This window comes from Leptodactylus fuscus, chromosome 6, assembly GCF_031893055.1.
Source record: "Leptodactylus fuscus isolate aLepFus1 chromosome 6, aLepFus1.hap2, whole genome shotgun sequence".
NCBI lineage: Eukaryota > Metazoa > Chordata > Amphibia > Anura > Leptodactylidae > Leptodactylus > Leptodactylus fuscus.
The window spans coordinates 73,812,560-74,100,917 of NC_134270.1; the positions used below are offsets into that span (position 1 = coordinate 73,812,560).

The 288,358-nt window shown below is 42.1% G+C and overlaps 3 protein-coding genes, 2 long non-coding RNA genes and 6 other non-coding genes across 16 annotated transcripts in view; 10 read left to right on the top strand and 1 right to left on the bottom strand.

The window, feature by feature from the left end:
• Positions 1 to 43,125: 43,125 nt before the first annotated feature.
• LOC142209575 (uncharacterized) lies at positions 43,126 to 45,668 on the top strand. The gene is made up of 4 exons (XR_012716949.1): positions 43,126 to 43,285; positions 44,829 to 44,904; positions 45,298 to 45,343; positions 45,618 to 45,668. It is a non-coding gene; the product is annotated as an uncharacterized LOC142209575 (long non-coding RNA).
• Positions 44,993 to 45,082, top strand: LOC142211083 (small nucleolar RNA SNORD88). The gene has a single exon (XR_012717161.1). It is a non-coding gene; the product is annotated as a small nucleolar RNA SNORD88 (small nucleolar RNA).
• Positions 45,374 to 45,464, top strand: LOC142211086 (small nucleolar RNA SNORD88). Its single transcript, XR_012717164.1, has one exon. It is a non-coding gene; the product is annotated as a small nucleolar RNA SNORD88 (small nucleolar RNA).
• A 34-nt stretch (positions 45,669 to 45,702) lies between the features above and the next one.
• On the top strand, positions 45,703 to 45,793 carry LOC142211088 (small nucleolar RNA SNORD88). The gene has a single exon (XR_012717166.1). It is a non-coding gene; the product is annotated as a small nucleolar RNA SNORD88 (small nucleolar RNA).
• A 1,802-nt stretch (positions 45,794 to 47,595) lies between these two features.
• Positions 47,596 to 48,919, top strand: LOC142209576 (uncharacterized). Its single transcript, XR_012716950.1, has 4 exons — positions 47,596 to 47,667; positions 48,061 to 48,106; positions 48,381 to 48,429; positions 48,834 to 48,919. It is a non-coding gene; the product is annotated as an uncharacterized LOC142209576 (long non-coding RNA).
• Positions 47,756 to 47,845, top strand: LOC142211085 (small nucleolar RNA SNORD88). Its single transcript, XR_012717163.1, has one exon. It is a non-coding gene; the product is annotated as a small nucleolar RNA SNORD88 (small nucleolar RNA).
• Positions 48,137 to 48,227, top strand: LOC142211087 (small nucleolar RNA SNORD88). The gene has a single exon (XR_012717165.1). It is a non-coding gene; the product is annotated as a small nucleolar RNA SNORD88 (small nucleolar RNA).
• LOC142211090 (small nucleolar RNA SNORD88) lies at positions 48,466 to 48,556 on the top strand. Its single transcript, XR_012717167.1, has one exon. It is a non-coding gene; the product is annotated as a small nucleolar RNA SNORD88 (small nucleolar RNA).
• Positions 48,920 to 49,955: 1,036 nt separating the features above from the next.
• Positions 49,956 to 125,860, bottom strand: LOC142210012 (testicular acid phosphatase homolog). Its single transcript, XM_075279043.1, has 14 exons — positions 125,780 to 125,860; positions 121,914 to 121,973; positions 101,623 to 101,700; positions 95,850 to 95,906; positions 90,034 to 90,129; positions 87,832 to 87,918; positions 74,381 to 74,533; positions 63,406 to 63,504; positions 59,496 to 59,591; positions 57,338 to 57,470; positions 56,719 to 56,801; positions 54,914 to 55,020; positions 52,797 to 52,972; positions 49,956 to 50,115 (listed from the first exon to the last, which is right to left on the bottom strand). Exons 1-14 carry the CDS (start codon positions 125,858 to 125,860, stop codon positions 50,000 to 50,002), a joined length of 1,422 nt encoding a protein of 473 aa, XP_075135144.1. The 3' UTR covers positions 49,956 to 49,999.
• A 3,265-nt stretch (positions 125,861 to 129,125) lies between these two features.
• LOC142210806 (oxysterols receptor LXR-beta-like) lies at positions 129,126 to 179,159 on the top strand. Of its 6 annotated transcripts, none has more exons than XM_075280242.1 (12): positions 129,126 to 129,336; positions 129,942 to 130,034; positions 149,231 to 149,325; positions 150,093 to 150,171; positions 151,443 to 151,604; positions 152,292 to 152,453; positions 156,169 to 156,438; positions 160,739 to 160,959; positions 164,862 to 165,041; positions 166,996 to 167,095; positions 170,962 to 171,170; positions 175,759 to 179,159. In XM_075280242.1, exons 4-12 carry the CDS (start codon positions 150,132 to 150,134, stop codon positions 175,903 to 175,905), a joined length of 1,491 nt encoding a protein of 496 aa, XP_075136343.1. In that variant the 5' UTR covers positions 129,126 to 129,336; positions 129,942 to 130,034; positions 149,231 to 149,325; positions 150,093 to 150,131; the 3' UTR covers positions 175,906 to 179,159. The 6 variants fall into 6 exon arrangements, with proteins under 6 accessions (XP_075136343.1, XP_075136341.1, XP_075136338.1 ...); XM_075280240.1 differs by having other exon boundaries at positions 129,947 to 130,034; XM_075280237.1 differs by having other exon boundaries at positions 129,126 to 129,257.
• A 28,420-nt stretch (positions 179,160 to 207,579) lies between these two features.
• POLD1 (DNA polymerase delta 1, catalytic subunit) overlaps positions 207,580 to 288,358 on the top strand; it is a 91,254-nt gene continuing 10,475 nt past the window's right edge. Inside the window, exons 1-24 of the mRNA XM_075280229.1 lie at positions 207,580 to 207,713; positions 219,861 to 220,062; positions 220,365 to 220,475; positions 227,574 to 227,714; positions 229,148 to 229,273; positions 230,615 to 230,783; positions 232,637 to 232,751; positions 233,238 to 233,367; positions 234,752 to 234,918; positions 236,394 to 236,498; positions 237,951 to 238,091; positions 240,190 to 240,300; positions 240,840 to 241,031; positions 242,150 to 242,238; positions 244,755 to 244,871; positions 245,967 to 246,080; positions 247,452 to 247,599; positions 252,861 to 252,956; positions 253,049 to 253,186; positions 254,477 to 254,652; positions 257,651 to 257,803; positions 266,441 to 266,543; positions 270,838 to 270,970; positions 277,151 to 277,264. Coding sequence (XP_075136330.1) covers positions 207,660 to 207,713; positions 219,861 to 220,062; positions 220,365 to 220,475; positions 227,574 to 227,714; positions 229,148 to 229,273; positions 230,615 to 230,783; positions 232,637 to 232,751; positions 233,238 to 233,367; positions 234,752 to 234,918; positions 236,394 to 236,498; positions 237,951 to 238,091; positions 240,190 to 240,300; positions 240,840 to 241,031; positions 242,150 to 242,238; positions 244,755 to 244,871; positions 245,967 to 246,080; positions 247,452 to 247,599; positions 252,861 to 252,956; positions 253,049 to 253,186; positions 254,477 to 254,652; positions 257,651 to 257,803; positions 266,441 to 266,543; positions 270,838 to 270,970; positions 277,151 to 277,264 — 3,145 coding nt within the window. The 5' untranslated portion in view covers positions 207,580 to 207,659. The remainder of the gene's footprint in view (positions 207,714 to 219,860; positions 220,063 to 220,364; positions 220,476 to 227,573; positions 227,715 to 229,147; positions 229,274 to 230,614; positions 230,784 to 232,636; positions 232,752 to 233,237; positions 233,368 to 234,751; positions 234,919 to 236,393; positions 236,499 to 237,950; positions 238,092 to 240,189; positions 240,301 to 240,839; positions 241,032 to 242,149; positions 242,239 to 244,754; positions 244,872 to 245,966; positions 246,081 to 247,451; positions 247,600 to 252,860; positions 252,957 to 253,048; positions 253,187 to 254,476; positions 254,653 to 257,650; positions 257,804 to 266,440; positions 266,544 to 270,837; positions 270,971 to 277,150; positions 277,265 to 288,358) is intronic.

Genomic DNA, 288,358 nt, shown 5'->3' on the forward strand with positions numbered 1-288,358 from the left:
AACAGATTCTACCCTTTAGTTACAGGGGGTAAAAGCCATTTACTTGAGAATCCTTAGCAATCTCCACCTCAGATCTGCGGTAATTCTGCCAAATCTGGACCTGGTCAAAAATTTTTGGGTTTTGCCACCTATTGCTAAAAAGTCTGATAAAATACTGTAGATTGATGCAACAAATGAGACCCCTATGGGCTGCAGAGGGTATTACACTATGGTTTAATAAGGAGCATAACTACATTGTTTCATCCCAAACTTGTGGTTTAAAGCCTAGCACCTCTCTCCAAGCCATGTCACCCTCGCAAAGGTCCAGAAGATGGAAGGAGTAGTTTGGTGGGAAACCAACAATGTACACACTGTTTTATTTGTTCATGTTTAAAGGGAAACAGATGATGACATGAGGAAGCAGTGTGGACATTGATAATCTATTACTATGAGGCACAAAGAACCTATTTTAGACTTCCTGAACCGTATAGCTATTATTTAGTTAGAATGACCACAGTGTTTCCTCCATGTCATAGGCACATAGACATATAATATAACAGTGTAAAGAACCACCAAACAGCTCCCCATGTCAGATTCTTGTTGGAGCAACATGGTGGGTAGGAGGGATATTAAGCTTACCTGTTGACTTACCCATATATCACCTATAAGGATTTTTCCCCTTTGCTGTGCAAATTCTGTATACCTTGTAAACAATAAGGGCATCAGGAAATCACATCTGTGCAGTCACATAAAATAATCATTGGACTGCACTATGCATTGGCCTTTAGTCTGTACAAGCATCTGAACATTGTTTGCCTCACTGCATAAATATGATGTCATGGCCACCGAAAAAATGACAATTTACAATGAATGAATACTAAGAATAATAAATGAACATTTATAGTATTTGCACAATATTTTTAGTTCTTAACAACATGCCTGTGTTATACATCTAATTTCAGATCACAGCCCCTGATATCTTCCTATATGCCATCTGCAAACTATATCTCTCCAGCCATTACTCTTAGTATGCCCAGATTAGAACTCTAAGCATGGAATGCCACATGTTGCAGATGAATGCAATTGGCCAGAGCTCTTCATATACAGAAGGTCCTGTGTACTTTGTATACACTTAATACCAAAGAGCTGTCGCCCCCTTGTGGATTAAAACGTACATTTCTAAATACATCCTGCAATACAATAATATATTACGTATTACAATATTTTATTTAGATACTGACGACCTATCCTCAAGAAAGGCTATCAGTATCTGACAGTTGGGGATCCAACACTTGTCTCCCTCCTGGACACGCTGCGATTTCCAAAACTGGCACGGTTTTGGAAATCGCAGCATGTCAATTATATCTACGGAAATGCTGGCGGCTTTCCCATACATATAATGATAACAGAAAGTCCGCAGAGGAAAACTCTTTGAACTTTCTGTTCAAATCGCTGTGGCAAGAACCACAATGCATTCCCGCCACGGTTTTTCCCGCAGCGCTTTAGTGAGAAGTGCAGCAGAAAAAAACCCACTGAATTTTACATTACCAGTAAAATAAATGAGATTCTAGTTAATCATTTCTACATATTGTGAAAAAAAAACAGCTGTGTGTTCATGAATGAATGTGGTTTTTTTTAAAAAAAAAAAAAAAAGCGCAGCGTGAAGGTTTTAGCTGCAGAAACGCAAGTGTTATTCCTATAGCTTTAGTAAGGGAAGTAAAAACACAGAGAAAAATGCAATAAGAAACACTGCAGAGGCAGATTTTCTTCCTTAAAAATCAAAAGGGAAAACGCTCACATTTCTACAGCTAAAATAGACACGCTGTGGTTTTGAAAGTGCAGATTTTCCACAGCAGTTTTTTCCCGCCATGTATGGATGGGATTAGACAGAATCTCATTCACTTCATAGTATTGAAAACTCTGCGTTTTATCTGCTGTATTTCCACAGCCCCACATCATAGAAATGCTGCAGTTCAATACATGGGGCCTTAGCCTTAAAGTTTAACATCTGTGACCCCAACATTATTTAATGTGACTCCCAATATAGTGTCTGTCATATTACAGATTTCTATTTAATAATTGACAAGTTTGGCCAAAAATATCGAGGAGAAAGTTTTTAAAACTTGTACAAGATAAAAGTGGATTGGTTTCCTTAACGGCCAATCAAAACACAGCTTTCATTTTTCACAGGACCTCAGCAATGTGAAAGCGTGAACCTGATGGTTGCTATGGGCAACTGCTCCACTTTTACCTCAGAGTATAAACCTGTTGACGCTTGCAGTAGCTTTCCCTAAGACATAGCTAAGAGAAGGATATATCTATAGTAGAATATGAAGTGGAGACACTGTATGGTGTTATAAATGTGTACCAGCCACCACCTATAACACTGTGATAGGGATGTGAGCAGTATATTCTTACTGTACAGAAGGTGTATACCTCTGTCACTATATTATCATGTAATCTTAGTGAAGCGCTGCCCATATGTAACACTGCTCTTCTATAATATGGCCTTTAGGTGTCTACAGCCAGTATACTTCCTATAGTTACATCGCTGCCCATAATAATTATATTACACAGGGTTAGGCAGGGAGGTATGGATGATATGAACGGGGCGCCACGCAAGGTGGGGATAACCTTGGTGGATAAAAAGTGGGGGTATCTGCTCGTCAGGAGCCGCCATTTTAGTAGCAATGCAGACGTGGTCGATAGAGCATCGTGTGTTTGTATTGAAATGGACCGTTCTGTCATTCAAACACAGAGACGTTTCCGGAATCATTTCAGCATTGGCCATCATAGTCGTGTTCCGAAGTTTAACACGATAATAAAGTGGGTGAACAACTTTCAGTGAACAGGTTCTTTGAGACCCAGAACTGCACAAGGAGGTGACCGAATGGTACAGACCCCGGAAAACGATGAAAGGGTGCGTCAAGCAGTTGAAGCCAGCCCTCGACGTTCGGCTGTACGGCATGCTCGTGCTCTTCGCATGTCAGACCAATCACTTCGCCGGATTTTATACAATATATTATTGTGTCAAACTTCGGAACACGACCATGACGGCTAACGTTGAAATGATTCTAGAAACGTCTCTGTGTTTGAATGACAGAACGGCTTGTTTCAATAAAGGTGTTGTACACGAACACACAATGCTCTATCGACCGCGTCTCCATTGCTACTAAAATAGCGGCTACTGACGAGCAGATGCCCCCACTCTTTATCCACCAAGGTTATCCCCACCTTGCGTGGCGCCCTGTTCAAATCATCCATACCTCCCTGCCTAACCCTGTACTATGGAACTGTCCATAATGCAAGTCTCAAGCTGTCTACTATTGCTGCTATTTCCTATTATTTTCATATGTGACACTTGTTTTGGTACTAGACACTTATTGAAATGTGGTCATAATAACAAGATTGTCACCAGATCACGTCTTTAATAATAATGGGTAGAACATCATAAATTCCAGAATAATAAATGAATATAATTCCACATCTGAGGAATCCACAGCATGACAGCACAATTTTATCATTCACATATAGAGTCCAATATCTTACTTATCTTATACATTGCATTACTTATCTTATTAATCTTTCAGCCTTCCCATCTTGTTCAGTGTCTGCACACAGCTTGCATTCTAGGGAGTAAGTACTTAAACATAACTGTCCCATTGCATTATATTAGCTGAGTTGTCAGGGGAGTGTCTCACTACAAGTTTGTTGACCGTTTGCAATGATGAACATCAAAAATAGTAATGCAGGATCAGTAGAAAATAAGTAATGCAATGTAACTGTAAAGTTCCTCAATATTTTTAGTTAATAGGTTTTCCCAATATACATGTATCCACTATCCACAGAATAGAGAATAATCTATTGCTGGGGTCTGATCACAAAAACCTCAATAAAACAGGCACCTATAACATCCCCGGAGTGTTCCATGTTAATGGCATGCTAGTATGCATGTTTGGCCAGCACTCCATTTACTTTTATGGGATTTTTAGGATGCAATACCAGTTAATGAAGTGACCGTCAACCATACACATCATTGCTCCATTCACAAGAAGCACTTGGCCCTCCATTCCTGTGACTGCAACTGCCATTGATCAGACATTTATCCTGTATACTAGTTAAAAATTGAGAGTCTTCAGTAATTACCATTTAACGGTTAAAGCGTACATTTTGTGATAAACTTTATTAACAAATTTTGCCTCCATTTTGTCAAATCCTGCATCTCTTCATTCGTTCCCTTGCTTCTCTATTGACAGCCGTCTGCTTCTCATTGCCTACAGATGGGCTTGTGTAAAATGAAGAGTAAATGTGTGTAGGGGGGGGATCACTTCAGCTATATTTTGGAAGTTATAAAACGTAGAAACTTGCTTTTGTTGTCATATAAAGGAGAAGGGTACTAAGTCTGCAGTACTATCTGTATTGTTTCCAGAGATATCACTGCTTGAAAACACATTTGGGATTAGGATATTTATATGCCGCTGCTAGAACTACATATGAAAGATGAGAACATTGAGAAGACAGCTCTCAATAGAAAAGCAAGGACAAGAAAAAATAGGTGCAGAATTTCACAAAAAGGAGCAAAAAATTGTTAATAAAGTGTATTACAGACACAAGTACTACCAGAAAATCATCAGTTAACTGAAAGTGTCAATTTGTGGGAAGAATCCTTAAATGTATGATTAAATAAAAGGAAGTATAAAAGTGAACATACCCATGCCTAAACTTTCAATTATAAATGTAATTCAATTTGGTAGCCAATATATGATATTTATGACTGAAGGCAAGGAACAGCAGAGGAGAGGAGTTTTTGGTTGCATTTCCACATTACCATCAACTGCTATAATGATATGTTCCTTATATTGATCCCTATACACACAGGCATGGGCCAAATTTAAAAGATTTTACACTGCACGTATTCCAATAACCCTGTATTAGTGAAATACCTCTTTAATTTTCTATGGATTGCCGACAATGGACATTATTTGGGTTTCCAAATAATATTTTCATTGTTGAATGAGGAAAGGGTGCTGAATATTCTACAGATGCCTAAAAGGATTCCTTCCTTGTCTCCTACAATGAATAATACAGTCTTATGATCTACACATTTGTGGAATTATTGGTATTCTTATCATGTGTACATGGATTTTTGAACTATGCAGACCTTACTCTTCTTCAACATTTCATACATAACTTATTTTGTTACTATTTTCTGTGACAAATAGTCAGATAATTTTTTTTTTTGTTTATGAAATTCCTTTGAAATGGAAACCAAATAAAACCCATATTTCCTATAGTTGTAATTTTCCTTAATATATGTTCATGTTTTTATGTATTTATTTATTGTTTTTCTACTTATACCATTTTCCTATTGAGTATATTTCTTTTTTTTTAATAAACACCACAAACACAGTAAAAATCTTTAAGAATACCTAAACTTTCGATTTACTTTTGCTTTTCTGCCAGCAATTGTGTCATTAATAAATGATGGAATATACTTTAATGGATTTTGTCTCCTTTCTGTAAATCTTGCACTGAAATCCACGTTCTATTCCTTGTTTATTGTGTCCCCTGTTTTTCTGTTGCCATTAGAAATTCTCTCATTGCTTCTCACAGTAGTGGGTGCCTACAGAAAGAAACTGAGGCTGAAGGGGGCCACTAGAACAGTATTATTAAAACTAGAACCATGGTTCTGGGGTCATGCAAGAGATGAGATTCTCAGCTCTATTTGTATTATACAGCTCCCATACCCTGACTGTATAGGCAAGCATTCTAGGTTTTAGAATGTCAAAATTTACAATTGTCAAACTGTATGGCATATACAGTGCTGAGCACCAGTTCAAAAAAGACATAGTAGAGCTTGAACAGGTTCATAGGCAGACAGCCTATAAAGTAATAAGTAAGTAATACATTGAATGAGTTAACTACATTACCAGAATACTAAAATTAGGGTATTTAGTTTTAAAAACAATATGTGATGACAGTGTCGGACTGGGATGTCTAGAGCCCACCTGTGGAATAGATTTAAAGGGCCTACCCTACAACTACCAGCGTAAAAACATAACTTGAAGACTTTTCCTAAATACATTGCTTTAGAAATGCTGCTTTGTTTGCCTGCTACGTGAACGTATTCTTCCCATTGTTTACACAGCGTAACCATAACCATGGACCTATGAGATAGGACAAGTGACATCACTTACAGCTCTGCTGACAGGACAATCAGTTCTGCTAATTGCAGTTTACTGATAAAGCTTTGTTTGTTATCTCTCTATGTAAACACATAGTCTGTTCTCTAAAAGCATGTGCATATTATCTGATCTGCATAAGTATTGTGATACTTCAGTGTCACATTCAGCAAGTGGGGGGGAATACAGGAAGTGAGAAGAAGAGACAACAAGCAGACTGCTGAAACAGTAAGAAGGGAAAACTAATTTAAATGGCTGAGATTGTTGTCTCAGACATTGGAGTAGGCACTTTCGCTGCAGCATAAAGCTACTATGGTTGGCAAGAATAAAACTACAACTCTCAGCAGGTCCTGAAGATCTGCGGCTCCTGGTAGGTTGTAGTTCTCAGAAGGTTAGAAGACAATAAGGGCATGCTCAAACAGCAGAAAATGAAAAGGAATTGAGGAATTTGTGCCTTAGATTACTCTTCATTTTTCTGCCATTCAGCTCCCTGTGGTTTAGTTGCTGATCAGCCCTTCATTGACTTCCACATGGTATAACACCCTCTTTTCCTGTTCCCCACACATGGTATAACATCCTCCTTCCCCACAGTGCCTCCTGTCACCCAGAGTGTTGCCTTCCTGAAGGATAAAAATTATGCCCCCTATATCCTTAGGACAGGCCATAAATATTACATCTGCCTGAGTATAACAGCCAGGACCCCTGCAGATCAGCTGTGTAATAACATATCAGGAACTGTGCTGCTCACCCACCATACAATATGCACTACTGAAGTATCTAAACCCATGACTACAGATCATATCGCAAGCGACCAGCGTGGCTACTGGAATTGTTAACATTAGAAGTAGCTGTAATGTTCCAGAAAAGCTGATCTGCTGTGTTCCTGGGTAGCGGACCCCCACAGATGTAATATTGATGACCTATTCTAAGGACAGGCCAACAATATTAGAAAGATGGATACAACATTTAAAGGGGTTTTCCAGGAATTGGAGAAAACATGTGGTTGATCACCTGTATTTTTCAGTAAGCTAATGTCACGACCTGAATACTTGTATAAAATTTGTGTGTGTTTCTGGTGGGGATTTGATCTGGTGGTCTGGGGTCTTCTTGCCATTGAGCCATCTGTTTGTGAATTGAGTGTCAGCCTTCAGAATATACTTGAGGTTCTTATTTATTATTATGCTTACTTGTATAGCGCCATCATATTCTGAAGCGCTTTACAGACATTGACAGGCACTGTCCCATATAGGGCTCACAATCTACAGTCCCTATGTCTTTGGTGTGTGGGAGGACACCAGAGTACCCAGAGGAAACCCACGCAAACACGGGGAGAACATACAAAATCCTTGCAGATGTTGTCCCTGGCAGGATTTGAACCCAGGACTCCAGTGCTGCAAGGCTGCAGTGCTAACCACTGAGCCACCGTGCTGATTGAACCTCAGGTATTGGTTGTTACCATTATCCTATCAGATGGTTCTTGGGGCCTGTATAAGGAAGAGGGGTGGCTTCACTATTTGCCGGTTTTCGTTGTAACCAACTTGAATTCGTGGCTCAGGGAGGAGGATTGTTTGTGGATATTATAACTGATTTGGAAGCGGTGTGAGTGTTGCCTTGTGTGTGAGTCTGGTTTGTCCCTCCACACTTCTACTCTACCCTGTCCTTCAGTTCTGGTTGCCTGACACTTTCTTGAGATTGGTGAGGTTGTTTGGATTTTAGTTTGTTTTGCCCCAGTCCTGTGTTAACCCTTTCCTCACCTTTCCACTGTCCCTCTCCTCATTCTCTTGTTGCGTATTGTGTTGTGCTGCGTGCCTGTTGTCCAGCACATCTCATCCTGTTTGTTTTGTCTGCAGCTGCACCTTGGTTTCTTTAGGGGTGACCACCTTAGTATCCCCAGTCCCTAGCTCTCTTTTAGCTCCCTCCCTATCTTTCGGGTAGGTCTTCGTGTTAGAGAGCCAGGAGTTGTCGGGGCCAAGGCTAGCTTGGGAACAGCTGACCACCACCCACAGGCAGGGCCTAGTCAGCCGCCGTAGCGTCAGGGAAAGCCTCCTACCCCTGTCCCCTTAGCAATGCATTCTGCAGTCCAGATTCTGTGTCTGGGCATAGACGCAAACGTAACAGTTAATAGAGGTCATTACCAGCTACTCGACTTCAGCTGGTAACAGCCTATTAAAAAGCAGCAGGGTCCTTCTAAAGGCTCGGGGCCCACAGGGGAATTCATCGGTACCCTTGTGGGCCAGTCCAAGCCTGTCTGATAACCTAAAAGCTATTACCATGACTATACCGACCTTTGCACAAGCATCCATCACATGACCATGGAGTGATTTTTATCCAATGGGAGTAAGCAGAATGAAGGACAGCAAGCAGAGATCTAGAAAACTGTAAGGAATTGATACAGAAGGTATCATGGAAAATTGTACACTTCATTATACAAATAATAATATTTGTCTCTCAATATTTGTCTGAAATTGGCCAACCCCTTTAACAAGTGAATTAATTATGTGATTTGTCTGCTTTTTTTTTTTTTTTTTTTATAAATTCTTTATTTATCCTACTAATATTATAAATGTGAAAGTATGTGTGTTTGGATGTTTGTGGGTTTGTGTGTTTGGATGTTTGTTCCTCAATCACGCAAAAACCGCTCAACCGATTTGCCTCAAATTTTCCACAAACATAGTTCCTAGGCAGGATTGAACGATAGGCTACTTTTCACCCCAATCCCGGACATACCTTTTGGACAGGACACCCACAAACCCACAACTCAAACCAACAGCTCTGCAATCCCACACACTTAACAACATAGCAAGCCACAAACTCCCTATTGCCCTCTCAGGGGGGCACGGGATAGGTAAGATGGGGGAAGGGGGCATGGGGTATTGGGAAAAAGGGGGCATGGAGTAGGTAACGCGGGAGAAGGGGGCATGGGGTTAGGGGGGGAAGGGGGCACGTTCTTGGGGGGGCAAAAAGGCACGGGTAGGAAGAAGGAGTGACCACATGGGGAAGTGGGTAGGGAGAAAGGGGGGGTGGCGGGCGCCAGGAGGGAGAGGAGGTAAACAGTTCAAGCGGGCCGCAGGGTGGGCCCCGAGGGTCCACGGACCCACAGGTGTAGGAAGGGCCCGCTGCGGACACAAGGCAAAGGAACAAGCCTGCGCAGCACTCCAGGTGGGTCCCGCAGGGAGTCAGGGTTCTGCGGACGAAGTTGCGGGTAAAAGCTAGTAACCAATAAAGCAATCAAAGACACAGGAAGTACAAACCATATAAATCTGACATCCAAACAAACACAAGTCGGTAAACAACCCCCATGAGGGTCCATGTGTGAGACACTCACATTAATACTCATAATGAGAGGTAAATGTAAAAGCAGAAGGTACTGGGAAGAGAGCTGGAGAAGACCAATCCTATTATTTTCTGCCTATTATTTTATGTTAATCAATGTTTATTAATTTTCAAAAGTATAACAATCAAAGGCTAGCCGAATAACCTGAAAAATAGGGGGTATACAAAAATAGCAAGATGCATTTGGGGTAAGCACCACAATGTGGCACAGATGATGTCCACCACACAGTATGCCTCAGGCAAAAGACAATTATGGCAGTAATGATAGGCAGCACACAATGGGCGAGGCACTCGAGGAGGACATAGCGTGTAACCAGTGGTGTAACTAAAGTCTTGAGGGCCTTGGTGTAAACATTTGTCTGGGGCCCCCTACCCCTTCGCTACAGCAAATTCTTGATAGTGATGGTTACGGGTGCTGCAGCGATATCTCAGATACTCGAAAGGGATGCAGCTTTAGTGCCCACAACTGCAGTTATCAAGAATACAGTGAGTGAGCAGCGCCCGGCATGTAAACAATACCGGGAGCTGCATGCTGTGGAAAATAGCTGACCTGCAGGGTCCTAACAGTCTGAGACATGTAAGAGATCAGCGGGTGGGGTGGGGTGGGGGTGGGGGGTTCAACACCTGGGGCACCTGCTGATCAACTCTTTGAAGATACGGTGGTGCACTTTGATCCCATGATGCCAGTCTTAATAAAGGTCCTGACAGGTGCAAGGCACACCTAATTTATGAAGAGGTTCTGACCTCTTCATAAATCATAACTGGCATAGATTTCCTGTATAATTTACACAGTAAAACTGGTGTGAGTTATAACAAATATGTTGACCTCCATCCTTCATGTGCCATTCTCTGCCCACATTTATGGAAAGTGACAAGCAAGGTGCAAAATGCGAAATGTGTCACACATTTGGCACAAGAAAGGGCCTTGCACCAAATGTGTGCCAAATATCAACCATCTAATACCAGAAGACTATTGTAGATGGGGTAATAAATTCCCCCCACTGATTTCAATGTAATCCATTCATTTTTTTTTTTATTTTTATGGTGATGTAGCCATATGAGGGTTTGTTTTTTGTGGTATGAGATGCATTTTGTAATAGCACCATTTCGGGTGCCTATAACTGATTGACTAAATTTTATTATATATAAATATACTAGCAGGTACCCACGACTTTGTCTGCGGGTTGGCGGTGGCGCTGAACCGCTTATATGCACGCAATCGCTGTTCCAGTTTCATGTCTCCCTATCTCTGCTTCCAGTTTCATGTCCCTCCATGTCTGCTTCCAGTTTCTTGTCCTCCCATCTCTGCTTCCAGTTTCATGTCCCCTCACGTCTGCTTCCAGTTTCATGTCCCTCCATGTCTGCTTCCAGTTTCTTGTCCCCCCCATCTCTGCCTCCAGTTTCATGTTCCCCGATGTCTTCTCCCAGTGTCATGTCCCCCCATGTCTGCTTCTAGTTTCATGTCCCCCTATCTCTGCTTCCAGTTTCATGTCCCTCCATGTCTGCTTCCAGTTTCTTGTCCTCCCATCTCTGCTTCCAGTTTCATGTCCCCCCACGTCTGCTTCCAGTTTCATGTCCCCCGATGTCTTCTCCCAGTGTCATGTCCCCCGATGTCTTCTCCCAGTGTCATGTCCCCCCATGTCTGCTTCTAGTTTCATGTCCCCCTATCTCTGCTTCCAGTTTCATGTCCCCCTATCTCTGCTTCCAGTTTCTTGTTCCCCCATGTCTGCTTCCAGTTTCTTGTCCCCCCCATCTCTGCCTCCAGTTTCATGTCCCCCGATGTCTGCTCTCAGTGTCATGTTCCCCCATGTCTGCTTCCAGTTTCATGTCCCCCTATCTGCTTCCAGTTTCATGTCCCCCTATCTCTGCTTCCAGTTCTTGTTCACCCATGTCTGCTTCCAGTTTCTTGTCCCCCCATCTCTGCCTGCAGTTTCATGTCCCCCCATGTCTGCTCCCAGTGTCATGTCCCCATGTGTGCTCCCAGTTTCTTGTCCCCCCATGTCTGCTTCCAGTTTCATGTCCCCCCATCTCTTCCCCCAGTTTCATGTCCCCCCATCTCTTCCCCCAGTTTCATGTCCCCCATCTCTGCCTCCAGTTTTGTGCCCCAGTGTCATGCTGTTCTCTTTCCTGCAGTTTATCTGTCCTCAGTTTCATAGACCCCTTAGATTATGTCCCCCTTGGATGTGCAACACAAATAAATAGTTATACTCACCTTCCCACGCTCCCTCGCCGCTCTCTCACTCCACTGACGCCGGCACCCGGAGGAGTCTCCGGGGCCGGCGTCTGGTTGCTATGACAGCCGGAAGCCTTGCGCTGGCTCCCCAGCCTGTCAGTGTTTTGCTTCGATTGCAGACTATGGCAGGTAGACTGCAATGGAAGCGCCGGTGTTATGCAATGCACTGCATAATACCGGCGCCACTATTGCAGGCTACGCAGCCAATGCTGCAATAGAAGCGCAAGACTGACAGGCCGGGGAGCCAGCGCAAGGCTTTCGGCTGTCATAGCAACCAGACGCCGGCCCCGGACACTCATCTGGATGCCGGCGTGGAGAGGGGACATGGCTGCGCCGACAGATGACGTGTTCAGGGGGAATGTTGTTGATCCCTGGGGACACCGGCTGGGACATCGACCTGGGGACATCCCCCCCCCCCCCCCCCGGGACACACACCCCGGGAAACCCCCCAACCCGATGCACTGACCTGTTATGTGGTGTGTCGGGTGCAGCAGCCTCCTCTTTAGCCGTCCGTGAAGTGTGTAGGCGGTGTGGGATAGCTGCGGTGCCAGGACCATGTGGGCTGTCGCCATCTTCCTCACTGTGTCCCTGCTCAATCGGCATGCCCACATGCAGCCCCCAACGTATGGTGCCGCAGCCCTGGCTCCATAGCCCGCCCACACTCAGCCATGCACCAATAGGAGGTGCGTGGACAGACCAGCGCTGGTGGAATGCCAGCTGCTACAGCCGAGCCGGAGGGTTCTTTGGAGGGTGACAGTGGCGATTTGGGGTGAGTGACCCACATTTAAAGTAGCCTATCCTTCCTTCCTGGCCAATGTGTGTGTGTGTGTGTGTGTGTGTGTGTGTGTGTGTTTGTGTGTGTGTGTGTGTGTGTGTGTGAAATTTCAAGAAAATCCATTCAGCCGTTTGGCTGTGATTGAGGAACAAACATCCAAACACTGAGACTCTGGTGCAGATGTGATCCCAGCCTTATGAGCTTTTTAGACTGAAAAACACATGAATAATTTGTAACCGTCATGTGTCATATCTAATATTGTACTGGTGCTAGATGTAAGTAATTATTCAGTTTACAGCTAAAAGCAAGTCATTCTTTTTTAATAATGCAAATTGTTATTTTACAAGAAGCCAATACACAAATACCATAACTGAACTTGGAACTAAATTCCATTTCCATATAATTTACTCTTAAAGCTTTAGTTTCAAGTAGCAACAAATATTCAGGTGGCAGTAAAACCGAGAACCCCAAGGGCAAGTAACACCTTCTTTTAACTGCACCAGATTGTTTCATCATTAACATTTTAATAGCTTATGCAAAATGAAGTTCGGAGTCTTCTAAGTGTAACGTACATAAGGTTTTATAAGGTGCGCAATGCAGCCTACTCCTCTGTACTCGCTGCTCACATTCCAGCCATATACTCAGTATGACTTATGAGGCAAAAGATTACAAGGAAGACAGGAATTATTTTGGACTTGGAACAGTCTGATGTCTACATATTTTGCGCTCCTTTAAGTCATTGTATTAAGATATGGATTTTCTATGGCTCTGTTATTTACTATTGCTTTGACCCAGGTTGGATTGCTTGCTATTTACAATGCCAGCGTGTGTGGCCATCTGCCCAGTAAGGAGCGCACCTGGAGTTTTTAAAGTTTCTGGTATTTTCAATGATTCTTTTAAGGTGGCTGGTGGATTTTACAGCCAGCAAATCACTTTATATCGCTGTACTGTCTGCGACTGCATATGCAAAAAATGGTTATAGCATACTACTACTGCTACCAATAATAATAATTTCTAATATTTCTTAACTGTAGTTTCATATAAATGTTTTTTGAAAAATTTGCCAGTCATTCCTTTAACCCTGTAAACAGTTGCGAAACTTTTTTTTTTTTTTTTTTAATATCATAAATTAGTAGTCCAGATGATGGTAACACTTTTAGAACTGAAAATTTCATGTAGGAAAGGAGATGGACAGGCTGCTGGAAGGACACAGATGTCAGTTAGAGACCTGTTTGCACCATCCAACTAGTGTTTTATCTCACAATAGAGATGGATTGTCCGATGTCTAACTCTGTTGTGAGATAAATTACTCACAAAATGCTGCAGACAGTTATCATGTCACTCTGTTCTCTGTGTCCATCTTCCTCCTCAACCTCTCCATAATCTTTAACTGATTTGCCTTTATACAGACTTCTGAGTACAGATTAGTGAATTCAGAAACATCAATCAGATCAGAGACAGGAGGTGTTAAGTGAAGAGACAACCATTATTCTTCACAAAATGTATTACATAGTTTGTAACTTTCATCTGTCCCAGATGTATTTTACAGATGACACCTGCTGCTAACATCGCCGTGTTGACACTTCACATGGTGGAAAATGAAGAGGAATTCCTTTTCATTTACTGACACTGCTTTCCAACCGCTGGCTATCCGCAATCCTTTGACATTTAGTCACAGCTTTCCACAATGAATGGGCCCTAATAGGAAAGAGTCTCGAGCCACTTAGGGTGCATTCACACAATGTAACGCGGTGTTGATTCTGACACGTAAATTTGTGTCAGAATCAGCACTGAAAAACAGAATCCCATTGATTTCAATGGGTTCCATTTAGCACGCGTAACACATTGAAATCAATGAGTTAAAAAGCCTCCCATTGATTTCAATATGTTACGCTCGCTAAACAGAACCCATTGAAGTCAATGGGATTCTGTTTTACAGCGCTGATTCTGACATGAGTTTACGTGTGAGAATCAACGCCGTGTTACATCGTGTGAATGCCCCCTTACTCTGCAGCTGAATCAGCTGTGACATCTGTGATAAGATTGAGCAGGATGTAATTTTTTCCGAGTCCTCCCTTAATATATGCCACCCATTGAAAACAATAGAAGGCAGAATCTGGGTGGAATCTGCTTCCAAATCAGCATCAAATTCCTACATGTGAATGATCCAGTCTGTCATGGTCAGTTGTATTTGTATGTTACCATCTTGCAACTGATACCCAGGCCCCGAATGTAATGTGTAATAGAACAGCAACAATATTACAATATTCTTCTATACAAGCCTGGGACTCTTCAATAGGCTCCAGCTGTCATGCCAACAAGACACTGGCCTTGCTCTGGGTGCCAGCGATTCCTGCGCCACCAGCAAAATGACACCTCAGTCAGCTTTTATCGTTGGTATTAGTGGCTATGATGGCTGCTCCTGAGCAGCCGCCATATTTAAACATATTTAAATACTCAACATCCTCAGCGTGTGATATAAACAGGCACAATAGCCCCTTCATACAGATGGTCGGGGGGGGGGGGGGGGGAGTCCATTGAGCTCTTCTTGATAATCTGACCTAAGGATAGATCATCAATAGAGATGAGCTGGAAAACCCCTTTAATAAAACCAACCTACCACCTTAAAGGGGTTGTACAGGATAACCAGCAGGCTCAGTAGTCATGTGCAGTGAGGAGAGAACACAGCAGAAATGGACCATCGTGGGAGACATCGGTGCACAAGGGACTCAGTAGGTTTTTTATTTTTTTCTTTGACCTTTTCCCAGTCTTATGTTAAAAAAGTGATTATCCTGGACAACCCCTTTAATTAATTGCCTCCTTATATTATGCCCCTGATTCCCCCTGTCATAAAAACCACTACCCTAATGACCCTTTATATAAATGATGCCCCCTTCTATTCATAATGTCCTCTGATGAACCCTTATATAAATAACAACCCCCTTATAAATATAATGCTATCTAATTGTTGGCCCCCCTCCTTTAAAAAGAAAAACCCACAATGGTCAAAGAAATTATTTGAATCTGACAAAAGTCATAATAAATGTAAATTATATGAAAATGAACAAATGAAAGTCAGACATTGCTTTTCAACCATGCTTCAACAGAGGGGTTTTTTTTAAATAAAACTCATGAAACAGGCCTGGACAGAAATGTCAATGAGACTTTGTCACCCCTCAACAGGTATTTTGGCCCACTCCTCATGAGCAAACTGTTCCAGTTGTCTCGGGTTTGAAAGGTGCCTTTTCCAGAAGGCATGTTTCAGCTCTTTCCAAAGATGCGCAATAGGATTTAGGTCTGGGATCATAGACGGCCACTTCAGAATAGTCCAATGTTTTCCTCTTAGGGGGCGTTCATACTACCGTCAGTGTCCGACAGGTAGTGTCCGCTCCTAGTGTCCATTCAAAATCTCGCACGGACATTAGGAGCGGACACTAGCTGTGTCCGTGACACTTGTCATTCATTTAAATGGCGACATGTAGGTTTTTTTTGTCCGCTTGAAAAGTCGGACATCTTTACAAGCGGACAGTGAAGGATGGGCACGGAGTGCAAAAGAACGCACCCGATCGCCATTTAAATGAATGACAAGTGTCACGGACACAGCTAGTGTCAGCTCCTAATGTCCGTGCGAGATTTTGAACGGACACTAGGAGCGGACACTACCTGTCGGACACTGACGGTAGTGTGAACGCTCCCTTAGCCATTCTTCGGTGTTTTTAGCTGTGTGTTTAGGTCATTATTATGTTGCAAGTCCCATGACCTGCACTGAGACCAAGCTTACTGACACTGGGCAGCACATTTCTCTCTAGATTTCCTTGAAAGTCTTGAGATTTCATTGTACCCTGTACAGATTCAAGACACCCTGTGTCAGATGCAGCAAAGTAGCCCCAGAACATAACAGTCTCCTCCATGTTTCACAGTAGGGACAGTATTCTTTTCAAGATATATGTCTGTGAACATAGACCTGATGTGCCTTGCCATAAAGTTTTATTTTTGTCTCATCTGTCCATAGGACATTCTCCCAGAAGCTTTGTGGCTTGTCAAAATGTATGCCGCTAATTGCCCTCATATAAATACCCCCTTGTATTAATAATGCCCCTAATAGCCCTTATATAAGTAAAACCCTTAATATATAAAGTGTTCTCTCTTCACAACCTCTTAAAATACCTACAACTCTGCTTAATAAATAAAAGTTATACTCACCTATTTGTGATCCCTTGATGCAGCCGCCATCATCTCTTCTTCACCCAGGATAACAGCACACAGGACGTCTGTGTCTCAGCGATGATGTCATAGAATCGCACCTCCTACACCGAGAAGCAGATGTCTTGTGTCTATTTTCTCAGTGTGATGTAAATTGTAGGCCTGAAATGGCTTGTGGTTTACAAGTCAGAATCACAGATGTAGTTTTAACTAGATTGGTGTCTTGCAGACAAATAACAATAAAAAGAAATGTGTAATGTATTTGTTCTCTTCATACCTTCTCACTTGCGTTGGGATGGCTACTGGGTGCACAGCAATGATGACGACTACTACCTACACACTGATATGAGCCTGGGTGCCAGGGTACTAGTCCTGCATGCCAGGGCCAAACTATATCAATGTGCGACCTATATTTAAATGACTTATCCTTCTGTTTAATGGCTGAGAGGGACCTGAGAAAGCTGATAACTGATATACTTAGTTCACAAGGATTGATTTCATTAAGTTTACACAAAATCAATGGAAGTAAAACAGTCCATGTATTAATATATTGAAATTTCCAGAGATGTGGTGTATAGATTATGTATTGTGGTCCAGCTGATAAACCTTTATAGCCTGTGCTTTCAGCAGATAATAAAGCTATATTATGATAGTAAATATTGTATACTGTGAACAGTAGAAAATACATCTTTGTACCATATTAGCCAGTAGATGTAAAAGATAAAAACGGATGTCTTCAATCTCTCTATCTTATAAAAATGAATTCTTGTCTGTCTGTCCGTCCGTCCGTCCATCTGTCTGTTTGTCTGTCTGTCTGTTCTCTAATGCGAACCAAACGACTGGACCGATCTTCACCAAATTTCGTACAGAGATACTTCAGGTATCCGGGAAGGTTTAAGACGAGACTCCAACTCGCTCGGACGTACCGTTGCTGAGATACAGCATTCCAAACACAGTGCCCCCCCCCTTAGTCAATCCAAACCTGCAAGACTTTCACTCATATTCCAACTGCAATACACACGGTCACTCCACATGCACAATACAACACTGATATCCAAACTGAGATACATGCATCAGAGGATTAGATACACAGATCAGCACACAGTACCACACGCCAGAGGATTAGATACACACGTCTGCACACAGTCCCACAAACCAGAGGATTAAATACGCACTTCTGCACACAGTTCCACACATTGAAGGATTTGATACGTGCATCTGCACACGGTTCCACATGCCGAAGGATTAGATACAGGCGTCTACACACAGTTCCACACTCCAGAGGATTAGATACGCGCGTCTGCACACATTTGTACATGCCATAGGATTAGATACACGCGTCTGCACAGAGTACCACATGCCGTAGGATTAGATACACACGTCTACACATAGTTCCACACTCCAGAGGATTAGATACGCGCATCTGCACACAGTTGTACATGCTATAGGATTAGATACACGTGTCTGCACACAGTATCACATGCAGTAGGATTAGATACGCGTGTCTACACATAGTTCCACACGCCGAAGGATTAGATACGCGCCTCTTCACACAATACCACACAAGGGAGGATTAGATACATGTGTGTGCACACAGTACCACACTTTGGAGGATTAGATACATGCCTCTGCACACAGTACCACAAGCCAGAGAATTAGATACGTGTCTCCGGACACAGTATCACACAGGGGAGGACTAGATACGCGCGTCTGCACACAGTACCACACGGGGGAGGATTAGATACGCGTGTCTACACACAGTACCACATGCCATAGGATTAGATACGCGCGTCTGCACACAGTACCACATGCCGGGGGATTGGATACGCGCGTCTACACACAGTTCCACACGCCATAGGATTAGATACGCGCCTCTTCACACAATACCACACAGGGGAGGATTAGATACACGTGTCTTCACACAGTTGTACACGCCATAGGATTAGATACGCGCATCTGCACACAGTACCACATGCCATAGGATTAGATACTCGCGTCTACACACAGTACCACATGCTGTAGGATTAGATACACGTGTCTGCACACAGTACCACTTGCCGTAGGATTAGATACGCGCATCTACACACAGTTCCACACTCCAGAGGATTAGATACGCGCATCTGCACACATTTGTACACGCCATAGGATTAGATACACACGTCTGCACAGAGTACCACATGCCGTACGATTAGATACATGCGTCTACATACAGTTCCACACTCCAGAGGATTAGATACGCGCGTCTGCACACAGTTGTACACGCCATAGGATTAGATACTTGCCTCTTCACACAATACCACACAGGGGAGGATTAGATACGTGTGTGTGAACACAGTACCACACTTTGGAGGATTAGATGCATGCCTCTGCACACAGTACCACACACCAGAGAATTAGATACGCGTCTCAGCACACAGTATCACACGGGGGAGGATTAGATACGCGCGTCTACACACAGTACCACATGCCATAGAATTAGATACGCGCGTCTGCACACAGTACCACATACCGGGGGATTGGATACGTGCGTCTACACACAGTTCCACACGCCGTAGGATTAGATACGCACCTCTTCACACAATACCACACAGGGGAGGATTAGATACACGCGTCTTCACACAGTTGTACACGCCATAGGATTAGATACACACGTCTGCGCAGAGTACCACATGTCGTAGGATTAGATACACGCATCTACATACAGTTCCACACTCCAGAGGATTAGATACACGCGTCTGCACACAGTTGTACACGCCATAGGATTAGATACACGCGTCTGCACACAGTACCACATGCTGTAGGATTAGATACGCGCATCTACACACAGTTCCACACGCCGAAGGATTAGATACGCGCCTCTTCACACAATACCACACAGGGGAGGATTAGATACACGCGTCTGCACACAGTACCACATGCAGTAGGATTAGATACACGCGTCTACACATAGTTCCACACGCCGAAGGATTAGATACGCGCCTCTTCACACAATACCACACAAGGGAGGATTAGATACGTGTGTATGAACACAGTACCACACTTTGGAGGATTAGATGCATGCCTCTGCACACAGTACCACAAGCCAGAGAATTAGATACGCGTTTCCGCACACAGTATCACACAGGGGAGGATTAGATACGCACGTCTGCACACAGTACCACACGGGGGAGGATTAGATACGCGCGTCTACGCACAGTACCACATGCCATAGGATTAGATACGCGCGTCTGCACACAGTACTACATGCCGGGGGATTGGATATGCGCGTCTACACACAGTTCCACACGCCATAGGATTAGATACGTGCCTCTTCACACAATACCACACAGGGGAGGATTAGATACACGTGTCTTCACACAGTTGTACACGCCATAGGATTAGATACACACGTCTGCACACAGTACCACATGCCGTAGGATTAGATACGTGCGTCTACACACAGTACTACATACCGTAGGATTAGATACGCGTGTCTGCACACAGTACCACTTGCCGTAGGATTAGATACGTGCATCTACACACAGTTCCACACTCCAGAGGATTAGATACGCGCATCTGCACACATTTGTACACGCCATAGGATTAACTACACACGTCTGCACAGAGTACCACATGCCGTAGGATTAGATACACGCGTCTACATACAGTTCCACACTCCAGAGGATTAGATACACGCGCTGCACACAGTTGTACACGCCATAGGATTAGATACACGCGTCTGCACACAGTACCACATGCAGTAGGATTAGATACGCACGTCTACACATAGTTCCACACGCCAAAGGATTAGATACGCGCCTCTTCACACAATACCACACAGGGGAGGATTAGATACGTGTGTGTGCACACAGTACCACACTTTGGAGGATTAGATGCATGCCTCTGCACACAGTACCACAAGCCAGAGAATTAGATATGCGTCTCAGCACACAGTATCACACGGGGGAGGATTAGATACGCGCATCTGCACACAGTACCTCACGCCAGGGATTAGATACACCTGTCTACACACAGTACCACATGCCGGGGGATTGGATACGCGCGTCTCCACACAATACCACACAGGGGAGGATTACACGTGTCTTCACACAGTTGTACACGCCATAGGATTAGATACACATATCTGCACAGAGTACCACAAGCCGTAGGATTAGATACATGCGTCTACATACAGTTCCACACTCCAGAGGATTAGATACGCGCATCTGCACACAGTTGTACACGCCATAGGATTAGATACACGCGTCTGCACACAGTACCACATGCTGTAGGATTAGATAAGCGCGTCTACACACAGTTCCACACGCCGAAGGATTAGATACGTGCCTCTTCACACAATACCACACAGGGGAGGATTAGATACATGCATCTGAACACAGTACCACACTTTGGAGGATTAGGTACATGCATCTGCACACAGTACCACATGCCAGATAATTAGATATGCGTCTCAGCACACAGTACCACACGGGGGAGGATTAGATACGCGCATCTGCACACAGTACCTCACGCCAGGGATTAGATACACCTGTCTGCACACAGTACCACACGCCAGAGGATTAGATACACGCGTCTGCACATAGTACCACATGCCGTAAGATTAGATATGCACGTCTGCACACAGTTTCATTTACCGGAGGATTAGATACGTGCCTCTTCACACAATGCCACAAGGGGGAGGATTAGATACACACATCTGCACACAGTACCACACCAACAAGGATTAGATACTTGCGTCTAAACACAGTACTGCACGGGGAAGGATTAGATACAGCTTTACTCCAGGTATCCATAACAACTGATCACAGGTTTTTCACTGATAGTCAAAATGAGATACACATAATCACATGATGCTTATGGACATACACACAAAGCACATACAAAATACACCAGGGCAAAACTGGACAATTCTTATGGGGCCACTACACAAACATAGCATGTAATATACCCGTGCGAAGCCGTTGATACTTTTTTAATGACTAACTAAAAATAACAAATAGCAAGTTTCAAGACTTCTTAGGTCTCTTCTTCAAACATGGTACCAGACCTGATGAAGAAACCCAAGTAGTCATGAATAGAGATGAGCGAACACTAAAATGTTCGAGGTTCGAAATTCGAATCGAACAGCCACTCACTGTTCGTGTGTTCGAACGGGTTTCGAACCCCATTATAGTCTATGGGGAACATATACTCGTTAAGGGGGAAACCCAAATCCGTGTCTGGAGGGTCACCAAGTCCACTATGACACCACAGGAAATGATGCCAACACCTCTGGAATGACACTGGGACAGCAGGGGAAGCATGTCTGGGGGCATCTAACACACCAAAGACCCTCTATTACCCCAACATCACAGCCTAACAACTACACACTTTACACACTCAATACCACCTCTCTGACAGTAGGAAAACACCTTGAAACATGTGTATTTGGCACTTGCAGTGAGGAGAGCTTGTCACCAGCAGTGAATTTGGCCCTTGTAGTAAGTTGAGGTTGGCACCAACATTTGTTTTGAAAATCAGGGTGGATTGAGCCTCTAACCAGCAGAGTTTGGGCAAATTCATGGTGGAGGGAGCCTCTAAAAACCCCAGTTTGGACCAATTCATGGTGGAGGGAGCCTCTAAAAACCCCAGTTTGGACCAATTCATGGTGGAGGGAGCCTCTAAACAGCCCAGTTTGAGCAAATTCATGGTGGAGGGAGCCTCTAAAAACCCCAGTTTGGACCAATTCATGGTGGAGGGAGCCTCTAAAAACCCCAGTTTGGACCAATTCATGGTGGAGGGAGCCTCTAAAAAACCCAGTTTGGACCAATTCATGGTGGAGGGAGCCTCTAACCAGCCCAGTTTGGACCAATTCATGGTGGAGGGAGCCTCTAAAAACCCCAGTTTGGACCAATTCATGGTGGAGGGAGCCTCTAAACAGCCCAGTTTGGACCAATTCATGGTGGAGGGAGCCTCTAAAAACCCCAATTTGGACCAATTCATGGTGGAGGGAGCCTCTAACCAGCCCAGTTTGGACCAATTCATGGTGGAGGGAGCCTCTAACCAGCCCAGTTTGGGCAAATTCATGGTGGAGGGAGCCTCTAAAAACCCCAATTTGGACCAATTCATGGTGGAGGGAGCCTCTAAACAGCCCAGTTTGGGCAAATTCATGGTGGAGGGAGCCTCTAAAAACCCCAGTTTGGACCAATTCATGGTGGAGGGAGCCTCTAAAAAACCCAGTTTGGACCAATTCATGGTGGAGGGAGCCTCTAACCAGCCCAGTTTGGACCAATTCATGGTGGAGGGAGCCTCTAAAAACCCCAGTTTGGACCAATTCATGGTGGAGGGAGCCTCTAAACAGCCCAGTTTGGACCAATTCATGGTGGAGGGAGCCTCTAAAACCCCCAATTTGGACCAATTCATGGTGGAGGGAGCCTCTAACCAGCCCAGTTTGGACCAATTCATGGTGGAGGGAGCCTCTAACCAGCCCAGTTTGGGCAAATTCATGGTGGAGGGAGCCTCTAAAAACCCCAATTTGGACCAATTCATGGTGGAGGGAGCCTCTAAACAGCCCAGTTTGGGCAAATTCATGGTGGAGGGAGCCTCTAAAAACCCCAGTTTGGACCAATTCATGGTGGAGGGAGCCTCTAAAAACCCCAGTTTGGACCAATTCATGGTGGAGGGAGCCTCTAAAAAACCCAGTTTGGACCAATTCATGGTGGAGGGAGCCTCTAAACAGCCCAGTTTGGGCAAATTCATGGTGGAGGGAGCCTCTAAAAACCCCAGTTTGGACCAATTCATGGTGGAGGGAGCCTCTAAAAACCCCAGTTTGGACCAATTCATGGTGGAGGGAGCCTCTAAAAACCCCAGTTTGGACCAATTCATGGTGGAGGGAGCCTCTAAAAAACCCAGTTTGGACCAATTCATGGTGGAGGGAGCCTCTAACCAGCCCAGTTTGGACCAATTCATGGTGGAGGGAGCCTCTAAACAGCCCAGTTTGGGCAAATTCATGGTGGAGGGAGCCTCTAACCAGCCCAGTTTGGACCAATTCATGGTGGAGGGAGCCTCTAAAAACCCCAGTTTGGACCAATTCATGGTGGAGGGAGCCTCTAAAAACCCCAGTTTGGACCAATTCATGGTGGAGGGAGCCTCTAAAAACCCCAGTTTGGACCAATTCATGCTGGAGGGAGCCTCTAAACAGCCCAGTTTGGGCAAATTCATGGTGGAGGGAGCCTCTAAAAACCCCAGTTTGGACCAATTCATGGTGGAGGGAGCCTCTAAAAACCCCAGTTTGGACCAATTCATGGTGGAGGGAGCCTCTAAAAACCCCAGTTTGGACCAATTCATGGTGGAGGGAGCCTCTAAAAACCCCAGTTTGGACCAATTCATGGTGGAGGGAGCCTCTAAAAACCCCAGTTTGGACCAATTCATGGTGGAGGGAGCCTCTAAACAGCCCAGTTTGGGCAAATTCATGGTGGAGGGAGCCTCTAAAAACCCCAGTTTGGACCAATTCATGGTGGAGGGAGCCTCTAAACAGCCCAGTTTGGGCAAATTCATGGTGGAGGGAGCCTCTAAAAACCCCAGTTTGGACCAATTCATGGTGGAGGGAGCCTCTAAAAACCCCAGTTTGGACCAATTCATGGTGGAGGGAGCCTCTAAAAAACCCAGTTTGGACCAATTCATGGTGGAGGGAGCCTCTAAAAAACCCAGTTTGGACCAATTCATGGTGGAGGGAGCCTCTAAACAGCCCAGTTTGGGCAAATTCATGGTGGAGGGAGCCTCTAACCAGCCCAGTTTGGACCAATTCATGGTGGAGGGAGCCTCTAAAAACCCCAGTTTGGACCAATTCATGGTGGAGGGAGCCTCTAAAAACCCCAGTTTGGACCAATTCATGGTGGAGGGAGCCTCTAAAAACCCCAGTTTGGACCAATTCATGCTGGAGGGAGCCTCTAACCAGCCCAGTTTGGACCAATTCATGGTGGAGGGAGCCTCTAACCAGCCCAGTTTGGGCAAATTCATGGTGGAGGGAGCCTCTAAAAACCCCAATTTGGACCAATTCATGGTGGAGGGAGCCTCTAAACAGCCCAGTTTGGGCAAATTCATGGTGGAGGGAGCCTCTAAAAACCCCAGTTTGGACCAATTCATGGTGGAGGGAGCCTCTAAAAAACCCAGTTTGGACCAATTCATGGTGGAGGGAGCCTCTAACCAGCCCAGTTTGGACCAATTCATGGTGGAGGGAGCCTCTAAACAGCCCAGTTTGGGCAAATTCATGGTGGAGGGAGCCTCTAACCAGCCCAGTTTGGACCAATTCATGGTGGAGGGAGCCTCTAAAAACCCCAGTTTGGACCAATTCATGGTGGAGGAAGCCTCTAAAAACCCCAGTTTGGACCAATTCATGGTGGAGGGAGCCTCTAAAAACCCCAGTTTGGACCAATTCATGCTGGAGGGAGCCTCTAAACAGCCCAGTTTGGGCAAATTCATGGTGGAGGGAGCCTCTAAAAACCCCAGTTTGGACCAATTCATGGTGGAGGGAGCCTCTAAAAACCCCAATTTGGACCAATTCATGGTGGAGGGAGCCTCTAAACAGCCCAGTTTGGGCAAATTCATGGTGGAGGGAGCCTCTAAAAACCCCAGTTTGGACCAATTCAAGGTGGAGGGAGCCTCTAAAAACCCCAGTTTGGACCAATTCATGGTGGAGGGAGCCTCTAAAAAACCCAGTTTGGACCAATTCATGGTGGAGGGAGCCTCTAAACAGCCCAGTTTGGGCAAATTCATGGTGGAGGGAGCCTCTAAAAACCCCAGTTTGGACCAATTCATGGTGGAGGGAGCCTCTAAACAGCCCAGTTTGGGCAAATTCATGGTGGAGGGAGCCTCTAAAAACCCCAGTTTGGACCAATTCATGGTGGAGGGAGCCTCTAAAAAACCCAGTTTGGACCAATTCATGGTGGAGGGAGCCTCTAAAAAACCCAGTTTGGACCAATTCATGGTGGAGGGAGCCTCTAACCAGCCCAGTTTGGACCAATTCATGGTGGAGGGAGCCTCTAAACAGCCCAGTTTGGGCAAATTCATGGTGGAGGGAGCCTCTAACCAGCCCAGTTTGGACCAATTCATGGTGGAGGGAGCCTCTAAAAACCCCAGTTTGGACCAATTCATGGTGGAGGGAGCCTCTAAAAACCCCAGTTTGGACCAATTCATGGTGGAGGGAGCCTCTAAAAACCCCAGTTTGGACCAATTCATGCTGGAGGGAGCCTCTAACCAGCCCAGTTTGGACCAATTCATGGTGGAGGGAGCCTCTAACCAGCCCAGTTTGGGCAAATTCATGGTGGAGGGAGCCTCTAAAAACCCCAATTTGGACCAATTCATGGTGGAGGGAGCCTCTAAACAGCCCAGTTTGGGCAAATTCATGGTGGAGGGAGCCTCTAAAAACCCCAGTTTGGACCAATTCATGGTGGAGGGAGCCTCTAAAAAACCCAGTTTGGACCAATTCATGGTGGAGGGAGCCTCTAACCAGCCCAGTTTGGACCAATTCATGGTGGAGGGAGCCTCTAAAAACCCCAGTTTGGACCAATTCATGGTGGAGGGAGCCTCTAACCAGCCCAGTTTGGACCAATTCATGGTGGAGGGAGCCTCTAAAAACCCCAATTTGGACCAATTCATGGTGGAGGGAGCCTCTAACCAGCCCAGTTTGGACCAATTCATGGTGGAGGGAGCCTCTAACCAGCCCAGTTTGGGCAAATTCATGGTGGAGGGAGCCTCTAAAAACCCCAATTTGGACCAATTCATGGTGGAGGGAGCCTCTAAACAGCCCAGTTTGGGCAAATTCATGGTGGAGGGAGCCTCTAAAAACCCCAGTTTGGACCAATTCATGGTGGAGGGAGCCTCTAAAAACCCCAGTTTGGACCAATTCATGGTGGAGGGAGCCTCTAAAAAACCCAGTTTGGACCAATTCATGGTGGAGGGAGCCTCTAAACAGCCCAGTTTGGGCAAATTCATGGTGGAGGGAGCCTCTAAAAACCCCAGTTTGGACCAATTCATGGTGGAGGGAGCCTCTAAAAACCCCAGTTTGGACCAATTCATGGTGGAGGGAGCCTCTAAAAACCCCAGTTTGGACCAATTCATGGTGGAGGGAGCCTCTAAAAAACCCAGTTTGGACCAATTCATGGTGGAGGGAGCCTCTAACCAGCCCAGTTTGGACCAATTCATGGTGGAGGGAGCCTCTAAACAGCCCAGTTTGGGCAAATTCATGGTGGAGGGAGCCTCTAACCAGCCCAGTTTGGACCAATTCATGGTGGAGGGAGCCTCTAAAAACCCCAGTTTGGACCAATTCATGGTGGAGGGAGCCTCTAAAAACCCCAGTTTGGACCAATTCATGGTGGAGGGAGCCTCTAAAAACCCCAATTTGGACCAATTCATGGTGGAGGGAGCCTCTAACCAGCCCAGTTTGGACCAATTCATGGTGGAGGGAGCCTCTAACCAGCCCAGTTTGGGCAAATTCATGGTGGAGGGAGCCTCTAAAAACCCCAATTTGGACCAATTCATGGTGGAGGGAGCCTCTAAACAGCCCAGTTTTGGCAAATACATGGTGGAGGGAGCCTCTAAAAACCCCAGTTTGGACCAATTCATGGTGGAGGGAGCCTCTAACCAGCCCAGTTTGGGCAAATTCATGGTGGAGGGAGCCTCTAACCAGCAGAGTTGTGGGAAAGCAGGGTGGAGGGAGCCTCTAACCAGCAGAGTTGGTGGAAATCAGGTTGGAGGGAGCCTCTAACCAGCAGAGTTGGGGGAAATCATGTTGGAGGGAGCCTAGTATTAGCAGAATTGTGCAACGCTTATGGTGGATGAGTATGAGGATGCGGAGGAATTGGAGAGGTTGAGTACAGACATGGAGTTTCATGTTGGGGTGCTTTACACAGGTGGGCACAAAAATGAAGGCTCTATCCAGTGGTGGTTGATTTTTATCAAAGTGAGCCGGTCGGCACTCTCAGCTGACAGACGGGTGCGCTTGTCAGTGATGATGCCACCGGCTGCACTGAACACCCTCTCAGATAGGACGCTGGCGGCAGGACAGAACAGCACCTCCAAGGCATATAGGGCAAGTTCAAGCCACAGGTCCAACTTCGACACCCAATACGTGTAGGGCGCAGAGGGGTCGGAGAGGACAGGGCTGTGGTCGGAAAGGTATTCCCGCAACATGCGCCTATACTTCTCACGCCTGGTGACACTAGGACCCTCTGTGGCGGCACTTTGGCGAGGGGGTGCCATCAAGGTGTCCCAGACCTTAGACAGTGTGCCCCTCGTTTGTGTGGACCGGTGAGAACTTGGTCGCCTACTGGAGGAACTGTCCTCCCTGCCGCCAACGTCACATGCTGGAAACATCTCCATCATATTCTGCACCAATTGCCTGTGGCAAGCATTGATGCGATTGGCCCTCCCCTCTACCGGAATAAAAGACGAGATGTTGTTTTTATACCGGGGGTCAAGGATAGCAAAGATCCAGTACTGGTTGTCCTCCATGATTTTGACAATACGCTTGTCGGTTGTAAAGCACCCCAACATGAACTCAGCCATGTCTGCCACAGTGTTAGTTAGCATGACTCCTCTGGCCCCACCGGAAAGTTCAATCTCCATTTCCTCCTCATCCTCCATGTCTACCCATCCGCGCTGCAACAATGGGACGATTCGAAGTTGCCCGGAAGCCTCCTGTATCACCATCACATCATCGGACAACTCTTCTTCCTCCTCCTCCTCCTCCATTAAACGCGATGAAGCGGACAGATGTGTGGACCTACTCTCCAGCTGTGACGGATCGGATGCTATCCCTGACTCCTCTGTGTGATCTGAGTTATCCCTGATGTCAATCAGGGATTCTCTCAGAACACACAAGAGCGGGATTGTAAGGCTCACCATCGCATCCTCAGAGCTCACCCTCCTTGTGGACTCCTCAAACACCCGTAGGATGTCACAAAGGTCTCTCATCCATGGCCACTCATGGATGAGAAACTGAGGCAGCTGACTTTGTGGCACCCTAGGGTTTTGTAGCTGGTATTCCATCAAAGGTCTCTGCTGCTCAACCACTCTATTCAACATCTGAAACGTTGAGTTCCAGCGTGTGGGGACGTCGCACAAAAGCCGGTGTTGTGGCACATGCAGGCATTGCTGGAGAGATTTTAAGCTAGCAGCGGCTACTGTCGACTTGCGAAAGTGGGCGCACATGCGCTGCACTTTCACCAGTAGCTCTGGAACATTGGGGTAGCTCTTTAGGAAACGTTGCACCACTAGGTTGAAGACGTGGGCCAGGCATGGAACATGTTGGAGTCCGGCAAGCTCCAGAGCTGCTACCAGGTTCCGGCCGTTATCACAAACGACCATGCCTGGGCCCAGGTGCAGCGGCTCAAACCATATTGCCGTCTCATCGAGGAGGGCATCCCTCACCTCGGAGGCAGTGTACTGTCTGTCCCCCAAGCTGATCAGCTTCAGCACAGCCTGCTGACGTCTACCAACGCCAGTGCTGCAACGTTTCCAACTCGTAGCTGGGGTCAATCTAACAGCGGAGGAGGAGGCGGTGGCGGAGGAGGAGGCGGTGGCGGAGGAGGAGGCGGTAGAGGAGGAGGAGGAGGGGGGTGTTCTTCTCGTGTCCCTGCCAGGAATGTTAGGCGGGGAGACGAGGTACACCGGGCCAGTTTGGGAAGCAGTCCCAGCCTCAACTACATTCACCCAGTGTGCCGTCAGTGAAATGTAGCGTCCCTGTCCGCATGCACTTGTCCACGCGTCGGTGGTCAAGTGGACCTTTGTGCAAAGCGCGGAACTAAGGGCCCGCCTGATGTTGAGTGACACGTGCTGGTGCAAGGCGGGGACGGCACACCGGGAGAAGTAGTGACGGCTAGGGACGGCATAGCGAGGTGCCGCAGTTGCCATCAGGTCCAGGAAGGCGGGAGTTTCAACAAGCCAGAACGCCAACATCTCCTGGGCCAGCAGTTTAGCGATGTTGGCGTTCAAGGCTTGCGCGTGTGGGTGGTTAGCAGTGTATTTCTGCCGCCGCTCCAATGTCTGAGAGATGGTGGGTTGTTGTAAAGAAGCGCCTGATGGTGCCTTTGATGGTGCAGGAGAAGGAGATAAGACAGGAACAGGGGAGGATGAGGGAGAAGTCAACAAAGTGGCGGAGGCAGATGAAGTGGTGTCCTGGCTCGTCCTCTGGAGTGCATCGCCAGCACAGTCAGCAGTGGCAGTGGCAGAGGCAGAGGCAGTGGCAGAGGCAGTGGCAGTGGCGTGAACGGCAGGCGGCCTTTGTCCTGCCGTTGCTGCCTGCCACTGATTCCAGTGCTTGGATTCCAAATGACGGCGCATTGAAGTGGTGGACAGGTTGCTCTTCTCAGAGCCCCTAATCAATTTCGAGAGGCAAATTGTGCAGACAACACTATATCTGTCCTCGGCGCATTCCTTGAAAAAACTCCACACCTTCGAGAAACGTGCCCTCGAGGTGGGAGTTTTTCGGGGCTGGGTACGAACTGGAACATCTTGGGAGATTCCGGGTGTGGCCTGGCTTCGCCTAAGCTGCTGACCTCTGCCTCTGCCTCTAGCTACCCTTTTTGGTGCTGCACTTGCCTCAACATCCACACTACTTTCCCCGCTTGACATCCCCCCTGTCCAGGTCGGGTCAGTGTCCTCATCATCCACCACTTCCTCTTCCAACTCCTGTCTCATCTCCTCCTCCCGCACAATGCGCCGGTCAACTGGATGCCCTGACGGCAACTGCGTCACATCATCGTCGATGAGGGTGGGTTGCTGGTCATCCACCACCAAATCGAACGGAGATGGAGGAGACTCTAGTGTTTGAGCATCTGGACACAGATGCTCCTCTGTTAGGTTCGTGGAATCGTGACGTGGAGAGGCAGGTTGAGGGACAATGAAAGGAGCGGAGAACAGCTCTGGGGAGCAGGGACAGTTGGGGTTATTGTTCTGTGAAGCTTGGGAATTTTGGGAGGAAGGAGGACAAGACTGTTGGGTAATAGGAGGAGAGGAGGCAGAGTCTGACTGGCTGCTGGACAATGTGCTGTAAGCGTTCTCTGACAGCCATTGCAAGACCTGTTCCTGGTTCTCGGGCCTACTAAGGTTTGTACCCTGCAGTTTAGTTAATGTGGCAAGCAACCCTGGCACTGTGGAGTGGCGCAATGCTTGCTGCCCCACAGGAGTAGGCACGGGACGCCCTGTGGCTTCACTGCTACCTTGCTCCCCAGAACCATTCCCCCGACCTCGCCCACGGCCTCGTCCACGTCCCTTTCCGGGAGCCTTGCGCATTTTGAATTCCCAGTTAGAAATTGGCACTATATACCAGTAGCAAAAATTGTCGGTGCACGTAACCCCAATATATTCTTTGAATTCCCAGTCAGACAATGGCACTATATACCAGAAGCAAGAAATGAGGGTATTTATAACCCCAATATATTCTTTGAATTACCAGTCAGAAACTGGCACTATATGGCAGTAGCAAGAAATGAGGGTATTTATAACCCCAATATATTCTTTGAATTCCCAGTCAGACAATGGCACTGTATACCAGTAGTAAAAATTGTGGGTGCACGTAACCCCAATATATTCTTTGAATTACCAGTCAGAAACTGGCACTATATGGCAGTAGCAAGAAATGAGGGTATTTGTAACCCCAATATATTCTTTGAATTCCCAGTCAGAAACTGGCACTGTATACCAGTAGTAAAAATTGTGGGTGCACGTAACCCCAATATATTCTTTGAATTCCCAGTCAGACAATGGCACTATATGGCAGTAGCAAGAAATGAGGGTATTTATAACCCCAATATATTCTTTGAATTCCCAGTCAGACAATGGCACTGTATACCAGTAGTAAAAATTGTGGGTGCACGTAACCCCAATATATTCTTTGAATTACCAGTCAGAAACTGGCACTATATGGCAGTAGCAAGAAATGAGAGTATTTGTAACCCCAATATATTCTTTGAATTCCCAGTCAGAAACTGGCACTGTATACCAGTAGTAAAAATTGTGGGTGCACGTAACCCCAATATATTCTTTGAATTCCCAGTCAGACAATGGCACTATATACCAGTAGCAAGAAATGAGGGTATTTATAACCCCAATATATTCTTTGAATTCCCAGTCAGAAACTGGCACTATATGGCAGTAGCAAGAAATGAGGGTATTTATAACCCCAATATATTCTTTGAATTCCCAGTCAGACAATGGCACTGTATACCAGTAGTAAAAATTGTGGGTGCACGTAACCCCAATATATTCTTTGAATTACCAGTCAGAAACTGGCACTATATGGCAGTAACAAGAAATGAGGGTATTTGTAACCCCAATATATTCTTTGAATTCCCAGTCAGAAACTGGCACTGTATACCAGTAGTAAAAATTGTGGGTGCACGTAACCCCAATATATTCTTTGAATTACCAGTCAGAAACTGGCACTATATGGCAGTAGCAAGAAATGAGGGTATTTGTAACCCCAATATATTCTTTGAATTCCCAGTCAGAAACTGGCACTGTATACCAGTAGTAAAAATTGTGGGTGCACGTAACCCCAATATATTCTTTGAATTCCCAGTCAGAAACTGGCACTATATGGCAGTAGCAAGAAATGAGGGTATTTATAACCCCAATATATTCTTTGAATTCCCAGTCAGACAATGGCACTGTATACCAGTAGTAAAAATTGTGGGTGCACGTAACCCCAATATATTCTTTGAATTACCAGTCAGAAACTGGCACTATATGGCAGTAGCAAGAAATGAGGGTATTTGTAACCCCAATATATTCTTTGAATTCCCAGTCAGAAACTGGCACTGTATACCAGTAGTAAAAATTGTGGGTGCACGTAACCCCAATATATTCTTTGAATTACCAGTCAGAAACTGGCACTATATGGCAGTAGCAAGAAATGAGGGTATTTGTAACCCCAATATATTCTTTGAATTCCCAGTCAGAAACTGGCACTGTATACCAGTAGTAAAAATTGTGGGTGCACGTAACCCCAATATATTCTTTGAATTACCAGTCAGAAACTGGCACTATATGGCAGTAGCAAGAAATGAGGGTATTTATAACCCCAATATATTCTTTGAATTCCCAGTCAGACAATGGCACTGTATACCAGTAGTAAAAATTGTGGGTGCACGTAACCCCAATATATTCTTTGAATTCCCAGTCAGACAATGGCACTATATACCAGTAGCAAGAAATGAGGGTATTTATAACCCCAATATATTCTTTGAATTCCCAGTCAGACAATGGCACTGTATACCAGTAGTAAAAATTGTGGGTGCACGTAACCCCAATATATTCTTTGAATTCCCAGTCAGAAACTGGCACTATATGGCAGTAGCAAGAAATGAGGGTATTTATAACCCCAATATATTCTTTGAATTCCCAGTCAGAAACTGGCACTGTATACCAGTAGTAAAAATTGTGGGTGCACGTAACCCCAATATATTCTTTGAATTCCCAGTCAGACAATGGCACTATATGGCAGTAGCAAGAAATGAGGGTATTTATAACCCCAATATATTCTTTGAATTCCCAGTCAGACAATGGCACTGTATACCAGTAGTAAAAATTGTGGGTGCACGTAACCCCAATATATTCTTTGAATTCCCAGTCAGACAATGGCACTATATACCAGTAGCAAGAAATGAGGGTATTTATAACCCCAATATATTCTTTGAATTCCCAGTCAGACAATGGCACTGTATACCAGTAGTAAAAATTGTGGGTGCACGTAACCCCAATATATTCTTTGAATTCCCAGTCAGAAACTGGCACTATATGGCAGTAGCAAGAAATGAGGGTATTTATAACCCCAATATATTCTTTGAATTCCCAGTCAGACAATGGCACTGTATACCAGTAGTAAAAATTGTGGGTGCACGTAACCCCAATATATTCTTTGAATTACCAGTCAGAAACTGGCACTATATGGCAGTAGCAAGAAATGAGGGTATTTGTAACCCCAATATATTCTTTGAATTCCCAGTCAGAAACTGGCACTGTATACCAGTAGTAAAAATTGTGGGTGCACGTAACCCCAATATATTCTTTGAATTACCAGTCAGAAACTGGCACTATATGGCAGTAGCAAGAAATGAGGGTATTTGTAACCCCAATATATTCTTTGAATTCCCAGTCAGAAACTGGCACTGTATACCAGTAGTAAAAATTGTGGGTGCACGTAACCCCAATATATTCTTTGAATTACCAGTCAGAAACTGGCACTATATGGCAGTAGCAAAAATAGTGGGTGTATATAGCCCCAATTCTATTGCTAGGGGACTTGCAGGGTATTTCTGGGGTGAAGGTGGGGGGGCACACCGTTGGAACGGGTATCGGGGGTATATATCGGGTATACGGGAATACACTGACAGTGTATTCCATTCAGGATCCTGGGAAAGCTGGGTTGCGGCGATTGAGCCCGTCAGTGCCACGTTACACTGACAAGCTTCTCCCTGGAATTTAGCTCTTACAAGAGCTGTTGTGGTTGTCTTCTCCTTCCTATCCTAGCCTGTCCCTGCCTACCCAGAATCTAAGCCCTAGCTAGCTGGACGGAAACCTCCGTCCTCGGTGAATTGCAAGCTCAGAATGACGCGAACCTGGGCGGCGCTGTTCTTTTAAATTAGAGGTCACATGTTTTCGGCAGCCAATGGGTTTTGCCTACTTTTCTCAACGTCACCGGTGTCGTAGTTCCTGTCCCACCTACCCTGCGCTGTTATTGGAGCAAAAAAGGCGCCAGGGAAGGTGGGAGGGGAATCGAGTAATGGCGCACTTTACCACGCGGTGTTCGATTCGATTCGAACATGCCGAACAGCCTAATATCCGATCGAACATGAGTTCGATAGAACACTGTTCGCTCATCTCTAGTCATGAATACTTTTTAAGTGACGTCATCTCATTTCAGTTACCCATGAAATCAAATACAGAAGATTCTCAGTTTTATCATTTACTATATAACAGTGATATCTAGTGCCCATTTTGAATACATCATGCCACCACTTTATACTGTACTAAAACTGTACCTCCAGTTATACAAGAAAAATCCGAAATGAATTGTACATTTAAATATAAAAAAAACTTTATAATATATCTTATTAAGGAATCAGGATATATGTTTCCTTCAGATGCTCTTCTGCCCCTTATCCTCAATCTGACTGCTTGTTTACATACAAATTGTCTCTGTATTCAGTCTCAGTCTTCAGTAATGTATTGCCCCATTCTGTGTACAAGCAGTCTCTTATTTACAAACCTATCAGCGTTAAAAGTGAAATACAACAATTATTTACGTGTCTTTTCTATCCTCCTTCCCTCTTCATGGACTAATAAGTGGAAGGTAAGTGCCTAAATGATGGAGAAAAAACATATTTCTTTAATAAGATATATTACACAGTTTCATATATTAACTTGTACTTTTAAGAACATTTGATGGTATAGTTTTTTATTTTCTATGCTACTGTCTATATATAATAATAATAAATTTTATCTATATAGCGCCAACATATTCCGCAGCACTGTACAACTTATAGGGTTCAAATACAGACAAAAAGATACATTACAAAGAAAGTCATTTCACACAATGGGATTGAGGGCCCTGCTCGCAAGAGCTTACAATCTATGAATATATATATATATATATATATATATATATATATATATATATATATCTACAGTATATGCGAAAATATATATATATATATATATATATATATATTCAGCAATTTTTAGTTTGTCCACTGAAGCCTCATAGCAGCTTTAGAAGTGACTCAAATTACATCACAAAGTATTATATTGAAATATATATGTATATAGTGTTAATAAATAAAAAAATTGGTGATACATTCCTTTTGGCTTGTTTTCAACTCTTTAATAACATGCTTTTATTTGGCACACAGAGACCCTGCCCCCAGAGAAACCACAGTGTTTCCATCCACTTGGCTAATATACCCAAATTTGAGCAACAATAAATTGACTTATATCTGTGACGTTCCGTGTCCCTTTCCTTATGGCACTGATTGGCCTCAGCGGTCACGTGTAGTGAGGACTTCCCCCAAAAGAAAACACCAGAACAGCAGGACCAGACCGCGTTGGGAGACACTGAAGCATCAGGGACAGATATGTTTTTATTTTTTCCATCTTTCTTCATATAAAAAAGGGTCATCCTAAACAAGCCTTATAACCGGACAGTCTAAGGCTGCATTCACACAGAGTAACGCCAGGCGTCATTTGTGTGTAATTTGTGTGTCTTTTACGGCCGTCATAAAACGTTTACATAGAGTTCTATAGGAAAAGACGGCCGTCATTTACAGCCGTCATTTACGGCCGTCATTGTAATGACTGAGCTGCTTGTAAGTCCGTCTGTTGTCTTGCTGTCCATATATTCCCTGTTGCCAGCCCTTGGTCTCTGGAAAAACTAATAAGGGTATTGTGACAGCAGGACAGCTTGAGAGCTGCCGAAACGCCGGAATAGGCAAACCATCGACGGCAGCAATTTGCTGAATATAGGCGTATCATCAACACCAACAACACGCAGACGAAGTCACAGGCAGAGGCTAGTCTATATAGTTGTTCTGCACTCCGTATTGTAGATGGGGGGGGGGGGTGTTGGATGGCTTGTCAGGGCTATAATCAATGCAGAGATAAATCCAAGCACTCCAATTTGTGATGCAAAGTGAAAATATAATTTATTGATGTTTCACCATTGGTAACATTGAAAAGCTCAGGGTACTCCTTACTGACCAACTGACCAAATCCCTCGGGTAACTGTTGTTGTCCTAATTGATATGAGCTAAGGGCTAGCGACCGGGCATTGATACCAGACACAAAATGTTCGTATTAACTCCTCTCATAGGAGTGAAGAGAGTGCATTGACTTGCTTTATTAAAGCAACACGGAGTTAATATTACAGCCAGTACAGGAAAAAGAAAAACAGCAACATTAGTCCGAATATTCAATTCTGCTTTGTGTAGTATATCTAGATTATGTAAAAGAAGCATAAGCAGTTCCCTATATATGTAACTATGCCCGGTTTCTGCGCTGTGTCACTAGAAAGCTGTCTTCTGGCAGCAAGCCAAGCACATAACTTCTTGCACCCATTTTGGATGCAGGTGCCATCTTATCATATAGCCTCAGTTTCTTAAGCAGCATATATACATCTTATAAAAGATGATAATATTTTTGCAAAATGACAGCAAACAAAAGAAATATATGTATTTTCTAACCTTATCACCATCAGTATTGTCATTCATGCAGCAAGTATTCGGTATATAAATTTGAACAACCTGGTTAGGTCTTTCCCAGATGTTTCGGTGATTTACCACCTCCTTCAGTGGGAGAGGACGGTTACCAAGATAAATAATTACAATTGTAGAGCATACATGTAGATATGCAAATGTGCCAAAAGTAAGGATCCAGGCAGAAAAAGGTAGCAAAGTGTGCTTCAGAGCATGCTGGTGTGAGGACTGGAGTAGTGAAACACGGCATAGTGGCAAACTGTATCTATTGTTTTCATTAACAGTGGACAGTTGAAAATGAAAAATATTTTTTGCAATAAAATGTTGCTTTATTACCCCTACCTAATTTGTCCCTCTGTGTGTGTGTGTGTGTGTGTGTGTGTGTGTGTGTGTGTGTGTGTATTTGGAGGCATTCACACTACCGTTGGTGTCCGACAGCAGTGTCCGAAGCTACTGTCCGTTCAAGACTTTAGCAACATACACTAGCTGTGTCTGTTAAAATCACATTGAAATGAATGGAAATTGTTTCTATTGTCCTTTAGTGTCTGTTTGTGTCCTTAACCCCTTCCCGCCGATGGCACTTTTTGACTTCCTGACCAAGCTCGATTTTTCAAAACTGACATGTGTCACTTTATATGGCAATAACTTTGGAACGCTTTAACTTACCAAGGTGATTTTAAGATTGTTTTTTCGTAACACATTGTACTTCATGTTAGTGGTAAATTTTGGTTGATATGTTTTGTGTTTAATTATAAAAAAATTGGAAATTTGATGGAAATTTTGAAAAATATGCATTTTATAAAGTTTGAAATGATGTACATTACATACAGATAGTCAGACCGCCAAAATTATATCATAAATCTCATGTCCCAGATCTCCGCTTTATGTCGGCATCAAACTTTAGTCACCCTTTTAATTTTTACGGACATTATAAGATTTACAAGTGAAACAACAATATTCAAAATTGTCAAGAAATTTCCAAAACCCATTTTTTAAAGGGCCTAATCCAGTTATGAAAGCGTTTTGAAAGACCCTTGTATTAAAGCCCCCCATAAATCACCCCATTTTCAAAACTGCACCCCTTAAATAAGCCAAAACAACATATACCTAGTAATTTAACCCTATAAGTGCTTAACAGGAATTAATACAAAATGTAGGTGAAATTTTCAAATTTGAATTTATTTTACTAATATTTTCGTTTAGCCCTAGAATTTGCACATTCACAAGGGGTTAAAGGAGAAAACGTATCCCACAATTTGTTAGGCAAGTTCTCCCGACTACCATAGTACCCCACTTGTGGGTGTAAACTAATATATGGACGCACAGCGAGACGCAGGAGGGAAGGCGCGCCAAAGAGCTTTTAGAGGGCAGATCTGGCTGTGATCAGTTTCAGGAACCATGTCGCATTTACAAAGCCCTTGAGGAGTCAAAACAGTGGAAACCTCTAGAAAGTGACCCCATTTTGAAAACCGCACCCCTCAAAGAATTTATCAAGTGATGTAGTGAGCATTAGTAACCCCGAAGTGAATATGTAAGCTGTGCGGAGTAAATTGGGTACACCAAATCCCATTCTATTTTCCCACCAGCTCCTATGACGCGGATGGGGAAGAGGGGCATTCTGGGGGATCAGCGCTGCTGTATTATCTCTCATAAGCTCTAAATATGGGGTGTCCCCTGAAAACGCTCGCACAGTTTACACATTTCCTTCTAGTAGCAGCCACTTATGTCCTAATGATTTGGCGACTTTTGGGGGTTTTGTCTTCACATTGTACAAGGTAGATTTTTATTTTTATTATCTGGCAATGTGGCCATATGAGGGCTTGGTGTTTGCGGTATTAGATGTACTTTTCAATGCCACCATTTTGGGGCCTGTAACTTATTGACTACATTTTATTAACTCTTTCTGGGTGGGATGTAAAAGGAAACATCAATTCTGGCATTTCTTTTTAGCATTTATTTTTTTTCCCGTGCAGCGTACACTATAAGTAACATGTTACCTTTATTCTGCGGGTCGGTACGGTTACGGCGATACCTCATTTATATGATTTTTTTAATGCGTTGCTATTTGTGCAGAATAGAATTCAATTCAGGGAAAAAAATCTATTGTTTTTGCATCGCCATCTTCTGAAAGGCATAACATTTTTTGCGGGAAGACCTCTTCTTTTTATTGGTACCATTTTGGTTTTCACCTGACCATTTGATTACTTTTTATTGAACATTTTGTAAGGGAAAGGTGGTGAATAATCATTATTTTGTGCGGTTTTCTACGTTTTTTTTTTACGACATTCGCCGTTCGGGTTAAATAATGTTTTAATTTTATTGTTCAGGTTATTACGGACGCGGCGATACCAAATATGTAATGTTTTTTTCTATTTTTCTTTATTTTACATAATAAAACATTTTATATGGGGAAAAAGGGATTTTTGGGGCTTTATTTATTTCTAATTTATTTTAAACTTATTTAAACTTTTTTATTTTGACTTTTTTTTCACTTTTTTTTTCTGTCCCCAGGGGGGATTGAAGCAGTGATCGGCTGATCACTGCTTCAATAGAGATACGCTGCAATACACGTGTTACACGTGTATTGCAGAGTATAGGAAGCTGTCAGCCTGTGTGGACGCACAGGCTGACAGCTTCATTTACGGCAGGATCTGCCAGGAGCGAGGACGGGGTAAGTGAAGGGGCAGACCCGGGGTCACTGATCAGACCCCGGGCTGCCCCCTACGAACACCGGCACCCCCCGAAACCGGCGCGGGGGGTGCCGATCGGCACCATATGACATTGTAACCCCGGAGGTGCCGGTGGTCATGTTGATCACCGGCATCTCAGGGGTTAACACCCGCGATCGGACCCGGTTCCGACCGCGGGTGTTACGGGGCATTGTCAGCCGTGTATTACGGCTGTCACCCGCTGTGCATGGTGCGCACACAGTTTCTGTGTGCGCACCATGCATCCGCAGTAATAGTACGGCGGTTTGCGGGAAGCCCTTCCCTGCAGCGCCGTACTATTACGGCGAATGTCGGGAAGGGGTTAAAGGGGTTGTCCCATCACAAGGATCCTATCTATACTGCTTGTTAATGTGGATGTAAGACTTTTCCTAAATACACTGCTTCAGCAAATCTGCTTGTTTGTCCATCTTACTTTATTCAATTCATTGTTGACACAACCCTTGACTTATCTGCTCAAAAGTCAAGTGATGTATCTGCTGCTCTCAGGGGGGAGGGGCGGGTGCGAGCCTGTGTTTCTAGCTATTCCTGTGTCTGCACCACGTGACCTAGCTTCCTGCTCTTAGATAGGGGAGAGCAGCTGCTTTCATTTCTGGACTCATCTCTGTTCTCCCAGTTATCAGGCTAGCTAATTCAATTGTGTTCATTATGGCAGAGACAGGCAGTCTCTGTATGTAATACAGAATGGAGTTGCTCCTGTCTGTACTTCATAGTCCAATATTGTGCATATAGTGTTTAAGGACCTTTGATGACATCACAGGCCCTTCAGCTGCCCCATAGGATCACGCTATGCGGTAGGCGGAGCTACACACTAATTTGGGGGCGGAGCTAAATGGCAGGTTGCATGTGAAACCCCGCCCACCAAATGATGCAAGAAACCAGGAAGAAAGAAGATTTTACAGCTGTGAAGACTGGTGAGTATGCGGCATGGGAATACCCCTTTAAGTGTTTGTTTACAACCATGTCCCTTTTTTTTTTTTTTTTTTTTTTTTTCCCCCAAGTGGACAAAAAAATCCTACATGCAGGACTTTTCTGTCCATTTGAAGAAACAGACAGCAAGTGTCTGGGTTTTTTTTTTAACATTAAGGTCTATGGGCCACGGACAGTAACTGAGAGCCATTAGAGATGAGCGAATACTATTCGAAACTCTAGTTTCGAATACCTTGCTCCCATAGGAATTAATGAGAGCGGGCGAACTGCAAGGGGTTAGAGGGGCTCTATCAGCAAAATCATGCTGATAGAGCCCCACATATGCTATTCAGGCACCGTAAATGTTATATTAAACTACCCCCCCCCCCCCCCCCCGTTTTAAAATAAAACCCTAAAAAAGAATATGATCTACTTACGCATCGTGCACGCTGGGCGGGCATTCAGGGTGTGTCTTCTTCTTCATCCATGCCTCTTCCTCCTTCGGCACTCGCGAACTGACACTGATAAAAAAAAAAAAAATGCCCTGGGCGCCTGCGCAGTAGCCGTAGTAGAAGCCGCATGCTACTGCGCATGCGCCCAGGCCATTTTTTTATATTAGCGTCAGTTCGCGAGCGCCGGAGGACGGGACCGGAAGAAGAGGAGGCGTGGATGAAGAAGACGACGCACCCTGAATGCCCGCCCAGCGTGCACGATGCGTAAGTAGATCATATTCTTTTTTTAAGGTTTTATTTTAAAACGGGGGGGGGGGGGGTAGTTTAATATAACATTACCGATGCCTGAATAGCCTTTTTAAAGGCTATTCACGCATATGTGGGGCTCTATCAACATGATTTTGCTGATAGAGCCCCTTTAAGTGCCGACCGACATGCGGCCGCTCCCATTCGTTCCCATGGAGCGAGGTATTCGAAATTGCAGTTTTGAATACTAATCGCTCATCTCTAATAGCCATCAGTTACTGTCTGTTTTTTGTTTTTTAAACGGACACCTTTTGTGCGGACACCAATTGTAGTGTGAACCCCACCTTATGCATCCCTCTTTGTCTGGTTCTGATATGCTTTGGTTATGACATTTTTGACTTTGGCATTCTCTACACATCTCATTTTCCAGCTACAATTCCAACATGTCATAGAGTGAAATGTATTATTTTATTCCTAGTCTTGTACACGTTTGTCTGTTCAAAAAATGTTATATAATCTACATCTGAAAGTAAATGCTATTCAGCCACAATTTTTTTTTTTTTTTCAATTTTCCAAGGGGTTAAAGGTGAAAATGTATTCTACAATTTATTACGCTTTTTTTTTTCTAACTACAGAAATACCCCACCTGTGGAGGAAAACTGTTTTGGCATATGCTAGGGAACAGAAGGCAGGGAGTGCCAAATATGTACTTTTTTTTTTTTTTTTTTTAGAGAATTTTTATTTTGCATAATAAAACTTTTCATATGGGATTTTGGGGGTTTTATTACATTTTTTTTAACTCATTTAAACATTTATTTATTTATTTATTTTTTGTCCCAACTGCAGACTGATAAGGGCTCGTTCACATCTGGGTCTCCGTTATGCAGGTTTACGTTTTCTGCCCAAAACTGGGCAGGAAACAGAAACCTGCAGGTATTTTTCAAACCCATTCAAATGAATGGGTTTGAAAAGCGTACGGCCGTGAGCGCCGATTAGCGTTTTGTGTTCTCCGTGGCGAAAAAGTTTTTTTTTTTTTACCGGACATGCAGGACTTTGTGTCTTTCACAAAGGTCTTTCAGGTTTCTGTCTTCTGTCTGCAGAAGACGGAAACCTGAGAACGGACACCATGCGCTGGTATGAACCCAACGTAACCAGGCAGACTCCGATTTGTGCAGGATCAACTTGGTATGCAGTTGGGGAGACCAAGAGTCACTTATCAGACCTCAGGCTGCCGAATAGGAATATTGGCACCCCTGAACATGTCACGGAGGGGCCAATCGGGGCACATTACGTAGTTGGTTGGTTCACATTAGCGTTGAGGAACTCCACTCCCCATAAAATAGGCAGAGAGAAAAGTCTATTCGTTTTAAGCAGCTAGGGTTTCCATTTTTCAGATCCTCAACAGGAACCCAAATGCTAGTGATAGCTCAGCTCGTACTGTGGGTGTTAGACAAGTGTCAGTTGTATGTAACACGTGACACCCGCTTGGCAGTCACAGCATGTCGCAGCACCATAGAAATGAATGGCTTTTTTTTGTTGTCCGATTTTAAGTCGTGTGACAAGTGTCAACGTGTTGCCTTGCGATGGTTTCACTGCGATATATAATTGCAAAAAAGTCATATATTTCACGGAAAGGAGCTGTTACTTCATTCATTACATATCTATTACATATCATTCATTACATATCCACTAGCCTAATGCACTGGTAACCTGGAGGCCCTGGCACAGCCCACTCAGGAACTCCCCAATCTGCCGCCTGCGTGTTATTACAGGCAGTGCTCTGGAAGCCTAGGGGGCCTGAGACCGCGCTATATATAAAGGGCCGAGGTTGCGCACATGTTTCTCTTTGAATTCGGGTATGGACGGCGAAGTGTTTTTGCCCGTGAGTCTGCGCAGTGATGTGGGGGCGCCATCTTCTCGGCGATGTGTCATTATGGCGCTCGGGTGAAGCTTGAGGTTACGGCTAGAATAGTGTCGTGCAGAGGACGGACCGAGTAGGAGCGCCACCATGGTCTGCAGGTAAGGGCTGCATGGTGTCTCCCGGCTGTTACTCTGGATACTGAGTGGTTTCTCCGCACTTTGCTTCTATATACACATGTACTGTGACTCTCCTCTGTATGTGGCGCTGTATACTGCTGTGGCCATAGGAGTACAGAAGACTGACCAGTATTACGTGATGGTGACAGGAGGATGTGGAAGCTGAGTACAGAGTGGTAGCTGGCCTTGTAGACTACAGGCAGTCTCCATTGATGTCAATGCTGAATGGGGGGGGGGGTATTTGGTTTGATAAGTTCCACTGATTGTATTCAGAGAACTGTCGCCTCTGCCAGTGCCCTCCCTGCCTGCAGAGATGTTGGTGTTATTAGTTTTGGCCACCGATATGCCTGCAGTGAGATAAGGCCAGCTTGGTGTCATCCCTGGGTGGTCAGTTACACCCTCCTGACAACACATTCTTCTTAGAGCCTTCTATTGGCACAGTTACTATATACAAGAGAGACCGTGCTTCTCCAAGATCCAGGTCAGTATTCAAGAAGCAGATATCGTCTTATTTGCACTCTTGTGCATGTGGAGAGCTGCGTATAGGTGGCAGCGTTTACCGGTAGTGACACAAGGTCGACTGAACATCTGCAGGTAGGTATTGTATCAACAATGGTACCGATTGTCGCGCTCACTCAATAACATGTGAATCTCAGGAGGTTGATACAGATTTATTTGGCAAGATAATGCGTTTTGGGGCAATAGAGTTTAAACAAGAATAAGTATTCGTACATTCCTGAGCAGAAAACCTGGACAGATCTGATGAAGGGGTTGAGTTTCTTGTTTAAAATCTATTGCCCAGAAACGCGTGATCTTGCCAAATAAATCTATGTGTTGAATCTATAGCAACCTCCTGAGATTCATTTGTTACTGAGTGAGCGTGACAACTGGTACCGTTGCTACAATACCTACCTGCGTATAGAGCCTTGTATTGTCAGGGGATGTTTGTCACTATCCAACCATGATTGTAAGCTGTATGGCTGGACCCTGTCACAGTGCAGTGATATCTGTACTGAAACAATCTGCACCAATATACCTGCAAATGGGTGCGAATTCAGCACCTTACCAGTGGTATATACTATGGGTAATGTTAAAGTGGTTTTGGAAATTGCAGCATGTTAATTATATCTATGGAAACGCAGGCGGCTTCCCTGTAGATATAATTGTAACAGTCTGCAGTGGAAAACTCTGAACTTTCTGTTTAAAGCACTGTGGGTAGAACCCCGATGTGTTCCTGCAGCAGCTTTTCCCCGCAGCACTTTAAGTGTGGATCGTTCCGTTTAGCCTAAAAACGACAACCATTCTGTTGTAGAGGCCGTATAGTTGTCAGGTCTCCACTGAAGAGGCAGGGAGCTAAAAACTGAAATTGACAAATGCTTGTGACAGGAATGGGTACCTGGCAGTAGTGAAGAAAGTTCCTCTTAGTTTGGTACATTCAACCACCTTTCCTTAATATTTTGCTATCTTACCAGTCCTCATGATGATAAAGTTTATGAATTGAGATTTATCTAATCTTGTCTTTTAGGGCCATTTGGACTAAATCGGAGCAGCTGATGGACAACTCTGCTTCTGGCATGTGAAGCATTGCTTTGATGTAACATGTAAGTTTCTGGCTCTACATTCCTAATAAGAATGAATTTTATATACAGAAGGAATTTGCAGTCTGTGCTATATTGTACAGTGCTTGGTTTGTCCCTGTGATGTTAGCACTGGGCTCTGAATCTATGTGAAGGATACCTGTGCCCCTTTGACTTGACATACAGAGGGCCTGAGGGACAGCTGAACTGTTCAAGGCCTCATGCAAACAGTTTATGAACTTCTGACTAATGTGCCTTCTCTAAACTTGTATGCATGAAGGCAGTGGTCTCCAACCAGTCATATTCTACTTGTTGCTGAATGACCATTACCTGGTGTATGCTGGCATCCAATGTATATTGGGATTCCAATATAATGCGATGTCCCTTGTACTAAATACTGTATATTCTCTTTTCTAGGTAACTGTTAAATGGACCGCTGCATGTAAGGAGGAGTACACATCAGGTATAACTATCCTTCTACTATGAGTATTTACTGTCCCAATGATGGCAGCACTGGGCGCTGAATCCCATGTATGAAAACTGTGCCCCACTGTGACTTGACATGCAGTGGGTCTGAGGGACTGGAACTTACACTGGTTCTATAGATGTTACTTGTTAATTTTTGTCATACCAGATCTCGCTTCACTTGATACCAAAAAATGTTGGGGGTTTTTTTGTTCGCAAAATCATAACACAACTGAACATAGTTCTTATGCAAGTTTCTATTTTTACCTTAGGTCACAATGAATAAGGTGGAAGGTGCTTTGAAAATAGTCTACATATCAGGTGTGTGAGCATTTTACTCTTATGGATTCATGTAATCTGTCCCGATGATGGCAGCACTGGGCTCTGAAACCTGTGAAGGAGAAATGTGCCTCACTGTGACTTGACATGCAGTGGGTCTGAGGGACATGTGACACCAGCTCAGATGGCATAACTTGCAGTGGTGAAAGGAGCAGATGGCACTAGTGGTAACTACAGAGATTGACCATTGACTGCCCCTTACCACTAAATGTCATATAGACATCCTGCACTCTTTATAGTCTGAATATAGTGGCATATTCCTGCCAAATAAACAGTCCAAATCTGCGCAGCTGCCTCTGAAGCAGTTTTTTTTTTTCTTCACATGTGAACAATACCTTTTATTATGCGGCTAAGTAACTGACACTTGTCATCTGTTTGTCATCTCCCGGCTGTTACTCTGGATACTGAGTGGTTTCTCCGCACTTTGCTTCTATATACACATGTACTGTGACTCTCCTCTGTATGTGGCGCTGTATACTGCTGTGGCCATAGGAGTACAGAAGACTGACCAGTATTACGTGATGGTGACAGGAGGATGTGGAAGCTGAGTACAGAGTGGTAGCTGGCCTTGTAGACTACAGGCAGTCTCCATTGATGTCAATGCTGAATGGGGGGGGGGGTATTTGGTTTGATAAGTTCCACTGATTGTATTCAGAGAACTGTCGCCTCTGCCAGTGCCCTCCCTGCCTGCAGAGATGTTGGTGTTATTAGTTTTGGCCACCGATATGCCTGCAGTGAGATAAGGCCAGCTTGGTGTCATCCCTGGGTGGTCAGTTACACCCTCCTGACAACACATTCTTCTTAGAGCCTTCTATTGGCACAGTTACTATATACAAGAGAGACCGTGCTTCTCCAAGATCCAGGTCAGTATTCAAGAAGCAGATATCGTCTTATTTGCACTCTTGTGCATGTGGAGAGCTGCGTATAGGTGGCAGCGTTTACCGGTAGTGACACAAGGTCGACTGAACATCTGCAGGTAGGTATTGTATCAACAATGGTACCGATTGTCGCGCTCACTCAATAACATGTGAATCTCAGGAGGTTGATACAGATTTATTTGGCAAGATAATGCGTTTTGGGGCAATAGAGTTTAAACAAGAATAAGTATTCGTACATTCCTGAGCAGAAAACCTGGACAGATCTGATGAAGGGGTTGAGTTTCTTGTTTAAAATCTATTGCCCAGAAACGCGTGATCTTGCCAAATAAATCTATGTGTTGAATCTATAGCAACCTCCTGAGATTCATTTGTTACTGAGTGAGCGTGACAACTGGTACCGTTGCTACAATACCTACCTGCGTATAGAGCCTTGTATTGTCAGGGGATGTTTGTCACTATCCAACCATGATTGTAAGCTGTATGGCTGGACCCTGTCACAGTGCAGTGATATCTGTACTGAAACAATCTGCACCAATATACCTGCAAATGGGTGCGAATTCAGCACCTTACCAGTGGTATATACTATGGGTAATGTTAAAGTGGTTTTGGAAATTGCAGCATGTTAATTATATCTATGGAAACGCAGGCGGCTTCCCTGTAGATATAATTGTAACAGTCTGCAGTGGAAAACTCTGAACTTTCTGTTTAAAGCACTGTGGGTAGAACCCCGATGTGTTCCTGCAGCAGCTTTTCCCCGCAGCACTTTAAGTGTGGATCGTTCCGTTTAGCCTAAAAACGACAACCATTCTGTTGTAGAGGCCGTATAGTTGTCAGGTCTCCACTGAAGAGGCAGGGAGCTAAAAACTGAAATTGACAAATGCTTGTGACAGGAATGGGTACCTGGCAGTAGTGAAGAAAGTTCCTCTTAGTTTGGTACATTCAACCACCTTTCCTTAATATTTTGCTATCTTACCAGTCCTCATGATGATAAAGTTTATGAATTGAGATTTATCTAATCTTGTCTTTTAGGGCCATTTGGACTAAATCGGAGCAGCTGATGGACAACTCTGCTTCTGGCATGTGAAGCATTGCTTTGATGTAACATGTAAGTTTCTGGCTCTACATTCCTAATAAGAATGAATTTTATATACAGAAGGAATTTGCAGTCTGTGCTATATTGTACAGTGCTTGGTTTGTCCCTGTGATGTTAGCACTGGGCTCTGAATCTATGTGAAGGATACCTGTGCCCCTTTGACTTGACATACAGAGGGCCTGAGGGACAGCTGAACTGTTCAAGGCCTCATGCAAACAGTTTATGAACTTCTGACTAATGTGCCTTCTCTAAACTTGTATGCATGAAGGCAGTGGTCTCCAACCAGTCATATTCTACTTGTTGCTGAATGACCATTACCTGGTGTATGCTGGCATCCAATGTATATTGGGATTCCAATATAATGCGATGTCCCTTGTACTAAATACTGTATATTCTCTTTTCTAGGTAACTGTTAAATGGACCGCTGCATGTAAGGAGGAGTACACATCAGGTATAACTATCCTTCTACTATGAGTATTTACTGTCCCAATGATGGCAGCACTGGGCGCTGAATCCCATGTATGAAAACTGTGCCCCACTGTGACTTGACATGCAGTGGGTCTGAGGGACTGGAACTTACACTGGTTCTATAGATGTTACTTGTTAATTTTTGTCATACCAGATCTCGCTTCACTTGATACCAAAAAATGTTGGGGGTTTTTTTGTTCGCAAAATCATAACACAACTGAACATAGTTCTTATGCAAGTTTCTATTTTTACCTTAGGTCACAATGAATAAGGTGGAAGGTGCTTTGAAAATAGTCTACATATCAGGTGTGTGAGCATTTTACTCTTATGGATTCATGTAATCTGTCCCGATGATGGCAGCACTGGGCTCTGAAACCTGTGAAGGAGAAATGTGCCTCACTGTGACTTGACATGCAGTGGGTCTGAGGGACATGTGACACCAGCTCAGATGGCATAACTTGCAGTGGTGAAAGGAGCAGATGGCACTAGTGGTAACTACAGAGATTGACCATTGACTGCCCCTTACCACTAAATGTCATATAGACATCCTGCACTCTTTATAGTCTGAATATAGTGGCATATTCCTGCCAAATAAACAGTCCAAATCTGCGCAGCTGCCTCTGAAGCAGTTTTTTTTTTTCTTCACATGTGAACAATACCTTTTATTATGCGGCTAAGTAACTGACACTTGTCATCTGTTTGTGTTGCAGGTTGATATTCCTTATGGAGGATGGACTTGGCTACAGTCAATGTGAATGTCTAGTTAAATAAGTCAAATAAAAAAACCTATTACAATGTGCATGTCGCTGATTCTGAGGAATTCTCATTCATTGAAGAGGGCTTGCTCAAAAGAGTAGTCTGAGGAGTTAAGGGGTTGTCCGGATCACTTAATAGTGCTCTGAATGGTAATATAACTATAACAAACCAGTACTTGCCTTTTTCCTGCAGAAACTGCTCGGTTGGTAGAAGTCTTCCGGTTGGTGTCACAGGTGACTTCCTGTGTGTGCTAGGGGACTGCTGTAGCCAAACATAGGTTTCAGTGGTGACCTATTCACAAATGGCAGTGACAGTGCTCACCTCTTAACATGTCACTGTGATGGCATGAGACCTACATACTGGGGGACAGCTGAACACTTATGTTTAAATAGCAGGCCTATTGAATAGTGATGGATCTGATCCAATGACAGAACATCTTGTTCTGTTCATGTATTAACACTTGCATTAGACCCCCTTAGCATCAGATGATGGCATAGTTTTATTTAAAAATCATAATTACATTTTCTTTCTGGCTCCACTAGATACTAGAAAGAATGCTATATTGTTCTTAGACTCCAAATCAAGTACTTGTTTTCTGAAGACTCTTGTAGTTCTAGCTTCTTTAATAAGGTGTCCGGATTGCTTATTGAGTTAAGCCTCTTGCATTGTGTCAACAGGTCCACTCCCCAGTGGAAGAAAGGGAAAATGAATTTATTTATTTTACTTTCCCACTGATCCATTTTTAACAGACCGCAATTCGGTTCTTGCCTGTGAAAACGGGTCTCAGACTTCCATTGAGTCCATTTGGCTGTCAAAATAGCCAAAGAAGGTGTCAGTTTTGACGGCTATGAAAAATGGACATGTAAATTTTCCACTCTTTTATATAATATGCCTTACACATCCACAAAATGGGATTTGGGTTACTATCTTTGTTCCCCAAAAAAAATCACTCGAATATGGATTCTAGGGATAAAATGCATATCTCTCAGTATTACAAATATATCACACAACCGTGAGCTGGGTGACCATTTATATTGTAGTCATAGGAGCCTAACATGGAAAACCCACAGCATGACGTGGAGATGGGTGACTTCATCCAGCTGCAATTTGGTGTCTGTTGTCATGGAAACATAGGATAGGATTGAATTGGGCGTGACTTTAAAATCCAAATCAGACTGGCAGCAAGTGCAATGGAAAGGATGCCCACAACGATAGACAATGCTAGAATGGTTCCACCTGCAGTGAAAAGATAGATGTGAGAAGTTTTCCCACAAGGGTTCTATTATACAGGAGATATAATCTTACTGATTTTTCTATGACAATCAACAATGTAACACGTGGCTTCAAGAAACGCATATGTAACACTAAGTGGACCTTCCGATTGGAAACCTGAATGCAGGTGTGAACCTAGTGTAATTGACACGCTGATTAATTCCAGGCCATTTCTCATTACTGGGGGGTGACACATTATATATACCTGGACGTAGTTATAACTGCACTCAGTTCTGGGGCATAGGGGACATCACTAATAAGTGAACTGGGGCATAGGGGACATCACTAATAAGTGACACACGGATTCATTTCAGGCTATTTCTCATTACTGAGTGGATGACACACTGTGTACCTGGATGTAATTATAACCACACTCACTTCTAGAGTCTTCTCTTATGAGTAAGTGATGCACTATTAAATTCCAGGCTATTTTTCATCACGTGTGTACATAGATTGTCAAAAATAAAGGCACTAGATTTTGTTGCAGTTTCTTAAGCCAATGATGGCTACAAAAGGAAAGGCGAATATTTAGGAAGTACTTCTACCTTTTGCTCAATCCACTCCAGGCTTAGGGTCCATTCACATGGAGGAAAATGGTGAGGAATTTGGCTGTGGAATTTCAGCGCTGAAAAAAAAAAGCCTTCCATTGCCTTCAATGGGAAGTTTTTTTTTTTGTTTTTTTTTCCCAGCGCTGAAATTCCTCACAATTTTCCTCTGTGTGAATGGACCCTCAGGCTAAAAACATTAAAAAAAAAAAAAAAGCTGTTTTTCCACAAAATGGGACTTTAGCTTTAAGGAGCCAGGGCCCCACAAGATGGAACAATGTGAATTGCCTGCAGCTGAAACGCCATGGGGAAAAACTGCAGTAAGGCCTAAAGGGGTTTTCCCAGACTTATTAAAGGGATGCTATCATTGAGAGTGAATTTGTTTTTAGTCCATAACATGTCTGAATAGCCTTAAACAAACAAAAAAAACTTGATAGTCTTCAGTAGTTGATACCTTTTTAATGGCTAACTCATAATGATGACAAATTACTGACGTTTCGGAACCTCCAGGGTCCTTTATCAAAGTAAATTTAAAACATTTCTGAAGGGTGTGTGTGTGTGTGTGTGTGTGTGTGTATATGTGTATAATATATATATATATATATATATATATATATATATATATACACACACACAAAAGGCACATAAGGTGTTAGAATTACAGGGGGGGGGGGGGGGGTTGTTAGTAATTGGTAGAGACAATATAAACACTTCCAGTTCCTTATCAGTTCACACATTCCGGTAAAGAGACAGGAAGCCATGTGACACATTCAATCCAAACTCAAAGCCATGTGACACATTCAATCCAAACTCCAGCGTCTGAAGCAGGGCCATGAATTTGCATTCATGAATGCGTCGTTCTCTCTTTGATCTGAAATTCCCTCTCAAAACTAAAATTTTCATGTTATTGGTGATATTGTGGTCCCCACTGCAGAAATGCTTTGATACGGGAAGGTCGATTCTTTGTTCTTTAATTGTATGGCAATGTGAATTCATCCGCGTTCTAAGTTGCTGTCCGGTCTTAGAACGCGGATGAATTCACATCGCCATACAATTAAAGAACGAAGAATCGACCTTCCCGTATCAAAGCATTTCTGCAGTGGGGACCACAATCACATGAAAATTTTAGTTTTGAGAGGGAATTTCAGGTCAAAGAGAGAACGACGCATTCATGAATGCAAATTCATGGCCCTGCTTCAAACGCTGGAGTGTGGATTGAATGTGTCACAGGGCTTCCTGTCTCTTTACCAGAACGTTAGCCATTAAAAAGGTATCAACTACTGAAGACTATCAAGTTTTTTTGTTTGTTTATATTTCCAACCCACTGGCTAACACGGTACAAGAACGAACATTTTCCTTATACTGAATAGCCTTAAGAAAGGCTATTTGTCTCTTACCTTTAGGAAGCTCCGCCGTTCTGTAGAAATAATAGTTTTCGCCAGTATGCAAATAAGTTCTTTCACAGCACTGGGGCCATCCCCAATGCTGCAAGAGAAATCTCCAGTGCCGCCTTCATGTTCAGAAATGTCATCTTCCTGTGTGTCGGGCTCTGCCCGAGGCCTACAAGTTTCAAAGCCTGCGCCTGAAGAAGACACAGGAGGAACATGACGTTCCTGAAGAAGATGGAGGCGGCGCTGGAGAGTTCTATGGCAGCATTGGGGACACTCCCATTGCTGTTTGAGCGCTGGGGCCCACCCCCAGTGCTGCGAGAGAACTCATTTGTATACTGTCGAAAAATGGTACAGAACGGCGGCGTGGAGAAGACAACTAAAGGTAGGAGACTAATTGCCTTTCTTAAGGCTGTTCTGACGTGTTGGGGACAAAAAAAATTAATGCTCAATGATCGGATCCCTTTAATCCTTAGGATAGGTCATTGGTTGAAGGTGAATGGGGGTTTCACACCTAGGACACCTTTATAGATTAGCTTGTTGACGTGGCAGTGGCCTGTTTGTAGATCAGTCCCATTCAAGTGAATGGGTTGAACTGTGATAAAACACACAGCAGCTATACAAATGTACAGCACAATTGGTGGGAATCCTAGGCGTTGAACCTCCGACTTTTAGCTGTTATAATGAATAGTTCAGAGTGATTCAGCATTACCTGATTTTTGAGGTTGCTCCTGAATTTGGCACTCCTTCCACCAGTTCTGTGGGATGACTGGTGCCATAAGTTGAGAGAAGAGTCCCAAAGGGCAAGGAGATGTACATCCTGGCAACAATAACTCATATGGTTCCTTATTTGACTCATTCCGATAATACATTCCAACACTGTAACCACTAGGAAAAAAAGAGTTTCCATTTTATACATGATAGACAGCTTGCTGAATATATTTTTGAACTCCTACTACCTGTGAACAATAAGCCTTGCAAGAGACAGAATGACAAAAGCTTGTACAGTTATGGCTAACAAATGAAATGAGGCATTTGCAGAGCTTTTATCACAGAACCATTTAAAAATGAGAATTTTCCAGCTCCATGTATTAAACCGGTGTTGATCAATTTTGGTTTTCTCATGGAAGATAGAATAGATGAGATCGTATTCACACAACTGTCACCCATGAAATTTACTGACCTAAACAGTGCGCTAGGAAAAGGAATCCTAGCATGATGCATATTATGTATGCTTCTAGGAGTTCCTGCCTCCCAACTAGATACTGTCCCGCACTGTTCCTAGAAGCAAAAGTAACTATTGCTAGGAGTCACAAGTGAAACTCGGTCATGTGAATGCAGCCTAATAGTTGGTTAACCTTTTAAGGACATGGTAGTTTCTATGTTAACACTTGGCAACTTTTTCCATAAATTCATAACTTTTATTTTTTTGCCAACATAGCTAAGTGAGAGCTTATTCTTTGCGTGTCGAGTTCTTTCATTTTGCGGTTCATATAATGTTTTGATTAGATTTTAACATTTTTTGTGGGGCCCATGTGGAAAAAAAACGCAATTCTATCATTTTTATGCATTTTGTTCCTACGACCTTCACTCTGTATTAAAATTGACATGGCAACTTTGTTTGGTGGGTCACAGACTTCTACCATAAACCTAGTAAAGTTTTGAGGTGCAGCAGAAAGGCCAAAAGATAAGGCCTTGAACTGGAAATGCAACAGGCGATGCCCTCTGAAAAGGCTAATCTCAGGAATCTCTGCAAGTCTGGGTGTATCAGAATGTGGTAGTAAGCAGCTGTTAGATCCAGGGAGACCATCTTAAGTACTGGTTCAGTGACTTTAGATTCAAGATGACCCAAAGGAACCGTTCTGGTCTAGGAATACAGGAAAATAGTACCCCCTCCCCCTGTTTTATAATGCAAAATTTTCTGGATGGAGGATTTTCCATTTCCAGCCTGTAGTACTGATAGATGAATCTGAGAATCTATGGAGAAGTAGAGATCTGCAAGAAGGGGGAGTGATTCTGTGTCTTCGCCAAAACAAAGGTGGCGACTAGCCGTTTCCATCAAAGAATCCTTTATTTTGCTATCATCCCTGTCACTATCTCACTGATAGATAGCAGGCTGGTGACAGCAGGAAGAAGTAGAAGGCAGGACAGGTCTAGATGCCATTGGGGAAGCTACACACTTGTCTACGGCAGAATTAACTTTATCTCTGATTCGTCCCTGTTTTCAGAGTATCCAGGAGAAAAGATGATTCCCTCACCACTATCTTATATGCACATTTTTGGCACACTAGTACCTACTACAGGAAAGCGGCGGGAAACGCATGGCTTCTCCCCCTTTTGCACAGACACAGAGCAAGATGCCACCCGTCATGTCCCCAAGCGGAGGAAAAAACCTGGGGCTGTCACAATGTGTGGACTTACACTGTAGAAGCAGGGACACAGCCTGATATGCCTGCTTAATATACAGCTTTTCCGGCATGACTAGGGCAAAGACCAGGCTGTATAGAAAGAGAATCTTCCAGAGACAGGAAACACAACTGAAGATAAGTGGAGGAGGGCCGTTCTTAAGTCAAGGCTTCCTGTTGTTTCCTGTCCGTGGGGGTATGGAAATCCTCCTGTGGTGCCATTGTGGAGGTTTTAAAGAATATATGTTCTTGTGTAGAACACTTCTACCAGCAACACAATTTAACAAACTATGATAAGATGACCTAAGGAAGAGGATAAGGAAATTGGGAACATTTTGCAATTATTTCCTTGCACATCTAAATATTCAGACTGAACTTCTGTCATTTTCCTAACACATAAGCCAGAAACTATTTTGCTTCTTACCCATCACTTTCCTTGTAAAATTCAAATATGTGACATGATGCGTATGGAGGATGGATTCCACTATAGACGCCCAGTGCTCCTTGTAATGCCAGGATGGTGCTGTCATGCTTAAAATAAAGGTGATTGTATCAGTATTCAGAAACTAAGCAGTAGCATATTATTTTCAAAGGTTTTTAGCACATTGGGACTTATCTCAGATCCATCTCACAATTTAGTTGTATGTTTGGAAGAGTGCAGGTACCAATCCTCCCAACTTTTAAAGAACTGAAAGAGGGACAAAGTGGGCGGCGCGCCATGGCAAATTTAGCTCCACCCACTTTTATGTTGACACCGCCCATTTTCATTCATTTTTCATGTGCCCCCACACAGTATAATCCTCCAACAGTCACCCGTAAATTATGTCCCCCCTCCATCTCTCCCCCAGTTTCATGTGCCCCACACAGTATAAACCTCCTACAGTCACCCATAAATTATATGTCCTCCGCCATCTCTGCCCCCACAATCATGTCCTCCCCATCTCTGCCCCTAGATTCATGTCCCCCATCTCTGCCCCCAGATTCATGTCCCCTCATCACTGCACAGTGTCATGCCGTTCTCCTCCCCTCCTTCATCTGCCCCCAGTTTCATAGGCCCCTTTCATTATGTTTCACCTTAATGTTTAACACAAAAAAAACACTTATACTCACCTTCCAAAGCTCCCCCGCAGCTCTCTCTGCAGTCTCACTAACTATCGCACCTACACATCCACTAGCTGGAGCGCCATAGCAAAGCAAGGAGCTGAGCTGTGACAGCTACTTGCTTTAGTCGTGTATGTATTAAACTCAGATCTGCATCCTCCGCAGTGGAGATACAGAAAGCAATTAGATTTGTATTTGCTGACTTGTACCAACTATGCTGGGAGACTGACTCCAAGAATGATAGTTATCTATGATGCTAGGAATCCCTGTGTTTCTGCTACATTTTATCCCATAGCGTTTATAGTATGGGACAGTATGTAGTAAAGAGGCAGGGTCTCCTAGCAATAAACAAGCTGGTAAAACTGTGTAATACACGGACCAAGTCTCTCGTCCGAAGCTCGGTTACGCTGGGTTCACACTAGCGCCCGGACTCTGTTCTGAGCTTTCCGTCCTCTGCATGCAGAAGACGGAAAGCTGTCAGACCGGCTCCGGCCGTGAACGCCGGTGAGCGTTTTATGCTTTCCGCCGCGAAACTGTTTTTTTAAAAAACCGGACACAGAGTACTGCATGTCCGACTCTGTGTCCGGTTTAAAAAAAAAACGGTTTCGCGGCGGAGAGCATAAAACGCTCACCGGCGCTCACGGCTGGACACCTTTCAAACCTATTCAAATGAATGGGTATGATAGAGCAGGAGATGGAAAGCTGCAGGACACTATTTTGTGCAAGAAACGGAAATCTGTATGAACGGAGAATGGGCGCAGATGTGAACAAGCCCTTAGTGTGAAGCCAGCTTAGCTAAGGTTCCATATGGAAAAATGTTGTGCAAAAACACAAGTTTTTTTTATCTGCATTTTTTTTTTAAATGCAGCTTTTTGTTGAAGAGTTTGCCTCATTTTTGAGTCAATGCCAGGAGTGGATTTAGCAAAAGGGAAAAGTATTTGTTGACTTTCTGTTAAAAAAAAAAAAAAAAAAAAGCAAAATCTGCTTTTCTGCAATGTGGGGGCATCTGGCGACATAGTTAGTGGCCTCTTTCTATATAGTGACCTGACAATTGCTAGATCACTTGGGACACCAGTGTGTGCAGCAGTAACATAGATGTTATTTAGTGCCAGCTCTGCTATTACCTACCGCTGAGTACATAACCATTTTTAGTGGTGAAGATCTCTTAATGGCTTCTGTAAAATTTCGAAGGACAGCATCCACAAGAATCCCTAAGAGAAATCAAAATGAGAATTTGTGAGATCGACAAATTGAAATTCCCATGAAGTAGATTAATCTTCTCCATTAAAGATAAGGCTAAATTTGTCAGTAAAAACCACCTGAAATCAAGTGACCAATGCTCAGTAAGCTTTGTCATTTGTGTAGGAGGTAATTTGAAAAACCAGGATACTCCTTTAAACTAGGGGACTTACAAATGACAGAATTGGTGTACCAATAAGGCTAGGGCTACATGGCAATTTTGGCTGAGACCATTCACTAACATTAGTGAAAGAGTTGCAGAGCAACAAAGCGATCTTTGGTTGCGTGACAGTAGTCAGCAAAAATCGCAATGTAGCCCTAGCTTAAAATTGATATTCAGGGTCATAATCAGCTCTAAATGATTGGTTTTTTTTGCCCGGAGGACAGATGTATCATGCATAGTTATAGGCTTTTGAATGAATATATTGTTAGTGAGCGGAACGTGTTTCATAACCACTAGATGTCAGTAAAATTGCTTACATAATTGAACATATTAAAGGGCACCTGCCTCCAGTGAGTCGAGCCTTCTCTTTAGGTTTGTAGAATGACATATGTGCTTTAATATCAAAAGCCATTATTTCTTCCAATGTATTCAGCACTCCTACTGTGGCCCATGCAGGTAGACTGAAGTTATGAGACTTCTGCAACCCAGAAATGTATAGAGAACAGAACATTACACCAAGAGACTGAGACCATAGCAAGATGCAGAATGATGTTCTAGCATTTCAGGCAGATATGTGACCTTTTATTGTGGTGTTAAGGCACCAGTGCACAGTCTACAGCTATATATACTTGTTCAGCCAACTGCTGTTCTTGCCCACTATCCCATAATTGTGAGGCACACTTGAAGAGCATGTATGTGTTCTTATTGTTTTTATAATCTCAGGAGTAGGAAAAGTGTGATGTTCTCTTGTGCCTCTTTATGGCATTGTTCACATGGTCTCAAGATCAATCTCTGGCTATCATTTCATCTGAGACTCATTGCTGAAGACGATAGACCTGCACTGCCATCTTGCTGTGCACCATGATGGCGGCATGGCAGTGATGTGTGGTCAACACCTGTAACTGGATGTTTTCCTCATTTCTCAATGTTGTGCAAATGTTTTCTGATGGTTTGTTTCAACACCACCCTAGACTTGGAATGTGACGTCTAATTTTACATGCAGTACAGAATGGATCACCAGGCGCCATTTTCCAGTCAGATAATCCATCCACACAGAGGTTCACTTCTTCACAAATCTTGCTGTCATTCCAGGTTGTAGTTGTTCTCCCAACCATTGGGAAATGCAATGGTGAACAGTGCTGACATCACCGCCTAGGCACAAACTAAGAAGGATCCTGTCTTCTTAGTTTGTGACAAGTGGAAATAACTGTCATGTTGGGGTACAGAAGACATATACAACCATCCCCATCACTTGTTTGGCGCTATGTGCTTGAAAATTTGATCATTTGCAGATATTAGTGACACCTGCTACTTCCTCAGTTTGCATGACCTCGTGCCTTGTCCTTCTTGGTGTGGCAATTTTAATGTTAGGAGTCTATCTACCATGTCAGTGTTAAAATCAGCGCCAGGATAACCTGCACATATGCTGATGCTCACAGGGTTGGAGTACCATGACAGTCTAGGCAAACATGCTCTAAGAGGATGTGTACTATTAAGCAGGAATACACATACTGTATATCTATAGTTAGTGCGGATTCCTATTTTCTACTTTGTCGCTGCATCAAGATAAAGCGGTAAAGCAGATGTCAGGGCGAGTTCACATCTGCGCCCTCTCTCTGCTTTAGCCAATCCAGCAGGTTTCCGTCTTCTGCCCTGAGAAACTGGACAGGGGACGGAAACCCAGCAGTCAGTTTTCAAACCCATTCACTTGAATGGGTTTGCAAAGTGACCACCCGTGTGCGTCTTCTGCCTCTCTGTGGCGAAACCGTTTTTTTTTAACAGGGTACAAAGTTGGACATGCAGGACTTTGTGTCTGGTTAAAAAAAAATAAATGGTTTCGCCGCGGAGAGGCATAAGAAGTATACGGGCAGTCACTTTGCAATCCATTCAAGTGAATGGGTTTGAAAACTGACTGCTGGGTTTCCGTCCCCTATCCATTTTTTGGGGGCAGTAAATGGAAACCCTTGGGATTGGCTAAAGTGAAGACCGGGCGCAGGTTTGAACCTGCCCTCAGTTACATTTTAGGAATACAGTGTGAGGTATTATTTAGTTCCTTAGTTGCATTACTTTTCCTTGGATTCTAAGCAGCGATGATTTTTGGAGGTTTGGCTAGGTTAATATTAGGCAGGATTTAGTGCAGCTTTACAATGTGCAATTTCCCAAACTGAGGCTTCTAGTGGCAGCAAGGCATTATTGTGGCTCCCACAAGGCACATCCATGGTCTATATCAGTTGTAGCGAGAGTTTCCTTCACTAAAGGCGAAGATTCATCTGGCTTCCCTAGTGTTGTTACTACCTTGATTTCCACTACTTAACAACCAGGTCATATACTCTGAAAGCACCTCGGAGCTACACACCTGGGGCATGTTGTGCCCTGACTATAAATTACAAATGAGTGAAGTGTTAGAAGTTAAGTGACTATTCTTTAAACACAAAGAAATGATACTTAATTTTTGTTCTGCCAATGAAATCCTAATACAGTACATAAGTAATTTAGCTCATACCTGACAGAAGAGAGTGTCATACACCTTCCATACACGACGAGGAACTGTTTGGTCCAAGTTATAACCAGTATAGTTTCCGATGCGAGCAATGAAATCCTAAATAAAGAATATTATAGGACATTGCAAGAAAAACAGTGAAAAAATTAAACTAGCTGCTCACTGATATATGTTGGAGATTTCTAGGGGTGTATGCAGACATAATAGGGCCCCAAAGCAACATTTAGACAGGGTGCCACCCCCTACTGAGAGCTCCATAAACCGCTAGTATTCTCATCTCAAAGATCCTATCTATACTGTTAGCTTTATGTAAATTCAAGAGTTTCTCGAAATGCGTTGCTTTAGAATGTTGCTTCATTTGCTTGCTATGGGAAATTATTCCTCCCATTGTTTAGACATTGTTGTCACAACATGCGGTCTGTTAGCTAATGTCAGGGTGGATGACATGTCTCATGGCTCTTTGGGAGGGCTGAGTACTCTGTTACTTTCAGAGCTGCTATGTACAACTCTGCGGTTAGGACAATCAAGTCAGCTAATTGCAGTTTGCTGATAAAGGCTTGGACAGTGTGCTCTCTCACAAAAATACCATTAAATTTGCTACAAGAACATTGTGTGTTCTCAGTGGCGTAACGAGGAACTTTTGACATGGGGCCCCCCGACACCGAAGATCTCGACCGAGTCCCTCCTACGCATTCCTGCGTGCTCTATTATGACCAATAGTGGCCCCTGCACACAGTATTATGTCCCTTAGAGGCCCCTGCACACAGTATTATGTCCCTTAGAGGCCCCTGCACACAGTATTATGCCCCATAGTGGCCCCTGCACACAGTATTATGTCCCTTAGAGGCCCCTGCACACAGTATTATGTCCCTTAGAGGCCCCTGCACACAGTATTATGTCCCTTAGTGGCCCCTACAGGACTAAATACTATCACCTCACCCGCTGACCGCTATACCAGGACAATTGTGGATAAAAAAATCTAGTCATGTGCATTACAATTTAGTAACTCCATGTGCCTCATATTAATAGAAGTTAACCCCATCATGTCCCTCACATTAACCCCTGTGTGCCTCACCATAAGCATACCTCCCAACTTTTGAAGAACCGAAAGAGGGACAAAATGTGTGGCGCGCAAATTTAGCCCCACCCACTTTTGTGTTGACTCCACCCACTCGTTAATTTTTCATGTGCCCACACACAGTATAACCCTCCTACAGTCACCCGTAAATTATATGTCCCCCTCTATCTCTCCCCCACTTTCATATACACCCTTCATCTGCCCCCAGTTTCATGTCCCTCTTCCATCTCTGCCCCCAGATTCATGTCCTCTCCATCTCTTCCCCCAGATTCATGTCCCTCCATCTCTGCCCCCAGATTCATGTCCCTCCATCTCTGCCCCCAGATTCATGTCCCTCCATCTCTGCCCCCAGATTCATGTCCCTCCATCTCTGCCCCCAGATTCATGTCCCTCCATCTCTGCCCCCAGATTCATGTCCCTCCATCTCTGCCCCCAGATTCATGTCCCTCCATCTCTGCCCCCAGATTCATGTACCCACATCTCTGCCCCCAGATTCATGTCCCACATCTCTGCCCCCAGATTCCTGTCCCACATCTCTGCCCCCAGATTCCTGTCCCTCCATCTCTGCCCCCAGATTCATGTCCCCCATCTCTGCCCCCAGATTCATGTCCCTCCATCTCTGCCCCCAGATTCATGTCCTCTCCATCTCTGCCCCCAGATTCATGTCCCCCATCTCTGCCCCCAGATTCATGTCCCTCCATCTCTGCCCCCAGATTCATGTCCTCTCCATCTATGCCCCCAGATTCATGTCCCCACATCTCTGCCCCCAGATTCATGTCCCACATCTCTGCCCCCAGTGTCATGTCCCTCCATCTCTGCCCCCAGTGTCATGTCCCTCCATCTCTGCCTCCAGATTCATGTCCCTCCATCTCTGCCCCCAAATTCATGTCCCCCATCTCTGCCCCCAGATTCATGTCCCCCATCTCTGCCCTCAGATTCATGTCCTCTCCATCTCTGCCCCCAGATTCATGTCCTCTCCATCTCTGCCCCCAGTTTCATGTCCCCCATCTCTGCCCCCAGTTTCATGTCCACTCCATCTCTGCCCCCAGATTCATGTCCCCTCCATCTCTGCCCCCAGATTCATGTCCCCATCTCTGCCCCCAGATTCATGTCCCCATCTCTGCCCCCAGATTCATGTCCTCTCCATCTCTGCCCCCAGATTCATGTCCTCTCCATCTCTGCCCCAGATTCATGTCCTCTCCATCTCTGCCCCCAGATTCATGTCCTCTCCATCTCTGCCCCCAGTGTCATGCCGTCCTCTCCATCTCTGCCCCCAGTGTCATGCCGTCCTCTCCTTCATCTGCCCCCAGATTCACGTTCCACCTCCACATTAAACTTACCTTCTCCTCTGCTCTCTGCCCGCCTCTCTCGCTGACACATGCGGCTGAAGGAAGGAGCTGACACAGGTCAGCTCCTCGCTTCAGCCGCATGTGTGAGCGAGAGAGAGACGCAGCGGCGAAGCGAGCACGCGAGCAGCTTCAGCCGCATGTGTCAGGGAGAGAGGCGGGCAGCGGCGAAGCGAGGAGCTGACCTGTGTCAGCTCCTTGCTTCAGCCGCATATGTGTTCAACTCAGATCTGCGTCCTCTGGACGCAGATCTGAGTTGAAATCGGGACATACCTCCCTCCAACCGGGACCGCAGGACATGTCACCCAAATCGTGACTGTCCCGCGGAAATCGGGACGGTTGGGAGGTATGCCATAAGAGTTACTGATATGTGAGAGACATGGAGGTAATAATAAAGTATCTTCATTACTATTACCCCCATATGTCTCACATATCAGTAACTCATATATGGGGCACACAGGGGTTAATGTGAGGGACATGATAGGGTTAACTGCTATTAATATGAGGCACATGGAGTTACTAAAACAAAAGTAATCCCCCCAAATGCCTGACATTAATAAGTAACCCCAGTATGTACCTGTGTATCTTTAGTTTCCTTTTCCTGGAGCAGCCTCTTCCTCTTCTTCTCTTGCAAGATGGCAGGAGCTCGGCAGGGATAAGCCCCTGGGCTCTCCTCAGCCCTCTCATTGGTGGGCAAAGGGCAGGCAGAGAAAGGGAGGGGGGGAGAGAGGGGAGGGGAACGTCCTGAAGCGCTGAGAGGAGCCAGACCTGCAGCTCCTGTGTGTCAGCCGTTGCTGCAGCTTCGGGGCCCCCTGTTGGTGGAATACGAAAACGGGCCCCGATCATTATACTTGGGGGTCCGAAAAGACCTCTGAGAATAATGATAGCAGCGGTAGCAGCTGTCACCGGGCCCCTGATGTCCCGGGCCCTGTAGCAGCTGCCTCTGCTGCCTCCGTGGTAGTTACGCCACTGTGTGTTCTGGTAGGATGTATGTGTTCTTCAACACATGGGAAATGTAATATATATTTAGGCTAGGTTTACGTTTGTGTCTTGAGTCTCCGTAGGACTTTTCTCTCTACTGGTTTCAGTATAAAATTGGTGGAAACCCAACAGACACTCAGTGGACTCCATTATAGTTTCCTGGGTATATGGGTATCCGTGGGTAACCGCTGTTTTAGTGGATGGGCTCTCCATCATTTGAGTCCTAGACGGATCCGAACGAAGGAGAGCTCAATGTTAGAGAAAACCTATACTTACTGTGCATTGCATTTGATCTGCATTATTATAGATTTCTAGTTATCACAATAATAATCTCTCATGGTGAAGGCAATGTCTAGATCTACTGAGGTACATCATAGTGTTCTGTTCATCAAACAGTCAAAGCGCAACCACCAGCTTGTTCAAGAATACCAGATGTGAGAAGAAGAGACTTCAGGCCTGATAATGCTCCACTGGCACTCAGGGTACACAAGGTTCTCATCTATCTTACCTTCCACTCATTCATCTTGTCCTTATACTCTTCCAGCTGAATAGTCTCTTTCATTAGTTCATAGAATCGGGGACAATCTTTGGAAGGAAATTTTAGTAGCTATAAGAAAAATACAACATATGCATGACGTTGTTACACGTGACATTTTTACATTATAACTTTACATTTAAAAAGATATGGCAGTTCTTTTCTTTAACCACTTCCGGACCGCCCATAGACTTTAAAAGTCCGGGAAGTTGTTGCCTTGTTCTGACAGGACATACCGGTACGTCCAGTCAGAACACAGCAGCTGCACGGAGATCGTGCAGCAGCTGAAGCTGGGAGTCGGCTATAACTTCAGCCGGAGCTCCCAGAGAGAAGACAGGGAAGGTTTATTCCCTTCCCTGCCATCTCGATCGCTGTGTATACAGCGCTCAATGAGCGCTGTATACACTTCTATGGGCGCCGTCATGATGCAGCCACCCTCTGACCCGGCGGTCACGTGATCCGCCAGGAGCAGCGCCATGTAAGAGCTGCTGGGTCCTACAGGACCCAGATCAGCTCTGTATACTACGTATACAGCGTGCAGGAGGCTGTATTCCTCCTGCAACTGAGGCTAAATGTACCAGCCTCAGTTTCAGGGTAAATCAGCCTCTGTAACAAAAAAACAAAACAAAAAAAAAAGTGATCAGATGTCCCCAAAGGTCTCTTATGACCTTATGGGGACATAATCTGAAAAAAAAATAAATATATATATATATATATATGTATATATATATATATATATATATATATATATATATATATATTAAAGTTAAAAAAAAATGAAAATAAAATAAAAAAAATATAATAATAATACGCTAATAAAACAACGTTATTAAAGGTTATAGCCCCACCCCCGACACCATAAAAAATAAAAATTACCGTAACGGAGAGGAAAAACTATTTTATAAAGTTTTTCAGTGACACTTATGTTATTAAATAAAAAATAAATAAATAAATTGAAAACCAGACACAATTTCCCTCCTATTATGTTTAAAAAATAAAGCCCTATGTGTCCCCGAAAAAAGATGCAAAAATTAGTTGACTGAGACATACGAGAAAAATGTTACAGCCCTCAAAACCGCACATACAAAAAAAACCGAAGATGTGTCTGGTCCTGGACCACAAATTGGCCCGGTACTGAAGTGGTTAAGTAAATTTCACAGGACTGGCATGGAAAATAAAGCTAATACAAGGTAAGTTATTGACTACCATGGAAAATAGTCGTACAAGAGAATCATCTGACAATCTCAAGTCTGACAAGGTGCATGAAGAACATCAAGGTCATAACGAAACATGTCCCCGAGGTGGGCAAGATATCAGAAAATCAGTATTTAAGAAGTGGATAAGCCCTTAAACACTTATAATGCTATATCAACACGTTTACCCACTGTCAGTGATGGTGAATCTCAAACACTGAAGGGCCATCTCATATCGCATTGAAATTTTCAATAATCTGGTATTTTTCTGGCAAAAGCACAAATGGAATAGTTATTGCAATAGTATTAAACATGTAGATGTGTTAAATAACAGATGAAAATGTAAGACTAATAGTAGCATAATAGATGTTGACTGTGGTTAACTCAGTATAAAAGGGAAGGAAATGAAGTTCTTTAAAAATATAAATTAGAGCAATGTGATGGGACGGATGTAACAAGCACTACCTGACAAGTACACTTGATGGCCATGTTAGTGCTGAAATAATAGGGTACAATTTAAAGCAAACATGAATAGAGATTACAGAAGATTAAAACAGTCTGTCACAGGAAGACAACTCCTTTCTATATGCCTTGATATGGATGTCATAGAAGGTAGTCCTGATAAGGTCAGAGGTCCTGTTTATGACCAAATCACCAGTAATCCTGGGTAGCTGTGGTCGTCCTAATTGATAAGGCTGAGTGCCAGGCAGTAAGGATAATGACACCAATGTTGGTGTTAGTTCCTCTCTCAGCCTAGGTGTATTGATGTAGTTTATTTAAGACAACATGAGGTTAAATTGCAGCAGACAAAGGAAAAGCGTTAAGAACAGCGTAAATTCTGTGTTCGTTCCAGATTGGTGTAATACATCTTAATCACACAAAAGAAAGTTTAAACTCTTCCATATATAGTCATCTACTTCCGCTCCTGGTGGCGTCTTCTGGGAGAGGTCTCCTGGCAGCGAGCCAAGCATGTGCTCTTCTTTGCACAATGGGGTCTTATGGTGCAGCCACCATCTTGTATTTCAATTTCAAACATAAACTACTATATCTAGCATTCAACCTTTAAGGATAACAATGTTTTTCATACATTACATGATTACAACCTTCACAGTCCCTCATATGAACCCCCCTTCCACTAGCCAGACCATATATTCCATTCTGGCCATTAATCTTAATGGCTTCCTATGTATCAGCCATCTACAGCTTTCCATAATCCGCTACTCTTTAGGCTGCCTTCAATTAACATGGGTGTTCTTTTGATAAAACTATCCCTTCCACTTTTCTCTTGTATTGGGATATGACTGAACACAATTGTAAGTGTTGTGGAACATCATTTCTACAGGCTCGAATGCAAATGCCCAAATTATATCCAACATATTGTGTTACAATATTGCATAGAACATGTAATGATCTCACACAACAGCACTGTGACATAACAATTTCAGTGCTGTGATTCACTTTGCAGTACAGGGAGCAGCTTGGCATGTTGTTGACCTTCCATTATAGTATTGATACTTGGAAAACATCCAGCATGAGGAGGGTGCCATAAAAACAGGGCTCCTATTCAGATGTATTTAAAACACATACACCAAATTCATGATTTTCAAGCAGACGCTGTTCTCTCGAAATTGTCAGTTTTACTACATCCTTAGTAAATACTCTGCTTTAAAGGGATTCTGTCATTAGAAACCCTTTTTCTACAAAGACCATTTTGGAATAGCCTTTAGAAAGGCTATTTTTCCCTACCTTTCTTTTACTGATCCGTGCTGCTGTTCCTGAGAATTTTCTTTTATATTCCTTATGCAAATGAGTCCTCAGAAAGCACAGGGGGCGTGCACACCGAAAACTCTCACGTGACACTTCTGTCTTTTTCTGCCGATGCCTCTGCGCTGCGTCATCAGCCGGCAGAGATGACTGCGCATGTCCGTTCGGCCATTTTCCTGTGGCCAAATGGACGTTCATGTAAGAACGCCCCCTGTACTTTCTGAAGACTCATTTGCATAAGTAATAAAAAAACAAAATTCTCAGGAACGGCAATGCGGATCAGAAATAGAAAGGTAAGAGAAGAATAGCCTTTCTGAAGACTATTCCAATGTGTTCTTTGTAGAAAAGGGGATTCTAATGATAGAATCCCTTTAACTAGATCCTGCTAATACTGGATGTTTTGAAAGTATGAGTACTCTCTACATCTTCCCAACACTTAATGAATTTCTGGTCTGGATACCAGCTACAATGCTTATAGATAGAGATGAGCGAACAGTGTTCTATCGAACACATGTTCGATCGGATATCAGGCTGTTCGATGTGTTCGATTCGAATCGAACATCACGTGGCAAACTCCAAAAAAATTTGATTCCCCTCCCACCTTCCCTGGCGCTTTTTTTGCACCAATAACAGCGCAGGGGAGGTGGGACAGGAACTACGACACCGGAGGCATTGGAAAAAATCGGAAAAAGTCATTGGCTGCCGAAATCAGGTGACCTCCATTTTAGACGAATAGTGGATTTCAAATCCGGGTCATATGAGAATGTGAACTTTGTGACTAAGAGACAGGGATAGCTGTACAGGCAGGGATAGCTAGGGATAACCTTTATTTAGGTAGGAATGTTATTAAAAATAACTTTTTGGGGCTCTATCGGGTGTGTAATTGTGATTTTTGTGACATAAACTTTTTCCCATAGGAATGCATTGGACAGCGCTGATTGGCCAGAGTACGGAATTCGACCAATCAGCCCTGGCTCTGCTGGAGGAGGCGGAGTCTAAGATCGCTCCACACCAGTCTCCATTCAGGTCCGACCTTAGACTCCGCCTCCTCCGGCAGAGCCAGCGCTGATTGGCCGAAGGCTGGCCAATGCATTCCTATGGGAATGCAGAGACTTAGCAGTGCTGAGCCAGTTCTGCTCAACTACACCGTGTGCCGAGTGTGCACACTCGGCTCTGCTACATCAGATGTAGCAGAGCCGAGTGTGCACACTCGGCTCTGCTACATCTGATGTAGCAGAGCCTGCTACTGCAGAGACTTAGCAGTGCTGAGCCAGTTCTGCTCAACTACACCGTGTCCCGGTCAGCCCATCTGATATATCAGAGCCGAGTGTGCACACTCGGCTCTGCTACATCTGATGTAACAGAGCCTGCTACTGCAGAGACTTAGCAGTGCTGAGCCAGTTCTGCTCAACTACACCGTGTGCCGGTCAGCCCATCTGATATAGCAGAGCCGAGTGTGCATAAGGGTTCTAGTGCACCTTCGGCTCTGCTACATCTGATGTAGCAAAGCCGAGTGTGCATACTCGGCACACGGTGTAGTTGAGCAGAACTGGCTCAGCACTGCTAAGTCTCTGCATTCCCATAGGAATGCATTGGCCAGCCTTCGGCCAATCAGCGCTGGCTCTGCCGGAGGAGGCGGAGTCTAAGGTCAGACCTGAATGGAGACTGGTGTGGAGCGATCTTAGACCGCCTCCTCCAGCAGAGCCAGCGCTGATTGGTCGAATTCCGTACTCTCGCCAATCAGCGCTGGCCAATGCATTCCTATGGGGAAAAGTTAGCTTGCGAAAATCGCAAGCTGACAGGGATTTCCATGAAATAAAGTGACTTTTATGCCCCCAGACATGCTTCCCCTGCTGTCCCAGTGTCATTCCAGGGTGTTGGTATCATTTCCTGGGGTGTCATAGTGGACTTGGTGACCCTCCAGACACGGATTTGGGTTTCCCCCTTAACGAGTATATGTTCCCCATAGACTATAATGGGGTTCGAAACCCGTTCGAACACTCGACAGTGAGCGGCTGTTCGAATCGAATTTCGAACCTCGAACATTTTAGTGTTCGCTCATCTCTACTTATAGACAATCTGGATTTTGGTGGTTCACGTTGTGTATTGATTCTATAAACACCTAGTGAACCACTGTATGTGAAGCAATGTACAATGACAGATTTGCAGCTCAGGAACATAGTGCTGCTTGAGGCCAGTTCTGTATTTATCCAGCTAAAATATGCGCTTATCTGAGCAATGCAAGGTCACTTGTACTGTTCTGTCAACAACTATTACGAGTATAAGATCCCCATCAGCTTCATATCTCATACTATTTACAACCATCCATATATCTCATAATGTCAAGAGCCATCCCTTAGTGGATTATCATGGTTGTGTGTACTTTTATGAAACATCACAGGGCAGTTATAGTGTAAAGAAACCAGAATCATTGGACTACATGTCACATACTTTTTAGGTTTGAGAAAATGGTTAGGTTTGTTGTTATGACCTGAAAAACTCATTACAATGTGTTAGAGGAGAGAAAGGAGCACCTGTATGTTAAGGGGCGTTCACACTACCGCCGCTGTCTGCCCAGAGGTTTCCATCCTAAACCCCGGGAAACTGGACAGAGGACTACTTGCCAGCGGTCAGCTTTAAAACGCATTGATTTTAAAGTTTTTTTTAAGGTAACCGCTGTTGTCCATATGCGGCCTCTTCGCCTGGAAACCGTTTTTTGTTTTTTTTTTGCTTGGACTTAAAGTCTTGCATGTACAACTTTGTGTCCGTGCAAAAAAAGCGGTTTCCAGGCAGAGGCTGCATACGGACACCAGCAGTTACCTTTAGGGCTAGTTCAGACGTGGGGCACCCGCGCGGGTTTTGACACAGAGAGAGACGCGGCGAGACGCGTTTTTCTCTGGTCAAAACCCGCCTGCCACGACCATCGTGGTCGCGGCTTTCCCCTCCTATGTCAGTTCAAATGAATGAGCCGACAGAGGAGGGTGCTGCCGCTAGGCGAAAGCCGCGGTCCAGCGCGCCGCGGCTTCCACCTGAAGAAAGGACATGTCGCTTCTTTTCTCCGCTAGCAGCAGCCCACTGCTAGCGGAAAAAAGAAGCCCGGCGGTCTGCATAGACCACCATTGTAAAGGAGCGGATTTTGAAGTGAAATCCGCTGTCAAAATCCGCCCCTTTGTTCACATGTGAACGAGCCCTTAAAAACCCATTAAAATGAATGCGTTTTAAAGCTGACTGCTAGCAAGCCGTCCTCTGTCCAGTTTCCACGGGGTTTAGGATGAAAACCTTGGGGCAGACAGCGGTGGTAACGTGAATGCCTCCTTAGAGTGTTACTGTTGAATGTCCAGTTTTGTCTATTTTTTTTCCCCAAATGCTACATAGTAAACTGATATATAAAGACAAACTCTCCCGTCACATTATATGTAAAAGGCTAAGATATTAGGGACTTTGATGTGTACCAATGACACCCAGCTTCATTGTGAATGCAGCTCTGGATTATAGTATGGAATGTAGCTAAGACTAGATCTACATGAACAAGTTTCACCTGTGAAATTTGGTCAGTGTGTTCGCCAGATTTACCAGCCTGACCAATATGCCAGGAGTGGGAGTCCTAGTGTTATAGTTATTATCCATGATGCTAGTAGTCCTTGCCGCTCTTCGACATACTGTCCCGTACTGTCGTTTTGAGCATAGATAACTATGATGCTAAGAATTCCTCTCCCAGCATGAAGTCCAGGCCAGTAAAACACGGTCCCATGAAACTCAGTTGTGGAATCTAGGGTTAGAATATGTTATGTAGTGTATTTACAAGTGTTGATGTTTAATAGTGTATATGCCCTTTAATGTGCTGTGTGATTCTCTGTGAGCCTAATATACGAGCATCCTAAACTTCTCTCCCATCCTCATAGTCAGCCTGTTTATCATCTGTGGAATGTCTAGACTCAATACAACTGAATCAGACTCTCCGCAGCGAGAAGTATTAGATTTGTACAGGTTTTCATTCACTAACCCCAGAGACCTTGGAGATAGAAAACAGCTTTAACTTAAAGGGAATGTGTTACCAGGAAGTTATCTATTATTTAAATCAAGTTTTTATGTTAAACATATTTTTAAGAATTAAAATAAAAATATTCTAAAAATCTTGCAATTCCAACTTTTGCCACTAAACCTAAAACACTCTGTGACTTCTTATTTTATATATAAGCAGTGGCGGATCCAGGCTTTGCGGAGCCCTGGGCAATTGACTTTGGTGGGGCCCTACTTACCGGGGAGTCTGGGGGGTAATTTTTGAAAAAATTAGCCCTAAAAATGCGTTTTTGAGGCGTTTTTTTTAACTAGTTCCTGTGTCTGCACCACATATGTGACCTAGCTTCCTGCTCTCAGATAGAGGAGGGGGAAATGAGTGAGATATGTGAAGGCTGGGGGACTGGTCTCACCATCTATTTATAAAGCTGTATGTCCGATGCCTAGCTGCATTGGAAGCGTGCACCAAATACCAGCGGCATAGAAGCCACGTCATCTCGGCGCTGGCTTTGCATATGAAACCCTGCCCACCAATTGATGCAAGAAAACCAGGAAGAAAGAAGAGTTTACAGCAGCAAAGACTGATGAGTAAGGGACATGAGAATACCCCTTTAATGGCCTCGCGCTTCTAACTGACCGACCCGTCCTGCATTTTGTTAGGTCTGGGCCGCACCGGCCCTGGATCCGCCCCTCTATATAAGGACTATAGGCCATAGACATCTTGATCTGAAGCAGACTCTATTCACTTGTATGGGAGAGTACTCTAAGGCATGTGCTCTGTGACCTAGGCAAAGGTCATTGGTAGAGAGAAAAGTAGATAAGCTGTAAAATCCTCTGTTGTGAGTGATGGATTCTGCATATACAAGTTATCTGTGATCATCTGTGTGCTGATAAGTGAGGGGGGCTGATGCAAAGAAATCTACAGAAAACAGGAAGAAGATGTAGAATTGGGATTAATACCATCTCTATATTTGCAGATGACATCAAGCTATATCGTATAGTCTATGAAGGATGTACGTAGGTTACAAGCAGACTTGGATAGATTCGTTGTTAGAGCATCCACATGGCATATGAGGTTCAGTGTAGATGAATGCAACGTTACGTATCTGGGTAAATAAATATTCTATGTCACATATGTCCTAAGGGGAGTAAAGCTGGGAGAGTCACTGGTGGAGAAGGACCTGGGTGTACTTGTAGATCATAGGTTAAATTACACCATACAATGTCAGTCAGCTGCTTCTAAGACCAGCAGAATATTGTCGTGTATTGCAAGGTACATGCACTCGTGGGACAGAGAAGTAATATTACCAGTTTCTAAATCATTGGTGTGCCCCCATCTAGAATATGCAGTTCAGTTCTGGGCCTCAGTTCATAGAAATAATGTCCTAGAGTTGGAAAAGGCTAGATAAGGAGCATGGAGGACCTCAGCTATGAGGAGAGAGCACAGAATTTAAATCTGTTTATTATGGAGAAGAGGCATTTAAGAGAAGATATGATAAAATGTATAAATATATAAATGGCCCATACAAGAAATATGGGGGAAAAAAAGAGAGAACATGCAAGTTAGCGGGTATTCTGGAAGAGATATCCCTCTTAGAGCAATCTCGCAAGCACTCACATGCTATCTCAACATATGAGGCCCCTTTCTCAGCTCGTAAGTGTCTGAGAGAAATTAGATGTGTGCACTAAATCACTGCTAGCTAGAGGATGATGTATTTTTTATGAATATGGAAATAAATCCAGCCAGGTCATTTAGGAAACCGCGAGCTCACAACTTCATGCCGCAAGTCTTCATGGGAAGGGGACCTAAAGCGACTGATCCTAAATGAATAGCATCAGAAGTTTCTATATGCACGAGTTTCCTCCTCTTCCTGGTGCCCTTAGTGGCTGCCTCGATACAGGGCTCCAAGCTGGGAGCAACCTTATCTTTCCTTTCTCACTCTTTTTCTCTGTATCTTCAAAAATCCTGTAACCAAGAAAACTAGCACTATGAATTAGCAACTATAAATCAAATGGAAGACCCTGTGGAGTTTTTTGTTCCTATTGTAAAGCATGGACTCAAGACCTGGTTCAGCTGGTTTCCTGTTTCTACACATGTGCCTATTACCATCCCCCCAGGACACCATGCGGCATGGAGGAAAACCTACATGGAAGTGTGGACTTCTTCGTTCAAGGAGATGATTTTTGGTGTCTATTGCTGATGTGTGAGGATGCCTACAGCCGACTGGTATTTCTTTCTATTACTGTGTACACGTGGGACTCTGCTACAGCCTTGAAACCTACCATCACCCACCTACCCCAGGAGTTTATGGAAGCTTGGCAAGAGAACAGCACCATGTATATCTGGATGGCTTCAGACTTCTTTGGGGCAGTAGAACACAGTGGTAAGGAGGAGGAGGGCTTGTGATGAAGGACATTTGGGGCATTTTTTTTTTTTTCTTTTGTGGTTAATGGACAATAATGCTGATGCAAGATACCGAACTATCAGCTGTGAGCAGGAGATCTCACTACATACCAAAGAACTACCACATGTTATCATGGTAGCTGCATATGTCCCCCACCTCTGCAAACAATGTTTTTCTGCCTGTTATATCTACATGCTGTGACCCCCTCCTCGTGTCCTCCAACCACATTCGGCTGTATTATTAACATCACTCCGCACAGAGAACTAAATGATCCTGCAGTGTGTCTGTGTTTCTTTCGTTTTAGTTGCTATTATTCCTAGGATTTCCTCTATCTGCCATGAGCTTCTATGTGTTTCTCTCCTGTTATATACTACTATACCATCTATGAAACTGTATCACTGAAATTTCCCCATTGTGGGACTATTAAAGGAATATCTTATCTTATCTTTCTGACTCATCTCCCTGCTAATCTCAAATTAATTGCCAATCTCAAATTATTTGCATTTATATTGGCAATGGGACTGGCGTCACTCCTTCCCGGTCTGATTCACCTGGATCAGGCGGGGTTTGTATTCTGTGGGAGTCCAGAAATAACACCACAAAAGTTATAAACATCATACGCCATGCTGAGACGAATTCCCTCCCATTCTACCTTCTTTCTACCAGCGCTGAAAAGGCATTCAATAGGGTAGGTTAGCCCCTCCTATTCTCAGTTCTGCAGCACATTGGCCTGCCATCTATACCTCACCCTCTGCCACAATGATGGTTAATGGGGTCCCATCACCCTCCTTCCCGATCCAAAATGGTACGCACCAGGTTCGTCCCCTATTTCCCTTGATCTTTGTCCTGACGTTGAACCCTTTGCTGTGGATGATAAGGACGATTCCAGAAATCTCCAGTTGGGGAACCAGGACAATAGTATCGTAGTCTATGCCATGACCTCCTCTTTTTCTTATCTGACCCTCATACCTTTTTTCTGGCCCTACTGAGAGAACCCCAAACCTTACAACATATAGACAACTTTAAGATTAACTGTCAGAAGTCTGAGCCTCTTAATATCTCCCTTCGTTTCAGACTGATCTTTTCTTTGATAGCCTCCTTCCTGTTCTGATGGAAATTAGATGACATCAGATGACAAAAAGATGACCTTTCATGCCCTCTGACATTGGCGGTATTATATAGTACTAGAAAGCTGACAGAGCACTGACTTCCCTGACAGTACTCTTCCATAGCCTTGTCTCTGGCACTAAGAGCATACTGGCAAAGCTGGCTTCAGTCAGCTTACTAGTGGTATATAATACTGCTAATGTCAGAGCACATGAAAAGTCCTCTTTTTTCCCATATGGTGAATGCTATAGTGGAGAAAAAAAATCTTTACAAACCACTGTTTTTTTGCTGTTTAGTGATCAAAACAATAGAAATTCCCCAAAATGGTATAAATAAAAAGTAAATCAAGAAAATGGTCATCATACAATTTCAGTGATTTCAGAAGTGGAACTTAACTTGTAGGACAGAAAAATGTCCTGGACTACAGATATGGTATGTATACACAATGATATTGTATATTACCCTGTCCTGAGAAACAGGTACAGTATGCACTGGAATTGGCTGCCATGGAAAATCTGGATGCCACTGCTGGGTTCCATTTGGAGGATACAATCCGGCAAGGTTTGCTTGAGCACTCATCAAGGTCCTGTCATAGTCAGTACTGCGCACATAGATCTGAGTGTGGAAAGCAACAATGAACAAAATCATTGTAAGCATCAATTTGCTTACACTTATACAAAGCAGCCAATCTGCAACAGCAGAGTTCCAGTACAAAACATAAGGGTCTGGAACAGCAGTAAGCCAAGACACTGATGAGGCTGGAGGTGAAACTACAAGACCTCAAACTCAATACAGATAAATAACAGTTACTGATCATAGCTTCACCGTAATGGATCAAAGCTAAAAAGCATGCAAACAGACAAACATATAGATAATACAAGGAAAATTAATACTGGGGAGGGGGGGATTCTGAAGACCCCCACGTTAATCTCATAAGCATCCCTGTAACATTTTTTGAAATAACAGTATGTTGTGATGCAGAAGCATCTTAATGTACTATTGTATCAATCATGCCACCTGACAGTATGGGATTAAGTGTAATATAAAAACAATTCAATGAAATATTGCAGTATATGAAATAGAAAATAGAATAAAATAATAATAATAATAAATTTTATTTATATAGCGCCAACATATTCCGCAGAACTGTACAATTTGTAGGGTTCAAATACAGACAGAAAGATACATTACAAAGAAAGTCATTTCACACAATGGGACTGAGGGCCCTGCTCACAAGAGCTTACAATCTATGAGGTAGAGGGGGTGACACAAGTGGTAGCAGGGGCATCAGAGGTTGCTTATACAGTGGTCAGACAATTTTGTAATCGAGGTGACTTTCATTACACAAACATAAAACTTTGAGCCGTCACTAGTCGTGTCCTTTAACATGTGGATGGTGCTTGGACATATAGAGTTAGCCTGAAATGGCATCATATCGTGGGGTAATGTGGGAACTGGAACAGAGGAGGGTTAAATTTTGGGGATTCTAATGACGGTACGGAAGGGTTTACATTAAGAATTGTGATAGGCCTGTCTGAAAAGATGTGTCTTTAATTTGCGCTTGAAGCTGTAGAAATTGGGAGTTATTCTGATTGTCCTGGATAGAGCATTCCAGGGAAGTGGTGCAGCTCGGGAGAAGTCTTGTATACGAGCATGGGAAGTTCTGATAATAGAGCATGTAAGTGTTAGGTCATTGAGTGAACAGAGAACACGGGTTGGGCGGTAGATAGAGATGAGGGAGGAAATGTAGGGAGGTGCGGCATTATGGAGAGCCTTGTGGATGAGAGTGATAACTTTATATTTTATTCTATAATGAATAGGCAGCCAATGTAGCGACTGGCACAGACCAGAGGCATCGCTGTAGTGTCTAGACTGATAGATGAGCCTGGCCGCTGCATTCAGAATAGATTGTAGAGGGGAGAGTTTAGTGAGGGGAAGACCGATTAGTAAGGAGTTACAGTAGTCAAGGCGAGAATGAATCAGAGCAACAATAAGTGTCTTTAATATATCTCTGGTAAGGAAAGGGTGTATTCTGTAGATGTTTTTGAGGTGGAGGTGACAGAGTAGATTTGTCTATATTTTTCCTACAGGTATCGCTATCAGAACCGTCACACTCAGAGGAGGAAACCTCTGTATCCTGGTATTACCAGATTGTTTAGCAGCAAAATTCAAACACCCAGCCCTCCTTAAAATCTTTCAGATCCCTTTAAAATTGGTAGCGTTTTCTCTCTTTTGTGTAAGACACAAACTTCTCAATTGTTTTTTGTAACAATAATTCTTTGCATTCAAATTCTGGCTTGGTCTCAAATTTCTTCACCAGCTTAATATTTTGCCTCAATCATTTGTATTTCCCAGAATGAATGCATATTATCCTTATATACTGTCAGAGTCTGGGGTTGCTAGGTGATTGGCATAGACACAGGCTCCAAGATGTCAGTCCAAAATGTAGAGTTTTATTCACTCCAACAGACAGTGGTTCATGCAGCAGCAAAGAAAAATACTAAATAAACACCTGCCCATCTGGTCTCTAACTAAAGAAAAGTTGGTTGCCTCACCTATAATAGAAACCAGTTCAAATAGTCAGGAACCTGTCAGGCAGTAACAACTTCCTAGGTGGCTTTCCAGCCAAGCGCTGACCCAGTCTGCTATGAGAGCAGACTTCTTATACCTCGCTAATGAAGACAACGTGACACAGCTGGGCTCCTGTAGGAGCGCCCTCAATGTGTGGACTGGAGGGGATGGGAATGACAAGTCCTACTACCAACCTACCTGCCATTCCCTAAAAATCCAGCCCAGTGCACAACACTAAACAATGCTCAGCAAACCAAGCTGTTTGTGGAAAACCAAACTTTTCTGGATTTTCACCACCTCACCCATCTAAGCAATCTGGGTGAGATGTACACCCCCTCCAATATTATCCCAGCCACTGGCTTACAATATCCAAGGAGTAAGCTGTCTAAATGCTGCTGAAATATTTAAAGCTTGTGTCTGAGCTGGAAGGTCAGCTTCCGAAAAAGCCTCTCTATTGTCACTTAGCCATCTCTCATGGTTGATTTCCACCGACAGGAACCGTGCCATATCCGGAGACCAAAATAAAAAAAACATGAGTAAATCAAACCTAAAAATCAATAGTAGGTATATGTACCAAAATTAAATTTCCAAAACCTAACGAAAGTACACTAAAAAATAACTTTTTATTAATGCTATTAAAAATTACATATATAGCTACCCATAATAGAGGGAGCTTATATATAATGGGGCTAATAAAATGAGACTAGCTAACATTAACAACTGAGGGCTGGACGTGATGCAATGTAGCTCAATTCATTGTGTTGATTTCTGATAGCTACTTCAATCTCCTACACCACCTATCATATTACTAAGAAAGGCTTAGTGACCTGCATGGAAAGAGTTCTATCCACATCCAATGTGATGACATCCACACTCTGGCTAGAGGGCCATTAAAGGAATGACCCAATTGGTCTATCTAGCTACTATCTTTGGGGCTTACATTACACCCCCACGGTAAACTGACTATGGTCTCTGTCACAAAACACACACACTTAAAGCTAATGCATTGCAAAATACAGCTACTTCTATTTCAGGCTGCATACAGAAGCCTGTAATAAAAGTATATGCCAGACAAGCCTTGGGAGCCATCAATCTTGTTACAGGCGACGGAAATCTTCCCCAAAGATGGAGCCTCGGTAAAAGCTGTGGAAGCTGATTTCAGACATTCCTGACTGACCCTGGCATCAAGTTATTGATCTCGCATACAAGTTCTTTGCACAAAATAACGCGTCAGATACCGAGCCAGCTATTAATTGGGCAGCTCATAAGGCCACACTTAGGGACACCCTTGTATCAGAGGCTTCTTGACTGAAAAAAGAGCGGTGTCAAGTTCAGACAGAATGTTAAAATTAGAAACTGCTATTCGGCTTCACCCTTCTCGCTGTCTGGCTAAATGTATCAGGAATGTCAAACGTCAACCTAACTCTGTCCTGACACATTGGACTGTAAAAACTATCCAATGGACCCAAGTGAGATTTTATAAATTTACTAACAAACCTGATTAAGGGCACACCAGAAGCTAAACGTAATATATCAAATACAGAAGTCGGGCGGAAAAAGTATCTCCAACCCTAATTCTATTTATTCACAGTTCCACCAGTTTTATCAGAACTTAGAGTCTGCCCCACCTATGCCCAGCCTCTGAAGATTGTCTCCTTTCTTCACTCCGTCCATCTCTCTACTGTCACAACTCCCCAAGCTGTGTCCTTAAATGAACCCAAATCTAAGGAGGAACTAGACTCTGTTATTGATATTCTTAAGAATGGAAAAGCTGCTGGGCCAGATGGCTTCTCCTCTGTATACTATAAAAAAATTTAAGGCTATCCTCTTGCCACATCTTCTACCAAATGTTTAATCATGTCCTGTAAGGATGTAAATTTCCCCAATATATGCTCAGTGTGTCCATAACCAAACCAGGCAAATACACTACTACCCAGCTAACTATAGACCTATATTGCTCTTAAACTTAGATATAAAACTATCCTCTTCTATCATCACCACTGGATTGAACGGCCTCCTTCTGTCCCTCATACACTCCAACCAGGTAGGATTTATTCCAGACAGACAGGCCTCAGATGATGTCAGAAAACTTTGTAACATTATTCATTGGGCTAATTCTCACCACAAGCTTATTCCATTACTGGCCTTAGATATTGAAAGATCTTTCAATAGTTTGCTATAGGTCTACCTTCCCCAGTTCTGAGGTTCATGGGCATAACTGGTTAATTCCAAAGGGCTCTTCAAGCACTTTATTGTGACAAAACCCATGATCACGCTCCCGAACCTGATCAATACCTCTCACAGTCTGCACAACTTTCAGGCCTTAAACTTAATAATCCTAAATCTGAACTATTACATTGTAATGTACCCTCAGCTACCAAAAAAATAAATAGGCTTAAATTTTGGTTTACAGACACAAGATAAATATCTACGCTACCTTGAAATAAACCCTTGCAGTCCCCTAGTCACCTGTTTCAAAAGAAACTATGCCACGTTGATCCCAAAGCTCCTCAAGGATCTTGTTGCCTGGCATTGCCTCACCCTCTCCTGGGTTGGTAGATATTCACTCAGTTAAAATAGTTACTTTACATCGCATTCTCTACTTCTTCCATACCCTTCCGACCACAGTGTCCTCTTCCTCCTTATCCAATCTACAGAGGAAAATCTTCAATTTCATATGGGTATTTAAACGACCACAAATCTGGAGATGAATTATGCATTATCATAAGAAACTGGGCAGCGCCATTTATAATGAGACAGACTGTCCACAGTGAGTAGTGTTAGAGTCAACCCTGGTCATCCCAGCCTCATACCTCTGTGGTAGCCTGTAGTCCCTATATTATGTGGGGCCTATAATGGGGGCATCTAACACGGGTACTAACTGTATGGGGGCATGTAACATGGGTACTTACTGTATGTGAGCCGGTAACATGGGCACACTGTATGAGGGTCCTGTAACAGAGGCAGTACAGTATGGGAGCCTATAAAGGGGACAGTATACTGTATGGGGGCCTGTAATGGGGACAGTATACTGTATGGGGGCCTGTAATGGGGACAGTATACTGTATGTGGGCCAATAACAGAGTCATAAGTTATATATAGTATGTTGGCTTATAAAGGGACAATATACTGTGTGGGGATCAGTAAAGGCATTGATATACCATGTTGGGGGCCAGTAAAGGGAGTGTTATAATGTGTGTAGGCCAGGGGGCCCCCATCTTTCCTAATTAAGTTTGGTAAAGTTTTAAAACTCTTTTGGTTTCAGAAAAGCTGGTTTCTCTGCCTTTATGTTTGCATAAGTATTAGCGTGAACAATATTAAGCCTTTTTTTGCCATCTGCTTCTGAACGTTTCCTGTTGCACGTCATACAGAATAATCATGGGATTCTCTTTCTTTCTAGTTCATAAAATAAATCTTTGTGAAATTACATTATTCATGTGTAAACTGCACTAGACCAAGCCAGTTATGTTGAAGCTCAATGTAAGCGCAGTTTCAGTATTTCGGAAACATTTATTCCACATGTAGCCGGTTGTCAGGTGAGCAAGTTCATTGCCAACTGTTTCTAAGTATTACTAAGGTCAGTGACTGCACAATGACACAATCCCTAACCAAGCTCAATGACATGAATCATCCTAACATAAAATTCCTCCTCCAATGCAGATGGATCTGTGTGCAAAGGAAACTGTGTCTCATATACAGCAGCCCCAAACATGCGATCATTCTTCTTATAACTACTCCCTGCTCTGCACCTATTGACCATCTACTAGTCAAAGCTACTTGGACATCCTGTCAACGATAGAATAAAGGATGTGTTATTTCACAGCATTTTATTATTATAATGCATTTAATATAAAAAGGAAACAACTTTGCAAAAAGTCCTAATTGAAACTCTCCTACCATTTTGTATATGCAGCTCCTACACAAACATACTATACTGTGCAAAAGCAAGTGTAGAAAAAATGCTGCAATGTAAAAATGCTTTGAAAATAGAAGTGTTACTTTATTTTTCTCAATTAATAAAATGCTCAATGAAATAATAAAAGAAAAATCTAAATGAAATCAGCATTAGGTGTAACCATCCTTTGCCTTCACTACAGCATCAATTCCTCCAGGTACACTTGTACACACAGAGGGGATTTGGCAGGAAGGTTGTTCCAAATATCATGGAGAACTAACCACAGATCATTTCTTAATGTAGGCTTGGTCAGATCCTTCATGTAATCCCAGACAGACTCAATGATGAGGTCCATAACATCATTTCCATTACTCCTCCAAAAAGTGGTCACACCAAGTATTGATGCTATTTAGATTTCTCTTTTATTCATTCACTTTGACATAAATAAACTCTGGACTCTCTTTTAAAGCATTACTAGAGATGAGCGAATACCGTTCGATCAAGTAAATATTCGAGTGAATATTACGGTATTCGACATATTCGATTCCAATCGATTACCACGAGGTAAACGCAGTAAAAATTTGTATCCCCTCCCACCTTCCCTGGCACTTTTTTTGCACCAATAACTGTGCATGGAAGGTGGCACAGGAAGCAGGAAAATGTAGGCATAAAAAAATAGGAAAAAGTCATTGGCTGGCTAAATCTGGTGACCTCGGATTTATAAGAATAGTAGCCCCCTGAAGAAGCAGGGGCGAAACAGTCCGTCGGGGCTCAGAGTGGAGGTCGCAGCTGGTGAGCAGTGGGTTATGTATATGCTTTACATCTTTTGTCCTATGTAGACTGGTTCATGTAATACTGGCATGTGTGTGTAACTTTACATTGTTTTTGTTACCTTATATGCTCTAACTATATAGTGGTTATGTGGGTATGATTTTTGCAATGCTACAGATACTTTTCTATTAAGTGCCCTGATCTTGTGATATTGTGGGCAATAGGAGCCTATTTACATTTATATATACAAAATACAGGGCCCTTCTATACACACATTAATTGTGGCTGTTTTTATCCCCTACACCACTAGTGAGGCTTTTTTTCTAGCAGATTATGCACCTGCTGGAACTGCTCAGTCCAATGCAACCTCCACTCTTGTTGTTTGACATCTGTTGCTTTTAAATGTTTTTATGTGTTTGTGTTTTCCTGATACCATTATTCTTTACTTTTAAAATAATTTTTGTAATAATAAAATTAGATTTAAAACCAAAAATTTTTTTTGTGTTATTTATACATTGATACTTAGTTGGTGCTTTTTATAAGAATAGTGTCAGCCATATTCATGTCAGATGCGTTTTGGTGAGATAGGGAGAGAATGTTCTGAGGATGAGAAAGATTGTAGCTTTTGCTAGGCAGGAAAACATTCATAAACAACAGCTCTTTTCAGAGCTACACTGCAGGAACAGTGTACACATACACTGAACCTGAAAATGATGCGTCAGGGTAGCATCAAGGGATGGGTGCGGGCACATGGACGTGGAAATCCAGCTCGGGATCCAGTCCACAGTCCAGGTACTGGAGAGGGGCTGCCAGCAGTGCTCCTTGTCAGTAGCACAAGGGGTCGAGGACGTGGACATGGAAATCCAGCTCGGGATCCAGTCCACAGTCCAGGTACTGGAGAGGGGCAGCCAGCAGTGCCCCTCGTCAGTAGCACAAGGGGATGAGGACGAGGAAATCCAGCTGGGGATGTAGGCCACAGTAGCTCGACTCCAATTATATACTGGAGAGGGGCAGCCAGCAGTGCCACAACATCAAGTGGGGTGCAGGGTGTAGTGCTGACGAGGCCCGAGCACCAGGAACCTATACTATACTATACTAGGGTGGATAGCAGATATTGTGGACCCGCAACCAGCATGTCCCGTCCACAGTACTGACGAGACACAGCTCCATGTGTCTGTGCCAGCGCACAAGTTCCTTGTCCTCCTCCTTGTCCTCGTCCTTTTCCTTCAACACCACCACCTTCACCGTAAATAAATAGTTAAAAAAAAAAAACATTAATGTTTTAGGGCTCCCCCAAGGGCCTGAAAATAACTTTTTTAGGGCTCCCCCCAAGGGACTGGAGATTAATGTTTTAGGGCTCACAACCAAGGGCCTGAAAATTTATGTTTTAGGGCTCACCCCCAAGGGCCTGAAATCAAATTTTTTAGGGGTCACCTCAAGGGCCAAAATCTAAAACTCTGCTGGTTACAAGCTCAACTCACCCCAAGGGCCAAAAAATAAAACACTGCTTGTTAAAGGCTCTACTCACCCCAAGGGCCAAAAAGGAAAACACTGCTGGTTAAAGGCTCTACTCACCCCATGGGCCAAAAAAAAAAAAAAAAAACATTGCTGGTGCAAGGCTCTAGTCATCTCAAGGGCCACAAAATAAAACACTGCTGGTGAAAGGCTCTAGTCACCCCAAGGGCCAAAAACTAAAACTCTGCTGTTTAAAGGCTCAATTCACCCAAAGGGCAAAAAACTCTGCTGGTGCAAGGCTGAACTAAATTAAAGGGCCTAAAACTCTGCTGGTAAAAGGCTCGAGTCACCTCAAGGGTCTCAATCTCTGCTGGTAGCTCAGCTTAAGGGCCTCTAACTTAATTTGGAAGGGCTCACTTGAAGGGCCAGAAAAGTAATTTTTGGAGGTCTCACCATATCTCGCACACACACACACACACACACACACACACACACACACACACACACACACAATGACAGTTAAGGGTGGGGGCTGTTGGATTTCCCATTGCCTATGCTATCTGTGGTTGTCATGGGCAACGTGATTTGAAGGGGTGCATGCTAATGTTTCTTTAGCTTTAAATTTGTGTTTCTGTCCATTCTATTGTGGAGGAAAGGTTTCCAAGTATTTTTCAACTTTCATAGAGGTTCTATTGAGTTTGTAAAGAGTCTAGTTGAAAGTTGTGATAGTGGGGTGATCCTGGGACTTGGGCATGTTAGATGCCCCCAGGAATGCTTCCCCTGCTGTCCCAGTTGCATTCCAGAGGTGTTTAAATAATTTCCTGGGGTGTCATTGTGGATTTGATGAGCTTGCCCTTGTTATTTCCCCCCCTCATTGTTCAAACCTTTCCCTTGGTTCAGTCCTGGCCAATCACAGGCCACTGGGTGGGGTTATAGGAGATCTAGTTCTCCTTGATAACTGTTGAGGGCTCAGTCTAGTGTGTGCCAGCTTCTGAGCAGTTTGGTTTCCTGCAGTCTGCAGGGGTACTCATCAGCACTTCATTGGCTGCCAACACAGCCTCTAGGAGGATTATTATCTGCCCCATGCTCATCTAGAGACAGCCCTGAGATGGGTGTTCGGCTGTCTGGATTTTTGCATTCCATGCCAGGAGGAGCAGTGGAGGACACTGACAGGAGTTGTCTTGGGCCTAAATAAAGGTAACCAGATCCCTGTCACGACTCCCTGCATCACCAACCCCAGTATCCATAGCTGGGAGAGGCAAAAGAGGAGTAGTAGTTGGAGGAGAGGTGTGTTATTGAGACTGCATCATCCCTGTGCACCCTCCTATAATCAAGACGGGGGATTGGACATTTTAGTACTACTACCCCATTTTGAAGCTACTGTAGTACCTGTTCCACTTGCTGCAATAAAGCTGTTCCCTATTCAACTGCAACCACTGGCTTCCTGTGTCGTACCTGCTATAACATCAGGGCCCTTCTGAACACTCGAATCAGCTCAGAGAGGAGAGGTCCCTTCTCCACCTGGAAGTACCCCAGGTGAAACTACTACCACCACCATCCAGGTAGTGCCACAGGACCCCCCTCAGCAGTGTCCAGCCCAGGAGTGGGACTGGGGCTTGGTTGAGTGTGCTCGGCCTAGCAGGTGGCACATCATCTGCCATTACTACTCACATCCTCCAGTCTATTCCATCTGGGTTGTGGCAATGTGAACAAAGTTTGATGTGAATAGAGATTTACTTCTTTTATCTGTTGCCCTTTCTACTGTGTTTAGAAGAGCAAGAAGTCAGAACAGTTGGAAAAGTACCGTGGTGTTTCCCACAACATTCTCTGCCGAGGTCTCCTAAGTCTCCCAAGGTACATTTCTCAGACCAGTATTCTTTTCTATCTGTATTTATACTTTTAGAAAACATTTGGGCCCATATTTATTATTGTAGTTACAACTAGACACTGGTGTAATCATACATGTGGGTGTAGATGCTCAGAAAAAGGAGCATGGCCTAAATGTGCCATAATGTGCCGGGATTGTGTCCTAAAACTCTGGCTCAAGGGCAGCCAGCTAAAAGGCAGTATAAACATAGACTAGACAGTATAAAGATATGCCTGATATATCATTCAATTTCAGCTCCTGTGATAAATCTGGCGTATTTACAGACTGCCTAATTATTTGTAAATTTCGGTCATCAAATTCTCTAAAACCACTCAAGTCGGTCTATGCACCATAAGATCAACATAACTCAACATAACTGCAGACTCAGATCAAAGTTGGACCTGGATCAAAATCCATATTTGATCTCATATCTGACCCCTACCATCTTCTGACTGAACTGCCCCATATGATGTAAGTTGATCCTTCCACTGTTATGACATCACCCATCTTATTTTAGAAGTAAGACCAGTGCTACAGGGAGCTGAAGGCCTGCCCCCAGTGCACCGACTTCCTAACATGCATAAGACCTCACAGTTCACCACCATCCACTCCATCTATGCAACCTCTCCTTAATTTGGCCCTGCATTAAAGTAAATGGCAGCATACCTACTACACAAGTCTACTGCCTTGATATTGCTCCATTGTTCAGTATAGTTGAAAACACTTTAGCCCTTAGTATGTAGCCAAGATCTTTCAATGTGTGTGGTGTCTATATTACGTGCAGTGATATAGTATAAATTCAATGTCCTCACAGCTAGAGAGTCACAGGTTGGAAAATCTTGTGATTTATAGCTGTACAATAGACAATAATAATGAATGCTGAAATTGAGGAAGTATTTGTGTATATTTCTGTGTAGTGATCAAAATGTGGTATTATCCGGAAATGGATTACTGAAAAGTACTGTTAAAAATGTTGTGTACTTTCATGCAGACAATGACATTAGAGTTATAAATAGGTTCTAAGAAAAAGAAACCATAAAGTTCATAGAAAAAACATAAAACCTAATGTCTGATGATATTGACATGCTAGAGCAATGGTCCACAACCAGTAGCTCGGGAGCCGCATTTGGCTCGCGACCCCCATATGCGTGGCTCACCATGGAAGCCTTCAGTTATGGTCATAAGCACTGCTTACAAATGACATAAACCCTGGTGCCATTGAATGTAAGATAAGATAATAGTCCCCACCGTGGGTAAATTCAGTGTGTTACACGAGCATGGATAATACAGTAATATATTACAAGACAGAACACATACAAGCTGATAGCAGATGGAAAAGATACTAGGAGTCATAGCAACTAAGAAGAAAAGAAAGACTCAGGATCATTTAGTTTTCTGTGCGGAGTGATCTTCGCTTAGTCTGATGTTGATTATACAGCCTGACTGCGGTTGGAAGGAAGGACATCTAATAGTGCTCCTTCTCACACTATGTATGACTATGTATCTGAACCTTATAGCAGTGCCAGTTTAGATGGTATAATACAATACCACTAGTATAATACAGTAAGATATCTGCAAACGTTTGCTATTTCATCATTTATTTCTCCAAATGTACTTTTTATTTTTTTTAGATTGAACGTGACTTGACTGCCGCTTAAAGTCCAATGTAGCTCACAATGAGTGTATATGCTAGAACAATAACGTATGGGATCTAAGAGTGAATAACTGCCCTGGCACAGCCAAGTATCCTTTAGCACAAATGTGATAATACATAGGGCAAAGCTAAAACGTCACAACATTTTTTGCCTGACTCAGTGTCTGTTCTTTCTGCCTGAGGATCCTGACATCTTAAGCATTTAGAGGAGGTGTATAATTTCATGTAGTCATATAGCTATGATGTAAGGTACTATGTTAGGACTCCCCGTGGTGGCATTGCAATCCACCAGAGAAATATCCTGTCTGACAGCAAAGCCATGTGGCAACTGTTCTATGACACCATAAGCCCACTTCTGTCTGTGTCCAGTGCTGAAGTATGTTCATAGTCCAAAAGGACATGATTGAAATAGAGAGGTATCACCTAAACTATTCTAAAAACCCTTTTTTTCAAATGACTCCATCAATTCTGGCATTGATCTTGCAGTGCTAATATCATGTATATGATTCACATGGCAGCTGCAGTGAATTACTGGCTTCAGTGTTCAGGTTAGCATTTATGGAATGTGACTGCTAAGGCCAGTGATTGGTGTGTACATATTGAATAATATCTGTGACATCATTGGTGCAGGATCGGCAGGAACTGGAGAAAAATCACAAAACATTTATGGGTTGAGTAATGTTTTTAGAAATATATTTTATACTATTTCTTGTTCTTAGGCCATTGTTTTTACATTCAGGAAACCCCCCTTAAGGGTTTTCCACAACTGTAATAAACATCTGACTCACAACATTATCACTGATTATTTCAATGAAGGGCCTGTAGTTGTAAATAGGTGTGAACAGTATTGCAGATCAGATACAGTGTAGTATCAGGTACAGTATGGTGCTGAGCCTAAACACTGAAAGGCACCCATTATTCAGCTGCTTAGTGAGGTGATGGTTAGTGAACCCCATTGATGTCCACTGTATAAGCAACTCTACCTCTCTACCAAGACCCTCGCTCCTATTGTGTGACATGATTTATTACTCTGTAATGTCTCATTTGTCTGTACATCAGCCCAAACATTTGCTGCAGAATATGTTCGTGCTATATAAATATAATTTATTATTATTATGGATAACATTTTGATGGCTTATATTAAGCATAGGCAATTAATATTAGTCCTGGAAATCCCCTCAAATACCAACACCTTTTCAGGTAGGGAATTTTGATGTTAAAAAAAATCTGAAAGAAGGTAAAGAGTTTAGTCAGTGTCCTAAACAGACATTTTGGAGTTGGGCCTAGACATACCTGACATCACACCCTCCAGTTCACTTCAGGTCATATTCCGATAACATGCGATAAAGGTTGATGAACCTGAGAGGTTAAGCTTAGTTTAAGCGAACCATGTAAAGGTATAAAATACTGACAATTATATTCTTAGGCCGAATACATAGTTTATGTATATACAGTCCTAGGGGGCGACTGAAAAATAAAAAAAATCATTATTTTGAATTTTTCTTTATTATTGACATAATGTAATTGGTCTAGCTCCTTTCTTTCCTTTTTTCCACAAAAGCACTATAGCTGCTGTCACTAGTTTATCCTCTTCAGCCCATCTGTCCAGATAGAAATCAACAAAAAATCCACAAATGTTTTTTTTCCAGTCATTAAAGGGGTTCTCTGCAAACAAGGACAAACATAAAAATGTCATTTACCTCTTCTTTCCTATATGATGGGCTGAGAAAATGTTTATATCTCATCCTCAGATATTGTCCCAGCTCATATTGCTGTCTGATGCCCACCTGGAAGGCAAAGAAAATATTAGATATTATTCACACAGTGCTACGGTATCTACATTATTATGGAGCCTTATATGTGATGTTAGGTCATAGGAAAAGAACAATATCTACATATATACATGTAGAAATATATATATATATATATATATATATATATATATATATATATATAATATTTCTGCAGAAAGAGGAAGAAAAGTGTTTATGACAGGCTTTTATTCATTAAATGCTGAGCTTCACATAAAGGTTACCTCCACTTATAAATGAATAGTGCAGATATACAAGAAACTACAAAATACACCTTATTAAGGAGATCTGTTTTCTTCAACACATATTAAGCTGTTCTCTTCCTCCTTATCGTCAATCTGACTGCTAATTTACATTATATTAATCTTTATATTCAGCCTCATACACATTTTTATAGAGAAGGGAGGGTGGAGTAGGATTCTCCTGCCAGACTAGTTATTTGATTTATTGCCTCATTCTGTGCACTAATAGACTCTTATCTACAAATCTACCAGTGTTGGAAGCACACAGAATAGCATTGTGAAACAAAAGCAATTATTTGACTGTATTTTCTATCCCCCCCTTCATAGACTAATATGTAGAACTATCTCTGCCTGAAAAGTGGAGAAGTTGTTTATAGTCGGAGGGATGCTTTAAAGGGAACATGCTGCATAGTGCTCAAAGGCTATTAGGTAGCAAAAACAGGAAGCGACAGAGTCCTATTAGATCCAGTGATCACATGATCACAGGGTAAATCCTACCACTACAGAGCTTCTGGATCTTAGGAGACCAACACCAGCTATTCCAGTGACTAATGTCACTAGTTAGGGCCTTGTTAACCTGTAACCTAGGGCAAACAACAAAGAAGAAAAATTTTTCACTATAGCTGCCCCATTTACCTGAGACTACGTACATATATACATGAAAATTAGAGATGAGCTAGTATTATTCAATCAAGTAGGTATTCGATCAAATACTACGGTATTCGTAATACTCGTACTCGATCGAGTACCACTCGCTTTTCGAATGGAAAAGTTCGATGCAGAACCAGCATTGATTGGCCGAATGCTATACAGTCAGCCAATCAACGCTGGTTCTTCTCCTACCTTTAGAAGTCTTCTCCGCGCAGCATCCCCGCGGCGTCTTCCGGCTCTGAATTCACTCTGCCAGGCATCGGGCCTGGGCAGAGCCGACTGCGCATGCCCGATTGTAGTGCAGGCATGCGCAGTCGGCTCTGCCCAGGTCCGATGCCTGGCAGAGTGAATTCAGAGCCGGAAGATGCTGCGGGGACGCTGCGCTTAGAAGACTTCTTGGAGGATCCAGCCCGACCCTCACTCGTGAACTTGGTAAGTATAATTTGATCGAGTGTTGCCTACCCCTGAAACAAGCATTTCCCCCCCCATAGACTATAATAGGATTCGATATTCGATTCGAGTAGTCGAATATTGAGGGGCTACTCGAAACGAATATCGAATCTCGAACATTTTACTGTTCGCTCATCTCTAATGAAAATGACCGATATAAAGCAGGACAGCCATTTTAACCCCTTAATGCAGAATCGCATTCATATTTTATCTTGTAGAAATAGAGTGCCATATGACACATCATTTGAGCCAGCACAATTGCAGCAGGATCTCAACTATAACTGACGTCATGCCTCCCCCTCATACAGCTCCAGAAAGACTGTTTAACCCCACGGTCAATAGTGCCTACAGTATTTATGGATTTGTATCTCCATCCTCTGCGACATCAATTGTGTTCTAAAAAAATTTAAAGAAATCATACAGATCAGTAACAACTCGATATGTCAAATTGCAATACTATTTGAACTGTACCATAGACACTTGTCATAGTGTGTCAGATGAACTGGAAGGGAGTGTGGCAGCGGAGTTCCCTTTTATGGTTGCATCACTAATGAGTCAAATGTGTGTGTGCAGTAAGTAAGGTGAACAGATAGCTCCCAGAATTGGTATACAGAGAGTGGATATATCTGTGGATGTGTCTCTGTTCTAAGAAGTCAATGAGAAAAATTACCAAAAGAGGCTCGGTCATTGAGGTTAAAATAGGCCCCCTCCTTAAAGGGTCAATGGTTGCTATGGTTACTAGAATTACCTGCGTCAGTTGCTGCAGTCCATTATTCCAGACAGTATCTTTGTAGGGATCAGTTGGGTACGTATCAATTGGGGAACGATCTCCATGTCGATAGACCTAGAAAAACAAACAAAAACTTTAAGTGAACAATTTAGTACTTGTTAGTTCATTGGTAATAACATAGGTATTAAGGACATTGACCACTTCTAAGCACTGTACAGCTGTATTATGTGTGTATAAAAACTTTACTGTTGTATGGTGGGCGAGGCATTTTCAGGGACTCTTCTTTATATAACGGCATTGCTATATCTGTGGCTATATTAACAGGAGCACCTAAGGGAGCTGTGAAGGTAATCTTACACTATCTTACCATCTTACAATAGCATATCATTGTTTTAGAGGTTGTTTTTAGGTCATACAATCCCTTTAACTCCTTCTTGACATCTACAATAATAGTACTGCAGATATCAGGTATTTAAATGTAGTGCCCACTCAGGAGCTGAGAAGGTGCCATAGCCACAGGGTCTACAGACAGACACTAATAGCAGATTATAATGATAGTTTTTTCGGCTTAACCAATTGGAAAGCCAACAGAAGGGATTCTTCATTCAGTTTTTTTCTTACTATACCTAGGCAGTAATTGTTCAATCCCTTTAAAGACCAGAGCCCTTGGTAGTTCAATTGTCAAAAATATTTCAGATCATTTAGTCTCATAGAGTGAGTATAGAGTGTATCTATCTATTTCTGACTAATTGTTTCTGATATTGGTGATGGTATGTTAGTAACAGTCAGCAAGCAATTTTCCTGATTGTGCTCAGATCTCTCATTTTCTCTGTCAATGTTTTTTTTTTTAATACATAACAAGGATTTAGAATCCAGAGTCCCTGAATTTCCTATATTATGTTAATAGCTATTTGCTATTTTACACCTATTTCTGGTAGAATTACATGTAAAGAAACCAGTAGTAGTAATAATGGAAGGGGAGACGGACTGCTGTGTATTGTACACGTCCCCTGTCTGAGAGAGAAATGCAATTCACAGCAAGACCCTGCTTATATTTCATTTTTTGATGAAGATTGATGTATCTTTCAATCCGCCTTTAGATGGAAGCTATCCTCTCAGATGCTATGGTCAGATGCAACCACGGCACATAACACTTTCCTTAACAAAATGGCTCCAGCACAGCAAGGCTATGGAAGCTGTTCAGTTGCAATGGCAGCTGAAAGTCTTCCGAAGGCTCCCAGGTCTGCCTTAGCAATATTACTATTGAGGCCTGACTGTGGTGTAGTCATATAAGTTCACAATATTGCAGAGTAATAAGCGTTCAGCTGATCCCAAGTTTAGTTTCTAAAGATATTTATTGAAGGATATCAAAATAATGAACATAAATCAAACAATAAGACAATTAGGGGATCAGTGCAAGAATGCAGAGTAAGGTAATACATAATGTACGGAAATAGTAGTAAGTCTGAGTTGAACACATTTGTAAAACTTAGGGTAGGATAAGGAGCAGCAAGTAAAATAAAGCCAAGAAAAGGCTGCACAAGTGAACAGTGGGTATTTAGCACTGCTGTGGATGTATTTGCAGATCACTATGGGGTACTGGATAACCCCTTTAAGCCCTCAGAGGGAAGGGCATAAAAAAATTAAAAAAAACCCTTAAGGCTAAGGCCCTATACAACGAATTGCTACCAAAAGACTCTGTGGAAAAGACCATGGTGGAAAAATATCACAATTTTTTTGGCAGTGTTTTTCACAGAAAGAAAAAAAAAAAAGCTTGAGTGGGAAGGTGCCAATAGGGCTATCCAATATTAGAAAAACACAGCTGCTTTCTTCTGAAAGGGATGAAAAAAATGGGCTTTAGCTCTTTGGCTTCACGGAAGTGAGTGGGGCTGAACTGCAATATCACACATAACCCATAAACAGGCAAGACACTATTTTTGGAAGAAAGCAGACATGTTTCTATTATAAATTTTGTAATACCATAAACTTACTTAACTTCAATGGAATCCCTAAAGACTCAGTGTCAGTCAAAGTCAGTGGGATCCATCGTACACTGCATTGATCTGTGATCCTACAAATGTAACACAGTATCATGGTGAAACACTGAGTGGGTATGGGATTGGATTGGTTAGACGTATATACCTGCTATGAAAAGAACCTTTGATGCAGATGTGAATATAGCCTAAAACTGATGTGGCTGTATTTTCTCATTTCCTGGACTTTGGCTTTCATATGGAATTTCATAGTTGCTGTCACGGGAGACTCAATCTTTTCTTGTGCTCAGTCATGATACGCCTGTCTGTAGCCTAATAAGTAATTTGTTGGGCCTTGTCTGTGGACAGTTTATAGAACAGCCATCATATTGTATCTGCTGTCCTCTTGCTTTCTGCAGCTATAGTTACTGCTGAACCCCCAGCTATGGGAATACACATCTCTCCCATCCCAATTGCATCACCCCAAGGGATTTCTTCTGTGTGAGTTAGGCTCCCTTTCTTCCTGTCAGCTCTTCCTCCAATACACCATGAAAGCAGCAGCACCACTTGCATCGTCCAAAGGTGCCATACTTATCCACCAGGGGTCTATCTTTAAAGGCGGTCTCCGCTACTCCTTACAATGGTTAGATCATGTCAACACTGTGAACAGAGCTTTACAGATGTATTTTTTTTAACTTACTGTATTATAATGTGTTCACAATTGGTTTGTATGTGACCCTGCATAACCCCGATACTGATGTCATAGACAGAAAATCTTCCATTTTACTGATCCAAACCTGAAACAAAGGTTTGTGTACAATGGGCCATATCTGTGTGCCCTCTTCAAATACAGATAATTGAGAAACACTCTTCACAACATTGCATGTCGATAAAACAGCTGACTGTGAAGTTTTTATGTGGCAACAAATTTCTGTAACTATTGAAGTTGAACTGAGGTCAAGCGTTTCTTGTATCAAATAAACTAAGTTTCAGCAAGTTATACAGTTTTCCCATATGCTTTCTATCAGTGGCGTAACTACCGTGGTAGCAGCAGTAGCAGCTGCCACAGGGCCCGGGACATTAGGGGGCCCGGTGGCAGCCGCTACCGCTGCGTTTTTTTTTTTTTTTTAATAGGCCGTTACCGGCTGGAGTTACTCCAGCCGCTAACGGGCCCTATATACTTACCGATCCTGGCAGGGGCCGGGATCGGTAAGTGACACTGCGGGCCCCAAAAGCACTATTATACTCAGGGGTCTTTTCGGACCCCCGAGTATAATGATCGGAAGTGCAGGAGAGGTAACTGAACATAAAAAACTGTGTTACTTACCTCTCCAGGCTCCGCGCAGGCTTCGGCCTACTTGTGTGACGTCTCAGACGTCACATGATCGGGGCCTGCGTCCTTATGCGTCGCGACGCAGGCTCCCGGTCACATGACGTCCCTGACGTCATTGAAGATGGCCGCCAGCGGGGAGTCGGGAGACAGGTAAGTTACAGTGTTTTGTTTTTTTTATGTTGTTCTTCCCCCGGGTCTCCGATTATTATACTCTGGGGTCTGAAAAGACCCCAGAGTATAATAATTGTTAATGGGTGTCCACAACGGGACATAATACTGTGTGCAGGGGCCACTATGGTGTATAATAATGTGTGCAGGCGCCACTATGGGATATAATACTGTGTGCAGGGGCCACTATGGTGTATAATAATGTGTGCAGGGGCCACTATGGGGTATAATAATGTGTGCAGGGGCCACTATGGGATATAATAATGTGTGCAGGGGCCACTATGGGATATAATACTGTGTGCAGGGGCCACTATGGGGTATAATACTGTGTGCAGGGGCCACTATGGGACATAATACTGTGTGCAGGGACCACTATGGGATATAATAATGTGTGCAGGGGCCACTATGGTGTATAATAATGTGTGCAGGGGCCACTATGGTGTATAATAATGTGTGCAGTGGCCACTATGGGATATAATAATGTGTGCAGGGGCCACTATGGGATATAATAATGTGTGCAGGGGCCACTATGGTGTATAATAATGTGTGCAGGGGCCACTATGGGGTATAATAATGTGTGCAGGGGCCACTATGGGGTATAATACTGTGTGCAGGGGCCACTATGGGGTATAATAATGTGTGCAGGGGCCACTATGGGGTATAATAATGTGTGCAGGGGCCACTATGGGGTATAATAATGTGTGCAGGGGCCACTATGGAGCGTAATAGTGTGCGTAGGAATGCGGGGGGTGGGGTCGTGCGGGGTTTTCGGCGTTGGTCGGGGTTTTCGATGTCAGCCGGGGGGGGGGGGGGGCCATGTCAAAGGTTCGCCACGGGGCCCCACCATTCCTAGTTACGCCACTGCTTTCTATAATGCATGCCTCAGGTTTTCAAGATCCTTTTAGGGTCAGTTCACACGTAAACAAAGGGGCGGATTTTGACAGTGGATTTCGCTTCAAAATCCGCCCCTTTACAATGGTGGTCTATGCAGACCGCAGGGCTTCTTTTTTCCGCAAAAAAATGTCCTTTCGTCAGGCGGAAGCCGCGGCGCGCTGGACCGCGGCTTCCGCCTAGCGGCAGCACCCTCCTGTGTCGGCTCATTCCTTTGAGCCGACATAGGAGGGGAAAGCCGCGACCGCGATGGTCGCGGCAGGCGGGTTTTGACCAGAGAGACACGCGGCTCGCCGCGTCTCTCTCTGTGTCAAAACCAGCGCGGGCGCCCCACATGTGAACTGACCCTTATTGTTTGTTTGTAGTAGCTAAGAATCTGTCCTGATCTTATGAACGCACAGGTGTAGGAATGGCCATAGTACAGTAAGCAGAGCTGTTAATTTTTTTTTTGTTTGTGAAACTAGAATACCCCTTTATACTGGTTTTACTGTGTGAGGGCCTAGTAAAAGGGAAATTGGGGCCAATAAAGGGAGCAATATACCATGTAAGGTATCAAAGGGGAGTGTTATATCATGTGGGAAACAGTAAAGGGGGCTTTATGCCATATGGGAGCCAATAAAGGAGGATTATGCTATATGAGAGCCAGTAAAGAGGGCATTATACTATATGGGCACCAGTAAACCAGCGGACACCCAGGGGATAGCCATTGAGATAGTTAAGACCTATAAGTACCTGGATGTGCATCTCAATAATAAGTTGGACTGGGCTGATCACCTGGAGGCGATTCACAGAAAGGGTCACAACAGGCTCTACCTACTCAGGAGGTGGAGGGCCTTTGGAGTCCAGGGACACTTCTTAAGGCCTTTTTCAACTCTGTGGTAGCATCAGCCATCTTCATCAGAGTGGCCTGCTGGGGGAGCAGTATATCAACCAGGGACAGAAATAGACTTGACAGGTTGAAGGGCCAGCTCTGTCCTAGGAACCCCCTGGACCCAGTACAGGTGGTGGGTGACAGAAGGATACTGTCTGTGGTGAGCTCCATGCTGGAGAACAACTCCCATCCCATGTATGAGGAATTTGTCTGGAAGAACAACCTCAAGATAGCATCTATAGATGTAGAGTTTGAACACCAGGATTCCTCATGGATATGGCATTGAAGCCATTAATATGGTCCTGAACAGTGCTGGAAAAAGTAAGGATTTTGTTGGTTCCATTTGTTTCACAACGTGGTTAATTTTAACCAATAATGCCTTTATTTTCAATGAAAATAAGTGGATGGTACCACAATGGGTATGCCAGTGGCAGGAACGTATGTAAATGTAGACACATTTGAAGACACATATCTATACTTTATCAAATAAATATACTGAAATCATACATTTATGTTTTAGTTATGTAGATGGCATATTCATTTTATGGTCAGGAACTGATTAAAAATTCAAGGAATTTGCCGTTTTTCTAAATGAAACCAACAAAATGAATTTCACTTCCAAAATATGTAACACTTCACTGGAATTTCTCGATATCTTGGTTACAATAGAGAAGGGGGAAATAATCACTTCTGTGTTTAGGAAACCAACAACAAATGCGTCATTATATTATAAGAGCTTTCATCACTCCATGTAAAAACTGCAGTACTATATGGCCAATTCATCACACTTAACCCCTTAAGGACCAGGCCATTTTTTGGTTTCGCATTTTCGTTTTTCCCTCCTCACATTTCAAGAGCCATAACTTTTTCATTTTTCAGTTCACAGAGTCACATGATAGCTTATTGTTTGCGGGACAAATTGTACTTTGTAATGGCACCATTCAATATGCTGTGCAATGTACTGGGAAGCTGGAAAAAAATTCAGAATGAGGCGCAATTGGAGAAAAAATGCATTTGCGCCATTTTCTTATGGGTTTAATTTTTACAGCATTCACTGTTTGGTACAAATGACATGTTACCTGTGTTCTACGTGTCAGTACAAACGCGGTGATACCAAATTTATATAGTATTTGAAATTTTTTGATACTTTTAAAAAAATGATAAACTTTGCAAAATAGAAAAAAATATTTGTGTCATCATGTTCTAACACCTGTAACTTTTTCATATTTCCATGTATGGAGCTGGTTGTGGTGTCTTTTTATGCGGGACAAGATGACGTTTCTATTGATACCATTTGGGGAAAGATCCGATGGTTTGATCACTTTTTATTCAATTTTTTATAGGAGGCAAAGTGTTGAAAAAAACGCTTTTTGGCTGTTTTTATTTTTTTTGCCGCTACGCCGTTCGCAGTACGGGATAAATGTTTTAATATTCTAATAGTTCAGGCATTTTGGAGCGCAGGGATACCTAATATGTTTATGTTTAATGTTCTTTAATTACTTTTATAGCTGATCTAGGGAAAGGGGGGTGATTTGAACTTTTATATTTTTTTTATTTTTTTAATACTTTTAAAAACTTTTTTTTTCTTCTGTTACATTTATGATCAGACCCCTTAGGTACCTTGAAACCTAGGGAGTCTGATCGCTCATACTATTCACTGCAATACTACAGTATTGCAGTGAATAGGAAAATCGCAGCACTTCTATTAGACGATGCCTCTGGCATCGTCTAATAGATCTCATGCAGAGACAAGCCTGGAAGCCTTCAATAGGCTTCCGGCTGTCATAGCAACCGATCACCGCCCTCTTGTGACGTTCAGGAGGGCGGCGATCGGCGAAACATGGCGGCGCCCATGCCGCCTGCGCTGTTTACACACTGCGGTCACGTTTGACCGCAGTGTGTAAAGGGTTAACAGCAGCGATCGGCTCGGGCACCGACCGCTGCTGTTAGTGGCAGGTCCTGGCTGTATTATACAGCCGGCATCTGCCGTGTATGGAGCGAGCTCAGCGTGTGAGCTCGCTCCATACATCCCCATGCGACCCATGACGTACAGTTACGTCAAGGGTCGCTAAGGGGTTAAAAGAGTTAATAGCAATAATGAAAAGTTCTTAGAGTAGGCTTAGAGAAGTGTTTATTAAAGAGGACCTTTCATGGTCTGGGGCACAGGCAGTTCTATATACAGTTAGGGCCAGAAATATTTGGACAGTGACACAATTTTCGCGAGTTGGGCTCTGCATGCCACCACATTGGTTTTGAAATGAAACCTCTACAACAGAATTCAAGCGCAGATTGTAACATTTAATTTGAAGGGTTGAACAAAAATATCTGATAGAAAATGTAGGACTTGTACACATTTCTTTACAAACACTCCACATTTTAGGAGCTCAAAAGTAATTGGACAAATAAACATAACCCAAACAAAATATTTTTTTTTTCAATATTTTGTTGCGAATCCTTTGGAGGCAATCACTGCCTTAAGTCTGGAACCCATGGACATCACCAAACGCTGGGTTTCCTCCTTCTTAATGCTTTGCCAGGCCTTTACAGCCGCAGCCTTCAGGTCTTGCTTGTTTGTGGGTCTTTCCGCTTTAAGTCTGGATTTGAGCAAGTGAAATGCATGCTCAATTGGGTTAAGATCTGGTGATTGACTTGGCCATTGCAGAATGTTCCACTTTTTTGCACTCATGAACTCCTGAGTAGCTTTGGCTGTATGCTTGGGGTCATTGTCCATCTGTACTATGAAGCGCCGTCCGATCAACTTGGCAGCATTTGGCTGAATCTGGGCTGAAAGTATATCCCGGTACACTTCAGAATTCATCCGGCTACTCTTGTCTGCTGTTATGTCATCAATAAACACAAGTGACCCAGTGCCATTGAAAGCCATGCATGCCCATGCCATCACGTTGCCTCCACCATGTTTTACAGAGGATGTGGTGTGCCTTGGATCATGTGCCGTTCCCTTTCTTCTACAAACTTTTTTCTTCCCATCATTCTGGTACAGGTTGATCTTTGTCTCATCTGTCCATAGAATACTTTTCCAGAACTGAGCTGGCTTCTTGAGGTGTTTTTCAGCAAATTTAACTCTGGCCTGTCTATTTTTGGAATTGATGAATGGTTTGCATCTAGATGTGAACCCTTTGTATTTACTTTCATGGAGTCTTCTCTTTACTGTTGACTTAGAGACAGATACACCTACTTCACTGAGAGTGTTCTGGACTTCAGTTGATGTTGTGAACGGGTTCTTCTTGACCAAAGAAAGTATGCGGCGATCATCCACCACTGTTGTCATCCGTGGACGCCCAGGCCTTTTTGAGTTCCCAAGCTCACCAGTCAATTCCTTTTTTCTTAGAATGTACCCGACTGTTGATTTTGCTACTCCAAGCATGTCTGCTATCTCTCTGATGGATTTGTTCTTTTTTTTCAGCCTCAGGATGTTCTGCTTCACCTCAATTGAGAGTTCCTTTGACCACATGTTGTCTGGTCACAGCAACAGCTTCCAAATGCAAAACCACACACCTGGAATCAACCCCAGACCTTTTAACTACTTCATTGATTACAGGTTTACGAGGGAGACGCCTTCAGAGTTAATTGCAGCCCTTAGAGTCCATTGTCCAATTACTTTTGGTCCCTTGAAAAAGAGGAGGCTATGCATTACAGAGCTATGATTCCTAAACCCTTTCTCCGATTTGGATGTGGAAACTCTCATATTGCAGCTGGGAGTGTGCACTTTCAGCCCATATTATATATATAATTGTGTTTCTGAACATGTTTTAGTAAACAGCTAAAATAACAAAACTTGTGTCACTGTCCAAATATTTCTGGCCCTAACTGTACTACTGGAAAGCCGACAGTGCACTGAATTCAGTGCACTGTCGGCTTTCCCGATCTGTGCCCCGGGTAAAGAGCTTTCGGTCCAGGTACCGTAGCTCTTCACAGTCAGAAGGGCATTCCTGACAGTCAGTCAGGTACATCCTTCTTCACAGCAGCACCTATCGCACTGTACAGTGTGAGCAGGGAGGAACGCCCCCTCCCTCTGCTCACAGTGCTCGTCCATAGACGAGTATTATCAGGAGGGGAGAGGGCGTTCCTCCCCACTCACACTGTACAGCACGATAGGCGCTGCTGTGAAGAAGGACGTTCTTGACAGACTGTCATGGCACCACAAACACCCATTAACTAGTAAAATATTAAATATATCTAAATCCATAAATATAATAAATAAAAACACAGACAAGTTTATAATGGTGAATACTGGCCACGGTGTTTATTAAGGTAAACCAAGTGTTAACAATCAATAAATAATTCATGAATTTAATCATAAATAAATTCATCAAGGGGGATAAACCTATGACACCATTAAATAAATAGAAAAAACATGTAATGTAACATCACATAAGCAAATAGATAAAACCACATTTCCATGAAAAAACACAGGGTGCTGTGGTGCCATGTGTCCCCCGAGCAAGTCTGCTCTGGGGGGCCCTGTCAGGAACGCTCTTCTGCCTGTAAAGAGCTACGGTACCGGGACCGAAAGCTCTTTACCCGGGGCACAGATCGGGAAAGCTGACAGTGCGCTGAATTCAGCGCACTGTCGTCTTTCCAGCCGTATATAGAACTGCCTGTGCCCCAAACCATGAAAGGTCCTCTTTAAAGTGGGGCTATCTGAAGCAATTACTTAATAAAGCATTGGAAAAAGAAAATGTAATGAAGGGAACCGAGTCATTGAGAAATAAGAAAAAAAAAACTAGGAATAACAATCATGGGAGATGTATGTACCGTATATGCTCAAGTATAAGCCGACCCGAATATAAGCCGAGGCCCCTAATTTTACCACAAAAAACTGGGAAAACTTATTGACTCGAGTATAAGCCGAAGGGGGGGGGGAATCCACCATTGCAGATAAAAAGTCTGGTCATGTGCATTACAGCTTAGTAACTCCATGTGCTGCATAGTAATATTTTTTTTTTTTTTTTTTATTCAGAATTTTTATTAAAGATTTTGCAATGGGAAAATAGAACAGACAGTAACAAGCAACAGGGTTAACAAACGTCTCGAAGACGTCAGGCCACATAGTATAAGATGAAAAATAACCATCCTAAAGCAAGTCCAATGAACAATAAGAGGCAGTGCAAGGGGGAGGGGGGAAGGAAAGGGGGGCGAGAAGGAGGGAGAAAGGAGAATGGAAGGAGTAAAATTAAAATAAAATAAAAAAAAAAGAGGGAAGAAGAAAAAGAAAGAAAAAAAAGGGGGGGGGAGAGACACACAGTAGTGGGTGGGGGGGTTCGAGTGGGTAAGAGACAGGCTAGGTCGCCCACTTCCGCCAGGCCGAGGTTCTCCATGTGCATTATTTTGTTAACCTTCGAAATCCAGAGGGAGAGAGGGGGAGGTTCCAGAAAACCGGGATACATGCCCGGGCAGCGAGGACCAAAAACTGAGCAGGGAGCGTTTGAAGACTTTTACAGGAGACTCACAGTGGTTGAGGAGAAACAGAGCAGGACCCAAGTGGTGAGAGATCTCAGTGAGTTGGAGGGTGATCCGTTTGACTCCTTCCCAAAAGGATGACAGGACGGGACAAGACCAGAAAATATGGAGCATGGTGCCTTCCTCTTCGCCGCATCTCCAACATAAAGGGGAGGTCTGGGGCAACATAGCCTTTATTCTCGTGGGGACCCTATACCAGCGAGACAGGATTTTGTAGTTGGCCTCCTGGTAGCAGGAGCTGATAGAGGTAGCATGAGAGAGGCAGAAGATACGTCTTTGCTGGTCCTGAGAAAGGGAGAGGGACAGATCAGATTCCCACTTAAGCATGAATGGAGGGACAAAGTCCTCCAGGGGCTCAATCAGGAGTTGGTAGACCAGCGAGAGGGAGTGGCGAAGGGGGCTGTTTCCGACACAGATCTTCTCTAAGGGGGTAGGTTCAATGAGGAATTTTGTGGGGGCTGGAGAGAGCACAGGAAGTGGCGGAGCTGCATCTCCCACCATGTGTCCAATGGAGGCAAATCAGGAGAGGCTTGAGGGCCCAGGAGCGTATTCCATCCCACGTAGTCTCGGAGGTGGCAGACACAGAAGATCCCATAGTGGCGCCAGTTGCGGAAGACGCGGTCGACTAGTCCGGGTGTAAAGTCAGGGTTGCCTAGTACTGGAAAAAAAGGGGGACTCCTTGGGAAGGAGGGTGGAGCGGAGCGGCAAGGCCTCTAGAGCAGATATGGAGCGTGGGACCAATGGTTGGATGTGGAAAGAGGGACAATAAAGAGGAAGAGTCTAACCATGGGGCAACCTGCAGTGGGATTGGGGAGAATGCCTGCTCAATGTAAAACCAGGGCTTAGACAACGAGTGTCTGCAACAGTCCACAGCTATGAAGGCCTCTCACATTGAGGGAGCCCACTGCTATGGAGGACAGGCGATCGAGTGGTGGCATAGTGGAGAGGCGAGTCTCTTTCACACGCACCTGAAAAAAAAAGAGGAAAAAAAAGGGGAGGGGGAGAAGGAGAAAGGAATGAGGAGAGAGAGACAAAAGTGTGGGGAAGAGTAAAGGAGAGGGCGGGGGGAGGGGAAAAAAGCCTAGAGTAAATCTAACTACCCCTTGAGGGGTACAGTGTCAGGAAGGGGGGGAGCAGGTGGAGTGGGAGGGAATGGGGGGGTGCAAGCCAGTTTGGAATAGATAATCCAGGCAGGTGAATAGATCAGGCAGGTCCACCGGGGAGCGGACAACAATTGAGGATGAGCTGATATGGGCAATCAGATGAAAAGGGTAACCCCATCTATAAGATCCCCCTCTATTCTTGAGAAACACCGGTTGGAGGGCACGGTGCATGGCTAACGTGCGCATCAAGACATCAGGGTAGAGTTTGACCAATGTGTCTTCAAAGGGCACTGAGCCCATAGCCCATGCGTGCCTAAGGATGTGTTCCTTATCTGTGAAGTAATGAAGCCTGCACAGGACGTCTCTAGGGTTAGATGGGTCAATCGGGCCAGAGCGCTGGACTCTATGCACCCGGTCTATTACGAAGGTAGCCTCCAGGGGGTGTTGAGTCACGACATTGAAGATGGTGTTGATTCTGGCAACTAAGTCACCCTGAGGGCCTTTCTCCGGAACGCCACGTAGGTGAATATTGTTTCTGCGACCACGGTTTTCTTGGTCATTCAGGAGTAAAGTAATGTTCTGAAGGTGGGCCTCAGAGCAGGATTGATTCTTCTCCACAGCAGAAAGGCGTTGCTCCAAGGAGAGCAGTGTTTGATCTGTAGCGTCAGCCCTAGTGGCATAGTAATAACAGTTAATCCCATCACGTCCCTCACATTAACCCCCTGTGTGCATCACATAAGAGTTACTGATATGTGGGACATATGGAGGTAATAATTAGGTATCTTCATAATTAAGGTCCTTTATTAGTACCCCCATGTGTCTCACATATTAGTAACCCTTATATGGGGCACACAAGGGTTAATATGAGGGACATGATGGGGTTAACTGCTATTAATGTGAGGCACATTTAGTTACTGAAACTAAATTAATAACCCCAAATGACTGACATTACTAGGCATACACCAGCAGGTACCTGCGTGTTTTACTTTCACTTTACTGGAGCTTCCTCTCCTCCATACAACAGAAATCTTCTATAAGACACAATGAATCCTGGCCACTGACTTATCTGCAGATGTTACATTCTAGTGGCTACAGGACCTTTGATGACATCACAGTCACGTGACCTACAAGAGAAGCCAATCACAGAATTTATGCAGGTCCTTGCAGGTCTCTGTGCTCTGTGGACCCTGACTCGAGTATAAGCCAAGGGGGGCTTTTTCAGCATAAAAACTGTGCTGAAAAAGTTGACTTATACTCGAGTATATACGGTAACCCCATGGCATCACAAGTTAGGTTTGCCATAAGAAAAAATAGGGCACTATTAATAGAGGATGTAACCCTAAAAGAAACAGCTTTGAAAAAAAAAAAAAAAACCTTTGATAACCTTTAGACAAAGCAACACAATTAAAAATCAGATAGTAAAAAGCCGCCTGGGTTCCCCAATAGGTTACAAAAGACCACACCAATTGGGAATTACAGATAATTGGTATTTACAGATATGGTTATTACAGATTGGTAATTGTACTGCGACTACAATTTAAATATCTAAAATATGGGAGGAACAGGACATAAGGTTAAAAAATTTAGTAATTGTAGAACAACATTTGTGGTATATGTAGTTTTCTGTCCAAGTGGTTTTTTCTATATTGGGATGACTATCAGAAGCCGTTTTGTAAGGTTCCGAGATGGAGCACATTCCAATGCTACAACATAGTAGTGATAGACACAAATCACTACTACAAAAAGAGGCCAGATAGATTCTAAAAAACTATGCCTTGGGGCTCTTAGGATTAAATGATAAATTTGATATGAGGGTATTTTTGTAAGTTTTGTTTTTTGTTTTTTTTTTAATAACTTTTTCTCTCCCTCTCTATTTTTTTGATAATAGTGAAGGATAGGGAAATTTATGATGAAGCTTTAATTATGTGTATTGGGTGCTTATTAATAACCATGTAAACCTGGAACTCTCTTATGTTAATAAAACACCTAATATCTCTCTCCTTTCCTCCCTTATAAGACATACAGAAATTCTCTTTAAAAATAAAAAAGAAGGCTAAGTTACCACATAAGGTATATCAAGTGATCTGCTTCCTTTATGGTGATACGAAGTGTCATTATTTCCATGAAGACACGTACGTATCGTTTGGGTGGCCGGAGCATCCAGTGTCTCCATGTATATGACATTACATTGAAGCCATGGTTATGCACAGGGAGGAGGAGTTACGAATGCCTTACAATTCAGGTGAGTCTAGAGGTTTGTATGGTAGGGCCAGATGAAGCTGCTGACACCTCTCTCCATCTGCTGTACTGTTTTTAATGGGCAAGGAATAAAGATGAATTTTTTTTGTAAATAATTATTTTTTATATTTTTTTGAAATCCTAATAGGGGACATAAACCAGTGCTATACACTCCAATACAGAAATATAACTTATATAACTTTTCATTATACAAACAATGACATTTGATTTTTAATATGTGTCTGAAACTGGACAACCACTTTAAGGCAATTTAAGTCTGTGGCCCACGTTGTGGAATTGCAGCTTTTTTGTAACTTGAAAGGAATGGAAAAAATAAGGGAAGTACATAGACATTTCTCTTCTGCTAAAGCTACTCCTGACTTTGGCTCAACCCCCCCCCCCCCAAAAAAAAAAGCAAAATCTGCATTAAAAAAACCCCAAAACACTGCATTTCCACAACATGGTGCCTTAATGGGTTTATGGGAACTTCCAGCAGTTTTATTGGTGAAACACATAAAAATATATGATACAAGGCATTACACACATCTGGAAGTGCCCAAATAGGTCACATCAGCAGAAATACAATGAAAATCCTGCAAGATTAACCCCAAGAATTGTTTAACAAATACGTAGTCAAATTAAAGAAAACATCTATGAAAAAAATCCTCAAACAATTCCTCAAAACCTCAAGTCAACTTGGCACATTTACAATTCAATGAGATTGGACTATATATTCTATGAAGATACTCTGATCAAGAAAAAGAAATAAACAAAGTACTTAGAAATGTCAGATTGCTGAACAATTTGCCTTCTATTGATATCTCGATTTGGGTCTTGTCATGAAAGGGAGTCAAAGACCTTTCCCCGTTGCCCTATAAAAAGGCTCTCAAAGGCTACTTTTGGGTAGTGTACCTCTTTTTGAGATATTGTTGACTGCTAGACATGCCTCTAAGATGCACTCAAAGAGAACCAGTATAAAGCATCATTTGATCTACCGACAAGCACAAGCAGCTCCTACGATTTTCATGTCCACCATCCAGACACAAGTGACCATGTTACTTCACACCTGTGTCTCTGCCTGAACCATTTCCAAACATTTATCAATAGGAAATTTGGTGTCACAACACCCATTACATGTCCTTGGATTGACAGCCATCCACCATCGCCTTCTTTGCAGTGGTTGTTTTTTTCACATTGACTTGTACTACTGATTCATAAAAGTCTGTTGAAAGTGCATTGATCATTTAATGTTCCCTACAGCACTATAAAAAAAGCAATACCCATTGCCCATTCAATCCATATTTTGAAGTAGAGGAACAGACAGGTGTATGAATTGAAGTTAGGTATTACAACAGCTTCCTGACTGTTTCCAAATAACTGTGTATTAAAAGACATAACACACAGTGCAAATTACCTAAACAAATAAAGGAAGCTAAAATATGACAAATAATAGAATTTAAATTTTCAAATGACACAGCCAATGTTCAGAGAGGTGGAGCTTAACTTTAAAGCCACTATAGATCATATAAATACTTATTATATAAGATTATACAATACATCTACCAGTGTGACTCTTACCAAAGTAACAAACTTCAGCTTCTTGGAGGAGGCATCGACGAAAAGTCCACAGATAAGTACAATAGAAGTCAGCCACATGTATGAGAAAATCATGTTCACTACAGAAACCAGCTTAGAATATGCAATACCTGATGTGTCCAACTTCTGGTGCTTTATCAATGTGCCTCAGGGGTGGGGGAACGCGAGAAGTGAAAAACAAGCCAGGATGCTGAATTCACATAACATAAAGCCAGTGTTTAGCACGCCATCAGTCATGAACCATTACCATAATTGATGGTTAATAACAATGATTATCTCACATCATTAATCATTACAACACCTGTCAGCAGATCAAGATGATTGACAACTGAAAAATATAGGCAATAATGTCACTGGGGGTGAATGAACATTGTGTTTTGGGGATATCTACCCCTTATAGAACAGTACTCTCTATGTACAGAAATGGGAGGTAGATTATTATTTACCATCCAGAGCACAAACCATGTAAACATACAGACTACATAGAACCCTATATTTATGACATGTAGTATCAGCAGTCTGCGGATTTAGCTCAGCATCATCATTCTATGTAAACAGTATTTTGTCAGCTTTGGTATTAAGGATCATTACTTTACTGCAATAACGTCCAAACATAGGAAAGTAAGGAGGAGATTATATTTTTATTACCAATGGGGGGGGGGGGTCGGTGGCTGACTATCAGTTCTAGAGTGCAGTTTTTTGCCTTTTCCAGCAGTTTTGGTAACATTTCTAGAGGAAAAATGTGCCAAAGTTTTCGCAAATCCTTTTGCAAGAACATTGCGTCAGGTGTGATAATAGTGTTTGGACCCCACCATTAGGGGATAGGGTTGTCTAGGTCAGGCAACCTGTTTGAGGACAAATACTAGTTTTCAAGCTGTTAGGTCAGGATCCCATGTAGCATAAAAACTGGTTTGGCCATAGTGAAAACGCTTCAAGAAAAAAAATGCAGTGTTTCTGCTGTGGCTAGTGAATCCCACCCACACATTGTGGAAAAATACGCGCCGTGGACACTCTGATTTTCAAAAAGCATGCAGAAACGCATGGAATATAATGGAAGCAGAAAGTCCACAGAGGAAACCACTGCAGACTTTCTGTGAAAAGCACTTTGTGAAAAACCACAATGCATTGCCACAGCAGTTTTTTCCGCAGCACTTTTTTGCTGCAGCCCATTACGTGGGGCCTTAGCCTTAATTTGATATTATGAACACTTTTAGATAATTTTCATAGTTTTCGTCTGGGTGAGAACAGCGGGTGAGAACAGCTGAACGGTAAGGGTTCCCATTAAAGGGATCCTATCATTTAAACACATGTTTTTCTGGTTGACATATAGGAATATCCTTAAGAAATGCTATTTGTCTCCTACCTTTAGATGTCTTCTCTGGGCCACCGTTCGCTTGAAATCCTGGTTTTTGCCGGTATGCAAATGAGTTCTCTCGCAGCACTGGGGGTGGGTCCCAGCGCTCAAACAGCACTGGGGGAGTCCCCAATGCTGCGAGAGAACTCTCCAGCGCCGCCTCCATCTTCGTCAGGAACGGGGTCTTGACGCTTCTTCTTCCAGGGGTTGGCTTCAAACTTCTAGGCCTTGGGCCTAGGGCAAAGCCGACTCTGTATGCCTGCCGGCCACAAGAAAATGGCCGCTTACACAGTATTGTGTAATGCAATAGCAGCAATGGCAGCCTGGAGAAGACATCTAAAGGTAGGAGATGAATAGCCTTTCTTAAAGCTATTCCTACGTGTCAACCAGAAAAAAATGTGTTTAAATGATAGGATCCCTTTAAAGTACTTTTTGTCATTTTGCAACATCTGACTTCTGCTGCTTGTATATACACTCCTCAACATTGAAATTGCAACAATGAAATTGCAACACCAAGAGGGAAACATTTTGGAATTATGGTTATCACATGATTAATAGACATGTTCATGATATGGAAATTAAAAAAAAAATGCATATAAAATATTTAAAACATCTCTGTTTATCGAGCATCAAATACACACCACACTCAGAAATACACTTACTTTAATGTCTTGGCATGCTATCAGTGAGGCTATTAATGGTTGTCTGAGGAATGTTATGGCGTGCTGAATGCACTTGGGCAAACAACTCATCAGGATTGCAATCGCCAACTAATGATGTCCCAGATGTGCTTTATGGGAGACAAATATTGATACACTGCAGGTCATGGTAGCAAGTGTACTCTACATAGGATGCTCACAGTAGCACAAGCAGTATGTGGCCTGTTATTATCTTGTTGAGAACAGCTAGGAGACTTTAGTGAAATGGTCAATCCACTAGTTCCACGACCTATACCAATGTAACACAGGGCTGTTAGTGTGTCTGAAATGAAGGCTAGAGGAGTCCGGCTACTGTACATAATGCAACCTCACACTATTGTCCTGGGAGTAGGACCGGTGTTAAGTTCCCTTGTGAAGGCCTTCTCATGGCGTTGCCCAATTAGTCTGCTGACCAATCTCCAGCCATCATTGCATTCGAGACAAAATTGGGGTTCATTGCTAAAGAGGAAAGACCTCCATTGCAGCCTATATTGCTGTCTGGCTGGGTTTCATAGCAGACTTTGAGAGTGGTGGTGTTAGGTCAGTGGAAGACCTGTAGCTGAATGTCTGACTCAACCCAGTTGCATTCAAAGGTGGTTTGTTTCGACTCTAATTGCCACCATAGGCTTGAAACTTGATGGCCAATTTCACTTGTAGTACAGAATGAATTACTGGACCCCATTCTTCTAAACAGGTGATACATAAATGCAAAGGTTCGTTGCGCACCTCTTGCGATCATTCCAGTTGGTTATTGTTCCCCCAACCAGTGGGACATGAAATGTTGAACAGTGCTGAAAACTCCACTAAGTGCATAACAATCTGCTGGAGTGATAAACCAAAGTCTCTCAGTTCAAGGATTCTGTCCCACTTGGTCTAAAATGCGAGGCGATAACTGGCAGGTTGACAAACAGGAGGCTATGAACAATTATCCTACACTACTTGATCCAAGTTTTTGAGGTTTGATGGGGCTAAAAAAACCCCTTTCATTTCAAACTAGCTTTTATTCTCCTTCAACATTTCACCATCTACAGATCTTAGGCACACCTATTACATAGTTATATAGTTAGTATGGTTGAAAAAGGACTTAGGTCCATCAAGTTCATCAGAGGATGGGAAACATCATAACATTCTATACATTTCCATAACCATCAATGCTATTTTGTGCTAAAAGGGCATCTAAGGATCCATTCACACGGAGTAACGTGCCGCGTGACCTGGCACGTATACGGCGTGTGAGATTTTGAGCGCCGTAAAAGCTCTCATTGATTACAATGGGAGCCTAGATCGTATATGCCGCGTTATTTTGCGGCCGCAAAATCACGACAGCAAAATAACGCGGCGTATACGATCCACAGATTCTCATTCCTTAGGGTGCGTTTTGCGGGCGCAAAATCACGGCCGCAAAATAACGCGGCGTATACGATCCTAACTCCCATTGAAATCAATGGGAGCGTATACGGCGAACGAACTCTCACACGCCGTATACGTGCCAGATCACGCGGCACGTTACATCGTGTGAACGCACCCTTACAGTGAAGAACCCTTTTCGGCTCTTGGGATTAAACTTTTGTTTCTCTAGGGAGAGCGTTCTCCTGTCTTTTGAGCGGATTTAATGTGAAATAGGATTTCCCCATATTTCTTGTATGGGCCATCTATATAGTTACACAGGTTTATCATATCTCCTATTAAATGCCTCTTCTCCAGACTAAACAGATTTAACTCCTTTAATCTCCATTCCCCTTATCAGTTTTGTGGCCCTCCGTGGAACCTTTTCCAAATCTAGGATATCCTTTTTATGTACTGGTTCCTTAGAAGGGGGCCTTATAATCAAATACCTTCGATGTGCATTCAGCTAAATATAAAAAATTATTATTTTTTGCATGCAGGACTTTTTCTTCCATTACAAAAGTATACAAGAAGGAAGAAATGTTGTTTACATTAATGTCAATAGGAACGTGCACAGATGGAGGGGGCTCCGACCAGTGGCATAACTAAAGTTTAGTGGGCCCTGGTGTATACATTTTTCCAGGGCCCCTACCTCCTCCCTACTTGATAATGATGGCATGTAAACAATACTGGGAGCGGCATGATGTGGAAAACAGTTGATCTGTAGAGTCCTAACAGTCTAAGAGTTGTAAAAGATCAGTGGGGGTCCAACACCCAGATAGGTGCCTGCATCATTGGCCTTATGGTTATGTGAGCCTTTGACCGATTATGTCTGTGGCAGGGAAGCACAATCAACGCAGAGCCACAAACATGGCCAGGTGTGAAGCCGGTAGGTCCAAAGGAACGACGTTCGGTGAGTATTCTTTTTGATTTTTTTTAGTGTAACATTAGTTGTTGAGGGGGAAGGCAAAATTAAATGATGGGGGGAATTAGGGGGCCACTTTCAAAAAGTTAACACAGGGCCCCCAATGCATTAAAATGGCCCTACCTTACACAGTATAATATGCTCCACAGTGGCCCCCACACAGTATTACATGCTCCACAGTGGCCCCCACACAGTGTTATTTTCTCCACAGTGGCCCTCACACAGTCTTATATGCTCCACAGAGGTCCTCACACAGTATTATATGCTCCACAGTGGCCCACATGCTGTATTATAGGCACAATAGTGACCCCATACAGTATAAAATGCTCCCTAGAGCCACTTCAGGTAACCCCACTCCACTTCAGCGCCTAGGAGAGGTGAGTATAAATATTTATCTTTAGTCACTTCCCCTGGGCTGGCATCTACTGGAACAAACATGCCGGGCCCCTTTCCATTAACAAAATGTATAGCGGTTGTAGAACCAGGCTTTCCCTGACCACTATCATGGTGGTCTGGGGCCCTTGCCATCTCCAGCTGGCCGCAGGCCCCGTACCTCTCTAGGCCCAGGTACACCACTGGCTCCAACTGTGTCCGTTATTCTGCTACAGTCAAGGTCAGTTGCAGTCATCCCATGACATATGACAGCAATGGACATTAACAACGGTAATGTAAACCCATTCTACAAGATGATAAATACCATATACTAACATAATTTGAGCCTTGAGAACATTGAAGGAAAATATTCTAAATTAGTGTACTATCAGTATACTTTCTATTATGTTGAAGACATGTACAAACAAAGGAGATAAACCAATGGATTACTGGAATCTGCTGCATGTGATAGTATAAGCAGGTTACTAGAATTGGCCTGCAGCTGACATTACATGACAGTGAATCAGTGAATATGTGAAAGTACTATCAGAGGATTTACAGTATGTGGGAGGTAACAGACAAGGTGCACAAAGCCTGTAAGGAACTCTCATCCAGGGCCAAAGCGGATATTTTCACTGCTACAAACAGGAAATTCCTGAGCAAACACAGAAAATAACGAGTGTAATATTTCAGGCAGAAGCCTAGCAGATACAGTACATACAGCGTGACCACTTGCATAACACAACATGACTCAATCTCCTTCAGTCTGTTCTATATTATCAATCATCCTCAGCTGCAGTATTCCATACATTGTGTAAGTCTAGGAAATGTGTCATCAGTCTGAGTATACACATCCTAGTGTATAGCTGATCTGTACGTAGAAGCTAGTTTGCCTTTTCAGTTCACCTTCATAATAGTGATTACTAAGAACATCACGTTCTGGAACACAAGAAAACATCTTATTCTCTAGTGTTGTGACATCACCAAGGGTATATGTATCATAAAGGCACATCATGTAGCGGGTAGACAGGACACAGCCCTCAATGGCTCTAAACCATGTAGTATGGGATGGTAAGAAACTGAGTAAGACTTTACTCACTAGAGGAAGTGAAATGGTAGCAAGTATAGTGGTTGGGAATTAGGGAAAAGGTCAGTGAAAAGCTGTGGTAATATAGGCTCTTCTGGCTTAGGTACAATTCCTGGCACAATAATGGGGGACCAACAGGGCCGCCCTCAGGAATTTTGGGGCCCCATACAGCCTAAGTGCCCCCCCCCCCCCCGCCATTTTAAAACTACCTTATTTTGCGTCATACCAATTCTGTATTACATTTCCCTTTATTTAGCAGCATTACAAGGATTCTATTTGCAGGTAAAATCTGCTACGTGTGACAGCCCCTATAGAGAGCCAACACCATTTATAAGAGCCCTCCTAATAAATCCTCAGGGCTTATTCACATTGCGTTTTTGGCCTCCCTTGCCGGGATACGTTGGTAACCAGTCAGAATCAGCTTATCCCTGCACGAAGAACTGGCCATTAAAAAAAAGGGGGGCCTGCAGTTCTCCGTGCAGGGATAAGTGGGGAGCTGATTGTGACTGGTTACCAACGTATCCCGGCAAGGGAGGCCAAAAACGCAATGACTCCTTTAAAGTGAAAGTCCCACCCCCAAACAGGCTGCTATGCTAGTAACATACCGCCTACATCATTATTATTCTCCAGCTAAAAACTTATATATTATTGCCCCAGTTCCCTCTCCGCAGTGCGGCACACCCGATGTCCCAACAATCCCCCCCCCCGTCCACCCTCTAACATCTTTCCATTGCCCCCTGTACCTATACCTCCCAACTTTTGAAGAACCAAAAGAGGGACAAAATGTGCGGGAAATTTAGCCCCACCCACTGTTATGTTGACTCCGCCCACTCATTAATTTTTCATGTGCCCGCACACTGTATAATCCTCCTACAGTCACCCGTAAATTATATGTCCCCCCTCCGTCTCTCCCCCAGCTTCATATACACCCTTCATCTGCCCCCAGATTCATGTCCCCTCTCCATCTCTGCCCCCAGATTCATGTCCCCTCCATCTCTGCCCCCAGATTCATGTCCCCTCCATTTCTGCCCACAGATTCATGTCTCCACATCTCTGCCCCCAGATTCATGTCCCTCCATCTCTGCCCCCAGATTCATGTCCCCCCCATCTCTGCCCCCAGATTCATGTCCCCTCCATCTCTGCCCCCAGATTCATGTCCCCTCCATCTCTGCCCCCAGATTCATGGCCCCTCCATCTCTGCCCCCAGATTCATGTCCCCTCCATCTCTGCCCCCAGTGTCATGCCGTCTTCTCCATTCTCTGCCCCCAGATTCACGTCCCTCCATCTCTGCCCCCAGTGTCATGCCGTCCTCTCCTTCATCTGCCCCCAGTTTTACCTTCCACATCGCGTCTACACTGCCGGGTAGCCGGCGAAGCGAGGAGCTGACACAGGTCAGCTCCTCGCTTCGCCGCTGCCGCCTCTCTCGCTGACACATATGCGGCTGAAGCGAGGAGCTGACCTGTGTCAGCTCCTTGCTTCAGCCGCGTATGTCTTCAACTCAGATCTGCGTCCTCTGGACGCAGATCTGAGTTGAAACAGGACATACAATGACTGCTGCCGGCGCCAGGGGGCCGGCACACGGTGGCGGGCCAAAACCGGGCCCCCCCCCATTTTTTAATTTGGCCGGGCCCCTGACGCCAGTAGCAGTAGTACTGGCCTATCGGCGGCCCTGGGGACCAATGTGATCTATGCTATAGAGACCCCATTCTTTATGCCACTGTATGGAATATATCATTTATAATACAGTAAACAGGATAAAGACAGTGCTGGAAATGACAGGATTAAGACGTAACTTGAGTGGCAACATCAACTTGAGGATCGCCATTTCCTGGGATAGACAGGCACTTTTGACACAGTATTGAGCTCATTACAGTAATGTATGGTACAACTGTCCACAACCAGGTTGGGAACTTCCTCCAATTATTTGTGTTGGTGAGGAGATGCAAGGGATTAGATTTCTGACTTCATTAGAACAGCTAGCTCCTTCTCCATCATGACTAAGCTCAAACTGACAAGGAGACTGGTACAGCGAAAGAATTGAACCAGACTGCCAGACCCCTGCATCACGTCACTGGGAAGGAAACACCATGTCACTTGAGGCCATGTTGGCACATCACTGCTAACATCAGAAGTTCCATTTCCGTAATCGTGTGACTGGGACTGAAATTTGCCCATTGGTGATGATTAGAAAATGAAACAACTTTAGTAAGTTTTTATACTTTGTATTCATACACCAAAAATTTTTTTTTGGCATTGGAAAAGCCCCTTTTAAAAATGACCTAACATTGATTTAAAATGTAAAAAGTTTACTCATACAAAGACAACATAGAAAAAAAAACTATGTACGTATCTTGTGGGGAATCGCTCCGGTAGATGCTTGTAGCAGTGCAGGAAACAGGGACACAGACACTGGATTACACACGAGTTCAGGCTTTATTCACAAGTAGCGCATACACTGCTTTTGCAAAGCCACAGGATAAACAAAACCAAACCTTTCTCGGCTGAGAAAACTAACTTAAAGAAACTTGTCCCTGACTATACAGGAGACTGGCTACCAGTCTCCCACCTTGGCAACAACAATGGGTGGCACAGTACCTGCTTTGGAGGTCTGGTCTGAGGTCAGAGGAGAATGGCCAGACTGGTTTGAGCTGATAGAAAGGCAACAGTGACTCAAATAGCCACCCGTTACAACCAAGGTAGCCAGAAGAGCATCTCTGAACGCACAGTACGTCCAACTTTGAGGCAGATGGGCTACAGCAGCAGAAGACCACACCGGGTGCCACTCCTTTCAGCTAAGAACAGGAAACTGAGGCTACAATTTGCACAAGCTCATCGAAATTGGACAATTGAAGATTGGAAAAACGTTGCCTGGTCTGATGAGTCTCGATTTCTGCTGCGACATTCGGATGGTAGGGTCAGAATTTGGCGTCAACAACATGAAAGCATGGATCCATCCTGCCTTGTATCAACGGTTCAGGCTGGTGGTGGTGGTGTCATGGTGTGGGGAATATTTTCTTGGCACTCTTTGGGCCCCTTGGTACCAATTGAGCATCGTTGCAACGCCAAAGCCTACCTGAGTATTGTTGCTGACCATGTCCATCCCTTTATGACCACAATGTACCCAACATCTGATGGCTACTTTCAGCAGGATAATGCGCCATGTCATAAAGCTGGAATCATCTCAGACTGGTTTCTTGAACATGACAATGAGTTCACTGTACTCCAATGGCCTCCACAGTCACCAGATCTCAATCCAATAGAGCATCTTTGGGATGTGGTGGAACGGGAGATTCGCATCATGGATGTGCAGCCGACAAATCTGCGGCAACTGTGTGATGCCATCATGTCAATATGGACCAAAATCTCTGAGGAATGCTTCCAGCACCTTGTTGAATCTATGCCACGAAGAATTGAGGCAGTTCTGAAGGCAAAAGGGGGTCCAACCCGTTACTAGCATGGTGTACCTAATAAAGTGGCCGGTGAGTGTATCTATATCTATATAGTAGCAGCGCTGCACCGCATGTAACCAGGGATGTCAGTGCAGTATACAGGGAGACATCCCTTGTATTACACTTTGCAGCACAGATATCATTCCTGGAAACCTCTATAGACTTTCTGTGAAAAATGCTACAGGAAGAACTGCGATTCGTTACCACTGCAGTTTTTCCTGCAACGTTTTTTTTTTTTTTTTTTGCTACAGCCACTATGGGGGAGGGGGGGGGGGTCTTAGCCTTAATAAAGCCCAAGTGAATGCCCCCTTATACTATGCCCCTGATTCCCAATGACATAAATAGCGTGCCCCTAATGACCCCTTATATCAATGACCTTCCCCTTCTAATGCCACCTAATAGCCCTTATATAAATGACCCCCCCCCCCCATTGTCATAATGAATAAAGGATGTCTGAACAAGTCTGAGGGTATGGTTATACATAACAATCTGCGACGTAAAAAAAAAAAAAATCTACACCCAGAACCACCCACTGATCAGCTATTTGAATGAACCAGGTACCTGTGTAAGTGCTGTGACCTCTTCTCTGTTTACATAGTGTAATTCATTTCATAGCAGCCATGTAATGGAACTACAGCCTCTTCTTATACACATCTATGTAACAAGACTGTAACTACATCACATGGTCACTATATACAGACAGCGTGTGATATAAACAGGCACCTTTACCTCTTCAAACTGCTTATCAGTGGGGATCTACTGATCTCTTAATGATGATCTGTCTTAAGCATAGATCTTCAATAAAAATGAGCTGGAAAGCCCCTTTAATAAAGCCCAGTCTGTGACATCATTGCACCTGCCAGTGCCAAGTTGCAGACATCTACTGTCTGTTCTCAGTGACTTGTAAACCACAGTTACAGGATGCGTATTAACTATACCAGTGTCCTGCAGACGCAGATCTAGTTAAAAGTAAAGCATGCATTAATGGTGGCCCCAGGGTGGGCTCCCACAGAGTCAGTGCCCCCCACTAGCTACAGCCACTGGTGCTATGTATTACAGCGACTGATTGCTGTAATTCCACAGCTCAGCTTTGAGGAGTAGCTCCCATAGTCCTAGTGCTGATCTCTTGAAGAGTTTTGCATTTTGTGGTTTGCACTTTCTGTTGTGAATTAGCTCCTTATTATATAGCTTCTTACAAGATAGATGTAGAACAGATATAGTTGTGGGTATGGAGGGCAATATCCCAGTTTAACCTTTTCGCTGCCAAGGGTCTCTGGAAATTTTGCACCTCCAGTAGCCAGAGCAATTTTCACAGTTTTGAGATGGACAAATCAAACCTAAATTGCAACATTAAAAAAGCATCCAACCCCCCCATACCTATATATTTTCTTAAAGTAGACACCTGCAGCATTGTCAGAATGCCACTTGGTACTGTATACGAACAGGCACCTTCATGCAATTTTGATTTAAAGTGAATGTTTTATGAAAAAATGCAAATAAATGTATATTCGTTGTTAAAAGCGGAAACCAAACAAAAAATTAAATGCACCAAACCTCCTAAAAATAAGAGTTCAACATGTGCAGAGTTCATACATATCACTATGGCCTGAACCCGCATGCATGTGTCTTCAGAAAATCGCTAGAACTGGAAGGAACAAAAATCTGCTTTGAAGCTGGAAATGTTAAAAAAGTATCATTCTATATAATGTAGGGATTACACACCATGAAAAGCAAGTGAACCCCTAAACCCTATATATTTTTTGAAAGTAGACAACCTGAAGATTACAAATGTCTTAATGGGTCATCGATAGCCACCTTCATGCAACTTTGCAACCAACACAATTTTTTGAAAAAATACGCTAAAACATATATTTGCACCTAAAACGCATGTTCAATCTCAGATTCATATACAAAATACTTTTAAAATAATAGCTTATGGTGTATACAATGTGTAAATATACTATATCTACCGCAAACATCAACTACAACAAGAGCTCGGACTCCCAAAAACACGAATACAGAAGACAAGCAGGATTTTGCTGTTGTTCACTAATATGTTAAAAAGCTATACTGCACCTACCAAACTGTGACTGTGATACCAAAATCTAACTTTTTTCAGAGTACACAGCATATCGTATATAAAAACACAATTTAATAGTTTATATATACAACCACCTTCATTCAACTTTGCCGCAAACAGAGATTGCTAGCAAAAATTGCGCAAAAATTCAAATTTGCCACTAAAGTGCGGCTCAAGAAATCCCTTTGTGCAAACATAATGTACTGTCCATAAAACTGCAATATGTGAGGAGTTCATACATACCACACATGTATATATTTACAGGGGCGGGTGTTAAAGAATCGCCAAAATCGCAGAAATGCGCCATCCCATTTTGTGCATGCAAATTAAATAGGACTTTACATAAAAATGTTATTTTCCATCCCCCTATAATTGCAATCTATACGTTCATCTCTAGTGATAACACTGGTCAACAAATTTTCAAAAGTTGTTTGTTTCTGAAATGAATTGAGTCATTCCCTAATGATTTTTATGTGCTGAATTCAAATATCACAAGGAAAACTGTCAATTGGCTCTAGTTTCTATGATATCGAAGAGTTCTCATTTTACTGTTTTGTGAATTGTATAGAATATGATACATATTTATTACTTCTGCAATAATAGAGGTGCAAGTTTACTGTTTTTAAAATGTTCTAAATATATTCTTAGGAAACTTAGTTCTATCTAAAATCAACTGTAATTTATAGTCATATCTAAGAATTTTTTACAAATGAAGTTTGTTTATTGAACTTTGGAACGTAGATCCTTATTGAATTGCTATTCGGCTCCTTTACTCACGTCTGTTGTATTCAGACATGGGATTGTCTCTGATAATTGTCCAGCAGTAGTCTGCAAGCATTGATGGGTTCCATTTACCCTGATATCTCGTTTCCATAGTCGCAATTTCCTGATAAAATTGTTCACCATGTTTATCGCTCACCGCTCCACAGTTTGGTGCAAAGAAGTCTAGATGAGAGTGTAAGAAATGAATCTTTAAAGACATGTTACATCCCAGGTTTTTATATGCCTTCAGGAGATTTTCAACCAACTCTTCATAATTTGGTGTTTCCCAAGAAATTAGTCACGACTAACTTGAATGCTTCCCATGCAGTCGTTTCTTTGCCATGCAGCAAATGGTAAAACTCGTCATCTTGAAGAAGCATACGAATCTGAGGACCAATAAAGACTCCTGCTTTTAGCTTCGCTTCACTCAACCTTGGAAACTTACAGAGGAGATATTTGAATGCCTCTTCATTTCTATCCATTGCCTTTACAAAATTCTTCATAAGACCAAGCTTGATATGTAAAGGAGGTAACAGAATCTTTCCTGCTTGAACAAGTGCTGAATGCATAACATTTTTAGCCCCTGGCTGCAGTGACTTTCTGAGTGGCCAGTCTCTTTTCTTGTAGTGTTCTGATCTTGTACGACTGTCCCACTCACATAGGAAGCAGCAGTACTTGGTGTATCCTCCCTGTAGACCAAGCACTAGCGCTACCACCTTCAAGTCATCACAGAGGCACCACAGATGTTGATCATAGTTTATGCATCTCAAGAGCTCTTTCATGTTGTTATAGGTTTCCTTCATGTGAACAGCATAACCAATTGGAACTGATGGTAGTGCATTGCCATTGTGAAGTAAGACAGCTTTAAGACTTAGCTTTGATGAATCGATAAATAGCCTCCACTCATCGGGATTATAGCTGATTTTGAGAGCATCCATTAAACCACAAACGTTATTGCATACAACAAGATGACCCTCCATGAAGAAGAATTGGACAAGAGACTGTTGACGGTTCCTAAAGAAAGAAATTCGAACATCATCTGCCAAGAGATTCCACTGTTGAAGTCTGGAACCTAAGAGCTCGGCCTTACTCTTGGGCAGGTCTAGATCTCTAACAAGATCGTTAAGTTCACTTTGCGATATAAGGTGCGGTTCAGTGGAGAGTGATGCAGGAAAGTCTGGATCTGACGAGGTAGATGGTTCATGACAAACTCCTTCTTCTTCCTCGTCAGTGGAATCGAGCGAGAATGTTTCTGGAGCATTTGGAACTGGCAATTCTTCAGAATGAGCTACTGGGCGTATCGCAGATGGAATATTTGGATACTGTAAAGTCCACTTCTTTCTTTTTGAAATTCCTTTCCCAATTGGAGGCACCTTGCAGAAGCAGCAATTGTCACTATGGTCAGATGGCTCTCTCCAGACCATTGGCACTGCAAACGGCATAGACTGTCTCTTCCTGTTCAACCACTGTCTGAGATTCGAAGAACATGTATTACAGCATATGTGTGGAGCCCAACTCTTTTCCTGGTCGCCTATTTTGCAGCCAAAATACAGGTGGTAGGCTTTCTTAACCAAATATAAATAGAAATATAAAATGCATGTCTATATCATGAAAAGTAAAGCCAATTTTAAAATTTTAGCATCAATTTCAATCTCAGCACCCCAAAATTAGTTAAGAACAACTGGTTTGATGATCGAAACATTTTGGCTGTTGACCAGTGTAATCGTTATTACTATTATTTTAGTGTGTAACGGACATCACTAGAGACGTATTGTAGAAGGCTCAGGTATAAACAGGACAGGGATTGGGTGAAATGTAAACTTTATTTGCGACTTTATGTACACTCACCGGCCACTTTATTAGGAACACCATGCTAGTAACGGGTTGGACCCCCTTTTGCCTTCAGAACTGCCTCAATTCTTCGTGGCATAGATACAACAAGGTGCTGGAAGCATTCCTCAGAGATTTTGGTCCATATTGACATGATGGCATCACACAGTTGCCGCAGATTTGTCGGCTGCACATCCATGATGCGAATCTCCCGTTCCACCACATCCCAAAGATGCTCTATTGGATTGAGATCTGGTGACTGTGGAGGCCATTGGAGTACAGTGAACTCATTGTCATGTTCAAGAAACCAGTCTGAGATGATTCCAGCTTTATGACATGGCGCATTATCCTGCTGAAAGTAGCCATCAGATGTTGGGTACATTGTGGTCATAAAGGGATGGACATGGTCAGCAACAATACTCAGGTAGGCTTTGGCGTTGCAACGATGCTCAATTGGTACCAAGGGGCCCAAAGAGTGCCAAGAAAATATTCCCCACACAATGACACCACCACCACCAGCCTGAACCGTTGATACAAGGAAGGATGGATCCATGCTTTCATGTTGTTGACTCCAAATTCTGACCCTACCATCCGAATGTCGCAGCAGAAATCGAGACTCATCAGACCAGGCAACATTTTTCCAATCTTCAATTGTCCAATTTTGATGAGCTTGTGCAAATTGTAGCCTCAGTTTCCTGTTCTTAGCTGAAAGGAGTGGCACCCGGTGTGGTCTTCTGCTGCTGTAGCCCATCTGCCTCAAAGTTCGACGTACTGTGCGTTCAGAGATGCTCTTCTGGCTACCTTGGTTGTAACGGGTGGCTATTTGAGTCACTGTTGCCTTTCTATCAGCTCGAACCAGTCTGGCCATTCTCCTCTGACCTCTGGCATCAACAACGCATTTCTGCCCACAGAACTGCCGCTCACTGGATGTTTTTTCTTTTTCGGACCATTCTCTGTAAACCCTAGAGATGGTTGTGCGTGAAAATCCCAGTAGATCAGCAGTTTCTGAAATACTCAGACCAGCCCTTCTGGCACCAACAACCATGCCACGTTCAAAGGCACTCAAATCACCTTTCTTCCCCATACTGATGCTCGGTTTGAACTGCAGGAGATTGTCTTGACCATGTCTACATGCCTAAATGCACTGAGTTGCCGCTATGTGATTGGCTGATTAGAAATTAAGTGTTAACGAGCAGTTGGACAGGTGTACCTAATAAAGTGTTCGGTGAGTGTATATGTTGTGTAAGTGTTTGGTGCGACTTTTTTTTGGGGGGGCTGCGACCTGGACAATGGTAAACGTCTGGGTCACAGCGCCAATAAACTTCCTGGTTATGTTCAGGAGGTATAACATAAGAATACCCCACTAGTAAAGCTCAGGGGGGAATTACATTATAACTGTATGTGACAATCAGAGACAAATGTATAGCATACGCTCTGATTGGCAGGAGAAGGGTTAATAGGGACAATAGAGTCCCTGCCACCCCCCTCCTGCTGTCACATACAGGGTATGTACAGAGTCTGTCTCTCTCTCTCTTCTGAACTGCTCCGTGTCCCTCTCCCTTTCTTGTTAGATCGCAAATTGCTTGCTTAGACAGGAGGGGGGGGGGACACTTTGGAGCTCTATATCTTTGGACTGCATCAACATATCTTGATGCTTTCAATTGCATTTTAAAGAGGAGAATCTCATCTTTAAAATGATATCAAGAACTAAATTTAAAGGGGATCTCTAATTAAAAATTAGCAATTTATTTTTATTTTTTTTTTAACATTAAGAATTTTATTTGAAATTTTTGTTCTATCCCAAAGAACAAGTCAAACAGTAAAGGGTGAACATAGCAAAGGGAAGGTGAAGAAACGGAGGGGATGGTGGGAAGAACAAGAAATGGCAGGAGGGGATCAGGGAGGAACATAGATGGAGGAGGGAAACAATAGCTCAGTCACAGCAGTCAGGTACTTAGTTCAGGAATAAAAACAATTGCAAACATACGTCAAGTAATATTGGTAGAGAAGAAAGAAAGGTAACAAAGAGGGGGGAGAAAGGAAAAATAAAGAGGACATAGAGGGGAAGGCACATGAAATTCAGCGGAGTAGTAAAAGTGGTTCCACAGGAGACACATTTTCTGGTGGGCTCTATCATCATTCAGTTCTGTGAGCAGATTTTCCATGCTGTGTATGCATAAGACCTCCAGAAGCAAAGACAGCAGAAAGGGGGACATTCGGGATTTCCATAGTCTAGAGATAACGGATATCGCCGCTACTAATAGGAAACCTAATAGCTTCCAGGTGTGCTTCTTAACTTACGCGGGAAGGTAGAGAGGAGAAGGGGAACAGGTCCTCTTTGAAAACAATGCCAGTGACCGTCTGAATAATACAAAAGACAAAAATTAGCTCTTTTTCAAACCAAGTGTTAATGTGAAACATATTTGTAAAGAATGTTGATGCTTTTAGTTTTCATTTTAAAATGATCACTTTCTATATTTTAAAAATTTTCCTGCAATTTTTACTATGGCCACTAAGCTGGATGCACAACTTTGTCTTCCATTACAAAATCAAACAAGCATGATGGAAGATAGTTTCAGTTATGTTGTTTACATTACTGTTAATGGGAACAGACACAGAATCAGTCTGTTACTGTTCTCTGTGACAGTTTAATGTCCGTTGCTGTCATCCTATGATGGAAGACATTAACGGACATTAGTAACAGTAGTGTGAACTGCCCCTTAGGACAATTTTTTTTTTTTGTCAGAAGGTAATGGTGTTTATACAGTTTCCAAATATACCTCTGTTATACAGCTTTGGAGTCCCATTCTCATGTAAATGCAAAAGAGGGGTGTGAAAACGGGGCTACAAAGTTAAACACCAAAGATATATTTGGAAACTGCAGAAGCACCTCAATAAGGTATTTTGATTAGGTTTAGAATTTATTGACAGACTTATTTTATGTTTTTCTGCCGTGCCATCATATGAAAAACTAAGCATCATTCAGTACCACATCATCCAGTAATGTACTGATTGCCAGTTCCTCCAACTCTATGCATTGTAACCACACTGTACTTTGGCCAATTGATGAGAGTCCTGAATGCGGGACTCCTACTAGTAATTTGCTAAATTTCCTAAAAAGGTATTTGAAACGGGGTTTAATAAACCAGAAATTATCTTTAAATCAACCTTCCCAGGATTCCTGCAATACTTACAAAACAGCACACAGATTTACTTACCACAACTACAAAAACAGGTTATGCAATATCATGGAAGATCACTCTAATATGACAGTGCTGAAGAAAACCAGAAGGAGCCAACATGATAGTGATCCTGCCGCCATACTGCGAGAAAGTGCTGACAGAGGCAAGGAGAGTTAAATCATCCCAGCTGTTAACTTACCTTTACGAAGTATGCACCAATCCCTCCCTAGCCTGAAAGAACCAAATCCTGTAGTAGGATGTGACGTCATTTGTTTACATTTTAGAGGATTGCATGGAGCACAAACTAAACCCCTGGTGCTTTAACCCATTCCCACTGCAGCCATTTTTTGATTTTTTTTACTCCCTACCTTCCAAAGGCCATAACTTTTTTATTTTCATATTCACAGAGCCGTACGAGAATTATTTATGAGACAAATTGTACTTGTAATGGTGCCATTTAATATTCCATACGATGTACTAGGAAGTTGTAAATAAGTTGTATTTGCATGTCTTTCTTCAGAAATTTGTTTTTATAGTGTTCACTGTGAAGTCAAAATTACATATCACCTGTATTCTGTGTTTTGTTTTTATTCAAATATTTATGGGAAACGAAACAGCAAAAAAGCCTCAGTTTGGCTTCTTTGCTTGCAGAACCTTGCGACCCAAACTGGGCATCAGCAAAGGCCACAGAATGAATTAGGGAGAACCTGGTGAAAGTGTGGAAAGAGGCCCAGATGGCAGCTTTGTAAACCAGGACATCAGAAGCCTGATGCCGAACAGCCCAGATGGTCCCAACAGTCCTCGTGGAATTAGTAGTAACTCAGAGAGGCAGTGACCTATCCTTGAGCCAATAGGCCTCCCTGCTAGTACACTGAATTCATCTTGAGATGTAAGCCTTGAAAGCAGCCAAGCCCTTGCGAGGGCCCTCAGGGAGAACGAGCAAGGTGTCCAAAACTACAGAAAGGGTCAGTAAGACGCAAATAGACCAAGGTCGCCCAAACTACATCCAGGCTATGTAGAGAGCACTCATGCAGGTGCTTGGGATCCTGGTAGAAAGATGGTAAGACAATGTCCTTGTTCATGTGGAAGGAAGTACCCACCTTAGGCAATAAAGTCAGTGGCAGACAAAGGACAATTTTGTGCTTGTGAAGAACTAGCAAGGGAGGCTTCAGGGCAGGGCAACCAGTTTTGAGACCCTGCAGATGAAAGTAATGGATACCAGGAAGGCAACTTTCCAGGACAGAAGGCGAAGAGCGATCTCACGTAAAGGCTCAAAAGAGGGAGCCTGAAGTACCTCAAGGATGAGATTAAGGCCCCTTGGTTCCAAGGGAAGACAGTATGAAAGAGCACAGTGTGCCACTCCCAGCAAGAAGGTCTTCATTTGAGGCCAGAAGGGCAGGTTCTACTGAAAAGTAATGAAAAGAGCAGAAACCAGACTGGAGAGAATCTAGGGTGCTGGAGTGAAGGATACTGCCTTTGCCAAGTCCTTCTTACCTTCCACTCACGCCCCATGAGTGTCTAAGCTCATAGGATAACATGAAATGAGCTTTATAAATTTTATATATTTAATAACCCGAGTGGGTCGGTACTAGCCACTAACATATACAGAAATATACATCAATGGATTGTTAAGCAAATACAGGTGAAAGCACAATACAATACAGAAAATAAATTGGGAATAAAAGAATAGGAAAAATGAATACCAGAACGATTCTGTAATCTGGTTCACTGAGGCCTAATTCACGTGCTTAAGTCAATCAAGAGCATGTGTCTTCTACATGCTGTCCAGCAAGCAGGGAGGACTTTACCCCTGCCCGTGATAGCATATACTACCTTAGTGTCCTTCCCTGACTGATGTCACGAATAGGGGAAGTCAAGCCCTCCATCATGAAACCAAATAACTATAAACAGTCAAATTCTTTGTCCAATGACCATCGTGTCAGGCAAGGGGTATGGTGGGGTTCATGGCTAGAACCCATCAGGTAGACACCAAGAATGACCCCATAGAACCCTTTGGGTAATGAGTTCAGTGTCTGAACCTTTTCCCTGCGCTCAACAGTACCTTGTGTGGACTTCGAGCCTTCGGCTCCGCCTTGCACACTCGAAGAATTTATGAGGGTGATTATAGGATGTCCTCCTAAAATATTATCAGAAAACCGTATTTCCTTTGTAGTTTTGGCTACAGCCACAAAGTCTTGTGTTTATGTACTCAAAAGTCTTTCCCAATGGAAGACTCCAGGAGGTCCCCCTGCTGTGATAACAAGTTTGGCACTTGTGAGCCAACAAAGGCCTGTGTAAGTGACTCTCTGGGGATTGATTACAAACCAGAAGTACCATATTCCTAAAGCCAAAAGGGTTCATATGAACACATAATACACCACAGAAAAATAAATGCTTGGAAATACATAACTGGGCTCTCATTGTCACACTTGGAAAGAGAAAAGGAGAACAGATGGAAATAATGACTCTCACGCCATTGTATGTAGGACTTCCATGTGCGATGATAGATCTTTGCTGACTGAGGTTTTCAAGCCTTGAGCATCATCTGTATAACAGACACCTCAGAACCTCGGCTTCAATATTCATGCGGTTAAATGCAGCTGATGTAAAGTGGGGTGGAACAGTGATCCTTGAGACAGAAGGTCGACTTGCAGATTAAGAGGTTAAGGAGCATTCATGGCCCCGTGGGGCCAACCTGGAGCCACCAAGATGGCTGGAACTCCCTTGGTCTTGAGTTTCCTGAGAACATAAGGGAGAAGAAGAAGAGGAGGGAACAAGTACAGATGGAGGAAGTCCGACCAGGGAATCAGGGGAGTGACGGCAGTGAGGGTCCTGTGACCTGGCCACTTATTGGGGGAGCTTATGGTTCAGGCGGGAGGCAGAGAGATTGACGTCGGAAATGTCTCAGCGGCTTCTGATGAAGCAACCACTCGTCTGGGTCAAGTTTTTCTCAACTAAGTTAGTATGCTGCCCAACTGTCCACACCTGGAATATGGACTGCTGACAAAGCTGGAACATGATGCTCTGTACAAAGAAGAGAGCAGGAGACTTCTTGTAAGGTCGCATGACTCCTGGTGCCCCCCCTGATGGTTCATGTAAGTGACCGCGGTGGAGTTGTTGGTCTGGACTCTGACCTTTGGAGGAGAGAGGTTTAATGAGACATAGCTAAGAAGGTGGCCCTCAGTTCCAATAGGTTGATCTGGAGAGTTGTCTTGGCTTTGGAACACAGGCCATGAACAAAGAAGGCACCGAAGACCACTCCACAGATGGAAAGACTAGAGTCAGAAAAGATTATCTGCCAACAGAAGGGAAGAAAGGACTTCACCTGTGAGATTCCTGGGCAGGAGAGCCACCAAAGAAGCTCTCAGCAAAACTGGGGAGCAGGAGAATCAGACGGTCAAGGCTGGGCACGAGTGGAACTGAGCATAAGGGACAACCTCTATGACCAGCCTCAATAATAATGTAGCAAATCTCCCATAGACTGCAATACAGTTAGAGTCGATGAGACTTGCTGTCAAATGATTGCAAGTTCAAGCTCCCTGGGAGGATAATAAAATAGCAAAAAAATAAAGTTTTAAAAAATATATTAAAAAAAACCTAGAATCACCTTCCTTTCCCTATAATACATATAAAAGTAAAAAATTACTGTGAAACACATTAGGTATTCCTGTGTCTGAAAATGCCCAGTCTACAAACTACACTGCTAATTTCATGTTTTGTTTCCAGTATACAGATGGCTCCCTCATACCCCCACACAGCTCTGTTAACTCCACCTTCTCTTCACACTTGCTTTAGTAGATCGACCTTCCCTTCACATGTTCAGCCCTGCTACATCCACATGCCTCCCCACTCAGCTCTGCCAGATCCCCAATTCCCTCTATAAAGTTACCTCTGCTTCATCCAAATTCCCTTCCACACCCAGCTTTGTTACATCCATTGTACCCTATTAATTAAATTAATGCTACTGGCCACAATGGATTGCACATTTTGTGCACCTCAAAGCATTTAAATGACTGGACTCCTCCTCAGGCTGAGGGCCCACATTCCAAAAATGCTGATTTTTTTGCTGCAGATTTTGCTGCATTTATTTATACAAGTGAATGCAGCAAAATCTCTACGCTTCTGCCCTGCATGAAGCCAGCAGCGGCAGAAGCGATGCTGTTATTCCGCTCCTCCGCCCCCCCCCCCCCCGGAATAGCAGCATCGATTCTGCCGCTGCTGGCTTCATGCAGGGCAGAAGCATAAAGATGTTGCTGCTTCACTTGTGCCGGCGTCTAACCCTGTATTGGCGGCCCCTTCCCCCCAAAGGGTAAACTACCCCCCCCTCCAGGCTCGCTCCCGTGCACTTAGCCCCTCCCCCTGAGAGCAGGCTGACACATCACTTGACTCAGGAGCAGCTAGGTCAGGGCTGTGGCCACAAAAAAATGAATAAAGTGTTATAGTGGACAAAAAGCAGTTTTGCTGAAGCAATGTATTTAGGAAAAGTCTTACATTCACATTAATAAGCATTATAGATAGGATCCTTGTGACGGGACAACCCCTTTAAGAAAGGCTATTTCCTACCTTTAGATGTCTTCTCCATGCCGCCATTCAGCCCACAAGAAAATGGCCGCTTACACAGCCATTTTCTTGTGGCCTGTGGGTATGCGCAGTCGGCTCTGCCTGTGGAGGATGTCAGTTTGTGTAACCTCCATTTTGTATTTCAGACATGTACCCACAACCACCATTTTGTTGAGACAATGCTGCCACCATGCGGCCACTCCATTTTGTTTAGGGAGAACACAACCCCCACTCAGCCCTCAGGGGGAGTGACCTCTCTCCAGTTTCTTTATCCAATAGACATGCGCCAGGACTATTATTACAACTTCTCCAAAAATCATGTTATGCTAATTATGCAAATCCAACCTGTTTTGTCTATGCAATGTGTTATATACTACCTCATTGTTACCAATAAAGACAGAACACACTATACACACACAAGCTGTATGTGCAGTGAGCTTCTCCGAGCCTGGCTTTGAAAAGGAAAAGACAACTTTATAAATTTGGACTTCAATACAGTGATACTTAGAGCAGATTGCGCTCACATGCCCGAGGCCTAGAAGTTTGAAGCCAGCTCCGGAAGAAGATCTGCTGAGAGGCCGTTCCTGAAGAAGATGGAGGCGGCGCTGGAGATTTCTCTCACAGCATTGGTGATGCCCCCAGTGCTGTTTGAACGCTGGTCTAAAAGTAGGAGAAGAAGACCCTCGAGCAGAAGGACTGGAACGAGCCCGACCACCAGGGACAGGAGGGTATGATTTTTTTAAAAAAAATTTCACCTACCCCAGTATATTTAAAAAATTAAAAATAAAATGTCTGGATAACCTCTTTAACTGTGATGTAGGCAGCATGACACTGTGTGTTAGGCTCAATACTCAGGAATAAGTGTGACAACCGATGCCCCTCCGAGGAGACGTCTATTGGTCCGTTCTGTTGAACAGAGTAGGTTCTGTCCTGCTCTATGTCACTGGAACAAAATACATCCGAAGCCCCATAGAGGCGAGCACATTCTGCTACAAAATCGGCCCCACATTGAATGGCACACTCCATTGTGTGCATGGGCCTTATGACCAATGTCAGACTGGTCTACAGTGGGCCTAACACAATAATGGTCCATCCTGAGGCACCCAAATTGGATAGATGTCATTGTCTGTTTTTGAGGGATTGTGGGCCCAAGGAACCTCAGTTCTGGGTATACTTGCTGTATATCCCTAGTCTTGGTCCATGAAGACTTACAAGGCCCATAATCGCCGTTTGGGAATATCCCATTAACCATTACACACTGAAGTCAATGAGGATCCATTGGAAACCTATCAGTGGCCCACCATTCAAAGCTTCTCTTTGTAGGTGCACCATGTTGCATGATGCAAACCAAGGGAAGGACCCACAGCCATAACTACTTCAGTACCCCTACAAAGTATATGAGCTAGTCTCATGGGGCTATACAGCAGCAGCACACTGTCCACGGAATCATTCCTTATAATAAAAATATACTGGAAAACACATCTAAGCGTGGAGCTTCCCTCTAAGCACGAGCACGACACAACACATCCAGTGAAGGGGAAGGGCGCCCCCTGACACCGCTGCCCCGGTCTACAGTCCACACGCTCCCTACATAACGGTGACGCACTTAATCACACAGTGAACTACATGCCCTCTTATCCCGCCCTCTGATTGGCTAAGCCTTCTGTCCATCTTCTTGACGTCTCCGCCCACTATTCCTGCTTTCGCTTCTCTAGCGAGGTCAATGCCCTGGTATTACCTGATTGGCTAGGAGAGCCTGGGAAACCCTGAGTGCCGTGCCTGTGGGCGGGGCTAGCAGCGGAAGTGTCGCGCTGGTTCGCGGAAGAGAGGTCGAAGTTGTTGTAGAAGAGTTTTGGAGCAGATGATGGGAGGACAGGGAGGCGGCGGCAGGAGAGAAGGGCAGGTAATACTGGAGGGGAAGCAGGGGGTCCTGGCGCTGAAAGGGGAGGAGACTGCGGAGTGCTAGCGACACCTGAGGACAGGTAATGTCACCCTGTCAGCTGCAGGGCACACATTCCTGGGTGGGAGGAGCAGAGCACTTACAGTAGTAGTTATGGTGGGTATTATTAGCGGAGGTACCAATCAGGCACAGTCTGGCAATCAGTGTGCATAGGTGGCAACTTGTGCCATGTTGTGGCAGTCACATGATGTGATTGTTATGTAGTCCATGATGGTGAGCTGGTGCTTGGTACTGCAGCAGACTTGTAGGAGTTGGGTTTCAAGACTTTGCGCTATTTATCACAAAAATGGCAACTTGCTTCTTGGGATGATGTCTTGTGTCATTCTTGTCACATGGTGCGTCTTTCAGGAAGTCCAAGATGGGTGTATGGCAGCAGATTGATGTTATGTGGAATTCACTTGTGGTTACATCTGCCTGTGGATCGCCACCACAGCAGTGTCACGTGTTTGGATTGGGTGGCATGACGTGGTAACGCTATTATTTAGTGCCAAATGCCCATTTCTATGTTGGTATAGCCATGTCGCTTCTATTGTAGTGTGGGCAAACCAGTGGTGGTATTTCTAAGGTACTGTTCATATTGGTGTAAGCCTCTTATGGTAATGTAACCTTTTTTTTCCCCCTCACAAGTGCAGCAAATATTGAAGTGTTAATTTCTCCGGAGCTACAAGACATGCACACATAACAGACAGCACACTTTCATCTTCTGCTGCCCTGAGACAGGTAATGACAGATTCCCTTTCAGCACAAGCTGAAGTCTCCTCCGATGACATTTTTCACATCTCTACCTGATACATTGTTTGCAAACTAAGACTTAGTGCATTTGTGATGGAAATTCTGTGGATTTGTGCTAATAATAAGTTCCCAGTAAAAGTTAAAGGGGTTGTTCAGGCAAAAATGGACATTGAATTTATTGTCTAAATAGGCAAGGGGTGGTGGTGGGGGAATCGTACTCTCCTTTCCCCAATGCTCCGGTACCTCCCAGCACTGTCCGGTGTTCTTGGTTCAGTGTTGTCATTTGGTGGAAGTCCCAGCCACACGTGACCTCTGAGGCCAGTTAGCGGCCTCAGCAAAGGGCATCACTGTCAATACCTGTGACATCACGGGTCTCTTCATGAGGCTTCTCAGAGCACTGATTGGCTTCACCGGAAGGGATCTGTGATGTCACTGCCAGTGAGCATTATCTTTGAGAAGTTGCCAGAGCAGTTGGACTGTACTGGGAGGGCACTGGGGACAGGTGAGAGTACATGTACATGTGGCATAGATGTATATCCCTTTAACAGATCTTATCCATATGCTGTAGAATTTTTCCATAAGGCAGATGGCCTGTGATGGGGCCTTTTATATCTATAGTTTCAGTTGCAGACTTTCACAGTGGGTTTCTTTCCTTTTATTGTAGCAATTCATTCCACGGTGAATCCATAGAAAAAGTCTGCATGTTACACAGATGGGTTTGCAAAAAAAATCTTGCAGACTTACTTAGAGATTTGTTGGGTTTGGCAAAACCTATTGCCTTGACTAACATATCAGCAGCACAAATCTCTCGGTCCTGTTCTGATAGTCTGCTACAGTTTTTCAGGGAAGACGTAATGTAATGTATCAGTTTGGAGACAAGGCTGTTTATTTTCCAGAGTTTGTCCAGACTGGATACATTTGTAGCCGCTTCAACTATATGATCCTTATACATGGGCTTATGATTGAATGAACAAATGTTCTTAGTGTTCATACGATGTAGCCAACATGGCATCCAAAACCTTGCCAACCTGTTACAGTTTATAGCTTCAGCTTGGCCATCACCAGCACGGTTAGGGTTTTGGATGTGGAGATAGATACAGTGACGGTTCCTTCCTGTCTTTCTATCATTCCCCGTCTTTTATGTATATCTGAAAATCTTTGGTAATAGCAGCACATAGCCTCCTGTATAAAGGCAATATGCTACATTACTAGGAGTGGATTATAAAGTGTGAAAACAAATGATACTTTGCTTTTTTTTTTCTTTTTTTTTTTTTTTTTTGGCAACAAAAAACTTCCTAAAACATGATTGTGTAAATAAATCCTAAAAGGCCCTGAAACCTATATAAGGATGTTCCCATTCATTGAAAACAATAAGAAAGAATCAAATCAAATGGGGGATTTTATTAAGACTAGCATTTCCCATGCCCCGAAAACTGGCATAGATGGTAAGTAAATACCCCCCCTCCTCATATATTAAAAGGTGTAGAACTTTCCAGGTAAGGGTACACATCTAGGTTTTACTATGAAGCCAAAAGCAGGTGTGTATTGAAAAAAAAAGAGAAGTAACATATGAAACAAATGCTATCTTCCTTTAGTTTGGGATGCAGTTTAGGATTCTTATTCGTGTAGGTGTAGGGTCCCAACCCGTAGCAACCAAGTAAAGAATGAATGTCACACTTGAGTTGTACCAGTAGAAAAACTCACTGGCACAACTCAAGTGTGACATTCATTCTTTACTTGCCTACAGCATCATATAGTTACACAATGTGGCACCACCCTGAAATTAATTGTTTTACTTACTGAGTAGTGAAAGCATCAGCATCCCGTGGACTGAATAAGACTAGAGCTGCATCAGGGGCATGGTGTGGCACCAACCTTATGATTCTCCCCTGGATTTGGCTTCAAAATCTGCATTAACAAAAGCTGAACATGTCCTTTCTCCATCCTCCTGTTTCATTAAAGGGAATCTCTAAGGTGAATTATGTATACCAAAACACTCCCAACACTTAATAGGGCTCTTGGAGATGCCCCTTTTTAAGTATGGTATGCAAATTACTTGAAAGTGTCACCAATGTGGTACCAGACTTGGCAAATTACACCCAATGCTTTGAGGAAGTCTACAGTGATGTTACTGCGTGGCATTGAAATCTTATGGTTGCACCTTTGGTTCCACATCCTATTTTAATGCAGCATACAGTGATATCGCCTAATACTAGTACTGTCAATCAAGTCCAAGGAGAGGGTCATGGGTGGGGTTTACTGTTGACAATGGGTACACTTGTTGGTCTTAGGACCACCTTGCACTTATCATATATACTCGAGTATAAGCCGACCCGAGTATAAGCCGACCCCCTTAATTTTACCACAAAAAACTGAGAAAACTTATTGACTCGAGCATAAGCCTAGGGGGGAAATGCAGCAGCTACTGGAAATTTTCAAAAATTAAAATGGTTTTTGGGTGCAGTAGTTGCTGGGAAAGGGGAGGGGGTGTTTTGGTTGTCTGTCTGCCCCTTCCCTGAGCTTGAGGAGTGTTTCCCCCCCCCCCACTCGTGGAATTCAGCCTGGCTGAATATAGGGTATCTGCAGTGCTCCTATTAACCACTTCCTGATGGAACAGGAGCACTGCAGATCCTGTATTCAGTAGACCGGGTACTTTGACACAGGGATACCTAATGTGTTTCACAGTCATTTTCTACTTTTATATGTATTCTAGGGAAAGGAGGGACTTTTATTTATTTTATTTTTTTACTATATTTTTTAAAGCTTCTTTTTTTTTCCACTATTCTATGGGAGATTCTATACATTACTATTGAGGCTGGTCATAGACCCCCTTCCCCCCCCCCCCCCAAAAAAAAAAAAAAAAAAATAATAATAATTTTTTTTCCTTGACTCGAGTATAAGCCGAGGGGGACATTATCTGCACAAAAACTGTTCTTAAAAATTCGGCTTATACTCGAGTATATACGGTAATTTCTGAAGCAACTGTCCTTACCCCTGCAGTGAAAAAGCAAGATGGCGCACATATTTCTAAGTGCCTTATCAAGTGCTGTGAGTTTTTTGATTTTTCACATGACCTTTATGCTGGTGCCGGAAACGCCGCAGGAAAAATCGCGGCATTTTACAGTACTTGCAAAGTGGATGGGATTCATGCGAATCCCATGTCCACTTTGCAGAAAAAATTGCAGCGCAGAGACGCTGTGATTTCCAAAACAGTAACGGTTATGAAAATCGCAGCATGTTAATTGTATCTACGGAAACCCCGGTGGATTTCCCATAGATATAATTGTAACAGAAAGTCATCAGAGGAAAACTCTATGAATTTTCTGTTCAAATTGCTGCGGGAAGAAATGCAATCTGTTCACACTGCGGTTATTCCCGCAGCGCTTTAGCGCAGCAGTTCCGACCCTATAGATAACCACTAACTCCTGCTCCTTCAGTGTGGCTACCAGGTTGGACGTGCCAGCAATTCAAACTTATCAACTTCCCTGTGTCAATCTTTACATACCCCTTTTAGGAAAAATTAAAATGGGATAGTGAGAAAAATCTTTGGTTATTTCCATTTCAACAACATTTTAGCTTGTTCAACTAATAAAATTTACCCAAAAGTAGATTCCATATTTCTCCAGCATAGAGCAAAACCAAAAGAGTGTCCTTTATCCACTGGTTCATGTAGCAGTGCAGTGTTGTTTTCTAGGGCTAGGGAGATGAGGATCTAGTTATCGCTTTGTGGGATATGACAGTCAGACTCCTTTGGCAGCAGCATATCTCTCCAGAACATAAGGATCAGGCATGTTGAACTCTAGCGGTCTGGTTTTCCCTTTTGTAGCTGAGGCATTGTTTACTTTGTATGCTGTAGCAGTTCAACTTGCCTAGTCCTGACTTTGTCTGGATGGCCACCTTTTGGTTACAGATGTGTTTGGTACAAATGTGCTGTGCTTTACAATACTTCTTATCCAGGAGTTCAAGCTCCAGATCAGAAACAGTTGGCCTTTTCATCACAAAAGCAACCTGTAGGTAGTGAATTTGGTTTTGTTCACATTTCTGGTGGCATCTTTTACAAACTGAAGCTACAACACTCTGCCAGATCCAGTGCACCACGGTGTCCATTATAAGGATTGTATCATTGCTCTAGCAATTTTTAACTAAGCATATATTTGCATAGCCTTTAGAAAGGCTATTCCAGAAATACGTTTCGTTTAGTAATCCTCTCAGCCGTTTTTTAATTAGCCTGCTTTTATTGATGTGCTAATTAGCCAGCACGGAGCACCAGAAGTTCAGTGGCACTGTCTGTGGGGCGTGAACAGGGGAGGTGCGAGCAGGGAAGGCTGATGAGTCGTCATCATCAGCAGCAGTGCTGCTAGAAAACTATCCAGCGATGGCCTCTTCGCCCTCTCCGAGACGTCTTCTCCCGATGGCTTCTTCTGGCTTTAAATGGGATGAATGCGCATTTGGCTTTGCCATCAGGCTGAGCTGACTGCGCATGCCTGTGGCCATTTTCTTGTGGCCGCTTACATGAGCGTACTGCCGTTGGGCAGAACCGAATGTGCATGTGTGCCATTTAAAGCCAGAAGAAGCCATCGGAAGAAGAGTTCGTGGAGAGGTTGTTCCAGAGGAAGAATAGGCCGTCACTGGAGAGTTTTCTCACAGCACTGGGGATGCCCCCAGTGCTGCGAGAACACTAATTGGCATATGGATGAAAACTGGGATATCTATGGAATGGCGGTGCGGAGAAGACATCTAAAGATAGGAGAAGAGTAGCCTTTCTTAAAGAGGACCTTTCACCTCCTGGGGCACATGCGGTTCTATATACTGCTAGCACGATCAACTTTCACGTTCTGTGCCCCCGGTGAAGAGCTATCAATGCCGGTACCTTAGCTCTTCACTGTCAGAAGGACGTTTTCTGTCTCAGGAACGCCCTTTATCACAGCAGCATCTATAGTGCTGTACTGTAGAGGGAGCGTTGCTTACCGCCTAGCGATGACGCTGAGCGGTGAGAAACGCCCCCCCCCCAGTACTCATCTGTGGACGAGTACTATCAGGAGGGGAGGTGGCATTCAGAAATGCTCTTCTGACAGTGAAGAGCTACGGTACCGGCACCGATAGCTCTTCACCGGGGGCACAGAATGGGAAAGCCAACAGTGTGCTGAATGCAGCGCACTAGCTGTATATAAAACCGCATGTGCCCCATGAGGTAAAAAGTCCTCTTTAAGGCTATTCCTATGTGTTAGTCTTCAAAAAGTCACTTTTAATTATTGAATCCCTTTAAAAACCTATTTAAATGAATGGGTTTTAAAGCTGACTGCCGGCAAGCCATCCCCTGTCCAGTTTCTACAGGGTTTAGAATGGAAAACCCTGGGCGCACAGCGGTGGTAGTGTGAATGCCTCCTTCCTCAGATCACTTTTATATAAGTGTGCTAATACATTACATGTAAATGTGATCTACCTCTAATGTTAATAAAAGCTGCTACAGACCAACTAATAAAAAACATAACAGAAAATAAGATGTGAGGGTCAGTATCATCTCCAGAACATAAATAGGGGATAACTTTAAATTACTGGAATACCCTATCAACTGGATGGGGTGGGGGGAGATGACTGAATAGTACAGGACCCCCCCCCCCCCCCATCATGAGAATGAGGTTCCCTTGTACCCCTGTCTGAGTAAAGTGGCTAGTCATGCTTTTATTCACTGCTAGAGATACTGTAGCGGAGTACAGCATTCTGTTCTCATGCAGCTCCATAGAAAATGAATGGGGAGTGAGACCCTCATTGACTTCACAATTTCTCTTACCCAAGGGGAGTCAGATAACTTGCAATTACCAGAATACCGCTCATTGTTTTGAAAACCACGGATCTTATACATAACATTGATATAAAGTATTATTCTCATGGCAATGAAAGATCCTGTATTTCTTGTGCTACATTTTGCAGAGGAGAGATTGTCATTACTCAGTCCCTGGCTCCCATAGAGCTCCCAGCCTTAGACACACTGTAGGACCCATTTCATAGAAAGCCACTAAGCCAATTTGTATGTTTTTTGGAAACCTTTAATAGAGCCTTGTGGTTGCACTTTAGGCAGTGCTTTCCATAAGACGTCTTGTTGGGTATAAATTTCCTGTTATCGATCCTACTAAAAAATTCCGCTGTGCCAGTAGCTTGGATAAAGTACTTGTATATACAAGGTGGCAGTGCTTGAAAGATCTTGCGTCCTAAGGCATCTTGACTGCTCTCCATCGAGGTATTGGGGTATTGTGCTTTTTTCCCCCTGAAAGTTATGTTTAGTAATGTGTATAATATAGAACAATTTCCCTGCAGCTTTTGGCTTGCATTATTTACATTGAATTATTACTTGTGTTCCCAGAATTGTATATGACGTTCGCAGCACAATTAGCAGTGTTGTGTGAAATCTGCTGATCACTCATGGAAACCTTCATTATTAATCAAACTGTATATCTAAGCAATGGAGACAGAGGCGCAGTGTCTCCCTCATACTGGATGTGAATAGAGGCCGCTCATGAATATGTGCTGGATTCAGCAATGAGTCAATCCACCCCCTCGCCACACACACAGGCCATAGCTCATGTTTTCCACTGCTTCATACTCATCCTTGTGGAGGATCTACTACAGTTTGGATTATGGATTCTCATTTACTCTTTTTACTATACCTTCTGGTTTTCAGAATATTGTGTTTTAAGGTATTTGGCACTTCAGTAAATGAGCAGCCAACATGTCCCTGAAATGTACATTTTGCTTGTGTCAACATATTATATCCAAATGGCATTAGAGAAAATTACAGCACATTGGGATTAAAATAATAGATTTCAGGCAAATGATGGCAGGGAATGCATCATAAGTGACAGATCACTGAATCACTTGCAAGAGGAAGTTTCCAATGAAGGTTTGATTAATCTCTACTCCTAGGTGGTCACATGATTCTGATTTAGGCTAAGGCCCCATATTGCAGAAAAGCTTGCTTTCTTGCAGATTTTGCTGTGGTCTTTGTAGCCAAAGCTAAAAATGGCTACAAAAGGAATACTTCTACCATCTGCTCCATCCACACCTGACTTTGGCTCATAAAACTGCATCAAAATCTGTAACAAAAAAAAAAGACCGTGTTTCAAAAACGTGGAGCCTTATCCTTAAGGGGTTGTTAAGGAATAGGCCTAAAAAAAAAAAAAAAAAGTTACGGTATGAAGAACTAACTATTGCTGCACAAATACAGGAAGATGGTGGAGCAGTACAACCTCTCTTCTTAGCTAATGCACCATCCTTTGGTATTGGTGCAGCCTCAGAAATCCTGTGTAGCTGAAACACAACCTGAACAGAAACCTCAGTTAAGCTGACTAGGCCTGGCCCGCCCCTGACTAGGCCCCTCCAGCCAAAAGAACGTGTTCAAGTTGGGTCTGGCATAGAGAAAAGCAGTGGCGGCTATTTGTTCCTACAAACATTCCCCTACAGGGAAAATCAGTTCCTGCATTTTACAAATAGGTTGCAGGTACCCAGATATTTGATTTTTTTAGATTTTATATTTTGGCCTATTCTTTGAGAACTACTTCTAATCTAATGATTGATGTTTATGTTTATTTAACAAAGTAGAATTCCCAAGTATAGGAAGTCACATGATTTGGATTTATTATTAGTAGATCCCCATCTCATATAACTTCCAATTGTACCAAAACTCGACCCTGTACGAAAAATAAGACTTATTGTACACATGTAAGGAAACAACCATTATATCCTTTAAATCTGAACCACAAAGGGTGATCTGCCACTTATTATGAATTCACCATGGGATTTGTCTGAAATTTCTTAAATTGGTATTCTCACCAAAGCATAAGGTGTAACTTGATGATCGGTGGATGAAATCCCTGTCACCAATCACGATATACCAGTTGTACTCCAGTTATAATCAGCATGCCTGGCTGTGCAGTGTGCCCTGCTCCATTAAACTGAAAGTGGACCAGCGGAGATAGCAGATTTCTTTATCCAGCTTTATCAAGTCTATCCTAGAATGCTTCCAAATTTTTCTACAAGAAGGCAACAACCTGTGATATTTTTAGATCTCAAAATTGAGATCTAAACTAATCCCGTTTAAAATGATGTATTTCTTATTCTGGACCACTGCTCCATTCTTGTAAAAATCATCTTGTTATATCTATGCAAATGAACATAAAAGGTCTTTAGGGACATTGCTTTTTATCAATAGACTTCACTATCTGCTGCTCAGTTCCACCTCCGCTAGTTGGCGGACATCTCTCTCTTGGCTTTCGTGCACTGTACTGATTGTACTGTGCATGTCTGATGATATCATATTGCACCTGGAAGTAAAGGAAGCTTCAACTGCTTCCATATGTAGTGTGATATTGTCAGACATGGGCAGAGCTAAGCAGCATTTAGCAGCAGCAGATAGTGATGGCCATTGATGTAAATCAATGTCCATTTCTGCTAATTTGCATTATAATAAAAGGCCGATTTTTACAAAAAAGTAGAAACTGTGATCTTGAATAAAAATAAGCCGAATTTTTCTGCAGTTTTTTTTTTTTTTTTTTTTTGGGGGGGGGGGGGGGGTGTCTATGACCAGCTGCAATAGTAATGTATAAAATCTCCCATAATATAGTGGAAAAAAAAAAAAAGCTTTAAAAAAAAATATAAAAAAAATAAAGTAAAAGTAAAAAGTAAAAGTAAAAGTTCTAAATCCCTCCTTTCCCTAGAATATATATAAAAGTAGAAAATGACTGTGAAACATATACACATTAGGTATCCCTGTGTCTGACAGTGCCCAGTCTACTGAATATAGGGTATCTGCAGTGCTCCTGTTCCATCGGCAAGGTGTTAATAGGAGCACTGCAGATTCCCTATATTCAGCCAGGCTGAATTTCCAAGTGGGGGAAAAAACCTCAGTCCTCAAGCTCAGGGAAGGGGCAGACAGACAACCAAAACACCCCCTCCCCAGCACCCAGTATCAACTGCACCCCAAAACTCTGAACATTTTAATTTTTTAAATTACCAGTATTTTTTAAATTTACCAGTAGCTGCTGCATTCCCCCCCCCCCTCCCCAGGCTTATACTCAAGTCAATAAGTTTTCCCAGTTTTTTTAGGTAAAATTAGGGGCCTCGGCTTGTATTCGGGTCGGCTTATACTCGAGTATATACGGTAATTGTAAACTGCTAACAGACCTACAAGTTTCTGTGATTATTTTATAACTCAATTTTGTACTGACCTATTCCCTTAAGTAATATTGTAATGCACATTACTCCACTGTGTGCATGGTGTTCAAGTAGGATCCCATTTCATGTTCAAGAAGTTATATAAACTCTGCACTCAAATGGTTATCTCCAATATTCAGATGTTATTAATAAGGGGTTAGCCATCCAAATAAAGTGCAATGATTTGTTCTGTAATACATTAGACTTTCTTCAGACTTAGATTCCACCAAGATCAAGAAAAGACAACATGGGAGGAGTTAAAAGCTGGTTAGGAGTAAGTCATCCAGGCCTCTCTTGAACTTGATCACATTATCAGCTGTCACAACATCCTGTTCCATAGTCTCACCGCTATGTTCACCACAAATTCCACAATCGCTCTGCTCTTACTGGTAAGTTCACATGGAGATTTTCCAGGTGGACTTTTAAGGTGAAATCCGCCTCGTAGAATTCCTCCCACAAATGTTCCATTCATTTCAGTGAGAGTCATCCAGTATGTTTTTTTTGTTTTTTTTTCTCCACCTCCCATTCATTTCAATGGGCTTTCCAAGATGGAGATAATAACTTTCTTTTTCTTTTTTCTCTCTCCCCTAACTGAAGATTCTGCAAAAGGAAATAATCTGCTTGCTATTGACCACAATTGAAAGTAATGGAAGAGTTGTGGGAGGTGGCTTCTGCCTTTATACCCTAAAGAAGCCCTACCTATGACTGTGGCATCTTCCAGACATAGGGGATGCCCTCTATCATGTTTACAGGCCTAGCTGCAAAAAGATCATTAGAGAGATCTCTGTATTCACATATCTGTACTTAAGAATTAGTTTGCCCAATCCATCTTTTTCCAAATTGAACAACCCCAAGTTTAATAATCTGTCTTTAATACTCCAATCTACCCATCCCCTTAATTACCTTGGTTGACCTCCTCTGCACAGTATTCTACAAGTGACCAGACCAGTGATTTGTATAGAGGCAAAACAATATCCTTGTCATATGCGTCTATTCCTATGATTTTATTTACTTTGGTAGACGCTGCCTGGCCCTGGTTGTTAAATTTAAGAGTTTCCAGGAAAGAGTTTTGTTGTTTTTTTTTGTTTTTTTTCCTGGAGCGTGGGGAAGGTGAAAAATTAAAAACTAAAAAAAAAAATCTATACTCTGGCATCCCAGGCCCCTGTCCAGTCCTGCAGCTCTCTAGGCTTACTCTGGTGGAGGTCTCGTCACACGTGACAGCTGAGGCCATTCTGTGATCTAAAGAATGGACCTAGTACATCACAGCTGAACCAGAACAAGCCTTGGTGTGTCGCTGTCCTGTGGCAGGAGACACCAGAGCATCTGGGACAGGTGTGTATGGGTTTTTTTTTTTTTTTTTTTTAATTTCCACAGTCACTGGCCTTCAGGAAAAAAAAACAACTATTTCCTGGTCAACCCCTTTTAAAGGGATTCTATCATTTGAATCCCTTTTTTCAGTACTACTACATCAGAATAGCCTTAAGAAAGTGTATTCTTCTCCTACCTGTAGAATTCTTCTCTGTGCCGCCGTTTCGGTGATATTCCCGTCTCTGTATGCAAATAAGTCTCCAGATAGCACAGGGGGCGTCCTCTGTGCTGCCTGAGGACTCTCCAGCGATGCCCTTCCTCTTCTACAGCCATCCAACGCATAAATGATGTCAGTACTCCATAGAACTACAGGAGGGTACTGTGCATGCGCAGTATACTCGTGTAGTGGCCACAAAAAAATGGCCGACAAGACATGTGCAGAAATGACTATAATTGACTCCGTTACGTGTCCGTCTTTTAATAGCTGGAACCAATAGACCAAAAAAACCTGTGCATGCAGGACTTTTTCATCTGCGGATTTCAGTTGGATATCTGAAACTGACACAAATGTGAATGTAGCCTTATGCGTCGTTCACTTACGCCTTGACTTGTCTGCCGTGATTCCGCCTAAATCCCGGGAAAACTGCTTGGGGACTTCTTGCTGCCAGTCAGTTTAAAAACCCATTCATTTTTTTTTTTTTTTTTGCACAGACACAAAGTCGAACATGCAGGTATTTATGGACAGGAAAAAAGACCAGAGGTCTGTTGTGGAAGAACCGCATTCTTTGGTTTACGGAAAGGGATGTTAGACCAAGATCCGAACTCAAATATTTATTGAATAGCACACAGCACAACGCGTTTCAGGCCTTACAATGATCCTTTCTCAAGTGCAAAAAGAAAGCGGGTCCCCTCGTCCGACCCGACGGGACCTGCTTTCTTTTTGCACTTGAGAAAGGATCATTGTAAGGCCTGAAACGCGTTGTGCTGTGTGCTATTCAATAAATATTTGAGTTCGGATCTTGGTCTAACATCCCTTTCCGTAAACCAGAGAGCGCGGTTCTTCCATAAAAGACCTCTGGTCCTTTTTCTTGTCCACTGTTTCCCTGGTCCTCCAGTGACAGTTTGAATTGCTGCCACTCTCTACCCTATTACGCTCCTCAAGTGTTGTGACTGTTCACTACCCCATAATGTGAGAGGCCACCTGGTCTATGTTAATATTTGCTTGTCTCTAAATTAATTTACTACTCCTTATACTGCAGTTAGTGCGCTCGGCCGTCGCCTCTCTGTTTTCTACCTCATGCAGTTATTTGTGTTCATGCCAAAAAAAAAAAAGGTTTCACGGCAGAGATGCTACATATAGACAATGGTGGATTGCTTTAAAAACCCATTGAAATGAATGGGTTTTTAAAATGACCGTCACCAAGCTGTTTCCCGGAATTTAGACAGAATCACAGCGGACAGGTCAAGGCGCAAGTGTGAATGCCCCCTTAATTTGACAGGACCAATGTTGCATAACCCCATACTGATACTGTGTATAGAAGTTCTCATTGAGATACTGCAGGATAGCATCTCTAGTCTCTGTAGCCCTAGTGGATTTCAATTCAGTGCTTCTTGGCTTTCAGCTAAAATGCTTAGTGAAATGTTTCTATACTTTATTAAATTATAAAAGCATAGTTCTGAACTATAAAAGTACCCGTATTTTCCGGACTATAAGCCGCACATAAAAACCTACGATTTCCTCAGAAATCGTAAGTGCGGCTTATAGTCCGGTGCGGCTTATATATGGATGGAAGCGGCGGCAAAGACTGCGTTCCGCTTCCATACATACATAAAAGGCACCGTTTAAGGGTGCATTCACACTACCGAACGCCGGCGTGTATCACAGCCGTACACGCCGGCGTTACAGCAGGGCTGCCGGACACTTCCTATTCATTTCTATGGGAGCAGGCATGCGAGCGCTCCCCATAGAAATGAATGGTCAGACACTTCCCATTCATTTCTATGGGAGCCGGCATGCGAGCGCTCCCTATAGAAATGAATGGAAAAAAGCAGTCCATTCATTTCTATGGGGAGCGCTCGCATGTCGGCTCCCATAGAAATGAATAGGAAGTGTCCGGCAGCCCTGCTGTCACGCCGGCCTGAAACAGAACGTGAAACTTACCCAGCGGTGCAGGGCGGGCATTCAGGCCTCCTCTGCCTCCGATGTTCCGTCCTTCTCCTCCGGCGCTCGCTGATAATGGCCGGGGCGCATGCGCAATATCATAATGCTTCTACTGCGCATGTGCCCTGGCCATTATCAGCTTGCGAGCGCCGGAGGAGGACGGAACATCGGAGGAAGAGGAGGCCTGAATGCCCGCCCACCCTGCACCGCTCGGTAAGTTTGACATTCTGTTTCAGGCTTTTATTTTAAAACGGGGGGGGGGGGGGGGGGGGTAGTTTAACCTAACGTTTACGGTTGGGCTCTATCAGCATGATTTTGCTGATAGAGCCCCTCCTCGCCTGCCGAGCGCTTCCAATAGAAGCGGCTGGCACGCGGGGGGTTAAGCGGCCGCTGGCAAAGTCTGCCTGCCGCCGCTTTCAATAAGATATAATGCGCACCGGACTGCGGCCTATAGTCCGGTGCGCCTTATATATGAACCGAGACGGACTATAAGGCGCTCATGGGCAATGCGGCTTATAGTCCAGTGCGCCTTATAGTCCGTAAAATACGGTACTCTGAGATCAATTGATTGCTTTCTTACTAGAAACTGCAATTGGCCCAATCATAAAAACTTTTATTTTTAGCTGTGATATCTGTCCTGCACAGCCTGTATCCCATTCAGGGCTGTGTCTCGTATTTGCATCAGTTCTCCACCTCTACAAATGCATTACATAAGCTACACTATTTGGTTGTGTCATAAATGCACCCACATATAAGGGCTCGTTCACATCTGCGTTGCCCTCTCCGTACTTGAGGTTTCCGTTTCCTGCCTAAAACAGAGGCAGGAGACGGAAACCTGCAGGAGTCTCTCTCACCCATTCATTTGAATGGGTGAGAGAGATGTCCGGCCGTGAGCGGCGGTGAGCGTTTTGCGCTCTCTGCCGCGAAACCGGGTTTTATAATCTGGACACAGAGTCGGACATGCAGTACTCTGTGTCCGGATAAAAAAATCCGGTTTCGCGGCGGTGAGCGTTTTAGGCATGCAGAAGACGGAAACCATAGAACGGAGACCGTGAACGCAGGTGTGAACCTAGCGTCAGCAGCGGTTACGCATATAGGTAGATATTCCAATGGAAGGTGTAAAGGTGAACCTAAAACTGGATAAGAGAATTCACTCAAGTTGTCATCCGTTTTGAGTCACTAAGTCACCATTTAGTGAATACAGCTACAAAGACGCGTTGTGGTATTTTCTATTTTTTTGAAACACCCCACACACACACACACACACACACACACACACACACACACTTTTAAACCTATAGGGAATTCCACAGCCAAAAATAATTTCCAGTTTTTCCACAGCTTTTTTTTTTTTTTTTTTTTTTTTGCAAAATGTGTCCAAAAAATGAAATCTCTTTCACTTTGCTAGTACTGTAAAACGCAGAATTTTTTTCACTGCATTTCTGCGACCTGGAGCCTAAGCACCCAATAGTCAATATGGCGGAAACCAAGCAGTTTTGTGTAGGTTTGAGTGCCATAGGGAGGGCCAGGCTCTTCTTGGTTTGATAGAGTAGTGTAGTCATGAGGAGGACAGCGACCTACAGACAGTTAAAGCAGAAATTGTCCTTGTAGTGGTTTGTACAGGCGACAGTGGATGCAGGTCAGAGTTCACATGTTTTGCAATCAGAAACTGTGTTAGAGTTCATTCTGGATACAGTTAGAGACCAGAAGATACACAAAGAGAAGGCTCTTATATCTCCTCTTGATTTGATTCTGACTATAGATAGATAAGATAATCCTTTAATAGTCCCCCCCCTCCCGTGGGGAAATTTCAGGTATATATATATATATATATATATATATATATATATATATATATATATTTATTTTAAGGAATGGTCTTAAGCAGATAAGTTGATTTTGGGAGCTCTTGTTCAGTCCCTAATGCCAAGAGATGCTCCTTCACTTTCTGATCAGCTATTTGCCAGGGACCTGCAGTATGGTAGATAGCTTCTTTGCACATCATATTCAGGATCTTTTCTCTTAAATCAGAGTCATCTGTTGGCACCAAGAACTTCCCATGTGTGTCGCACTGCAGAACATCTTTCATGTATGGCGTTATTGGATTATGTCCATACATACCTTTCTTCGGTAATATTATTGTCTGGTGGAATATTGATGATCTGTATTTCCGTCCCTATTTGTGGATTTCACCTGTTATGGCACAAGTTCTCCAGACTTTAGGAACTAATAAGCCAAATCTGATTGGGCAATTGACAAGATCATTCATAGACAAGAAGGAAAAAGAAAGCTACCTGGGTCTTGTTAAAGATAAAATGGTGGCTTTCGTCAGCAATGATGTATTATGCATGTGGTTGTCCAGGGTACAGAGTTTCACTAATTTCTCACCTTTGTAGACCATGCGGTCACTGCAGTTCATGTGCACGTTGTGCAACAAAATAGACCCTGCCCCGCGTACATCATGGCTGAGAAGGAATACCCTAGCTCTAGTGTCTCGTGGACTTTGTTCATTGTCTTTGCTTAGCACATATTGTGAATCATAGGATGGTGCACAGCTTATTGCAGCTGAAGGATAAACTCATGCAGTTGCATTATTTCAGGAAGTCTATGAAGGTTACTACCGGTCATTTCTGTCTATTGGGGTTTTATCAGGGAATTTGCTAAGTGGTGCTGTGTCTTTAGTGGAAAATGCTAGTACCACTATGACAGTCATATAGGCTAAGCAATCGGGGCATTGGCTGAAAAGAATTGGAAAGCATTCAATAGCATTCTACTTTGTTGGAAACCTTGGAATGTTGTAGAGTAAATGGCGACCCTACATATTAATTCAGTTGTTTCCCCCCGCTCCATCATAAACGTGCACGCTAGGCTCAGTATGTTTATTACGTAGGCAGAGAAGGGGAAAAAGGAGTATCTTGTCTGCTTCAAGGGAACCAAAGATTGGGCACCTTTCAGAAGTAATAATGACAGTAAGAAGTGTTTGTCCTTCCAGCAGTAGACTTCTCTCAAGAAAGAACTGATCGCCACCTGTGGAAACCATCTGCAAGACTTTCTTTGACTTGTAGTGACTGTCTATTTCATTCATTGGTTGGGTTTGTCCCATAAAGTACACACATTTATGTCACTGGTAATATATAAAGGAATTTCATTAATACTACAAAAAACACTTTATTGGCTATGATAAATATACAGGTTTATTGTCAGTGCAATATATAACTCTCAGCAGTTATATGCACTTGATGATTTAGAATCTGCAATGTTTTTTGTTATAGATAGATTTATATTCCAAATTACATTAGACATATGTTCACGTAGGGGTTACTGTAGCAGCATATGAGAGGTCCTTGTTCCCGTGAACGTAGCTCTTGAGAACTGCACAGATAGTACCCATGTACCTAATACTGGCCAGTTAATTTCCTGCAATAAGTCCAGGCTTCAAAACAGACAGGGATAGGACTGGTCCTACATGGCATGTGTATGGGGCCATAGAAAATAATACATCACTGTACTGACCGCTAAAAACATGGCTCTCACACACCATTGTGTGCATGGAGCTTTACTGTCCTTAATATAATACTGAGCTGCCTTCCCAACACTGTAGTGCTCGGAACTGAAATCAGCCAGCGGTTCTTGCTGATCTGTGAGAATATGTGTGTGTATGTGTATAAAATACATATATACACTCACTGGCCACTTTATTAGGTACACCATGCTAGTAATGGGTTGGACCCCCTTTTGCCTTCAGAACTGCCTCAATTCTTCGTGGCATAGATTCAACAAGGTGCTGGAAGCATTCCTCAGAGATTGACATGATGGCATCACACAGTTGCCGCAGATTTGTCGGCTGCACATCCATGATGCGAATCTCCCGTTCCACCACATCCCAAAGATGCTCTATTGGATTGAGATCTGGTGACTGTGGAGGCCATTGGAGTACAGTGAACTCATTGTCATGTTCAATAAACCAGTCTGAGATGATTCCAGCTTTATGACATGGCGCATTATCCTGCTGAAAGTAGCCATCAGATGTTGGGTACATTGTGGTCATAAAGGGATGGACATGGTCAGCAACAATACTCAGGTAGGCTTTGGCGTTGCAACAATGCTCAATTGGTACCAAGGGGCCCAAAGAGTGCCAAGAAAATATTCCCCACACCATGACACCACCACCACCAGCCTGAACCGTTGATACAAGGCAGGATGGATCCATGCTTTCATGTTGTTGACACCAAATTCTGACCCTACCATCCGAATGTCGCAGCAGAAATCGAGACTCATCAGACCAGGCAACGTTTTTCCAATCTTCAATTGTCCAATTTCGATGAGCTTGTGCAAATTGTAGCCTCAGTTTCCTGTTCTTAGCTGAAAGGAGTGGCACCCGGTGTGGTCTTCTGCTGCTGTAGCCCATCTGCCTCAAAGTTCGACGTACTGTGCGTTCAGAGATGCTCTTCTGGCTACCTTGGTTGTAACGGGTGGCTATTTGAGTCACTGTTGCCTTTCTATCAGCTCGAACCAGTCTGGCCATTCTCCTCTGACCTCTGGCATCAACAACGCATTTCCGCCCACAGAACTGCCGCCCACTGGAAGTTTTTTCTTTTTCGGACCATTCTCTGTAAACCCTAGAGATGGTTGTGCGTGAAAATCCCAGTAGATCAGCAGTTTCTGAAATACTCAGACCAGCCCTTCTGGCACCAACAACCATGCCACGTTCAAAGGCACTCAAATCACCTTTCTTCCCCATACTGATGCTCGGTTTGAACTGCAGGAGATTGTCTTGACCATGTCTACATGCCTAAATGCACTGAGTTGCCGCCATGTGATTGGCTGATTAGAAATTAAGTGTTAACGAGCAGTTGGACAGGTGTACCTAATAAAGTGGCCGGTGAGTGTGTGTGTATATATATATATATATATATATATATATATATATTATATAATATATATATATATGTGTGTGTGTGTAATCTGATGTAAGGATAGAGATGGGAAGGATTTGTCAGGTACCAGTTTTTGTCAGGTACCAGTTTTTCCCCTCTTTCAAGTACATGCTCTCTAAGGGCTAGTTCACACGTGTTAGGGCTAGTTTGCAAGGGGCACGGGACTGCGTATTTTGGTCCTGAAGCCGCGTCAGAATAGGATCAAAATGCGACAGTCGCAGCTTCCTGCTCTGGAGTAGGCCCAAATAAATGGGTCTAGTCCGAAGGGTGCTATCACGAGGCGGACACCAGGGTTGTATCAGCCGCGGAATCTGCCTGAAGAAAGAGCAGCTCACGGAAAAAAGGAAGCTAGCGTCTACATAGACCTCTATTGTGAGGGGGCGGATTTTGAGGTGGATTTGGCATCAAAATCGACCCATCTTTCCCCGTGTGAATGAGCCCTTAGGGTGGTTGAGGAATTTGGTCAGGTAATAGGAAGCTTTTTTGGAGCGTTTTTGACATGAGCCGGTTTTTGGAACGCTTTTTGAGGCGGTTTTTGTTTCAGGTTTTTCCTCTAGCACAGTGAATGGACCTTGAAAAAACCGCCTGGCGTTTTTTTGCCAACAAATGCTAGTGGTTTTTCCGCCTCCCATTCACTTGTATTGATTTCCTGAGGTAGAATCCACCTGAAGAAAGGTCATGTCGCTTCTTTTTTCCGCTAGTGGAAAAAAGAACGCTAGTGGACTACATAGACCTCTATTGTGAGGGGCGGATTTTGAGGCGGATTCCGCCACAAAATCCGTCCCCTTTTGCACCATGTGAACGAGCCCTTAGCTTCCAGAACTTGGGGTCCTCTTCCATAACTAATTCTGACTTTCTGGATGGAGCCTTGCTTATCAGGCCTGTTAGAAGACACAATTCAGTGGTCACTCAGACAGGAAGTGAAGGCTTGTGATAATGATAGACAGTGGGACATCACTTAAAGCAGAAGTGTTCATGACAGTGTAACATGGCTAGTCATGTAATTCTTCTCTGTACTTCGAATAAACTATACCTCTCTGTGCTGTAAGAGCTTGTCTTCTGTCGGCTCTCTGTATTGTGTGGGTAGTGCAGACAGCACTGATAACGCTGCAGATGTTCAGCCCCCCCCAGACAGCAGGGAGTGCATCTGTAGGGAATAGTGAGGGGACGCGGCCGCTTTCCAAAGGGGATTTTTCATTTCAGATTAATTTACTGTTAATTGAACCAACTTGTGCGCCTCTGGAGTTCTCATACAGCCAAGGACACTTTGGGCCAGAACACACTGTTCCAAGGCCTCAGGAATACCAGGAGGAGAGTTTTTATGTGTCTGGTACTTTTTTATGTTTTACTTTTTGCTTGGAAAAAAATAGATAGCGGACCATTTGTAAATTTTTGGGTGCTTGCTTTTTTACATCCTGTGCCTGGCAGTCATATTTAGTTTAAGGAACTTGGTTAGGAAATGCTTCATTTATTTTCAGCTCCCAGACAGGACCCTCGTGCTTTGTTTCTGTGTTTTGTTTTTTTCTTTAAATCTATTTTACTCTGCATTACAGTGAAGTTTTTATTTGTAGATACAAGCATTGAAGACAAGACCTTGTTGTATCTGACCGCTTTCGTGAAATACGACTTCAATTTCCATATAAAGCTCCCCGCTGAACATTAAGTGGTATGTATATGGACCTTTTAGAAGACCCTTTTTGCAGCAGTATATGGGTATATTAAAACCTCATCCACTTGTAGTGCGGAGGGAAAAAGTACTAAATTGAGGGCATATTGCAAACATTCCAATCTGCAGCTTCTCCTTTGTGTGTTCACCACAGATTTAACCCTTTGCAAAGTACATATTTGCATAGGAATTAAATCATTATCTATTTGTGAATTGGACGACTCCACAGCACTGCCTGTTGTCACAGCATACTGAGGAGGAGTTAGGGGGACATGACTAAGCTTTGGGGGACACACAGAATATTTATTTATTTATTTATTTTTAGTTTGAGACCATTGATCCATTGGTTGTGTTTAGTATTACAGTACAGTGTCGTTCATATGTAAACTAGACTGCTGCTGCACACAAGTGATGCTGTTTCAGCAGGAAAAAATATCATACCTTTTTTTTCCCCCCTGATCTCTTGACAACCCCCTTTCAAATATGCGGCCCCAGTTAAGATTATATGGAGTCTGTTAGACTGGTGATCGCCTATTATTATTTTTGAAAATCTGATAATAAGAGGAGTTCAGCTGCCAGGGTGCTCCTTATGGTACTGCTGATCTCAGTGAGGACCTCCTCCAAGGCAAAAAAGAAATCCTTGGAACATAGTAAAATTTGCAATCCATTGGCTTGGTGCTGGGAAATGATGCCAACTGCAGAACAGTAGGTGAAAATTCTGATTCAAAATGAGTAATGTTTTCTGACTTCTTGTCTGTTCTCTGTAGTGTTTGGCTTGGAAGATGCCTGGAGACGCCTGACCAAATATGTCAGCCACGGCTGTCAATGGCTCTGATGTTTCACTCGGTAAGTAATCTGGTTGATCTTCTTATACAGTGAATGAAAAGTCCTGGATTTAGATTTGATGATGAGTTATAGTGGAAAGCTAGAAGACAAGATAAAACTGAAGATAAAGAAGCAGCAAACAAAAGGATCATACATCTAAACATGAAAATATAGATCCGGCATATAATGCTAATGTCGTGTACAAGCACTCAATTCAGACCCTCATTGGGGGGGGGGGGGGGTGTCATTTGTAGAGTGGTGAAAGTCAGTTGAAAATGAAAGTGTCCACAAACATCAGTCCCACAAATGCGTTTGTTTGTGGCTCCATTCAGACAGTGAGCATATGGAAATCCAGAGGTGCCAGACCCCTGACAACTTTTTATATGATCAGCTCTCTCCCACCTCCTGTCCAACAGTGAACTGTGTGAAAGAGATCTTACTGTAATGGAAAGGACTATGTAATGCAGGTTTCACATCTGCATTGGAGTCTCCATTTCTTTTCTTTTTTTGTTTGTCTGGCGGTTTTTGTTTAAAAGAACAGACACCTGATGGGTCCTATTATAGACAGTGGAGTATGTAGAGCACCAATTGCGCCTGCTGTTTTAGTGATCAGTGTGTTCTGATCCATGAAAATGGACATACTTGTGCCAAACATGGCATAAGAAAACACAACCCTCTACATGCTGCTGGTCAAGTTGACATGACACATGCATGGGAGGAGAACAGGCCAGAATTTAGTCTGTGTGTTTGTGTGTAGATAGAGCTGTCTAAATATACTGTGTGGAAAAGTTTGTGTGTGTATAATGTAGTGTACATGCAATAGAGCAGTGTCCACTAGAGGATATATAATTGGTATTCATTTTATTTCCTACATTTTGCAGTCTAAATATTTTGTTCACCTTTTATAGTCCAAAGATATGTTTCTCCTAGTCCTCAAACCTAGCAGCATATCCATACCCCCATGTGAACCATGCTAAATTCCTAGTTGTCCCAGGCTGGTTTCTAAATTGTAGTATTCTGCGTACTGAAATAGTGTAACCACTGACTGTCTTCTTCTCAGTGAGGTGTCTTATAATCAAACTTTTTCCAAATAGAAATAATTTTTCTCCATTTTCCTTCTCTTTTCCTGTCTAAACTATCAACCATTAGCAGCACCTTCCGTTGGTGAAATGGTGGAGAATAGCCCTCTACTACCTTTTGCAGCAAATTACAAGGAATTTGGAGTTTGTTTTTTTTTCCTTTGGAAGGCTTTTCCTATTATGCATTAATGTGCTTGTACTCTTCCTAAACAGATGGAGAGTCCTTCCAATCTGTGGATAATTTACTGTTGGATTCTGCCAGTCCTATTAAGTGGCACATAAAGGAGGAGCGATCAGAATCTCAAGGCAGTTCCACAGCACCCAACGAAAATGAAATCCTGGGAGCAGATGGAGATGGCTCCTCACACAGTGCTGGTGAGTGTCCTAGAAGGCAGTGAATGTCTACTCCACAACGCTCTCTGCGCTTTAAGTCCCTTGCATGGAAAGATATACCGATAGATAAATTGGCTCCTATAAAACATCTGACCCTTGTGGGTGTAAGGGATAAATGTGTATAAAGCAGCCGCTAACTCCTCTACTCTACAACTGTCCATGTGCTATGAGTCCCTTGTTTTGGAAAAGTGCATTACAAATGTTTGGCAATATGCTCATTTCTCCAGCAAACTACACCAAACTACACCAAAATGGCCATCGGACATGTGCAGTACCGCTCTATACTGCTAATATAGTGATGACCAATTCATAAAATAAATCTTCAATATCAAATCAATGGTGTTCCGACTCCTGCCCCCTTTCCTCCGCTGATCAGCAGTTCACAGCAGCCACCAGCACCTGTACAGAATCTAATCTGTGCTAACTCAGTCAATAGGCTTAGAACAAAAGCTTGGTGATACCCTCCTTTTAAAATTTTGGAAAGGTAGGCAAACATGGGATGGTCTTATGACTGTCCCAAATCTTGGTGCTTTTTGATTGATTAACTTGTGGAGGATTTTTACCAAAAATATAACGTGTACAAACTGCAAGGATTTTAATGGTTGTGTGGGTCAGTTTGGGGAGACTCTTGATCTTATGTGTTAATGGATTTGTAATCCTCCTAAACAGATGGCGAGTCCTTCCAGTCAGTGGACACTTTACTGTTAGATTCTGCCAATTCTAAAAAGTGGCACATAAAAGAGGAGCGATCAGAATCTCAAGGCAGTTCCTCAGCACTTAACGAAAATGAAACCTTGGGAGCAGATGGAGATGTTTCCTCGCACAGTGCTGGTGAGTGTCCTGGGTTACTGTAGAAGATAGTCAAACCTCTAGTTAGGGCTACACGGTGACATTAGATGGCAATGTTGGCCTAGTATATCATACCTAATGATAGTTGGTAGATCCATAACTTACTGTCACCTGACATTCATACTGGATTACTATAATTTGCTAGTTTGGTGTTGCATTGGCACAAGTCAGTGTGTATTCCTAGCCTTCTCTGACTGTTACGTCTTTTATACATGTTTGATGTGTTAGTGCTCATACTGTGATCACTTTTTCTAAAATACCTAATCAACCTTGGGTTTGTGGTCCGCAGTTGGTTGTATAATCTACTGTTTTCCCTCTGGGGTTGCATGGAATATTCCTCGGGGTTTCCCACAAAAAAAGGCACTAACAATGGATGTCACCATTGTTTAAAGTAGGTTGGGGTTAGTTGTAGGTGTCCACTTGAAGAACATTTTTGTCCACATCTAAAGGAATTTCTGCATTAAAGTATTTTCCAGGCTAAAAATGTTGATGATCTAGCCATAGGATTAGTCATAAATATTGGATTGGTGGAAGAGGCGAGCAGGCTCAGTAGAGTGAACAAAAAGCGAGGGGGAGAGATTCAGGACAAGAAGGAAGGAACCCCTCCTGAGGAATAGGGTGGCCCGTGGGTCCCCATCAGGTTGAAAGCATGTTGGATTTCTATTTCGCGGAGTCCTGATATATTGTTCAGTAATGCTATGTCTTCATAAAGACGTGATGGTTGTCATGTAGCTTGGCTGCCAGATCTTCCATCAGACACAACTCCTCTAGTTTATAGAACTCGCGGTAGATTCCGGACATCTTTACAGGGCAGGCACACAGGCTCAGGTAGCATTGGTCAAGTGTAGAACCAAGAAAGCCTTGTATGACTTTAGAGGAATGTCACTCAGATGAAGCAGGAAGCATCCTGGAGATAAAGGGAGTGTGTGATCTGTGAAGGATGAGCTGACCGTTCACTGTCACCGACACTTAAGGGGCAGGAATAGAGGCTAGCAATCCAAGAGCGCATATGTGGGCCAAGGCCAAGAGAGAGGATACAAATATAGTGGATTGGAGCGCTCTCTATCAGAGAGAAGGGTCGTGATGGGCGTGACTTAGTGAAGGATATTGACTTTCTGGGTAGTGTTCTCACACACCATGTCAGCATAAAGCCCGATTGGTTCCTGTGGATAACTTGTTGCAGTAGTGGAAAGGAGGGAAAGGGGGTTGAGAAGGTAAGAGGCTAGAGGGGGAGGTGGAAGGCCAAATGAGCAAGTACAGTCAACAGTCCATGTGACAACATGCAAAGGATTAACTGACCCAGGTACACAACAATAGCCATGCTAGGGAAATGACTGTGGCAGACAGAAGGGGGGGGGGGGGGGGTGTTAAGGAAGAAGTGACATGGGGGGTAACAGGTGCAAATGGACAGCATGTGCCACAGGTCAAGAATCACGTGGACAAGTGGTGCTTCCTGAAGTGAGAGGAAGAGATGGAGCATCACCCAAGAGCATGGAGCACACTGAAGCCTGAGCCTGGCGAGAAGATGGAGTGGGTGGAGAGTCCCTACTAGATGATGAGGAGATCCTGGGCATCCTAGGCAGTAGTGGTGGTAAAGCCCAACCTGAAGTGGCAATCGAAGAGGTGCCAAAAATGAGGTTGACACATCCAGGTTGTCAGGAATGCATATGATAATCTCTGTGGCGCGTCTTTGGAGTACCAGATGAAAGGGGTGACTCCTGCGGTATGTGGCACCTGCCTCTCTGGCACTGTCCATCAATGGTTTCAGTTGCCTCCTCATTGTAAGAGTGCACCTGGAGACTTCGAGCAAGAGGGTGACCCGTCCTCCAGGCGTTTTTGTAAGAAGCTGCCTTCCCCTGAAAAAACAGCACTCTGCACAAAACATCTCTAGGGCTGCTTCTATCAGAGGACCTTATCGTTTGTCTCTCCTCCAGTCTAGCTACTTGAGCCTCCGGGTCAGCTGTGGTAGGTAGTGCTCCCAGCATAACACAGAGCTCTGTGAGGAGTGGAGTCTGAAATCCATCAGCGTGAGAGCAGGCTAGATGAAAACAGCACCGTGTTGGTGCCTTGCTGTACAGCAGAGCTTCTGGGTGAAGTCTGGCAAAGTGAACCAGTGCCGCGCCCTAGGTGGAAGAAAGGAGGAGGTCGAGTCTCTTCCCCCTAGACATACTCAGGAGGGTGACTAGCAGGTTTGGACCCCAGAAATTTATGGTTGCTGTCCCGGACCTCACAGCAACATGCACAAGCCACGCACCTGGGAAGAAGCCAATATTTCAACTTTTATTGAAAAGTTGTTGTACCCTATAAGGTGTGTGTGTGTGTGTGGTTGTGTTTTTTTTGTTTTTTTTAACCTTTTTGAGGTTTGAAATGTTTCAATAGAGACTGTATATCATTTTGATGGTATGTCCTAATTGTTTTGTTACTCTTAGGGGACGTTCACACTACCGTCGGTGTCCGCTCCTAGTGTCCGCTCAAAATCTGTCTCGGACACTAGGAGCGGACACTAGCTGTGTCCGTGACACCTGCCATTCATCTCAATGGGCATCGGGTGCGTTCTTTTGCACTCCGTGCCCGTCCTTTCCTGTCCGCAAGTGAAGATGTCCGACTTCACAAGCGGACAGAGGAACCCTGCATGCACCCGATGCCCATTGAGATGAATGGCAGGTGTCACGGACACAGCTAGTGTCCGCTCCTAGTGTCCGAGACAGATTTTGAGCGGACACTACATGTCAGACACCGACTGTAGTGTGAACGCTCCCTTAGAATTCTTTACGTTGTGCCCTTGTTTATTTAGTTCTTGTTCAATATTTTTATTTATTTTTTTATATGCAACTAAACTTTGTATTTTCTGTTCCTTACCGTTTTCAAGACGTGTGTGTTATCAGTAACTGAGAACAAATCCCTTATATACCTAATCCTGTGCTATGCTGAAAGGTGGATACAGTTGTATGCAGACTAGACTATGTTCTGTAAGCTGAATACATCAGCAAATCTACACAGTACTATCAGCTATTTTGGCACAGTGTGTGTGAGTCTTGAGTTCAGGCTGTTTCATTCACAGAGCATCGTATACTCTAGATAAAATTGTATCCACTTCCACTGAGAGTAGCACAAAGTACAATACTAAGTTTTAGAACTGTTCATTTATACAGTGATTTATACAGGTTCACACTAGCATACGGCTTTACGTTCTTCAGGTTCCCAAGTGGACCCGAAGACCAGAAACTTAATCTACTTAAAAAACAGTTACCTGTGGACACCGTAAGCTATAATGGCTTCTGCCGGGTTTCCGCCTGAAAAATGCGGAGAGAAGTCCGGCAAATTCTCTCTGCATTTTTCAAGCAGATTCAAAGCCGGAAACCCCAAGTGTAGTGTGAACCCAGCCTTATTTGTCTTAAACCAAACACTCCATTTAAGATGGCTGTGGATCGTGATAGTGCCTTTGTCAGATTGACAGAGCGGTGACTAATAAAGGCAATTTGGGGCTTATTTACTAATACTGACATACAGTGTGAACTATTGCCAGCTTTTTTTCAGTCAAACTAAACCGGTCAACTTTGATATTTTATTTATATTTTTCTGTGAAATATTTGTACATTATGTATATTTAGCCAATTCCATTCTATTTCTATACATGTTCCCCATTTTAAAAAGCTAGTATTTTTTTTTTTAAGTCTTTATTTTATTACTTTAACAGCAGAAGAACCTGAGCGTAAAAGAAAGAAGGGTCCTGCACCGAAGATGCTGGGCAATGAAGTGTGCAGTGTGTGCGGAGACAAGGCCTCTGGATTCCATTATAATGTGCTAAGCTGTGAAGGTTGTAAAGGTTTCTTCAGGCGTAGTGTCATCAAAAATGCCAAGTATACCTGCAAGAACAATGGCAAATGCCAGATGGACATGTATATGCGTCGCAAGTGCCAGGAATGCCGGCTACGGAAGTGCAGAGAGGCCGGCATGCGTGAACAGTGTAAGTAAACTTAAGATTTTTAAGAAATTAAGATTTTCCTGGACAGGAAGAGGTGTATAGTTAAAAACTGCTTTCCTTTACTATTTAATCCTATTAATATTATAAATGTGAAAGTTTGTGGGTTTGTGTGTTTGGATGTTTGCATGTTCGGATGTTTGTTCCTCAATCACGGAAAAACCGCTCCACCGATTTGGCTGAAATTTTCCACAAACATAGTTAATACACCCGATTAAACAATAGGCTACTTTTTGTCACAATAGCGCACATACGTTTGTGCCAGGACCCCCACAAAACCCAAACTCACACCACCATCTCTGCAATCTCACACACTTTGGACCATAGCAAGCCACAAAATTCATATTGCCCTCTACAGCCTAGCCCCTAACCCCACACAATCACATATACATATACTTTACCACTTTGCCCCTCACCTTAACGATACTCCAGGAGGCTCTCTTTAACGCTCCGGAGCAGCCATGTTTGCCGACCCCCACCGCTCTGACAATCCGCAACACCGCCCACCCATGTCAATACCCCTAGGCGGTCTTATAAATGCAAAAAAAAAAGTTTAAAAAAGTAAAAAAAAATATAAAAAAATAAATAAAAAGGATTAAAAATTCAAATCACCCCCCTTTCCCTAGAACACATATAAAAGTAGTTAAAAACTGTGAAACACATACATGTTAGGTATCCCCACGTCTGAAATCACCCGCTCTACAAAGCTACACAAATATTTTTCCTGTTCGGTAAACGCTGTAGCGGGAAAAATGGTCAAAAGTGCCGAACTGCCATTTTTTCACTGTTTTGATTCTGATAAAAATTTGAATAAAAAGTGATCAAAGCAATAACATTTCCCGAAAATGGTAGAACTACAAAGCACACCCGGTCCCGCAAAAAAAGACGCCCTATACATCCCCGTACACGCACGTATAAAAAAGTTACGGCTGTCAGAATATGGCCACTTTTCAAAAAATAATTTTTTAACACAGTTTTGGATTTTTTTTAAGGGGTCAAAATGTAAATAAAACCATATAAATTTGGTATCCCCGGAATCATAACGAAACACAGAATACAGGGGACATGTCATTTTGGTTGCACAGTGAACGCCGTAAAACCAAAGCCCGTAAGAAAGTCGCAGAAATGCATTTTTTCTTCAAATCCACCCCATTCTGAATTTTTTCCCTGCTTCCCAGTACATTATATAGAATAAATAATGGTGGCATCATGAAGAAAAATTTGTCCCAGGAAAAATTAAGACCTCATATGGCTCTGGGAGCGGAGAAATAAAAAAGTTATGGGGTTTAGAAGGAGGGGAGTCAAAAACGAAAATCAAAAAATGCCATCCGCAGGAAAGGGTTAACTTCAAATACTTCTGTCCCAAAGTCACTATGTAAAGTTTCTCACAACACCGTATAGCAGCTCAAATACAAATTAACTTCAACACAAAAGTCTCACATATTCTCTGAATTACAGCAAAAACAAGATACAAAGTTACATTTCATATCCCATACCTTATACACAGTACGAAAACCTTACCCATGCCTGTCTATACCCACTTCTACAATCACCGCAGACGAAGTCGCGGGTACCAGCTAGTATTATAATAATTTTCTTTTGGTTTCTGGGGGAGCCATCAGACTGCTACTTGTAATATCCCATAAGTTTGCACTGTTTTCACACATCCGCATTTTGTAGATGGTCAAGGATAGTTAAAATCTCAGACAGCACTCTGTCCTGCTTGCATATGAGTTGTGTGCCGCCTGTGGTTGAAGTTTTTCACATGCATAAATAAAAATATCATTCATCATTTTTCAGTTGTGATACTTTCACGGTCCAGGAAAAACAGATGACACATGGATGCCATCTGTGGCGGTTATATATATATATATATATATATATATATATATATATATATATATATATATATATATATGTATATATATATATGTATATGTATGTATATATTATATATATATATATATATATATATATATATATATATATATATATATATAATATTACCATTGATAAGCTCTGTAATGCATCCACTTAAGTGGGGAAAAAAAAACTGCTTTTTGTTAAAAACATTCATACATACCCGTATATACTCGAATATAAGCCAACCCCCCTAATTTTACCACAAAAAACGGGGAAAACTTATTGACTTGAGTATAAGCTGAGGTGGGAAAACGCATGACATTCTGTTTGTGCTCATGTTAATCCTAGCCGGCTTCAGGCCTATATGGTAAAATCCCAGATGTCACGTGTCTGGGATATTACCATATTAGGCCCAAAGCCTGTGGTTGTAGTAATAGCCTGTTACTGCTAGCACAGGCTTTGGGCCTGTATGGCAACAGGCTGCTACTGCTACCAGACATCTGAGGCATTATCATACAGGCCCAAAGCCTTATGGTAGCAGTAGCAGCCTGTTGCCGTACAGACCCCCCGAGTATAATAATAGCGGCACTGGGATCGCGGCTGGGGCTCGGGCCTACTCACTGCCGGCCTCCGCGACCTATAGTATAAAGTGACGCGGGATTCGGCTGTGAGCAGGCCCGGGGACAAACGAACATTAAGTTCTCATACTTAGGGGGCGTTCACACTACCGTCATTGTCCGACAGGTAGTCTCCGTTCAAAATCTTGCACGGACATTAGCAGCGGACACTAGCTGTGTCCGTGACACTTTTCATTCATTTAAATGGCGATCGGGTGCGTTCTTTTGCACTCCATGCCTGTCCTTAACTGTCCGTTTGTAAAGATATCCGACTTTTCACGCGGACAGCAAAACCCGACGTAGGTTTTTCTGTCCGCATGAAAAGTCGGACATCTTTACAAACGGACAGTTAAGGACAGGCACGGAGTGCAAAAGAACGCACCCGATCGCCATTTAAATGAATGAAAAGTGTCACGGACACAGCTAGTGTCCGCTGCTAATGTCCGTGCAAGATTTTGAACAGACACTAGCAGCAGACACTACCTGTCGGACAATGATGGTAGTGTGAACGCCCCCTTACCGACGTCGCGCTGCTGCTCCTGCTGCCGCCACTGCTCATCTTCTCCTGCGGCTGCTCCTGCGTCTCAGTGTAGGGGGCGTGATGACGCAGTAAGATGTCATCGACATACGCCGGGTGTGGGCCTGAGCTAGCGTGGCCACGTCACCCGGCGTGTGTTGTAGCCGGGGGAGGGGGCCGGGACTGGAGCGGAGGCCAGCTGCAGCGAGTCCATACAGTCGAGTCAATTACCGTATTGACTCGAGTGGTAATTTCACTGGTCTGCAGTAAAAGACATCTGTGGGAGGCCGCTGGAACAGCGCTGCTGCCGATAGGTGGTCGGTGAGGCAGCGCTGTCTCCAGGGCCGCCTTAAGATGTTTCCAAGGCAGAGAAGATGCTCTGGAAACATCTTGGGGCGGTCCTGGAGGCAGCGCTGCCTCACCACTCACCTATCGCTGCTCCAGCAGCCTCCCACAGATGTCTTTCACTGCGGACCAGTCATTTGACATTTTCAATTACTGTATTGACGCGAGTATAAGCCGAGGCACACTTTTTCAGCACATAAACTGTGCTGAAAAACTCTGCTTATACTCGAGTATATACGGTACATTGGATGAATATGCTGTCCACGATATGTAAACTTGTGAATAAGGCCTTACCAGTAGACTTATTACTGTGTATGGTAGTTGGATACCTAATTTTTTCTAGAGTCTGAAGGCAAATATTAAAGCAGACCTAAAGTAACACTTCAAGCAAAACTTCTGTTTTATATTATAACTAATTCAGGGTCTGAGGTTGGATTTTAACTTTGCCGCAAAAGGGGGGAAATCTGTGGCAAAACGCCAGGAATTCGGCAATATAATCCACTGCTAAAAGCCGCATTTGGTGTGAAGTTTTACTGTGGCAAATGCACTGGATTTTCTGCTACAGAAACCTTTGTCACGTTCAGCAGGTTTGTTGCAGAAACCTCTGTGATGGAATATCTGTTCCACTCTTCTCAACAGAGTTATTATTGAGACAAGTAAATGGATTTGTGCAAGCTCCTTCAAGCTTTAGTCACTGAAATTTCTGCAGTAAAATCTGCTGCATGTGATTGAACATCGTTCTGGTTATTTTACTGTTCCTGTATTTCTTACATTCAGGATGACTCCTCACAACAAGGTTTACTGTAACAGCAAAAGTTGATGAGATTTTACAACATCTTATCTGCATTCTACATAAATTCACTCAGTGTCCACAATGAAAAAGTTATTCTTAATCTGGCCGGTATTAACAAAACATTTGTGATCCTTCTCCATGTTATGTTAGGTGTGCTTTCTGAAGAGCAGATCCGAAGCAAAAAGATCAAAAAACAGCAACAAGATGAAGATGTGGTTCGGTCATCTGCGGTTTTAATTCCACCCAGTCCTTGCATGGTCACGCAGGATATTGTACAGCTCACACCCCAGCAAGAAGAAATGATCCAGCAGCTAGTCTCTGCACAGCAGCAATGCAACAAGCGGTCGTTTAGTGACCAGCCCAAAGTAACGGTAGGATCCACTATTACTTGTGTAAATGAAGCTGCTTTTTCAAACACTGGGGAATTCACTAATTTATGCTAGAAAGGTAGAAGTGGTGCAACTTTGACACATCACAACAACCAAAGATATGTGGCCATAAATAGTTGAACAGTAATAGGTAAAATACAAAATATTTATTTAGTCATATATCATAAAATAACAGCAGATGGTAAAGAACATGATCCGGACAACACAACACCAGAGAAACATATAAGGCAGGTGAGAATATAGATAAATATCATGCATGATATATCATAGAATATATAATTGCAGACATAATAGGCATGACAGGTACAAAAAATCAAATCTATGCACACACAAAGTCAGACAGTAAAATACTGGACAGATAGGTGTAAAGTAGATGTATAGTAGATGAATATGTAACTAGCTCCAGAGACAAACACCTGGACATGTACCTAACTCCTTCAATAGCTAAGGATTTTAATCCACAATAAGTAACAAAAAGTAAGTAATACCAAATGGTATCTAAGCTAAATAACAAGGAGTAAATACATGTACACATTATATCATTTTAAATACCATGCCCATAAGCCGTATTAGAGTATACATGCCTAGTCAAAGAAGAGCCAGCAGAACACACATAGATCCAAAGTACTGAGGGGTACCTGTAGCCATATCTGCAACACCTGCCCTGAAAGAGATGCACCACAAATGCGGGTACCCGCTTGGCACTTTTTAAGAAATTTGGGTTGAGGATCGAAGCAGGCCAAGATCAGCATGTCTCAGTCCATCAGATTTACTGTAAATGATGCTGAAGAATATGAATTATCCAGTGAAGGAAATAATTAATTGACCCCTTGCTTATTTTGTAAGTTTGCCCACTGACAGACATGAACAGTCTATAATTTTAAGGGTAGGTTAATGTTAACAGTGAGAGAGAGAGAGAGAGAGAATATCAAAAATATAATCCAGAAAAACACATTGTATAAATTTTATAAATTTATTTGCATTTTACATAGAGAAATAAGTATTTGATCCCTCTGGCAAATAAGACTTAATACTTGGTGGCAAGACCGTTGACGTTTTTTGTAGTTGTTATTGAGATTTGAGCACGTCAGGAGGAATTTTGGTCCACTCCTCTTTCCATATCATCGCTAAATCAATAAGATTTTGAGGCTGTCACTTGGCATCTTGGAGCTTCAGCTCCCTCCATAAGTTTTCTATGGGATTAAGGTCTGGAGACTGACTAGGCCAATCCATGACCTTAATGTACTTCTTTTTTAGCCACTCCTTTGTTGCCTTGGCTGTATGTTTTGGGTCATTGTCCTGCTGGAAGAAAAACACTACCCAATTTTTAATGTGCTGTCGGAGGGAAGGAGGTTGTCTCTCAGGATTTTATGGTACATGGCTTGATCCATCATCCCATTGATGAGGTGAAATAGTCCTGTGCCCTTAGCAGAGAAACCCCCTAAAACATAATGTTTACCCCTCTGTGCTTGACAGTGGGGACGGTGTTCTTTGGGTTATAGGCAGCATTTCTCTTCCTCCAAACATGGCGAGTTGAATTAATGCCAAAGAGCTCTTTTTTTTTTTTTTTTTTTGTCCCATCTGCCCACAGCACCTTCTCCCAATCACTCAGAATTATTCAGGTGTTCATTGGCAAACTTTGGACAGGCCTGCACATGGGCCTTCTTGAGCAGGGGGACCTTGCGGGCAGTGCAGAATTTTAATCCATTATGGCATAATGTGTTACTAATGTTTTCTTGGTGACTGTGGTCCCTACTGCCTTGAGATCATTAACATGTTTTCCCTGTATAGTTTTTGGCTGATCTCTCACCTACCTCATGATCAAGGATACCCCACGAGATAAGATTTTGCATGGAGCCTCAGATTGTTGTCTATTGACAGTCTTTTTGTATTTCTTCCATTTTCTATTGGACCAACAGTTGTCTCCTTCTCACCCAGTATATTATTTATGGTTTTGTAGCACATTCCAGCCTTGTGCAGGTCTATGATCTTGTCCCTGACTGGTCTGTAGGAGCCAGAACTCTTAATGGTTGGTAGGGGTTCAAATACTTATTTCTCTCTGCAAAGAGCATATAAATTTATAAAAGTTATACAATGTGATTTTCTGTATTTTATTTTTGATATTCTATCTCTCATTGTTAAAATTAACCTACCCTTAGGGGGAATTCACACATAGTAAAGTGGAGCGCAATCTGGCACGTATACGCGTGTCATCAGTTTGCGCGCTCAAAAAGATCCCATTGATTTCAATGGGAGTTACGAGCGTATACACTTGTAACTCCCATTGAAATCAATGGGATCTTTTTGAGCGCGCAAACTGCTGACACGCGTATACGTGCCAGATTGCTCTCCACTTTGTGTGAACTCCCCCTTAAAATTATAGACTCTTCATGTCTTTGTTATTAGGCAAACTTACAAAATTAGCAAGGGATCAAATAATTATTTCCTTCACTGTAGCTGAAACCTTGGCCTGTGGGGGAATGGATGAGGACTGGAAATGACTGTCTTAATATATCTCCTCCATTGCTAGTAATGGTGATAGAACAGCATGATCATGCAGGACTCTTCAGCAACACCATGTAGCACTAAATGACTATGTGGCTGTGTGTAGTGCACTTACTTAAATCGCAGCTGGAAGGGAATAGAACCTTGGCCATCCTTTAAAATCATGACAAGATGGTACCATGCCCCGGCTGACTTGCAAAGGATGGGATTACGTGCTAATGATATCTGTTGGAGATGCGAATCTTCTGGAGGTACGCTGGGACAAATGTTTTGGCATTGTAGGAAAATTAAGCAATTCTGGTCTCAGGTGGAGAACATCCTACGCAAAGTTGGCCCCCCTAATATTACACTGTCACCAACATCAGTACTGTTGGAATTACCTGAGAACTTTTGGGCCCCTTCTAAACGCAATTTAGCCACTCTATTAGTCCAAGCAGCTAAAATATTAATTCCTTTACATTGGCTGGAAAAGGACCCGCCTACAATTGAGGAATGGGTATGCAAAGTAGACAAATTAGCTAGATTGGAGGAGTTATACAGTTGGGAACTTCGTAAACATCAAGTTTTTGTGGACCTTTGGCAACCCTGGTTTGCTTTCAGGAGACAGTATACTTCCTGATTTTGTTTTATGTTCACTTAATTAATGTTTTCATACAGATTCCTTAAATACAGCTTTCATATGATGCTATACTTCTGGACCTTCCCCCTTTTCCACCTCCTCATCGTCTTTTTTTTTTTCTTTTTCCTATGTTTTCCCCCTCCTGTTTTTGTTTTTTATTTATGATGTTCTCAGTTAATGTCGTGAGAATGCGGACTCCCATTTCTGACCGACAAGTCATAAGTGCTGTATCTTGCAATTTACATTTCATGTAACCTAACTTGGCACCTTGTAGGTGCTTCCCCTATGTTTGTTTGTTTGATTGTGTTTGCATTTTTCAATAAAAAGAGAATTTGAAAGAAAGAACGAACCTTGGCCATGAAAATATCCAGTATTGTATTATGTTGTTGTTTAAGTATAGATAGCAGTGAGAATAGCTACAATGGTAAGCCTTTTAACACATTTTATGTGATTGAGAGTCAACAGGAAGTTTATAGGTTGCAAAATGCTTAAACTTTCTGTCTTCGCGTTGATCTGAAAAATTATGTTTAGAGCATTCTGAGAAAAAGGCCTTCTGCTTCTGTAGTGGCTAAAGGCAGTAGATGTCTCCTTGTTGGAATTGTTTGTGAACCAAGCTGCCATCTCACTAACATCAATTTCATATCCTCATTTCCCTCCTGTAGCTTATTCAGCACTTTCCTTTCCTTTTTTCCTCTCATATTTAGGAAAAACAAAGCATACAAGCTAAAGGTTTTATCCTTATAATCTATTCTCTTTTCAGCCATGGCCTCTTGCAAACGACCCCAACAGCAGGGAAGCCCGCCAGCAACGCTTTGCTCACTTTACAGAACTTGCCATCATCTCTGTGCAAGAGATTGTGGATTTTGCCAAACAAGTCCCAGGTTTTTTGGAGCTTTCTAGAGAGGATCAGATAGCACTTCTTAAAGCATCCACTATCGAGGTAAAGACGCATGGAAGTCTCTTTTTCTGATTGTAGTTATAATAATTAAACTTCTTCAAGACAACCAACCATAATTGCATTGTAAAATATTTTCCTGGAGGAGCTGTAATATTTGAGACGATGAACATTATACATAGTATGTGATGAAGCTGAAGTTTATCACTGCATATGTGGTCTAGAATTTTAGAAACCCAGTCAATATTGGATCTAACCCCTAAAGGAAGTTATCATGAAGTTGAAAAATGTGCAGGGACTTGCTGGGCAGTTAGTTAGACTGTATAAGCCTTCATACATGGTGTCCCCTCAATTTTTCTGCTGCTAATAATCACATGGTTGAAGCATACTTTACATTTTAATTTGAGGCTATACATGTGTACAACAAGGAGCAGTTTGCCCCTGCCCTATCCATTATAACTTGTTTGATTCTATGTAATTCTGCCAGCAGTAATTGTACAATAGCAAACAAATTTCTGAGAAAAGCCCAAGTGACAATCCTATAGGATATCCTGTATCACTGAACTGCGAATATAGGTCAGATACATAAAGGTACTCGCTACATTCTAGCACCTACCATGCAGGCATGACATATATGAAATCTGTCCTGAAAAAGGATAGAGGAGAAGAAGAGAGAAAAAACAAGAGCAGTGGGTAAAATAAGAGAGATAAAATGGAGGGAAGAATAGAGTGTGAGATTTGGATTTCTTATGGAGCAAGCTATGGATTTCTTATGGGACAATAGAGAGACCTTATGCCATTCCTCATCGGAAACCATGACCCCCAAGGAACACAGACTAGTGAGCAGAAAGCTATACAGTAGAGAAATTACATTCTGATGGAGATAAATGAAGGAACAACTCCTCAAATGGGGTAGGGTAAGACAAAAGGAATGAAGAAAAGAGTTCAGCTGGGAATACTCTAACCAGGAAAGCTGTTGTATAGGCCATCAGGTCTCTAACTCTGATTATCTTGGTAAAGGGTAGTTGGAGAGTATCTGATGCACATACAGAAAATCGGATTCAGGAAACACGATGCAAAGTGGGTAGGCAAGAACATCCCTTCGAACACCACCCACTGTTGGACTCCTGACCAAAATGCCCAATCCACCAGACAAACTAACAAGGAGGAGGTATGATAGAGTTTTAGGCCGTTGTCAACAACACTCCTTGAAATGAGTCTCCAAGAGTCAGGCCACTTTGGAAGAGAGTGACTCGCTCAGGGCCTCGGTCTTGGTATAATTAATCTTAAAATTACTTAGGTGATCCCTTGAATTTTTTATTATTGCCGGCAATGGTGATTAAAGTCTATGGTACCAATAGAATTACAGCTCACCCTGCAAATATCAAGCCCTGGTGCTGTATTGTCAAAAATTAAAGATATGGCTTTCAGAATATAGCGACAGTAAAACATGGTGATAATATGAGTGATTATATTGTAGTAAAGCATAAAAATACATACAAGTTTACCTTTTGAATGGGAGTCAAATTGGCCACTACACAGAGGATGGAGCTGTGCTTTCGGCCTTCTAGTCTGTATTAGCAGCAGCTGGAACAGAGTACAGCTGGTCTTGGGTATCAGACCCGCTTTGATGACCTAGCCAAAGCATAGGTCATAACGGTCTTAAGTCGTTAAAGATGTAAACGCTCCACTTATCCACTGGATGAATGGTAGTGTGCAGTCAAGCATACAATAACGTACATGCCTTACTGCTGCTTCCCCTTAACAGGGACATGACCCCCCTGTACTTGGGATTGGTGGGGCTTCCAGCAATGAAACCTCCACTGATCACATGCTTATCTATCCTTTGTACTGTTGAAGGGATTAAATCTTCCAAGCAGTTACATACGTGATAGGATGGTATGGATGTGGTATGCTGGGAATTGTAGTTTCTCAGAAGCTGGCAGGACACATGTTTTAGACAACTGTTCTTCAGCATCCTTCTTTGTTTCATCTATAGATCATGCTATTGGAGACTGCAAGGCGTTACAATCATGAGACTGAATGTATAACTTTCCTGAAAGACTTCACATATAGTAAGGATGACTTCCACCGAGCAGGTGAGTTCTTTACTGTTAATATTAGTGCTTATGCACAAATCCACTTTTGAATTGTCTGTTGTACAGATCACTGGATCCATATTGTACCTTTTGTGTATGTTGCCAATTTAATATGTAGAAATATGTATTTATGAAGCATTGCTCCTGGGGAGGATGTAGCATCATAAACGTTACATACAGAGTACCTATGGGTCCATAATACAAGCCTGTAGGGATTCCACTTGTGTTGTGTAGAACCATTAATGTTCGTTGTCAACATCTTTTATGTTAAGATGAACAAATGCTGGTATAGAAATTCCCAGCTGCTCTTTTTGTGTTTATGGTAGTTGAAATCTTTTCATGTAATGTTCATGTGTGTGAATGGTCACATAATAGTGAATAGTGATGTGGTAAAGGACTATCTTATAGCCATGAGTTTATTATTCATCGGTAGAATACACACAAACTTAAAGTGATGCAGGCAAAAGATATTCCTATGTAGTCAGTTGACATCCAGGGTGATGGTAGTGTGTGGGGTTTATCACCAGCCCGATCCCATCAGCACCAGCTAGAATTATAAAGATGTTCTAGATTAGAAGCGCTCTAAATATTTTATGTGCTTTCCTTTAAAAATGTGATTGACGTGTGCAAGTTATATTTTGACAGTATGATGAAATACCAAAACATATACAATATATTATAATGAAAATTATTTCCAATATATGCCAAATTCCAAATGGAGTAATCAGTATTATTAAAATATAACCTTTAATACGTGCCAATGAAAACACATAACCAAAATAATTATACATATACATAGGCTTCAACAGGTGAACATGTCAAAAGAACCAAAAATGTGAGACACGGCGGCCTCCAGGAAATGAAACCATGTCACTCACCAGTATTGAAGATATAGTATGCCCGGTCCACAATATATGGTTCAAGAATTAGCAGAGACAGTAAAGGAGTAAAGTGGGGTAATACAGATGTAATGAATAGCATATGCCACCACTATACTAATGACCTATTTGAATCTGAAACTGTCCGTGCAGTAAGTGCCAGTACCACTATGAGCACCTGGCACTAGAACATAATAAATGTATGTAAAGGAATAAACCTTATATGCAATCCATAGCCAACCCCACATGCATGTTTCAACAGGACATTCAATAACTGACCATGCCCTGAATCATCCGGGGTTAATAGCAACTAACATTCATACAAATAAGTAGTCCAAAGGGTAAACGATATTCGCTCACAACCCACACACACGCTTACCAACCATAATAAATAGTACTAAAAGTAAAAGGAAGGAGAGCGTGTAAAAACTGAAACAGGCGCTGTAAGCACAAGAACAGAGCGCCCTGGGGTGCCAGCAAACGCTACTTGGGAAGGAGCAGACCTCAGACAGTGTGCGACCCATGTGAGAAGCCAACAGAATCTAAACAGCACGCGCTACTTAATCACTACTGCGCATGCGCTGTACACCGGATCCCAAATCAATAGCAGGCACGCGAAGTCACGATCACTTGCTTATGCGTAGTAGCAGTCCGATACGGAGATGCACAGATCCAAAGCGTAAAGTTCCAATACCAGACTTAAAACAAAAGGTAAGTGAATCCAATCTATTGGGAACTAAATAAACCATACAGACTCCCAATACAAGGGCCATGCAGTAAACGTAATAAAATAAAGCACTCCCATATGATCCACAGGTAAAACAGTGCAGAACAAAACACTGAATCACCAATAGCTAACACCATTAAACAATATGAATATGGTGTACATAGGAGCATTTTAACAAGTACAAGAAGAACAAGGCACAAAGAAACATGCCACAGATAGATCAGCGAGCCCAATCAAATAAAAGACGCAAAACTAAGTTGTTCGTTCAAACCATGTGGATTAACGGTATTTAACTGAAAAATCCATTTGGTTTCAGTTTGTGTAACCATCTGATCCCAATCCCCCCTACTTAAAGGGGGTTTCACAGGTCGATCCCCATGAATTTAATGCAAGATGCATCATTCTGGTGTTCTAACCTAACATGACAAGCAATGGGGGTGTAACGTTGGTGCGAAATGTCCCCCAGATGTTCACCAACCCGTCTCCTGAATTCGCGAATGGTTTTGCCTATGTACTCTAAACCACAGATGCAACTTGCCTTATACACCACCCCTTTTGAACGGCAGTTGCATGTATAGAATATGATTTACCTGTCACATTTGATGTAAAACACTTGCCGGTAAGTATAGCGGGGCAGGCTATGCAGCCACTACATCGATAGCAGCCTAAAGTCTGGGGTGGAAGCCAAATAGATCCAGTTGTTGGTCCCACAAAATGACTTGAAACAACCCAATCTTGGATGTTACAGCCACAACGGTAAGTAATCTGTGGCTTAGGGCCAACAACTGGCTGTATGTCCGGATCCAAAGTCAAAATACCCCAATGTTTAGATACGATATTATGTATCTAACTGGCCATCATAGGTAGCGATGAGACTGATTTGATTATCCTGAGTGGAGGGGCACTTGGGAGTCAAAAGTTCTGTGCGATTGCTACATAATGCAGCTACCCATTGCTCGTCATGTTAGGTTAGAACACCACAATGATGCATCTTGCATCAAATTCATGGGGATCGACCTGGTGAAACCCCCTTTACGTAGGGGGGATTGGATATCGTTTACCCTTTGGACTACCTATTTGTATGAATGTTAGTTGCTATTAACCCCGGATGATTCAGGGCATGGTCAGTTATTGAATGTCCTGTTGAAACATGCATGTGGGGTTGGCTATGGATTGCATATAAGGTTTATTCCTTTACATACATTTATTATGTTCTAGTGCCAGGTGCTCATAGTGGTACTGGCACTTACTGCAGGAACAGTTGCAGATTCAAATAGGTCATTAGTATAGTGGTGGCATATGCTATTCATTACATCTGTATTACCCCACTTTACTCCTTTACTGTCTCTGCTAATTCTTGAACCATATATTGCGGACCGGGCATACTATATCTTCAATACTGGTGAGTAACACAGTTTCATTTCCTGGAGGCCGCCGTGTCTCACATTTTTGGTTCTTTTGACATGTTCACCTGTTGAAACCTATGTATATGTATAATTATTTTGGTTGTTTATGTGTTTTTATTGGCATGTGTTAAAGGTTATATTTTAATAATACTGATTATTCCATTTGGAATTCAGTATGATGAAAGAAAAAAGGCCTGTCATATAGAGTAGCATTGTCCTATTCTGCTGTGTGGAATAGAGCAGTCTGCTGCATTATTCTCTATAGATGCATCCCACAGAAAACTATACCCTGCAGTATGCATTTATTATTCTTAACATGGCAACCTAGGGCAATGTATGGCTTTACAGTAGCTTATGTCATAGGCATCTGATAACATGAATTGAGAAATCCTTCTGATGTATATTGCAAATGTGTGAATTCAGTCTTAGGCTAGACCTAAATAGTGATGGTTTTTTTAAATTCAACATGGCTAGTATGTTTGGCACTCAGACATCTGCTTGATATTGTGCTTGACATTTCTATATTCTATGGGTACAGTATCCAACAGGTTTGTGGCCCCATTTCTCCTGGTCAGACAGATGTGGTGCAGCGCTTGTTGATGTTGTATAAGGACATGTCAATAAAATGAGATTGTGCTTGAGAGCCAAGATCTAAATGATAAATGCCAAGCATCAATAGCAGGTGCACTGCTAAAGTGTCACCAATCTGATCAGCTCTATGAGATGACTTATTGTTCTGAGCTGCAGCCGACACCAGCACCGTCATAAACTACAGGGACCAGACCACAACTGGCAAAACAGAGCTCCATATCTGGTCTGAAATGCTGAACTTTCACTTTTCTTTCGTGTCCCTAGGGTTACAGGTGGAATTTATAAATCCCATATTTGAGTTCTCACGTGGAATGAGGCAGATGCAGCTAGATGATGCAGAATATGCCCTTCTTATAGCGATAAACATATTTTCTGCTGATCGACCAAACGTGCAGAACCACCAACTTGTGGAAACCCTCCAGTTACCATACGTGGAAGCTCTGCATTCCTATACCCGTATCAAGCGACCTCAGGTAGGTTTCACAAATGCAGCTTATACAATATATAGGCTATGATTTGTAGAGCTAACATATCAGAGAATGGCATCAATGATGACATCTGCCCTCTTGTGACTTGAAATATTTCATGTCATTTTCTAGTGCTGAATTGATGATAAAGGGGTTATCCCGATGTTCTTAAGGAAACTCAAGTACCTTGATAACTTCCAGATACATTAGCTACTTACATCAGTGTACATATACACAAATGGACATACACTTCAGTTATGTTCAAGATGGGGGGGAATGGAGGAAGGTGATAACAATCTGATGTGGAGGAGAAGAGGAGGAGGTATAAGAAAACCAAGCAAAGAGGGGTGGAGGAATGGGGAGGACCCCCTCTGACACTGGGTTACCCCCTCCAACATGGGGCTATCCCCATACTGAGCTCGAACTTTCTCCCGGAATGTTGGGGTTGGTCGCAGGGGTAACCAAGACCCAATTTCTATGTTGTTCTTCACTTCATCAAGCAATCTTATGTTGTCCAGTACCTGACTGCTGATTTGCTTCCCAGAGGCCCCTGCATGTTCTCCAGGCCCCCTGCGTCTACGCATACACTACAAAGTATTGAGATATAGCTTTTAGTCATCAGCTTTAGGTGTTTCATTCAATCCCATTGCCACAGGTATATAAAATCCAGCACCTAGGCCTGATGTCTGTCTTTATAGTCAATTGTGAAAGAAGGGCTCATTCTAAAGAGCTCACTGAATTTAAGCATGATATTGCACATTTATGGTTCTCTTACTTCATGTATGTGGTATGATATTTCACTTTGAGTGGAGTTGCAGTGCATAGCCCTTGTGAGTCAGCAAAGTGTTAGCAACTTTTATGCAATGATTTCTTATTTTTGCACAACATTATGCTACTTCTGCTACATTGATGCCCACATGTTACTTGAAAAGTGGTAAAGTGGACATGTTAAATGGGGGTGTTAGAAGGAGAGTCACGTCCTTCTGCATTCACGCCAGACATTGTAAATCCAACCTCTTGATACATTCGACTAGTCTTATTTTGGCACAATAGATATAAAGAGTGGTATAGGAAGTTGCAGTCTTGATAAGTCTATTATTAATCAATAACTGCAGGGTTCCAAACCTCTTCTTGAGTTAATAGAAAAACTGCAACAGGAGCTTCATGATATGGGTTTCCATAGCTAAGCAACTACATGCAAGCCTCAACTCAAGTGTCAAATGAAGTGATATAAAGCATGCCACACTGATCTCTGGATCAGTGGAAATGTTTTATAGGGACGGATGATTCACACTTTATCTGGCAGTCTATTGGGCGAGTCTAGGTTTGCTGAATTTCAGGAGAACTTTACCTGGCTGAAATGTCTGGGGGTTTTATGGGGTTGTCTTAGGCCCATTAGTTCTAACAAAGGGAAGTCTTAATGCTTGAGCAAAGCAAGACATTTTAGACAGTTGTATGCTTCCAAGTTTATGGAAACTGTTTTGGGAAGTCTTTTTTTTTTTTTTTTTTTCTCCTTCTGTCCGTTCCTGCACGACTGTCCCCCAGTACAAAAGTATAAAGTTATGGTTTAGATGAGTTTGGTGGAACTTGGCTGGCCCCCATAGAGCCCTGACCTCAACTCTATCAAACACCTTCTGGAACGGAGACTGCCAGCTAGTCCCTTTCATCCGACATCAGTGACTGACCCCACAGATGGGCAAAAATATCTCCAGACACACTCCAATATTTTGTAGAAAGCCTTCCCATAAGAATTCAAGCTGCTTTTAGCTACAGAAGGGGGCTAACTTCATATTAATGCCTATATGCCATCATGGGGTGTCATAAATGCTTCTGTAGGTGTAATGTGTAGGTGACTCAATCCTTTTGTCCTTATAGTGTGTGTAGGAGATCCTTTTAACAACAAAATTTCATTGGTAGGACAAGTGTCTTTTGTCTTATACATTCAATTGACGCTTGCCGTCACAAGGCTGAGCTGCACGAATACAGATCGGGCACATGCAGTTTTATATACTGCTGGAAAGCTGACAGTGCGCTGATCAGCTTTCCCGATCTGTGCCCGGTGTAAGCGCAGTATATAGAACTGCATGTGCCCAATCTGATGAAAGGTCCTCTTTAAGGCATAAATGCATGAATAGGATGCGGTATTTGGTTGGAAAGGTGGGGCACTTTGCAGCCATACTGGTTTTATTTTTGAAAAATGTATATATTTGATAACCTTGCTTAACTTACACCTGGAATAGAATTAGCCATGTATATGATTGGATACAATTAATGTGATTTATATAGGATAACATAACATTGGCTATCAAATTCGTTAGGATGAAAAATGAATCCCTGTGTTTCCACTTAAAGCCTATAGATGGCAGTGTTGTTCTCTAATAAGAGACTAGATATTTTCAGACGTGGACTAATTCACTCATGTAGCACTAAGCAAGCAAGAGTTCCGAAACTTTAACCTCATGCACATGGCAGTACTCAATATTACATTCTGCACATGATCTAATCTAAAATTATATGATATATTTATTTGGATACTAGATCGAATAGGTCATGACACATTTTATATTTAGGACTGCGTTTCCCCCAAGAAGTATTTTTAGCCTAACATGCCATACCCACAGAAAAATACATGTATGAAACACACATTTTAAAAAATAAAATGAATAAATCTTTAAGCTTCTCCAAGACTTATAATAGAGATGTGTTAGGATTCAGAGTGTGTATTTGTAAATGTGCATGGCATTTCAGTCTTTTTATTCATGCATGTGTAAGTCCCAAGGTGATCTAGAAACTGATGCTCTGCTGCCGCAAATGTGACATTTTACAAAAAATTGATCTAGAAGTTTACTTTACAGTCCTGTGCTCAAATCATCATTTAAGTTCAAGACCATACAGCCGCAGTGTTTTGTGGTGTTCTCAGTAGTCATTTATTGTAAATCTACAGTATATTCCATAGGTTTTTATTTTGTCATGTTTCTCCAAAAATCCCAAACTTTCAAAATGCAGTGAAGTCTGGTTATTTTGTTCACTATCTAGGCTAACTACTTTTAGATTCTATTAATATCAAATTTATTTTATTTATTTTTTAGTTGTGATTTAGGCAAAGAGGAGTGTTTTCTAAATGTTATACATTTAGTATATATAATATATATATTTGCAAACTTTGCCATGCAGAGGTGTTATTGGCACCATAAAGTGAGTTAAGGGTTTGGGGGGGGGGAAGCTACTGAATGTAATATGTGTCTGTTCGAGCATCCTCCTCCCTCTCCCCTCTCCATAGGCTTCTATGTTAGAAGTATCTTACAGAGAATTAATTCTTTTTATTTAATTCTTGTGAAAGGAGGACACTGTGCATACCCAGCCACCTCTCCATTCTCACAAGTCAGAAAGGTCCCAGATATAGGACCTGCATTTATCAGACATTTATACCCTATGCCAAAATTGTCTGTAATATGAATACTCATTTAGGCATAGGTTTTGTAAACTTAAAGGGATTTTCCTTAACTAGCTTATTGATAACCTTTCCTTAGCTTAGGTCATAATAAAAGATTGGCAGGGGGTCCAACACTTGGGCCCCTGGTTGGTCAGCCGTTTGTAGAGGCATTTGGGTGAGTGATACAACCTCTTCAGTGCTTGTATCTGAGCTGTGATCAGACCATGTGACTGGTGATTTGTGACGTCACATGGCTTGTGAAGCAGCAGTGCCACGTCCACTTCAAACAGCTGATCCATGGGGTACCAGATGTGTGACCCCCAGAGATATTTAACTGATCACCTATGCTAAGGATAGGCCATCAATAAAACCCCTTCAAAGGGAACCTGGCAGGTGGGCTTTCAACACTAAACAGGCCCAGCATGTCCATAAGCAAGATAAGGCTGTTTCAATGGTGCCCATCACAAATGTGTCACTAGCAGAAATGTGAAGTTTTATGTGTGAGAAATCTTAACTCTTTGTAGGCTAATGAAGTACAACTAGTCACAGATGTGGTACCTTTTTTAAACCGGACACAGTGTCGGACATGCAGTACTCAGTGTCCAGTTTAAAAAAAAAAACGGTTTTGCGGCGGAGAGCATAAAACGCTCACCGACGCACACGGCTAGACCCGGTCTGACAGCTTTTCGTCTTCTGCATGCAGAAGACAGAAAACTCAGAATGGACTCCGGGTGCTAGTGTGAACCCAGCGTTACTGTCACTAAATCCTGCTTTGTTCTGCACTGACTCTGACTACAGAATGCAGACGACTGAACAGAAACTTTCTGCAGAATCGGGTGCAAGCAAGATTCAGCCGTGGATGGGGCAGCGCACAGGTTGATGTCACACACAGCAGGGGACCTGTCCTTCACGCCCTCAGGCTGTGCATGTGATTGCTGACTGACTAGAAGAAGCCCCTCATGACTAGTAAATACCAGATTAGCATATGGAGATCTAAGGTTTCTTGAGCATAAAACTTCACAATTCTGCTAGTGACCTATTACTTGAGACACTATTGGTGTGGCCTTATTTTCGCTAATGTCTCTATTCAATAATCCAAATTATCTGTTCATCCAGATCCTCAGGAGTTTTCAGTTCTTTCTTTTCTTCTTTCCTTCCCAGGATCACCTGATGTTTCCTCGTATGTTAATGAAGTTGGTCAGTCTGCGCACCCTCAGCAGCGTGCACTCAGAACAGGTGTTTGCCCTCCGTCTTCAGGATAAAAAGCTGCCACCTCTACTGTCGGAGATCTGGGATGTTCATGAGTAGAGGGTAAAAAGACAGTGTGTACCTGAGACCCTCCAACCTCCTTATCGTGCTAAGCAGCGGATAATAAAGGCACTGCATTTGGACTGAATGCCTGACCTGCATCAGAGACCTTTCAGACGTCACCTAGGGAGAGGATGCAACTAACCCGGAGAAGGATTTCTTACCCTGAATGTCTTAAGGACAGAGACTTGAGACTGGGGGGACTATAAACAGCTTTACAGTGACTTATTTATAGCTGGCCTAATCAGTAGAAAGGGATATGTCTTCTACTATACTTGTCATTTTGCGGCTGGTTTGGTTTAGGTGAACCTTTAGTTTGAGAAGGTTAGAAACAGGGCTTCTTACCCCCGGGATGATGACTTTTATAAAGTAACTCCCTACAAGGCTCTTTATGTGACAATGACTTCAGAGCAAGTCATGTGCTAGATGTAAATGTACAGAGATACTTTAGTTTAGTTTTGTGAGGCAGTGACTGAGCCACTGGACTTCGCACTAATCCTGCTGTTGTGGAACGTTAAAGAAAAAAAGTTATTTTCTAATACAGAGGCGACTATATGTTGTGCTATGATGTCCCTGCTACCTCCCTAGTGCTGTCATTGTAGTGAATCACATATCAGTTCTGCAAGGCTTCATGGATCAGGATATTCCCTCGCCAGACATGCAACTGCCTATTTTCCACTTCCTAGAAATTGCTTGCGCTTTCCCGGTCTCAAATCTTGCACTTGCATAGACTTTCCTGGCGCCTCCATTTTAGTTTGCACTTAAATATTTTATTTTTTTATTTTGTTGGCCCTTCTGCTTACCTGGCAGGTACTATAGGATGACAGTAAAACCTATATTACCCTCCGATTTGACATACAGGACTATTACTTCATTGTAATGAAAAAAAAAAATGTTCTTTACATGTTCCATCTCAGCGGCTTCTACGGTTTTATTTTTTTGTATTTTGTTTTTGGGTCTGTGTCATTTTGACAATCTGTAGTCTTGCTTCCAGGATTTTGGCTAGTATGGCAAGGAGGTATAGTGCTAGCTGTAACCAGCTGTAGTGCTATAGTCTAAGCTGTTCCCAAAAACCGTCAAATGTTAACTTTAATCTCTCTGTAATATTAGACTAATTATACAGCTAGACAGCACAGCTTAATATTGGTATTTATATCTTTTTAATTTTTTTTCTCACCTTTTGGCGTTTTTTGTTCTTTTTTTGGTTGGTGTACCAACCGTTGGACGTGAACAGGGGTCGCACAGCCTGTTCCAACTGAACCTTCCTTTATAAGTCTTATTGATTGGCTGCATTGGGTTATGTGACCTATTAACAGTCATATGGTGATGGGCATTTTATTCCTGCAAGAGGACTTCTACTAAAGGTAGCATGGAGATGTTTGCTCGTCATATTGAACTACTATACAACTTTGTCCCATCTGGTTGAAATAAAGTAAGATGTCCCATATTCCAAAGACATACTGATAGGGAAAAAAATGTACATTGTGAGCTCTATGAGGGGCTCACAATCTACATTAAAAAAAAAATAAAATATTTGAAAAAAAAATAGTAAGATGGCATACACTGCCATTTGTTCTTGCCATTTATAGTTTGTAAAGAATGGTCAAGATTATAGAGGAGCTGTCATCTGCCCTGACATTTCTGTTAAGGTAATGAAAAAGTGGGGGCTTCTTTTTAATAACTGTAAGCATTGTGCTGTTTCTGTTATTCCTCCTGGAAGTGCATAAATCTATTGGCAGCGGAGTGTCCTTACATAGTGAGTGCCATTACATTCCTGCTCTATCAACATTGACTAGATAGGATCAGGCTACATTCACATTATCGCAGTATCCTGAAAACAGCAGATGAAAGTCCTGCACGCACAGCTTTTTTTTTTTATCTGCCTGTTTCAGTTTTAATACAATGGGAACTCAATGGGCCCCATTATAGTCAATGGAGTCCACCAGGCACCTCTAAGGCCTAGTTTACACAAGGCAAGGGGGGCGAATTTTGGTCCTGATTTTGATGCAGGAAGCCGCATCAGAATAGGACCAAAATACGCCTGCCGCGACTGTCGCAGCTTCCGACAGTCGCGGCTTCCCGCTATGGACTAGGCCCAAGTGAATGGGCCTAGTCTGGAGCATGCTGCCACGAGGTGAACGCCGCAGCTGATTCGCCGCAGGAACATGCCGCTCACGGAAAAAAGTAAGCTAGCGGTCTACATAGACCTCTGTTGTGTGAGGGCGGATTCTGACGTGGATTCAGCGCCAAAATCTGCTCACTCTTGCCCCGTGTGAACGAGCCCTAATAGAACAGATTGATGGATGGGCAACACTATGTGAACCTAGCATCTGTGTGATTACAGAAGTCCTATTGACAAGGGGAATGGTAACTCTGTTGTCAGTCTATTCATACATTTCCAGAAGGAATAACAAGCAGAACCATACAATGCATAGCTTTAGGAAAAGATGCTCTAGAATCCTGATTTCCTGAGAAATTTATCCAAACCAGTTCACCTTAGTTTACAAAGAGAACCTGTCAAAACTAATTTTGCTTAGAAATGGTTATAAGAAACACCCCCCCCCCCTTCCTTGTGGAACCAGGTGCAGTTTACGAATGTTTCCCCATTGACACAAAATCTGCTAAACATGCAAAACGTCCAGAGATATGGAAATGTGCGCTGCTGCTGCAATGTGTGACTAGGACTTCATACATTCCTCTTCACACAAACACACACATTATCTGACCACTGTAGTGAAAGAGAAAACTGTCCCAGAATCCCACGGTGTTTCTTAGAACCTCCTTCTTTGTTCCTAATTTTAAATCGGCGGCATTTTAGGATCCATATTTATGGCTGCAGTATAAACCCCCATCCCTGTATTTTCCATTCCAGCATTTCTGATTAGATTAATAATCTATGCTGACAACAGCTCTAACATTAGAAGGAAGGATTCTACCATTCCTGGTGACTCAGACCGTCACTTTAACATGTATGTGTTTTCATTTCAACTTTTTTCTTGCATTTTCTGGACGGGGCACTTTAAATTGTTCTGGTTGTTATACTTCCATTTTGTCCATACAGAAAGAAATTATAAATTGATGCTTTACCTCCAAAATATATCTATTGAAGACCGATTCTTAAAATGCTGACAATACCATTTTGACCTTTTAACAGCTTTTTAACATAATTTTTGCTTAATGTTTGAAACATGGGACATTTGTGGTTTTCCCTTTTAAATGGACAGTTCAAAATAAAATTAAATCATATTGAAATACACCCTGTTTCCTTGCCTGTGACATGTACCTTACAATTTTACATGGTGAGCATCTTAAAAGGATTATTTGCTCTGGGTCCAGATAGATAGGAATAATTTTTTTTTAATGGAGAAGAGAAATGAACAAATTTGCGAATGAGAAAATTGTATGGTAGAATATACTACAGTGTTCTCTTTCATCCATATATTTAAATCTCTTGTCACTGTGGCCTGAGAATAAGGCTACACATCAAGGGAATTGTGTTTATGGTGTTGTGGAAAAAACATGGCTGTTTTAGGCTAAGGGAGCCTTCACACGGAGTAAACGCGCGTGTATTTTTGCAAAGTACACGTTTAAAAATACGCCTGTAAAATGTCATTGAAGTCAATGGGAGTCTTATTTTTACACATGTGTTTTGAAAAAATACACGCGCGTTTACTCCGCGTGAAGGCTCCCTAAGGCCACACGTTTCAAAAACACAGATTTTTTTTTTTGGTTGCAGTTTTTTGAGCCAAAGCCAAGAATGACTACATGAGGAATCTGAGTTGGGGCTAGTTCACACGGAGTTCTACGTGAACACATTCCATTGCGGCTTTCTGCTCCGGGTTAGGCCCATATGAATGGGCTTAGTCCCGGAGGGTGGTGTCGCGAGGCGGACGCTGCGGCTGAATCAGCTGCAGATTCTGCCTGAAGAAAGGGCAGCTCGCTTCTTTTTTCTGCGAGCAGGAACAAACCGCTCACGGACAAAGGAAATAACGGCTCCCACTGATTTCAATGGGAGGCGGCAGGACTTTGACCATAAGGGTGAGTTCATACTACGTATACGGCAGCTTATTCTGAACGTAAAACACGTTCAGAATCAGCGGCGTATAAAGCAGTTCCATTCATTTCTATGGGAGCCAGCATATGAGCGCTCCACCATAGAAATGAATGGGCTGTTTTTTTTTACTACGAACAGTCCCATTGAAGTGAATGGGAAGTGCTGGCGTGTACGGCTCGGCATGAGCAGAGCTAGCCGTACACGCGGGCACTTCCCATTCACTTCAATGGGATTGCTCGTAGTGAAAAAAGCAGCCCATTCATTTCTATGGGGAGCGCTCATATGCCGGCTCCCATAGAAATGAATGGAACTGCTTTATACGCCGCTGATTCTGAACGTGTTTTACGTTCAGAATAAGCTGCCGTATACGTAGTGTGAACTCACCCTAAGGCAAGAAATCCCACTTATTAAACCTGACGGCACACCTGTGAAGTGAAAACCATTTCCGGTGACTACCTCTTGAAGCTCATCAAGAGAATGCCAAGAGTGTGCAAAGCAGGAATCAAAGAAAAGGTGGCTACTTTGAAGAACCTAGAATATAAGACAGATTTTCAGTTGTTTCACACTTTTTTTTAAGTATAAAATTCCACATGTGTTAATTCATAGTTTTGATGCCCAGTGTGAATCTACAATTTTCATAGTCATGAAAATACAGAAAACTCTTTGAAAGAGAAGGTGTGTCCAAACTTTTGGTCTGTACTGTATATGAATTATTTATATGTCTACCTTCTGCTCAATCCACTCCTGGCTTTGGCTCAAAAAACCGCAACAAAAGAAGCTGCGATTCCACAATGTGGGGCCTCGGGCTTGGGCCCCACGTTTCGAAAATGCAACTTTTTTTTTTTTTTTTTGGGGGGGGGGGGGGTCAGATCTTGCTTGGAAACGTCCAAGTTCTTCCTTTATATTTTATATTCATTCCTTTTCACTTTGGCCATAAAAAAACGCAGCAAAATCTGCAACAAGAAAAAATGCTACGTTTCCGCAACGTGGGGCCTGAGCCTTAAAGAGTGATACGCTCTGGAGCATCAGAACTCATCATTGAAAGATGTGTACAATAATTTTTTTGTTAAACCTAGCCTTATTTATATTTATTATTATTTAAGATTTTTTTTATTCTTTTTGGACAACCCCCTTTTAACTGTCATTAGTCACATTCTGAAAAGATGAACTTGTCAGCCTTCTGTTCTCAACGTTTAGGACTACTGGAACGTATACTTGGATGACATCCAGCCAGTTTATTGGGGAGTTAATTTATCAGCTTGAGTGACAGTTTCATGGTGACAACTAGTACAACCGCTTCTGTCCCTTTAGCCAAAATAGCAGCTGCAAATGAGCGAAAAAAGTCTTTGCAAACCTGGGTTTACATCTTCTTTAGGCCTCTCACACACAGCCATAATGCATTCAACCTAACTGTTGATTAAATGAACTAAACTTACATCATAGATCCCTAAGATGAGGTAAGTTTGGGTCTTTAGATCTGAGGTCAGAACAGGATTTGTGGTTTTAACTCAGTCTGGAAAATTCAACTGCATTGTGGCCATGTGCGGAAGTCGACTTTGCTGTTTCCTTCTGTTACAGGAACAGAAACAAAGGGACATATCTACCATATGATGTATATACACAGATTCTAATGGACCTCACTAACAGTAATAGAGTCCATCAGACTCTGTCATGCATGATCTCTAACGCAGATGGATTAAGTAAAACAAGTTGGTGCAGAATAACCCATATCGTCTAGGGTTAAGGTCCCACAGTACAGAAACGCAGCAGTTTTTGTTGCAGATTTTGCTGCGGTTTTTTGAGCCAAAATCAGGAGTGTCTTGAATAGGAATGGAAAATATAAAGGAGATACTTTGATCTTTCCCTTCCGACTTTTGGGTTAAAAAAAAAAAAAGCAACAAAAAAACACTGCGTTTCTGCAATGTGTGACCTCTTCTTCAAAGTCAAAAAGCGCATACTTAGTATTAATCTTTGATTTATCAAAGTTGTCTGATGCTGTTTGATAACTGTCACATTATTGGACTGTCACCGATTAATTGTTGCTTAATTTACACTAGAAAATGTAACAAAGTTGAGACCATTTTTGGTGCTTGGTGGTTTTACCAGGCCTACTTTCCAGCAAAGCCTTTTCGTACAAGTTGGAAGACTGCCTAAAACACTTGATAATGTGGTACAAGTCATATTGGACAGTTATTATTGTGTCAATCATGCCAGGATAAGTCTCCCCCATTGTTTTACTAAAATTTGGCTGCTGCTGTGACTTACTAATACAGTATATGGCCAATTGTTGGGTGTAGCTGCTTGTATGGAAATGAAATGTATATCCAAAGAATACAAAACATAAAAGATGTAATTCTAGCATAAGAATCTAAGTAAATTATGTGACATTTGCCTAGAAAAGAAGGAAATGGATTTCTGCCCACACACTTGGAACAAGTTAAAGGGAAAGTACAAATACAAATATCTAGGTAAGTCCCAAATTTGGAAGCGCGGAGGAATCCCAAATGGTAATGGTGTTTTGGAACTGCTATCCAAATAATTTCCTGTGTGATGTGTGTTCCTCCTGGTTGATCTAAAGGGATTATGTTCTAGGGCAGTTGGCAGTGACATCACCTACTATTTGGGTTGGTGCTGGAATTCCCCATATGCCCTGTGATTTCTATAGAAATCATTGCTTTCAATTCGCTTTATTCTCTCATCAAAGGAATCCTGTTTATTTGGGATATGAGAAAATCGAGAGATATAAAAGTACCGTGAGACAGTTATAGTGAGGTCTCTAATGCAGCAATAGGCTAAGCTCCCACATTGCGGAAACGCAGCTTTTTTTTGTTGCAGATTTTGTAGCAGTTTTTTGAGCCAAAGCCAAGAATGGCTACAAAAGGAATGGAAACTCTATAAAAAGTTCTTATACTTCTTCCTTCTACGGAATCCACTACTGACTTTAGCTCAAAAAAACGCAATAAAATCTGCAACAAAAAAAGCTGCATTTAAGCAACGTGGGGTCTCAGCCTTGAAGGGGCTTCCCACTAGTTGTGTGTAGGCATTTGCATGTTCTAATCCCCCATCATATGGACAGAAGAGAAGTGTTAGATTGTTTTGGGTCCTCATGTGCCCCCCCTAGTGCTCCATTCAGTTGTGGAACTGAGATCTCTGATAGTCACACAGTAGTAAATAGAGTGGTGGTCAATATGCACAACTGCCCCATTCATGTGATACATTTTCTCACGATTGCTGGGGCAATCCAAACATTTCTTAATGGTGAAACCCCTTTTATAATGTTCATCTGCCCTATTACCCTAATAGAATAACACTTTGTGTGAATGTACTCTTATTTGTCAGGTGCTGTCATTTTGGTTACTTCAGCCAATTACTGGTGTCCATAGTCATGTCAGTCACGTCGCTGTTGCAGAGATTTTGGTGCTGCAGCAATGACCTGACAGATTATTACTGGACTACACAGACTGAAGGGAAGAAGATTTACTAATATACAACTTTTAACTGGTGCCCACGGTTACTTCATTTTTTGTAGTCCAGAAAGCCCCTTCATACAAGCGTAAGGGTAAGTTCACAGAGTTTTTTTGGTCAGGATTTTGAGGCCGTATCCGCCTCAAAATCCTGACAAAAAAGACGGTTCCCATTGAAATCCCATTGAAGGTTACCCAGCAATTTTGGCCATGACCCCTATTATGCAACCAAATATTCCTGCTATTCCTTCATTAATGTTAGTGAGTGTAATCGTATTGTGACCCCTAGTGTGCTGCAACAACTTCCAGTCTCAAAAAAGTTGAGCAACTTTGCTTCAACTAGTAGTTGTGGCATACTAGGGGTCACAATGTGGCTCCATTCACTCTCATTAGTGAAGGAGTCACAGGATTACTTTGTGAACTTTAGTCATGCGATGGGAGGCACAGCCAAAATCTCCGGGTAGCCCTTGCCTTTACAGTGATTGGATTTCTTGTAAGTACAATCCACTTCCGGACACGGCCCCATTTTTCAAAACTGGTGTATGACTTTGTGATTCTGAGACTGTTTTTTGTTTTTGTTTTTTTATTACACATTGTACCTTACGCTAGTGGAACACTTTTATCAATAGTTTTTTTAAATTTGTTTAAAAAAAATGAGGAATTTGGAAAAATTTGCAATATTTAAAATGAAATGCTCTGCTTTACAGACTGTCGCACCATCCAAATTCATTAATAAATATTATGTACTATATCTCTGCTCTATGCTGGCATCATCTTTTAATTTATTTTGGAGGTTAGAAGGCTTACAGGTCTAACCGATTTTCCAAATTTACAACAAAATTTTCCGAATTAGATTTTTAGGGATCACTTCAGCTTAAAGGTCTAAATAGTAGCATCCAACTATAAATCAGCCTATTTTAAAAAAAAAACTGCACCCCTCAAATAATTCAAAACCGCATTTGGGAAATGTGGATGGAATCGGCTGGTTTTGGGCATACAGCAGACCATAGAAGGTTAGGATCATCATTAGGGTATGTTCACACGGCGGATAATGGATTCCACGTATGAACATACCACACGGCTATCCACAGTACATCAGCATCCTGTCGCGGCATTCTGCTCCAGATTAGGCTCGAGTGAATGGGCCTAATTGAGAGGGAGTCTCACGCCGTGGCTGAGTCAGCCGCGGGAAGAAGGGGCATGTTGCTTCTTTTTCCACTATTAACTAGTGGAAAAAAGAAGCGAGTAACTCCCATTGAAGTCAATGGGAGCCGTTTTTTTGCAGCGGATTTTGCCAACAAACTCCGTGTGAACATGCCCTTAGGCTTTGTAGGGCAGAATCTTTTTTGGTTGCCATGATGCATTAGCAGAGCCCCTACAGCACTAGTGCATTGGAAACTGCACCCATCAAAAAAAAAAAATTACCAAGAAGTATAGTGATCACATTTTGACCCAAGCGATCATTTCTAAAAAGAAATGCTCAGCGAATGCTGCAAAACCAAAACTGACATTTTCCCAGATGTCTGCATGCTCAACGTCTAGCTCCGTGAAAAGTTGGCTTTCCTATTATTATGCACCATTTCCTTATTTTGGGAACTCCCTACATGTGCCCTAATCTTTTGCTTGGAAATATGACAGGGCTCAGAAATGAAAGATCACCATACGCATTTGAGGCCTTGAACATTTACACTGTATTAGCAGCCAATTGCAGAGGCTTTGAAGTAAAAGTTAAAAGACTGACCCACAAAATCTTACCCAATTTTAGAATCTACACCCAATTTGTCAAGGTGTATAGTGTGCATTTTGAGCCAAAGAATTTTTTGCAAAAAGTAATGTACAAAGTAAAATTTTTGAGGGGAAAAAAAATGTCCATTTTCTGTGAGACATAACATTTTTTATTTTTGGTTGAGGGACTGTTTGGGGTACTTATGAGTTTTTTGCTCACTTTTTATTCTGTCTTTTGTCATACCTTCCAATGGTTTTCATGTTCACATTGTTCACCATGGGTAAAATAATGGTTTTAGTTTGCTTGCACAGGTTGAATCTTCTAATTGCTGGTTGTTGTATTGTATACACTTGTATTGCGGTGTATATAGCATGTCAGCCTATGCACAGACATAAGCTGACTATCTACAGGGCCGGCTCCAGGTTTGTGTGGGCCCATGGGGACACATTTTAAAGCAACTTATGCGCACTGTAGTAGAAAAAACAACCAATATTGGGTGTTTTTTGCTGAGATAGACCGACAGGAGGAGACTGTAATACATTCATTCCATAATTCCATACAAGTAGATGGAACCAGTTCAGATGACGGAAAGTAAAGAGGAATTTGAGGTAGAAATCTACCTCAAATTCTGCCCATCATCCCTACTGTGTTTTGTTGCAAATATTGCAAAGAAAAAAATAAAAAAAATTGGATGTTCACTACCCACAAACTATTATACTCTGGAGTCTTTTCCTACAAAAGCATTTTACTTTGTATGATTTGGGGTTCTGCCAGGGGGTTCTACCTCTTTAGTTGGATAGGCGACTCATTTCTGTAGCACTAGCAGTGGCGTAACTACTGGGGAAGCAGCAGAGGCAGCTGCCACAGGGCCCGGGACATTAGGGGTCCGGTGACAGCCGCTACCGCTGTTTTTTTTGTTTTGTTTTTTTTTTAATAGGCCATTACCGACTGGAGTTACTCCGTGGGCCCCGCAAACATCATTATTATACTCATGGGTCTTTTCAGACCCCCGAGTATAATGATCGGAGGCCCGGGAGAGGTAAGCGAACATAACAAACAGTGTTACTTACCTCTCCACACTCCGCGAAGGCTTCAGGGCCTACTTGTGTGATGTCTCAGATGTCACATGACCAGGGCCTGCATCCTTATGCGTCGCGACGCAGGCCCCCGGTCACATGATGTCCCTGACGTCATTGAAGATAGCCGACAGTGGGGAGCGCAGGGATAGGAAAGTAACAGTGTTTGTATCCCCCTCTCGGTCTCCAATTATTATACTCTGGGGTCTGAAAAGATAATAATAATATAATATAATAATTGTCAATGGGTGTCCACAATGGAGCATAATACTGGGTGATAGGGCCACTATGGGGCATAATACTGGGTGATGGGGCCACTATGGGGCATAATACTGTGTGCAGGGGCAACTATGGGGCATAATAGTGTGCGCAGGAATGGGGGTGGTCGGGGTCTTCTGTGTCGGTCGGGGGGGGGGGGGATATGTCAAAGTTTCATCACGGGGCCCTGCCATTCTTAGTTACGCCACTGAGCACTAGCCATGTTTCAGCAGCAGTTCCCTATCTATATTTATAGTAAAACAGTGGGATATCTCAGAAGCTGGCAGATATATCAGGGTATTTCCTACACTGACCTTCTGTTGATGCCCTTTTATCCCAAGTGGATATTAAATAAAGGCTGTGAGATTTAGATTTACCAGATATATGATCATCTGCACCAAGAACTTCTATTGTGCCAATGGGATTTGCATAACAACTGTATTCATAGGCAAGTAACTCAGTCAATTGCCACAATATATAATGTGTACATCTGTCTGAATCGATGGATATCTAATATTTTTAGTGTGTTTTTGCATAGCAAAGAAAATGTGCACTAGACACAAAAACTAGTTAGCAAACCGTCTTGGAGTGACTTAGAAAGATTTGACTGCACCTTTGAAGGTGGACTGAATGTGGATATACTGTATTGCCTATGGTGGGCAGTATTGAACTTTTTACTTTTCATAAATTGCTTTCCCATAATGAAATGATGGTTTGGAGAGAAAATACATACTCTAATTATGTCTATGATTAATACATGTAAATTCATAATGAGAAGTAAAACAAGAATGCAAAAACAGTATTGCTACATGTAGAGTCTGGAGAGTATTTTTATAGGTCATTTACATGATGAAATGTAACTAGTCTCTTTTAAGATCTTACTCATCTCTTTTTTATGTTTGTATAGTAAAACAGTAAAATTTTGCCCAGACACCTGTATATAGTAGGGGCTCTTATTGATTGTTGTAGCCCATCATAGCCAAAGTATGCCAGTCAATGCAGGCATTCAGAGGTCTAGCTATTGGGGGTACAGATTGCATAAACGGCCTGGTGCCTAAAGGATGCCAAAGGCCACTTGCCACGTAAGTAGAAACCACTGTTATAAAAAGGCACATGGTTCTCATTGGAGTACGGGTAGGTGAGCTCTTGTATAATATAGGAAAACTGAGGCTTAGCTATGTCTCCGATATTATAAAAGGCCTCCAGCCCATCGACGTCGGCTGTTATAAGTACCGGAGCATGCCACTAGTGTGAACAGCAGTTATCACCGCATATATTCATCGTATATCTTTAATATTGGCAGCTAGATTTTTTGATTCATTGGCATATCAATCATAACATTTAGATGAGATTATTGCTCCTGATGAACCTGTCGTATTCTAAATAGGGGAAACGCATAGAACATTGTGAGCCATCTTGAGCGTGTAGTGAGTTATATAGCCCCGTGAATCAATTAGGAGCTATGAGCTATAGCTGTATAGATATGTAGTCAAGTGATAGAAGGGGGAGAGAGATGGATATGCCCCCCCCTTAGGGTTGTAGGGGTCTGTATCCTCATAGGACCTCTAACTGAACGTACTTATGTGTCAGTGGATCTGGTTGCAATAAACTAGTCCTGAGTTAAGTCTAGTCAGGGAGGCTATTTCAATTTTGTAGGTATAGGAGGTGTACCAAGGGTAAAGTAGACTTGCAATAGGACATTTCCTGCCTATGGGGATCATCCTGGTACTAAGGGGCCAGTGACATTGATGTGACTGAAGCAGGCATTGGATATTCATGTTGCACACTAACAGGGCAATGATTTCAGAGAAGCCCAATTTCAGTTGGAAAGGTCGATTCATTATCTATCAATGGGGACGGAGTCACTACCTCACTGATTTGTTTTTTTATGTAGTAGTGGACATCCTCTTATGTTTTTATTGTATATCAATTAAAGGTTATGTTTTATATATTAGTTGTAACGATTCAGTTTCTGTGGCATCTGTTTGCCAGTTTCAGAGATGTAACTGCACCTTTTAAGGTGCGCTGAATGTGGATATATTGACTATAGTGGTCAGCATTGAACTTTTTGCTTTTCATAAATTACTTTCCCATAATGAAATGATGGTTTGTAGAGAAAATACATACTCTAATTAGGTCTATGATTAAAACATGTAAATTCATAATGAGAAGTAGAGCAAGAATGCAAAAACAGTATTGCAACATGTACAGTCTGGAGAATATTTTTATAGATCATTTACATGGTGACGAAATGTAACCAACCCCTATTTAGATCTTACTCATCTCTTTTTTTAATGTTTTTATGGTAAAAGTGTAAATTTGCCCAGACACCTGTATATAGTAGGGGCTCTTATTGATTGTTGTAGCCCATCATAGTGTATACTGGACAATGCAGGCATTCAGAGGTCTAGCTATTGGGGGTGCAGATTGCATAAAGGCCCTGGCGCCTAAAGGGTGCCAAAGGCCACTTGCCACATAATTGGAAACCACTGTTCTAAAAAGACACATGGTTTTCACTGGAGTACGGGTAGGCGAGCTTTTGTATAATATAGGAAAACTGACGCTTGGATATTGTTAAAGGCCTCCAGGCCATCATGGCTCAATAGCTAAGATTAGTTTTTCACTGACGGACAATAATGCAATAAAGCAATTGTTTCTCTAATGTGACTTACACACAGACACAATTAAACCAATTTTATTGGACACCTATGTTATCATTTAAAAAAAAAAATAGTGGTTTTCCTATTTAATCAAGTTATTCCTTATTTATAGGATAGTGTATAATTTGCAGATTATTGGGATCTGTCCACTCAGGTCAGGAGAAATTGGGTATAAATATGCACAATTTTGCACAAGTGAGCTCAAAAAAAAAAAAAAAGTAGCAAATATCTACTTTACAACTTTTGCATGTCAAAATTCTGGAGTGCAGGGGTTAATAAATCACACATGCTCCATCAACAAGCTTCATGTAACCTGAAATAGTTCCATTGAAAATAATACTCATGTAACTATGTCAATAGGAAAATAAAGATTTGGGTCCTTAAATGTAACTATGGAGAAAAAAAATAGGGAAAAAAACTTGGTTGAAAGAGATTTCAGTTCAAATATAAATAAAGGTTAAAGGGGTATTCCCATGTCGCATACTCACCAGTCTTCACTCCTGTAAAATCTTCTTTCTTCCTGGTTTCTTGCATCATTTGGTGGGCGGGGTTTCACATGCAATCTGCCGTTTAGCTCCGCCCCCAAATTCACGTGTAGCTCCGCCCACCCATATTGGACTATGAAGTACAGGCAGCAGCAACTCCATTCTGTGTTACATACAGAGACTGCCTGTCTCTGTCATAATGAACACAATTGAATTAGCTAGCCTGATAACTGGGAGAACAGATGAAAGCAGCTCCTCTCCCCTATCTGAGTGCAGGAAGGTCACATGGTGTAGACACAGGAATAGCTAGATACACAGGCTCACTCCCTGCACTTAGCCCCTCCTCCCTCCCCCCTCAGAGCAGCAGATACATCACTTGACTCATGAGCAGCTAAGTCAGCGCTGTGGCCACAAAGAATTGAATAAAGTAAGATAGTGGACAAACAAAGCAGTTTTGCTGAAGCAGTGTATTTAGGAAAAGTCTTACATCCACATTAACAAGCAGTATAGATAGGATCCTTGTGATGGGACAACCCCTTTAAAGCTGTTGTCCCAATTTTAAAAGTTATCATATGTCCTATAACTATGTGATAGTTGGGGGGTCCTAACGCTGGCACCCCAACAAAGATTAGAGCTTCCACTCCATTCTGTATGAGACTTGCTACAATACAAAGAGTGGTAGTCTTCAGCAGGTCCATAGAAAATGAGGGGAACAGAAGCCTATGGATGCAAGTGGCTTCGCCATTCAGACAGGGGAGCGGGTCCCATGTTCCACCACTATTCCTCATCCATACCTCCACCCAACTATTACATGGCTGAAAGAGGGACAAAATCTGCAGTGCACAAAGAATCAAATTTGCGTATGATAAGTCTTACCTGTAACCCCACCCATTGCTTTTGTGCCCTTACACATTATGATGCCACCTTGCAGCCATCACACAAATGGAATGTCATTGGAAGACATACACAGGGATTGGGCTGCTGCTGATCACCTGGAAGACCTGGAAAAGATTTTTTAAGTTTAGACTATTCTAAGCATATAGATACAACAACCGTAACATACAGTGCTGTGAGAACGTATTTGCCCCCTTCCAGATTTGTTTTGTTTTTTTGCATACTTAGGGCTAGTTCACACGTGAACAAAGGGGCGGATTTTGACAACGGATTTCGCTTCAAAATCCGCCCCTTTACAATAGTGGTCCATGTAGATTGCATTTTTTTTTTCTGCTAGCAGAAAAAAAGAAGCGACATGACCTTTCTTCAGGCGGAAGCCGCGGCGCGCTGAGCCGCGGCTTCCACCTAGCGGCAGCACGCTGCGATGTTGGCTCATTCATTTGAACTGGCTACAGAGGGGAAAGCCGCGACCGCGATGGTTGCGGCAGGCGGATTTTGACCAGAGAGTGACGCGGCTCCCGCGCCACTCTCTGTGTCAAAATCCGCCCCCACCGCCCCGTGTGAACGAGCACTTTATGCTTTTACACAAAGCCTGGAATCTCCATCGTTGGGGTCCACAATTGACCTGACTGATGGCGCCTCTGGGTTTTGTGTGAACCTAGTGTAAGTATGACAAAAAAAAAAAAAAAAGACGGACCGCTACAACAGCAGTTATACAGGGACACTAGGGGACCCCATTGACAGGACTTTTGCAGGACATTTTTTCCACCATTTTTCAGCAATCTCTGCGATGTAGAAATGAACAAAACCATACACTGTTCAAATTATCAAGCAAATTTCAATATTAGACAAAAATAACATGTATGAATATAAAATGCAGGGTTTTTTCAACGGTGAGTTGATTTATTAAGGGAAAAAAGCTATCCAAACCCTATGTTAAAAAGTAATTGCCCCCTAAAATCAATAACTGGTTGTGCCACGCTTGCCATGTAAGTGCCAATAATAATTGCCAATGATTTTTTTTTTGTTAATGTATTTTAATTGATTTTTCTGAGTTGTATAAACAGATACAGTAAACAAATCAGAAACAGAGAACAAAAGGAGAATAAAATAATAGGTTTAACACAAAAAAACCCAAAAACTTGCAAGTCTTCAGTAGATGATACCTTTTTTTAATAGCTAACTCATAATGATGACAGATTATAGCGTTTCGAAGTTCCCTGCTTCTTCTTCAGATATAACTAAAAATAATTTCTGAAGGCTGCATATTTATGTACAACAGGACACATAGGGATAGAATTTTAGGAGGGAGGGGGAAGAGGCTTATTGGTATGTACAAGTAAACAAATCCCCAGTTCCCAGGTTCTTAACAGTTCAGAGTGTCTTTATGGCTGTCTAAGGTCAGTGATTTCTGTAGGATGCCATGAACTCATGTGAAAGGTTCATTCCATTCTCCAGAGTGTTAAATGGGGTCATTGTACTCTGTAGTTTGTCTGTTCTTCTTGGATTTAAAATTCCCTCTTAAAATCATAATTTTCATGTCATTGGTGATATTATGATCTTCATTGCAGAAATGTTTTGACACAGAAAGGTCCATTCTTTGTTCTCTAATTGTATGGCGATGTGAGTTCATTCTCATTCTGAGCTTCTGACCGGTCTCTCCAACATACAGATTTTCAGTGGAACATTTGGCGCACATTATTAAATACACTACATTAGGTGTGTTACAGGTGAACATACCTGGGGTCTTATATTCCCTGTTAGAGTTTGGTATCTCTATCCTGTCAGTGGTCAGTATGTGAGGGCAGATTTTGCATCTTTTCGGTCTGCATGGAAATGTTCCTGTGTTGGATGGAGGTGACAGTGAGCTACTAATGACCATATTCCTGAGGTTTGGTGGCTGTCTATAGCACAGGAGAGGGGGGTCTGGAAATATGGATTTTAGACGGTTATCTTTTTGCAATAGTGGATGTAATTTGCGTGTGATTCCTCTCAGCATCTCCAGGTGTGGGTTATATGTGATATGTGTTATAGGTCTAACACAGTAAAGTAGTAAAAGCAACAACAGGGAACAGGGACAAAATAGGAGGGGAAGGGGGGAAAAAGGGAGGGAGACCCATCAGTGATCTCATAAAGTGCAGTAAGTATCCCATGGAGAACAGATAGAATTGAAGGTTTCCACCATGTTATTTAGGCTAGCTGTCAGGTTCTCTGGCCTATAGAGATTCTTCATATGGGCAGGAAGATCTGTACATTTCCAATGTAACGCTATAAGTGTCTTAGCTATGCATAAACATAAAAACAGTTTAGAGGATCTCTTGCCCAGTTGTTTAGGAGTTAAGTTAAGCAAATACATGGAGGGATGCAGCGGCACCCATTGAATAAAGAGAATTGTTCGTGTGGGCAGTGCACGGTAAACACACGGACCCCATTATAGTCTATGGGGCCCGTGCACTTTAACTGCACAGCGATTGCAGTTACGCTTGTGTTCCATCCGTAGGGGTCCTCATGCGGATCCTTACGGATGGAACACATCAGCATATGTGAACCAAGCCTAATCTGTAATGCACATGACCAGACTTTGTATCCACAACTGAGGATAAAAGTATGGAGCTGTACATTTCAATGGTCCCGTACACACAGACGTTCTTTTTCTGGAATTTTTTTGCCAAACTGAAGAGTTGCAAATTATGGAGCAGATCCTATATCTATCCTATAGCTGTCTGCAGTTCTGGCTCTGTCAATTCATTTTTAATGTATAAGTCAGTGATAACCACATCCATGCCATTTGTGTGCAGGAGACGTCTTAAGCCTGGTTCACATCTGCATTCGGTATTCTGTTCAGGGAGTCTTCATGGGGACTCCCCCCCCCCCCCCCCAAGAGAATACCAAACGTGCTGACAAGTGGTGAGCAGTGAAAGCACACAGACCCCATAGGCTATAATGGGGTCCATATGTTTTCTGTGCACTGTCCACACAGAACATGCAGAGAGGAAAGTACTTCATGAACTATTGTCCTCTCCGCATGACTCATGTGGACACCATGCACAAAACACACAGACCCCATTATAGTCTATGGGATCTTTGTGCTTTCATTGCTCACTGCCTGTCAATGCGTTCGGTATTTTGTTTGGAGGGTCCCCAAGTGGACTCCCCGAATGGAATACCGAACACATATGTGAACCAGGCCTAAGGCTGAGACCTCACGTTGCAGAAACACAGCGGTTTTGTGACAGTTTTTTTTAGCCAAAGCCAGCAGTGGATTGAGCAGAAGGTATATAGGAGCTTTCTTTATATTTCCAATTCCTTTAGTAGCCATTCTTGGTTTTGGTTGAAAAAAAAAAATGCAGCCTTAGGGTAAGTTCACACGAGGTTTTTTGGTCAGGCTTTTGACGCCGTATCCTGACCAAAAAGATGGCTCCCATTGAAATCAATGAGAGCCGTTTGTTCCGGCTCTCATTGGAAAAAAAAAAAAAAAAAGAAGCGATATGCTCATTCTTTCAGGCGGATTCGCATCGCAACATCTGCCTGAAGACACTCCCTCCCAACTAGACCCATTCATTTAGACCTAATCTGGAGCGGAGGGCGCGACTGGATGCCGGTGCACATCCAGTCACAGCTGCCATATCTTGGGCCAGAACCTGAGGTAGCCTCCGCCCCAGGTTCCGGTCCAAAAAAACCTGTGTGAACTTATCCTGATGGTGTTTCTTTTCAGGTGGTGACACACTGTGTACCCAGATGCGGCTACAGCTAAATCCAGTCCCCTGTGCACCAGTGCTGTCGGTTTGGGGTAAGTGTGACACTCATTAATTCCTGACTGGGGTTTTGCTGTTGCCACACAGTCAGGAATTAAAAGTGGCTGAAATTAAACCGCATTTCACTTACAAAAAAGTGAAAGTACCAGTGCCCAGGGACTAGATACAGCATCCAGGTACATCGTGTGTCACAATCCTGCTCACTCTGCCCACAGTCACATACATTTACCTCTAGTTGTAGGTTACACATGTACTGACATTGCTTCCAATGGAAAAGTACGCATGTATCCAGGCAAATAGTGGTAAAGGTATGTGTCCAGGAGCACAGTATGACAGCACCCCTATGTTACAGTATGTGGTATGACTTTAGTGCAGGTGTCATCAATATTAGAATTAGGTTGTCTACTCTTGGTGTAACAAAAAACCCCTTTAAGACCCCATTAACATCTGCGTTTGGATTTCCGTTCGGGAAGTCTGCTTGAGGACACCCCTAACGGAAACTTAATCTAGATTAAAAAGCAGTTACCAGGGAAATCGAGTGGAAACCACACAGACCCCATTATAGCCATGGGGTCCATGTGATTTGCTTCGGTAACTACTTTTTAATGCGTGTAGGTTTCTCTTCATGGGGTGCCCAAGTGGACTTCCCGAATGGAAACCTGAACGCAGATGTCAACCGGGTCTAAGGCTGGGGCCCCACGTGGTGTAGACACCACTTTTTTTTATGCATCTATGTGAATCCAGCCATTAGAATGCAGAATTTATAGTTCTTTCAAATAATATTTGGTTTATATTACATTGAATTTCTTTAATATAATTAAAATATAGTTTAAAGTGATTATATGTGTAGTCAGTTACCGAATTGTGATGTTGGTACAGTATCTTAGAATTTAAGGCCCCACTTGAAAACTTGCCCAGGGCCCCATTTTACCTAAAACTGGCCCTGCCCAAAATGATATACAGTAACTAAAAAGTACACCTGACCTTGCCAAAAAAAAAAAAAAAAAGAAAAAAAAAAAAAAAGAGATGCCCTATGCATTGCCCAACACAGAAATATAAAAAAAAAAATAGTAATGGGTGTCAGAATATGGAGAAAAAACCCAAAACAAAACTTTTTTTTGCAAAGTTTTTGTTAAGGGTTAAAATGTAAATAAAACTCTATAAATTTGTTATCCCCAGAATCTTACCTAAACATAGAATACACTTGACATGTAAGCAGACCCACCAATCTTCTTTTGATGATCTATCGTAGGGATACATCACCCCTTTAAAATATTATGTAGAATAATATATGTATCCCATAAAATGGTGCTCAAAGGTGGACATGAGTCTTAAATAGCATCAGGAGAACACTGCACAGAATAGCTGGAAATTGGCAGAATACCCTTGTGTATTGTAGATTAACCCATAATAGATTTCTTGATTTATTGCAGTAATAATGTGTAGAGGAAAGACACAGTTATCTCTCTGGACACCTGTGTAAATGTGCGTAAATACACATTTAATGCTGATACAGTCACTAAGCTGCATACACTTAATGCCATATTGAAATAATTTACAACTTCTTCTCATGGCACAGTAAAACTTGGGGAAACTCGAGCGGCACGTACATGGAATATCTGGAGAGGGTAGTGCAATTGCAGAAAAGAAAAGATAGGTCTTACAGCAGTAAGGATTATAATTATCCTGATGGACATAGACGTAAAAACAATAGGGGATGTGGTTAGGGAATATTCACCAACACTTAGTAGGCTCTGTCCAGGAGAACAGCACACTCGGGCTGCATTCACATTTGTGCCTGAGTCTCCATTGAAGACTCCATTGTAACGTCTGCCTGAAATCAATGGATGAAAAAGTCCTGAACACACTTTTTTTTTCCAATTTAAATGGACAGACACCTGCTCTATGTGTAACCACTATTTTAGTAGTCTGACTATCCACCTAATGTGAACTTGGTGTGAGCTTTCTTGTGATGTGGATACTAAATGTGCACATAAAGTGCTTAAGTCCCATACAAAATTACCAACTTCCCCCGCCTGCTGTTCTAGTCCAAGAGGTCATTCCTTTTTTTGGGGAAGCCTCCCAGAATTTATGCGAGGGTATGAGTAAGGCTAAATTCACACAGCAGAAAATGAAGAGGAATATGAGACGGATGTCCGCTTCAGATTCCTCTTCCATCCTGCGGCAGAGCTCTGAAGGAGAGGATAGGTCATCAATAGCAATGAACTGGATGGGATTATCCTCAGATAATTGACAGATTATTATCCTTTTCTATAAGTAGCAATAAAATTGGAATAACAATCACAAAACCATCCCTTTTTAATTTTTTAAAATATTTTTTTTACTGTACTTTTGGAATTCATATTTAAATAATATAGATAATAATCATACTAAGTGCGTTTTATTTTTGTATCTAAAATGTAGATGTCTAAAATGTCTCTCTTCTGTTTTATGATATTAGGGGGCACCTCTACCCCATCTTAGGGTTCATACTAGGATTATCCTCTACCCTGCTGACCTTTTCATTGTTATTGGTGAGTGGCCCTTTATGTCTTCACTATGATTATGTTATGTGTATGTTCCTTTACATCCTCTTCAGTACCTACCTTCCCTGTCATGGATCATAACTTCTAGAGACGGTATCTGTTCCACTTGATTTAATATCTTCACGCCAGGTAGTTCGGCTGAAGACCAATTACTATGCATACAGTCGTGCTAGTTATCCGCAAGAAACTCCTTCGCATGTTGTACGCCGTACATGAAGTCGCGTTTCTGAAAATGTTTATAACTGTTGTATCAACTCGTGACATATTTTGTAATTATTGTAAATATGTACTACTGTCCACGATATTCCACTATATTTAGACGTTTGTACGGGCACATTTGGTGTTTATGTCTGCTCACATGTGGTATTGATATGATGTATTTAATTTGTAGAGTCTGAGGAAGGCTCATTGGGAGCCGAAAACGTTCACATGTACACGATCCTATGTGATTACCAGAACTGTTTGAATAAATTCTACTCGCATCCAAATTTCCAGTGTGATCTTCTTTTTGCCTAAGGAGACGGTCCCAAGCCGTCTCCTTAGGCAAAAAGAAGATCACACTGGAAATTTGGATGCGAGTAGAATTTATTCAAACAGGGTCTAGTCACACTTTCCTATATTACCTCCCCTGCATAGTTATTGGTATAATCGGTCGAATACCATGCGGTAATCGCAGTAATAACTTGATTCCCCTCCCATCTCCCCTGGCACTTTTTTACACTAATAACTATGCAGGGGAGGTATTTGATCGAATACTACTCGCTCATCTCTAGTTATAACCCTTACTGGTCCTCCTATGTCTCATTCAAATTTTGCACCAGAGCCTACAGAATTTTAGCCACTCAGAGTAGTAATACAGGCTGGGCTAGCAGTTTACCAGCCAGGTGGCAACCCAAGGCACAGTTGCTTAGTGGTTTCTATTACATATTTTGCTTTGTGATCATGTGAACATCACATTTTCATGCTGTTGCGTAGTCACCAAACTTAAACCACAGAGGTAGACAATTGTATGCAGTTATGTACCAAGCTACCATGTTAGAAGGAGATCTAATACAGGGGGCCACACGGTGGCTCAGTGGTTAGCACTGCAGCCTTGCAGCGCTGGAGTCCTGGTGTTCAAATCCCGCCAAGGGCAAAAAAAACCATCTGCAAGGAGTTTGTATGTTCTGCCCGTGTTTGCATGGATTTTCATCCCATATTCCAAAAAAAGACATACTGATAGGGAAAAATGTACATTGTGAGCTCTATGTGGGGCTCACAATCTACATTAAAAAAAAAAAAAAAAAAAAAAAAAGGAGATCTAATACGGTAGCTGACTCGCATGAAAGCACAGCAGGTTGCATTTTTCTATAGAGTCATAATAGCTATGTGTATATCAATTCCATAGGGGTTCTCAGACATTAAACAGGATCCAGCAGCTCAGGGGACTCATACAAAGGATGAAAACTGGACAAGGGTAATTCAATAATCATGTCATTCATTCAATCAATACTGTTCTTTCTCTCCCATAGACTAGGCAACATATCCTTTCCCTCCAATTTACTAGCCTATGAATTTTACTCTTCCCAATCCCCCATTACTACCTGATTTGCATACATAATTGCGGTACTTTTCTTACTCACAATCAAGTCTGTCTGCGTTTATGTTATCATTTTTACCTCCGTCACTGTTTATCTTGCTGATTATCCTAATGTCACTTATTTGGTACACCCTACTTAATGTCATGGAAACAAAAAGAGGAACTTCCAGCACATTCTGAATTTGTTTCCTGCTGAATAATAATAAAAAAAATGATTAACCCTATCTGCATGTGACCTCTCTTCCAGTAAAGAGATCCACTAAATTCTACGAGACTGTAAACTGCTGCCTATTTTTGTTCACAGAGCTAGTTTAAAAAGGTTTAACCCTTTCCCACCTGTGACATTTTTCAATTTTCATTTTTGACTCCCCGCCATCCAAACCCCATAACTTTTTGATTTTTATGTTCACATAGCCATATGATGGACTAATGTTTGCAGGACAAATTGTTCTTCATAATAGTACTATTTATTATTCTGTACAATGTACTGGGAAGCTGGAAAAAAGATTCTTAATGGGGTGGAACAGGAGAATAAGTGCATTTCTCAATGTACTGGGAAAAGCTGGAAAGTGCATTTGTACAACTTTCTTGTGGGCTGTTTTTATGACTGGCACTCTGCAGACAAAATAACATGTCACTTGTATTCTATGTTTTGGTACAATTCCAGTGATGCCAAATTGATATAGTTTTATTTACATTTTACCCCTTAACAAAAATCTAAAACGTAATTTTTTTTTATTTTTTTTTACAAACTCACTGTAACTTTTTAAAATTTTGGTGTATAGTGTAAGAAGGTGACCGGCAAAGTTCTGGAGTCACGATATATCTCCACCTGATTCCTGACTTATATGTGGTCGAGTGCGGGTTTGGAATAGGCCTCAGCCCAGGTGTGGGTCCTGAGTCTCGTTACTGGCCTATAAAAGGCTGCAGAGCCTGCACTTCAGGGGAGATCCTGGGAGGAAAGGAAATGCCTGGGTCTAAAAAACTTTCAAGTAAGGTATCCAGCAATCAATGGTTAAAGATGATGTAAAATCCAAATTTTTATTTTTGCTTCATTAAAAAAAAGTTTACAAAAATGCCATATTGTGTTTGGCCATATTTGACTCACAAATTACAGGATAAAAAGAGCGTCCGGGCTGACGCGTTTCGGAACATATGTTCCTTAGTCGTAGCCTGATGTTAGACTGTGTGTGAACACTCTTTAAAGACATGTTGTGAACACCTTAATACCTGCAGCAATTTGAGGAGATTGGGTAATTAACCCCAAGCTGCCCAAATAGAGATGCCATGGACACAAAATAACAACAACAAACATAGAGAAAAGATATATCACAAAAAGATAAATATGTACAACATATAAAGATTAGTGTTAAAAACAAAAATACACTCCACAAGAAAATTTGTCTAAAGAGTATGTAAGTGAATGTAAAAAGTTATTCATCTGCATATGTAAATCACAAGGAAAAGGATCGTAGTAACAAATAATTCCAATGAAATGTATGAAATATAGACTATATCAAATGAGTCGTGCATAAAATGATAGGTAAATATTATCAGTAAAAAAACAAAACAAAACAAAAACAAAACCACAACCATATGTATGTATGTATGTGGATGCCTCACAATGACATCAATGGATCGTGTCCACACACTCCTTTCCGCTTTACGTGTTAATGCCTGGGTCTGTCCTGACACTGAGAGCCTTGTGATACAGTACTGTGTTGTTTTTTTTTGGTTGATTTGTGTGGCTGGTAGTAAGCCACATGTACAGTTATTATTTTCTGTTTAGTTAGTGTTCAGACGAACAGGATATTGTTTGATGTTATTTTTCCAGAAATTAAGGCTGTAGTTTATTTTGCTTATCCTGTGCCTGACGTAAAGGTTTATTTAATTTGCTGTTTTTTTTTTTGTTTTTGTTTTTTTTAAATAAACCAGTTTTTGCTACATGATTTATGTCCCTGTCTCTGACTGGTTGGATCGGCACCACTGCTTCTAATGAGCTACCTTCCCCACAGTAGGGATACATAAGGCATCTTTTTTTGCAGCTCCATGCGTACTTTGAAGTTATACTATATTGGGGATCGTTTATTGCTTTGATCACAAAACAGCAAAAAATAAATAAAACTGCATATGTAAAAAGAAAAGGGGTCAAACTTGCAATACAGGCTAAAAAGAAGCAACAGGATACATACAAAAATCATTGCTTCACAATAAATAACTGTCCAGTCCTGAAATAAAAGAGATCCAAATAATGATATTAAGTACAGTCATGGCTGTAATTGTTGGCACCCCTGAAATTTTTCCAGTAAATTAAGTATTTCTCCCAGAAAGTTATTGCGATTAAACATTTTTGTTATACACGTGTTTATTTCCTTTGTATCTATTGAAAAAAAGGCAAATTGTACATAATTTCACACAAAACTAAAAAAAAATGGTCCTTGTCAAAATTGTTGGCACCTTTTCAAAATTGTGAATAAATAACTTTGTTTCAAGCTTGATGGTTGGTCAAACTCACCTGTGGCAAGTAACAGGTGTGGGCAATATAAAAATCACACCTGAAAAGAGATAAAAAGGAGAAAAGTCTTAATCTTTGCATTCTGTGTGTGCCACATTAAGCATGTAGAACAAAAAGAGGAAAAGAGAACTGTCTGACGCCTTGAGAACCAAAATTGTGGAAAAATATCTACAATCTCAGGGTTACAAGTCCATCTCCAGAGATCTTAATGTTTCTTTGACCACAGTGTGCAACATAATCGAGGCATGACAATGTAGATAGCCTCCCTGGTCATGGATGGAAGAAAACAAATTGAAGAAAGATTGCAACGAAGGATAGTCCGGATGGCGGATAAGCAGCCTCAGTCAAGTTCCAAAGAAATTCAAGCTGTCCTACAGGCTCAGGGTGTATCAGCATCAGTGTGAACTATTCGTTGACATCTGAAGGAAATTAAACGGTATGGCCATGTAGATCCCAGTGTGAGTAAGCTGGGTTTAGGTCATGGGTCTTGCAGCAGGACAATGAACCCAAACATATTTCAAAAAGCACCCAGAAAGGAGCTGGAGAGTTCTGAAGTGGCCAGCAATGATTCCGGATCTAAATCTCATTCAACAGCTATGGAAAGAGCATAACACTGTTAGGAGAAGGCACCCTTCAAATATGAGAGATATGGAGCAGTTTGCAAAAGAAGAGTGGTCCACAATTCCAGTTGAAAGGTATAAGAAACTTGTTCATTGTTATTGGAAGCAATAGATTTCAGTTGTTTTTTTTTCCACAGAGTGTTGAGGGTGCCAGTAATGCCATTCACACTTCAGCATGATTTCCTTTCATTGAGAATCTGCCGAAATTGCAGAAAAACAGATTGGGAATGGTTTGCAAATGGATTTTTAAAGCAATCTGCAGGTGTCAGTTTGCAGCCTCTCTGCCGGGAATCCGTTTTTTTGCATAGACACAAAGTCGGACATGCAGGACCAGCTGTGACCCCTGCAGATCAGCTGTGCTGAGACAGTGCGGCTACAGGTAATATGTCAGGAGCTGTGCAGCTCAGTCGTCATATGATGTTCACCACTGCAGTACCTAAACCCACGGCTACACATTGTACGGTAAATTAGTGGTGTGTCTCCTGGAATTGCTAACATTACTGATCGCTGCGCTGTCCCTGAAAAGATGATCTAACAATAGGCTATCAATATTAGAAAAGTGGATAAACCTATTTAAAGAGGTTGTCCAGGAATTGGAGGAAACAATGTGGTTGTTGATGTGTAAAATAATTTTTCTTTTATAACCTTGGAGAACGCCTTATGGTTATACACATCTGATTGTCCAATAAAATACACTAACTGGATATGTTCAGTTACTGTTCAGCTCTGACATTCTCCTCATGGTGGACTTCGATCAGTGGGCCTTTAGTAAAAGTAGTTAAGTACCTCTGTGAAGGATATCATCTTTGCGAAGCTGCTTGGAACACCCCAGACCCTAGATTTATTGAAAATTTTGGTTTTACAAAATCCCAAAATTCCAGACAAAATCTGAAATGCATTAAAGAGAAATACGAAAAGGAGAGATGAAAAAAGGGAAACAAACCACATCATCAAAAAGAGAAATGGCATACATAATAGCAGTACAATGGGAGAAAACAGGGTGACAAGGGAGGGGTAATATTAGGGGGAGGAGTCAGAAACCGTTGAGGGCATAGTAGGCATCCTGAAATGACAAAATCGCTTGGAACACATCGAGGGATTGATTTAACGAAGCTGTCATACTCTCCAAGCTATGAATATCTTTAATACGACCAATAAGGTTAGACCCAGAGGGAGGGGAGGCCCTCCTCCGGCGTAGGGCAATAAGAGTTTTGGCAGCCGTGCACAGGTAGAGAAACAACTTAGAAGAGTGCTTACCAAAATGAGTAGGAGGGAGATTAAACAAGTAGGTAAGGGGGTCTAAAGCAGAACCCTGAATAAAAAGGGCATCAGTCAAAGATTTAACCTCCTGCCAAAATGGGCGTATCCCCAGGCAATCCCAGAATATATGAAACAAGGTACAAATACCTGTTAGACAGCGCCAACAATGGGGGGCGGGGATGTTAGGATTAAGGGAGTGCAGTAATGCGGGGGTATGGTACCAATGCATAAGGAACTTGTACTGAGTCTCATGGAATGTTATGCACAAAGAATATTTTGCAGCCCGGGACCAAATGAGTTGCCACTGCTCAGGCAAGATCTGCCTATTCAAGGCCTCGGACCATTTGGCCATATACTTATGGGTAGGGAAACTTTGCTTATCAGGAGAGGACAGGATCCTGTAAATACTGGATATTAAACCTGCAGTGGAGGTACCAGCTCCAGATCACCCTTCTTACTTTCCACTCATGAACCGTGAATGTGCTGAGTTCATAGGATAATATGAAACAAGCTTTATACATTTTATATATTTATTAACCCGAGTGGATCGGTATTAGCCACTAACAGATACAGAAATCCATATCAGTGGATGACCAGCAAAAACAGGTAAAAGCACAATACAATACATAACATAAAATGGGAATAAAAGATAGAAAAGAAACAATACCAAAACAAGTTTGTAGTTTGGTTTGCTGGGGCCTCACTCCTTGGGCTCAGGGCGCATGCTTAAGTCAGTAATAGAGCCTCAGTCTGCTCACATGGCAGAACTACCTTTGTCCCCTCCCAAGTGAGACCATATACTAACCTTGCCTCCTTCCTTGGGTGATGTCACAAACAGGGGAAGTCCCATACTTCATCTTGAAACCAAATAAACATGAACAGTCATAATTCCTCACCAGATGACCATAGGGTCAGTCCAGGGGTACAACGGGGTTCGTGTGAGAGGCCCATTGTGCAGACACCAAAGAGGACACCCCAATCCATTTTGGATAATGAGTTCAGTATCTGGACCTCTTCCCTGCTCCCAACAATACCTTGTGTGGGCTTGGAATATGCCCCTTTGTTTTGCACACATGAGATTTTACTTAATGGCAGTTTGCGAGTGAGCCTGTGCAGTAGCTCTCCAGAGGGAAGCGCTCCTATGCAGGCGCGGGATTTGAAGACAAGAAGCCTGAAGACACGGAACCAGAGGGCGTTACTCCAAGAAGACAGAAGAGGCAGGCGTGCCCGAAGCTGACGTCACATCGTTTATCCCCGCCCAGGGTGCACGATAGGTAAGTTTTGCATATATGTTTTAATTTAAAAATGGGACCGGGATTTAATATAACATTTACGGTGCCTGAATAGCCTTTTTAAAGGCTATTCACGCATATGTGGGGCTCTATTAGCATAATTTTGCTGATAGAGCCCCTTTAAGGGGTTGATATGTAAATAAAACCATATAAATTTGGGGTCTCCGATATTGCACCAAAACTTAGAATACAAATGTCATTTTGGCTACACAGTAAAAACGAAGCCTGTAAGAGTCTCCCAAATGCACTTTTTCTCCAATTCCACCCCATTCTGATTTTTTCCCCAGCTCCCCAGTATATTGTACAGAATAATAAATGGTACCATTATGAAGAATTTGTCCTGCAAACATTAATCCCTCTGTGCATTTATCTTCATTCAACTGAGGGGGCGTTCACACTTGTGCCTGCTGTCCGCTTGCAGGTGTCCATATGCAGCCTCTCCACCGTGAAACTGCTTTTTTTTTTTTTGCATGGACACAAAGTCCTGCATGTCCAACTTTGTGTCCATGCAAAAAATAAAGCAGTTTCACGGTAGAGAGGCTGCATACGGACACCTGCAGTTTGCTTTAATAACCCATTGAAATGAATGGGTTTTTAAACTGACCGTATGCAAGCCGTCCCCAATCTGTTTTTGTGCAATTTCGTCATTATAACAGCGGACAGCAGGTGCAAGTGTGAACTTCCCCTCAATTGAATTAAGATAAATGCACAGACTCCAGACTCATTTACACAACAGTTCATCAGCCGAGGGCTAGCCTTGTTGGGAGGCAAGGTGAAGGGTGGGCATTAAATTGGGGGTAGCTGGTGGTATCTGCCAGACCTGTGTCGTTTTTGTCTCTAAATTTAGAACCCTTCATAACTAAAATGCGACGTAAAGCGGACTCCTGGTGTAAACTCCCCCTTTCCGTAGTAGGGCGCTGTAACTTACTTAAAATGGTCCTTATGCTACAATTATTATATCTTCTTCATAATTCTCCAGTGTGGATACCAATGCAATACTTAAGGAAAATTCATAGTATTTTCAGGGAATTAATTTGGCAGAAGAAGGGAGCACGCATCAGTCTAGAGGCACTACAGCGGGACAAGACAGAGGGGGGCTTGGCAGTTCCGAATGCCTGGATTTACTTTTTGGCAGCGCAATTGCAGCAGCTTCAGGGATGGGGACTTCCGCTGGGCTCGGTGAGATCGGGCCATCTATGTGTGCAAGATACCCCTTGGACTGTTCCGGTGGCTGTTTTGGAGGCTGGTCCCCTACCAACCGCTCGTTCTCGACTCCCCACGTTAGCCCTCTTATACAAGGTATGGGATAGGGGGAAGAAACTGTTAGGTACTTGTGGCTTTACTACATTTACTCCTCTGGGGCATAATAATCGCTTGATTGAATTTACTGTGCTAACGGGCTTCGAGGGGTGGAGGGATAAGGGTGTCCTGTCCCTTAGTCATATCCTAGATAACGGGATATTTAAGACCTTTGCAGACCTTCAGAGTGATTTTTCTATACCCCAGGTGTGGTTTTATCAGTATCTTCAGCTTCGTCATGCCTTCCATGTTCAGACTAGACGTACCCCCCTGACAGTTGGACTACACCCCGCACTGCAACATACTCTTATGGGATCTATTACTAAGGGAATGATATCTACACTGTACCGACAGTTATTAATGGCATACTTGGAGGATTTCCCGGACAAGACTAGGGAAAGGTGGGAGGGGGATGTTGGTGCGGTGGATGAGGAAACCTGGAGAGATGTGTTAGCCCTAACCCCAACACTGTCCCCTAGTGAAGCACAGAGACTGTCTCATCTTTATCTCTTGCATAGGGTCTATAGGACTCCACAGAGACTGTTCCGTATGCATATCCGTTTGGATGCCAAATGCCCCCGCTGTGGTATGGAACCTGCACATCTCCTGCATATGATGTGGGAGTGTCAGGAGTTAGCCAATTACTGGAGTCAGGTACTGTCCTTGCTTGGCCGGGTGTATTCTACTGCACTTCTGCAATCACCATTAATTTGCCTCCTAGGTCTTTTGGGGGAGGGTGTGGACACGGAAAGCCCGGATTTTATAGGGTTGTCCAGGGTTTTATACCAGGCAAGAAAATTGATTGCTTATCATTGGTTGGACCCGAGTCCTCCTTCTCTAGTGGAATTGATATCTAGAGTTAATAACACTATTAGGCTGGAGAGGGGCGTATATATACAGAGAAAGGCCCAAACTAAATTTGAAAAAATTTGGGGAGCATGGTTGGACACACCTGGCCTTCCCTCCCCGTCTCTGATTAGGAACAGATCTCTCACTTCAACTTTCTCTGTTTCCTTGATCCCCTGAATGCTATTCTTTACATGGAAATCAAAGGAGGTTCGGGAGATTTAGCGGGGGGTCCTAATGGACTTCCCCCCCTCCCTCTTTATGTGTCGGATTGTGTCTCCATATTTACTTTGAATTGTTATTGTGTTGCTGTTGTTTTGTCGATTGTTTGATTTTATGTTAAGAAAAATTTGTTAATAAAAATTATCTGATTTAAAAAAAATTGGTGGTAGCTGAAGGGGCATTAACCTGGAGGAAGATAGTAGGGGGGCAGTAAACTGGGGACAGATGAAGAACATTAAACGGGGGGCAGCTGGAAAGGGACATTAAGCAGTGGGGGTCGCTGGACGGGGACATTAAACTGGGTACAAGTTGGAAGGGGACAGTAAACTATGTGCAACTGGAGGAGGACATTTAATCATGGGGGTAGCTAGAGGGGAACATGTCTGCCTCTAGTTGCACCCAATTTAATGCCCCTCTCCAGGTACCCCCACGATTTACTGTCCCCCTCTCGTTTCCCCCTGTTTAAACTGGGGCACCAGGAGAGGGACTAAATACAGTGGGACAATTGGAGGGGAACATTATAAAATAGGGGCATATAGTATTAGGGTAACTGTAGTAGCATTATACTGTGTGGGGGCACATAGGAAAAATGGCTGAGAATAGTTAGAGTCAATATAGAAGTGGGTGGGGCTAAATTTGCCGCGGCCCACATACCGTGCCGCACATTCTGTCCTTCTGTCTATCCTTGGGAGCTGGGCATGTGGGATATTTATTGTATGGAGGTCAGTGTTGGCCAATAAAGGGGAATAAAATTGGTATAAAAATTTGGATTGGGGCCTTCAACTATAATATTATTGGGGCCCTAAGAATGACAAGTCCACCCCTGTCCCAGCTCACCCTCCCCGCAATCACATGACGTGCCTAAACATACATGTATGTGGCATTGTCCTTGTAACCCCTCTCCCATATAACACTCGCTTTGGCTTCTTGCTGCCTATAGCACTGATCTGTAGTCTGCAGCGTGCACAATTAAGACCTGCGCCACACTTCTCATGCGATGATACCACTGTGCCGCTAGGTGTCGCTGTGCGGAATCCTAAGCAATAGTATCTCTACGTACATTGCGTACAGTTCATAGCGTGTAGTCACGGTCACGTCATTGACTTTCCACACACAATATGGCCGCAAACTCCTTCATCCACAGAAAGGGGCCTATCAGCGTCCTGCGTCCATGACAACGACAACAGATTGGGGAGGGGTCCAATGCAGGAAGAGGAGTCTTTGGCGGGAGAGTGGGAACGTTTTGCTTCAAGGGAAGTGAGTACAGAGTGTGGGTATTGTACATGTGAGCCTTGTTGTGTTCTTGTGGGCCAAGTTATAAGACTGGCATTGTATATCGTATATGCTCAGAGAAGCCTGGCATTATAAAAAGTGTATGCTGCAACAATACTGGCACTGTGAGGTGTGTGCACAGTTATAAGCCTGGCATTACATGTGGGGTATGCATTAATAAGCCTGGCATTATATGAGGGGTATGCAGTAATAAGCCTGGCATTATATGAGGGGTATGCTGTGATAAGCCTGTAATTATATGTGGGGTATGCTGTAATAAGCCTGGCATTATATGTGGGGTATGCAGTAATAAGCCTGGCATTATATGTGGGGTATGCAGTAATAAGCCTGGCATTATATGTGATGTATGCTGTGATAAGCCTGGCATTATATGAGGGGTATGCAGTAATAAGCCTGGCATTATATGAGGGGTATGCTGTGATAAGCCTGGCATTATATGTAGGGTATGCTGTGATAAGCCTGGCATTATATGTAGGGTATGCTGTGATAAGCCTGGCATTATATGTAGGGTATGCTGTAATAAGCCTGGCATTATATGTAGGGTATGCTGTGATAAGCCTGGCATTATATGTAGGGTATGCTGTAATAAGCCTGGCATTATATGTGGGGTATGCTGTGATAAGCCTGGCATTATATAAGGGGTATGCTGTGATAAGCCTGGCATTATATGTGATGTATGCTGTGATAAGCCTGGCATTATATGTGATGTATGCTGTGATAAGCCTGGCATTATATGTAGGGTATGCTGTGAGAAGCCTGGCATTATATGTAGGGTATGCTGTAATAAGCCTGGCATTATATGTGGGGTATGCTGTAATAAGCCTGGCATTATATGTGGGGTATGCAGTAATAAGCCTGGCATTATATGTGGGGTATGCAGTAATAAGCCTGGCATTATATGTGATGTATGCTGTGATAAGCCTGGCATTATATGTAGGGTATGCTGTGATAAGCCTGGCATTATATGTGATGTATGCTGTAATAAGCCTGGCATTATATGAGGGGTATGCTGTGATAAGCCTGTAATTATATGTGGGGTATGCTGTGATAAGCCTGGTATTATATGTAGGGTATGCTGTGATAAGCCTGGCATTATATGAGGGTTATGCATTAATAAGCCTGTCATTATATGTGATGTATGCTGTGATAAGCCTGGCATTATATGAGGGGTATGCTGTAATAAGCCTGTCGTTATATGTAGGGTATGCTGTAATAAGCCTGGCATTATATGTGATGTATGCTGTGATAAGCCTGTCATTATGTGTGGGGTATGCTGTGATAAGCCTGGCATTATATGTAGGGTATGCTGTAATAAGCCTGGCATTATATGTGGGGTATGCTGTAATAAGCCTGGCATTATATGTGGGGTATGCTGTGATAAGCCTGGCATTATATGTGGGGTATGCTGTGATAAGCCTGGCATTATATGTGATGTATGCTGTGATAAGCCTGGCATTATATGTAGGGTATGCTGTAATAAGCCTGGCATTATATGTGGGGTATGCAGTAATAAGCCTGGCATTATATGTGGGGTATGCAGTAATAAGCTTGGCATTATATGTGGGGTATGCTGTAATGAGCCTGGCATTATATGTGGGGTATGCTGTGATAAGCCTGGCATTATATGTGATGTATGCTGTAATAAGCCTTTCATTATATGTGGGGTATGCTGTAATAAGCCTGGCATTATATGTGATGTATGCTGTGATAAGCCTGGCATTATATGTGGGGTATGCTGTGATAAGCTTGGCATTATATGTAGGGTATGCTGTAATAAGCCTGGCATTATGTGTGGGGTATGCATTAATAAGCCTGTCATTATGTGTGGGGTATGCTGTGATAAGCCTGTCATTATATGTGGGGTATGCTGTGATAAGCCTGGCATTATATGTGATGTATGCTGTGATAAGCCTGGCATTATATGTGATGTATGCTGTGATAAGCCTGGCATTATATGTAGGGTATGCTGTAATAAGCCTGGCATTATATGTGGGGTATGCTGTAATAAGCCTGGCATTATATGTGGGGTATGCAGTAATAAGCCTGGCATTATATGTGGGGTATGCTGTGATAAGCCTGGCATTATATAAGGGGTATGCTGTGATAAGCCTGGCATTATATGAGGGGTATGCTGTGATAAGCCTGGCATTATATGTAGGGTATGCTGTAATAAGCCTGTCATTATATGTAGGGTATGCAGTAATAAGCCTGGCATTATATGTGATGTATGCTGTGATAAGCCTGGCATTATATGTAGGGTATGCTGTGATAAGCCTGGCATTATATGTAGGGTATGCTGTAATGAGCCTGGCATTATATGTGATGTATGCTGTAATAGGCCTTTCATTATATGTGGGGTATGCTGTAATAAGCCTGGCATTATATGTGATGTATGCTGTGATAAGCCTGGCATTATATGTAGGGTATGCAGTAATAAGCCTGGCATTATATGTGATGTATGCTGTGATAAGCCTGGCATTATATGTAGGGTATGCTGTGATAAGCCTGGCATTATATGTAGGGTATGCTGTAATGAGCCTGGCATTATATGTGATGTATGCTGTAATAGGCCTTTCATTATATGTGGGGTATGCTGTAATAAGCCTGGCATTATATGTGATGTATGCTGTGATAAGCCTGGCATTATATGTGGGGTATGCATTACTAAGCCTGTCATTATATGTGATGTATGCTGTGATAAGCCTGGCATTATATGAGGGGTATGCTGTGATAAGCCTGGCATTATATGAGGGATATGCTGTAATAAGCCTGGCATTATATGTGGGGTATGCTGTAATAAGCCTGTCATTATATGTAGGGTATGCAGTAATAAGCCTGGCACAATATATTTGATGTATGCTGTGATAAGCCTGGCATTATATGTGGGGTATGCAGTAATAAGCCTGGCATTATATGTGATGTATGCTGTGATAAGCCTGGCATTATATGTGGGGTATGCTGTGATAAGCCTGGCATTATATGTAGGGTATGCTGTAATAAGCCTGTCATTATATGTGGGGTATGCAGTAATAACCCTAGCATTATATGTAATGTATGCTGTGATAAGCCTGGCATTATATGTGATGTATGCTGTGATAAGCCTGGCATTATATGTAGAGTATGCTGTAATAAGCCTGGCATTATATGAGGGGTATGCTGTGATAAGCCTGGCATTATATGTAGGGTATGCTGTAATAAGCCTGGCATTATATGTGGGGTATGCAGTAATAACCCTAGCATTATATGTAATGTATGCTGTGATAAGCCTGGCATTATATGTAGGGTATGCTGTGATAAGCCTGGCATTATATGTAGGGTATGCTGTAATAAGCCTGGCATTATATGTAGGGTATGCTGTGATAAGCCTGGCATTATATGTAGGGTATGCTGTAATAAGCCTGGCATTATATGTGGGGTATGCTGTGATAAGCCTGGCATTATATAAGGGGTATGCTGTGATAAGCCTGGCATTATATGTGATGTATGCTGTGATAAGCCTGGCATTATATGTAGGGTATGCTGTGAGAAGCCTGGCATTATATGTAGGGTATGCTGTAATAAGCCTGGCATTATATGTGGGGTATGCTGTAATAAGCCTGGCATTATATGTGGGGTATGCAGTAATAAGCCTGGCATTATATGTGGGGTATGCAGTAATAAGCCTGGCATTATATGTGATGTATGCTGTGATAAGCCTGGCATTATATGTAGGGTATGCTGTGATAAGCCTGGCATTATATGTGATGTATGCTGTAATAAGCCTGGCATTATATGAGGGGTATGCTGTGATAAGCCTGTAATTATATGTGGGGTATGCTGTGATAAGCCTGGTATTATATGTAGGGTATGCTGTGATAAGCCTGGCATTATATGAGGGTTATGCATTAATAAGCCTGTCATTATATGTGATGTATGCTGTGATAAGCCTGGCATTATATGAGGGGTATGCTGTAATAAGCCTGTCGTTATATGTAGGGTATGCTGTAATAAGCCTGGCATTATATGTGATGTATGCTGTGATAAGCCTGTCATTATGTGTGGGGTATGCTGTGATAAGCCTGGCATTATATGTAGGGTATGCTGTAATAAGCCTGGCATTATATGTGGGGTATGCTGTGATAAGCCTGGCATTATATGTAGGGTATGCTGTAATAAGCCTGGCATTATATGTGGGGTATGTTGTAATAAGCCTGGCATTATATGTGGGGTATGCTGTGATAAGCCTGGCATTATATGTGGGGTATGCTGTGATAAGCCTGGCATTATATGTGATGTATGCTGTGATAAGCCTGGCATTATATGTAGGGTATGCTGTAATAAGCCTGGCATTATATGTGGGGTATGCAGTAATAAGCCTGGCATTATATGTGGGGTATGCAGTAATAAGCTTGGCATTATATGTGGGGTATGCTGTAATGAGCCTGGCATTATATGTGGGGTATGCTGTGATAAGCCTGGCATTATATGTGATGTATGCTGTAATAAGCCTTTCATTATATGTGGGGTATGCTGTAATAAGCCTGGCATTATATGTGATGTATGCTGTGATAAGCCTGGCATTATATGTGGGGTATGCTGTGATAAGCTTGGCATTATATGTAGGGTATGCTGTAATAAGCCTGGCATTATGTGTGGGGTATGCATTAATAAGCCTGTCATTATGTGTGGGGTATGCTGTGATAAGCCTGTCATTATATGTGGGGTATGCTGTGATAAGCCTGGCATTATATGTGATGTATGCTGTGATAAGCCTGGCATTATATGTGATGTATGCTGTGATAAGCCTGGCATTATATGTAGGGTATGCTGTAATAAGCCTGGCATTATATGTGGGGTATGCTGTAATAAGCCTGGCATTATATGTGGGGTATGCAGTAATAAGCCTGGCATTATATGTGGGGTATGCTGTGATAAGCCTGGCATTATATAAGGGGTATGCTGTGATAAGCCTGGCATTATATGAGGGGTATGCTGTGATAAGCCTGGCATTATATGTAGGGTATGCTGTAATAAGCCTGTCATTATATGTAGGGTATGCAGTAATAAGCCTGGCATTATATGTGATGTATGCTGTGATAAGCCTGGCATTATATGTAGGGTATGCTGTGATAAGCCTGGCATTATATGTAGGGTATGCTGTAATAAGCCTGGCATTATATGGGGGGTATGCAGTAATAAGCCTGGCATTATATGTGGGGTATGCTGTAATGAGCCTGGCATTATATGTGATGTATGCTGTAATAGGCCTTTCATTATATGTGGGGTATGCTGTAATAAGCCTGGCATTATATGTGATGTATGCTGTGATAAGCCTGGCATTATATGTGGGGTATGCATTACTAAGCCTGTCATTATATGTGATGTATGCTGTGATAAGCCTGGCATTATATGAGGGGTATGCTGTGATAAGCCTGGCATTATATGAGGGATATGCTGTAATAAGCCTGGCATTATATGTGGGGTATGCTGTAATAAGCCTGTCATTATATGTAGGGTATGCAGTAATAAGCCTGGCACAATATATTTGATGTATGCTGTGATAAGCCTGGCATTATATGTGGGGTATGCAGTAATAAGCCTGGCATTATATGTGATGTATGCTGTGATAAGCCTGGCATTATATGTGGGGTATGCTGTGATAAGCCTGGCATTATATGTAGGGTATGCTGTAATAAGCCTGTCATTATATGTGGGGTATGCAGTAATAACCCTAGCATTATATGTAATGTATGCTGTGATAAGCCTGGCATTATATGTGATGTATGCTGTGATAAGCCTGGCATTATATGTAGAGTATGCTGTAATAAGCCTGGCATTATATGAGGGGTATGCTGTGATAAGCCTGGCATTATATGTAGGGTATGCTGTAATAAGCCTGGCATTATATGTGGGGTATGCAGTAATAACCCTAGCATTATATGTAATGTATGCTGTGATAAGCCTAGCATTATATGTGATGTATGCTGTGATAAGCCTGGCATTATATGTAGGGTATGCTGTAATAAGCCTGGCATTATATGTAGGGTATGCTGTGATAAGCCTGGCATTATATGTGATGTATGCTGTAATAAGCCTTTCATTATATGTGGGGTATGCTGTGATAAGCCTTTCATTATATGTGATGTATGCTGTGATAAGCCTGGCATTATATGTAGGGTATGCTGTAATAAGCCTGGCATTATATGTGGGGTATGCTGTAATAAGCCTGGCATTATATGTGGGGTATGCAGTAATAAGCCTGGCGTTATATGTGGGGTATGCAGTAATAAGCCTGGCATTATATGTGATGTATGCTGTGATAAGCCTGGCATTATATGTGGGGTATGCAGTAATAAGCCTGGCATTATATGTAGGGTATGCTGTAATAAGCCTGGCATTATATGTGGGGTATGCTGTAATAAGCCTGGCATTATATGTGGGGTATGCAGTAATAAGCCTGGCGTTATATGTGGGGTATGCAGTAATAAGCCTGGCATTATATGTGATGTATGCTGTGATAAGCCTGGCATTATATGTGGGGTATGCAGTAATAAGCCTGGCATTATATGTGGGGTATGCTGTGATAAGCCTGTCATTATGTGTGGGGTATGCTGTGATAAGCCTGTCATTATATGTGATGTATGCTGTGATAAGCCTGGCATTATATGTAGGGTATGCTGTAATAAGCCTGGCATTATATGTAGGGTATGCTGTAATAAGCCTGGCATTATATGTGGGGTATGCTGTGATAAGCCTGGCATTATATGTAGGGTATGCTGTAATAAGCCTGGCATTATATGTAGGGTATGCTGTAATAAGCCTGGCGTTATATGTGGGGTATGCTGTGATAAGCCTGGCATTATATGTGGGGTATGCTGTGATAAGCCTGGCATTATATGTGATGTATGCTGTGATAAGCCTGGCATTATATGTGATGTATGCTGTAATAAGCCTGGCATTATATGAGGGGTATGCTGTAATAAGCCTGGCATTATATGTAGGGTATGCTGTAACAAGCCTGGCATTATATGTAGGGTATGCTGTAATAAGCCTGGCATTATATGTGGGGTATGCTGTAATAAGCCTGGCATTATATGTGGGGTATGCTGTGATAAGCCTGGCATTATATGTAGGGTATGCTGTGATAAGCCTGGCATTATATGTGATGTATGCTGTAATAAGCCTTTCATTATATGTGGGGTATGCTGTAATAAGCCTGGCATTATATGTGATGTATGCTGTGATAAGCCTGGCATTATATGTAGGGTATGCTGTAATAAGCCTGGCATTATATGTAGGGTGTGCTGTGATAAGCTTGGCATTATATGTGGGGTATGCAGTAATAAGCCTGGCATTATATGTAGGGTATGCTGTAATAAGCCTGGCATTATATGTGATGTGTGCTGTAATAAGCCTGACATTATATGTGATGTATGCTGTGATAAGCCTGGCATTATATGTGGGGTATGCTGTGATAAGCCTGGCATTATATGTGATGTGTGCTGTAATAAGCCTGACATTATATGTGATGTATGCTGTGATAAGCCTGGCATTATATGTGGGGTATGCTGTAATAAGCCTGGCATTATATGTGGGGTATGCAGTAATAAGCCTGGCATTATATGTGGGGTATGCTGTGATAAGCCTGGCATTATATGTAGGGTATGCTGTGATAAGCCTGGCATTATATGTGATGTATGCTGTGATAAGCCTGGCATTATATGTAGGGTATGCTGTAATAAGCCTGGCATTATATGTAGGGTATGCTGTAATAAGCCTGGCATTATATGTGATGTATGCTGTAATAAGCCTGTCATTATATGTGGGGTATGCTGTAATAAGCCTGGCATTATATGTGATGTATGCTGTGATAAGCCTGGCATTATATGTAGGGTATGCTGTGATAAGCTTGGCATTATATGTGGGGTATGCAGTAATAAGCCTGGCATTATATGTAGGGTATGCTGTAATAAGCCTGGCATTATATGTGATGTATGCTGTGATAAGCCTGGCATTATATGTGGGGTATGCTGTAATAAGCCTGTCATTATATGTGGGGTATGTTATAATAAGCCTGGTATTATACATGATGTATGCTGTGATAAGCCTGGCATTATATGTGGGGTATTCTGTGATAAGCCTGGCATTATATGAGGGGTATGCTGTGATAAGCCTGGCATTATATGTAGGGTATGCTGTAATAAGCCTGGCATTATATGTGGGGTATGCAGTAATAACCCTAGCATTATATGTAATGTATGCTGTGATAAGCCTAGCATTATATGTGATGTATGCTGTGATAAGCCTGGCATTATATGTAGGGTATGCTGTAATAAGCCTGGCATTATATGTAGGGTATGCTGTGATAAGCCTGGCATTATATGTGATGTATGCTGTAATAAGCCTTTCATTATATGTGGGGTATGCTGTGATAAGCCTTTCATTATATGTAGGGTATGCTGTAATAAGCCTGGCATTATATGTGGGGTATGCTGTGATAAGCCTGGCATTATATGTGATGTATGCTGTAATAAGCCTTTCATTATATGTGGGGTATGCTGTGATAAGCCGTTCATTATATGTGATGTATGCTGTGATAAGCCTGGCATTATATGTAGGGTATGCTGTAATAAGCCTGGCATTATATGTGGGGTATGCTGTAATAAGCCTGGCATTATATGTGGGGTATGCAGTAATAAGCCTGGCGTTATATGTGGGGTATGCAGTAATAAGCCTGGCATTATATGTGATGTATGCTGTGATAAGCCTGGCATTATATGTGGGGTATGCAGTAATAAGCCTGGCATTATATGTAGGGTATGCTGTAATAAGCCTGGCATTATATGTGGGGTATGCTGTAATAAGCCTGGCATTATATGTGGGGTATGCAGTAATAAGCCTGGCGTTATATGTGGGGTATGCAGTAATAAGCCTGGCATTATATGTGATGTATGCTGTGATAAGCCTGGCATTATATGTGGGGTATGCAGTAATAAGCCTGGCATTATATGTGGGGTATGCTGTGATAAGCCTGTCATTATGTGTGGGGTATGCTGTGATAAGCCTGTCATTATATGTGATGTATGCTGTGATAAGCCTGGCATTATATGTAGGGTATGCTGTAATAAGCCTGGCATTATATGTAGGGTATGCTGTAATAAGCCTGGCATTATATGTGGGGTATGCTGTGATAAGCCTGGCATTATATGTAGGGTATGCTGTAATAAGCCTGGCATTATATGTAGGGTATGCTGTAATAAGCCTGGCGTTATATGTGGGGTATGCTGTGATAAGCCTGGCATTATATGTGGGGTATGCTGTGATAAGCCTGGCATTATATGTGATGTATGCTGTGATAAGCCTGGCATTATATGTGATGTATGCTGTAATAAGCCTGGCATTATATGAGGGGTATGCTGTAATAAGCCTGGCATTATATGTAGGGTATGCTGTAACAAGCCTGGCATTATATGTAGGGTATGCTGTAATAAGCCTGGCATTATATGTGATGTGTGCTGTAATAAGCCTGACATTATATGTGATGTATGCTGTGATAAGCCTGGCATTATATGTGGGGTATGCTGTGATAAGCCTGGCATTATATGTGATGTGTGCTGTAATAAGCCTGACATTATATGTGATGTATGCTGTGATAAGCCTGGCATTATATGTGGGGTATGCTGTAATAAGCCTGGCATTATATGTGGGGTATGCAGTAATAAGCCTGGCATTATATGTGGGGTATGCTGTGATAAGCCTGGCATTATATGTAGGGTATGCTGTGATAAGCCTGGCATTATATGTGATGTATGCTGTGATAAGCCTGGCATTATATGTAGGGTATGCTGTAATAAGCCTGGCATTATATGTAGGGTATGCTGTAATAAGCCTGGCATTATATGTGATGTATGCTGTAATAAGCCTGTCATTATATGTGGGGTATGCTGTAATAAGCCTGGCATTATATGTGATGTATGCTGTGATAAGCCTGGCATTATATGTAGGGTATGCTGTGATAAGCTTGGCATTATATGTGGGGTATGCAGTAATAAGCCTGGCATTATATGTAGGGTATGCTGTAATAAGCCTGGCATTATATGTGATGTATGCTGTGATAAGCCTGACATTATATGTGATGTATGCTGTGATAAGCCTGGCATTATATGTGGGGTATGCTGTAATAAGCCTGTCATTATATGTGGGGTATGTTATAATAAGCCTGGTATTATACATGATGTATGCTGTGATAAGCCTGGCATTATATGTGGGGTATTCTGTGATAAGCCTGTCATTTTGTGTGGGGTATGCTGTGATGAGCCTGGCATTACATGTGGGATATGCTGTAATAAGCCTGGCATTATATGTGGGGTATGCTGTTATAGGCCTGGCATTACATGTGGGATATGCTGTGATAAGCCTGGCATTACATGTGGGGTATGCTGTAATAAGCCTGCCATTATATGTGGGGTATGCTGTGATAGGCCTGGCATTACATGTGGGGTATGCTGTGATAGGCCTGGCATTACATGTGGGGTATGCTGTGATAAGCCTGGCATTACGTGTGGGGTATGCTATAATAAGCCTGCCATTATATGTGGGGTATGCTGTGATAGGCCTGGCATTACATGTGGGGTATGCTGTGATAAGCCTGGCATTACATGTGGGGTATGCTGTGATAAGCCTGGCATTACGTGTGGGGTATGCTGTGATAAGCCTGGCATTACGTGTGGGGTATGCTGTAATAACCCTAGCATTATATGTAATGTATGCTGTGATAAGCCTGGCATTATATGTGGTGTATGCTGTGATAAGCCTGGCATTACATGTGGGGTATGCTGTGATAAGCCTGGCATTACATGTGGGGTATGCTGTGATAAGCCTGGCATTACATGTGGGGTATTCTGTGGTAAGCCTGGCATTACATGTGGGGTATGCTTTAAAGGAATTATGTTATTCAAAAATCACATTTTTCACTAACCCCCTTTGGAATAGCCTTCATAATGTCTATTCTACACCTACTTTTGGTTTTCTCATGCAGGCAGCCGTTTCTGCATAAAATAGGTTTTGGGCATTATGCTAATGAAGGTCTTGGAGCACAGGCGTTCTGCAAGAAAATAAGAGCTGACAGGGCCTGCGTGGGACCTCGCAGAAGCAACAAGGAGGCAGACCGTGAGAGCTCATCATTGAAGGGGTTGTGAAGAAAATGACCAGGAGGAGGGAATGAACACTCTCAAGGTTATGACGCTGCTGTGCTTGGAGCACAGGGGAACGCTCTCTGTCCTCCGAGACCTTCATTAGCATAATAGCCAAAACCTATTTTATGCCGAAACAGCTACCTGCATAAGACAAATAAAGGGAGGAGTAGAATAGCCTTTATAGTGATTATTTAGGCCAGGTCTCCTGAATGACGTCATGTGGCGTGGTGATGCAAACGTGACAATGTTGTGAGACCAACGTCATCATGCTTGTATCCGCCATCCCTGACTTAATTCAGGAGCGTGGATGAGGACAAAGACGTGTACCGCAGCCAAGGAGATGGGAGTAACTCTGTTTTGTTATGGGCCTCCACTAATCCTACTTAGGTCTGAAGAGAGTATGAAGAATAATAGCAGTTGTGATTCAGACGTTTTTGGTCCAAACAAAACTTTGGCAGAAGGTCGCAAATACTGCAAAAACCAAACCGAAAAAATATTACGTGAACAAAATCACGTTGATTATCTGGATTGATGGTCTGTTTTGGTTATTGGACAAAATTGGTCACAACTACGACTCCACAGCCCAGTTCACTCTTCTGTGCCATCTGTTGCATTTCAGGCTAAGCTCCCATGTAGCTGGCCGCAGCAAAAAAAAAACGCTGCTGGAAAATCCATGGCGGCAACTCGTCGCAGTTTTTCCTGCAGCGCCTTTCACGGAAGGTCTGCAGAAGTTACCTCTCTGGACTTTCTGCTTCCTTTATACTTCCAGTGTTTCCATAGGTATACTTGACATGCTGTGATTTTCAAAATCGCAACGTTTTTGGAAATGAAAGTGTTTGTGCTGCATGTATTTTTCAGCAATATGTGGGTATGATTTGTGCATTAGCCCTATGTGAAATCTGCTATTTTTCCTAAATATAATTCATTCTATCTAGAGACATTGGAAATGGAATTTAAACGCAAGAAGGCAACAGCTGCTGGAGGCTTCTCCTCCTCCCAGACCAAGAAGAAGAAGACTGATTGGGATGAAGATGGTCCATCCCAGTTTGAAGAGGAGCTGGCGTTCCTCGATGAGGTTGAAGCTGACATGGCCATGGAAATGAGTGATGCTTACTCCACTGCAGACGTCTTACCTGTTGGTAGGTCACTGTAATGAGACTCTTCATGTAATGAGGCCACATATTACAATAATAGAACATATAGTGTAAATATCCATGCAATTCTTGTAATAATGGGATTCATTGTGGGCCTTTATAGGTGAAGATTACTGCTGTGATTCATTACACTTATATTGATGGTCACTATGCATAAATGTCTTTGGAATTGGTCTATACATTACACTATACATTCTCTAATGTAAAAGCAAATCAGCAATGATAGAAGAATTGCAAAGTGTGCTTCACTATTAGTTATTTATTTATTTTTTAAAATTTATTTTCAGATAAACTTTCAGACAATATTTCCCCAAAGTGGATGAGGCCTCCCCTTCCTCCAATTGACCCCCAGCAGAATTCCTTATGTTTTCATCAGATTGAACTAGACCATTATATTGGTGAGTTGAACAAAAAGGATATTACTACTGTAATCATGAACAATATGTGTTGTCAAAAGAAACTGATCACCCAATGAGCAAGTAAATGATTATTCATTGTTTGATCGGCGGCAATATTAGATGGATTATTGGGAATGAGCCCTTGTATAAATAATCCTTCTTAATAATTGCCTGTACCATTGTCCAGTCTAATAGAGCCCTTAGTTCTAGATCAGTGTAAAGTGAAAATGTTATTCTACCAGAGTGAATTTAACCAGGTCAAGTGCTGTGCAAGGATGGGAGGTTTGTGGTGGGCAGCCTGTGGAATTGTTAATGCAAATGTAGCTGAGAATGGGTTGTAACAGAAGCAGGATCAGCACAAGGTATGTAGTACAGGAATGTCAGTAGCAAGCTAAGTGATTGTATTATGAAGACTACCCCTGTCCATATGCCCCGCTTAGGGAATATAGACATCACAGAGAAGGTGTTCTGTTATAGGTTGTTTTTTATTTTTTTTGCAGTGTTCATATAATATAAAAGCTGTTGACATTTGGCACTCTACCATGTTACCGAATTATTGGTTTGTAATGACAGTTGTTTTAGTTACCATTACATGGTTTTCAGTGCCCCTATGGACATAAGCTGGCAATCACTATAAGCTGGCAGTGATCAGTAGCATCTATAGGATGTTCTGTTTTGAGAGAGCAAAGTGTTGTAAAACCCATATTTGTGTCAAATTGTATTTGCTTTGGCTGTTTTTAAGAAAATGCAGAAGTTGTGTTGGAGACGTAAATTTTTCCAGGGAATTGTGACTATTAGCCGTGATGCATGTATATATTAATGAGTCATATTTACTGTGGTGTAGACAAGAGAGGTCATGTGCTATAATTATATCCTCTGTACACATCATTGCCATGTCTCACTTTATGTGGTTGGTTTGGGCCCTTGACGATCATCTGTTTCAAGAGACTTTGGTACTCACAAAAGCCATGGCTGCCTCCCTCTGGTGATGATATCATGTTTATCAGTCACATGGTAGATCAGTATCTCAGTCCCATTTAAAGTGAATAGGGTTGAGATTTAATACCAAGCACTGTTCCTACAATATGTACAGCTGTGCTTGGCACACTTCCAAATGTTGTAGCTTCATTAAACATCTGAACTCTATGGGTCCAGGTGTCAGATTCCATCGATCACATATTGATGACCTGACCTTAGCATAGGTCATCAATATTCCTGGAAAACTCCTTTAACACTCCCCAATATCCACTGTAATAGTATGAAGGGTGTCAGGTCTTGGGTCAGCTTTATTATACAAAACATGACTGAGGCAACATTTTCTCGAAAGCACACAAGCTCCCTTATTGTGAAATATGATCTGGGGGGGGGGGTGTTAGTTTTTTAGGCGATGGGGGAGCCTATTAAAGGCTGGGCAATTATGACCTATATCCCAATCCTGATTAATTAAGCATTTTACCTAGGTTAAGATTAATAGCGATTATTTTGGTCACGCCTCCTTTGCTGTATGATAAAATGTTGACCGAACATTGCAAAATTTGTCTTGCAAAACTGCTATTTTTATAGTGTGCGGTCTCTTCAGGCCCCACAGGTCAATAAGTGGAACACCAGGGAAGATGAGGAGATATAAAAAGTGTTACTCACCTCTTCTGTGCTCTGGTGTGAAGCTCCACAAAGCTATATAAACTTGGTATTGCTGTAAGCCTGCAGACTCGAACATAGGTAAAATATAATTTTGATCACACAGCACATTATTTGGAATAATAAATGGTACCATGGAAAAATAAGATTATGGCTTTTTGGAAGTTGGGGAGTAAAACAAGAAATTGAAAAAAAACGGCTGTGGTGGGCAGGGGTTAAGACTGTATAACTAGTTATGCCCTGAGTATATTTTCTGTGTCTTATTCTTTGTGGCTGCTGTGATGGTTTGCCTAAATAATTTAGGAGCCAAAACAAATTTTTAGTGGCCAAATAGTATAATGCTGCCTGTCGCCCCACCCAACACATAGTATAATGCTCCCCAGTGGCCCTCCATACACACAGTGCACCCCCATCCCCACAGTATTATGTTTACCTGTGCCTCTCACCAGTTGCACCCATCACACAGTTCAATCTTCTTTAGTGCACCCTCTAGCTGCAGACAGTATTAATGGCATCCTGACTGGTCAATCAGGAAACTGAAGGTTTCTTACTTACCGTTGTATTTAACTCTAGACTGTAATGTTTTGGTGCTATTTGCAGATTTAGTCGTATTGGCAACCATTTTGGTTGCCATCTGGAACCCTTCCTTCAATATCAGAAAGACAGTAGTTAGAAATAGCTCACTATATTAATCAGTTTGTTTTTCTGTCCCTACATTATATATACTATCTAGATGGCAATATACAACTGAAATTTCTACCACCGTAGTATTATCTGTGGCACTATCATCTAGGGATTGAGCCCATTGCTAAATGTATATTAATCTAACCTGATGGCACAGGATTTAAGGCCTTCTGCCAGTGTACCTTGTGCTTGCAGGTAGTTACCGCACTTGGCTGTACAAATAAGGAAGTAGAGTAATTGAGATGATTAGATCAGTTATTATTGGTGCAATAGGGAAGCACTTTTCAGTTTTCTTTGTACTTGACAACATTATCCTATTATACCCCTTATTGTACCTGTGAATCCAAGAAGAGTGAAGGATTGTGGAGCTGCTTGGTTAAGGAATTCCCCTGGAGATAATCTCCACTCCTACACTGGGCCTACAGAACAGTTCCCCACATAGTAATTGAATATCTTATATTTAATGACTGCTATTAAAATGGTCCAGCTTCCTGTAATAAATCACATGTATATGTCTCTCCCCTAGTCTGCAGGCCTGTGTTCAGCACGTAGTCTATCTGTAAACCACACACATTGATTATATGTTTTATAACGTGTAATATATTATCTAATAACTAACCCCCCACTACCAATATGACCATTATCACTGCTTCCTCAGGGGTTTTCTATCCACATTTCCTTCTGTATAGAAAGATCCATCTGCTGTATAACTAAACATATATGCCATTATGAATACTAAGAAAGCTTAGTCACCTCTGAGGCTATAATGATGGTTATATTCATTGCTTGCCAGATCTTCTAAATAAAGCTTGTCCCGAGTGATTGATTCCTCTATGATGGCCATATAAACTACCAGGATATATGGGCTATTGTCATCTTTAAATACAAGTTCTTTTAACCCCTTCCCGACATGCGTCGTAATAGTACGGCGCGTGTCGGGTCTGTAACTATGGCGACCGCCCGGGAGCCGGGCGGCCGTCATAGCCGCCGGGTGTCTACTGCTTTAAGCAGTAGACAACCGGCTCTAATGCCTCCGATCGGTCCCCGGACCGATCGGAGGCATTAACCCCTCCGGCGCTGCGGTCAAAGGTGCCGGAGGCGCCATTTTCCCGGCGGCGCATGGGCGCCGCCATTTTGGCAGGGATCGCCGGCTCCTGGAGCATGCTCCAGGGCCGACGTCATGTTGCCGTGACAGCCGGGAGCCTTGTTAAAGGCTCCCAGCCGGTCTGCAAATTCTCTCTTTTGCAGGCTGGTCTATGCAGCCTGCAAAAGAGATGATGATTTTTTGCAATGCATTGCAATGCATTAGCATTGTAATGCATTGCATTAGTGATCAGACCCCCTGGGGTTCAACACCCCTAGGGGGTGTAATAAATGCAAAAAATAAAAATACTGTGTGAAAAAAAAAAAGTAAAAAAAATATAAAAAAATATAAAAAGTATTAAAAGTTCAAATCACCCCCCTTTCCCTAGAACAAATATAAAAGTAGTTAAAAACTGTGAAACACATACATGTTAGGTATCCCCGCGTCCGAAATCGCCCGCTCTACAAATCTATAAAAATATTTTTCCTGTTCGGTAAACGCCGTAGCAGGAAAAAATAGTCAAAAGTGCCAAACAGCCGTTTTTTCACTGTTTTGATTCTGATAAAAATTTTAATAAAAAGTGATCAAAGCAATAACATTTCCCGAAAATGGTAGAACTAAAAAGTACACCCGGCCCCGCAAAAAAAGACGCCCTATGCATCCCCGTACACCTATGTATAAAAAAGTTACGGCCGTTGGAATATGGCGACTTTTAGAAAAAAAATTTTTAACACCGTTTTGGAATTTTTTTTAGGGGTCAAAATGTAAATAAAACCATATAAATTTGGTATCCCCGGATTCGTAACGAAACACAGAATATAGGGGACATGTCATTTTGGCTGCACAGTGAACGCCATAAAACCAAAGCCCGTAAGAAAGTCGCAGAAATGCATTTTTTCTTCAAATCCACCCCATTCTGAATTTTTTTTCCTGCTTCCCAGTACATTATATAGAATAATTAATGGTAGCATCATCAAGAAAAATTTGTCCCGCAAAAATTAAGACCTCATATGGCTCTGGGAGCGGAGAAATAAAAAAGTTATGGGGTTTAGAAGGAGGGGAGTTAAAAACGAAAAACCAAAAACAAAAAATGCCATCGGCGGGAAGGGGTTAATGGATTGTCCAGTCACTCCCCAGAAAATAAAATAAACATTCTTCCATTCTGTACTTCTTAGTTCCCCACTAGTCTCTGTATTTTGGCCTCCAGTGATGACATCCTGACATGGACATTTGGATGGTGATGGTGACAGGTTACTGCTTCAGTCATTACCGAAAGCCAAAATACCAGCTGGATATCACAAGCAACAAAACTGGGACTGGCAGTTGTTCAGTAAACTGCGTATTATTACTACTTTTATAATTTCATGCCATTCTAAGTGAACTTTAAAATATTTTTTTAAAGGGCATGTCTCCCCTAGACGACAATAGTCTGTGTTCTGTGAAAGGGAGTCTGTCTCTAAGATAATCTATACCAAATCAGCCACTGTGCATTCTAGGTGACATTATGTCGAGCACCATCATACCTTTATGTAGACCAATAGATGCTTCACTTCCTTGAAAGACATTTTATAAATATGCAAGTGCAGTGGGTTGTGCAAGAGCCTCAGGTTTTCAAACCATGCGCAGTTCAGGTGTCTCGTTGTCGCTGCTGAGGAGGAGTACGGGAGCAGTACAGGAGGAGGGGCCGTCTCACCAGAAGCTTGGAGGGGTAAGTATATGCTATGGGTTGGGCTGAGTAGGTAGGAAAGGATGGAATAGTTAGAGAGACAGGGAGGGGGGGGGGGAGGTGAGAGGGTTAGTGAGGAAGTTATATAGCAGGAAGCAGGGCATGTAAACAAAATCAGAGATGCCAGCAGCCCTCAGACACACCCAGAAATCACTCAAAACACGGATATAGGTATATGGGTGCATTTATTATCCCATTAGTAGCACTAACATCATTTTTATTTTTTTTTGCCTGGAAAACCTCTTTAATTGATTAATTTTATATATGAATTTTTTTTTTTTTTTGAGTAATGCTATGGTTTTCTGACCACAACTTTTTCTAGTTTTACAGACCTCAAATATGCCCAGTTAAAATTGCCTAAAGAAGTAGTCCGAGATAACTGGAAAGCCCTTCACTAATCTAAACCTCCTCCTACTTTCTAAATAACATAATTCAACAAAAATGTATAGGACGTTTTCTGATTATCCAGTAACGATCCATTTTCCCATTTCTGGAAACCGATCGTCACTATGAATTTCCCCCCATCCACCCCATTATACTTACCTTCTTCCTTCGAGATGGCTCTTTCTTCGCTAATTCTGCAGGCGCACCCTCTTCTCCAAGCTCTGCTCTGCACACTGCTGCTGATAATCCACCTCTACTGCCCAGCTTACGCATGCGTAGTAGAGGCGAGCCATCACTACAGAGAAGCATAAGTAAAGCAGTAGGGGCCGTCTCACAAGAAGAAGCCTGGAAGGCAAGTATATAATATGGGTCAGTGGTTGGGCTGATTAGGTAGGAACGGCAGGTTAGCTAGAGAGACAGGGAGGGGGTGTATGGGAGGGAGAGAGGAAGGAGGGGTTAGTGAGGTGAGAGGGAGGTAGTTTGGAAGTTATACAGCAGGAAGCTGAACCATGTAAATAAATGCAGAAGATAACAGGAGCTCCCAGAAATCACTCAAAACACGGCTAAAGGTATATGGGTGCATTTATTAACTCATTAATAGCACTAACAGACTTAAAAAAAAATAAATCTTTTTTGCCCGGAAAACCTCTTCAAATATATCATGATGGCTGCCTGAATCCATGTTGCTTTCAACTGGAGAAAGTCTTTCCTCTCTTTGACCAATCTGATTCGACGAATTGATACAGTTATGCTTCACCATCGGCATCTGAATTCTATATATTTTCCTTCCTCACTATTCAGACAGGATCTCTCCGCCCACTTATATTGTACCTTTTTACATCCCTTGCACTATTTCCATTCAGGGCTCGTTCACATCTGCGCCCGGCCTCCGTTCTGCAGGTTTCTGTTTCCTGCACAAAACTGGGCAGGAGACTGAAACCTGCCGGCATCTTTCAAACCCATTCATTTGAATGGGTTCAAAAAGTGTCCAGCCGTGAGCGGCAGTGAGCGTTTCATGCTCTCCGCGGCTAAACCGTTTTTTTTTTTTAACCGGACACAGAGTCGGACATGCAGTACTCTGTGTCCGGTTTAAAAAAACTGTTTTGCGGCGGAGAGCATAAAACGCTCACCAGCGCTCACGGCCGGACTCTGCATGGCAGGTTTCTGTCTTCTGCATTCAAAAACGAAACCTGAGAACGGAGACCCGAACGCTGGTTTGAACCTAGCGTCAGTGTGACTCCACTTTGATTTCTCTTTCCTTTTTTTTATCACCCTGCACTTTTTTCTGTATGTTCCATTCTTCTTAGAATAAGTTATTGTATTTTATACTTGCCTTCTTATCCTGCACCTTCATGTGCCTTTTTAGGATTGTAGTATTATTATTTTTATTTTTTTACTGTTTCTTTTACTTCTATATTTCAATATATACTTTTTAAACTAAATAAAAAATAGAATTAGATTTATTTTACTTTTTTACATAATTATTTTTTTTATCTTTAAATGTATCTAACCACATTATTTTGTATCAAGTAAATTAATTGGGATCTTTGTTGCCTGTTACTAAACCAATAATATTTTGTAGGGTCACACATTCCTGGGATGCTTGGTGCTACGCAAGGACCTGTTCCCATTATCAGGATGTTTGGAATCACAGCAGATGGGAACAGCATATGCTGCCATATACACGGCTTTGCTCCATACTTCTATGTGCCCTGTCAGCCTGGTATGTGACCAAGAAATCTACCTTTATATTATAAAGGGTTTTGTATGTGGACTCCCTAATAAAAGAAATCAAATTTGGTGTATTATTTATTTATTTGGCATTTTTTATCTATATATGATGATCCTTTGTGTCTTCTGTATTCTGATGCTCCCATTTTCTGTACAGGGGCCATGACGGTATGTAAAGGTGTTACTTGACAATAATGCTGTACATGTATAGTATATGTTATGCCTATCTAAGAATCAATAGCTATGCATATCAGATTAAAGTCTCATAAAGTGTACAGGGTTTTACAAAACCCCACCTATGTGCAGCAGAACTTATTTTGGGGAGAAATTGCCTGCAAAGTCCTCATTATGCAGTGGAGATTTCTGCTAATGTGAACATAACCTTATTGGTGGTATAACCAGATTTGTGGTAAATGTTATATGGATGGGGCTCTAAGCACTGGTACCACCAGCGATTATGACAACTTGCCTGTAAGATTCTCCACTGTTCTCTATAAATGGGCAGGACTTGTTCTTACAAGTCTATATGGGTGGTGCAGAAACATTATAGCCTCCACTTCACTTGTTTCCTGGTGGTCTTAATATCAGGACCCCTCTCTGCGTGATTGATGACTATTCCAAAGCTTGGATAGGTGATTAATAAATATTCTAGCTGTTTTTCATTTAGCGTTTCATTTATTCCACTTTTGTGGAAACAAAATATACGGTTGGGAAAGTACTTATCTGATTATTGCTTAAAGGGCTTCCCCACAAACCAAGTTATTCTCTATCCATAGGATAGGAATAATTTGCAGATCAGTGGGGGGTACCAGAGATGGCCGAGGTACAAGTGCTCGATTATCTCTGGCCCTCCCATTGAAATAAATGGAAAAGTGTATTCACTGTCCCACTACCGCTCTATTAAAAACAAGGAACGTCAGCCCCCCACTGATCTGCAAGTTATGGATACAGAATAACTTGCTTTGTGGAAAAAATCTTATAAGTATTCCTTATCGCTAATCCAAGTCAGTTGAACATATTGCCTTGTTTACGTAGCCTTAATTTTTTTTTTTTTTTTTGGCAAACCTTCATTTAAACATTGTGATGTTTACTGGACCACTGTAGTTAGACACGGTCAGCCTTTAGGAACACTGCTGTCTCTATTATAAGTTAATGGGAACTGTTGTCCTTCCTATAATGGATCTGGCAGTGTGTGTCTGTTTATTTTATTTTATTTTTTTTCTCTTTCTAAACAAAAACCACAACACATGTGAGTAGGGCTTAATATTCAGCTTTATTTCATGGCAATATATCTTTGTGTTGTGTAGAAATAGTTGTGTTTTTTTTTTTTTTTTTTTTTTTTTTTTTTAATGCATTTTCTAATTTTAATCACAAAATTAACTTTCTACTATACTCTTCTACAACTGTCTTGCATCTGTCTTTCAGGATTCAAACAGGAGCATCTGAACGATTTCAAGAAGGAACTAAACAATGTAGTGATCAAGGACATGCGCTCTAACAAAGACAACATCTCTCAGGCAGTCCTGGCGGTAGATATCTGCATGAAGGAGAGTAAGTCATTTTGAAATATAAATATAGAAAGTATGACCCCCACAGTATATATGTTAGCCAAAAGTTGATTCTATGTGTGAGACAATCCAAGCAGCATCCACAAATGCAAAAAAAAGCACCAGAGTGCAGCAAAGGAATCCATGTTCACATTTCTTTATTTTGAATATTCACCATCAGGAGAAAAATACCAATTGTTGTCTCTTTCAGTGTGAAAACTTGTTGACAAATTGAATTTTTTTTTTCTCCCTATGGTGATTGTTCTTTAATATTTTAAATTAGGAAGAGTGATGTGTACGCTGTTTAAAGAGGACCTTTCATCAGATTGGACACAGGCAGTTCCATATACTGCTGGAAAGCCGACATTGCGCTGAATTCAGCATACTGTGGGCTTTCCCGATCCCCGGGTGAAGAGCTAGCGGTGCCAGTACTGTAGCTCTTCACAGTCAGAAGGGCATTCCTGACAGTCTGTCAGGAATGTCCTTCTCCACAGCAGCGACTATCGCGCTGTACAGTGTGAGCGGGGAGGAATGCCCCCTCTGCTCCTGATATTACTCGTCTATGGACGAGCACTGTGAGCAGAGGGAGGGGGCGTTCCTCCCCACTCACACTGTACAGCGCAATAGGCGCTGCTGTGGAGAAGGACATTCCTGACAGACTGTCAGGAATGCCCTTCTGACTGTAAAGCGCTACGGTACTGGCACCTCTAGCTCTTTACCTGGGGCAGGGATCGGGAAAGCCGACAGTGCGCTGAATTCAGCGCACTGTCGGCTTTCCAGCGGTATATAACACCGCATGTGCCAAATCCATAAAAGGTCCTCTTTAAATTTTTCCACTGGATAAAGTTGCCAAAATTGTAAAATAAGGAATTGGAGAGAAATTATGAAGTACAGAATTTTGAATTGGACCTTTCGCATACTATAAAAAAACATGTAGTATCATGAATTTAGTGTACTGTCGGCATTCTTAGTATGCACCCCGGTGCGAAAGAGATCAGTGCCGTTAATTTTGGCACTGATATCTCTCCACTGTTAGAAGGGCAGGCCTTCAACCTAGCGTCTCCTCTGGTCTGTGAGGAACGTCCCCTGACAGTACTCTTCTATAGACTAGTACTGTAAGGGGGGTGTTCCAAAGTCCAGCAATGACACTATGCTGTAAGGCCTGATTTTTTATTTTTTTTTTTGATGGTGGGGAGGTAATATCCCGAAAATAATGTTTTATAGGTTGTACGAATATCTACTAAAATAGACGTCTTCATGTTTATAAATTTATAGAATTATATTTGAAAGTATAAAATATAGTAGTCTTGATCATTGACATTGATTGTTTTACTTGTTACTGTAGATATGTATGGATATCATGGAAAGAGGATTATTCCCTTTCTTAAAATCACCATGGCCTTACCACGTCTAATCGCACCTGCCAAGCGTCTCTTAGAACAAGGTATTCGCTTTGGCAGCTTCCCATTACAATGCTATCAAGCCTATGAAGCCAACATTGACTTTGAAATCAGGTATTTTACAACTTTTGTGCTATTTTTAATTAGTAAAGGGCTTTTTCTTTCTTTTTTTTTCCTTTTTTTTTTTTTTTTTGTTTCTATATGAAACTTTTCCTTTTTTCTGTTTTATTAAGGGATTTAAACCTGTGATTATTCCATCTCCTGTTTAAAGTTTGGGAATACTTGGTATTATATCATCCAGACTGTTAAAGTGTGATGCAGGCCATGTCTGCTCATAATGCCAACATGCCTGTTTTAGCTTTTTTTTTTTGTTTTGCAATTGTACATAGTAACGCTAGTATCTCTGGATCAGGGCCTTAACTCAAAGTAGTTTGATATAAAGCTAAAATCCAACAGATTTTCATGCCCACTGCTTGCAACATATTTGCTTTACCATGGAACCCTGTAAGAAAAAAGTTTTATGAACATTGCCATTTCTTTGTGTAACATGATGTCTATTATTTATGTTTGCTTTTATATTTACAGTGGGTTTTATCGCTTGGCTGTACGCTTTTCTTCACTTTATTTATTAACCCATTGTATAAATGGTTTGCAATCCTTAAAGGGAGTCTCTCAGCATGAAAATCAGTATCAAGCTAATGACAGTGTCTTGTTGAGTGGCATCTACACTTTCCTAAGATGCCTGTCTTATTCTGCATTGCAGCTCCATTTTCTTGAAAATCTGGATTTTTTTCTTGTGTAAATTTTTTTTTGAAAAGCGCTCTAAGGGCGTGTCTTCTCCTGCCAGGGCTGGTTATCTAGTGCAAAGAGTGTAGCACCTGTAGGAGAAGACACGTCCTTAAAGTCCTTTTTCAGCTCATGTGCATAAGAATACAATGCAGAGTTCAATTAAAAAGAAGCTGCATGGCAAAATAAGAAAGGCATCTTTGGAAAGTGTAGGAGCAGCTTTGCAAAGTACCATCACTAGTTTGATATTGCTTTTCCTGCTGACAGGGGAATAATAAGATTGTATAAATTTGTATTCCTGCTAACAAAAAAATACAAAAAAAAAAACAAAATTCAATTTATCCAGCGTTTTTTCTCTTTGCTAGGTACACATAAGGTACTCAACTTAAATCTTCAAATTCACTGTTTGCGACCTAGTTTTGGGTGTTATTTGTTCTTGTGTGTGTGTTTTTTTTTTTTATTTTATTTTTTATTAAATATTAAAGGGGTTATCCTAAGGATAGATTATCAATTTTAGATTGGCAGGAGACCAACTCTCAGGACTCCCACAGATCATTTGATTCCCAGCATTGTTTAGCTGCTCATAGCTGCACTGACTCACCGTGCTTTTAGTAGTAGCTGTTATTGGTACTGCAGTGCTGTCCCATAGACTTGAATGAAACACCAATGCAGCCCACATACCGTAGTTAATGCTACTGAAAGTACAGCAGCACGGGCCTGACATGTAAACCATTCCAGGAGTTGTGCAGTCTGGTAAACAGCTGATCTGTATTCCAACCTGGAATTTCAACTATCTAAAAAAAACTGTTTTTTTAATTTTTTTTTATGTAGATTGTGAGCCCCACATAGGGCTCACAATGTACATTTTTCCCTATCAGTATGACTTTTTGGAGTATGGGATGGAAATCCATGCAAACACGGGGAGAACATACAAACTCCTTGCAGATGGTTTTTTGCCCTTGGCAGGATTTGAGCCGAGGACTCCAGCGCTGCAAGGCTGCAGTGCTAACCACTGAGCCACCGTGTGGCCCCCCCCAACTATCTAAAATGGATGGCCTAACCTAAGTTTATAAAAGATGGGTAATCCCTTTTAAGTTGTATGTTTTGTATTTGACTCATCCATCATAAAAGTGAATTTTAGTTTTCTGATCTTTTAATACTGTACACTTCTTGACTTTCAGGTTTATGGTCGATAATGATATTGTAGGATGTAATTGGATTGAGCTCCCTGTTGGTAAATATCAAGTACGTAAGGAATATCATGGTACGGACAACACTACTAATGATCCTAGAAAGGTGAGCTGTGAATATTTACTTGAACGCATTTCCATTTAGCTTTTTTAGGAAAAATTTGCACATGGTTTTACATGTCTATTTTTATGCTGTGCGGTGAGTTGTATTTAATTTAGCAAAAAATTGCAATTTGATAAATGTTGCACAGAATATTTCCCTTTGTAGACAGCTGTTTCTGTAACCGTTTTTTATGTGCTAATGAGCGAGTAAAAATCTGTGCTAATTTTAAAATTATGCTCATCTTAAGTTACACTTACACAGATATTTAGACCACGTCCCTTTTCACTGACAAATGGCAACTTGGCGAGCACAGCAAGACAGTAATGATGTTATGTTCAGGCACTGTACAAATACACTGGAAACTGTAAACTACTTTGTATAAAGGTGGAAAATAAGGCCACATTTTGGGCACACTGCTTGATACATGGCTCTCTCTATCCCTTCACTATGGCTGATTGATCCTCTAACCTGCATTTGTTTTCTGTGCAGATGTCTCTTGCCCAGCTAGAGGTAGATGTGAGTTGGGCCGATCTCTTGAGTCATCCTGCTGAAGGGGAGTGGCAGAAGATTGCACCTCTTCGAGTTCTCAGTTTTGATATTGAATGCGCTGGAAGAAAAGGTAAATTTTATTGGCCTTGTGGGTGTGGCCAAACACTGTTTTTCCTTGAAGGCTATGAATCTGCTCGCATCACTCCAGAGAATTTCTTGAGATATAGTCTTATATTTTGGTACCTTCTATCCGAACTATTCAAATGTACACACTCACATGTTGCCCTCATTAAGCGTCTTAGAAAGTGTATACTATGCAGAATGGCTCCGTATACAAAAATACACTACAAGGGATTGTGCCATTAAGGACACCTATTTTCTACCCACAGGATAGGGGATAAATGAGGTCTAACCGCTGGGTCTCACAGTGATCAGGGGCATTGATGAGCGACAAAACCCATGCCGACTAATTCTGAATGGAGCACCAGTGCACTTGTGTGACCTACACTCAATTTACTGCTATGAAGTGTCCAAAAATTAGAGTAATGCAAGCGTGCTAGCACTTCACGGACAAGTAGAATACATGGGGATTTTCGATCCTCCGTTCTTTTAATCCCTGTCGGGGAGTCAGTGGATGGACCTCTGTGATCAGACAGTTATCCCCTATCCTGTGGATATATCAGCATGTACCAGCCAAAAGTACATTCATAGGCTCATATGAATATGTTTGACCTATACATCAGGGCATTTCCTGACGCACTGAATGTGTGTTGTAGATGGAATATCAACAGGGCTAACACCGTAGATGTGTATTGGCTGAACAATTAATGTGTGGTGGAGCCTTCTTTGCTGCCCCCAACAACAGAGATTGGGCATGTTCTGATTTCAGCATACATTTTTCTGATTTTTTTCAATTTGGAGGGTTAACAGTCTGTTTATGACTTGAAACTGTTTTTTCTTTAAGACCTGGTCTTGTGTAGAGCATGGCCTCGATGCACCCCAATATTTACCTAGTGGTGCCCACTATATATGTTTAGTGTTGATTTCGGCATGGCTGATCCTTTTGTTTTTGAGGATATAAACTATTGCCATACATGTTCACCTAAGTTGAATGGTGGGCTGAACAGAGTTGGTGGAGAGAGATATGAAATGAGCGTTCACCAGAAATCTATTTGATTTATATGGCCAGCCTTATGGATTTTGTAGGGGTTGCCTTTTGGAGACAAAATATGTGTCACCAAGGGTCAGGTATGGTGAAATCCCTCACAACAGCCTTTGAAGATGTTGGGTGTGAATTTTCAACACTGTTGTGAAGGAAAGTAGTGTACATATGTCAGTATTAGATTTCAGATTTAATTTTCAGAGTTTGAGTAGTTTTTATCAGTAACTTTAACTTTGTGTCACTGTGTCATTAGTCAGGAATCGGGTGATTACTTTTCTTCTAATCTAAACTATGTAGTAGTGTTTTGTTTTTTTTTTTGTTTTTTTTTAATTTCCATCTCTTCTTTACACAGGAGTGTTTCCCGAGCCTGACAAGGATCCAGTCATTCAGATCGCTAACATGGTTCTGCGGCAGGGAGAAAAAGACCCCTTTATACGCAACGTTTTTACGCTAGGCACCTGTGCTAGCATTGTAGGCTCCCAAGTGCTTTGCTTTGAGAGGGAAGATGCACTTCTTAAGGTATTTTATCCTGGTTGGAAAAGTGAAAAGAACTGCCAAGGAAGGTGGGGGAACCAGGCAGGGTCACCCCCTCGGTGACCTCACACTTAAAAGTTGGATCACTGGTATTTAGGCTACGGATGCAGGAGTAGGGCCCGGATGACTGGCGAGGGGCTCAGTGGAGTGCAGCACTTCAGGGGGGCGGGTTGTTACTAATGTGGTATACATGCTGAAAACCCCCCTGCACCAGTAAAAGAAATATAAGGAAAAACAAAGCAACAGACCTGATGCAGGTTGTCTGCCATATATGGACACTAGGCTAAAACTGGCTAACGTAGTGTCTGTGGAGAGGGTATAGCCTCAGGGCAGAGCCTACATGTTTTGATATTGCCCAGTGGCCAGGTCCATACCTATGGTGTTGTGTTTCCCCAATGATATAAACAAGAAAATGATTTTTTTCAAATGTGAATATACTCTAAGCCCTGACCTCACGTGCCCCCAATAGGTTTTCCATAGTATATTGTGCAAGTGACTTAATCATTGGCAAGAGGAATTCCTGAATAGATATGTATAGACATATCAGAAGATTATTTTCCTCAGGTCTGTTCCATCAAAACTACCATGATTGTGGAGAGTGTACCTTCTAGTACTTTTCATTTTCTCATGGGAAGCCTTGTGTTTTTCTTTGATCCTCCAGGGTAAGCAGATTAACACGTTCTATTGTTAGAGTACAGAAGGGAAATTTTGCTCCATCCTGTAGTAAAAGCTGAATTGATGTATTATTGTTTTATTTCTTGTGCACTTTGAGTAATATTTGCTAAGTACTATCAAATGGATCACCTTCCCCAGTTACCTTTTTGTGAGTAAACTTTTAGAAAGTTCATAAGGAACCAAACCTTTACAACACAATCCATCACAGAAACTGATTGTAAATTTGGAATGTATTTATCTGAATAATTTTAAAGGGAGTCTGCTAGCAAGAAAATTGGTATAAGACTAACACCAGTACCTGGTAGGACGGACACCATACTCCCCAAAGATGTCTTTTTTTTTATTCTGCTTTGCAGTTCATTGTCATGGTAATCAGGATTTTATTCTTATGTAAATTAGCTGAAAACGAATTTAGGGGTGTTTTTTCTCTTGCCAGGGCTTTGCTCTCGATAACCACCCCTTACTGCAGACATAGTGGAAGATGGGGGAGAAGTTGTGGGGAATTATCTTGAGCAGAGCAAACTCCAGCAGGAGAGGACGCGTCCCTAAAGCCCTTTTCAGTTCATTTGTATAAGAATAAAATCCTGACTTTTACGACAGTAATATAGCAATATAGAATCAAAAAAGGATCTTTGGTAAATATAGAAACAGCCCTACAATGTACTGTCGTTCATGTGATACTGATTTTCCTGCTAACAAAAGGAACGTTTAATTTAACAGACATTATTAATGTACTTAATATCACTGGAGGAGTGTAATGACCAATTTTTCCCCCCCTTTCTTAGGCCTGGGCAGAGTTTGTGCGCATTATTGATCCAGATATTATAACTGGTTACAATATCCAGAATTTTGACTTGCCATACCTTATCAACAGAGCTCATACCCTAAAGGTAACATTTCCTTTTGATCCAACACTTCTAAACTAAAAAAATTTTAGCAGCTTTGAAAATATTCTTGCCTTTAAAAAGAAAATAAATAAAAAAAAATCCATATACCGTATTTTCCGGACTATAAGGCGCACATAAAATCCTACGATTTCCTCAGAAATCAAAAGTGCGCCTTATAGTCCGGTGCGCCTTATATATGGATGGAAGCAGCGGCACGTGAGGAGTTAAGTGGCGGCCGCCGGCAAAGTCTGCGTGCCGCTTTCATACATTGCAATGGGAGCATGCTATTCGAATAGTATTCGCTCATCTCTAACTTCAATTGTAACTTCTTACAATTGAAGTTAGAGATGAGCGAATACTATTTTTATAGCATGCTCCCATTATTATTTATGAAAAGGCACAGTTTGTGAACTGCTTGAATGCTGCTGTGGAAAGTGCATCATGAGTGGACACAGCACCATTGGGAATAACCAATGTGGAAAGTACTGACCATTGTTTTCCTTATTGTGAGAGGTGAATGTCGGCCACGAAGGTGTACAAGGGCCAGCCAAGTTACAGTTTAGAAGCTTATTGGGGGCTACCAGACAAGCCTAAAGGCTCTTCTATTTGTATGGCAGTATCAGAATTGTACTGACTCGGATTCACAAAGGGTGGCCTTCTCCAAAGAGTCATGTTTTTTAGTTCATTGAACAGCTGGACATTGGCACGTTAGATGAGAAACATCAGAGAACATATACCATGTAACCATTCTTGGAAAAACACAAGCTTGTGCCAGCTGCATTATGGCCTGGAGAATTTTGTCCAGGCATTTTCTGGGCATATTCTTCCATGTGGAAGGCTGTTTGAACCGATTTGGGTATGAATCCATCCTTGAAGATCATGAATACTCATACATGCTGTTTCTGTCCTCTGGATAGATGTAATCAAGCAAGATAATATAACATATAGTGATAGTGGCTGGAAGAGCACGACCATGACATTCAAGTACTTTCCTGACCCTCTAATTTCCCAGACTTGATCCAAATTGAGCTATTGTTGGACCATCTCGATCATTGTAAATCCTCCTCCATGCACCCTCCAGCAAATGTGGGATGCTTTGCAGATAGTATGGCTCCAGACATGTGAGTTAATCTACCATCACCTTACTGAGTCAACGTATCTAGCTGCTGTCCATGCTGCTCACACCATGCAGCTGGTTATTCTGGAAATTAGCTGGTGGTCATAATAATTTGACATGATTCTGTATGTTTGGAAGAAGGAGATAGATGAGAATAAGTGGGAATAACTATTGGTTCAGATCAAAGTTTGGTTTGTTTGTTGTATCTTACCATGGATAACCATAGTTTTGCATTGGAGCTATAGACTCCGAACAGTAGGAGAATTTTAACCAAGGCTCTGCAAAATAGTTGCAAAGTGGATATACCCATTAAATAAATGAGTTTTTCTGTTATACAGGTAGACAGTTTTCCTGTACTTGGGAGAATGCGGAACATGAGGTCTGTAATCCGAGACTCTTCCTTCCAGTCCAAACAGATGGGCAGACGAGAAAACAAAGTGATCAACACAGAGGGTCGGGTTCAATTTGATCTTTTACAGGTATTGTATGTATAGGTTTATACACTTTGTGTTATTACCTCCTTCAGTTGTTCAGATTCTCTCTCATTTTCAGTATTGCAATTCTCTTTTAATTCGGCTTTCACTTGCTAAACGCTACCTTTACAATCTGATCTGAATGCAGTCGCCAGACCTTTTTTTTTTCTCCCCATCCATCACAGAATACAATATAAGTTTATCACACTCTCCCACAGATCGATCCATACCGCGGCACCCCCCTATATCCCCTTTCTCTTCACTATCACCCTAACTGTCCTCTCCATTCTTCCAATGACCTTAGGGCTCGTTCGCAGGGGGGACGGATTTTGCCACCAAGCGTGACGTGGGGAGACACACTCTGGTCAAATCACACCTGACATGACAGTCACGGTTGCGGCTTCTCCCTCCAGAGTCGGCTCAAATGAATGGGCGGACTCCGGGCAGCTCGCTTCTTTTTTCCGCTAGTGGCAACATGCCTCTAGCGGAAAAAAGAACGCTAGTGGTCTCCATAGACCACCATTGTATGGAGGCGGATTTTGAGGTGAAATCCACTGTCAAAATCTGCCTCCTTGCCCCCGTGTGAATTAGTCCTTAGACTTGCATCCTCTGATATCCAGACAACCCACTCCCATCTCCAAGACTTTCTCGAGCTGCATCGGTGCTCTGGAATGCTTTACCCTGAACAATCTGATTGATCCCCAACTACAGCAGGTTCAAAATTGCCCTAAAATCACATCTGTATATTCAGGCTCATCACATGACCTGAACACAATGTAGTGTGCGGAGGTGTAGAATCATAACATTTCTATCCTTCCTCCTCTGTTCCTCAGATCCTGTCCTCTCCATCTAGAAGTTACACTGCACTCCTTGCACTTAGTATCTGTTTATTCACAAATACTGGCTGGTTACACAACCTTTTCTATTAAAAGATGTCTGGACCATTGTAGCAAGCAAGCCCTCTGACCTCTTGTGTCTCCCTACCTTCTCATAGAATGTAAGCTCTTGCGAGCAGGGGCCTCACTCCTATTGTTTGATATGTTTATTTATTTGTCGCATTGTTATGTCTCGTTGTCTGTTCATGTGTCCTCTGATGTGTAAAGTGCTGCGGAATATGTTGTCGCTATTTAAATAAAGTTGTTGTTAATAATAATAACAATAATAATCTTATTCTGAAGTAGCCTAGCCAAGTATAAATTCTCCACCGAGAGTTTTTACTGCTGACAAATATAAACCGCTTACTATTCAGGGGTTGCTCTTTAAAGCACATCAATTCAATATTTTAAAGGGCTTATACATTTCTCAAAAAATTAAGGTAACACGTAAGAATCACACTATAACTCCAGTAAAGTTCTTAAAGCCATTGTCAGACCTTATGCTGCTGCTGTGGGACCTGGGTTTCCCCTGGTGCAGAGCTGTTCTCAATCTCAATTGATCCAAATGTGTAGGCAGTTCATAGAAATTTATGCCATTGACTGCCTTTACATTTCCCAACCCTTAATCTGTTTGAGAACTTCTGGGACATTATGAATCAGTTGATCCAATGCCACCAGTAAGACAGACTGTCCAAGAGCTCACTGATGCCCTGATCTAGATCTGGGAGGGGGGATCCTTCAGAAACCATATACTTTGTCATCAGGAGATTGCACCAGCGTTGTTGTTAGTGCATGTAGGCACATGGTGGCCATAACTAAATAACATTGCGTTCTCATGATGAAATTCTTTCAAATTGGATCCACCGGTGATTTATATTTGCTGAGGATTTTGGTTTCCATTGACGCGACTTTTTGTTTTCAGAAATAATTCTTAACTTGTCTTTTGTTCATTGCGATCCAATGTGTGATTTATGTTTTCCCTTTAAGATGGGAAAAGTACTTTCAAGTAGATAGAGATTGAGCCAGAGGATAACAAAGAATATCACTCCCAACCCAATGCTGTCATTAGAGTAAAAGATCATTTTCTGTATTATGTGGAATGGGGCTGGTTTTGTTCAATGCCAATTTCTCTATTGTTTGGTGCTGGGGTAAAGAAGTTTTACAGTAGTATAATGTATCATCTACTAAAAATCCATACTTTGTATATATAAATTTCATTTGTATTTTAGGTTCTTCTAAGAGATTACAAACTACGTTCCTATACCTTGAATGCTGTTAGTTTTCACTTTTTGCAAGAACAGAAGGAGGATGTACAGCATTCCATCATTACAGACCTGCAGGTACAGCTTCATTGTCAGGTTTAGGATCTAGAACAACACACAGTAGGAATATTAAAAGCTATTAGACTCTTTACTCTGTTACTTTCTGTCTAGTTTGTCTGCAGCTGAGTTCAAGGAATCTGACTATTATCATTTTATATATCTAGGATATGCTATCACTTTTTATTAGTGGTGCATCCCATCTCTGGAGCCCCTACAAATCCTGAGAAAGACTTCAACACTGTGGCCCCCTTTATTTTCAGGACTGATGGTGGTGCCAGAGATCAGACAATCCTCTTCAAAGAGTGATGTCATATCTGAAAGATATAGTATCACTTTATAAGATAGTAGTAATATTCTATGGCTGTGTCATGTTTAGCAGGTAAACACAGCGAACATTGGAAAATATTATTCATCAGTATTTCATATACCGACAATCCTACTGTTTTATGTGGAGAGAGCGCCTCTCCCATCCCTGCCCCGATTTACTGTCTCTGATAACCAAATGGAAGAATTGTCTATCATTTAAAGCAACATAAATTTGCTTCATATAATAACAGAATGGAAATGAGCAGACCCGCCGGCGTCTGGCCGTGTACTGCTTGAAGGATGCCTACTTACCCCTGCGCCTCTTGGAGAAGCTCATGTGTGTTATTAATTACATGGAGATGGCTCGTGTGACCGGTGTGCCTCTAAATTACCTGTTATCCCGCGGGCAACAAATCAAGGTCGTATCACAGCTCCTCAGACAGGTAAACTGCATATTACGTGTTTCAGCTCACAGTTCTGATTGCACTAGCGCAATGTCTACAATGCTAGAGTTCAAATTGTCTTCGAAAATGTCTTCAAAAAGGGTTTAAGCACAGAAGACAAATAAGTACAATAAACTAAATCAGCGACACACATGTAGGATTTTCTGTGGTGCATTTTTATGGAAACATAGAAGATTGATGGCAGAAAAAAAGACCGCATGGTCTCCCCTTGAGAAATAACAACTCAAATGTCCATAACATGCATATGTTATTTTGTTTTTATCTTAGGATAGACATGTGTTTAGTGCAGACATTTTAGTACAGTAGGATCACAATCTTTCTCTTACCATTGGTTATACCTCTAGCTATATGGCCAGGCATCCTACTTGTTTGCCCAATTGCCTGTCCATGCTTTGCTCTTATTGAGGGCAGCTTGCTCTTAAAAATATTGGTGGTGAAGGACTGTCTGTTTGGACTCGCAATTTCCAGTTTATGGGATGCACTTAAGAAATCTTGGAGAGAGTTGTCAGAGGAGCAAATAAGAGGAGGGCAAAGAAAGAGTTCTTGTTAAGATGACTAGGACTGACTGGGAACTGCGCAGTAGAAATTAAAGTGGATTAGAGGGGCTCAAGAGCATCAGAAGGGCCATAGAGATGCAGTAGTCTAAGTGCGTGATAATAAGGGCATGCACTAATATTGACGTGTGGTTGAGCTAATACATGGATTGAAGGTGGGCGCTTTGGATTTTCAATTTGAAAGGTGGAAAGGTTACATAGAGGAATGGGCATTCCAGTTGGGGCAAAAGATTGCAGTATCCTAGGATATGCTGTCACTTATTGAGCAGTGGCAACCTATAGATGATCTTATGACCTCGGCTGGCTTAACACTATGCTCCTCTCCACAAAAATGCATATGAAAATGGACGTCTTTCTGAAAAACCAATGTCATTCAAAGTACCATGTAATTTCCATCCTCAAGCAAGAAATGAATGTAATATTTTGTGGGGAGCAGTGACTAGTCTGTTTTTGTTGCTCTGAATAAAATGCCTCTAATATAGAAGTAATAAAATGCATTGTATATGCGCTTTAAACTTGTTTTGGTTATTCTTCCGATATTAGGCAATGAAACAAGATCTGGTAATGCCAGTAGTAAAATCAGAGGGTGGTGAAGACTACACTGGTGCCACAGTCATTGAACCTGTGAAAGGGTGAGTAAATTGTGCATAATGTGTGTGTATGTGTGTGTGTGTATATATATATATATATATATATATATATATATATATATATATATATCTATATATATGGCATACTCAAATCTAGTAATGGGTATGGGAGAGACACCGCATACAGGACTTTTGTGTCCATTAAGAAAACCAGTTTCATGACGGATGTCAAACTTACGTTATTTGTCAACATTAAATGTTGACAATGTTGCGAGAGAACTCTCCAGCGCCGCTTCTATCTTCGCCTGGAACGGCCTCTCTCTGCATTGTCTTCCGGTGCTGGCTTCAAACTTCTAAGCATGCACAGTCGGCTCTGCCATTGGACCTCGGGCAGGGCCGACGGCGCATGCCTGCGGTCATTTTCTTGTGGCCACTTACCCCAGCTTACTGTTTAAGCAGCCACAAGAAAATAGCCGCTTACACCAGTTTACTCCTTGCCAAAAGTTAATCTTTGCCAGCTTGGACCAGCCCCCTAACATCAGCAAAGGTTGAGAACCTAAAAACAATATGGTAATATAGACTAAAGGCAAGATTATTAAACAGAGGCAGTGAATTGTTCTCTTCAATCTTGCGATACAGTTTTCAGGTAAGAGTATGTCATAATGACCTTCAAAAGTTGTAAGGGGCATTGATTCCTTAGGTAGTTTTGGGGATGGACCTCTCTTGGAGAGAGGTTTTGGATGGGATCAGGGTGGGGGTCGATCATGATCTGTAGTTTCTAATTAAGGGGTCGATACAACATTGGTTGAGAAAGATCTAGGCCTTTCTTAGTTGTGTTGAAAATCTGGATTAGGCTGAGGTTACATATAGCGAGAAAACTGCATTTATTTCACCCAAAGCTAGGAGTGGATTTGGTAGAAGGGAGAAGTGTTAAGACTAGTACTCAAAAAAAAAAAAAAAGTCTATCTGTTTGGCCTTAGACTTAGGTATCATTCACATGACAGGATTCTACAGCTGTATGATGGGCGTTTTATTAACAGCCACATAGACTTTAATAGATTTATTCACACACTCTTTGTTTAAATGATCTGTGTGGACAATCCAAGAAAAAAATAGAACTTGCTATTTCTTGAGCCATTTTCATGAATTCCCAAATAGACTCAAGGACTTTGAGGGTCCATGAAAATGGATTACCCTCTGCGTACAAAAGTACTTTTGTAAGGCTAAATGTTAATGTCGTGTCATGTGTAATGTAGCCTTACATTGTGAGGGTTTTTTTTTTTTTTCTTGCTTGATTTTTTTATTTTTTTTTGCTTGTGAAATATTTTTATAATGTCTATGGTTCCAGGTAGGGCTGGGAAGTAAATTGTATGTTCAGCTTTCTCATGGCGATCAGGAGTTGATCCTTGACTTGGTAAATGTGGGCATGATTTTTAAGGTTTTTGGCAGGTTTTTGGAATGGGTAGCCTGTGATAAAAGTTGAAAATTAGGTTGTGGATTGTGGGAGAGCCATCAAGTTTTGTGGTTGTCATCATATGTATGTCATGGAATTTCACATTACTTCAGTTCCTGCCTTCAGCTTTGGCAAGTTTAGAGGAGGATCTGAAAGCTGTGAAACCTAAGTTGTTATGGGCTTCAATTAGTTTATTATACCTTTTCGTGTCTATGCTCCCTTTTCCTCTCTATATGGTCCACTTGGCCGCCAAATGCTTTAGCTCTGACATTCGTTGACATTAGTAGTGGCACATAATATCTTTTTAGATTGAATTGTGAATAGCCAACCTCATTTCTTTCATAAAGGACTTAGAGCTTGCTTGTTTCTTTAGAGAGTTTGCTTGCAAGGCTTCTGCAGTATCTTCAAGGCTCTGCAAAAGAGTGGGGAGGCTGGCTGCTCAGAAGTCAGTAGTGTCTTATTTAAAGTGTTGCTTACTTGGGCTGAGAGAAGATGAAGGGGTGATCTCCAAGATTTGGTCTCTGGCTTTTTGTTATGGCTGCTGGTGGAAGATCCTCTTTTCTGGCCCACAGCCTGGCGTGTCTGGAAGTTTACGAATGAGTGCCAATTTTGGTCCAGTTCCTGGGTGGCCAGGGAAGCTGAGCTGCTCATATGCCTGTAAGGGGGACTGGAAGATTTGGCAGCTGGTGTAAATGGTCCTTGTTGTTCCAAAGTGAGTGAAGGAGCTGGGGAGTGAAGTATGTAGACTCCATCTTGACACTGTGGGGAAAGATTTCATCCATTTGTTGGAGCCAAAAACTTTGGTTCGTTTTCCTCCATCGAGGGAAAGCTTGCTGCACAGTCTTCCTGGGTGTATGTGAAGCTAATGAAGTTGGTTTATGAGGTGGAATTACGTTGTGATGTCGCCGTGTACAGGTTGCTGGCAGAGGGAGCGGCATTACCATGACCTGTGAGAGGTGTGTTTTTATCTATTTAGATGGAGAGATAGATATATGCATATGCTCTAATTCCTAAAATGCATAAAACTCTTCAAATCCCTTGATAAACATTCTCACATGCTTGCGTTATGCTTCTGTCATAAATTGATCTGTTACATTTCCTGCAGATATTATGACGTGCCTATTGCTACTCTGGATTTTTCATCGCTGTATCCATCTATCATGATGGCTCACAATCTCTGCTATACTACCCTGCTGCAGTCTGGATCCATCGACAAATATGGGTGAGTCTTTTGGATACTCATTTTGGGAAGACCACATCTAGAACAACCTTTTTTTTTTAAAAAAAAAATTTCCTCTTTTAAAGCCTATTTTTGGATGGATCCATGCAAAGTTTATTTAACTTGTCTGGTTGGGCTTTACAATTAATCAAATTCACTTGTTTGATTTGCCATTTCCAAGAATGTGATTCTGATTTCCATTACAATTGTGAAATCAATGTTGGCTCCACCCTGGAGTCTATTTCCTGTAGGCTTTCTCCTCCAGCTCCAGTTGCGTGGTAAGACTCCCCCCCCCCCCCCCCCTTCATGTCGGTTCACCTAACTTTTATTTATTTATTTATTTATTTATTTATTTATTTATTTATTAAGCCTTTTTTAGCAATACTGTGAAAATTTTAATTAAAATTGAAAATCGCCCCTAGGCTTTAAAAGAAAAAAAAATTGGGATTTTATTTTTTGGCAAAAATCACCCAAATATATAGTTGGGGCATGTTTTTTTTATTGCCTGTCACATGTGCTGTAATGGTTCTTTAGTACATTTAAAGGGGTTGTCCGGGATAATCTAAAATCCCTGCACGACGCTAAACGTCATCCCTCCTCCTACTTTCTATATAACATTGATTATAATGAATAGCTAGTATAGGAAGAAATCCAAACACGGGGAGAACATGCAAACTCCTTGCAGATGTTGTCCTTGGCAGGACTTGAACCCCGGACTCCAGCGCTGCAAGGCTTCAGTGTTGCCCCCACTACTACAACCCCCCCCCCATCCACTCCACTCATACTTGCCCATCAATGGCTTCTTACAGTGAGACGGCTCCTCCTCCTGCTGTCTGTGTGGTGCGCGCTCTTCTACACTGTGTGCGCCGCCGCCTGTATTTCCCCTCTACTGCACTTTCACGCACACATGCAAAATTGTGTTCTTCTCCCAACTTCATATCCTATGTCAAGTAAATCCACTTAGTTTGGTGAGCTGTTTCTTTTTGCTTTTATACAAATATTAAAACTTTCGCACACATCTTGAGATGAACTTGGTACCGGTAGAATACTGTGCTTTTTGTCATCACAGATCAAGACTTCATTGTTCTCTTTCCTCAGGCTCCAGCCTGAAGATTTTATCAAGACCCCAACAGGAGATTGTTTTGTCAAGTCCAGAGTAAGAAAAGGGTTGTTGCCTGAGATTTTGGAAAACCTCTTGTCTGCCCGAAAGCGGTGAGTAAACATTGATTTTGTCTCATTACCAAAATACTGAGCCGCAGACACAGCTACTCTCCAGGCACATTGCTCCTGAACAGGTCCCTGGTTATTGACAGAATGGCCTGCCAATTCACACATCAGCCAGAAGTCACTTTTTCAGTGCAACTGTAGGAGAGTCTGGATTTTACAAATGCTTACACTTGCATAGAAACCGTGGACATCCGACTTGTGTGTAACTTGCCAGGTCTGTTTGCTGACTACACAATGCCACATTCAGGTCTGTCTAAAGTGAACCATGAACCAGATGATTGTCTGCATTATTCACTATAAATTTTGTTTTAACTATGAAAGAATTTGGTTTTATGGAGTGTGTGTGGCAGATTTAATAATAATGTCTATTATTACTAGTGTGAAACTTCTCCAAATGTATTACAGTGATTTGATGCTGTTTGATGAATCCGGTCATTCAGTAGGTGCTACTGCGCTGATTCCAGTGCACTTGGAGTTTCCCCCTCATCATTTCTGTTAGTTTCAGCACAGGTATACTCTCTTACTGCCAGGTGGGGTGATTCTGAGCTGGATCAGAAAGACGGGGATCACGTACCTGACAGCAAAGAGCATATTTGTCCTGAAAGTAACAGAAATTATTGCTTGGGAAAGGGTCAGGAATGCAGAAAAATTCCAACTGCACCCAAATCTGTTAAAGGGAACCTGTCAGGGCAAAACCACCCATAGGTCCTCATAGACTTGGGATTTAGTGACCCAAATTGCCCTGTTTAAAGCAATCCTCTGCCGCATTAAAAATAAAATAATCTTTATACTTACCTAGCGATGTGTCTCACCGGACTCCTCTCTGGTGCTCCCTGCACCTATGCTGTTCATCATTGAGGTTGATGTACACCGCAGCTTCATTGAGCATGTGCCTGAGGTTCATCGCATGTGCACTGAAGCCGAGGTGTACTACGTATGCGTCAGTGAACAACCTCACTCCTGCAAAGAATGCATCCAATAAGTGAGTATAACTTTTGTTTTATTTTTAATGCAGCCGTGGATTGCATTATAACATGGTGATTTAGGACACTTAATCCATGGTCTATGAGGACCTATAAGTGATTCAGTGTCCAAGATTATTGAAGGGTGCAAAGAGCTGGTAGAGGTGGTGAAAGGTATCTCTAAAGCCACATGCTTTCTGCAAAGCCACCACTACTTACTAGACAGGGCACATTTATTGTTTACCTCAAATAATAAATGGGGCTTAAGGTATGTATGTCAGTTTGTTTGTGGTTTTTTTTTTGTGAGAATTATGCCAAAATTCTGACACATTTTCATTAGGAAATTGATAACCTCTTTGTTTTCCTTTTTATTTAATTTTTTTTTTATTTTTAGGGCAAAAACAGAGCTAAAGAAGGAGACCGATCCCTTTAAACAAAAGGTTCTCGATGGTCGTCAGCTGGCGCTAAAAGTAAGCGCAAACTCTGTCTATGGATTCACTGGAGCACAAGTTGGAAAACTACCCTGTCTAGAGATTTCACAGGTAAATTGGGGGACTGAAACCAATACAGAGAGGGAAAGAATAAAATACCTACAAAGCATTCTGAAGGATGTTTCCTACAGCTGCCAAGTAGATTCCATTGCATCGGGTGAGATAAACCTCTGTGTTCATAAAGTCTGTCTTAGATGATGCATGGTAAACAAAATGGCATAGTAATTGTAACATCTTTAAAGGATTGTCAGTGAAGAGCTATTGATAATTGCACCGATATCTCTTTCCCTGGGACACGTAACCGGAAAGCCCAGCGCACTGTCGGCTTTCTAGCGGTATATAAAACCACACATGCCCGAGGACATGAAAGATCCTTTTTAAATGTCTTACAGTACTACACAGACTGTATATTAAAGAGTGAGGAAATCACGTGCTGAGCACACCTAATAATAATTTTTTTTTTTTTTTTTTTTTTTTGTTCAAGTTCTGGAGAACCCCTTTAACTGCCATCTTGTCAGGCACGCCTTCCATCTGTTAATTTTTAGCAGTGTAACAGGCAGTAGTGGTATCTTTATCCTACTGTTTAATTTTCTGGGAATTCCCTTAACTTCTCATGTCCTAAGCATTGTCCTTTTTGTCTCTCCATCAATGGTTTTATTCACAAGCCAAAGTATGGCAGACATTTTCTCTAAGTACACAAGTTCCAGTCAAGTATGCAAATTCCATGATAAAGTAATACCTTTACATAAACAAAAAAATGGGAAAAATTGGTAATGTATAAGAGCTTTTGCCAGGGAAGAGAACCATAAAAAGACAGTTTGAAGTGTATGAACAGCGCAATGGCCCATGGGTTAGCACTGTCACCTTGCAGCACCTTTGTCCTTGATTAGAATCTGAGCAAAGACATGATCTACATACAGATTCTATTTTCTCCTGTGTACTTAGGGTTGTTGCATTTTTCATCCCCCACACAAAAACATGGGTTTGTTGATTCTCTTTGGAATGTTCAAGTGGTAGCCTTTAGGCTGGTCTTACACGACCGTATTGAATGTACGGTCCGCAAGTTGCTGATCGACAACATAGACTTCGCAGACGTCCGTGTCCTGCCAACACTCGCCCATAGAGTTCTATGGGCGAGTCCATGCAGTGCCGCAATTCACGGCCATTACGGACATGTTCTATAAATTGTGGACCACGGTTGCGGCCTGGTCACACCACGGATAAAATATCCGGTGGTGTAAGAGGCCACATTGAATATAATGTATCCGCAATTGAAAACCCTCAATTGCGGACTTACATTACGGCCGTGTAAGACCAGCCTTAACTGTGAAAAAACACGATGGCAGGTGCACAATGACATAGGTTTCCTCGGGTGAAACAAGATAACTTGAAAACAGCAATAAAATATATCCAGCACTCCGCCTCTTGTGGTTTCTTAGTCATGGCCATGACTAAGGAGAGTATTCTCCGAAATGTGTAGGATTTTTTGCTATCCTGCCTGTACACTATGGATCTTGTTTCCATCTTTTAATCATTGTCAAGATTATGACGAATTAATAAAAGCTACGTTTTAAGAAACCACAAGAGGCGGAGTGCTGGGTATATTTTATTGCTGTTTTCATAGTGTAAACTTGTGCAATACACAAACAATAGTTTGCTAGTTTGTTGCTGAACCTCGTGTAAATGGGCATCTGTCTGTCATTTGTAATGGAAAGAACATGAGAAGTGGAAAAATACCCAGCTATTGTAGCATAAAAATGCAATTTTTGGAAGCCTAAGCAGTAGTGTAGTATCATTTCTGTTATAATCTCCATAATCTGACAATCAAATATAATCTCTCTTGGTCTACATCCAATAACCTCCTAGTCAACTCAGACAACAGAGTATTGCTTTTTTGCTTGAGTGCAATAGCCACTTCAGCTATGTCTTAGACCTCGACACACTGATCTAGCTTAGTATAAGAATTGTATTGTGAATCCATTAATTTCAATTTATCCATGTTGCAATTCCTGACACAGTGTTTGGTCATAAGTTGAAACGTTTTAGGGACTGTTCACATCTTGTGTTGAATACCCGGAATCCAGCAGAAGGACATTGGTTAACAAAGAGTTCAGTGTTAAATAAAAACAGATATTTTTTTCTCTTCAGTTGGCCTTTATGTTTTTTTTTTTTTTTTTTTAAAGAGGACCTTTCACCATTTTGCCCACAGGCAGTTCTATATACTGCCGGAAAGCTGACAGTGCGCTGAGTTCAGCGCACTGTCGGCTTTCCCGATCTGGGCCCGGTGTGAAGAGCTTACGGTCCTGGTACCGTAGCTCTTTTATGGTCAGAAGGGCGTTTCTGACAGTTAGCCAGAGACGTCCTTCTTCACAGCACAGCCAATCGCACTGTACTGTGGAGTGGGGAGGAACTCGGGGGTGTTCCTCCCGACTCTCACAGCACAGCGTGATTGGCTGTGCTGTGAAGAAGGACGTCTCTGGCTAACTGTCAGAAACGCCCTTCTGACCATAGAAGAGCTACGGTATCGGACCGTAAGCTCTTCACACCGGGCCCAAATCCGGAAAGCTGACAGTGCGCTGAATTCAGCGCACTGTCAGCTTTCCGGCAGTATATAGAACTGCCTGTGGGCAAAATGGTGAAAGGTCCTCTTTAAAGTCTTGTCAGCAGGAAAATTATCAAGCTACTGCCCGTACCTTATAGGGCGGCTTCTACACTTTCCAAAGATGCCTTTCTTCTTCTGGATTGCAGCTCCATTTTTATCAAAATTGGGGTTTTATTCTTATGCAGCTTTGTTGACAGTCTTTAGGGATGTGTCTTCTCCTGCTGGGACTTCTCTCTCTGCTCTAGTTAATCGCCATAACGGCCAGATTGCCCCTCCCCTTTACTTGATTGAAATCTACTACTTTGTCAGATTTTGCCTTCAGTTAGGGGCAGTTATTTAGAGTGTAGAGCAAAGGCCTGGCAAGAGAAGAAGCCCTTTTCTGATAATTTGCATAAGAGTAAAATGCTGATGATCATGAAAATGGAGCTGCAAGGCAGTATTAGGTAGGCATTTTTGGAAAGTGTAGAAGCAGCTCCACAAAGTCCCTATATTAGTTTTCCCTTTTTCTTTCTGACAGACTCCTTTTAAATCTTTGGATTGTGTTTCTACTCTGGCTCCTATTGGTTAGTTGTCAATAAATTGACAGCTGTGTATTACCAGTCGAAGGTTCTACACACTCAGGGCGGGTTCGCACCTGTGGCCGGTCTCCGCTTTTAGTGTTCCGTCTTCTGCCCGAGAAACTGGACGGGAGATAGAAACAGCAGTCAATTTTCAAACCCATCCATTTGAATGGGTTTGCAAAGTGTCCGCCTGTGATAGTCTTCCAGTCTCCGAGGCGAAAGTTTTTTTTTTTTTTTTTTTTTATTTTACCAGACACAAAGTCGGACATGCAAGACTTTGTGTCCGGTTAAAAAAAAAAAAAAAGTTTTGCCACGGAGACATCGAAACGCTTACAGGCACTCACGGGCGGACACTGTCTGCCGGGTTTCCGTCTCCTGTCGGCAGAAGACGGAAACCTAAAAGTGGAGACCGGGGCGCAGATGTGATCGGTAGGGACACACTTTAGTATCAAGGAGTACAGTAACAGTCAGTTGCCAATTTATTCAACAGATCAGAGGGACCCCATTGGTTTTAAGAGCTGTTGGATATTTGCTATTTTCAACCACCAGACGAAAAAAGGTTGCAGGACTTTCAACACAGATGTGAACATAGTCAAAGACTTACAAGAAAAGAGACTCCAGAATTTTAAGAATATGGGGAATACTTAGACTTCAACCTTTGGGATCTAGCAGATGGACCTTCACCAATCAGACATTAATGATATATCTAATTTAAATGCCATTAATTATGGTGGGGAAAACGCTTTAACACGATGGAGATTCCTCTTTGTAATGTTGCAATAGTTACTATGTTGCAGTGCTGCTAGTGTGGTTCGGAGATGTGCAGATCTGGGCAGCATGCAATCCTTGAGTTAAATTTTAATAATTTTGCAAGAATTTGTGCTTTAAGCCTGCTATTTAAAATAAAAAAATTTCCTTTAACAGTACTGCATCTATATTGCAGCCATAAGCTCTGTTGCTGCATACCGTCAATTCGTGGAGAGGCTGCAACCAATGTTACAAAACCTGGAAGGCCAAACCAGACATTGAACAAATATCCTTCCGGGGGAAAGGGAGGGTGAGCTTACAGCAGAGGTCTTTCCACATTTTAAGCCTTTGAGGGGGTTGTGCTGAGGCCAGCTTATCTGCCTCATGCATTGACATTACACCAGCGTGTGTTAAAACAGGAACCTGACAGGTCTTGCCAAACTATAAACTTCCCAGTTTAGAGAGAGAGAGAGATCCAACCAGAAAGCTTGATATGTTCAGTATACTAGATACGTAGAGTATAATAGAGCTCTCAGTAAAAACACCATTTTTATGTGCCTTTGTCAGTGTTATCTATCCTTATTCTGTTTTCATTAAAATATATTTCATTGGGGAAAGTAAATGTTCTGCATGTTACTGTGAGGTTTTCATTTGGAGATGGTGGTTTCCTGCTGTCTCAAGATTTGGACCAGTTCAGCAAAATATTTACTGGGAAACCCCAAAGCATTGCGACTTAGAAATATCTAGGGAGATTGTGTTATTTGGTGACTACTTAGATTCTTTCACTTTCCTAGTTCTCTTATTGTGTACTATATGTATATGTCCGCGCTAAACCCACTTATCCATATATTTTCTAAAGGCAGAAGATACTTGGCAAATTGTACCTCATTGCTTTCATACAATGTAACAACTGCATAAAGTGCTAAGGGGTGCTTCCCCCCCCAATATGTGACAATCAAAGATCACCTGGGTAAAATTTACCTAAAAAAGGTGGCCACAATGTTACCAATCACCCTGGAAACAAGGCCATAGAGGAACAGAGGACACTCTGCCTGGACTTTTAATCTCTGGTCTCCTCTCTCCTCCTTCATATAGTTTCCTCTTCAGTATGACATAGCTTAGCTTGGGCTAGGTTGTGGCTACAGCCAGTGTCTATCCCGAGCTAAAGCTATTAGTAGTAAGGATGGGTTAGATGCATCCCTGGCTACTAAAGTGTGTCGCTGACAAGATGTATGACATATGTTAATGGCAGGCAAACAGTTAATGACTACTGTTAACAATGCTTATTGTAAGGTGTTGTTTTTTGCGTTGTGTTTTGTTTTGTGTTTTAATGTTTTTCACACACATTGTACTTATGACGTGTAATATACTGTACAGCTAACTCTCTAGTTATCTTTTTCTAGAGTGTTACTGGCTTTGGCAGGCAAATGATAGAGAAAACCAAACAACTGGTGGAATCTAAGTACACACTTGCTAATGGATACAAGGCAGACGCCAAAGTAAGTGGTAGTTATTTAATACCTTGTTGTCTAGGTGCTGGGGTATAGTGGCATAATACAGTATTATACAGGATACCTATTGATTTCTGCAGGTTATTTATGGTGACACAGACTCTGTGATGTGCAAACTTGGAGTTCAGACGGTTTCCGAAGCCATGGAAATTGGTAAAGAAGCAGCAGAATGGGTCTCCAGTCATTTCACCCCTCCCATAAAATTAGAGTTTGAAAAGGTTAGTATGTATTGCAATTGCCGGAAAGCTCTATCATGGTCACACAGCACGTTGGGGTCATGACTCAAGCAGGTTTCCTTCATCTGTCCGTTACTTTCCAAAATATGAACACTGCAGTATGATACGGAGCTATTCCATTATACATCCCATCTGCCCAATATTCTAGTCTTGCTCATGAATACATTAAGCCCATATTAGTAGTTTTGATCTTAGTTCTATAGCGTTTCTTGGTGCCACAGTACCTAAGATTGTCCTTTCTATAGTTAAAGTGGACTTAAACTTCCGACAACCATCTATTTCTATAAAGATCAATGTGAAAAACAAAACCAATCTGCTTCTGTTTATATCTTTGAGTATGTACATGTACGTACATATGTTTCTAAAAAATCAAACCATAGATGTCCATAATTTGTGTAGTAATGAGAAACAGGGAAAAAGTATTGCACTCTGAAATTTATTTAATACTTTGTACAAAGGCCTTTGTTGGTGATGCCGGAGTCAAGACATCTCCTGATTGGAAAAACTAGTGGCATGCTAGATGTAAATTGTGTCCCATTCCATGGGCTCCTACTATGAACTCTGTTTTAGTTCATTCCATAGATATTGGATTCAGGTCAGGTGCTCGGCTCGACCATTCTAGCAGCTTCTCCACAGGTGGTCTTTGGCTCTTGAACAACTCTTACGATTATCTTTTTTCGCTCCTCTTTCTGAAATCTCGTGAGGAGCACCTGGTTGTGGCTAGTTTATGGTGAAATGATTATCTTTGCACTTCTGGATTATATCCCCAACAGTGGTCAGTGGAGTCCTCAGAAGTCCTATAGTTTAGAAATTCTTCATTAACTAATGCCATCAGTATGATTTGCAACAATACAGTTGCGAGGTCTTGAGGCAACTCACTTTTACCTGTCATGGGATGTTTCTTATGAGACACCTTTCTATAGGCCATCAGTTGATCCAGCTGATATTATTTGTCACTAAGTAGCAGGATTGCTTTCTAATTCCTGATACATTTCAATTATTTCCATGTGTCATTTCTCATTATTACACGTAACATAATTTATGGACATCTATATTTTGCTTTCTTTACCTGTGTCGATTGGATGGTTTGTTACCGATGTCTGTTGAAAATTTCATGACACTAGAAAAATATATACTTATAAAATTGGTGATGTGTTCAACACCTATAAATCTGTATCCTCAAATAGTGATATAGCTGTTATTTATGTGAGAGAAATATGTAATAATAGTTTATGAGCACTGTATAATTAATGAGAATTGTATATATTGTAGGTATATTTTCCATACTTGCTGATCAACAAAAAGAGATACGCCGGTCTTTACTTTTCATCCAGTGCAAACACCCATGATAAGATGGACTGCAAGGGCATTGAGACTGTAAGGCGAGACAACTGCCCTCTAGTGGCCAATCTGATCAACACATGTCTACAGAAGATCCTGATTGACAGGTAAGAAATTCCTGCTTTCCTATGTAGTGTCTACACACAAACAGTCAGTACTATAGTGGATTCTTAAAATTGGACTGTATCCACTTCTACTTTTATGTTTGTTTTTCACAATATGGGTGTATTTTCTGACGATACCAACAACTTTAGGTTCACACCTGCGCCTGGGTTTCCGTTCTTTGGATGTGTTTGGGGACCCAAAAAAAGGAAACCCAAAAATCGCTTAAAAATCGGTTACCGCGGACCCCATAGACTATAATGGGGTCTGCCTGGTTTCCATCCGAAAAAATGCAGAGAGAAAAGTGCTCCTTGCATTTGTATTTCTCAAGCAGAATGAGGAACAGAATCCCTGAAAGGAGGTCAGGTGCAGGAGTGAATCCAGCCCAAGTCTAAAATGTGATGAGACGAACAAAATCTAGAGTAGAACCTTAATAACTGTCTTTTATTCTTCAATTCTGAATAGTAGACAGACCTATGGTAAATCATGTCCTTTCTTTTCTGTAGAATTAACCATAAGGAAGGCTCTTTAATGGTTTCTCGGGCTTTTCCAAGTACTTTATAGGCTGTACACGTAACAGAGTTTTCCACTTCCCTTCTCAAAGATACGGTGTAATTCTCAAATTATCATGTTGACTATAAAGACTGTGGATTCTGTATGAACTGTTACAAAATCAAGTGATGTTTCCCCTTTAAAAAACAAACCCCGTAGTGCTGTATAATGCATGTTTATATTGCTTCCTATTACCACATTTACCATTGAAATTGGTGCAAGTATCTTTTCACATCATACAGTTTGTTGGCTAAAAAACAAAAAAAAAAGTATATTGTTAAAGTAGGATATGCAGCCTTGTACATGTATGTTCCTTTGGTATCTATTTGGATCTGTTAAAGGGATTCTACCACTAAAACACATTTTTTTCTAGTTAACACGTCGGAATAGCCTTTAGAAAGGCTATTCGTCTCCTACCTTTAGAAGTGCTCTCCGCCACGCCGTTCGTTCAAAATACCGGTTTGTACCGGTATGCTAATGGTTTCTCTCGCAGCGATGGGGCCGCAGCGCCGCCTCTATGGTCTTTGGTATCCTCCTCTTGCTTCTTCAGCGTCCTGTCGGAGGCCTGCGCAGTACGCTCTGTTCGGCGAAGATTGCCGAACGTGCTGCGCATGCACGAAATTGTGGTCCCAGCCATAGTGCGGGCACTGCAATTTCGCGCATGCGCAGTATGTTCGGCAATCTTCGCCGAACAGAGCGTACTACGCAGGCCTCCGACAGGACGCTGAAGAAGCAAGGGGAGGATACCAAAGACCATAGAGGCGGCGCTGCGGTCGGTTTTCGAGCTGCAATGGGGACGCCCCCATCGCTGCTCCTGCAATGGGGACGCCCCCATCGCTGCGAGAGAACTCATTAGCATACCGGTACAAACCGGTATTTTGAACGAACGGCGCGGCGGAGAGCACTTCTAAAGGTAGGAGACGAATAGCCTTTCTAAAGGCTATTCCGACGTGTTAACTAGAAAAAAATGTGTTTTAGTGGTAGAATCCCTTTAAAGAGGACCTTTCATGGTTTGGGGCACAGGCAGTTCTATATACTGCTGGAAAGCTGACAGTGCGCTGAATTCAGCGCACTATCGGCTTTCCCGATCTGTGCCCCAAGTAAAGAGCTTTTGGTCCTGGTACCTTAGCGCTTTACAGTCAGAAGGGCGTTCCTGACAGTCTGTCAAGAGCGTCTTTCTCCACAGCAGCGCCTATCGCGCTGTACAGTGTGAGCAGGGAGGAACGCCCCCTCCCCTCCTGATAATACTCGTCTATGGACAAGCACTGTGAGCAGAGGGAGGGGGCATTCCTCCCCGCTCACACTGTACAGCACGATAGGCGCTGCTGTGAAGAAGGACGTACCTGACAGACTGTTAAGAACGCCCTTCTGACTGTAAAGAGCTACGGTACCGGGACTGAAAGCTCTTAAGGGCTCGTTCACATCTGCACCGGCACTCCGTACTTCAGGTTTCCGTTTTCTGCATAAAACAGAGTAGGAGACGGAAACCTGCAGGAGGCTTTCTCACCGATTCATTTGAATGAGTGAGAAAGCTGTGCGGCGGTGAGCGTTTTAAGCTGTCCGCTGCGAAACCGGGTTTTATAATCCGGACACAGAGTCGGACATGCAGTACTCTGTTTCTGGATTAAAAAAAAAAACAGTTTCACGGCGGAGAGCATAAAACGCTCACCGCCGCTCACGGCTGGACCCGGTCTATGGTTTCCGTCTTCTGGCATGCAGAAGACGGAAACCATAGAACGGAGACCCTGAACGCAGGTGTGAAGCTAGCGCAACTCGGGGCACAGATCAGGAAAGCCAATAGTGCGCTGAATTCAGCACACTGTCGGCTTTCCAGCAGTATATAGAACTGCATGTGCCCCAAACCATGAAAGGTCCTCTTTAAAGCAATCTGAATTAGTTTTTGCACATTTGTTTGAAACATTTGGGATTTTCTGCCCATTAACTTGGATTGTGAAAGAAAAAACGCTAGAATGTATACATTTTACATTTACACTGCTACACGACGGTGCTAGCCTTAGATCATTGACAGAATGGAAAGCATTGGTTTGGTGGTAGGCAAAGATGAGGATAAGATGTATAAGGGGCAGCCCTAGCACAGCTCTGTACATTTTGTAGTGGCTATGTCTGGTTAATGCAGATTACTTGAATTGAGCGTAGGCTAGGAAACAAGGTACCGAACAGTCTTTCTATACCGCTGCAGGCTCTATATTCCGGTGAACAGTGCAGATGCTGCTGGTTGAGCCCCCAACAACCTGATGTTGATGACCTGTCCTAAAGTCATAGAGAACTCCTATAAGGATGGTGCATCATGGTAACCTGCAAAAGCATGTGGCCAGTGATGGGGAAAAGCCTGTCATCATCTTAAGTAGGCTCTTACCAAAACCCTGTGCTGTGCCACACAAAGTACTATTTTGCCTGTAGTTTATCTATATAATTATTGCTTTTTTGTAGAGATCCAATGGGAGCTGTAGAACACGCCAAGGATGTGATCTCTGACCTGCTGTGTAACCGAATAGACATCTCACAACTGGTTATCACCAAAGAGCTAACTCGGACTGCAGATGAGTATGCAGGAAAACAGGCTCATGTGGAATTGGCGGAGAGGTAAAAGATGAGACAGCTATTTTATTATATCATTGTCAGCTGGTAAATCTATAGTTCTGGTTGACTATATTTGTTATATGTAAAGTAAACTATTACTAGGCAGGCATGCACATATGGTAGATATGGTTCTCACTGAACCAGACATTTCACCTTCTGTCAAAAGTGACAACTTTATTTACAGAAAATGAAGTTTCCATTGTTAACCAGGAGCTGTATTCTACCACCATCAAAAAAAAAAATAATCTGTTTCTTGTAGCACTGCCTTCATGCACTGATCCGTGACCAAAGGGAAACACCGAAATAACTTGTCCCACCCTAAGCAGCTGTGTCTAGTTGCCTAGTGTGGAAGGGGAGGAGGTGGGGGAGAAAAGAGTGTGGAAGAATAGAATGACACGGATTTCCTGTGACCCGCTAGCTACTGGCCATTCATTGCCCAATTGTAGTCTCCTGTTACTTGTGAGCTCAGCAGTTTTTTGCACTCCTGGAGTCCTGTTATTAGAAGGGTTGTCTTGTTTAGAAATAGCTGTCATCATATCCGAGCTTTGATCTCACAACCTTCTCTTTCTCCATTAATCGCATATTATTTTATCCATTGACTAATATTTCACAATATACTGACCAGTAGAAGGTGTTTAAGGTGACAGTATAAGTGATTTCTGCCTACAGACTTCAGTGTTTTTCTGCAACTGTGTAAAAATAAAAAAAAAATATGGAGAAACATTGAGGTTACAGTACTGCTATGATTTTTAGCAAAATATATAGATTTTTTTTTTTTTTTTTACTAGAATCTTAATCTTAAAGGGATAGTCATCACATAAAACATTACCCAATAAGGAATAGCCTCCAAAAATAATTACGATCCACACATTGGTTAGAAATTCATAATTTTGTTATATATAGCCAAACAGGATGAAATCTTTTAAAACAGCTAGCGATAGAGAACAAAACATGTAGGGGGTCATAACATTATTAGACGGTAACATGATTAATCCAATTTATTTAGATATAACAACAAACACATTACATACATATACACATTCCTGTAGTGTCCATCAGTACAGTCTGATGCGCAAACGGTGCAAAAATAGTAGATAAACTTAAATACATTCCATATAGGTTTAATAATAATAATACATTTTATTTATATAGCGCCAACGTATTCTGCAGCGCTGTACAATTTGTAGGGTTCAAATACAGACAGAAAGATACATTACAAAGAAAGTCATTTCACACAATGGGACTGAGGGCCCTGCTCGCAAGAGCTTACAATCTATGAGGTAGAGGGGGTGACACAAGAGGTAGCAGGGGCGGCATTGCTTATGCAGAGGTCAGACACTTTTGTAATAGAGGTGACTGTTATTACACAAACATAAAACTTTATGAGCCGTAACTACTGGTGTCCTTTAACATGTGGATGGAGCTTGAACCTATAAAGTTAGCCTGAAAAGACATCATATCGTAGGGTAATGTGGGAGTGGGGACAGAGGAGAGTTACATTTTGGGGATTCTAATTATAGTACGGAAGGGTTTACGTTAGAAATTGTGATAGGCCTGTCTGAAAAGATGTGTCTTTAGTTTGCGTTTGAAACTGTTGAAATTGGGAGTTAATCTGATTGTCTGGGGTAGAGCATTCCAGAGAACTGGTGCGACTCTGGAGAAGTCTTGTATACAAGCGTGAGAAGTTCGGATAATGGAGGATGTAAGTTTTAGGTCATTGAGTGAACTGAGAACACTGGTTGGGCAGTAGACAGAGATGAGGGAGGAAATGTATGGAGGTGCGGCATTATGGAGAGCCTTGTGGATGAGGGTGATAACTTTATATTTTATTCTATAATGAATAGGCAGCCAATGTAACGACTGGCACAGACCGGAGACATCGCTGTAGTGTCTAGACTGATAGATGAGCCTGGCCACTGCATTGAGAATAGATTGTAGAGGGGAGAATTTAGTAAGGGGAAGACCGATTAGTAAGGAGTTACAGTAGTCAAGGCGACAATGAATCAGACAATAAGTGTCTTTAATGTATCTCTGGTAAGGAAAGGACGTATTCTGGAGATGTTTTTGAGGTGTAGGTAACGTGAACATGCGAGTGATTCAATATGAGGGGTGAAGGAAAGGTCTGCGTCAAACCTGACCCCAAGGCAGCGGGCATACTGCCTAGGAGTTATAGTAAGGCCTGAGACTGCAATGGATATATCAGGGACAGATCTATTAGATGGTGAAAACATTAGGTTTGATTATACATTGGGTCAAATTCATATTACCTAGTCTATAAACCCATCAAGTAACAGCAGATTAAACAAAATAAATGTGTAATTAAATAAATATTATATGGCTATATAACTAACAGTGCAATTGAGTCCTTTAGGATAACAGATCACAAACAATGTAAATGAGTTTGTGAGCCTCCAGTATACAAATTATACCGAATGCCCCATATACAAAGACCAAATAAGCTTACTCTGGCTTGTTGCAACCTCCACCTCCAGCCTCAACATGCATTTCACCCCTATTTCCTCAGGGGACTGTAAGTGAAGGTCTATAAAGCAAACACTTACATGTGTGTGGAATCAGGAATCAGTGTCACCTCCCAGGACACCCATACATGTGGAGCACACACCATGAGCGTGTCAGTCACGTGAGCTAGTCCTGTGCATGCACAATGAAGATGATGATCTACGTGGCCATCTTGGAAATGGTACAGTACAGTAAATGGGCTGGAGAGGATCGCATGGTAGGTGTATCTCCCATCAAGCAGTCATAAATAGAACAGGGAAGAGAAATGCAATGTGTGCACTCATAGGCCAACAGTTTGTTAGGCAAAGTGCATTAGATAAGCACAAACCCGCCAGTGTTAGAAAATCCATATAACATAAAACAATGTGTAGATGAAGTGATATGTGATGTATGAAAAACTCATAATAAATGATGAAATATGTAAGAACATGAAAAAATATCTGAAAGCAACAATTAAAGATTAATTCGAGCATTACCCTAAATAATTGATATAATGATGTGAAAAATTAAATAATCCAAAGAAAAATGGTGAAGAATAATGTAAAAGTTAAAAATAAAATATTCAAATAAAATCTACTGTATAATGTAAAAAATAAAATGAGCACATAATTGATGGAAATAATATCATTAATGCTGACGCAACCAAATATAAAAAATTTGGTGAACAGATCAATAACAATATACGCAAATCACTTCTCCCATAATCATCAGAAACCAAATAATAACATGCATATGTACACGTAGTACACAAACTACTTAAATCACAAGAAACATTACATGGGTGCCAAATGGATACACCAGAGCATCTCTAGAAAACTGCCAAATGCCAGTTTTTCGTTAAGGTCATGAGGTGATAATGTCTTTTCATGATATTACCCCCTCTGGTACCGAAGTGGACCTGGTCAATTGCTCTCACCTGAATATCAAGAGGGTCCACCCCCTGGGCATCTATGTAACATCTTGCAATTGTTTTTCTGTGCAATATAAGTTGATCAATTGGTGGATCTATTGCTTTCTTGATATCTTTCATATATTTGAGTATTGAAATATTAAGTTCTCTTTTAGTAAATCCCACATAGATGAACCCACATTGGCACTGTAGGAATTATATGACCCCATTTAATGTGACTATTCAAGGAGTGGACAATCCTGTACTACTTCAGTCACATAAAACATATTGCAAGCTATGGGAGGAGGATTGACAGTATTCCTCAGAGATCCTGATAGTGAAGGTGCTTCGGAATCTGGTGTAGTTTGGCTTCCGCTTCTCATCTTTCAGTTGAATGAGCCCATGCTGCAGTTTAGTTGAACATAGTCTAACTGTTGAGACCCCCAAATGATCACAAAGGCACATCCTACCCTAAAAAATTGCCATCATTTCATGTGGTGGGAATAATCATTTTAACCCCAGCTATACACTGTGTATTCTAGATGAAAGATGGACACACCACTGATGGATTTCAGTGGATTTGCTCATGATTTAATACTCATGGAGACCGCTCACTGACAGACATTTGGGTAAACAAAGGATGGAATTAGTTTGATTTCAAGATACTTGATCTTTGCCAGACGTCTGGTTGAAGCTTATTCCACCTCCCTCCAAGATAAACTAGGGTGCTCTAACTTCATGCATTAAGCATAAATTGACACTGTTCTGGAAAGTATGAGCACCATTGCTTCCCAATATATTATATAACTTTCTTACCATTACCCTTCGAGATAATGTAGGTTTTCCAGAAATGCCATTCATTACTTAACCACATTGATGGTGATGTGTGTAATTTCTTGGACTCCCATCATTTACTACACTGGTGGTCTCAAGCCCCCTGTTCCCCCCTTATGACCGCAGTGAGGAGGACTTTGAATGTGGTGGAGGTAGATACGTGGTGCCACATCATTCCAAATTTAGTGGCTCAGGGAAGGACTCAGCGCTTACTTGTCTGCTTCAGTCCTGTAGCTTTTACATGGAGTGTCAGCACACAGACACATTTCGTGCTCTCCTTTTAATTGTCTGGCCCTTTGTGCCATCTCTGTTATATTTATGCAATATTTTTCCTTGAGTGAAAAGATGATTTCAGATTTAGTGTATTTTTGTGACCACAGTGTGTGAAAGTAACTGAAGTTAGTATTGACATTCCTTCAGAGGTGGTGGAGACTTTCTGTCCTGATCATCTCGCCTGTGATAGTCTATAAGTGGCGCAAAATGAAACTTGCCTAACATTCAATGTTTTCCAGCTCATCTTTTGGGTTTACTTTTTGATCAGCCCAGCTTCATTTACATATAATATACAACCTCTTTGCACCATATTTGTATTTCTAATGTACTCTATCTTCACAACAGTTGGAGCTCTGTTGTTTCTTAAGTAGCTCTGAATTCTCTAAGTAGGCAGTTCCATAAGTAAGCTTACTCTCCTAGAGCTCCCTCTAGTGGTGGCTGTGAGTTGCCAGAATGTTGTTGTTCAGCTCTTTTATTCAGGGATTTTGGAGATCTGTATTAGAAAAATCGAGGTCTGATCACTAATTATATATTAATAAAATAATAAGTACAGCTTAATGGAGTAACAACTTGGTAGTTAGAAGGACATTCCCTTTCATAGATTATATGATTATTAATACATAGTTTATTTTATATAAAATGTGAGGACAAATATTTGTTTATATGGGAGGCACAAATGGGACATTCTAGTAAAGGCCTTTTCTATGAAATAATATTGATGTCTATCCTTAGGGGAGCCCCTTATTCTAATGATTGGTGGTCTGGGGACCCCAAATAAGTCCTTGATGATTGATGGCATTGCAATCCTTGATGCAGGTGACCACATCATATGTTGTGACCGTTATCAACTTTGAGTGGCAGAGACTTGAGGGGCACCTACGAAGAGATGGTGTGGGGAAGAGGTAGTGTGTGAGGGGGGATACTGAAAGTTTATTTGGCGAGGTATTAAGAGATCCAGAAGTCTGTGTAGCACTTCTCACTTTTGCATTTAGTAGGTTGGTTAGGGTGATTTTGGTGGAGTGATGGTGTCAGAAGCCTGACTGTAGCCTGTCAAAGATTGATTTGAATGAGAGATAGAAGACTAGATCAAGGTGAACATGCTGGTCAAGGAGTTTAGAAGGAAATAAGAGCAGTCTGATGGTTGGCTATAGAGGATTGGTGGAGGGATGGCTTCTTAAAGTTATGTGTGACAGAAGTGTGTTTAGGGAAGGTACCTCTGGTTGGAGATGGGTTGAAAAGGCGTTAGGTGGTGAGGTGGGATTTTGAAATTAGGGGGAGAGTTTTTAATTGGTAATGATAAAAAAAAAAAAAAAAAAAAGTGGAGTTTAAAAACAGAAAGTTGATTTGTGTCAATGGGGGTGTTGAAATCCTCTTTGATGGTGGGGATATAGCTGAAAGGAAGTGCGTGACCCTGGTGGTGAAGTGGTCTTTGAAGGCATCTCTGCCAGAATCTCTGTTTGAAACTCTGTCGCACTTTTCGGCAGAGAAAAAAGTCTTGCACGAATTACATTTTTACCCCACTGGTTTCAGTTTAAGAACACACCCGCTGGACACCATTATAGTCAATCAAATCAGATGGGCTCCATGTATAGCTGCTGTTTTAGCGGTCCTCTCTTCGTTGTTTGGATCCCTGACTGACCTGAACAACTGAGATGCAAAATGAATGTCAACCTAGCAAAATGGCATTGATGGCGGTGAAGTAGCAAGCAGTAACCAGATAGGAGAAGCCCAACAAAACGGGAGACCGCTGTAGGAGTTCAGCAGGGGGTGTCAGCCATGTTTCAGTGGTAACAAGAAAGAAAATTTTGAGAGAAATGAAAAGACTGAGTGTATTCTAGTTTTACAGATGGAACATGCTTTTCATAGTGCGGAGAGGAGGGGGGGCAAGAGTAAGGTAGGTAGATTTAATGGATTGCGTGAACTAGTACTGGTTATGTGGTGAAAGAAAGAAGATGATCTGACTTGCACAGAATTAAGAGGTAAGGAGCAGTAGGGTGAGGAATAGCAGTAGGAAAGAGTGTGGGGTGGTTGTGTCCGTCTGGGGTGGAAAGATTGCAGGTTTAGAAGTAACTCAGCAGCTAAAGTCAAATGATGGGGTAGAACATCTGGAGAGAGAAATAGCTTGTTGCTGTGGTAGTGGGTAGTGGTGGTCTCTTTTACAATAAAGGGAATAACCGCAGTGATTCTGAATAATAGCATTCTAATTTGTGTGATTTTTTTTTTTGTTTTTAGTAAATCGAAGTTGATTTGTGTATAGAGTTTATAGCAGTTAGCTTCATTTCCTTTATGGTTACATTGTAGTCTAATTCGGTTTATTAGAGCTGGACTTAAGATGTTGCACAGAAATGACCGCTACAGTTATATACTTGAGGTTCTTATAGTAATGAATGGAGAAACAGACTTCGAGTCCACATGAGAAGCTTTTACTTGTGTGTTCTGTACACTGCCTGCTACAACATATTTATTGTGTATCTGTATTTGAGTCAACACTGATATATAATTAAAGTATAGATATTACTTGTGCTACGAAAGCCTATAACTGCAGTTGAATGGTGCCTCCCCCAAGACATGAAGGAAATTGCTTGCTCTTCCTGTTCATTTCCACATTGCTGAGCAGAGTCCTCAGTCGGGTCTGACCAGGTGTCTCAGCCCCCTCCCTTGTGGTATGGCAAGTACCTTGAGTACCTTTCCTTTCTCGCCCACCCCCGTTGCTTCTGTGTGGGTGGAGACCGTCAAGCCGTGATGTTTTGCACTCCGTTGATTGCTGATAGAAGCCGTTGATGGGTTCCCTTGGGCACCCATGTGCAGGTTTCTGGCTATGCAACCATAAGACTGTATTAACTACTCGGTGTCTTCATTACTTACGTCATGGTTTCACATATATTCCACCACTAATGTCTTTTAGAAGGTTACCCAGACATAACAGTTTCTGAAAACCTCTGCCATACTGAGCAAGCCTTTTTTCGTGACCGAAATGATTTGAAGGATTGGAAAATATTTCACTGTGAAACCCATGTGTGTACCAATATTGCACCAGCATTTTATTTTGTGCAATATCCACTTACATGAGTTCTTTAAGGTCATTTGCATCTTCACAACCAGTTTTTTATTGTTCAAGTGAATCCAATATGGAAAATGAATTTATATTGCAGACTGTTGTCCTTTAAAAAATAATCTATCATTTTGTGCTTGCGGCTCCTCTATAGACCTATATATTGCTCTGATTTTCACAAACTTTCTGTAGTCTGACCCTGTATATCATACTACTTTTGTTCTGCCCTTTACTACTTACTATTGTGTATTTAGTGGGTTGGCATGTAAGAGACATGTAGATGGCAGCATGACCGCTTGATCAGTCCACATTGGTATCTCATGTAGTCTGTTACCATGGAGGAAAGTAGGACTGTATAGAAACTGTTGATACAAATTGATTTATGGAAAGTTGCTGCACCACTTCTCTGGAATGTTCTACCCCGGACAATCGCATCAACTCCCAATTTCCACAACTTCAAAGCGCAAACTAAAGACACATCTTTTAAGACAGTCCTATCACAATTCCTAATGTATACCCTTCCGTACCATAATTAGAATCCCTAAAATGCACCCTCCTCTGTTCACGCTCCCGCATTAGCCTACAGGATATGATGCTGTTTCAGGCTAAATCTACTGTATATGTCCAGGCACCATCCACATGTTAACGGACACGACTGGTGACGGCTCATACAGTTTTATGTTTGTGTAATGACAGTAACCTCTATTACAAAATAGTCTGACCACTGTATAAGCAATACTACCTCTGATGCCGCCCCTGCTACCTCTTGTGTCACCCCCTCTACCTCATCGATTGTAAGCTCTTGTGAGCAGGGCCCTCAGTCCCATTGTGTGAAGTGACTATTTCTTTGTAATGTCTCCCTTTGTCTGTACTTGAACCCTACAAATTGTACAGAATATATTGGCGCTATATAAATAAAATTTATTTTTATTTTTTTATTTTTAGTTTTCAGGACATTACCTTTAAGACTTGAGCTAAATCTTTTCTTTCTGAGGCTGTAAACATTTTACGTGTGGATTTGCTTTGCTGGTAGCTTTACATGACTTTCCTATGACTGTTTTTGTCTATACAGAATGCGAAAGAGGGATCCAGGCAGTGCTCCTAACTTAGGAGACAGAGTCCCATATGTGATCATAGGGGCAGCCAAAGGAGTTGCTGCATATATGAAATCTGAGGTAAGAGACCAATTTCCTCTTTGATATTTATATAAAAGTATATAAATGATATGACCTAGAATAAAGCTTATGACTACAGATCTTTACTCCAGAAGATTGCTATAGATACCTTAAACTAAATGCTCATTTGACTTAACATCATTACCTCTATCCTCTCATTATCTAGAATTTCTGTTTTGTGCTTGTTAGTTTTAAAAGGTTCTGGCGCCTTCTCCAGTTTGAGAAAGAAAGAGGAAGATTTATTAAGACTGGCTTTTCATATGCAGTCAAAATCAAGACTGTGTACTCATCTTAATAAATTCTGCACATCTTTGGCTATGCCAGAAATTGAAATATGCGTTTGCTTTGTGCAGGCATAGATTTGTGACAATGCAAATTATAGTAAATTTAATGGCCTGTCAGAGGCTGACCCTTGCCCACTGTTTGCAAAACATTACCTACTTTCCTTGCTACTTTTCTTGTGTACCAACAATTGCAACTTTACACTCCTTTTAGACTTCTCTATATGAATAGATTTGAGAAAACAGCAGGACATGTCCCTAATGTAAGCCTTGTAAAAGTCGAAATTACCCCCTGCTTCACTAACCACGGATATAACAAAGTAGTAAGCCACGCCCCTTTTCTGCAGCGTAACAAAATATGGAGAAAGCCAATGAATAAAATGCAGATATTTAGTCTTAGATGCTTGGAGAAGTCCCTGCTCGCCAACAGTTAAGCAAGTGTCTACTTTCTGTTCTCTCTTTTTGTTTCTGGATTCTTTGGTTTAGTGTTCCTTTGAAAGGTTTAGAGTTGTAAGGAAGTCTATAGCCTCGTACTTGAGCTTTTGCTGTTAGCAGATTTCTCAAAACTGATGCACACTAGTGGATCAGTTGCTCATAAAAAACAAACAAACAAACACCAAGGCTCTGACACATACGGCATATGACTTGCAAGACTTTTATTGTGGTCTATGACTGCAAAGATTGGTGTGACCTGGCAACATAAAGATTCACAATGTTGTTTTATTTTTCCAACTGTTGTAAGGCCCCACTGACAATTCAGTCATTAGACATGACCTCACAGTGCAATGCTGCAATATTTATGTTATACATATTACACTTTAGCCCTAGCCTGCATGTGAAGATCAACGCCATTGCAGGGGACCATGCTTTCACTTGAGCAGAGGTCCTAAATTGGCTGTGATGTACGATGGAAAATAAAGGGGTACTTTGGATAATCCCTACTTGAGTCGTTTAAAACAAAAAATCTGATCAAAGTGCCACGTTCCTTGGGACCCTCGGGCGGTCAGCCATAATCTATGGGCAACCTTTCAGCAAGTGTCCAGTTCCCTTGAGTGCCACCACAGGGGATATTAAAGGGGTTGTCCCATCACAAGGATCCTATCTATACTGCTTGATAATGTGAATGTAAGACTTTTCCTAAATACATTGCTTCAGCAAAACTGCTTTGCTTGTCCACTATATCACTTTATTCTTTTTTTTGGGACACATCCCTTGACCTATCTGGTCATAAGTCAAGTGATGTATCTGCTGCTCTGAGGGACGAGGGAGGAGGGGCTAAGTGCACGGGAGCGAGCGGAATAACAGCATCGCTTCTGCCGCTGCTGGCTTCATGCAGGGCAGAAGCATAGCGATGTTGCAGGCATCTGTGCTGGCGTCTGTGCATCTGTGCCGGCGTCTACACTCCCCGGCATCCGCCTCTCTATTACAGTGGATGCCGGGTCTGTATTCACATATGCAAAGCCAAGCGGCGAGATGCCGCTGGCCCTGCGTGCGCGCTCATAGACCAGTCTAGCCTTCACAATGCGAATACAGACCCGGCATCCGCTGTAATAGAGAGAGGCGGATGTCGGGTCTGTATTCGCATTGTGAAGGCTAGACTGGTCTATGAGCGCGCACGCAGGACCAGTGGCATCTCGCAGCTGGCTTTGCATATGTGACCCCGCCCACCAATGACGCAACAAAGCCGGAAGACAGAAGATTTTACAACAACGAAGACTGATGAGTATGCGACGTGGGAATACCCCTTTAATCACTACACATTCAGGAAAGAGTTAGATATTCTCTGCAGAACCGCTTTCCATGCTACTCATGAGGTAAAGATCCTTAAATCACAACTCCCTGATAGGATATTTCATAATGGGTTTTCCAAACTGGCCAAACCCTTTAAGACAGCCATAGCCATGAAACCGCTGTTGGCCGTTTGCTTTTTTAACTGACTGAAACATAAACTAGTATACTTATGTATTATAATAGGATTTCATCAATAAAAAATCTTTATGTATATATAAAAAGAGGTTCAGCAATTGCCTAATATATTCTGCAACCTACCTATACTGGCTTAGGAACTGACATTACTTGTAGCAGTGAGCAATTATAATAATCTCAACCCCAATTTCTACCACAATGTCAGCCACTTTCCAGATGCTCTGAGTTATTTGCATGTGGTTTCCTTCAGAAATGCCTTTAATAGCGGTGAATATCAAATCCTATACTGCAGCGAAGCTTTCCCTTTAAGCACTACAAATATATGTATTATAAGTCTAGTAATCTTTGTACACAGAATTTGGTTTTCCTTGGACTTCAGCAACACATCCCTTTTAGTATTGTTAGTGAAAGGGTTGGAAGAGACACACCTTAAAGGGCTCAGGTGCACTTTAGGAGAGAGTGAGTTTAGCTACAGGTTGCACTTCTGCTTTTTGAGTATTTTTCTACAGAGGCTGGCCTGGCAGAGAAAGTGGTTCCTTGTCACCAGGGACCAGAGGTTGCTGTGTGTCTTCCAACTTCTGCAATCTCTCTATTAACTGCACTTAGTCAGTGAGAGGCACAAGCCCTATTGTATGAGATGTTTCCCCAATTGTGTCATTATAGAGGAACTGTTTTGTAGTGAATCGAGTATTTATTGTGTGTTCTGTGAACAATATGAAAGATTTTTTTTTTCTGCTAACACCACAACAAAGGGCATTCAACAGTAAAGTCCAATCTTATAAATGTTTCTCAGTTCCCGTTGCTTTTGAGATAAGTTCTTTCAAACAATGATGTTTTTGAGACCATGCCAAATAAAGGGAATGAAGTTCCCCTGAAATCTAAACACACACAATGCACCTGTTCTGAAAGTGCTTAATAAAAGTATATGTACAGAATGTATGTATAGGTATCTATACAGAACCTAGTAGCCACAGGTGCTTTTCATGGCATCCTGTATTCTCAGGATGAAGTGCAAGCTCTGACCATCACTTCATCAAGTGTCCCACTAATGGGTGCACCCAAAATGTATATTTTACAGAAGACATCAAAACATACTTCTCTTCTGCAAAGGTAGAACCCAAGCTGCAAGACATTTAGGCTGAGGCTCCACATTGCAGAAAAGCTGCTTTTTTCTTTTCTTTTTTTTGTTGCAGATTTGGCGGTGGGTTTTTGAGCCAAAGTCAGGAGTGGATTAGAACAGAAGGTAGAAGTATAAGAGCTCCCAATATGTTTCCGATTCCTTTTTGTAGACATTCTTCAATTTGGCTCAAAAAAAAAAAAAAACTCTGCACAATCTGCAACAAAAAAAAAAGCTGCATTTCTGCAACGTGTGTCTTCAGCCTAAAAGTGTATTCCGTGGATTCCTCATACATTAAGATGAAAAAGCACTTGAAGTTGTACCCCACCCCCAGTGCTAGCACCATTGTTATTACTCTTAGGCCACATCTTGGTCTATTGCATTATCAAATAAACTATAACTAATGGCTATGCAAATTACTATGATAGTAAATTACCATCTGGTCACAAGTGTTGTTGTGAATATGTGAAATTAGCTTTATCCGTCACGACATTGTTGTGCATGCGATATTGTGTATGCATGTGCCTACAAAAATGACAAGTGTGTCAGCAATGCAGAACAGCTATGTAAATCTTGGAACATGAAAACATTGAATGCATTTTTGTTTTATGCAGAGCACGGTCACCCCCACCTCCTTCCCCCCATACAAATGTTTCCCAGTTCCAATGCTAATTGGAGAGCTCTATACAGTTGTGTGATTCCCATTCACTTGAATTGTAAAGTTCATAGAAATATCCCTTTAGTGCTGGCAATAAGATGTTGAAAATTTCATAAGTGTGGAAGTAGAAAAAAAAAAGGTAGATGTGTAAGAAATGGATCAATAAGTGCTGTATATATGTCACTTTAAATCCCATACATGTATTTTGTTTGCCATACCCATCTATAGTTGATAATATACACTTATAATACACTTCTTTTTAGAGGGTTATATTGAAGTGTTCCATTTGGTTTTCCATGTTTTTTTCTCTAGGATCCTATCTATGTACTTGAGAACAACATCCCAATTGACACTCAGTATTATTTGGAGCAACAACTGGCAAAGCCTTTGCTGAGAATATTTGAGCCAATTCTGGGAGAGACCAAGGCTGAGAGTGTGCTTCTGAGTGAGTACTGCTTTTCTACAATCCTTTTGGTATCAGGTCATACATGGTGTAAGGTAAGGCTTCTCAAACTTCTTTCATTCAGGCCCCGCCAGCCAATCTGTCGTGATGCTGGGACCTTACCAGCAAAATAATACTACCATGGAGCACCATTCAAGCTCTATAGTGGAGTTCAAATAGCATACCCCCTACCACGTTGCAGACCAAAATACCTCCCCAATGGCACCATATACCAGTATCCAGCAGGAACTACCTCCCCAGATCTGCTAAACCAAATACCTAAGCAGGAGCGCCAAACAATACAGCTTTGCAACCCCCCTCCCCTCTGCTAAAGACAGATACAGTATTCAACTTTACATTTTACTACAGTAAGCCAAGCAGTTCCGCATGAAATGATAATACTGGAGTTTTTTTTTCCCTAGAAATCTGTATTTTAGTGTTCCTCTGTGTTTCTTTCTGTATGTAATGTTTGTGTATCTCTTTTTGGATGGTGTCAATGTGTAGCAACATGACAAGAATGATAAGGAGGCTTCTACACTGTTGAAAACCATAGTTTTGTTTAATTTTTTCTTAACATCGTCTCTAAAAACAAAACAAGATTGTAGAGATTTATGTTAATAACTAGGAATAATAATAACACATTAGCTGTGTTCACGGTGAATTGTCCTATGATATATACAATCATGATAATTAGCATAAATCATTCCAGCTCCAAAAAATAGTCATGGCACCTTCATTGTTCATGTTGAAAATGTCCCTGAGTTTATGGACTGGCTATTAGTTTACCAACTGTTGGCATCCATACATTTCCAAGAGGAATGGCACAACATACAGTATCTACTAAAACCAACTAGTCAGAAGTGGTGACAGGTCCTTTCTTAATACAAACTACTAATCTGATAGAGTATAATGTATTATTCTTATCTGTAGTTATATCTTGTGTCACACATCTTCAGGCTGTCACTTTCATTCAAAAATCATAACAAATTTCATCACCCATTAATAATGCTTAAAGGGGAACTAATGCAGAGTCTTATATAACCAGAGACCTACTGGACTTCTGCATAAAGACAATCTAGGACTGCACTTCTCCAGACTGACTTATTTTGTGGTCTCATATTCACAAGATACATTGTTACTCATTTCTTCTGTTTTCTAACATAAATATGAGGTAGACTGATTAGCCATAACGTTAAAACATTGCTGACCCATCAAGGCCTGGTCTCCACAAGATCTTCTCTTAAAGATGTCCTGTGGTGACTGTCACCAAGACGTTAGTAGAAGATCCCTTAGGCTAAAGCCCCCATGTTGCAGAAACGCAGCTTTTTTTGTTGCAGATTTTGCTGCGGTTTTTTTGAGCCAAAGCGAGGAGTGGATTGAGCAAAAGGTAGCAGTATCAGAGCTTCCTATGTATTCCCCATTTCTTTTGTAGCCGTTATTGGCTTTGGCTCAAAAAACCACAACAAAATATACAACAAAAAAAGCTACGTTTCTGCAACATGGGGACTCAGCCTTAAAGGGGTTTCCCATGATTATAACCAGATTTAAATTTGTAGACCACAGAAGTTAAACATTCTTGCAAATACAAACTGTGTATGTTTCTCAATAGAAGAGTCACTTTATATCAAGAAAAAAATCTGTCTAAAAAATGCCTGCACCTTATACGCTGCAGTAAGAAGGTTCTAATTGTGCTGGAGACTCTAGACTACCATTTTAACAATTGGCGAAAAGCACTGATAACGCACTTTGCTCGGTTACTGAGAGTGGGAAAGAGGCTGAACCTGCCTGATCTGTCCACAGTAAGGAAATTATGACTGAGTTTCTGTCAAGTCCCAGACCATAGGAAGTTCCTGCAGTTATGGTCATCTCCATTGGCAGCCAGCCTAGACAAAAGACTGTCACCATTAAAGGGGTATTCCCATGACACTTATTCACTAACCTGCAGGCTGTTGAGCTCTCTTCACTTCCTGCTTCTCTAGGTGGGCGGGGTTTCACTTGCACGGGATTGGTTGTAAATGAATTACCACACTGTGAAGCTGATGTAGCAGAGCTGGATTTGAGTCAGCTTGCATTACATACAGAGGTAACGGACTCCCTATCTCAGCCCTTATCAGCCAAATTCAATTTAACCGACTGATAAGAGCTCAGAAATCCTGGAGCTCTCACCTCTCCTATCTGTGTCATTTAAGTAGCGGAGCTTCTCAAACAGCTCAGAGCTGCTCCCAGCCCCTCCCTCCCTCCCCCTCTGAGAGCAGACAGCTACATCACTTAACAAATGAGCAGATAATCCCAAGCTCCATAGAAACGGAGTATAAACAATGAAGTGAATAAATTAAGATAGCGGCCAAACAAAGCAGTTTTGATAAAGCAATGCATTTAGGAAAAGTCTTAAATCCACATAAACTAGCAGTCTAGATAGGATCCTTGTGATTGGACAACCCCTTTAAGATGGTTAGAAAAAAAAAATCTTAAGAACTCTGCAGACTTTGTACTCCTTTTAGTCCTATAACTTGCTAGGTGGGATACTTGTTTTCCAATATACCTCATGGTTACTTGACCCACTTGAAATCTGAGAATTTTAGAGTACAAGACAACACCTAGAAATGTATTGGAAGGGAGCAAGAACATTAGCTGGGAGCTAGGTGGAACATTAAAAAGGACATATACACTAACATTGTCGAGGGAAGAACGAGACATGTTTTTGAAGCATGAATGAAAGATTTCCAGCAGACTTAAGACAGGATTGTGGTAAGCCTTTAACTGTGAGTGGCGGGACGATGGTAAAATGTGTTCTGTGTTATTAATGTTGAGTTTCAGAAGGTGGTAGGAGAAGTTAGATGGTGTAGAGGGGTAAATCCTGGATCAGAGAGGTAAATTTGGCTGTTATAGGTAGAAAAGGAGGTCACAAGACAGAGAGGTACACTAAGAATCTCTGTGCACATGAAGTTACAGTCTGGAAAATATGGATCATATATACTTTATTTCCCAGATGGCATCCTGTCCAGAGGCCTGTACTCCCAGCATTATAGTAGTCTATGATACTAGGAGTCCCTGTCTTCTCGGCTCACTACTGTCCCATATTGTTATCATGTTTTCAGAATGGGACAGTAGTCTGAGTGATGTTGCAGATATTGCTCTATTAGCTACTTCGGTTAGTGGGATTTAAGTGAAGTAGTGGGGTTGGATGCCAGATTGTAGCCAGTTGGAGGTGAGGGACCTTTTAGGATAGACATTTTGTTTTAGAAGTTTTGAGGCAAACAGGTGTAAAGTGGAGGTGTAATAGTTCTCTAAAATCCTTAGGCTTGACTGTTTTCTCTGCTTGCAATGCATCAACCTCTAAGAACTGAATGCTTACGCTGGGTTCATACCTGCGTCTGGGGTCTCCGTTCTATGGTTTCCGTCTTCTGCATGGCAGAAGATGGAAACCATAGACCGGGTCCGGCCGTGCGCGGCGGTGAGCGTTTTAGGCTCTCCGCCGCGAAACCGGATTTTTTTATCCGGACACAGAGTAGTGCATGTCCGACTCTGTGTCCGGATTATAAAACCCGGTTTCGCGGCGGAGAGCGCAAAACGCTCACTGCCGCGCACGGCCGGACAGCTTTCTCACCCATTCAAATGAATGGGTGAGAAAGTCTCCTGCAGGCTTCCGTCTCCTGCATCTGTTTTATGCAGGAAACGGAAACCTGCAATAAGGACCCATGAACGCAGATGTGAACGAGCCCTTACTAGTTGCTAACATACCCCACTGGTGCAACAGCTCCATTATTTCCACATAATGTTATTCAATTTGCTGGTCAGGGGCTTTAATGTTGCATCTGATCTGTGTTTTTGAAGTGTTATCGAAGAAGATCCAAAGCTAGGAGATCACATTATCTTTCCTAGGTGAATAAAAGAAGTAAATTGTAGCTCATATGGGCATTGGACACAAATAGTATTTTATGTTAACATTTATTAGTCATGAATAAAATCAGGACTGGTCCAACAAATAATTGTTACAGCTTTTAACCAAAGTAGCAATTGGTTAAACTGCGGCTGGTCCTGAAATCTCAAAATTCCCTGAACGTGAACTGGTTAATAATGATGCGGCCTTATAAAATGTTACCAGACACTATCTTGAATTGAGGTCATGTAGTTTTTTAGGCTATTATTTTATATAATGTTAGTTCCTCATTCAGCAGAATATTTATCGACCTTCATGTTTGTCATGTATACAAATAAATACTGTTTTTTTTTCCTACACAAATCTTTTGAATTTCAATGTGAGGCATGAGTTAAAGGGGTTGTTTCATGATATGGGAATTGTACTGTTACATTGTTAAATTGGTGAATGGCATGTAATTCCATTATGACTTCAGTGCGCCAGAACAGGAGCTATTCCACCAGAATGACAACCCCATAAACACTGTATTAGCAGTTCTACTTCCAAAAGGTTCATTAAATGACTGTACAAAGCTTCATACATGATGTCCTATTAGTTTGTCTGCTGCTAATAATGAAATCAAGGCTGAAACACAGTTTATATTTGTCTTTCAGCTGGGGGAGTGTTAAATAAGGAGCAATTTCCCCCCCCCCCTCTGCCATCCATTGCTGATGATCTGTCATTCTGCCAGGAATAATTATACAATTGTGACCTGAGAAATGCCCAAATGACCATAATATAGGAGATCCCTAGACTGTAAAAACATGGCAAATACATCCAACCAAGCAGATAAACACAAGAATTAAACTATCTATGAGCGCAGTCAGTAAAGATGCTTGCTCTATGTGAGTAATATCCCATAAGTTATCACCCAATAAGGCAGAAGTAAATACAAGTACATAGAAGACTTTTCTTACATTGTAAGCTGTGAGATTTGCAGGATCCTCAATCTTTTCAACATAGCAACTGTTTGGAGACAGGTCTGTGCAGGCTGAGAGGAGAATCGCCCCCTCCCCTCTCCCATCATTGTGTGAAAATAGAAACAGACCATCCCCTGTTCTTTCTGTCTTTCCATCTGGCCTTTTTCTGGCTTCTATGGACAGCCTTTCTTGGTAACAACAGCGTGAACAGCAAAGTAGCTCAAAGGGAGACGCCTAGTGACCTGAACTTTACAGAGGTTTTTCAGGCAGAAAGTAGCCACACTTTTATTAAAGTGCATTACATTTTGGTCCAGAATCACCTGCTCTATGAAATGAGACTAAGTTGCCTGAAAAGTTAGTGACCATTTAAGGGAACGCTCTGGGCCAAACTACTTACACATTTTGGTATACTTGCACCTCCCCTCAGGCCCTAACATCTCGGTTTGGTATGGAAGATTTTATTTTAATTGGTCTTCTCATCTTTAGTGACAACATAGGCATTGTGCTGTAGATAAGGACCAGAGGAGAGAGGATGCCTTTATGTGTTTTTCCTGGCATTGTGCTGTAGGCCTGCTTGGCACTGTTGTTGAACACCACATGAAATAAATCGGTAACTCTGCTGAATGCAATATAAACCGAGGCAGAAAAAAATAATGGGTACATTAATTTCTTCTACATAGTGATTCTCATGGATTGGCGATAGTCTGCAACTGATGGTGTTTTTTATTCTTGGCAAACTCACTCATTCATGTTGGCAAATCTCCAGTTCACATATTTCAGTCTGCTAATGTAGCACCTGAATATTCTGTAGCATAGCATATTGTCTTAGATTTCTCTGTGTAATACACCATATAATGTAAAATCAATCCTCCTCTTAGGCTAGGACCAATACTGGTCATAAACACACAATATGATGCCATTTCAGGCTAACCTTATATGTCCAGGCACCTTCTGCATGTTAAAGGACCCGACTGGTGACGGCTCATACAGTTTTATGTTTGTGTAATGACAGTAACCTCTATTACAAAATTATCTGACCACTGTATAAGCAATACTACCTCCAATACCAGCCCTGCTACCTCTTGTATCACCACCTCTACCTTATAGATTGTAAGCTCTTGTGAGCAGGGCCCTCAGTCCCATTGTGTGAAGTGACTATCTCGTTGTAATTTATCTTTTGTGTATGTGCTTCAACCCTACAAATTGTACAGTGCTGTGGAATGTGTTGGCGCTATATAAATAAATTGTATTATTATTGTTAATTGAAAGGTTGATTTATAACAAAAGTGACTCCCTTATCATGGATTGTTAAATCAATTGACTATTGTTGCATGTTTTTTGCAGAGGGGGAACACACAAGGTGCAAGACTGTCCTTACCTCTAAGGTTGGGGGGCTAATGGCATTTGCAAAGAAGCGAAGCACCTGCATTGGATGCAAAGCAACGTTAAATCATGATGGTAAGTGGTCTGTAAAATTGAGAACAGATGATATTTGGATGTCTTCACCCTTAATATTGCCTACTCTTTTCTATATGAAGTGTAGGGTAATTCAGCTCAATCCTATTCACTTGAGCTGCAATACCACATGCCCATAGACAAAAAGGGTACTAATCCTAAAGGATGGCAGCCATGTTTTTAAGCTGCTTAATGAGTAACCAACTTTTCTTAGATTTAGTATGTTATTTTCAAGAGTTTGCAAATTCTTCCTTGCACAAGTGACTTCAGGATTTCCTCTTTCTAAAATATAATTTTAGTGCAAGACAGAACGTCAATTGTTAGAGCTATTAAAGTTATGGATTTGTCCTTCACAGACCAACTCTCTTGGATCTCAGAAGGTACTTTTTTCCTGGCTGCTGCCCAGTGGGCTGCACTGAGGCGCGGAACTGAGATCTACACGATCAGCCCATTCTTGTTAATGATAACGAACCATTAGAGCTCTGGTCACATTCTGCACATTAATACAATTATTGTTTTACTGTACTTCTCATTTATAAGTTATTGCTTAGCTTTCAAGATGCAGCAAGTTGGGCAAGTTTTAGGCTCTTGTTCTCCACATAATTTAAAAAAGAAAAAAAATGGCAGGTTCTAGAGATGCCCTTTTCTGTTAAGTTTCAAACCCTTCCCAATTTTTCGGACTGACTGACCTTCATTTCTTCAAGTAATGATGACCACTCGTTTTTCTTTACTTAGATGCTTTTTTCTTGCCATAATACAAATTCTAACAGTCTATTCAGTAGGACTATCAGCTGTGTATCCACCTGACTTCTGCACAACACAACTGATGGCCCCAACCCCAGAAATCCCACTTATTAAACCTGACAGGGCACACCTGTGAAGGGAAAACCATTTCAGGTGACTACCTCTTGAAGCTCATCAAGAGAATGCCAAGAGTGTGCGAAGCAGTAATCAAAGCAAAAGGTGGCTACTTTGAAGAACCTAGAATATAATATTTCAGTTGTTTCACACTTTTTTGTTAAGTATATAATTCCACATGTGTTACTTCATAGTTTTGATGCCTTCAGTGTGAATCTACAATTTTCATAGTCATGAAAATACAGAAAACTCTTTGAATGAGAAGGTGTGTCCAAACTTTTGGTCTGTACTGTATATATGAGCTGGAATGGATGTTTTCCTTATATTGGGGGTTAGATGAAGGGTCTGCTCCTCTTCTTTCTCCAAAAAATCAGTACTGCTTCTGTCTCTAGGCTTTGTCTAATTTTGCAGCTCATCAACATTCACTTGATTGAAGCAGACCTTTTTTTTTTCATTCTGTACAATGACTTTAGCATCTCTCCAAGAGAGGAGCTGATCCTAACAGAGTTTTTTTTAGTATATTTCCTTACAGGTGCTTCCATAAAGGTGGTCACAGCTTGTTGATAGCATGTCATCCAAATCTCCCCCCCACCCCCGCGTCACCTAACACCCCAATACATGTTAGTTATTGAGGGAGAATTTTGTTTTGAAATGACATGTGAAATGACAACCTGATGGGGGGGGTGGGGGAAGAGTCCATCTTATTTTAACATTGTTAAAATCTCTAGGTTTGTGCAATTTATTTATGTTGTTGTAATTTTCCCTGATACGTTGTTTTTTTTTTTTTTTTTTCTGCAATTCGCGGAAATGTAAAGTTAGCTTTGTTGCCAAAAAACAAGTAGCAGTGTGGGTGTCCTTTTTCCCAGAACTCTGTTCCATTTCTTATTGTGTGCTAGAGAAAGTTCCTCATTTTTAATTTTTTTGCTTGTATTTGCTAATCCCTTCTCTAACCAGAGTCAAAAATAAGCAGCACGGATGGTGTAATAATAGAAAATCCATCTCTGATCGTTGCTGGCTCCCAGGCTTCATTTTCTTATACCAGAAACTGAAAATTCCAATCTGTCTAGAATATTGAAATAACTAAGGTGTTCTGCGGGGGATGGGGGAACATTCCTGCAGCAGCCTGAATGAAAAGGGATGTATTCCACAAATATCAATAAGTGAAGTAGTTATTTATGTGCTTATTATCTTACAGGTAAAGGGGATTTTAATGGGGGTTAGTCACCGAGCACACACGCCGATCAGCTAGCTGAAGAGACTGCAGCATTCTTTCAAATTCCGTGGCCTCTTCTCTACCAAGCTTATTAAATAGTGGCTGTGCCTGGTATTGAAGTTTAGCTCCTTTCACTAGAATGGAATTAAGCTGTAAGTGGTTCATTTTAGTGATGAACTTGATATGACATGGCCTGGGAAGTGAAAGTAGTACTTACAACCTACTTCCGGAGCTTAACTCAACTGATCTGTGGGAGTCCCTGTTGTCATACCTCTGTGGCTCTAATACTGATAACCTGTGCTAAGAATAGGTAGTCAATTTGTTAATCCTGAAGACCTTCTTTAATGGGATGTCCCAAAAAATTTCTGATCACTGGAGAGTATCACAGTGAGCTCCATAATGGTTGCCACTTTATGTGCTTTTCCTTGGACATAGAGGCTTATTGACCTTGGAGAAGGTGTCTTGAAACTTTAGAAATTGGGTTTGGCCTCCATCAATGGTTTGCCACAGTTAGCAAGATCCAGCAGTGGCACAGAAGCGAGTCAACTTCTTTTTAAAGGTTTTAGATGTCTGTAAATGTGTTTTTCATTGACCCATAGGACAGCACTATAACCAGGGGTGTGGTTTTGATGTTTCTCTCCAGATCCAAATGTCTGTTTTTTAAAATCACAGAGCAGAACTAGAGGGAAATGTACATGACCTCTCTAGAAGTTACAGGCACTGCATAAACCCATAGTACATGTTAATGTGAACGAAGGTGTTTTGCTGCCAATTCCATATTACTACCACTTGTTGAGGATTTGAACTCTACTGACATGCCTACAGTGTTCATTCATGCCAAGGGGCATGGCATAAGATATTACAAAGATCACATCCGAATGACTGCAGGAAGGCCTGGATCGCCACCTATAGCATGCTTCCTTGTATGTGGTGCTGTGTGAATATATGTGTTTGTACTTCGATTCCTTCAATTGGGTATTTTTGACCACCATTTGGCCCTGTTAATTGAGGAATATTTGGTGCCATTATTGCAAACCCATCTACAAGTTTATTAATTGGGGATCTTTGAGAATGATATAAGCATTCTATGTGGGCACTCATGACCATGAAGGGATTGGTCACAATCTTTTATCAGATAAATACATGATCACTGGGGATCAGACTGCTGGGTCCCCCCTCATCTGGAAATTGGACCTTCAAACCCCCCTGAGTATGAATCGACTGCGTTAACCATTTGAAGTCTAATACACATTTGTTTTTGCCCATAGCAAAGCAGGAATTGGAGAAAAAAAAGTATTTGTTATGGCAACACCTATGGAACATTTATTATCGGTTCACAAACCCAACATTTTCAGCACCCACAGGGTCTGATATACCTTACAGTATTAGAATAGCTAGGACTGTCTTTGTGCTGCATTGAGCCTTTTGGATTTTTGATTGCAAGTTGCATCTGACTTCACTCATACATCCCAACTTTTTAGACTGTCAGAGGGACATTTCTAGTTCACTCGGTGAAAGGTTAAAATTTGATTTGTTTCCTTTTTTTCTTTTACTAAAATATTACCACAAGCAGTATATGCATATAGACACCTTCAAAAGGGTTACCTGGTTTCTACAATTGACAGCCTATCTTTAAAATCTAGATCACCAATATAAAAATTGTGATGGTTTTAACACTCGGACTTGGAACCGCACTGCTGACACCTTGTACAAACTATAGCAGCGGGTTATGGTATTTCAGCACTGTCTTATTGATGTCTATGGGACAGTGCTGCAATGCCTACACCTGCTGTACTGTCTTGGTACAGACATGACACCCGGCACCTCTGCAGATCTAAATTGATGGTCTATTCTAAGGATAGTCCATCAATAGAAAAAAACCAGACGCCTGTAAGGTCTAAAATGCACCAATTTATGACACATTATATAAGTTGGGGCCCTAGATACAGTAAAAAAAGTTAGTTTCCGGAGCAGTATAGTTAAGTTTATTAATGCACATCTATTTCCAGTATCAAAAGAGGGATATTAAAAGAGGATAGAGGGAGTTGGCTCAAAAGTAGGGACTTTCCCTCCAAAAGAGGAACACTTGGGAGGTATGCTTGACTTCCAATTTGGATTGTTTTATATAGCCAAAATGTAGCTTTGTGTTTTAGTTGTGCTACTTGACTGATACTTGCTGTTGTGCAGCACAAGTATTTGTGTAGCCTTAAACTAAGTTCACACGACAGTGAATAGTGGCCATGTGACGTCCGTTTTTTTTTTTTGTTTGTTTGTTGTTGACCGCATTTATCCCCTGTCTGTGATTTGGGGCTGTGCATATAACTGTTATTTTGCGGTCCATTGTAAGTATAGGTTATGTTAATTTTTTTTTCATTTTCATAGATCCCTCCACACACTGTATTGTGTGGGGAAATCCATCAAAATGGCTGCCCCTCTGGTGCGAGACGGCCATGAAAATGGATGTTTTTGACAGCCGTTTTGCACCTTGGTCGTATGAATGGTAGCCCAAGGCTTTAATCTAGGATGATATAGTGTTGTGTGTTTGTATTGTTGTTAGATTTAGGATTTACCCTGTGACTGGCGGATTCTGCTAAACTTAGAATACAATTTACATCTGAGCTAGTATGGGCCAACTGATAACCGAGCAGTATGGTTATTGTGTATTAAAAGCATATTGTAATTTTATTGCATATGGAAATAAATGCAAATGAGAGTAGACGTGTATCAACAGTTTGCAGTTAACTTTTTGCTTGGAAGGTTTGTTACTTGAGAATCTTAGGGGGGAGGGGATTTGCATAATTTACTGATATTTTTTGATGGAGTCGTAATGCATGATGAAGAGTGAGGTAGAAATGGGCTGACCCACTAGAGAGCAGATCCTCCATTGCATCCAGACTCTGGCAGCAAAGTGGTCTAGAGGTGTAGCGTGAGGCTACCACATTTGGCCATGACTTTGCCGATAATTACTTGTCATTAGGAGATGATTCTCAACCTATTAGCTGTTATTGATGTGTCTGTACAATGATAATGCAGGTTATTTTGCAGTTACAAGTTTTATCTAGATGGCAGGTAGGACCTAAGTGTGCTTTCTTTTGGTGGGTTTGTGGAGCCCTCATTAGACACTGCGGTGGGTGGTTTGTTGTATTTTCATGATATATGCCACATTTTGTTTTTAAGGCACCTACTATCCTGTACGTGTGTGTGTGTGTGTATGTGTATATATATATATACATACACATACATATATATACACTCACCGGCCACTTTATTAGGTACACCATGCTAGTAACGGGTTGGACCCCCTTTTGCCTTCAGAACTGCCTCAATTCTTCATGGCATAGATTCAACAAGGTGCTGGAAGCATTCCTCAGAGATTTTGGTCCATATTGACATGATGGCATCACACAGTTGCCGCAGATTTGTCGGCTGCACATCCATGATGCGAATCTCCCGTTCCACCATATCCCAAAGATGCTCTATTGGATTGAGATCTGGTGACTGTGGAGGCCATTGGAGTACAGTGAACTCATTGTCATGTTCAAGAAACCAGTCTGAGATGATTCCAGCTTTATGACATGGCGCATTATCCTGCTGAAAGTAGCCATCAGATGTTGGGTACATTGTGGTCATAAAGGGATGGACATGGTCAGCAACAATACTCAGGTAGGCTTTGGCGTTGCAACGATGCTCAATTGGTACCAAGGGGCCCAAAGAGTGCCAAGAAAATATTCCCCACACCATGACACCACCACCACCAGCCTGAACCGTTGATACAAGGCAGGATGGATCCATGCTTTCATGTTGTTGACGCCAAATTCTGACCCTACCATCCGAATGTCGCAGCAGAAATCGAGACTCATCAGACCAGGCAACGTTTTTCCAATCTTCAATTGTCCAATTTCGATGAGCTTGTGCAAATTGTAGCCTCAGTTTCCTGTTCTTAGCTGAAAGGAGTGGCACCCGGTGTGGTCTTTTGCTGCTGTAGCCCATCTGCCTCAAAGTTCGACGTACTGTGCGTTCAGAGATGCTCTTCTGGCTACCTTGGTTGTAATGGGTGGCTATTTGAGTCACTGTTTCCTTTCTATCAGCTCGAACCAGTCTGGCCATTCTCCTCTGGCATCAACAACGCATTTCTGCCCACAGAACTGCCGCTCACTGGATGTTTTTTCTTTTTCGGACCATTCTCTGTAAACCCTAGAGATGGTTGTGCGTGAAAATCCCAGTAGATCAGCAGTTTCTGAAATACTCAGACCAGCCCTTCTGGCACCAACAACCATGCCACGTTCAAAGGCACTCAAATCACCTTTCTTCCCCATACTGATGCTCGGTTTGAACTGCAGGAGATTGTCTTGACCATGTCTACATGCCTAAATGCACTGAGTTGCCGCCATGTGATAGGCTGATTAGAAATTAAGTGTTAACGAGCAGTTGGACAGGTGTACCTAATAAAGTGGCCGGTGAGTGTATATCTCTGAATCAGATAATTTGTTTAACATGAGGACAGTTGTGAATTGTTTTATTTAGACCTGCTCATATTTAGCTGCTTGATACATCTAAACAAATATATGATTTTACTATTTCTGAGCGGATATAATGGGCCTTTATTGTTTTATAGGAGATTCTTTTGTTTTCCAATTGAAGTGACAATATGAAAGTCCTATTTTGCATTCAGTAAGAAAAACATGAAGAGATGTTGGCTAAACCTCCTATAAAATGTCTCATGCTAACTCTAAGCAAAAACACATCGTCCTTTTTTGTACATGCTGGGAACTGACCAGCACTTTTCATTTTTTTAAAGAATATTCTTATCTTTGAATAGAGAACATAAAATGTATTAAATGTTGTGTAGGGGACATCTGGTGAACATTTTATTAGCTTGTTTTATTTCCTTTTTGGCTGGTCTTACACGGCCGTAATGTAAGTCACATTATATTCATTTGCAGACACATTATATTAAGTGCTGCCTCTTACACCATCGGATATTTTATCTGTGGTGTGGCCGGGCTGCAACCATGGTTCGCAATTTATAGAACATGTCCGTAATGGCCGTGAATTGCGGACTGCATGGACTCGCCCATAGAACTCTATGGGCGAGTGCGGCAGGACACGGACGTCTGCGGAGTCTATGTTGCCGATCAGCAACTAGTTTTGCTGATCAGCAGCTTGCGGACCATAGATTCAATACGGTCGTGTAAGACCAGCCTTAGTGGGAAAACTGGCTGTAATGTTCTTCCAAGCAATGCAGTAAGCCCTCCCCATATACACTGGGGGAGATTTACAAAAACTGGAATTTTCAACATTAGTCTTAATTTCTTTTTTGCCCCCTCCTCATAAATCAGGAGCCAATATACTAGGTCATGCTCCAGTACTGAAATATTTGCTTTTTCATAGATGGCAGACACAGTTTTCTGATACCCACTAAGCCCCCTTTTCAGAGAATGGCGAGGGCACTGTTAAATTGCCAGTTGTGATACTGTGTCACTTCTAGCATTTGAAATGTTGCAAACCTAAGGATTGCGCCTTTGTAAATTTCCCCCACTGTGGATTACTTGAATGTACAGATATAGCAGTATGCTAAAGAGGGGAACTGTGACTTCAAATAGCTGTATCTTCGGTTTTATATCACATTGAATATTTTTGTCGTATACTTCATTAACCTATATTACTCAGGAAGGGCTGTGGAGTCTGTAGGCTAAATCATTGACTCCGGCTCCTCTATTTTTCCACAACCTGACTCTGAACTTCCACTGATTTGACCTTCACAAATGGCTGACAGCGATGGTTAGTCAGACGCAGTAAAGTTCCTCTAGATCTTTAAAAATGTACTGATTAAATTCCTATAACAAAATATGTATATAATTATACAAGGTCGATTTTATAATAAAATTATTCCGTTTATTTTGAAGCCAGAATCAGTAACTATTTTCTGACTCTAAGACTCCACCCAAAAATTGTCGCGACTTTGATGCCACACTCTCATAACAATAGTTTAAGAAAAGTGCAAGAACAGTTACACTTCAAACATATTGTAGATTTGGGTGCATTTAGATGTTCAGGTTGGGTACAGTTGAAACCACAGTAAATTTGCAATAGATGAAACTGTATGCAGTTTTGATGCAATTTTTAATTGTACTGGTGAAATGTTTGAAAATGTTGCAACCCCCCCCCCCCCCCCCCAAACAACTTGTACTTAAACCTGCATCAAAACTGAATATAGCTTTGCTCCCGTTATAATTGTACTTTAAACTATTTTATTTATTTCAATTTTTAATCTTAAATTGGTTTTCTGACTATAATGTTGCATTCCCTATCCATAAGATAGGGGGATAAATGGTTAATCAGCAGTACAGGCGTCCCTCCTTCACACAGTACAAACGGTGAGGAGTTTATACGAAGGAGTTTGTTGGTCGAGCATGTGCTAAGAAAAGGCAAGGTAACAAACCCTGGGCTCTCTGCCCATGTACAGTATGGTTATTGTATAGAAATAGAAAGTTCAAGGCGGCACAATAAGACTCTATGGGTGCAAATCCCTCTGAACATACAAATGAATCAAAATGGCAGCACTCCAGAACGTTCAAAGAATTTCCAGTGTGCTTATTTCATGGCGACATTTCTGTTCAGTCAGAACCCTTAAGAATGGTTATAGTATAGTTATCTTTAATATGGTATTTTTAATTATTTAAAGGGGATGTTTTTTGAATTGTTGCCTTTGTTGCTGTGGAATCATTTGCCCATCTTTTGTGTTATAGTATGGGTAGATATGAAATCACAGGGCTATCCTGTGACATACTCAAAGCTGAGGGGGAATACTGTCATCTTTAGAATAAGATTGTTCACATAATGCAGGTAAAGTGGCAGCACACACATAAGATGTATGGTACAGGTTCTCTGAGTGTCCTTACTTGCACTCCTAGCAAGTCCACCTCTCATGTGTCAAGTTATATTCAGAGTTTTCCTTATTTGTTTCTTCTATTTCTAAAGTTGCAAATGGACAATCTACATAAATCCCATTACTATATCAATAAAGATTTTCACCCAGCTTTGCCAGACTCCTGAATGGCCATCTTGCCTAGTTAGATGTTTTGTTTCTCCTGTATTACTACATAAGTATGAACTATAGGAGGTACCTAGAAATCCAAGCTGACACCCCTTGCATGAGCTGTAATGCTGACAAGTTGGTTGTCACTAAGATTTCTCAAAAATGTCTCAACTTAATGTATTAAAGTTTTAACAGCTTGCCGGAACAGGGAAGCTAAAGATTTTATGGCGACTTTACTGAAATGTTGTTTAATTTTATCTTGCTGCAAATAAATTAGCTGAGCGTGGATGTCGGATAAGTGACAGGAAACCGTCCCAACCAAAACGTTTGCATCCCTTAAAATTGCTGACTATCAGTTTTAACACTATAATGCCACAGTGAACGCAAAGCAGAACTGTGACTGGAGGCTTTCAACATAATCAGTACTGTAACATTTATGTCTTGTATGGGATTTCGCATTCAAGGGCTATCACTTTGTCACCTACATAAACTTATTTGGAATTTAGGAGCCTAAGAGAGAACAGTTTCAGCTTCTCTGCTTTATACAAAGGCCTGCCCACCCCAACGCCAGTAAGATACAGTTTTCAGAGTCAGGTCACAGTAGAGAAACCTGGAAAAAAAAAGTAAAGATACAATGGATTTTACAGATTTGAGCCAAAGTTCATTAATAAAGTGCTCATTGACACCCCCCTCCCCCCTCCTCAAAAAAAATACACCAAGCAGAAGTTTTAGTATAAAACTGTTTGACATGGAGACCTAGTTTCCATATAGCATCCTGCGGCACATTTGCTCACAGATGTTGCAGCTGGTCCTGTAAATCCTGCACATTCATATGTTGCCAAAACTGGTGTCCTAGTTGGTCCCATAAATGCCCAATTTTCACTAGATCTAGTGACTGGGTAGGCCCAGGGAAACGCTTGCTGTGTGCACATGCATTACCCTGCTGTAAAATATCATTTGGTAGCCCAGCAAGACAATATGTGTGTTTGCAAGAAGTTCTGAGTTGTTAGTCCATCATATCACTAAAGATGACTGTCGTATGCAATGGCACCCCAGATCATTGCACCAGTAGTTTGGGACAGTGTCTCACGCCACAGTAAAGGTGCTAATACCAACCTGGAATTGTAGCTAAAGATTAGATGATTCTCGTCTGTTGCAGTCCAGATTCTCTTTCACACCAACACTGGAAACAAAGGTGACTGACTGGCTGTCAAAGGCAGGACATGTAATGGGTGCTGTTACATCATCTAAGCACCTGGATATGGTCCACGCAGAGACCAGTAGTGTGTAATGAAGGCATCACCTGTGTCTGGATGGTGGACAAGAAAACTGTGGGAGCGGCTCATGCTGGTCAGTGGTTGAAACAAGTGTTGGTACTGGCGATCTGTCTGGGCTGCTTGGAGCCTGTTCTCACTGTGTCTGCATGCCCTCATGTAACTAATGTTCCCAATAACTCTTATCAGAATGGCCTAGATGTCAACTGTGATTGAGAAAGTTGTGGTGACTTGAGAAACTTCTGACATCAGATGTTTGTGCCACTACCCATTGTTTGTATTACTATATGAGTTGCATCCTTTTTGAGATTTCAGGTATTGAAGTTAGAAGCCTGCACATATAGGCACAGTCACCGCTGTGTTGCCTGCTGTTATAACATATACATTCGACAAGTGCCACCTCGGGGGTTTCTCATTTATGTCCTGTGGATATGCCATAAATGTCTGAGATCAGAAGCAAAATACCATACACTCAGATTTTACAAATAGAATAAAATTTATTTCACATATTATGACTTTTTTCCCCCCCACATCTTGTTGAAGCGCAAATAAAAGCCTTTACATTAAAATATTACATTCTGATGTACACACACCAACACTTACATTATAACCTCAAACAGCTGAAGTGAATAACACCTGTCAAATGATAAGACATGAGGCAGAAATTGGACCGTCTGTTCTTGAAGTTAGTGTGGTGGAGACAGGAAAAGAGG

Excerpts from the sequence above, each read along its gene's own strand:
- LOC142210012 (XM_075279043.1), bottom strand. The coding sequence starts at position 125,860 with ATGCGACCTTACAAGAAGTCTCCTGCTCTCTTCTTTGTACAGAGCATC. Across the intron at positions 95,907-101,622 it reads TAGCAGTGGGCTCCCTCAAT|ATATCGAGAAATTCCAGTGA; the intron begins GTGAGAGGCCTT and ends ATTGTAACCAAG. Across the intron at positions 87,919-90,033 it reads GACTGCAGCAACTGACGCAG|GTGGGCATCAGACAGCAATA; the intron begins GTAATTCTAGTA and ends TTTGCCTTCCAG.
- LOC142210806 (XM_075280242.1), top strand. The coding sequence starts at position 150,132 with ATGTCAGCCACGGCTGTCAATGGCTCTGATGTTTCACTCG. Across the intron at positions 150,172-151,442 it reads TGGCTCTGATGTTTCACTCG|ATGGAGAGTCCTTCCAATCT; the intron begins GTAAGTAATCTG and ends CTTCCTAAACAG. Across the intron at positions 171,171-175,758 it reads CCCGTATCAAGCGACCTCAG|GATCACCTGATGTTTCCTCG; the intron begins GTAGGTTTCACA and ends TTTCCTTCCCAG.